The following is a 288,358-nucleotide window of genomic DNA, read 5'->3' on the forward strand; positions in this document are numbered from 1 at the left end:
GAACTACTAGCAGGTAGGCCCATCATTGTGGAATACAGAGGTCTGTCTGGGGAGTCTCTCTGAACCTGTTCCAGTTCAGGCAGACTGCCTGATTATTGAAACATAAATAAATAAATAAATAAATAAATAAATAAATAAATAAATAAATAAATAAATAAATAAAAACAAAACAAAACAGAAGCCCACTTGAGTTGTCAGGAAGGTAGTTTAGATTAGGACCATAGGATTGTTTGAGATTTGAACATTGCCTGTGTAAGCTTTTCTAACAGTCCCATGCTTTTGGTCAATTATAAGCTCCTCCCTCAGAAATGTTTCCCCCTGTAAACTATTGCCAAATCAGGCCTCTAACTTGTAGTTTATCTTTTTTTTTAAGCTGGCTTTGAAGATTTTAAAATATTTATCTATATTAAATGTCTTCTTGTAATTTTATTTTATTTTTAAATTTTATTTATTTATTTATTTTTGAGATAGAGTCTCACTCTGTTGCCCAGGCTGGAGCACAGTAGCACAATCTCTGCTCACTGCAACCTTTGCTTCCCGAGTTCAAGTGATTCTCCTGCCTCAGCCTCCGGAGTAGCTGGGATTACAAGCATGCGCCACCATGCCTGGCTAATTTTTATATTTTTTAGTAGAGACGAGGTTTCACCATATTGGCCAGGTTAGCCTTGAATTCCTGACCTCAAGTGATCCTCCCACCTCAGCCTCCCAAAGTACTGGGATTACAGGCATGAGCCACTGTGCCCAGCCACTTCTTGTAATTTTAAACCCCACGCTTTGCCCATCAATATCTCCTTGCCACTGACCTTATTAATATTCAGTCTTGGTTTTTAGATCAGATTCTTAAATGTAATTACTGCAAATTAGCATCTGGTGACTTGGAGGACTGCAGCATCATTCCAACAGAGTGGCGTCATTTTGCTACAGCTGAAGAGACAGGTTGATTTGTGAAGGGCAGAGTAAGGTAGAGGAGAGATATAATAACTTTGTGTAACTGTGTCGGTCAGTCAGAATAATGCCTGCATTTCATGTCCTCATACAGTGATGACAGCAACACACAAGGTAGTAACTCCCTCTTCTATTTTTTTTAAAGGAGGAATGCCTTTCGGGTATTAATGGAGAATATGCCATCATAAGTACAGTAAGATGTGTTAGTATGTACTAAGATATACCAGCCTTCCAGTGAGAAGACTTTGTAATAAATGACATGAGTAGCATTTTAATGATAACATTCAATGTTTCTACTTAAATAATATATGCAGACAATGTAACAAGTCAAACTGAAAAGGTTATGATGAAAAGCAAGAGCCACCCCTCCTTCCTCTTGACCCCTAATACCCAGGAACAACTTTAGACAGTTCTTTGTTGACTTTCTGCTAAGAAGTGAGAATTTTTCTTAGTTAACCAATCTTGCTGACTTCCTTTTACTATTTCCAGTGTTTCACAGTTATTTTTGGTTTTTCATTGAGAGTGTTTGTGATTTTTAGGTAATGTACATAAGCTTTATTTCTTCTTCTGTTCCCTTGCATGAGCATCTGAATTCTCCTCCCTTTCCTTACCCCCAGTTCCTGCTTGCTATCAGCCTAACTTTTACTACTACAGAATTAAGGTTGCAAACATCTCCATTCTTCCTGGTAGTCACAAGTGACTTTCCATTGATTTCTATCATTTGAATTTATAAGTTTAAAAAATCAGCAAGTATCATTACTATTATGTTATGCTAGAGTAACATTTTCATCTCTACACATGGTTTCAGGGCTTCCAGCCCACTCAAAGATCATGTTTTGTAGATCTTTCTTATTTAGGGCAAATGTGTACTCCAATCATGGCTTAAAAACTGCTATATATTTAATTTCATCTTTGAATCATGTTTTCTTTATATCACATTTTGCATTTCCTGAATTTTGTGATCACCTTTTCCTTTTCTTTTCTTTTCTTTTCTTTTCTTTTCTTTTCTTTTCTTTTCTTTTCTTTTCGGAAACAGAGTCTTGTTCTGTCGCTCAAGATGGACTGCAGTAGTATGATCTCAGCTCCCTACAGTCTCCGCCTCCCAGGCTCCAGCAATCCTCCCACCTCAGCCTTCTAAGTAGCTGGGACTACAAGTGCACACCACCACGCCCAACCAATTTTTTTGTGTTTTTTGTAGAGGTGAGGTTTTGCCATGTTGGCCCAGCTAGTCTTGAACTCCTGGGCTCAAGAAGTCCTCCCACCTTAGCCTCCCAAAGTGCTGAGATTACAGGCATGAGCTACCGCAACCAGGCTCCTTTTCTTTTTCTTGTTTAGAAAAGGATCATGGGCTTTCATCGTCTGCTCAGATGTTTCCATCTTCTTTGTTACACTATCTTTTGCATCACGCTCTCCCTTGCCTTCTGGAACCTTTCATTTTCTCCCATTTTAATTTTCTGCTTCCCTGCCCAGGACTCAGGGATCACCTGAGGACTTTCCCCTTTCTTGGTGGGCCCCCTGTTTTCCAGATTCTACTTGTTCTTTCTTGCTTCTCATTCTAGTTTTGCTAGAGGAAGTTCATAATATCTTCAAAGGATGGGAATGTAGGAGGTAAACTTTCTAGAAACCACTTGATGGATCCATAACTGAAGGTCAGTTGACCTAAGAACGTAGAAGGCATTGTCCTGTAAGGCATCTTGAATGCAGAGCCTGGCGCTGGACTGGTTCTGGTTTCTTGAAGCTGGCCTGTTTTTTCTTCTAGGGAAGCTTTTAGGATTTTATATATATGTATATATTCTTTGTGTTCTGAAGTTTTACAAAAATATTCCAAGGGAGGGTCTTTTAAAAATGATTATTAATGGCCGGGCGCCGTGGCTCATGCCTGTAATCCCAGCACTTTGGGAGGCCAAGGCAGGTGGATCACCTGAGGTCAGGAGTTCGTGACCAACCTGGCCAACATGGCGAAACTCCGTCTTTACTAAAAATACAAAAATTAGCCAGGCATGGTGACAGGTGCCTGTAATCCCAGCTACTTGGGAGGCTGAGGCGGGAGAATCACTTGAACCTGGGAGGCGGAAGTTGAATTGAGCCGAGATCACGCCACTGCACTCCAGCCTGGTGACAGAGTGAGACTCTGTCTCAAAAAAAAAAAAAAAAAAAGATTATTAATTTATGTTGAACACTTAGTGGGGGCCCTTACCAACTGAAGACTTGTATCCTTTGATCTCAGAGATTTTCTTTATTATTTCTTTCAAAATTCCTTTTCTTCCATTTTCATAGGCCTGTTTTATTATGACTTCTATTACACTGACCTCTGGATTTTCCTTGTCTCCCATATTCTCCATCTTTTTGTCTACTTTGTTTGATATTCTGAGAAGCCTCTTCAACTTTATTTCTGGGACTCTGAGTTAGATTTTGTGTTTACCCATCATTTTTTGTCTTTTTTTTTTTTTTTTTTTAACTCTTTGACTTCCCTTTTTCATAGCATCCTGCTCTTGTTTTAAGGATATATTTTCATAAATCCAAAAGTATACTTACTGTTTTTAAGCCCTATATGCTGGTTCAATACTTGTCTGTGTCCTCTGTGAAAGATACTTGGATCTTTCATGCTGCTAGCTTTCCTTATATGTTGGCAGGTTAGTTTGGTGATGAAGAGCTTGGTCACTGGCTCAGATTTGGGCTGAATCTTGGCTTTTTAATTTCCTAATTGTAAAGTACTTTAATAATAATGATATCCAACTGCTGGAGGTATTGAGCATTAAATGATTTAGTACATTTAGAATTGTGCCAGGGAAATAGCCAATGTGCCATAAATGCTATTGTCATTGTCATTGTCATCACAGGCAAAATAGCAGATGTGGCATAAATGCTATCGTCATTGTCATTGTCATCACAGGCAAAATAGCAGATGTGCCATAAATGCTATTGTCATTGTCGTCACTTCTGTTCATCAGTTTACACTGAGGAAGGAAAGATTGGGTAACCAGGTTGGGTTTCCTCTGTGCGGTGTAAGCAGGTATTCCTTGCCAGGCCTCTCCTGCAAGAGGAAAGTTGGCTGGGGGCTTTCAGACATAGGCAGCCAGTAGGGCACTGGGGCCCTCCTTCCTTGTTGTGGTAGACTTCGTTTCTGGAGGGAAGGAGGCCCCCCAATGCCAGAATAAGGATGACTTTCCTTGAGCGCACCAACTAAAAGTCTTAGCTCCCACTGGAGGACTTTATACTTTGTGCTGGGAAGGGAGTCGGATTTCTGTAACTTTCTGTTCAGATTTCTTGTGATTTACCTATTTTTAGTTGCATGCTAATTTTGAGTCAGAATCCTCTCTGGCATTCAGGTGGTTTCCATCTTGCCTGCAGCTCTGTTGTAGCATGTCCTGGACAGAGTTCTTCACTCGGTTTTATCCGTCAGTTTGTTTCCACACACTTTCTGTTACCGAGAAGTGCACTGAAATTCCTTCTGATTTTTCCCTGTCTTCCTGTTCTCTGCTGTTGTAACTTTATTTCTTTCTAATTTTTTTTTTTTTTTTTTTTTTTTTTTTTTGAGACGGAGTCTCGCTCTGTCGCCCAGGCTGGAGTGCAGTGACTGGATCTCAGCTCACTGCAAGCTCCGCCTCCCGGGTTTACGCCATTCTCCTGCCTCAGCCTCCTGAGTAGGTGGGACTATAGGCGCTCGCCACCTCGCCCAGCTAGTTTTTTGTATTTTTTAGTAGAGACCATGTTTCACTGTGTTAGCCAGGATGGTTTCGATCTCCTGACCTCATGATCCGCCCCTCTCGGCCTCCCAAAGTGCTGGGATTACAGGCTTGAGCCACCACACCTGGCCTCTTTCTAATTTTTATGCTACTTTTTCAGTGATGTTTGGATTGGTTGAGAAGTGAACAGATGGACCAAGGTCATCATTTTGAGCTAGAAGCCAAAGGAATCTTTTTTTTGTTTTGTTTTTTAATGTTTCCCCTTTATCTTCACTGTGAGAAAGGAATCTTTTTTAAAAGAACTACATTATTGTGCTATGATTGACATACACAAAGCTGTAGATATTTAATATATACAACTTGATGTGTTTGAAGTTTACACCTATGAAACCATCAAACTGTCATCACTGTCATTGAAATAAACTTATCTGTCACTCCAGAAATTTTCTCTTGCCCACCCTTTTTTTTCCTTTTGTGGTAAGAGCACTTTACATAAGATCTTCCCTGTTGGTAAATTTTTAAGTATGCAGTGCAGTATTGTTCATCATAGGCTCTATGCTGTACAGTAGACCTCCAGATACTCACTTCATATGACTGAAACTTGGTACCCTTTGATCAACACCTCCCCATTACCATCTCCCCTAACCCCTGGCAACCACCATTCTGCTCTCCGCTTCAATGTGTTTGCCTATTTAGATTCCATACGTAAGTGAGATCACATAGCACGTGTCTTTCTGTGCCTGGCTTATTTCATGTAGCATAAAGTTCTGCAGGACCATCCATGTTGCTGTAAATGGCAGGATTTCCATCTTTCTAAGGGCTGAGTAGTACAGTTAGCTTTTGCATTTACAGATTCAACCAACCTTGGATGAAAAATAACAGTATTTAACCGATGCGCAACTCATGGATACGGAGGACCAACTGTTCCCATCCTTAGGTTCTGTGGGACTTGAGCGTGTGAGGACTGTCGTCCTGGAACCAGTCCCCTGAGGATACTGAGGGATGGCTGTATTCCATTCTTTATATATGTATATCACATTTGTCTGAATGTCACAAAGGAATCTTTTAAATTACAATATTATAAACCTGTGCTTTTCATTGTGAGCTGCCAAGGCTGTTTCATGTGGTGGTGATCAGGGGACCCCATCCCATGACCCAGGGGTCACCACTGACTTCTCAGCCTATGTGAATGGAAGTTGCTGTGAATGAGGCCTGCACCATTGCAGGTGAACTCCACCATGGGTGAGACTGTCCTGTAATTTTAATAATGCTGACAGCCAGATTAGTTTCATTTGGTGTCCCATAGTGAAGGAACCGACTAGATCATTTGTGGGCCTTTGCTCATTATCTCTTATTGAATTGCCATAGTCTAAGTGGGAATTTACCATGGATAGTATTAGGGATTCCAAAACTCCATCTTATCAGTGTTCCACAGTTTATCAGACTCAGCTAGTACACATTAAATGACTCTTAATAGATAGTTTATTAATTTACAATGGGAAATATTAGGTCAAGTAGATGTTTGCTTTGTTATAACCACATTGTCTCTATATGGGCACAACTTAAAGAAAACCACATTGCCACAGGTTTCCTGGGGCACACGGAATCAGTGCAGGAAGAAAGGCTGCCGCTTTGTGTGGCCGATGGCATGAGTACTTTCTAATCCAACCACCCCCTGTGGCATCATCTTGCTACAGCTGAGGTGAACAGGGTGCTTGCATTTGCTTGTCAGTATGGTCTGTCCTCCTGATGGCCTTTGAGCAGAATGAATTTAAAATCATTTTCACATCAGACGCAGTGGCTCGCACCTGTAATTCCAGCACTTTGGGAGGCTGAGGCGGGTGGATCACTTGAGGTCAAAAGTTCGAGACCAGCCTGGCCAACATGGTGAAACCCTGTCTCTACTGAAAATACAAAAATTAGCTGGGCGTGGTGGTGGACACCTGTAATCCCTGCTATTTGGGAGGCTGAGGCAGGTGAGTTGCTTGAGTCCAAAAATTCAAGACCAGCCTGGGCAACATGGCAAAACTCCACCTCTATAAAAAAAATTTTTTAAAATTAGTCAGGTGTGGTGGGGCATGTCTTTAATCCCCAAAGGTGGGAGGATTACTTGAACCTGGGAGGTTGAGGCTGCAGTGAGCTATGATTATGATACTGCACTCCAGCCTGGGCAACAGAGCAAAGACCCTGTCTCCTCCTGCCCTGTCCCCTCCAAGAAAACCCCTTATAATTTGAAATAGGCCTAAAATATCTTGTGTACTTCTTTTCCAGCCTAAGCAAAAAATTGGCAATGTAATAATTTATTAATGACTCAGGGTTATCATTATGGAACTTGGGTATTATACAGTGCAGTGATTTTTGATTGATTTATGTCTTGTCTAGAATGATGTACAAAGTATTAAAAGGGATAAATTCTCATAAGGAAAAAACATAAATAAGACCGAAAAAAATATAAAATGGATCTATAAATAAGATTTAGAAATGCCTGCCGTAGTCAGCTGCTGCCTGGTCTCAGGCGTCTGTACTGGGTAGAGTTGCCCCCCAAGCTCTGTGAGTCTGTGAGGGTGATGGATGCTCCTGCACAAAAGTAACCTGCAGTGCTGTTTTCTCCCCCTCCTCCTCTTTCTCCTTCTTCAATTCCCTCTTCCTCTTGTTCCTTCTATTTCTAGTTTTATCAAGGATGGAGTTTTCTGCTCCTGGCCCTTTCTTGGAATCTTTTTATTTGTGGCGAGTTTCAGTGGAAGAGAAGAGAGTGACATGCTTTTACTTTGACAGTTTTTATTACAAATCCCATCAAAGGTCTTTTAAATCCTGCACCAAGTAGTACTTCCATGTTATCTTCATTAAATAACCACTGTTGTTATGTTTTTATACCCTGGTGTCTTACAGAGTGACCAGAGTCAAACAAAGAATTGCAGGGAAGAGGCATGAAGACACCAGGGCAGTGTGCCTAACCAAGTGTGCCTAACCAACACAGTTTCGTCTGTGGGATAGTTTCATTTATGGACGTGACTGCCTGTTGGGTATCAGGGTCTAGTCTAATGGAGAATACAAAAACGAATATAACCTCACTAACCAAAAGTTACTCCAAACGCTTAACCCATAAATACAGAAAATTTTCTCCACCATTTCTGAGTTAGCAGACCCTTGGAATGGAAATGATCTAAAGTCTCTTCTTCCTCAGACATTCGCAGAGTGATGGGCTGTTGCAGACATGGGATAGTGGAGAATTCCCACTCTATGCAATTATCTGCAGGTTCTTTAAGCTCGAATTCTACATTCTAGTTTAGTATTATTATAGCTTTGCTTATTTTGATGGTCAAGATGACTCTTATTATATCACCTCTCAATACCTGGTGTCATTGTTTTTATAATTTTTATGTATTTTATTTATTTATTTATTTAGAGACAAGATCTCACTCTGTTGCCCATGGTGGAGTTCAGTGGCATGATCCTGACTCATTGCAGCCTTGAACTTCTGGGCTCAAGTGATCCTCCTGCTTCTGCTTCCTGAGTAGCTAGGACTACAGGTGTGCACCACCATGACTAGCTGATTTTTATTTATTTATTTTTATAGAGATGTAGTCTTGCTCTGTTGCCCAGGCTGAGTTTGAATTCCTAGCCTCAAGTGATCCTCCCGCATTGGCCTCCCAAAGCTCTGGGATTACAGGTGTGAACCGCTGCACCCGGCCGTTTTTTGTTTGTTTGTTTATTTGTTCATTTAGGCTGTTGTTGCTGTTTTGATTTCTCCTTGACTCAGGAGTACTTTAGAAAAGACTTTTCTGCATCTGTTTCTCCCCCCCGCCCCCCAAGTTTCAAGGATTTTCCCTTCTCCCTTGGTTAATTGCTTCTTTTTATGTTTTTTTTTTTTCTTTTGAGATAGAGTTTCGCTCTTGTCCCCCAGGCTGGAGTGCAGTGGCACAATCTCAGCTCACTGCAACCTCCGCCTCCCGGGTTCAAGCGATTCTCCTGCCTCAGTCTCCCGAGTAGCTGGGACTACAGGCATGCACCACCACGCCCGGCTAATTTTTGTATTTTTGGTAGAGATGGGGTTTCACCATGTTGGCCAGGTGGATGGTCTCAATCTCTTGACCTTGTGATCCACCCCCCTTGGCCTCCCAAAGTGCTGGGATTACAGGCATGAGCCACCGTGCCCAACCATTTTTCTTTTCTTTTTTTTTTTTTTTTTTTTTTTTTTTTTTTGAGACGGAGTCTCGCTCTGTTCCCCAGGCTGGCGTGCAGTGGCCGGATCTCAGCTCACTGCAAGCTCCGCCTCCCAGGTTTACGCCATTCTCCTGCCTCAGCCTCCCGAGTAGCTGGGACTACAGGCGCCCACCACCTCGCCCGGCTAGTTTTTTGTATTTTTTAGTAGAGACGGGGTTTCACAGTGTTAGCCAGGATGGTCTCGATCTCCTGACCTCGTGATCCGCCCGTCTCGGCCTCCCAAAGTGCTGGGATTACAGGCTTGAGCCACCGCGCCCGGCCCATTTTTCTTTTCTTAACCTTTGCATTGTAGTTAAGGAATGTGCCATAGCTTTCATTTACTTTGGTTCTTAAGTTGATCCCTTTTTAAACTTTATAAAATCTTTTTACATGTCTGTACTTTTCCTCTGATTGTCTGTTCCTTCTGTGTGTCTGTAGCTGCCTAGTGCTGAGAGTTGAAAAAAGTTCTGTCAGAGGTCATATATAGCTGTATTCAAATCTCGTAGTTTAAGACAGGGAGAAAGAAAGGTTTAACTTAAAGTACAAAAAGAAAATACAATTAACTCATCTGAAAGTGTTGGAGGGGGTGTGATGAATTCTTCAGGAGACCTGACCTTGATGTCTTTTCCATGCCCTTGAACAGCTGAACTTTTAGTCTTTCCTTCTCCCACATGGTGAGAGATCTGAATCATCTAAGGTCACTCAGTAGTTTGGTGCATTCAAGCAGAGATTGAGGGCAATTCAGCCAGTGGAGAGGGCGTGTTAGAGTATCTGGTTGCTTGAGAAATTTAAGATGAGCAATTCAAACTATATGGTTGTTTAGCAGGTGGAACCGCATAGCCCCGTTGTGCTTCTGATAAGGAATGTTGTGTGTGCCCTCACTAGCCTTGCTATCCTAGAAGGTTTGAATAGTCCAGATTCCTTTGAGCCACTCTTGATCCTCTGGCTAACAATCAGTGTCATAGCATAGCATTCTTTTCAAATTAAAATATAATCAGTCTCCAGAAATAAAGACAATTTCCTAGAGGTAACTTGGCAAGTATTGAGTGAGCAAAAGGCGGGGAAGAAAGGTAACAGTACGTATGAGGACTATGGACCAATGCTCGTTATTCGAGGAGCTGCATGCACTGGGGTCTGTGAGCATTCCCAAGGTTGAGGGGGCCAATGACCAGTCCGGTGACATGTGTGCTGTTCTTTGGCCTGATTGCTGCTGCACCATGAATTCTGAGGTTTTCTAGTAAGGTTCTGGTTCTTCATCATTTAAAAACGTGAGTGTGGCATTAGGGGAAGGGCTGGGGTGACATCCATAGGGATTGTCAGGCCTCTGCACTTGCACTCCAGACTTCACTTTGCCACTCAAGACACAGCATTGCTGCTGCCACTCCTCCCTGGGTGCAGCCGTCATTGGTGGCTCTGTGAAGACTTATGGCTCTTCGCAGAGGGGCTTAGCTCTGGAGGCAGGCATCTGACCCGGGTTCACAGCCAGGCTCTGCTGCCTAAGAGGGTTGTGGTCTTGGGCGATTCACCTTCCTGGCAGGAACCTTAGTCTCCTGGTCTGTGTAATGGAGCTGATGATACCACCTTGCAAATTGTTGTCCGGATTAGAGATAGGGTATGTAAAGTGCCATCATCACTTTATTATAGTTTATTCTGTTGGGTGCCACGTGCCTCCTAATAATGAACAAGAGCGAGCCCCTGCTGATAAGGAGAATGACTGTATGAACACGTGCGTGCACACTTACCCACCTACAAACTCACCAAAATGGTCCCTGGTGTCTTCCTGGCATATAGGGGCCTTCTAAGAGCCAGGACTGCTATTCATATGCAGATGAGATCTCAGTCCTCCCTGGGAAAAACACCTTTGGTCTGACCTGATCAAGCATGCTTTATCACCTGGTGGGGCTGAACTTTTAGGGGAAGTGATAGGTGGGGCTGAACTTTTAGGGGAAGCTGAGAAGGACCAGAGGAGGCAGATCCAGGCCTCATCCATTCCCCTCACTTGATAGATCGGAAATCTAAAGGCAGGCAAATCACCTCAATGCCTGTGGGCATTTTTATTGGGCATTAGAGTCAGGACTAGCAATTCGTGGGCTCAGAGTCCTTAGCCTCACTTTCTTTAGTAATCTAAGTCGATGAAACCAGGTAAACCACTAAACTGTAGGGCCTTCCGACATCTGAATCAGTTTGAGACTTTTTCGAAGATAAAAGGGGATCTCCTCCCATGTAGTCAAATGAGTTATCAAAAAGTACAGATTGGATTGACTGATTGATTGATTGATTGTAGAGATGTGGCTTTACTATGTTGTCCAGGCTGGCCTCGAACTCCTTTGCTCAAGTGATCCTCCTGCCTCAACCTCCCAAAGTGCTAGGATTACAGGAATGCACCACCACACCCAGCCTAAAGCACAGATTTTCTAAAGTCTGTATCTTTCTCAAAAGTTGACAAGACATGTGCGTGCCAGCCATATGAAACCAATCGGCAAGACTTTAAAAGCAGTCATTCTTATTTTAAAATGAGTAGAAATAGCATTTATAATCAGATTGTTAGATTATAAACCCCATGAGGGCAAAACTCAGGTCTTCGTTGTTTATTATTGAATCTTCAGCTTGTGCATTGTGGGTACCTGGTAACCATTGGAGGAATAAATTCTTCCTTTCTCTATTTCTGGTTGCTGGGAGGCCTCAAAGAGAGAACCTCGCCAGCATGTATGCATGTAACCAGCAGGGCAGAAAAAAAGCTCAACTGAGGCATTTATTATGTAATACTCAATTCAAATATTCATTTTATTTACATAAATGTTGCTTTGTGCCAAAGAACTAGTGAATATGAAATCTTAATAAAATCTTGATATTTTCATAAATATTTTGTTCATGTTGTTTCACATTTTTCAATCTGAAGAATTCTAACATGTTGTAGAAAAGGGTGAAAAACATGCTTTTTACGATAAAAATGCATATAAATGGAATTATGGAAAGCATTTTTTAATACTCTATAGAAGATTATATATCATTCTGATTGCTTTCAAGTTTTGGGTGAAAAAAGCAGTTCCTGACTACCTTTAAAATTATATAGTTAAGACTCATTTTCCACATTGCTTTTCTTTGATGGGAACTAAAAAAGCCTGGTAAATTGTCAACAGGGAGTCGGATGTATTAGAAATAATAATGCAGGAGCATACTAGGGCGGAGGAAAGGAATTTGCACGTTTGATATGTTCAATAACCTAATGGCATCTTGGGTGGAATTTTAGAAAGACAGGGCTGTTTGAGGTCCAGTGGGTTTTGAAAGAGGAGACAATTCAGGCCAGGCGCAGTGGCTTATGCCTGTAATCCCAGCACTTTGGAAGGCCGAGGCGGAAGGATCATTTGAGGTCAGGAGTTCAAGATGAGCCTGGGGGCCAACATGGTGAAATCCCGTCGCTTCTAAAAAAATACAAAGAAATTAGCCAGGCATGGTGGTGCGTGCCTATAATCCCAACCACCCAGGAGGCCGAGGCGGGAGAACCGCGTGAACCCAGTTGCAGCGAGCCGAGATCGCATCACTGCCCTCCAGACTGGGCAACAGAGCAAGACTCCATCTCATAAAAAAAGCTGGGACAAGAAGGGCTCTAAGTGAGCACCTAGGCATAGATAGATGGTGGTTATAGATAAGCCTGCCCCAGAAAAATGGAATAAATTTCATATGCTCAGAACAACTCCACCTTGAACCCTTTCCTTTGTTTGAACATCTTAACCCCAGTGTCTGGGACCACCAGTTGGGGTCCTGAAGTTCCCCGTCCTGCATAGCCCATGGAATCCAATTCTGGTGGCCAGGCCTCCTCTGCCTTCCCTGAGTTCCTGCTGGATGGATGGGGATGGAGATCCTCTCCACCAGGCTCCTTAATGTGTATGATAAATACATCTAGATGTTGTCATAGTCTGAATTTTTTGCAATGACAAAACAGTTTTATTTCAGGATGAAAACGCAGCTCTAAAACGCAGCTCTACTTCTGTAGCTGTTTGAGACATTGTTGGCATGCAGCTTGTATGAGGCCTCTCCATTTCTGAGATGATTTAAACTAGGAGACACAGTATTGTATGTTCTGCCAAAGAAAGGTCATTAGCATGACAGGATAAATGTAAGACACCAAGGTTGAGAATGTGGATTGAAACATGGACTTGCAGGACAAAAAGCGTGTGAAGTGCTTACTTCTGAGTACACGATATTACAGGCTTGTGTCGCTTGCAGAAGAAATGGATCTGCTGTTTGTGCTGCTTTGTCTCTGGTTATTGCATTTTACTCCAAAAACTGGGTTATAGGGATATTGCAGTTGTTTATGGTGAAATGAATAGGATGGCATGTGGCTAGCTGGGTATTTTGAACTATTAATGTCATGGTACTCGATGTTTTTAGTGGCCAATAAAGACTTCCTGTTTATGATAAATCAGGGTGTGGGATTTGTTTCATTATGTTTGTACACTACATTGTATTTTAATTAAAATATAATGTTGAAGTTACTTCAAGGCCTTATTTAGACTGACTTTAAAAAGAAATGGAAGAGTCCGTGTGGTAAGGCTTGTGAGTCATACAGTCCCCGTCGTCTGTGTGGAGACCATGGGGACCAGATCTGGCACGCAGAACCCCAAATCCCATGTCCTTGACAGACGGGTGGGGGTGATATTTTAGAATGCAGCCAACCTCTTTAACAACTGCCCTTGAGTGTTCAAATATAGAAATTGGAGTTCTGCTACCATTTTGTTCAAATGAAAGGTACTGCTGAAAGAAATACTTCTGTCTGTGTTTCCGCTTACTGCACTGGCTTCCTGTTAGAAGTGATGTTCCTCAGGGAATCCTTTCATCTCCAAAAAGGATGGCAGACTTGTGCTTTTCCAAGGAGTCATAAGGAGTCATTTTCCTTTGTTATACTTTTAAAAAATCCAGGCAAGGAGGAGAGGTAATGGAAGGTCTTCGTGACAGTGAGGTAATCATCATGTTTAAATAAAAGAGTTCTTATAAGATCCCAGGTTTGTCATTGCCACCAAGCTTCCCTGAACCTTCTACCTCACCTGCGAGATAGATCACGAGTAGAATGTTGTACCAGATTTGTAAAAGAACAAACACAGTATTAGTGACACACGTATTTTTATAAGCTTTTTTTTTTTTTTTTTTTGCAAATTGTTAATGCCCTTGGATTTTAGAGATTTTATAGTAAAATATAAATTTTACTGTTTATTGTTTTTACTTTTATAATAAAATCTCATTTAGAATTCAGGAGAGCTGGAATTTTCCTTGGTACTTACATAATAAGAAAATGATGAGCATGAGCTGGATTTAAGAGGAATGCTGACTCTTTTTTTTTTTAATTGTGGTAAAATAGACATAACGAAGGTTAACATTTTGACTCTGTTTAAATGTACAATGCTGTGGCATTGAGGACATTCGCCTTGTGCAGCCATCACTACCATTCATCTCTAGAACTTCATCTTCTCAAACTGAGATTCTGCACCCATTGTATGTAATGTTCACGTTTAAAGTGCCATTTACATCTGAGATGCTCAGGCTGGTGCTCTGAACAGACTCCTTCCAAATTGCTTTTCCCTGTGAGCTAAAGGAGAGGGTGTTGATAACTAATGTGACTGGGCAGCTGCGCACCAGCTTTGTTAGTTTGGAGCCCCATTTTACACACGAGAGAATGGACACCCAGAGCAGGATTGGACCACTTGCCCCAGACTTGTTAGCTGCAGTGGTGGAATTCAGACAGTTGTGCCTAATGCAGAAGCTGTGCTAACTACCTCAATTCAGCGATGCTTCTGCCAGCTTCTTTAATTCGCAGGGTTCACTGTGCTTCTCCATGTTTAGTCCATATCCCAGATTCTGATAGGCTTATTGCAGGCAGCTCTCTTGGCAATTTCCATTCTGAGTTAAGTCAGTAATCTCTCTGAAAGCTTTAGTTTCCTTCTCTGTGAAATAAAGTGGACCATCTGTGTGATTCTCTAAGGGCCATTTCATTTCTATCCTGTATTTGGTATGTTTCCCCAATTGATGCTGTGAACTTTCTAAGCTTTTAAAAAGGACGGGGTAGGGGGATGGAAGGTTTCTGGTTGCAAAATGGAAAGTAGGAAATACAAGGAAAAAAGAAGGTAAGACAGGCACAAAGAGAGGATTAGGTCCAGGAGAACAGAACTGAAGATGACATCAAGGAGGGGCCAAAGGGCTGCTTCAGCTGCTTCATGGGGTCTGCCCAGTGGAGAGTGTCTGTTTAACACACTTCCATTTTGAATGTTTGTAAAACACATTTAAGGGAATAAACAGCATGAGTGGGCAGTGCTGAGCTGGAGCTGATGGAATAAGTGGGCCAGCATTCAGGTTTCAGTTCACATGTGGCCTTGTGGTGTCCTGGAGCTGTATTTAACTCTTCCTAGGCCTCACTGTTTATGGAAACAGGAAAGTGGCCTGGATGGGGGAAGGACTACAAGTACAGGAGAGAGGATTAAGGCTGGCCTGCTTATTTAATTCTTGCAGTTTCACTCACTGCTTATTTAATTCTTGCAGCAGTCCCAGAGGCAAGCCTTACTGCACTCTTCTGTGGCCGTGGAGAGGGCTGCTACAGGTGCAAAGCAGAGCTGGGTTCAGACCTTGTGCTGTCTGATTGCGAAGCGTACTCTTCTTTCTACATCCTCTACGAATCTCCACCTTCCCTCCCCTCTCCCCGACCTCCTCATCGTCATGACCACATACTCCAGGTTACTTACAGAATCCCTGTTTTAGCCCAGCATTAAGAGAGAGGACTCCAAGCTCTCTTGTCTGGGTGCAGGGCCTCAGACGATGGCATCAAGCAGGCTCACTTGCTCTCAGCTTTGCCTTCTTCCTTGTGTAATTCTCAAGGAGGCCCAGACTCAGCAGAAGAGGGTGCAGACATCCTAGGGAGGACGGGATTGACCAGGCTTGGGTCCTAGGCTTATCCCCTAAGCAGTCACTCTGGCCGGGAGGATTCAATACTCTCATTGCCCAGACCTGGACACGTGTTCATACCTAGAGTTCAAGGACTGGGAGGCAGCGGGATGCTCCAGAAAGACAGAGCAGGTCATATACGTTCTCTGTCCCTAGTAAGTCACTCTCCAAGAACTTCCTGGCAAACATCTCAGCAGTTTTAGTGCAGGAACTAAATGTAGCGTTGCTGTCTCAGATTCACAGTCATTTGCAAGTCAGTGTCAAGCAGGCAAACTCAATCAACCATCTGTGTCTCCTCCACTATAGCACTTGTATGAACTCATCCTACAAAGAAATAAAACAATTAGAAATGAGATACTTGAGTTTCTAGTTCTAAAAAATATTTTTCAGCCTTGGCAATCAAATTGATAATTAAATTCAATATTTAAAGTTTTTTTCCCCAACATAGAGAATTCATGAAATCTGTACCTTAACTTTTGGCTGAGTTTCTTGGAAGTGGAATAGTTATTTATTTATTTATTTATATGAGACAGGGTCTGGCTCTGTCACCCAGGCTGGAGTGCAGTGGTACGATCCTGGCTCATTGCAACTTCCACCTCCCAGACTCAAACCATCCCGCTACCTTACCCTCGAGTAGCTGGGGCTACAGAAGTGCACCACCATGCCAGACTAATTTTTGTATTTTTGGTAGAGATAGGGATTCACCATGTTGCTCAGGCTGGTCTTGAACTCCTGGGTTCAAGCGATCCTCCCGCCTCAGCCTCCCAGAGTGCTGGGATTACAGGTGTGAGCCACCACGCCTGGCCTAGATGTTTTATATAAGCCAGCTCATGCAATCAGCTCAAATACCCTGTGGAGGAGGTAGTATTCTAACCATTCAACAGATATTTGTGCAGTTGTAGAGAGAAGGCAGCATTTTCTGGCTTTTCCAACATGTTAAATAATTACAGAACACCAAAAGAATCTCCATTATTATTAGAACAGTTTCATGCGCAATTATACTCAGATAAGTTCAAGCAAATTGTTCTATTTTACTTGTAACAGATCCAAAGAGATTTAATTTTATATTTTTTTAGGACTATAACTTTTCCTCTGAAAGATGATTTTTAAAAAATAAAATGAAGTCATTATGTCAGGTCTTGTTTATTTTTGCTTTGGCACAGAGAGAGGGTATATGGTAGGAGAGAATAGTCTGGAATGCCATAAAGTATTATGTTCTTTTGAAGGTAGATTTCAACATGACACAAAGGGCCCTTCCCTGAACCACTGTTTGAAAAGAATTTCAAGCACGTAGGATAGAATGAAGCATCGTACATTAATGGTGGATGCTGCTTTACAAAAATTAGATAAAGCTTATCTTGATAGGTATTGAAATGAGTGAATAGGTTTAGGAAAGGCTACATTGATTAGCAGGTATTTCACCACGCCAAGCCCTTTTGTAAGTTAGGTTTTCCTAAAATGCCCTTGTTATTCTGTGCATTGTGTTACCATCATCTCGCATGGGACCTGGGCCTTCCAGAGCCTCTGCTGTTTGCTCTGCTCCTGTCTCCTTGCCTGGACAGATATCCCCCAGGCTGCTACTTCCAGCCACTTGTCTTCCTCTGCACCGTGGCAGGAGAAAGAATGAGGAGAGCTCAGGGACTAGTCTTTCTTAACATAGATATCCAAACGGTTTCAGGAAGAGTTTTCTTTGTAATTAACTCTGAGAGGTTGAGTTTTTATGCCATGCTTATTAGCATGTTCCAAAGTTCCCTGAAACTCAGTATATTCCCAAACTAATTTCCTACTGAAACAAACAAAAATCCAACTCTACCTATTATCTCCTTCCCAGCCTCCCAATTTGTGCCAGTTTTCTCGACATTTACCTATAGAATTGTCTTTGAATCTCTCCCTGCACCCCTCTACCTGCTACATACATGTGGGATGAAAGCAGCTCTCTTCTGCAAAGCACGTTTTCCCAACGATCGCCCTCCTTCCCATTGCCACACTCGCCGCCCACCTCCACTTTGTCGGATCTTGTGTACATTCCCAAGCCCTTCCACACTCTGGTTACTCCTTGTTTTTACCCCCTGCTGCTTCCTAATGTCAAACCCTCCCTCCAGCCAGGGTAGGCTCCAGTCCCATGTTCACAGAAGACTCTTGCCTCCCCTGCTGCTATTGGCTTTCTTTATGTTTTTAAATCTCCTTTCCTTTGACATTGGCTGCAAGCTCCACCTTCTACCTGAAGCTTTTTCTGACTTTCAGGTCCCCGTTTTGATCATTCTCTTTGCTGTACTTCAATGAACTTGACCACAATATTAATTTTGCCTACATTTATACTTGATTTTGGTGTTATTTCTTGGTTTGATTCTCATTCCCTTCATTATTTCCCCAAAAACCTGTAACCCAAGAGCACATGGTTTACCCTCCTTACATCCAGTGTTATTTGAAGGGACTGAGCCTACTTTTAATGCTGTATTTGGTATGTTTTCTTTTATAACCACTGTTGAGAGAATACCTGGACTGTGTCCAGGTTTTAGAAACTTCCAGGGGTTATAATGAGCTGTTTGTAAGTGTCCCTTTTAATCAAATTAGTTAAAAATTGGAAAAAGGAAAAAATATACAGCAGACATTGCTAACCTTTAAATTTTTGTTCAAATAGCACCAAAACAGCAGATACTTTAAAATGTATTTTCTTTGTTTTCACCGTTGGAATGAACAACCAATAGAAATCTGTTTGTGAAATTTTACATAGTATAATGCTAAACAATTTTCTAAATCTACAAATTTTTTTTTTGGCAGTTCCTCAAAAAAAGGTGTATTTTAAGGAAAAATAAGTATATTTTAGGTGATTGATGCTTTTTTCCTCCTCTTCCTCATAATTAATATATAAAGCATGTTTGTTAAGTTTTGGCTAAAAGGTTTGCCTGAGGGCAAAAGTATTCCCCATGGCCAACTGTGTTTTCTGGCAGGTCCTGTTTATGCACCTGCGTCCCTTACATAGTCAGTCTTTTTATTCTGAGGCTTTTCTCTAAAGTTTACTTTTTATTTTTTAATGTTTATCTAAAGTTTATAAAGTTATTAGGATTTCTCAATATCCTCAGACCTCATCCTTCAGTTAACATTCACATTACCTTGTGTATTTATCTTCGTCCTGTGTCTTAAGATATTTCCACTAGGAATTCTAGCTCTGAAATATTTAAAATGTTGACTTCAAAGTCAGTGGAACTGTGCCAAGCGTGCTTGTCTGAAGATAAATGGGAGAGCTCCTGACAGAGGACAAAGTCAAGGCCCATTAACTTAAACAGGATGCAGTGCGTCTCAGGGAGGCCAGGCTTGTTCATGGTTGTAGAAGGAAGAGCAAGCCTTACATTAAAACAAAAACAAACAGATTTTAACCTTATAAGTGATCGTTCCCATGAGACACCATCTCCTTGGTGCTGTCAGCCTCCATTGCAGGAACTTCCTGCCTCAGTGCTTCCTCTTGCTCCTGAGATGGCTGCCGAGTCCTCAGTTTCAGGGTGCTCATGGGGGCATGTCCCATTCCCATATGCTGAGCGGGAATGGAAACCTAAATTTGTGCTGATCAGCCTGTAGTCAGCATAGCCTGTGACTGCAAAAGGACGGTAGACATTGGGAGAGGCTGAGAGCAAAAACTTGCAAAGGGGATTACTGTACACATCACACTGCCCGTGACAAAGAGTAATGATTCAGGGTTGTGACTTCCCCCTGGTAAAAATTGGGAGACTTTAATTTCTTGTGCTCTGTTTTAAGAAAATCTTGTATCATGCTTAAAAACGTTAATGCTTACTTGGTTACTAAATATATTATTACGGTCTTTGTTTTTGCTACAAGAGATTCTGTTCCTGTCTAGATCACCAAGATGATGTTAAACTTTGAATGGATTATATATCCACTGGAATGATGACTGTGTCTGAAATTTAATTTTAATTTGTTCAAAAACGGCTTTTGGCTAGAATCACATTCTGTTCAAAGCAAATGGTGCCTCCAAACTCGCTGATCCCTGAGCCTAGAAATTGTTAACTTGCCCAAAGAGAGATACAGTTTTATCTACCCTTGTGGAGCTTACATCATTATTGGCAGTGTAGGGCATGCCATGGTACAGTTAATCACAACCACCTTCCTGTCATTAAGCATCTGAGTGGATGGCTCAGGAAAGAAAATTCTGTCTGTAGACTGGAGGAGTCAGGAAATGTGAAGGGACGAGGTAGGACCGGAATGGACCCGAAGGACCCCAGAGTTGTCCAGGTGATGACAAAGAGGGAGAACATTCTGGGCATGGGGTGTTTATGAGCCAGTGAGGGAAGAGCCTGAGCCACAGGATCAGAAGGGCTGCCTGGAGAGAAAAGAAAAGGTTGGAATAGTTGGACGGGACTAGATTTTGGACATGGACTTTTATCCTAAGCATAGTGATTGCCTAAAGAGTTTGATGAACAAAGTAGCATAACAAAAGTTTGTTTTTTGTTTTTTGTTTTTTGTTTTTGTCTTTTTCTGTTTTCAAGGAAGATATATCTGTTGGGAAGGATGGATTGGAGTGGGGAGTGACATGAGTGGGGCAGTTTATATAGATAGAATTTGAAGGAAAAACCGTCTGGGAGAGAAGAGAAGTCAGGTGTGGGCATTAATTATGCCTGGGGGATTCCCAGGTTCTGCCTGGGAAAAAGGGAGAAGCTGGGATGGAAGCTGGTAGGTTGTCAGAGTGTATGCTGTTAGCATGAGTCAGGGTACAGCGATGGATTGACAGCAGGTCAGTAATCAAGAACCGTGACACCTGCTTCCTTCTCAACTGTAAGCTGACACACAGAAACCAACAGGATGGGACAAAACAGGTGGGTAGTTTGAGCAGCCAAGGTCCCTCTGGGGCAGTCTGAGCACAATGGAGAGGGATGTACAGGCAGCAAAAGTAAGGTTTCCAGAAAGACTCTGGGTAACAGACTCTGGGTACCTGGATGGAGATGTTCATCACTGGGCAAACTGTGCACGTTCACACACCAAACAGAAGGCAGACCCTGATTAATTGTCCAAAAGATGCTGCCATTTGTAGCCCACCACAAAGCAACAGAAGTGGTGTCAGAAAAACGATGGGTCTGTAAAACATCTCAAATATAGGAATGGTGGGACTAGTGACTATAAGTGTGTGAGAGACGAAGGGGAGGGAAAGGTGAAAAATTCATCCTAGTTCCCAAGCCCATCAGATATAGGGTGTGGTGACTGATAGAAACAGAAGGATTGGGGAACGAATATGAAGAGTCAAGTTTGGGAGATGTTACATGTGAAGTGATGGGGTGCTCAGGAAGAAGCATCAAAAGAAAGGAAGGGTGGGGAGGCTAGGGTTCAGATGAAATACTGGGGGCAAATGAACAAACTTTAGAGACTCTGGCCACCCATTTATTCGTTTAACAAATATTTATCATATAACTACCATATGTCAGCCACTGTGGTAGGTGCTGGCATTGAACAAGTTCTATTAATACAAGGAAATCAATTTGAAGATAAAAGATGCCAGAAAGGGGTGAGGACTGAGCTTTGAGGGATGCCCACTTTTGTATGGGAGAAGAAAGAGTAGTGACTAAAGGAAACAGAAGCGTGCCTAGAAAGAGCAGGGGACATCTAGCTAATGTGGTGCTGAGGGTACCAGAGAAGAACATTTTCAGAATGACATGGCGTAGTCAATAGCAGATGTTTATTAAGAACCTTTCTCTGATGCAGAAAATACTTTGTTCTTCACCTCATCCCTTCAAAGGTAGAGAAGCCTCCCTTGGCCCCTGAACTCACAGGGGTTCTTTCATCCTGACTGCCAGGTTCATGCCTTAGCTACTGCCCTACATGTTGAATTTTCTGTTTTATATGTATTTTAAATCAGAATCCTTCCAGATTTTGCCCCTGATATGGTTTAAATATTTGTCCCCTCCAAATCTCATGTTGAAATGTGATCCCCAGTGTTGGAGGCGGGGTCTGTTGGGAGCTGTTTGGGTCATGGGGGTGGATCCCTCATGAATGGCTTGGTGCCCTCCCCATAGTAATGAGTTCTCTCTCTATTATATTAGTTCATATGAGAGCTGGTTGCTTAGAAAGAACCTGACATCTCTCTTACTCTCTCCCCCACCATGTGACACCCTACTTCCGCCTTCACCATCTATGAAAAAAGCTTCCTGAAGCCTCACCAGAAGTGGAGGAAGTACTGATCCCATGCTTGTACAACCTGCAGAACCATGAGCCAAATAAACTTCTGTTCTTTATAAATTACTCAGTCTCAAGTATTCCTTTATAGCAACACAAAGTGGGCCAATACAGCCCCCATTGCTCTGTGTCATTTGGGTATTTGAATTTACAGGTGGGCTGTTGTCTGAGTTCTCCTCCCTAACTCAAGTCTTTTCCCTGTTGGCCTGTTCGTCTTTCTTTTTAAACCTCCAGTGTCACACATCTATTCTGTAGATGCTTTGTGTGTTCTGAGCTTGGGGCTGCACTAGCTCCCCATCTGACTTCCTAATCCCTGCTGCCCAGTCAATGCCTGGGTTTGTTTTCATTTGTTTTGTTTTCTTGCCCTGTCCTTTCCACACATGCCGACTTCCTGATTCTATTGCTTAACTAAGCCCTTGATACTATGTCCAACGGCTTTAATCTTGCCACCTGCTCAGACCTGTAGTAGACTTGACCTCATTACTTAGTTTTTTGTGACTTCTCCCTGCTGGTCTTCCACTTTTCGTCAGGACACTGCCTGTTGCTGCCATGTTAGTATCCTTCTGAGCTATATCTTGAGTTCCTTAGAGTAAAGAAGCTGTACTCACTGCCTTGGTCATTTGGATGGGCCTGTGGTTTCATTCGTAGGAGAACACATCAACTGTCTGCCTTCCTGCCTTTTCCCTCTGGCAAATCCCCTTACCTAAGCCAGCTCCCAGGACTGGGAGTTGGCCAAAGTAGAATGGTCAAGAGGTCAAAGGATTCTGGGGTTTATAACACCAAGGGCTGAAGGTGATGGACTGTGCTCAGGTACAGAGACATACGGATCAGAATTCTGGCCTGTAAGAAATGTGAGGGGATACAGGTCATGATGGTTCTTCTACTGCCTCAGCATTCTCATCATTAATATCAAGACATTTTGTCCTAATTCCAGTCCTTCTACATAAGGCTGAGCTCTTCAGTCAGATTTCAGTGTCAGAACCTGCTATGGGACCCAAGGGCCAGCTGTACGGTCCTAGACTCATCTTGTCAAAATATGATGACACTCTACCTTGAGACTCTGTTGTAAAGTGAATATGTTTATTCTCACTGATGAGAATGACCTTTCCCTGGAGAAGAGTGTGTAGAAAATATCTACTTACACATTTAAGTCAGGACCACAGATTTCATGAAGTCTAGGGAGAATCTGACGAAAACACATGTTTAGTGGACGTGGAAACAGATTAGTAGTTGACCAAGAGCAGACATTGCCGTTGCCTACATAGCTTGTACCCTTCCTGGTCTTGATCCTCTTTCTTCATCTGCCGTGACATCCATGTCTGAATTACTGACCTTACATATAACCTTGCTTCTGCTTGTGCTCCCCTTTTAGGTGTATGTGTTGGCTCCCCAGTTAGACTCAGTTCCTGAAGACCACCAAACATATTCCATTCATCTTTCTGTCCTCTAAAGGTTCCATGTCTGGTCCAAGAGAGATGCCCAGCAGCTGTTGTTTTGATGCATTAAAAAAGATGAGCTGGGCGCGGTGGCTCACGCCTGTAATCCCAGCGCTTTGGGAGGCCAGGGTGGGCGAATCACAAGGTCAGGAGATCGAGACCATCCTGGCTAACATGGTGAAACCCCACCTCTAATAAAAATACAAAAAAAAAAAAAAATAGCCAGGCATGGTGGTGGGTGCCTGTAGTCCCAGCCACTCGGGAGGCTGAGGCAGGAGAATGGCGTGAACCCAGGAAGCAGACCTTGCAGTGAGCCAAGATCGTGCCACTGCACTCCAGGCTGGGTGACAGAGCAAGACACTGTCTCAGGAAAAAAAAAAAAAAAAAAAGATGAAGACTCCCAGTGGATACCTGAAACTGAGGATAGTCCTGAGCCCTGTACATTCAGCAAAACTAGCACAATTTTTTTTCTTCATAATTTCACAAGTAGAAGATTTGTTCTTAACTGTAGATCTTACCAACTTTGGCAACAGTTTCCTTTTTTCTTATTAAGTTGAGAACTTCCTATGCATTTAAAGGAAGCATGTTGCAACTTCTTTTTGGTATATATGAATTGCCAGCATCGCCTCTCTTGTGCTTTGGAGCCCTCCTTAAGTAAAATGAGGGTTACTTGAACACAAGTCTGCAATACTATGACAATTGATCTGATAACCCAGCCAGCTACTAAGTGACTAATGGGCAGGTAGTGTAGACTCTGTATGCTGGACAAAGGGAGGGTTCACATCCCAGCTGGGACGAAATGGGACAATGTGAGATTCCATCATGCTGCTCAGAATTAGGAATTGTTTATTTCTGGAATTTTCTATGTAATATTTTCAGACTGCAGTTGAACTGTAGGTAATAGAAACTGTGAAAAGCAAAACCATGAATCTGGTGGGAGGACTCTATATAGACATGTAAGAGGAGATTTTTTATGGGAGTTGCCTCACATGATTATGGAGGCCAAGTTCATAATCTCCCATCTGCAAGCTGGAGACCCAGGAAAGCCAGTGATGTAATTCAGGCCCAGTCCAAAGGCCTGAGGACCAGGAGGAGCTGATGATGCAGCATTCCCACTTGGAGGCCAAAGGCCTGAGAATCTTGCCAGGGGAGTGCGGGTAGGCAGGGGAAGGATACAAGTGTATGTCCTGAAGTCTGAAGGTCTTAGAACCAGAAGCTCTGGTGTCCAAGGGCAGGAGATCGATGTCCCAGCTCAAGAAGAGAAAGATAATTTTCCTATTGTCCACCTTTTTGTTCTATCTGGGCCCTCAGTGGATTAGATGATGCTTTCTTTACCCAGTCTACTGATTTAACATTAGTCTCTTCCAGAAGCACCCTCACAGACACACCCAGAAATAATATTTTACCAGATGTCTGGGCATCCCTTATCCCAATCTAGTTGATACATAAAATTAGCCATCAGGCCAGCAAAGAACTGCTAGTTGAAGTCCTGGGGTTAAATGAGATTGTAGGAGAGAAAATGTAAGAGTGTGATAGTAAGACTAGAGCTTGGGGAAGATGAGCCAGTAGTAGGCCAGGCCCATTTGTGGCAAGGGTAGGAGGAGGAACCAAAAGTGACTCAGTGTCTCAGAAGCTTAGGAATGGGTTTTAAGAAGGAAGGCATCATTAATGTGAACTGCCAAGAAGTTGAACTGGATGAGAGGTGAGAAAAAGCATTTGGGTTTGGTACTTCTGATAGTCATTTGCAAGACTTCTTAGGAGCAGAAGGCAGGTTTCAGAGGGCTTAGGGTTGAGTGGGTGGGAGGGTGGGGAAATGGAGGTAAGAGATGGGGCTGTGGCCTCAAGCACAGAGTGCTGATGAAGACAGGTCCTTTCTTAGATCCAGAAACTTGGATATATCTGTGGCATTGAGAGAATAAAGATTGAAATTTTACGGGGTCAGGGAGGAGATTCTTCAAGGTTTGAGAGGGGTAAGAATCCGGCGCTCAAGTGGAAGGTTAACCCTTGTTAAAAAGAACCAACATGTCTTCAACAATGCCAGGAAGCAGGGGCAAATGGGCAGGGGAAGGAGAATGGTCTGGCCTGGTGTAGTCTGTGGAGGAGTACCCCCAGGGCCTCTAGATCCACACTCACCCGCTACCAGCTGTGTATTTGTATTTGGGGAGCAGGAACGTTTACTTTTAAAAAAAGCCTTAGGGGTAGAAAGTGCTGTGTAGAGGCCCTGCTACTGTTCCTGCCATCCCTGTGTTTTTCCCACAAAGGTCATGCTTACTAACAGGAATCATTTTTAACCTTTTCCCCTTGTGATACTCCCCAAAATAGCAAATCATAATTTAAAATGCTAAAAATCCTGCATGAATACATCTTTTTGTTTTATTTTGTTGTGTTTTTTTGGAGACAAGATCTCACTGCCATCGCCCAGGCTGGAGTGCAGTGGTGCAACCTCAGCCCACTGCAGCCTCAACTTCATGAGCTCAGGTGATCCTCCCACCTCAGTCTCCCTAGTAGCAGGGATGCTACTAGGCGCACAGCACCATGCCCAACTACTTTTTTGTATTTTTGGCAGATATACAGTTTCACTTTGTTGCCCAGGCTGGCCTCAAACTCCTGGGCTCAAGCACTTCGCACTCCTCAGCATCCCAAAGTTACAGGCATGAGCCACAGTGCCCGGCCATTAATACATCTTCTGTGTCGCCTATATTGTTTCTGGCTGCTCCAAAAATACTGCCTTGTTCCAGACTGGTAGGGTTTAACTTCTGTTTTATTCTAAAATAAAGGCTTTAGACTTTGGAACTGTTAATGTTTTTGAGAAAATACTTTTCACTTGATCCTGTTATTTTTTTTCTAAAGCTGTGATGTTAAACTGACCTATGTTTCACACAAACTTAATTCATTGTCTCTTTTTCCCCCGTGTCTTTTATGTAATTTAACCTGAGAACTAAAGGGGCCTTAGGCTCTAGTCCAACTCTTTTTGCCCAATGTCAGTCAGTGTTTAAGTTTGAAGAATCCGCATACCCTCTGGATCAGAATTTATAAGTGTGGAGCCAGGGTGTTTACATGAAAAGTAAATAAATAATGATAATAATAATTTCCCAAGTAATTCAGATACTTCTCACTTTGGAACGATTGGCATAGAGGTCACTAGTCTAATGCTTTGATAGAAAAAAAAATTCCTACTGCTACAGTAAAAAGAGTTGTCCTCATCTGCCAAAACTCGGTGTTAGAACAGAGGTCTCTTACCGTTCTACTACAAATCCTGATACTTTCACAGAATTATCCACCTCCTTGGTTCCTCATGTGTTGTCAAACAGTATAGTAAAGACAGGAAAAAGCAATGACAAAAGTCCTTAACACAGTACTAACAAATCTGAGCGTTTGACCTAGCACGCTCCTCTTTTCTGAGCCCTTTGAAAAACACTGGCAGTCAGCAGCATGCCTACTGACTCCACACAGAAAGGACCAGCAATGCTGCTTCCCTTTTTTCCCAACAAGTCACTGCCTAATAACTAAAGGAAATTAGGAATGAAAATTTGAAAGAAGAAAAACCCAGTCTCACCACCTGAAGAAAACAATTATTACCATTTTCATGTATTGCTTTGAAGTCCCTTTTCCATGTATAGATTTCTTTTTAGAAATGTAACTGTGACCCTGTTTTTGTAAGCTGCTTTTTGTTAAAATTAACATGAGTGTTTCCTCATGTTAATTCTTTATGAGACATCATTTTTAATGATCTGATGTTGCCTTATGAGGTTTATTTTTAGCACAAAATCTACCATGAGTTGTCACAGTTTTGTGAGGGCTGTCTCCATATCTGAAGTATCTGGTGAACTTTCTTTTTTTTTTTTTTTGAGACGGAGTCTTGCTCTGTCACCCGGGCTGGAGTGCAGTGGCCGGATCTCAGCTCACTGCAAACTCCGCCTCCCGGGTTTACGCCATTCTCCTGCCTCAGCCTCCCGAGTAGCTGGGACTACGGACGCCCGCCACCTCGCCCCGCTAGTTTTTTGTATTTTTAGTAGAGACGGGGTTTCACCGTGTTAGCCAGGATGGTCTCGATCTCCTGACCTTGTGATCCGCCCCTCTCGGCCTCCCAAAGTGCTGGGATTACAGGCTTGAGCCACCGCGCCCGGCTATCTGGTGAACTTTTAAAGAATTTTTTTGTCATGAAATATAATTGCCATACATAAAAGTTTATAAAACACAGATGTCCAGCTTAATGACTTATAAAAGGAACACTTGTGGTGTGACATAGACTATCCCCAGCATTTACAACCCCCAGGAAGGACATGCTTCTCTCTAGTGATGACCATTTCCCTTTTTGCCTGTAATCACTATCCTGACTTTAGTGATTCACTTCCTTGCTTTTCTGTATAGGCTTACCACTCAATTAACATCCCTAAACAATAATGTTTAATTTTGGTAGGTTTAAGTTTTTGTAAATGGTGTCACATAGTGTGTGTTTTGCTGTATCTGCCTCTTTTCCCTAACAGCATTTTTTTTTAAGATGGTCACCCAGGCTGGAGTGCAGTATCACGAACACTTCTCACTGCAGCCTCGACCTCCTGGGCTCAAGTGATCCTGCCACCTCAGCCTCCCAAGTAGTTTGAACTACAGGTGATGCCACTTTGCCCAGCTAATTTTTTTTCATTTTGTGAAGATGGGATCTTGCTTTTTTGCTCAGGCTGGTCTCCAACTTCTGGTCTCAAGTGGTCTTCTCACCTTGGCCTTCCAAAGTGCTGGGATTACAGGTGTGAGCCATCGCACCCAGCCTTAACAGCATGACTTTAAGATTCACTGGTGGTGACGGGTGCACCAAAATCTCAGAAATCACCACTAAAGAATTTATCCACATAACCAAAAACCGGTTGTACCCCCAAAACTATTGAAATAAAAATATGAATCTTTTAGTGTCCATGTACTTATTCTGCCGCACAACCATACCACAGTTTCTTCATCCACTCTGCTGTTGATTCCTTAGGGCTGTCTCTAACTGTGTAGGCATGCACTCAAGTCTAGTATGTATTTCCGGTATATGTAAGCATTTATTTGTGTGTTGAATTTATCTTGGAGTAGAATTGCTAGGTCCCTGGGTATGTGCTAATAAAATCATGTCACTTCATATTGCCAAACTTTTTCTAAACTGATTCTATCAACATAAACCCCCATCAACAGTGAATGAGCATTCTTGCATGCATCCTTGCCAACACTTAATATTGTTAGGCTTTTGAATTTTTGTCAGTCTGATAAATGTGTAGAGTATCACATGATTATTTTAATTTGCATTTTCCTTTTTACTAATAAAGTTGAATAACTCTTCTCTTTTTTTCTCTTTCTCTGTCTTTCCCTCCCCTCTTTTTTTTTCTCATTTTGTAAAATTCTGTTTTTCTTGTTTAGGCAGTTGTCTTATTGATTTGTAGTAGTTATTTATATATGCTAGATTTAGACTCTGTAGCAAGTATCTTTTCCCACTTGGTGGCTTGCCCTTTTACTTCCTTATGGGTGTCTTCTGATGACCGGAAGTTCTTGATTTTAGTGTAATACTTTCTGTCTTGTTTTTTTCTTTATGACTAGTGCTTTTTGTGTTTTACCTGGTGACTTTTCAGTGAAACTTTGAGTTGGTTGTCACAAAGGATGTGAGTCTATTAGAATCAAAGGTGGGCTTTGTAGAGACTGGTACTGGGTGTGTCCTAGTGCTGAGACCCGAAGGCTAGGAACTGAGTGTCCTCAAGCACAATAGCTCTAGCTTCTCCAGAAGGCATTTAAAGAAGGCTGTGATCTCTGAGGATGGCTGGTCCAGGACATTGACAGGAGAAAGAGCTGCCTGCGTGATGGCCAGGGTGCTTCCCTCTGCCTCGTCTCCTGGGCTATGCCTCTTGGGTCTGTGCCTGTTCCTTCTTTTATTCAGTGCAACCTCTGAGCTTGTAAGTTCCCGTGGCTTGTTATATAGAAGACAGGATTTTGAAAACATATGTTGGACTTGTCATAAGAAGTAAAATTAACACTTCCTCATAACTGTGATAATGTTATCCTATATAATCGTCTCAGACCAGATCTTATCAAAGAAGGTAAGGGCTAGTCTGGCTGCCATTTTTACCTGGGAGTCTTTTACTTTATTTTTGATATTCAGTATTGATCATCTCTTAGTCTTCTGTGCATCATTTATTAACTGCCTTCAGTTTTCACTTCTCTCCTCCTCTTATATTTTCTTTGATTTATGATTTTTAAAAACAATTGATAGCAAAATGAATGGCCTGTCCACAAGAGTGGTCATTGTGGAAAGAACTCATCCCCAAATGTGAAAATTGGAGGCTCTCTCTCTCTGTGTGTGCCTGCAGACTCCCTGTAATGCAGGATCTCATGGTCCATACACTTTTTGGGGTCATAGACCACTTTGAAAATCTGGTGAAAATTGTGGAGGGAGGAGGAAACCCCTGATGTTATTTATGCTCTCCCCAAAGACTCCCTGGACTTTAGATGAAAAACTCCTGCTGAAACAGCTCTCCCAGTCCATGAAAGAAGGATCTTGGTGGCAGTTGCTGCTGGGGAGATCCCTGGGACAGCTCACCTTCAGCATTGAGACGTGAGAACAGTGTTCCTTTCTGACCCCTCTCCCCATTTAGTCCTCATGGAGGGTGCTCTGTGTTTGTAAATCCATGGTCGCTGATGTGGATTTGAGCACAGGATGCTGCTCTGTCAGTTGTTTCCTCAAACCTCCCCACCAAAAGTGCCCGTGCTGACCATTTTTTAATAACCTGTTACGCCAACGGGAAGGAAGCCCCAGGCAAGAATGCCAGGCAAAACCCGCATCTGGGAGCCTCTTCCATAGACACCGTCTTATTGGATGGTGTCAAGTTGCAGGACCACACAGACATTTCACTTTAGAAATGGAGGATGGATGCTGTTTTTGTTACAATCTTTTATTTCCTGTCTTCTGCATGATTCTTAATAGTCCCCTGCCAGATCTCCCAGCTTCCTTTTCATGCTGTCATCTCCTGCCTGCCATTGTCACCTCGCCCTTGGACACTCCAATGGCCCTCATCTCCAGGACAGCCCATAACCCTTTAGTTTCCAATTCACGCTATCCTAGCACATCCCCTGCCGGCCAACTCGTTGCTTTCCTGCTGCTGCATTGGGTACGTGTTGCACATCTCCCATAGAAAGTCCTTCTTACCTCCATGTGTTTAATTCCTGTCTTCATGGCATGGCCCAGGTGTGGTGCTGTGCATAAAGCACATTCCAATGCCCTAAATTCTTTCTTTAGGGCCTCCATTTTTCTATGGAGTTTCATGGAGCTTGGAGGGGAGGAAGTTGGGCTGAAATCCTGCCATTTCCATCAGCTGTGGATTAATAGTTCTTTTCACTGAAGGCTGTTATCAGAAAGCATTTCATATTGTCCTGTAAGCTACAATACGTATTTATTCCGAAAAGGAGAATTGTTGGCCCACTGGCTTCAACTTTTCCAGATAATGTTGAATTGTTTTCCCAAGTGCTTGTACTAATTTACAAAGTAACAGCGTTCCACTTTTCTATGTCCTTGCCATCTTTCAACATTTTCTGGCTTCTTCATTTTTGCCTATCGTTTGGGTATAAAATAATAACTCATGGATTTAATTTGCATCTTCATGTTCTAGTGAAATTATTTCGCATTTTTCTATGTGTGTATTAGGCATTCATCTTCATTTCTTTCACCTATTTGTCTTTTTCTTTTTCATTTCTAAGCACTCTTTAGATATTCTGGATATCCTTTGTAGGATAGTAAGAGAGCATGTATTTTCCCGGGTTCCTTCTATTTTATTCCGCCACCATATCTAGGGTGCCGCATCTTTCTGCATGGGCTGAGGTGGCTCACTGTGATCCACTTGCCATCTCCAGGAAAGCGGAAGGGATGGCAAAAGCACACCATTTGCTTTAAAGCATGACCTGGGAGTTGCTCATGTCACTTCTGCTGACATGCAGTTGGCTGGAACTTAGGTCTCTGTACACACCAGGCTGCAAGGGAGGCTGGGAAATGAAGCCTGTATTCCACACAGCCCTTTATTTAGCTAACAATTTGAAGAGAATGGATCGGAACCCACTGATGGATTGAAAGACTTGGAAGGGTTTAACCCTGAGAGAGACTAAAGAAAATATAATTATCTTCAAACTAATTGTCTCCGAGTAAATCTTTTTCTGATAAGTGTTAATATATTTTGTATCATGAAAACTTTGCTTCGAGTTTTTAATATTGCAATTTGCCAAAACTGCTTTTGTTTTTACTTCAGAAGTATGCTTATGATTAGCAAAGAAAATATAAAGGGAGAATAATAGGAAATCAGATGACCATCTCTGTAGCTACTGAAATGAAATTTATAAAGCATATATTTAATTAGCCAGAAAAATAATATCATGTTTATTGTTTTTTGCAAATGTTGTGGAAGACAGAATCATAGTCACTTAGTACCAAAACAGGCCTCTAACATTTGTTTTTGTCAAGCTCACATTCATCTTAAATTAAAGTGTACAAGTTAGATGATATGGTTTTAAGCTGGTGAATGTGGGAATTTCATGGGTTTAAGATACGGATTTCTCTGTCTCTTTATCTCTTTCTTCATACCTTAGTTAATGGCATACAACCTCTGATTTCTCGAGGTATGGCGTGAGTCCCGAGAACATTATCCTCTATGGTCAGAGCATTGGGACTGTCCCCACGGTAGACTTGGCCTCGAGGTATGAATGCGCAGCGGTAATTCTCCATTCCCCTCTGATGTCTGGTTTGCGTGTGGCTTTTCCGGATACCAGAAAAACATACTGCTTTGATGCTTTCCCCAGGTAAGTTCATGCTTGTCCAACAAGTGGTAAGTCAGCCAGTGGCCGTGTTCACATCTGATGCTCCCATTAGCTGTGTAAATATTTATTGAATGGAGCCATACGTCAGACCCTGTGCTTGGTGCCACAGGGCATGTGGAAGCAAATATGACACACACTGTCCAGAGATTTTATCCTCCCAGGCCTGACTCACTAGTGAAAATCTCCCAGATGATGTATAAGGACCTTGAGTATACTGACACCTAGGGTTAATTGATTCAGCTCTGATACACAGGATTTTTAGCAGCACCCATACATCCTAAAGGAACTTACAGTTCAGCACTCATTCATTCAGAGACATCTTATTGAATTATGAGCTGTATACAATATGTGTGATGGGGTAACTAGTGGTACAGATGCTCAAAAACTTCAAGCAAGCACAGTTTTGAAATTTATCTTACTTTTTCAGTTGGACAGTACAGGTAAGGAAAAAGGTACCATGCTCAGTTAATCTTTGTAAATAGAAGAATAAAGGCAAAGTGAGTTAGTTGACAAGCCAGGCTTTGATCTTCGGTAAATAGCCACAGGAATGGTATAAATGAACAAGCTCACCTGCCACCCCCATTCTGCTCTACCACTTTGACCAGAAGATCTCACCCCTGCAGAGTTGCCTGCATGAGGAAAGTGTTTTTAATACAAAATATTTTGCCCCTTAAGCTTTTCCCACAGTCCTTGCTAAAGCGGCCTAGGATAGTTACCCCAGGACTGGCCCAGCTCATGTTGCCATTTTATAGAAAAACCCCAGCAGAAAGAAAACACAGTTTTAGGGTTTTTGATTGACCTGTTAATTGCTTTCATCCTGCTATTACTGGAAAAATAAAATAAAAGATCATCGTTTGGTTACATAAACATCTATTGTACAGACTGGCTCCTTTCACAGAAAGGAACCTTCTGTTAACACCTTGGGTGAACTTCAGTTTTATGCAGTTTGTACCAGGATTCAATGAGATTCAGCTTCATGGGAAAGTTGCACTGCAAATTTCTAATGGCGTGGCTGGGAATGCTAAGTAGGGCTAATGTGCCTCTCAAATGTGGCCTTAGTTGTGCTGAATTGGTAATGAGAGGCCAGTTTGCTGAAAGACAGATACTTAGCATGTCTGTGGGAAGCAATGCCCGGAGTTACCCTGGCAACAAAACTAATAGGTGTTTTTTGTTTTATTTTTTCCCCCTGGCTCTTAAATTGGCATGTACCTTAAAATACAGCCATGCCAACAAATTGCAAATGATTAATAACAAATTAGCAATTAATCTTATCTGAGTTTATCTGGTATAGCAGGTATTGGGCTATGCATTTCATGTTCATGGTCCCCCTTCATCTTTATAAGAGTCTTAAGAAGTTTGTCAGCCGGGCAAGGTTGCTCATGCCTGTAATCCCAGCACTTTGGGAGGCCAAGGAGGGCGGATTGCCTGAATTCAGGAGTTCGAAACCAGCCTGGGTAGCATGGCAAAACCCTGTCTCTACTAAAAAAAAAAAAAAAAAAAAAATTAGACGAGCTTGGTGGTGTATGCCTGTAATCCCAGCTACTGGGGAGGCTGAGGCATGAGAATCGCTTGAACCCAGGAGGCGGAGGTTGCAGTGAGCCCAGATCACGCCACTTCACTCCAACCTAGGTGACAGAGCAAGACTCTGTCTCCAAAAAAAATAAATAAATAAAGATGTTTGTCCAATTACTATGCTCATTTTACAGATGAGGAAACGAGAGGTTAAGTAATTTATTGAATTAAGGTCAGTAATTGGAGGACAGGCACAGTGGCTTATACCTGTACTGCCAGCACTTTTTGAGGCCAAGGCCAGAGTATCACTTGAGGCCAGGAGTACAAGACCAACCTGGGAAACACCACAGGATCCTGTCACTACAGAACAAATTAAAAAGTTAGCCAGCCATAGTGGTGCACATCTATAGTCCCAGCTCCTCAGGAGGCTGGGGTGGGAAGATTCCTTGAGCCCAGGACTTTGAGGTGGCGTTGAGCTAGGATTACACTACTGCACTCCAGCTTGGGCAACAGAGCAAGAACCTGTCTCTTAAAAATTTTTTTTAAAAGGCTAGTGATTGGAGACAACAAACGAGACAAATCCTCATAGGTAATGCCGTAAATTATTAATATGATAGATTTCAAACCATTAATGGTTGCATTGACTTTCATCATGAATTGAATTTGAATTTGGTAAGCATTTTCTTAATATGTCCGTTGCTGCCAAGTGGCAGAATCATGTGTCCCTCTCCTTAAAGGAGGATACTTTCATATTTCCTTTTCATATTAAAACAAATTTAAAAAAAGGAAAAGGAATCCAGATTATTATTTCATTTATAGTTTTTTTTTTAACCTCCTTTACGCTTGGGATGAGATGATGGCATTCAACTTTAAATATACCCTCCAGGCAGTGGAGAGTCTCTTAAACTGTGCAGTGTGGAGCATAGTCCCAGGCCCATTGTAACTGTTGAGTAAATATCTTTTTAATTGAGTATAATTGAACTCTCTAAGGAAGTCACTTTAAAATTAAATATAGAGGGAAAACAGGTTTCCAAATAAAATTTCTAATGTGTATAATTGAATACTGCCACAGTGGCTCTGATCTTTGCAAATTACATGGCTGATGAGGTTTTGCAATCTTTCTGGGATGTCTTGAAGTGGTCTGCGGCTCCCTAAGTTTTTAATAAAGGCTAGATGACAGTTGTTTGTAGATCTTTGGAATATGTAATTGATGTTAGAGCTCTTTATTGTCTCCACGACCTCATTCCTGTTATTTAATAATCTCTCTGAGCTTCAGTCTCCTCCTTGATTAAAACAGAGGTGGTCATTCCTTTCTCACTCTGTTTCATTGAATATTAAATGAGATTTTGTGTGTTAAGTGCAAAGCACCTGGCTATGGTAAATGTTTAAAAAATGTTAGCTGTTACTTTTTAACAAAAAGATTCCCACAAATAGTACAAATTGGTATCCTTTTGTAACTTCGACTAGGATCAAATATGGAAAGAGAAGTAAACTATAAGAGACCCTTTGGCAGGACAGAATGGAGAGAGAGCCATTTCTCTTGGTTTCTTTGTGGATGAAATGACTGTTATCCCCATCAGAGAAGTCTCCTACACACCCAGCTCAACCAGTGCTTGAAGTTTTTTGGATTCCTCTTTGGGATGTGCTTTCACAGCCTGAAGCATATTATTTTAAAGCTCCTCAAATATTCATCCTTTGAGAGTAGATTTGATTTTTGTAGAGAAGTCATTTGGAATAAAATCTAGGCATTACATTAAGTTTTCAAGCTAAATAGTACAGTTTTTATTTTTTAAAATGAGGCGCTTGCTTTTATGAAATGGGGTGTGTATCTTTGAGTCAAATCTGATGGTAGCTCTCAAAACAGAATTCTGAAGACTTGAGTGGCAGCAGATTAAGTGTCCAGCTTTCCAAAGAGACATTCATTTGATATGTTAAGTTCTGGCCCTTTTTAAAATTCTCTTGAAAAATAATATATAAAATAATATATAAATATTTAAAAATCTAAAAATAATATAAAAATTAATATGTAAAAAATAGTAGTTACTGGTTTGCTAGTCTGATGCTCTGAAGAGTTCTGTCTTTAATAAAATACTTTAACAAATACAACAGCCAAATGCGGTGTGCTATTCTTGTTTGGATCCTGGAACAGAAAAAGGACATTAGTGGAAAAACTAGTGAAATCCAAATAAAGTCTGGAGTTTAGTTCATAGTAATGCACCAATGTGGGTGTTTTAGTTTTGACAGATGTATCACGGTAATGTACAATGTTAACCTTATAGGAAATGGGTTAGGAGTATGTAGGGGGACTGTATTATCTTTCTTTTTTTTTTTTTTTGAGACAGTCTCAGTCTGCTGCCCAGGCTGGAGTGCAGTGGCACCATCTCAGCTCACTGCAACCTCCCGCTCCCAGTTCAAGCAATCCTCCTACCTCAGTCCTCTGAGTAGCTGAGATTGCAGGCATGCGCCACCATGGCCCGGCTGATTTTTGTATACACTGTATTATCTTTACACCTTTCCTGCAAGTTCAAAATTACTCTAAAATGCAAAGTTGATTTAAGAAAAAAAAAATTAATTACCAGAAAAAAAAATAAAGCAAGAAAAAGCCAAACTGTTATAATACGTTAATGTAGGTTCATCGAATGTACTGCTGTGGTAGGGGATATTGATAATGGGGGAGGCTGTGCATGTGTGGGGACAAGGAGGTATCTGGGAAATCTCTGTACCTTCCTCTCAGTTTTGCCGTGAACCTAAAACTGCTTTAAAAGATAAAGTTCTTAATTTAAAAAAACAAAAAACAAAAAAAACCCACTGTGTTATTTCCCTGCCTGTGGAGATTTATTGACTTATCATCATTAAATGTGATGTGTATTATCTGTGAGCATAACTAATAGAGTTCTTTTTCTGCCTCCCCCCTTTCCGTTTTGCAGCATTGACAAGATATCTAAAGTCACCTCTCCTGTGTTGGTCATTCACGGTACAGAAGATGAAGTCATCGATTTCTCCCATGGCCTAGCCATGTACGAGCGCTGTCCCCGAGCCGTGGAGCCCCTCTGGGTTGAAGGGGCTGGGCATAATGACATAGAGCTTTATGCACAATACCTAGAAAGACTAAAACAGTTCATATCTCACGAACTTCCTAATTCCTGAAGACAGCAACTTGATCTTACCTCATTTACTGTGAACAGAAGAGTCCTCTGTTTTGCACATGCTTTAACTGGGTAGCTGTAAAGGCTTGATAACCATGAAGAAGTGCCCAACCTTTAGGGTGTTCTAATCAAAGAGCTGATGAAATCTCAGTCTTTTGTATCTAGAGGTTGTTCTGCTAATTCACACAACACTTTAAACTGAACAGTCGTGATTCCCAGCTTCATTACCTTACAGGAATGGGAATGAGAGCTGAATGTAAGGACAATTTTCTAGTGCTGTATAAAGTAGCCTCGCATCTGTTTCTCAACCTTACCCATCATTTCTGACATTCATGCAGAACTCGCCCCTGTCTCCACCAATGTTCTCAGTATTTGACATGCAGCTCTCTTTCTGCCACTGGATCCATGGATTCAATCCATTTGTGAAGCTGTGATAGTGTAACTGGAAAGCTAGTGTGGTGAAAATTCCTTTATTATTTTTTGTTAACATGCTGATCTTTCCCTGGACAAATGAACTGAAGGGTAATTCACTGGAACTATCATGTACAGCTTCATCAACTGTAACCATATAAATATAACTGGATTATTCTTAAACAAAAAGAAACTAGGGGTTTTTTTAAGTGTAAATTTATTACTAGCCAACAGAGTTTTAATATTTTGATGGTCCGGTTGGTTTAACAAAGAGCCTAGCCGACTTTCCTTCTGTAAAGTCCTCCTTGTAGGCTTTTTTAAAGTACTGTACATATTTGCAATCACATTGTGCATAGATTCTTAATGGTAGATATGATTTCTTTTGTCAGGCTACAACAATGAACTGCAAATTCCTTGTTTGTAATGTAAATGATTGAATACATTTTGTTAATATGTTTTTATTCCTATGTTTTGCTATTAAAAATTTTATAACATTTCCAAGACAAAAATTCCAAGTTTATGCTTTGAAGAATTTATGTAATTAAAATTTCACTAAACTAATCTTTTTAGTTTAGGAATTATTTGGGTTTTGACACTGGAGTTGCGCCAAATAAGCATCAGAAATAGAAGATGCTTAACATTGCTATACTACTTGTATTGGTTAGGGGTTTGGATTTGGGGGTTCTTTGGTTTTAATTTTTTTTCCAAATTTAAAAGCCTTAAATGTACTATAAGCCTCAGATCGTTGTACAACTGGACTGCGGTTGATTGCCAGTTTGTGTACTGTTGCTTGGATGCAGCACAGTGGTTGGTAATGGAATAAAGGATGCATGGATCAGAATGTGTGGGCTTGTGCAGTTTTTTTCTTCATCTCTCCATCAAAGAAAATAGTGAATAAGAAAACAACTTTTTGTCTTAATATAAGAAGAAACCCTTGGGGCTTTCAAACTGCACCACCTTTCTCAAGGTATATGGTTTTGTTCTATAAAAGGCCTTAGATTACTTTTGGAAGAAGCCAAGATATAAAGCATATAGCAGTAAAGTGCAGATGATATCTAACTAGAGGATGCAGTGGATTCTGGCTATGAAACAAAACTGATGAAGGTGACCTCATTGTGACCTGGCTCAGAGGAAGGACAGTGCCTCTTTTGTTGGGAAGCCTGGAATAGGTGTGTTCCATAGTTTTCAGCCGTTTGACCACCTGAGCAGAAAAGAGCAACTGAGGGATGCTAGTTTCCAACTCTTGGAACATACTCTCTTGAGGGTGCATTAGGAGGAAGTGGTGGTCAGGAAGGTGTGAGGACATTGGAGTGTGCACATGTGAATGTGTGCACACATGCATATGCAGGCTACTTCCTGATCTTGAATCAGGTGGGTGGGGCTGGCTCACTTGAGGGGCCATCAGCATATCTCCAGTGGTGATGCCTGTCCCAGAAGTCTGGGAGACCTAGGTGGGAAAAAAGCACAAGCAATGACCTGCCTTTGGGGCCAGAGAGCAGCGGGCCAGGGTTGCCAAAGACCTGATTTCTGGTGCTATTTGTCTGCTGCTTGCATCTTCTGTAATCATTACCCCCCTGTTTTCTTCTAAACTATTTAGTAAATTTCCTTTCGTCAGCCAAATATCAGGAAATGATAAATTGACAATAAGAGAAACTAAGGTGGCAAAGCCTTTTGCTTCATTGGTTTTGTCACTTGATGTGGATGGTTTGTATCCACTGGAAGCAGCTCTTGCTTTCCCAAAACTGAGGAGGGGTGTTTCTCCACTTTTTGCCAGGGTTTGGCATGGGAACAGCATTCCTCTGAGAATTGCATGTGTGGTAACAGTGAGAATCCCAGGGAGAAAACTTCTCTGTTGGCTTCTGAGAGATACCCCTCCTGAGCTGCAGGCTTTTTCTAGAGCTGTTCTCCATTCAGACCTGGGGCCGGATTCCAGGTGTTCGGTTTCCACTAAGTGGGGTAGCGTCTCCTCTCTCAGTGCCTTACTATTTCTTTCTCCCTAGTCAAGAAGGAAAAATCAAGCGGCTACCTGAAGTCCTTGCAAAGTATAGAGAAGGTATATGCATTATTTCTAATATATGAATTCATGTTTTACACTTGTGGAAATCTGTTTATAACTATTAAAGGCATAGAAGTAACATTCAGAGCAAGATATTGTGACCATATTATTATTCATTCTGTTGTTATTATTACGCTTTATGATCCCTAAAATTAAGCAGAGTAACACAGTTTTGGATCACTCATAATTGCAGGAAAATCTCAAATCCTAATTTAAATCATGGTTGCATCCTTTGAAAACAAGAATGGAATGATTGCTACTGTCTCAAAATAGAGTCTATGGTTTAAAAAACAAAAAAACCTGTTAGCATTCTTGTTCAAGACAATTTTGAATGTGAGAATCAAAGGTTTGAAAGGGCAAATGAATTGTCAAAATACTCTTTTTGGGAACATTTCTCTGACCCTTGATGTGTGGAGGAGGAATATAGAGTCTATAGACTTCGGGGGCCTTGATTACTTCAGGAAATGATCACAAGTGTATTAGCCTGCACAGAACAGGGCAGGGTCTGTCTTCTTGATTTGAGGGATCATCTTGGGTTCAAGTTGAAAATTGAATGCCCCCTCTCTCAGTGCTCCCCTTTCTATAGGTACCTGCTACTGCCCTTTCTTAGAACTAGGACTTGAAAGTGCAAACACATGAGGAGGGTCTGTCTGTTCTAGTCTTTTTCAGGTGAGCCTTTTCAGAGAGAGGATTAGGACCATATCTAACCTGTCTTCGTATCCAAGCTGGGTGATTTTGACCTCGTTTCCTAATTTCTCTGGGCCTCTGATGCATTTTTCCCCCTTGTTGACCACACTTAGGGCACATAGTCATTAAATGAAATCATGGCTATGCAAATACTGTCCATTTTTTGCTTTATTTTTGACACAGGGTTCACTCTGTTGCCCAGGCTGGAATGCAGTGATGTGATCATGGCTCACTGCAGCCTCGACCTCCCAATCCTCCCATCTCAGCCTCCCAAATTAGCTACCGTGCCTAGCTAATTTTTATGTTTTTTGTAGAGACAGGGTTTCGCCATGTTGCCCAGGCTGGTCTCAAACTCCTGGTCTCAAGCGATCCTCCTCCCTTGGCCTCACAAAGTGCTGGGATAACAGGTTGAGTCTCCACACCCGGCATTTTGTGCTTTATAAAACACTCTAAGTTGCACTACTGACAGCAGAGCTACTTGATCAAGATGAAGCTCTGAAAAGAAAATAGAACAGTAACATTTGAAGAACTAGGGGAAAGCAAGCACCAAATTATCTTCAAAAAAGTATAGTACGCCCAGGCAGTTATAAGAATAAATTCCTTCAGACTATTAAGAAACAATTCCGTAGTATATTAACAGTTCCAAAGGTGCGTGCATGCACATATCCATTCATACTCAGAGACTAAAGTGGAGCTCACATACAGAGGCAAAAGTGCTAAACAAAATACTGCAAAATCAGTCCTCTATCAAAAGAACAATATAGCATGATCAAATTAGAGTTATACAAACACATTAGGAGATTACGTTACTTTCTGTTTACCAGTAGTAGCTAGTTAGGAAGTTTCATGGCAAACAGACCTCACAATAGTAACACAGAAAACATACTCAGTGCAATAATGAACCTAGAAGATCTCGTGACTTCTGTTTTCTGCTTTGTGATAGTCCTGAGATGTAAACCACCCCTTCCATTGAAAACAACTAACACTACTGAATTAAATGGTAAAAATCTAAACAGATGCATAAACTGTCAAGAAAATAGACCTGCGTGCAGGCCAAATGCAAAGTAAAGATGAGAACTGACAGGGAGGAGGAGGAGCACTGAAACTAATTTTCTCTTTGAAGGAATTTGCTGGACTGGTTTATTCTGAACTCTGGTTTTCCAGTCTGGTGAATCTCAGAGCAGTGAACAAAACCTAGAGCACCCTCCAAGGCAGAAGATCTACTTGGAAACGATCCTGTTTTAGGACAAATTCTTAGGATCATTTCAACAGACACAGAGAAAACCTTTTATGGAATTCAATGTCCCATTTAAGTTAGAAAAAAAAAAAAAAAGAAAGCTCTTATTAAACAAGGAATAGGAGGAAACTTTTATGTAGAGAGATTATCTCCAAACATAATAAGCATTATACCAACAGGCAAAACATCAGAAGCATTATGCTACTTTAGATTGGAAATTAAAGATAACATCCACTACCCTCACTGTCTTCGAAGTTACACAAAAAATTCTAGCAAGTTCAGTAGGGTCAAAAAAGGTAAAAAGATGTAAGACATGGAAAAGAAGAGTCAGTGAATATGCTCTAAATCCAAACTGTTGTGATGGTTGCACAACTCACACTTGTCAAAAAATCATTAAAATGTACATATAAAATCTATCAATTTTATAAGTAAAGTATACCTTAATAAAAATTATAAAAAGAAATGAAGAAAACTATTATTTTTGGGTTATGATTGTCTATGTAGAAAACCTGACAGTATCTATAAATTATTAGATTTAATAAGAGTTTAAGTTGCTAGACACAAAATCAATATACAAAAATCTACCTTATTTCCATAAGTCAGGAAAAATATTTAATAAGTCTTAGAAAAGAAAAATGCCACTTACAATAGTATTAAAAAACATTAAATACCTAAGACTAACACCATGTACAAGACACGTTCAGGAGAAAAAGTTATTTTGGAAAGACATTAAAGAAAACCTAAATTAGAGATATACCATGTTTATGGAAAAGAAGTCTCACTATTTAAATATATCAGTGCTTCCAAAATAGATCTGTGGGGTTAATATGATTCCAATCAACATCCCAACAGGCTTATTTCTGGACCCTGATTCTAGAAATGTGTGATTCTGAAATTTGTATGGAAGAACAAAGGGCCAAAAATAGCCAGAATAATTGAAGATGAAAAAGATGGAGATAAATACCTTACCAGAATAAAGAATTCCATCTGAGAAATTTCAAGATCCAAAAGCCTCCATCCTTCCAATTCTGTAGTGTAGAAAGCCTTGCCTGACACCCGATTCTAGGTTAATGCCCCTCCCAAGTGCTGTCTCCATATCTTGTACTCCCCTGCACATCACAGTTATCATTAATATACTTAATAATTTTTATATTATCATTAATATAAATAGTTTATTTGTGGTTCATATAATTCCAGAAGTTATAGCCATGTATTAAGACAAGAAAAATTTATCTGGGCATGGTGGCACATGCCTGTAATCCCAGCTACTTGGGAGGATGTCTTGAACCCGGGAGGTTGCAGTGAGCCAAAATTGCACCACTGCACCCCAGCCTGGGTGACAGGGGCTGACCCTGTCTCAAAAAATAAATAAAGTAAAATAAAATAAAATAAAATGGTTTTAAAAAAGGAAAAAAGAATGAGATATGTATATTTCATGTAGTAACACCCAAGAGAAACAATTGAAAGATGATTTAGAATTAACAGATTAATAAAATAATTGGTGACAAAATGAATCTTGAAACCTCAAAGAAATAAATTTTTAGATTTGATTTATTTAAAATGTAAAACTTTCATATTAAAAATAGCATACTCTAATGACAAATTTGGGGTAAAACATTACAAAGCATATGATAGATAATGTAAAAATATACTTAGTTATCCAATGATTGAGACACTCCATGTGTGAAAGAGCACAGGACACAAAGAGACTGTTCATAAGAGATTGTTGTCTTTAATAATCATATAGATTTAATTAAATAATCAAATGTAGCAAATAACTACAGATTTAAATAGTAAAATTCCATTTTAAACAATGAACTTGGTATAAATATTTAAAATATAATACCCATTGGTGGTGAGGGTGTAGATAAATGGGTTCTCTAAAATTACACTGCTAACTTTATATATCACATAGGTACAAACTTTCTAAAGTACACCTTGACTCAAAATCCTAACAATGTTCAGTCACTTAATGTAACTAATTGTTTCTAGGAATTTAGCCTTAGGAAATAATCAAGATGAGCTAGAATTATATGGGATAATTATTGCTCTACTCTTAGTAACAGTGAAAGCTCGCAAACAATCTGTTTTCATCCATAGGGTTTTAATTATTGTGTTTAAACAACGAATTACTCTGCAACCATAAAAGATAATGCCATAGAATAGTATTCAGTGACATGAAAATATTTTCAAGAGGTAGGCATGGTGGCTCACACCTGTAATCCCAGCTGCTCAGGAGGCTGAGGCCAGAGGATCACTTGAGCCCCGAAGTTCAAAACTGCAGTGAGCTACGATCACACCAATGCACTCCAGCCTGAGTGACAGAGTGAGACTCTGCCTCCTAAAAGAAAAAAAAAAAAAAAAGAGAGAGAGATAGGCAATTGAATCTCATCAACAGAAATGTGCCTGTTAACATTTTGGTACATAGCCAGCTGTTTGTCCAAGTTTAGGGGTGTGGAGGAGATGCAGGAAGCAGTGGGGGGCAGTCATACACATGAACTATTTGGTATTCCCTTTTATCACATAACAATGTGTCTTGAAAAATCTTAAATTTTTTTTTTTTTTTTTAAGAGATAGGGTCTTGCTCTGTCACCCAGGCTGAAGCACAGCAGCACAATCATAGTTCACTGCAGCCGCAAACTCTTGGGCTCAGGCAATCCTCCTGCCCCAGCCTCACATGTAGCTGGGACCGCAGGTATGTGCCATCACACCCAGCTAATTTTTTTATTTTTCGTAATCTCACTAGCCTGTTGCCCAGGCTAGTCTCAAACTCCTGGCCTCAAGTGATCCTCCCACCTTGGCCTCCCAAAGTGCTGTGATTACAGGCATGAGCCACCACACCTGGCCCTCTAAGTGTCTCCTTAATACACCTTTACAAAGAGGAATGTCCCAACCCATTCTTCAGGATTCATGTGAAGTAGTTGTTATATAAAATGGTATCAGTAAGAGCTTTTGTTATCATAATTTGTTCTGGAACACCACTGGATGGCACTACCTAACTCCCCCAGAAAATGCTGCTTTTGCTAAAGAGAACAAGTATTGGGGTAAATCACTTCCCCCTGTGTGTGAGGGTTATGCAGCCAATAAATGAAGTGCAAATAAATACCGCATTTCACTCTGTCCAGCTCTAATGCTTCCACGTGAGGCTTTGCCCACTAGGATTGCAGCAGGAGACACAGGCATTTCCCACTGGAACTTGCCTAGAGCTTGCCCTGCTGGATGGGTTCCAGGCAGAGGGCCAGCCCTGGTGCAGGAGGCCCACCTGCTCCTGACCCTGTTCCTTTTCAGCCAGAGGCCTTGACCACTGCCTGGGCCTCAGAATCCTCATGTGTGAAGTAAGGGGTCCATTTCATCTGCAGTTCTTCTATGTGTGTATGGTAAGACATACATAACATACAATCTACCTTTTAAACCTTTTTTAGGTGTGCCAGTTCAGGGGCATTAAGTGCATTCACATTGTTGTGCAACCATCACCACTATCCATCTCTAGAACTTTCTCATCATCCCAGACTGAAACTGTGTACCCACTAAGCAGCACTAACTCCCCATTTCCCCATCACCCAAGCCCCTGGCATCCACCATTCTACTTTCTGTCTCTATAAATTTGACCACTCTAGGTATCTCATATATGTGGAATCATTAAGTGTACTTGTCCTTTTGTGTCTGGCCTATTCACTTAGCATAATGTCCTCAAGGTAGATTTTGTTCCTTTTTAAGGCTGAATAAGTTTCCATTGTATGTATATACCATTGTATTAGTCCATTTTCATGCTGCTGACAAATACATAACAGAGACTGGGCAATTTACAAAAGAAAGAGGTTTATTGGACTTAGAGTTCCACAGGGCTGGGGAGGCCTCACAATCATGGCGAGAGGCCAGAAGAGCAAGTCACATCATACATGGTTGGCAGCAGGTAAAGAGAGAGCTTGTGCAGAGTAACTCCTGTTTTTAAAATCATGGGATCTTGTGAGACCCATTCACTATCACAAGAAGAGCACGGGAAAGACCAGCTCCCGTGATTCAATCATCTCCCACTGGGTCCCTCCCACAACATGTGGGAATTATGGGAGCTACAAGATGAGATGTGGGTGGGGACACAGAGCCAAACCATATCAACCATATTTTCTTTATCCATTCATCTGTTGATGAACATTCGGGTTATTTACACCTTTTGGCTATTATGAATAGTGCTGCTATGAACATGGGTGTGCAAATATGTCTGAGACTCTGCTCTCAATTCTTTGGGGTATATGCCCAGAAATAGAATTGCTGGATCATATGGTAATTCTATGTTTAATTTTTGAGGAACCACCATATTTAATCTGTACTTCTTAAAAAAAAATTTTTTTTCACTTTTTAAGTTCTGGAGTACATGTGCAGAATGTGCAGGTTTGTTACATTGGTAAATGTGTGTCATGGTGGTTTGCTGCACCTATCAACCCATCACCTAGGGATTAAGCCCAGCATGCATTAGCTCTTTTTTCTAATGCTCCCCCTTCCCCGCCACCCTCCCCTGACAGGCCCCAGTGTGTGTTGTTCCCCTCTCTGTGTCCATGTGTTCTCATTGTTCAGCTACCACTTATAAGCAAGAATGTGCAGTGTCTGGTTTTCTGTTCCTGCATTAGTTTGCTGAGGATAACGGCTTCTAGCTTCATCCATGTCCCTGCAAAGGATATGATCTTATTCCTTTTTATGGCTGCATAGTAGTCCGTGGTGTACATGTATCAAGTTTTCTTTATCCGGTCTGTCATTGACAGGCTAATCTGCAATTCTTAACAGGAGTCTTGGGATCTATGACCCCCTTTGAAACTGCATGCCATACTTTGGATGCCTGTATATATGGGCATTTTTCTGGGGAGGAAATCCACAGTTCCAGTGGAAGGAATCAATGATTCTGAAAGATTAAGAACATAGAACTAGATGGTTTTTACAGGTTCTTTAAAAATCAATGATTTTGGCCTCTGAGAACTGTGAGAGAAGATTATGGAGAGGTTAAGGAGCTTGGATTTATCCCACAGTCAATCCTAGGGAGAGGCACGAGCTTGTTAGAACACTTTGAGTAAGGAGGGGGTCTCTGGTTGTACCAGAGTGGAGTGTAGAAGCCTTTACAAGCCCAGAAGAAGACAAGACAGTGAAGGAGTCCTGGATGCAGAGACAGCAGGTCTAGCTGGGAGTTTTTGTGCCATGGAAACTGTGTGACCTTGGGCAAATCCCTTAACAGCTTTGGGCCTGTGCCTTATCTCTGAAATGGTAGTAATTCCTTGACTACACAGTCAAGTAAGGATCAGGTGAAATTCTGTAGGTAGAAATAAATGCCTTGCAAGAAGTAATGGAGGCTTGGACCTTCTCATTAAATGGATGGGCGAGGTCTGGGTTTAGAACAAAACAGAAAACACTTCGAAAACTCTTGGGTAAGACAGTTTACCCTGTCTGTGCCCTCACTAGGTTGTTACTTAAAATCATTACTCTGCTGCTAAATGATTTACCATTTGGCTGGCCCCAGCTTGTTCACACCTGGCCCTGTCTGGTTCTGTCTGGGTGTGGGTGGAGATGGGCCCAGGGCCTCCAGACCTACACAGATACTGTCTTCTGTCTGAATCCCACCCTGCCAGACCTCCCGTCTTCAGGCTCCCACGTGCCCTGCAGATAGATCTGTGAGGCACAGGTGGCTTCTGAGCCCCTCCAGCACATTCCAGGATGGGACCTGGAGGGGGTCAGGGTCCCTAAAATAAAAAGCCAGTTTGGGAAAGAAGTGGACCCTCTCTGTGTTGGTATCAAAGCAAGGGCCAGGGGAGCCAGCTCAGAAGAGAGCAGAGAAAGATGTTTGATGAAGCCTGAGTTATATTTAAGAGGGGGGCTCAGAAGAACTTACAGGAAAGATGCCCTTTAAATAACTTTTTTTTTAATTTAAAATTTTAACATTTTATCTAAAGAAGTGGATAAAAGATATTTTTACAGTTTAAGGGGGAATAAAAAATCCATATTCCCACTATTGAACCTGAAATAGAATATTACCAGGACCTTAGAAACTCACTTTCTCTTGTTCTCCCGCAATCACATTCTCTTTCCTTCTGTATTCCAGAGTAACCTCTATCTTGAATTTCCTCTCACTCATTTTCTTTACTATATAGTAAAAATGTATGTGATATATTTATATCTATATATGTGGATATGCATATATCACATATGTATGTGTATGTATGTATGCTATATAATCTGCTCTTTAAGATTTTGTGCAAGTATAATCCTACTGCTGTACTTTTCATTTGTTTTCTTCTTCTTTTTTTTTTTTTGGAGACAGAGTCTCACTCAGTCTACCAAGCTAGAGTGCAGTGGCATGGTCTCCGCTCACTGCAACCTCTGCCTCCTGGGTTCAAGCAATCCTCTTGCCTCAGCGTCCCAAGTAGCTGGGACTACAAGCATGCGCCACCATGCCCAGCTAATTTTTGTATTTTTAGTGAGACAGGGTTTCACCATCTTGGCCAGGCTGCTCTTGAACTCCTGACCTCGTGATCCACCCACCTTGGCCTCCCAAAGTGCTGGGATTACAGGTGTGAGCCACCCCACCCAGTCTATGAAATCTTTTGTTGGTGGACATTTAGGTTGTTTTCCAGGCTTTTGCTATTAGTTTCGTACATCTTACAACATGAGGGACTTCTGGTTGAAGGTTCTTAATCTTCGCAACATACTGAAATTATCTGAGAGGCATTTACAAGTGCTGATGCCTGGGGTGCAACCCTTAGAGATGCCAATTTAATCAGTCTGGAGGGGGTTCCAATGGGCACTTAGAAATTGAAAGCCACTGCTCCAGAAAAGGCTTCTCAATCTCCAGTGTGTACACAGATCACCCGGGGATGCAGGTTTTCACTCGGTACGTTCATGGTAGAACCTGAGATTCTGCATTTGTGAGAACCTCCCAGGGGCTGCTGGTCCACGGCCCCATCTGAGTATTGCTGAGTCATTAGGGATCTGCCTGTTCAGCTTCACCAGGTAATGCCAAGTCATTTTCCAAAGGAAGGGCACCAATGTACCCTCCCACCAAGAGAGGATGGGAGGTCTAGTCATCCACATGTGGCATCCTCTAACTTTGTAAATTTTTGCCTAGTGGATGTGAAATGTTATGCTCCTGATTACATATGAGAATAAGCAACTTTTCAGAAACGTGGTCGTTTGTAAGTTCTATATTATGAAATGTCTGTATATGACTCTTGACTACTTATTTGATAGAGTTCTATATTTTTCTTTTTTGAAGAAATTATTTATATATTCTAGATACAAATCCTTTATATATGATCAATATATTCTCTCCATTTGTCTTTTGAAGAGAATTTTATTTACTGATTCTTCCTCTCAGTGATATTCCAGTTGACATATTAGTTTCTAATTAGGAAGCTTCTAATTAGTTTCTAATTTCTTGCCACTCCCATATGAGCCATTTCAGCACTATCAACTTCTCAGAATCATTTAAGAAAAGATATATGTAAAGAGCAGACTAAGGCTAGGCATGGTGCCTTATGCCTGTAATCCCAGCACTTTGGAAGTCCGAGGTGAGTGGATACCTGAGGTCAGGAGTTTAAGACCAGCCTGGCCAACATGGCGAGACCCCATCTCTACTGAAAAACTACAAAAATTAGCCAGGCATGGTGGTGGGCGCTTGTAGTCCCAGCTACTCTAGAGGCTGAGGTAGGAGAATCGCTTGAGCCTAGGAGGTGGAAGTTGCAGTGAGCTGAGATCACGCCACTGCACTCCAGCCTGGGCAACAGAATGAGACTCTGTCTCGAGAATAAATAAGTAAATAAATAAAACAATTTAAAAAGAGCACACTGAGGTCACTGGGCAATCGCCTAAGGCCAGGAGTTCAAGACCAGCCTGTACAACATAGTGAGACTCTATCTCTCAGGTGGAAAAAAAAAAAAAACAAAACCATTTGATGCATAATTAATGAACAATAAAAAAAAACACATTCTTTTTTTTTTTTTTTTTTGAGACAGAGTCTCCCTCTGTCACCCAGGCTGGAGTGCAGTGGCATGATCTCGGCTTACTGCAACCTCCACCTCCCAGGTTCAACCGATTCTCCTGGCTCAGCTCCCTGAGTAGCTGGGATTACAGGCACCTACCACCATGTCCAGGTAATTTTTGTATTCTTAGTAGAGACGGGGGTTTCACCATGTTTGCCAGGCTGGTCTCGAACTCCTGACCTCAGGTGATCCACCTGGCTTGGCCTCCCGAAATGTTGGGGTTACAGGCGTGAGTCACCGCGCCTGGCCCACATTCCCTTAAACAGACCTTATTTGCCAAGCTGACTGATGGATAGAATTTACCCACGCATTCATTAATTCAACAAATGTTTCTGGTTCTAAACATTCAATTTGGTTCTGCGGGATGCAGCAGTGAACAGACAAAGCTCCTGTCCTCTTGGAGCTTATACTCTAGTAGAGGAAACAGACAATAAACAAGTGAGCAAATAAAAAAATTAAATGGTAGTACACAGGGTATTACACACATTTTGTTTTTCTCAACAACAACAACAACAAAACGCTGAGAAAGTGATTAAGGGCGTCAAATCTTTAGGCTTTTGGGAGGATGAGGGTGTAGTGGTTCGACACGTATCTGTGACACTTGTTTACTTGAGCTTGAATTTTAGCTCCACCTGCTACTAGCTGTGACACAGGGACATTATTTAACCTCTCTGTGCTTCCTCACCTGTAAAGTAAGGATGATTTATTACTTACCTCATAATATTAATGTGAGGATTATATGAGCCTAGAACATACTGAGCTCTCAATAAATACTAGCTAGTAATCATCTGGAGAAACAGAATGTTTTATTCTTTACTGAAAGGATTTTCCACATGAGCACGTTAATAAAAAGCCTCTTGGAAATGTATGGGAAATGGCATCATTCATTCAATGTGTACTGAAGCTTGATTCATTCCAGGCCCTGAATCATGCATAAAAATGCCTTTTATGTATAACAGTACACCTTGGTTTTTAATTTTTTTAGTAAGAATTTTCTTTGTAAAAATTGTTATCTTTAGAAACACAGGAAGTGTTTTCATTTCTCTTCCACATATTTAGAACCAGTGCCCTTCCCTCAGAATGTCTCAATGCAAGCACAAGCAAGCACAACTTTTCTTCTGAAGACAGCGTATATTTCTCCAGCAAAATGGTTTATTTTAAAAGAACCAGAATGGCCTGACAGTATCCAGCACTTCAACTGATGTAAAAGGGAACAGTTTTAGGGTAATTTCACAAGTCAGTCTTTCTCTTTCTCACACACACAGAGACATACAGAAACACAAACACCACTCATCAATTGTTTCATAAACTTGCTTGCCTCCTGTATTTGCAAATTACATCAGCTTGTTGACGTGGCTTATACTTTGACTAGAAGAGTTCATGTGCCCAGTCAGGATCTGCAACAAATACAGCATCGCAAAACTAGGAGAGTCCTTGACAAATATCTGGTATGAAATTACCCAACATGGAGTAGGCCACAAATTTCTGGGGAGTAGGCAGGTGGTAGGGAAAAGGAGAGGAGAAGAGAGGAAGAATTACTGCAATATATCCTGGAATTTATACTTTCTAACCATTATCTGTAAAAGAAATAAATATATTTCACCTACACATTGATGGTTCTTTTCTAATGTTTATGATTAATAAGCCATTCTACAAATTCATTTTACAGCATTTTTGGACTCACTAGTATCCTATTTTGTAAATATTTTCTTAACCAATAATTAAGTACAAATCCTATCATGCTGGATTCTAGTAGTTCTCAGAGTGTGGTCCTTAGAACAGCAGCATCACCTGGAAACTCGTTAAAAATGCAAATTCTAAGGCTGGGTGCAGTGGCTCATGCTTGTAATCCCAGCACGTTTGTTACTGGAAAGGGTCCTGACCCAGAACCCAAGAGGCAGTTACTGGACCTTGCGCAATTAAGAATTCGGAGTGAATCCATAGAGTAAAGTGAAAGCAAGTTTATTAGAGAAGTAAGATAACAAAAGAATGACTACTCCATAGGAGGAGCAGCGACATGGGCTGCTCGGCTGAATATACTTATGGTTATTTCATCATTACATACTAAACAATGGGTGGATTATTCACGAGTTTTCTGGGAAAGGGTGGGCAATTCCTGCAACTGAGGGTTTCTCCCCCTTTTAGACTATATAGGATGACTTTCTGATGTTGCCATGGCATCTGTAAACTGTATTGATGCTGGTGGAAGGGGCTTTTAGCATGCTAATGCATTGTAATTAGCACATAATGAGGAGTGAGCAGTGAGGACGACCAGAGGTCACTTCCACCGCCATCTTGGTTTTGGAGGGTTTGGGCCAACTTCTTTACCACATCCTGTTTTATTAGCAGGGTCTTTGTGACCTTTATCTTGTGATACCAGTCCTGACGACCTCCTTTCTCATCCTGTGACTAAGAATGCTTAACCTCCTGGGAATGTAGCCCAGCAGGTCTCAGACTTATTTTACCCAGCCCCTGTTCAAGATGAAGTGGCTCTGGTTCAAATGCTCTGACACTCCTGAGGTGGGCGGATCTCTTGAGCCTAGGATTTTAAGGTCAGCCTGGGAAACATAGTCAGACCCTGTCTCTACAAAAAATAAAAAAATTAGTTGGGCATGGTGGTGCGTGCCTGTGGTCCCAGCTCCTGGGGAGGCTGAGGTAGGAGGATTGCTTGGCCCTGGGAGGTCAAGGCTGCAATGAGCTGTAATAAAAAGCCTTTCAAGTGATTTGATCTGATTCATGCTATATTTAAATAAATAAGGCATCCTACTGAGAATTAATTGCTCTAGAAAGAGTTTTTAGAAGTATTTCCTAGAAAGGAAAAGACTTACTGTTCTTTGTTCATAGTAATAAGTGAGAACTGCTTTTAAAGCTGCCCCAGCCCTTCAGTGACAACTTCCTTCTGTCAGTACACGTGCTTCCGAAGGCCAGCCAGTCAGCAACAGCCTCCCTCCAGGGACCATGCTTCTAAAGGTTTTTTAATCCCTAAAAATTCCCACCACTGAGTCGGCCAGCCTCCAAGTCCTGCACTCCACAAAACTCTGCAGAGATCAGCAGCATGCTGTGTTCACTTCTCCCATTGCCAAACTGCTATAGAGCGGCAGCCTCTTCCTTCCACAACTCCAGGCAAAAGTTGGATTCAGTCCAGAGGTCACCCCTCTGACACTTACAGGGGTATACATTGTAAACACATGAGGTGAGCCATGTGCGAGGTAACGCTGAGTAAATGTGTTGACTTGGAGAGGCTGTCACATTGCTGTGACACATACACACACCACATGGGCCAAACCAACCACATCAGCAGCCCTGTGGGCTACAGGCCATCAGTCTGCAACATCCAAATTAGTGCAATCCTTCATCTCATACATTTAATTCATTTTAGGCAGTCCAGGAAGTATTAGGATTCTCCGGAGAGACAGAAAATTAAATATGTATATAAAATACTTATATATATAGTCATGTGCCTCATAATGATGTTTTAATCAATGATGAGCCACAATAGTGGTCCCAAAAGATTATTATTATTATTATTATTTTCTTTTTGAGATGGAGTCTCACTCTGTCACCCAGGCTGGAGTGCTGTGGTGCAATCTTGGCTCACTGCAACCTCCTCCTTCTAGGTTCAAGTGATTCTACTGCCTCAGCCTCCAGAGTAGCTAAAATTACAGGCACACGCCACCAGGCCGAGCTAATTTTTTTGTATTTTTAGTAGAGATGGGGTTTTGCCATGTTGGCCAGGCTGGTCTTGAACTCCAGACCTCAAGTGATCTGCCCACCTCAGCCTCCCAAAGTGCTGGGATTACAGGCATGAGCCACCACACCCAGCCAGATTATAATATTATAATTTTACTGGACCTCTTCTATGTTTAGATACATTGCCTACAGTATTCAGTACAGTAATGTGCTGTACAGGTTTGTAGCTTAGGAGAAATAGACTATACCATATAGCCTAGGTATGTAGTAGGCTGGACCATCTAGGCTTGTGAAAGTACATGCTGTGATATCCACACAATGATGAAATCCCCTAACAATGCATTTCCCAGAACGTATTCCCCTCATGAAGTGATGCATGACTGGGTATAGATATATGAGAGGGGATTTATGAAGGGGATTGGCTCACACAATTATGGAGGCTGAGCGGTTCCACCACAGGCTGTTTGTAAGCTGGTGACCCTGGGGGGCCAGTAGGGTGCCCCAGTCCAAGTTCAAAAGCCTCAGAACTGGGGAAACTGATGGTGTAACTATCAGTTGGGGACCGAAGGCCTGAGAACCAAGGGGCCAGTGGTGCAAGTCCTGGAGTCCCAAGACTGGAGAGGCTGAAGTTCACATCTGCAAGGACAGGAGGAGGTGAATGTTCTAGGTCCTGGAGAGAGAGAGAGAAAGAGAGAGGGAAAAAAAAATGCTTTTGTCTCCTTTTCTGTTTTATCCATGCCCTCAGCTGTTTGGATGGTACCCACCCACACTGAAGGTGGATCTTCTCCACTCAGTCCACCAACTCAGATGCCAATCTCCTCTGGAAACAGCCTCACAGATATTCAGAAGGGATGCTTTACCAGCTCCCTAGGTTTTTTGTTTGTTTGTTTTAGAGATGGAGTCTTGCTCTGTTGCCCAGGCTGAAGTGCAGTGGCGCAATCTCGACTCACTGCCACCTCCTCCTCCCAGGTTCAAGCAATTCTTCTGCCTCAGCCTCCTGAGTAGCTAGGATTACAGGTGCCCACCACCACATCCAGCTAATTTTTGTATTTTTAGTAGAGACAGGGTTTCATCACATTGGCCAGGCTGGTCTTGAAATCCTGACCTTGTGATTCACCTGCCTCAGCCTCCCAAAGTGCTGGAATTACAGGCGTGAGCCACCGCACCCAGCCCTCCCTAGGTATTTTTTAATCCAGGCAAGTTGACATGTAAAAATAAGCATCACAAAGGGGAAGGGAATTGCCTGAGAGCAGAAACTGATCTAGTGACAGCTTAAATACAGCCCATTCCCATGCTGCTGCACTTTGTACGCTTTGAAAAGAAGGTAGGCCGGGCGCGGTGGCTTACACCTGTAATCCCAGCACTTTGGGAGGCCGAGGTGGGTGGATCATGAGGTCAGGAGATCGAGACCATCCTGGCTAACACAGTGAAACTCCATCTCTACTAAAAATACAAAAAATTAGCCAGGCGTGGTGGCAGGCGCCTGTAGTCCCAGCTACTCAGGAAGCTGAGGCAGGAGAGTGGCGTGAACCCGGGAGGCAGAGCTTGCAGTGAGCCGAGATTGCGCCACTGCACTCCAGCCTGGGCAACAGGGCGAGACTCTGTCTCAAAAAAAAAAAAAAAAAAAAAAAAAAAAAAAAAAAAAAAAAAAAAAAGAAAGAAAGAAAAAAGAAAAGAACGTAAAGGATTTCATGGCACTATAAAAAAAATTATGCTTATGTTGTTGTCATTGAAACCATGAGGCGTGCACATTCTAGCTAAGGTATTGGCAAGTCTACTCCTTGATTATCTGTGGATGAGCTAGAGTACCTAAACAGCATTTTACCTATCCAGATGGCCCCTGAACAACCTGAGTTTGAACTACATGGGTCCACTTATACATGGATTTGTTTCAATAAATATATTAGAACAGTTTTTGGAGGTTTGTGTCAATTTGAAAATACTTTCAGATGAACCTTGTAGACTAGAAATAATAAAAAATTAAGAAAAAGTTAGGCATGTCACAAATGCATAAAATATGTGTAGATACTAATCTATTTTATTATTTACGACTATAAAATATACACATATCTAGTATAGAAAGTTAAAATTTATCAAAACTTATGCACACACTTATAGACCGTACATGGCACTGTAAGTCCAAAGAAATGCAAATATAAAGATGTAATATTAAACCATAACTGCATAAAATTATCTGTAGTACATGCTGTGCTACTGTAATGATTTCATAGCCACCTCCTGTGGCTATTGTGGTGAGCTCAAGTGTTGTGAGTATCCGCTTAAAACGCCCTGTGACGCTAATCATCTCCGCATGAGCAATTGTTTCTCCAGTAAATTGCGGATCTCAATGGAAAGTGATCTCTTGTGGTTCTTGTGTATTTTTCATCCTCTTTACTGCAATACCGTAAACCTTGAATAACACCATGCCTCTGCTGAAGCTGGAAAGGCTCCCAAGAAGCAAAGAAAAGTCATGACATTACAAGAAAAAGTTGAATTGCTTGATATGTGTCATAGACTGCTGTCTGTAGCTGTAGTTTCCTGACATTTCAGACAGAGGATTCATCTTGAAAATAGACATGTAAACTTATGGTATTGATATAGTACAGTACTATAAATGTATTTTGTCATCCTTGTGGTTTTCTTAATAACATTTTCTTTTCTGTAACTTCTTTTATTGTAAGAATGAAGTACATAATACATATAGCATACAAAATACGTTTATGTTATTGGTGAGGATTCTGGTCAACAGTAGGTTATCGGTAGTTCAGTGTATGAGGAGTCAAAAGTTATACTTGGATTTTCTACTGTGCTGGGAGTTGGTGCCCCTAACTCCGCATTGTTCACGGCTCAACTGTATTTTATTTTTTAAGACAGGAGTTTCTCCTTGGGATTATCGTATGAATTGTAATGAAGAAATGTTTATTTATTTGTATGTCTACTGAGCATCTACTCAGGTTGTCATTGTGCTGGTCTGGGAACAGAAAGATAGGTAAGATGCATCCCTATTCTCCAGTGCTCACAGCTGGAGGTGGGGAGGCAATGGAAGACATGCAGGGTTGGGGAGATCAGAAAAGGTTTCCCAGAGACAGTGACATTTGAGTTGGGTCTTGAAGCATACCTTCCCATGTGCCATGCAAAAAGAAATAGGAACTCTGGAGAAGTGCCCAAATTTTCCTGAAATGCACACATGGAAGTGTTCAGAATGCTGAAACCAGTAACAGGGGAGTGATTATATAAATTATGTCCATATTAGGAAATGGCATGACACTGTAAAATAATGTGGAAAGAAATTTAAGACTGGGCGTGGCGGCTCAGCCTGTAATCCCAGCACATTGGGAGGTGGAGGCAGGTGGATAGCTTGAGCCCAGGACTTCGAGACCAGACTGGGCAACATGGGAAATCCTGTCTCTTCCAAGAATATAAAAATTAGCCAGTCTCATAGTCTGGTTTCAAAATATATAAATAAATAAATAGATTACAATTTTTTAAAAAAGGAAAAAATTATTAAAAATGCTAAAAAATGAATAAATGTTTTAAAAAAATTTTTAAAGAGATTTAAAATGTAGGGAAATGTGTCTGATATATTATTAAGTGAAAAAACAGGCTGATTATTATATACAATTTGGCATTTAAAAATTATTTACATTTTTCCTTTTTTTTTTTTAAGAGACAGGGTCTCTCTATGTTGGTCAGGCTGGAGTGCAGTGGCTATTTACAGCCCTGATCACAGTACACCACAACCTTGAATGATTTTTCTGCCTCAGCTTCCTGCGTAGCTGGGGCTATAGGCTCAGGCCACCACACCCAGTTTTGAATTTTTGACTAGGTAATAATTCACTTAGTTCAAAAAGAAAAAAATCACAAAAAAGCACATAAGGAAAAGTTGACCTCCCACCCCTCTTCCATCTTCCCATCCCTCAAAAAATATCAATTGCCAAACAGGAAACCATATTGTTAGTTTCTTGTGTGTCATTCTAGATAATTTCCTATGCATCCATAAATAACTGCAAATACAGAGTATTTTTCCTCCCCTTCCTTTTTTCACAAGTGGCAGTGTGCAGACATATCCTATATACATTGCTCCACACTTTAATTTTTTATTTTATGACATAAAATTTACCCTATTCCTGGCCAGGCACAGTGGCTCATGCCTGTAATCCTAGCACTTTGGGAGGCTGGGTTGGACAGATCACTTGAGGTCAAGAGTTCGAGAACAGCCTGGCCAACATGATGAAATCCCATTTCTACTAAAAATACAAAAATTAGCTGGGTGAGGTGGCACACAACTACAGTTCCAGCTACTCTGGAGGCTGAGGCAGGAGAATCACTTCAACCCAGGAGGTGGAGGTTGCTGTGAGCTGAGTTTGTGCTACCACACTCCAGCCTGGGTGACAGAGTGAGACTCTGTCTCAAAAAAAAAAAAAAAAAAAAAAATTTGTTTTAATCGTTTTTTAAACAGCTGCATAGTACTCCATCATACAGATGCAACATTATTTAATTAGCCCTACTACTAGGCACTTAGGCTAGTTTGTTGTTGTTGTTGTTTTACTATTAAAAATAGGGCTACAATGTATAACCTGGCGCTATTCTTTTCACACATTATAGCTGTAAGATAAATTCCTGGAATTGCTGAGTCAAACATTATGTATGTTTTCATAAATCTTGTCAAACTGCCCTCACAGGTTGTACCAATGTAAGCTTTCATCAGTGATGTATGCAAAGGTTTATTCTCCACCCCTACTGGCCTCCCCCGCAGCAGAGGTAGTATCAAACTTTTGGATTTTTGCCAGCCTGACAGGTAGTTCAGCATAGTATTAATTTGTATTTCTTCATTTATGTGCAAAGTCGAGCATCTTTTCACATGTTTGTAAACCACTTGGGTCTCCTTTTCCACTGCATGTATGTTATTTTTATAAGAAATGCTCATTCGTGTATTCATTCGTTGACAGTGGACTACACGTGGACTTTATGTTAGACACTATAGGAGCTACTATAGGGTAGATGGAGCTTGAGAGACATAACCCTTGCCCTCTCAGAACATGCAATCTGATGGAAGAGAATAATTTTGAGCTAGCTCTTGAACATTTATGGAACACTTACATACGTTATCTGTTTGTGCAACTACATATGTAACTTATACCTGGAAAAATGCTTGACTATATACTGAAATTAACAGAAATAATTTTTGAGTAGAAGTAATTTTTTTTCTTTCCTTTGTGTTTTTCTGTATTTCTCAAGCTTTTGTAATGTACATACATTATGTTTGATGTTAGGTAATTTCTTTTCTCTTTGTTCATTGTTTAAGTTTTTCAAGGTTGGTTGGTTGGTTGATTTTTTTACAGGGTACATGTATGATTTTTTGCAATTAGAAAAAAGGAAATAAATAATAAGACATCATACATATACCGTTTACCTATGTTTTAGATACAAATAAAACACAGGAAAGAAGAGTTCTTTCTCTAGAGTGATGGTGAGTTTAAAGAGGAAGATGTAGAAATCCACTTTCAGAGCTGGGATTTGCTGTCATAAATTCCAGCACAGGCCTTCACTCACCAGAAAAACTGAGGACCTGTCTCTCCTCAGCTCGGCAGCCTCTTCTGTGTCCAAGACAGGAATCCAACAGCTCTGAGGGCTGGAAATCTGGCCTGGGGACCCAGGCCTGGGAATTTCCCTTTTCTTATGCCAGCTTCAGGCCCAGTGTCTAAGGGCGACCCCTATTGGTGGAACTTAAATATGCTCATTATTCGTGAGTTGCTTCTCCAAGATGCCCAATTCAGTTTTAAATTTTTGTGGGTCTGCTGGAAACCTTGAGGTTTCCACAGCCCACTCACACACTACCCTAACTACACCACAGCCCACTCACACACTACCCTAACTACATCCTGCTTCCCTTTTCTCCTTGTTCCCCACCCATCTACTCCAGGTTTTCCTGGACAACTGGGTCTGGAGACTTGGCCTATGGAGCCACAGGCGTGGCCAACCTTTTAAACTGTAATAAGGCAGGCTACTGTAGGGGCAGGTGCTGGCTTTGCTGATCAGTAGGTGGAGTGTGAAGGTCTTTGTTTTAGGGAACAGAAGTGGCATCCTGTCAGCAGACCGAGGATGCCAGACTTGGGCAGCTTGAGGCCACAGTGAGCAGGCAGGCCATTCTACTGCACGAGGATGTAGCTGAGGGGGCTGTGTCCCACCTGAGGAAGGTGGGCTGGAGGCAGATGCAAAGAACGGAGGAAGGGCAGGCTTTCTGGGTGGGAGGTCACACCACTGATGGGCATTTCCCTTCTCTCTGGAGACTCTCTGCTGGGAGATTTCGGCAAGAACCAGAAAACCAGCACAACCTTTCCTGACCAGCTCTTTCCTGTCTCTGCATTTATAAGAGCAAGATCTTGGATTGGGGAAGTGTGGGTAGTAAATCCTCCAGTGTCATGTTGCTATATTTATCTATAAAGAATTACCCGGCACGCCCCGTTCATCACTGAATGCTGAATGGCAGTGCTGAATAGAGAACTGGCTGGAGAATCTGGTTTTAGACATGCAGAGCCTGTTTGTAATTCATCAGCATTGCTCTTTTCTCCTGGGCATCGGTCTGTGATAAAGAAAACTGGATACAAGAGGAATGTGCTGGGCATTTCAGTGCTTTGAGAAAACATGACAAAGCACTTCTCAGGGCCCATCCCTAGACAGGACCCTGCCTTTACCACTTCATCTCCCAGATGCCTGTGGAGCCAGCCCCTCACCAGAGAGCTGTCTGGCTCCACTCAGGCCTCAAATCTACTGCGTGTTGATGGAAAATCCTGCATGTCGTGCCAAATAAGGCTGATTCAGGGCCGACCTTTCTCCATTTGGGCCAAATGCCCAGCACCCCCAAACCCCTAACACACAACTGTTTGTGGGTCTGCTTTCCGGGGGCTCCTTAAGGAAGAAAAAAATAAACAGGAATCATGGTGAGGACTGGGGAGGGGCCCTGAGGGCAGGGAGGGGGCTCCATTTAATTCGGCTGGAAAGAAAAGGCTGGGGAGGAGGGCTTGCCCTTGGATCCAGTTCATTACTTCCCAATAAATCAAAGAAGGGCTGAGAATCCTGACTGCCATCCCCAGTAAGGATCAAGTTCAGCTTTCTGGAAGAAGCCTAGAGGTGGATAACAGCACTTCCCGGTTTAACCAGTGACAAACGCTTCTGCTTTAGCCCAGGGGATATGATTACAGACTTTCACAGCTTTTGCCGACCACAGCCTGGCCTTAAAGTCCAGACCTAGATTCCCGAAGCTAGTGTGTACCGCACAGAATGGAGACCCTGCGTGAGGAGGTAGTTCTCAGAAAACACTGGCAGGAAGGAAGAAAGAAATGTATATTCTAGGAGGCCTCTGCTAACCAGGAAAGGGGGCTGAGTCACACTCTAAAAAGTGGAAGGGGCAGAGAGCAGGTATCAACGCCCTCATTTTACAGATTTCCTCACTTTCCTGCAAAAAAACCGCCCTGAGACTCAGACAGGGGAAATAGCTGGCCCTGGTCACACAGTAGGTTAGCGGCAGAGTTGAGAGGAGTCTCCATATGCCCTCGGGATGTGTTGTGATGAACTTTTCCTACTGATACTGTTTCCTCTGGCAGGTGAATGTCTAGACCAGTCGCACCTTCTTGCTTTGACCCTTCAGAACTTTGGCCTGTCCAGTTAAAGAGGCACAGAGCCCTCCTACCCACAGGTAATGTTTCTAACTTACCGAGCACCTATTATGTGCTTAGAACTTGGACTTTACTGATCCCACTTAAGTCTCACCATTCTAGTGAGGAAGCATCACATAACCCATTTTCCTGATGAGGAAACTGAGGCTAGGAGGGGTCTGAATCCAATTTCAAACCAAGATGGCTTTCATTGAACGTCCACGCATTTTCCTCTCAGATGAACTGCTAGGCCAATACCAAAATCTCTCAGGCCACTCTTTTGCTGCTGAGTTAAAAGAGATCCTGGGACTTAGCCTGGGACCCCGACTCGCGGAGATTCTGTGGCAGGCGAAGACCTTTTCTCCTGTCGCCCACTGCCTCCTCGCCTCGGAGGACGCCCCGGGGCGCGAGCGGGGCACGAGAGACCCTGGCTCCTTGGAGGCCGGGGGACGTGCTCTCCGCTGTCAGCCGCGGCCGCTCCACCGAGTCCTGGCCTCCAGCGCCCTCACCTGGCTGCTGCGGGCGGGACTCCGCGCACCCGGGCTCAGCGGGCTCGGGTCTGCGTCTCCCAGAGCAGCCGCCAGAGCCCGCCCCTGTCCGACCCGGGCGCAGGGCCCCCGCCCCACTTGGGCAAGGCGGGGACGCGTGGAGGGAAGCTTCACTGGGGGGCGAGGGAGGGAGCTACGGTGCCGCGCGGGCGTCAGGGGCTCCGCGGGGGAGGAGTCAGTAAAAGTGGCTATAAAAGCGGCAGCTCCGTCTGACGGCCGGGTAGCTAGCGCGCAAGCAGAGCCCAGCGCGGTGCAATCGGACCGAGCCTGGCGAGCGCAAGCGGCGCGAGGAGCCAGCGGGGTTGAGCGCGGCCAGGGTCTGAACCCCGATTTCCCATACGAGCTACCACTCCGCTTGCCCACGCCCCGGGTGCTCGCGGCGCCTGGCGATCAGCGACCAGACGCCCGGGGCCGCTGCGCTCCTGGCCTGCGAGGCTTGACACTGTCTCGGCCACCGACCCAGAGGTAAGAGGGCCTGGCTAGGGCCGTCAGGGATGAGCTGACGGCCCATGCCACGGTAAGGAGGTAAAAAGCGGGGGCTCGCGCCTCCACCCGGCATAGGGTAAACGTTACCCGCCTCAGTTTCTGTTTGTCTGTCCACCCTGTGCTGTGCAGTCTACCTCTGTCTGTCTGTTTGTCCATGCATCTGTTGATGGGCACACGCCTCTGGCACTGACCTCTGTGGGATTTCTCTGAGATCTTGTGATGCTTTACAAGCTGCAGGTGCCGGGGGGCGCTGGAGTCCCCAGAGGGCGTCCAGAGGGGGCAGACTCCTTCTTTCCGTAGATTTTTCCCCTTCTGAATGGCACCTGGGGCTTGAGCCCGGGAGAGTGTCTCACCGAGGAGGGAGTACCACAAGGGTCAGGTCTCGGTGTCCTGCCGACTGGGAGCCAGCTCAGGCTGAGCGCTAGCGGGCGTGCGCCTAGCAACAGGTCTGCGCCCTGCTGCTCCTGCCTCAGCACGCTCTTCCTCCCGGTTTTCCTCGCCTCCCAGTGCCCCTGGGACAGCGCTAGGCACCCAGCGACGCGCTGGCGCGGGGCCGAGCTGAGGCAATTGCAATGTTAGATGAACCCGGGGTCCTTGCTGATGTTTAGACTGAGATTCCATACGTGGCATCACTGGAAGAAGGTTTGGTGGTCCCTGGCAAAGGACGTCGGCTGCAAGAAAGGTCGCGTTAGGTTGGGAGGAAAGGCAGAGTCGTGGCTGAGCGCTGGCCAGGTCTCCTGCTCGCCGTTCTGGCAACGAGGGCCAGTGACATTCTAGAATGGATCCCGCGGGATGCGTGTGCTCATGAGAGAGGAGCGCGATGCGCCCTGGGTCCTCAGCCGCAGACACTCTCCGCGACAGCCGCTGTTCCTCAAGTGTCGGACGCTACGGCCGTCCCAAGGAGCTCCGCCAGCTGCCGGGTTTGAGGTCCTGAGTCCTTCTCCAAGCAGCCAACGCTACCCACAGGTAAGAACTCCCTTTAAAAACTAACCTTTTGATGTGTGAACCAGTGCCTGGCTGCAGCCCCATCCCGGGGACAGTGAGCCGGGGAGCGCGTCTCTCCATCCCTGCGGTCTGGAAAGTGATCCAGGGCGCGCCCGAGGGCGGTGAGCCGGCGGCTCTGCGTGCCCAGGCGCGACGCCACCATGGACAGCTCCCAGCCACTTCCTCCACTTGGGGTCTGTGGCCCTGGGTCTCCGGGGAAGTCGTGCGCTTTCTTCCCAGACCCAAGGCGTTGTGGCTCTGGGACAGAGGAAAGGGATTGATAGTCCGAGGGGGCCCTCGGTATTACCACTCAGGAGGCAGCCCAGTCCTCAGGAGTCTGTGGTTTCTGACCACGTCCTAGCTGAGTCGGCAGGTGGCTTTCTACAGGACCTCCCAGAGGCACTCTGTGGTTCTCTGGCTTTTCTATGACACCACGGAGACACCTCAGAGCTGGTAGGAAAGTGCGACCCCTGAGAATCCGACCCAGGCAGTGAGATAATGCCAGATACAATTATGCCAGACATAATTAGGGATCCAGCTCAAACTGTTTTCTGTGTAGGGCATAGGTTCATGTGTTCCATCAAATTAAATTATTTATTTAGTAAATATGGTATTAGGAGGATATATTAGTTTCATGATTAATGACAGAATGAAGAAGAAATCAAATAGAACAAGTTTATAGAGAATGCAACCGGATGTATTTGCAAAAGCAACTATGCTTTTCTGATCCTAACAGTTTTGTTCAAAGCCCATGACATTCTTAAAGCAATTTCCAAAGGCTCCTCTTTAGCCCAGTAGATGACTTTTCAAGTTGGTTACTTGAAACAAGGTGGAAAAACCTGTAGGGTTTAATCTGTGCACCAAATTAAAGATCTCCCTCCTCTGGTAAGAAATGACACTGGATGGGGCTCTTTTTGTCATTTCCACCCATACAGAAGTGTGTATCTTCCTTTATTTTAAAATTACAAGAAACCCAGGTCTGCTTTTTTGGTGACTGACAAGGGCCCATGGAAAGTAAAAACAATTAAACATCTCTTATAAAAAAATTTTGAGACAGCATCTGTGACTTTGGGAAAGTTGCTCAAATGTTTTGTGCCTGTTTGCTGATCTGTAAACTGGGAATAATGCAATCCCATCTTGTAGGGTTGCTACGAGAATTACAGTAATTGGTACAACATAAAGCATTTAATCCAGTGCTGAGCACAGAGAAATCTTTTAAAATGGTAGCAATTACAGATATATTTTAAAGACAGTTGTGCATTTCTTTTGAATTATGTTCACCAACCCTTTGCCCTCTCTCTTAACCTAGTAACTGTTTGATAGGGACTCCATCTTCACTTTATTTTGCATCCAAGAACTTGTTGATGGAATTGATGAAAATTCTGGAGTTGATCACAATGCAAAAAAATTCTTATTTAAAGACAAATGGAAGAATTTTTATGTGATAAAAATCAGTCAACTGTTTTCCCCTACCTATACTACTTGGAGGAAAGATAAAAGTAAGTCATTTTCAAAATATTATCACAGCTCTCTGGTTCAGATGATCAGTTCTTCCTGATTGTTCTCTCACGAGATTGCAAAGTCTTTTAAGAGGCTTTGTTGTCTTTCTGGGAGTGAAGTACTCTTGGGTATTGATGGGGAGTGGCCTCCAAGGCCTGGTTTCTAGATCACTCCAGAATGAAGGCTTTATGGAGTGGAACTTTGTCCAGGGGTTCACTGAGTGGTCATTGCCAAGCAGGAAGCACCTTACTTCATGCTTGAGCCTTGCTTAGGTGTGAGATTCTGATCAAGACACTTGCTCTGCCCAGAGCAGTGGGCACTTATTTGATCCTGGCTGGACTGGAGGGTCCCCTCCAGCTCCGCATTTCAGGGTTCTGTCTGGTAGACATCACTAATACATGACACACCACAGAAGTTTGGAGAATGCAATTATATAGTACCCAATCTTCCAGTTAGAGTTTTTTTTTTTTTTTTTTTCACAAAAGTGTGTGCGTGTGTGCATGTGAGTGTTTTTATGCCTGTCAGTTTTACATTCTGGTGCTCTTAGATTTTTATTCTTCTCCTCCTTCTACTCTTAATAGCTCAGAAGGAAACTTAGCTTCTTCCATCTAAAAGGATTGGAGTCAAAGAATACATGCTACAGATGCTCAGAATCTTTCTATGAGATTACTGATGACATGAATAGAGCAGGAGGACATGGGGCCTTGGATGACCTTGAATTCCTGACTGTCTTCTGTGGACTCCTATGCAGATTCCAGTTTCCAGCATACATTTGGCTTTCTGGTAAGTAAATTATAGAACTTCAGGACACTCTTGGAGTGAAGGGCCAATGAGGGGAGGAACTGTCATGAGAAGTGGTAGAAACGAGCTCTTCATCAGTTCTGTGGCATTCTGCCTGTTGCAGCAGGACCTGAATCCTCAGGACAGATAGATCCAATGGCAAGAGTGGCATTCAGTGGGGAAGGCCAGCAGGATGAAAGGGGTGAATTCAATTATTCTCATCAGCCTCCTTTGAAGTCTGCTGCTTAAGTGACCTCTTTTTAGCACCTTCTGTGGTATTGGCAGAATATCACCATTTGATGGATTAAATGCAATTTGCATTTGCAGTTATAGCTCAAAAGAGAAATGCAAACATGTAGGTTGGGTTCCTAAATGGGGACAAAGTTAAGTTTGTGAGCTGCATCCACAAGATTGCATATCTTTTCAAAGCATGCATAGACTTTTCAAAGTCTGGACTACACATCTCTTTCTACATGATAGCACATACCCAGATGTTTGATCTTATCAGGGTAAAGCATCAGCTATCTCTTACCGCTTGGTTTTTGGCCATTATCTGGAGGCAGTTTCAATTTCCTTTGGACAGTGAGTAGGAAAGGATCACGTTGTTACTCTCTTGTATCTGGTTGGGTTGGCAGGAGGCTGGAAGTGGCAGTGGGTGCCAGGGGAGACTTCTCAGTGGTGGATTCCTTTCTACCGTTTTGTAAGCTATTCAACTGGGCCTGACCCCCCTTTCCCTAAAGTCTGGCAGGTGGAAACTTTGCTAATTTGAGTAGGATGGTGACTATCATGGTGACTTTTATTAAAGCTGCACCTCTTTGCTTTAGCCACTCTCTTCAGGGGCCATCTTATCATCTCTGGTAGACCCCCTAGTCCTTCTTTTTCTTCTGTGTGCCCTGGCACCAGGCTTTGTTCAAGCTTGGTTCTTCAGAAGGGAGGCTGCTTGCAGAGAAATGTCATCAAATATACATTTGCTGTCTGCTTAGTTCCCTTGGTGTCAGGAAACACACATGCCCACCCAGAGGGAGAGGAGCTGCTACTCCTCTCTGCCCCTGTTATATTTTAGGGCCTGTCCCTAGGCTCAGCTTGACTCCAGGAATCTGAATCCACCCTTCCCTCCCCACCCCTGCAGGTGAGTGAGCCCTGGGGAGCACAAGCAGGCAGGCTTTCCTTGCACAGGCACCTGCTCAGAGCAAGGAGCTGGAGAGCCTAGCTCTTTGCACTAGGATGTCTTTGAGTCTTCTGGAAGGGCAGTCGTATCAGGGGTTTAGATGCAACTTCAGTTTAAAGTGCTTTGCCCAGACTTTGAAAACCTTTGAAGACCAGGTCTTTGAAAGCCCTGTGAATTTCTTTCTCTCCTGTCAGTAGGAGGGCCACACCATTAGACATTTTCTGTTACGGAGAAAGCACATCTAGATAGCTGTTCTGGCATGGAAGATGTCCATGCCAGATTGCTGTCTCACCTGTTTTGAGACATCACACAGAGTGGAGAGGGCCACCGGCTTCCCGCCTGCTGCACTCTTTGGCCCTCTCTGAGGTGAGGAGTTCATGCTGTTCTCCAGAGTCTTTGTGGCTGTAAGGTATGCACCCAGCCCTTGGGACAAGGAAAGTACAAGTGGCCTGGAGGACAGGCACCCTTTTCTGTAGCTCTGCCAGTCAGGAAAGATGGGAACCGTTGGAGTGTTCCTTGGGGACTGCTTTATGGGTGCCAGTCACTGTGACTGTACTCCTTGCCTGGACTATCAACCAGGACCTGGGCTGGTTCCTCGACTTCTCCAGTCCTTTCTTTAGGGGTTAGGTTAGACCAGTGCTTCTTAGACTTAAAATATGCCAGCAAATCATAGGGGCACGTGTTAAAGTGAGAGCTATGATTTGGCAGATCTGAGATAGGGCCTGAGAGTCCACATTTCCAACATGCTCCCAGGTGATGCTGCTGGTTCACAGAGCTGCCTTCAAGCCATGGGGGCCTATGTCATTATGACATTGATGACTTTCTGTGATTCTGATTCCAATTCTTTTTGGTGTAATTTACGTCAGTTCCTGTTGTCTGAGTTGAGGAAGCCCAGCTGGTCTGTGCCCTCCTAATGACCTTATAATGACCCTTAAAATTCTTGGAGATAATTATTGTTGCCCCTAAGCCATCTTATCAGCAGACTAAATATCTTGGCCCCCTTTAAGTTTCCACTTTTCCCTGTCATAATAAATTTTCCAAAGCTCTCTGGATTGAACTACTTTTAAGTGCAAAATCATTGTGCAAATGGCAATTTATCTTTGCCTGGCAGAGGCATTTGAATGTAATTTTGGTGGTATTAAGAGATCACTCGGGGAATTTCATCAAACTCTGGCTCCAGACACTGAGAATGCATGTTTACATTTAAACAACTATTTTAGACTCCAAAGATCACAGTTTCTTCTTTTTTGAACCTGAAAATGAAATTTAAGACCCAATTACCTTCCTCAACTCCCTCCCTGTGGCACTCCTGGGAGGGTGAATTGGTCATCACCAGTACATTCTGGGTAGCCCAAGATACTGGTGTGCAGTTGTGTTCTGTCACCCACCACCACAGTCGGAAGCAGAAAATAAGTTGGGTACAAGTTTTTGATCATCTTCTATGAGGCAGGCCCTGAATGAGTCACTGAGAAGGCAATTGAATACATGGTTCCTGTTCTCAAAGAACTAGCAGCCTGGTGAGGGGACAGATACCCCAGTCAGAAGTTGTCATACAGGGTGATGGGGGCTAGGACAGATTAGTCAGGAGGAGTGGAAGGCAGAAGACCCGCTGGAGAAATGAAGAAGACCATTAATTCAGCCAGAGGAGATCTGAGGAAGCTTCACTGAGGGCATAAGAGGAGAGTCAGAAGCTCAGAAAGGCCTAAACCCCTTTCTTCCTGCAACCTCTCAGGTGCATGAAGTTTCTTACCTGCCTCAGGTGCATAAGCTCCCTTACCTGTCCAGGTACATAAGCTCCCTTACTTGCATCATGTGCATAAGCTCCCTTACCTGTCCAGACTCTGGGCTACACCGGGCATAAGAGAGAGTACTTCAGAGCAGCTGTTAGGCCTCTTTCCTTTAGTCTTCTACAGTAGTAATTTAAAAATTACTTGAACCACAAAATGTTTTTTTTCCAATAAAATCTTAGTAAATCCAATTTAAAAACTAGATAAGAAGTGGCTGTGGTTGGGAGTGGGAGCTGATTTTTGTCTTGAGAGATCTCAAAAAGTTCCACCGAGCTTTGTGGGCTCCAAGGAGCACAGTCTGAAAAATTTCGGTCCTGGGTCATTTCATTTTGCTTTTGGCAGTCACATCAATAGTGTTAGCTTAGTTTTATTGTGATTTGTGTTGCTGTGTCTTTTTTCTTTTTTTTTGTGACAAAGTCTCACTTTTGTCACCTGGGCTGGAGAGTAGTGGCATGAACACAGTTCACTGCAGCCCAGCCTCCTAGGCTCAGGTGATTCTCAAGCCCGCCAAGTAGTTGGGACCAATTTTAGCTAATTTTTTTGGACTAATTTTAGCATTTTTGTAGAGATGAGGTTTCATTGTGTTGCTTAGGCTAGTCTCAAACTCCTGAGCTCAAGCGATCTGCCCACCACTGCCTCCTAAAGGGCTGGGATTACAGGCATGCGCCATTGTACCTGGCCTGCTATGTCTTTTTAACATTCTGGATGTCTTGCTGTGTGTGTGTGTGTGTGTGTGTCCATCAAACAATTTTCAGTGAAAATTGAAAACTGGAATTAAAATTAAAAACAGAAATCTGGAATTATCACACGTGTGAGAATCCAACAAAAATGGCTACATGGAGGACCAGTGGGAAGGGCTGTATAGGATAGGTGCTGGTCCAGGAAACTCCAGCTTGTAGCTGAGCATGGGAAGGACAAACAAAGCTGTGAGCTTTTTGCAAAAATAGGCTTCTTATTTACAACCTGGTCTGTTAATCTTGTTAAACCTCCCAATATTTTTTATATAAAAACTGGTAAGGAAAAAATATCTTATTTTCAGGGTTTAAAATTTGTCAAGTTCTATCCAGGATCTTGCATCCTTTTTCACTGATGTCAAAAAGCCAAATTTGATTGATTACAAGATGTTTTAAAGGTGAGGTTTGAAAAGAGGAGGCAAGTCAGATGGATAGGAATGGAAGAGCTCTGCTGCAGAGGCGCAGTGGGGAGTGGGGCTCCAATTTTTAGCTGTGGCTTCTGTCTGCCTCCTACAAAGCTCTCCTCAAGGGAGAAAATGATACCCTGAATGGGATAACACCTGAAGAGAGGCTGCCCCTCGCTGATGGGTGGTCCCAGGCCTTAGAAAGGGATCTGAAGAACCCTTTCTGGGCCTGGAGCCAGCTCTAAAAACATGATCATATGAATTATTGAAGATGGTGAGAGTAAGGCTTCTTCAGTCTAGAGAGTTTAGACAACACCTTCACCACTGGAAGAACACTTCTAGGTATGTGAGGAACTCTAGCAGAGGGAAGGGGCCCCCTGGCAGAGGGGTTTTCCTCTAGGATGGGCATTTGCCGTTGCCTGGCACTCCTTCTGCCGGCCATACCAAAACACTTGCCCTGGACAGTGTCAAGGAACGCTGAGTGTTGGTGGGTGATCAGCAGCATCTCTTTTAAAGGGAAGCCAGCCTCCTGTCCGGAGGCCTTTGCATCAGCCCACATCACCATAGCAACTGGAACATACTAAAACAAAGACTGACTCCCAGACCTTGGGATTCAGCCTCCCTCTCTCTCCTACTTCCTAGATTTTTCCTCAAAGCTGGACTTAGGTTGGCTCCTTGGTTGTGCTTGATCTCTTAGCACTGGTAGCCACAGATCTTGGTTTCTAAAATCCCATGGAACTGTCTTAGGGGGCTGGCCAGTGGTGAACCTGAGCCATCCACTTGTACACAGTGGCTGCAGCCTGGGCTCTCACCATGTGTGGGCTCTCCTTCTCTCCAGCTTCCTGAGGAGGCAGTGGTAACTACAGGTGGGAGACAAAAACACTGATGCTCAGAGTTACAGAGGTGGTACAGGCTGATGCCCTTGGATATCTGTCTGGCTCCTAGTCCAAATCATTACTTGTTCACCTTCTCTGGAGGACTCTTGTCATGCTGTGATGGACTTATTCCCAGCTTGGTCTCCTCAAGCCTCCTAAAGGCTCCCCTCAGGAGTCCTACTGAATCCTGGGTCTCTAGTGCCTCCCAAGCCCCTGTCGGTGTGTAAAGTCATGCTCCTTCTTGTAAAGAACAGTAGGATTGAGCCCCAAAAGGAGTGCATAAGGGAGCTAGTTTGGGTGAACCATTAAAAAAAATTGTTTTAAGTCCGGGTGCAGTGGCTCACACCTGAAATCTCAGCACTTTGGGAGGCTGAGGCAGCCAGATCACTTGAGGTCAAGAGTTTGAGACCAGCCTGGCCAACATGGTGAAATCCTGTTTTTACTAAAAATACAAAAATTAGCCAGGCATGGTGGCATGTGCCCGTAATCCCAGCTACTCTGGAAGCTGAGGCAGGAGAATTGCTTGACCCCGAGAGGTGGAAGTTGCAGTGAGCCGAGGTTGCGCCACTGCACTCCAGCCTGGCCAGCAAGAGTGAAACTCCGTCTAAAAAAAAAAAAAAAAAAAAAAAAAATTCTTTTAGAAGAAACTGGTGGTTTATGACAAGTCTATTTCAAAGCTGATTGTGTTACAGGCGCTGAGTAATTCACTCTTATGCTAGTTTTCCAAAGGTTTGGGTTCAGGAAAACCTCAAACATAGTGGCTAAGTACTTTTCCTTTCCTTTCCTTTTAAAACCTTGTTTATTTTCCGAGGCGTTTAATCCATATGTTTTAGATCCATTTCCATGTTACTCAGCAAAAGGTTGTTTTGCACCAACATTGCTGAGCCATGAGTGAGTCTGCTCGTCTCTCTTCCACTCCAACTGGTGCTTGCAGCTGGGCCCCATGCTCACAGCCAGACGACTCTAAAGCCTTATATTAGACACAAGGAAACGTAAGCACTAGAGGCAAAAGAAAAATCAATAATATTGACCTTATCTTTATTTAGAATTTTGATATTTCATTCATCATGACATTTTTGGTGCTAATTTTGTTTTTTAAAGTGTTGTATTGCACGATTCTTTATATTGATGATTGAGTTTTCTGGTGGCCTCTTCAATTTTGAGCCCAAGGCAAGTGCCTCACTTATCTCACTCTCATCCTGTCCCTAGTAAACACCCACCTCCAGGGCCCATTCTGGTTGGAAGGTTAACATCCCAGTCGGTGTGGGTTCTGCTGTGGTCTCCCAGGCAGAGATCAGTACCAGAGACAAGGCAGACATGCCCTTTGGTGATGCTAAAGGGTCCTCTGAGCCCTGTTGATTTGAATTTGGGGTGTGGGACTCCCAGAGAAAGTGGAGAAGAGAGGAACGTGTGTCCTTTTCAGACTTGGCATCTGAAGTTGCTCTCTTCCCTTCTCCCTTGTTTCCCTTCCTTTTCGGAGAGGGCAGGAATTGTGGTGCTCCATAGTAGAGTGTTTTGCAAATTCTGCTGGGTTGATGTGTCACTAGTCTGTGACTGCTTAAGAAGACACTGAGTTCATCAGATTTCTCAATTCAGTTCCTGTAGTGAGAGAGAAAGCAGTTGGAGGATTTTGGCTTTGGGACTTCCATATGCAGGGATTTCTTCTTGCTTAAATGATTTTTTAAAAATAAAAAGGCATGGCCATCTCAGTGGTGTCTGTTTGGTTGGTAGCTTTGAAGAGGCTCGGAGATTCCTCTGACCACATAATTGTGGGTTATGTGCATGCTTGAACTTTCCAGGTGACTGAGAAACAGCTGAAATCTGTTCTACATTTTAAAATCATGGTGTAATGTTACAAATGGTAACACATTAATATATCCTGGAATTTTCTGAGAATGACCATGTAGTGAAGTTCATTTTTACTTTAAACATCTCCATATAAAATTTCTTTAAATAAAAAGCTATTTTTGACATACAAAAAAGATGATACTTCTGTTGAATCTTGCGTAATAAGCATGAACTCGAGCTTCTGCTCTGTTGAGGTTGTTTGAGGACATCACGCCTCTGAGCTCAGGAGGAACAAGGGGTAGAAAGGCCGAGTCACTATTTGAATAGAGCCCTGCTCATGATGGGCCCTTGGTGGCCATTGTGGGATACGTGGTGCAGAAGTCTGTGGTTTCCCTCAGTGGAGATGGCTTCTCATCTCAGCCATGTCCCAGTACAATAAAGAGTCCTTTCTTCATTCAGAGACAGGACCTCTACTTGGCTCAAAGGCAGAGACTTTTCATGTTCTGTTTTACTCCCAAGGGCTGGCACATAGTAGGTACTCAAATATTTTTAAAAAATTCAAATGAATGAGACCTGCATCTGAGCACCAGTCCACCAAGCATGTACATTTCTCAGTACATTTGATATTGACCCTTATGTATTCTTCTCTGGTATTTGAATGAAACTAAAGCCTGCTAGTCAACTTCTCAGAGGTCTGTACTCCTGTGGCTTTATGGTTATTTCCATCAACATCGTTCATACTCAGTGTTTACTGGGCACCTAAAACATTTAGACTCATGCAGAGAGCATTACATGCATCATCTTATTTAAGCTTCCGGACAACTGTGAACAAGACGTTGTCCTGTTTTGCAGATGGAGACTCAGTGAAGCTGCATCACTCATGCAGCTCCAGGTGGAGGCCACTCGGCTCAAGATGGTGGAGTGGGAACTTGGACCTATGTCACCGTGAGTCCAAAAGCTCTTCATAGTAACTAATGTTACTCGAATCTTGAATTTTGAAAAAGCATGTTGAGGGGAATATTAGAATTCACAGTAGATCGGATTCATAAAACAGTATTCATAGAGTTGAATTCATTGAGAATAATTGCAACCCGAATGCACTCATTGTTGACCCGCCAATTCTTTCTAGATACTTGGGATTCAGAGATGACTCCATTGCATCTCCCTGCAATGGAGAACTTCACAGTTTAGTTGGGGAGACAGACAGACATTCAACTACCTACAATCCATGCTGTAACAGAGGCATAAACAAAGCAATATGGAAGCACTACAAAGTGATGGTAAACGACTTTGCTGGGGAAAGAGACAAGGTAGCATGGAGGAAGTGATATTTAATTGGGCCTTAAAGAAAAGTACAATTTCTCCCAGGCCAGAGAATGGAGGGTTAAGAAGGAAGGAATATCCTGAACTGAATGCGGAGGATCAAAAAAAAAAAAAAAAAAAGATATTTAGAGAAGAACTAGAAGTTTCCTGTGGCTGGAAATGAGATCATAAAGGTGAGGCAGGGCTGTAGCTCCTTGAAAGCTGAGTCAGGGAGTTCGACTTTTCACCTGACTGAAGTGTGTGATCAGTTGGTGGGCATTAGGCCCTTGTACCTGGTGGCAGGTATCTAAGGTTGGGCTTGTCTTCCTCCCTCCCAAGGGTGGTGTTCTTAGTAAGAAATACATTCCAGAATCCCACTTCTCACTCTAGATTAGTAGATAATGTCACTGCTAGGGCTCAGTAAATACCCTTCAGCAAGAAGGATAACTGCACTGCCCAAAGTGAATTGTTTCTACCAGGGTAACAGGGCCCAGAAGGCAATAGAGAGAAGATTAAGTCAGGGACATTTCAGGGGTCTTGTAGGCTCGAGTCACTGCCAACGTGAGGTTTCTTCTTGCTGCAAGTAGAGGCTCCAAGCCCTTGAAGAAAATGTTCCGAGGCTCCTAATCCCAGGTCCTTGTCTCACAATATCCCTTTGGACTGATGCGCCCCTGTTTCCTGTATCCAGTCTCAGGGCTAGGGTGAGGAGGGTTTATCCTGTGGCCTCTGTGCTGGTTTTTCGTGAGTTGTGCAGATATTGTGATTTTTTCATAATTCTTCATGAATTCTTGGGCAAATTTCTAACTGCCTTGTTGACTGACCTGTAGCAGAGGTGGCCGAGGGAAAGTGGGATAAAGGGACAGCATTTCAAGTGAGACTCACCTTTGGGGAGGAGGGAGTAGTCACCACGAAGGGTGCAGATTCAGCTCAAATTTCGTCAAAGCTTAACTGGATGAGATGGATACTCTGAATGCGGTCTGGTCTGCGGATGCCCCCTGGGTGGTCTTCCGTAGTCCTCATCTCTTCTCTGCGCTGTAGTTGTCATCAGACGTGGGTGATTTAAGCAAACCAAAAATATTTTTTAGTGCCATCCCTGTGTGTGGTCTTAAAGCAAATCTGAGTATGCCCACCAAGTAGCCAGAGGAGAGAAAAGTCACAAAGACTGGGTTCTGCCATTCAACAGAAACACATTAAATTCAGATCACCAATATCTCCAAGATGGTTCTAATCAGACAAAAAGAGAGAAATGCGAAGTATTCCAGGAAGAGCCCCCTTAGGTTTTCTTGACTGCAAAATAAACTGTTCTCCATATTCCTTCTCCATCAGTTTGCATGCTCTCTACTTTATATTTTCCTTGGGTTATAGAATATTAGAGCTGGTATAATGAACTGGAAGGGGCATAAGCTTTGGAGCCCAACAGTCCCAATTATAAATCTACCTCCTGTGCACTGATTAGCTGGGTGACTTTGGACAGGTTACTTCACTTTTCTGTGCCTCAGTTGCTTATCCATTCCCTAAAATAGGATGATTATATATTATTCTGAGTACTATGTGAACTAATACATGGCAACTTCTTAGAGTTATGATCTTGTACATACTAGGTACACAAAATAGCATGTCTCTTCCACTTGTCAATGTAGCTGATTGAATTAGCAGACACCGTATGTAGAGATGGTCATGCTGTGACTTTGGGGGAATTTACAAACTTTAAACCTTTGACAAGCTATGGGCAGTAGCTGGTCCTAGAACAAGCATCTGAATGGCCAAGGCATATGCTCTAGTGGTCCCTTGCAGAGGAAGAGATTGTGTCTCTTGGTGTGGTGTCTGTCAAGCTCAACCCTCCATGAGATCAGGAACTAGTCCATCTCAGTCACCATCGTATCTCCAGAACTGAGACATTCAGGCATGAACGTTATCCGTAGAGGAGAGCTACTTACTAGCATTTCCTGAGATCTACTACTTACACTAACTTTATAAGTGCTTTACATATATTGGTAGGACACAGAATAGAGAAAGATAGTCCAAATCTTCTGACTTCTGGTGAAAATACAGTTTAAGAAGTGTAAAAAGCAGATTTGCTAGTATCTCTGTACCCTGGCTCAGAATATCAAATTAAAAGGGTAAACGTTGGAGCTGCAGGTTTTGACATCTGTGTGGGTGGCAGCAGGTTGGTGCAACAGTGAAATTTGAAGGGCACAAACTTCTTGCCTAGCTTGGCTGTGTAACCTGTCCAATTATTTGCTTTCATTCAGGATGTCTTTCCCACTTCTGCTCTCTGAAAAAGGAAGATGTTGAGAGGCATATAATTAATTTGGGTGTGTAAGACCAATGCCTCAAAGTTCCTTATTCACTTGTCGTTATGCATAACTACACACATTATCAACATGAGGTTGAGTCTTCTGTGGTGGGTGTTTGTCTCTTACCCAAAGTAAAGGGAAGTGATTACAATTGAATGGTGGAACTCTGGTTATCACAGCCGGGTTTCCCACAGGTAGGACTACCCACAATATCAGAACAATTTATCACTAATTATGGTTTTGGAAATGAAGCTTAGATGAGCCCTTCCTAAAATGTATTTCTCAGTGGCATCACTTCCTTGAGCTGTTACTAGATATTCTAAGGTTAAACAAGTTTGAGACAAACTGGGTTAAACAAAGTTGACCTGTTTTCATTTTCCAATATCTTTTCAATGCCTTTGTAAACCAGCATGCACCATGACTCTCAGGGAGAGGTGAATAGTGTGTAGTATCTCTCAGATGTGTTGGTCTAGGGAATTCCCTTTCTATTTTCACAGAGGGCTTTCTGAGACTTGGGTGCTGTGGGACCTATGTTAGGGAAACACCGAGCTAAATATTCAGTAGTGGGATAGGATGAAAAACAAACACAACATGCAATTGGGCATCCCCGCCAGAAATTCTTAATAGGTGCTCATTACAGTTTTATTAACACTAGGGTCCTCTTTGAACTTAAGTAGAATGCTTTTGTCAAGTTGTTTTTGTTATTTATGATTTTATTTTTAAGTCAAAGTGTGCCGAGTGTGTTCCTGGTTTTGGGGATTTGAAAAGTGGGACGACTTGAGGTCAAAGACCATCCAGCAGTTTATCTTTGCCTTTCTGTTGTCTCTGATTTTTATCTGGTTTAACCACAGATAACCTAGTAGTCCTGCTTGGCCTCTAGAGAGGGTGGTAGCTTGTTCCAAATGGTCACCAATCAGAAATTTCTCCCTCACACAAAACAACAGTGAGCTTACAGAATTGTAGTATTCATATTCATATGACTATTTTCTTTTAACCGGAAGTTTTTCCTTTGCTTTTCTGACTCATTCACTCATTTATTCCCTCATTTAGCAGTTTACTGAAGTCAGCTTATAATATTGCAGAGGCTGGTAAGCTCTGGGGATGCAGCAGTGACCAAAATGAGCTGAGACCTGCCTGCATGGAGATTACAGTCTAGAGCAGTGCTGTCCTGGAGACTTACAATGGGTACCACATTTGGAATTCTGAGTTTTCTAGTAACCCCACTAAAACAAAGTTTAAAAAGAAACAGGTAAAATTAATTTTAATAGTATACTTTATTTTCACCTCATACATCCAAAATATTGTCACTTCAACAGGTCGTCACTATAAAAAATAATGAGATTGTTTATGTTTTTTATACCAAATCTTAAAAATTGGTATATATTATCTGCTTACAGCACATCTCAATTCGCACCCACCGTATTTCCGGTGCTTAATAGCCACAGATGGCTAGTGGAACAGTGTAGGTCTAGGGAGAGAGACAAATATAAAAAAAAGGTAAGAAAAAATCACGGGCATATGTGATTCCAAACTGTGGTCAGTGATATGAAGCAAAATTGAAAGTTTCGAGGAAAAAAAATAGGGGATCTGCTGCAAGTGGCTGGTGGAAATAGAAGTGGGAGCAGGGAGAGAAAGCCTCTTTTGGCAAGCAACATGTAGGCAGAGCCTAGGAGGATGGTGAGTAGAAGCTAGAAAGACCAAGAGTGGGGGCAAGGATGTCCTAGGTAACAAGGATGTGGAGAGGCCTCAAGATAGAGAGTGAGAGAAGCCCAGATTGGCTGGGGCAGGGAAAGTGAGGTGAGGAGCAAGGCAGGACTGAAGGGGAGGCAGGGGTGAGGAGGCAGCAGGGGGATCATACAGCAGCTTTTAAACCACGCTCAGGATTGTGAACGTCATCCTGAAAGCAATGGAAAACATGAAGTGGTTTCAAGCAGGGGAGTTACATTGTCTGATTTTTCTGTTCTTGTTTTTTTTTTTAAAGGGATCCCTCTGGCTGCTCTCTGTCTGGGTAGGTGAGGTTGATAGGCAATAGTTGGCAAAAATAAATGCAGGAAGATGGCAGGGGATGCCATGGTGCTGGGCTGGGGACCTGGTGATGGTGGGTTGGAGTGGAGGCAGCAGGAAAGGAGAAGTGTGGGTGGATCCAACTGGTGTTTAAGAGATGCAATGGACAGACGGAATAGTGGACTGGACATAGGATGAGGGAGAGGGAGGTGTCCAGGAGAACTCCCAGGATGTGGGATGAGCATCTTGGTGGATGTTAGGAAGACTAGAGTGGGTTTGGGCTGGAGATTATACTCCAGGGCACCCTGGGCATGGCCAAGCAAGAAACCTTGCATCTTTTCAACAGGAGTTATTCATTGCTCTTGAAAAGCCAGGTTAGGTGCAGTGGCTCACACCTATAATCCCAGTGCTTGGGGAGGCCAAGTTGAGAGGATTTCCTGAGCCCAGGAGTTCAAACTCAGCCTGGACAACACAGCAAGACCCCCATCTATAAGAAAAATAAATTGCCAGGTGCCGTGGCTCACATGTATAGTCCTAGCTACTTGGGAGGCTAAGGCAGGAGGATCACTTGAGCCCAGGAGTTTGAGGCTGCAGTGAGCCATGATTGTACCACTACACTCCAGCCTGGGTGACAGAAGAAAACAAAATTTTAAATGATATGGAGTTTTTTGTTATTATCTCTGAGGAAATGATACAAAATTACCTCTGATTGATTTTGCAATGTATTATTGCAGTAACACACAGCTTGTACCAGAAAATATTTTCACGAAGAGGTGGCTTTTCTCACAACTTTAAACTTTAAAAATAGCATTTAATCAGAGCTTACTAGGATTTTAATTTCTTTGTTTGTTTATTTATTTAGTTGTTTTGAGATGGGGGCCCTCACTTTGTTGCCTAGGCTGGTTTCAAATTCCTGAGCGCAAGCGATCCTCCTGTGTCTGCCTCCTGAGCAGTTAGGACTACATGTACATGCCACCGTGCCCAGCCTTAGCAAGTATTTTAAAGAGGGCTTTGAATTAGCTTCTTTTTGTGGATTACACTCAGAACTGTAGAGTGCTTGGTAAATGGATAGGGCTGCAGTGAAATCCACTGTCACTAATGTGTGTGTTCTCAGTGGGTCCATTTTTCATCCTGGAGAGCTCTGATGGAGAACTTGAAACCCAAGATGTAGTCAAAAAGAGACTGCCAGGAAATGAATGTGCAGACTCAGGGTATTCTGGATGAAATGCTCTTATTACAAAGACTCTTGGTGCATGTTCCATGTCCCACTTATGTGTTTGATAAGCCACCAATACATTTATCAGTCTGACCTGTTTACCGAAAAAGATACCAAGACTTGAGAGCTCTGAGTCACTGCCAGGTAGATCAATAAAACCATGAGATATTGCAGGTGTTTAGACCATTTGTTCAGCAAATGTTTATTAATCAACCACTCTATACCAGACATGGAGAATGCAAAACCCAGTAACTTATGCTCCTTCCTTTCAATCTGGGAGCATGGGGTGGGTGAGTGGAGTCATGCGAACACATGAGATTAATACATTTTATGTCCATATAAGGCAAAGAGTGGGCAGAAAAGTGGTACCTCATTATTCTTGGGGGAATTAATCTTTGACTTGAACCTTACAAAGCATAGTAAGAATTCATCTGCTGATTAGAGAGGGCACTTTAGGCAAAGGGCAATCAGATAACCCAGTACATCAAAGGAGCCATGAATGGCTCAGTGTGGCCAGGGTGTAAGGATGAAGCCGGATGTGGAGAGAGATGGGGCTCTGACATGAAAGAATTCCAGAGAAGTCTTATTAGGTAAAGCTTGGAAAGGTTCCTGTAACACTTCATGGCACCAGTTTGATGGACCTGGCCAGAATTGCCTACGGGAATTGTGCACAGCAACCTGTGATTGTCAGAAATTGAGAAGTGGAGGTGATTGCAGATCATTATAGATGATTATAATGTACATCTACAATGATATAGGGTACAATGTGTATTTGAATATAATCTGGGATAATGATATCTTTGGTGTAGATACAACCTTCATCGCTATTCGATGCCACAGGGAGCACCTAGAGTGTCCCGGTGCTTTGCCAGGCATGAGCAGTGCTGGTGTGTGGAGGGTAGAGAGAGTGCAGGGAGGACAGGGGCATGCAGGGTCCAGCTGCTCCTGGGGTGCTCATGGTCTAAGCGGGTAGAGAGATGTGTACGCATGAAAAGCAACAGTCACACTGTTCACTGTTCTTTTCTGGGCACAAGGGAGGATAATGCATTCCACACTTTCAATGTTAGTTGTGGTCAAGTGTCTTGTCTTAGTAAAATAGGAACTGAAGCCGTATGTGTCATTTCTAGAAGAAACGTACAAAAACTACCACACGATTCTTTACCTCCTCTTTCCTCTGCTGCAGTGACTGGCAATGGTGTGGATGGAGGGGCCAGCCTGGGTGCTTAGGTGCACATAACAGCACAGGGTCCTCCACACACCCACGGTGGACCTGGGGACTAGGTGAGAAAGAAGTCTTGCAGCTTTAGGTTCTTTATTACTATAGCAGAGCATAACCTGTCCTCACTAGTAAGCAATGCCAGGCAGTCTCCACTGTGTTTTAGGCCACTGTGTAGAAAGGAAATGCTCCTTCATTAATTAATTCATTCCACAAACATTTGGGTCTGTGCTCTAAGCGCTGTGTGAAACCAGCCTGGTTCTAAGACTTTTGGAGGAAGGAGCAATAACTAGGAGTTGGAGTGGTCAAGGGAGGCATTTTATTACATTTTTAAAAAGAACGTACATAGTGCATGTGTATATACATATTATGTATTTTTCCATTATGTAAGCCACATAACCATGTATTTCCTTATAACTTGGGAAATGTAGAAATGAAAGAGAAAAACTCATAATCCTACTACTGAAGATAGACACTATAAGAATTTTGATGAATTTTTTTTAGTGTTATTATTGTATATTTTTTACATAATGTTGATAGAACTTTCCCTTATATGTAACACATCTTAAAGTTGATTCATAAGCATTTTCAGCTTTCAAAGTCATCTTTTTAATTGCTATAAAATAACATCAAATTTATTTCTACATTTTTACTATTGAACATTTAAAATGACCATTTTATATACGTTTTTCCCCAAGTTTTGCTGATTTCCATAGAATGATATTTAGAAGTGTAAGTAAACAAGAAAATGGCCTCCAAAGATTTATTCAAATTAACACTCTCACTAATTGTGTACAACAGTGTTATTTACACTAATATTTTATATTACTATAACTTAAAAAATAATTTTAATAGGTGAAAAATCATAGCTAATAGGTTTGTATTTCTTTGATAACTGTAGAGGTTGAAAGCCATCCTATGTTTTTGTTTACTAGTTATTTTTAGTTTTTGGAATTATGTATTCATATCATATGCCTATTTATGGGGTATTCATATTTTTCTTATCAGTATGTCTGATCTCATTACATATTTGAAGTTTTCTCTCCTGTTCTTCCCTTTCAGTTATTTTGTAAAATATATAAAATATTTTCATGCAGTTCAATGTGTTGATCATTTACATATTGATTTCTTTTTTAAAGGTCCTGTGGATTGATTTTTAAGTTCTTTGACCTGTCTCAAATTTATTTCAGTTCATAGTGCAAGGAGAAACTCTAACACAATTTTCCCTTCAATTTACTAACTTGTTATCCCGGGACAGCTTCATGGAACAATCTTTCCTTTATCTGTTGATTTGTCCTGCCAGTAAAAGCTTATTTGATCCAGTTACCGGTGTGGAAGATGACAAGAATAAGATAAAGCTAGCACAGTGGAAATTCAGCCAGACATTTGATTCGACCATCTGGGCAAACTTCAGAGATTCAATCTTAGCAGACCAAGCCTGGGTGTGTTCCAGGTTTTGCAGAGAAGTGGCCAGCTTAGGGATGTTCTGAACTAAGGATTTAGCCAAGTGAGGATTAGCCTGGAGTGGCACACTGGGCTGCCAGCCACCTTGAGGGCACTAGATCCAGGCAGTCCCTGCGCAGCACTGGTTGGGAGAGGAACTAGATGGCTCTTCCCTAAGGCCTCATCTGTGTTTCTCTCAACGAGTTGAGGCCTGAAAGGGGCCACATTGGAACTCCCACTTGTGGCCCAGGCTAGGGAAGGCCTGGTCTGGAGAGAAGTCACAATTTTAAGTGTCATATATAGCTTCTTCTGCAAAATGGGAGCTTATGAAAGGTTTACTCACAAATAGTGTATGGAACAGAACTACCCTGTACAATCCTGTTACTGAGCATCTGCCCGAAGGAAAAGAAAACACTATATTAGTATCAAAGAGATACTTGCACTTATATTTTTATCACAATATTATTGACAATAGCAAAGATATGGAATCTGTCTAAGTGTCCATGAAAGGATGAATGGATAAAGAAAATGTATATATATGCAATGGAATACTATTCAGCCACAAAAAATAATGAAATCCCATCTTTTGCAGCAACATGGTAGTATAACCAGAGGTCATCATCTTAAGTGAAATAAGCCCTGAATTGATCACAAATTTTGTAAAATAATTTATTATTTTTTAGAGAGACAACATCTCTCTCTGCCACCCAGGCTGGAGTGCAGTAGCATGATCATAGCTCACCGCAGCCTGGAACTCCTGGGCTCAAGCAATCCTCCTGCCTCAGCCTCCTGAGTAGCTGGGACTACAGGCACATACCACCATGCCAGCTAATTTTTTATTTATTTTTATTTTCATTTTTTTGTGGAGACAGGATCTCATCATCTTGCCCAGGCTAGTCTTGAACTCCTGGACTCAAGTGATCCTCCCACCTCAACCTCCAAAAGTGCTGGGTTACAGGCGTGAGTCACTGCACCTGGCTGGAAATTTGTTAAGAGTCTATGTTGAAGGGGTAGCTGAAATCACCTCACCATCCTCTGGGTTTCCAGAGCACCTCCATTCTTATAGCCCATGTGAGTTGTATGGTGGGGCGTGGTTCCATGTCCTTTCTTTCCCTCTGCCTGGGACTACCGAGAGAGCAGGGCTCATGTCATTTATTTGTAGAGTCTCAGGGCCTATTGCAGGATCTGACAGAGTCAATGACTGCTACCTTTGCAGAATGATTGAATAAAATCATTAATGGCTAAATGTGGCTGGTTTTTCCACGTCTTCCCACAGCTGGGATACTTAATACTGGTTGAGACAACTCCTTTTAAACTGTTGGTATTTCTCTTCAATAAAATCTTGGGAAAACCTTGACTTTCATGTCATTTTACTTTGGGACTTTTCCCAAAATCTAGGCTTTAGTTTTCATCAAACACATGTTATGATAATGCTCTTAAGGGGTCTCTACAAACCATCATCATGCTCTTGAGGGAGTCTTTTGAAAACTTTACTTGAGATCAGAGTTAGAGAAGAAACTCACATTCTTGTAGATTTGCAGAGTAATTGACATTCTCACCATCTCTGTTCATATTTGAAATATTTCAGTACTCAATGTGGGGACAAAAACATTGAGTTTACACCTTCTAATAACTTTCCAAAAACCTGTTATAAAGTAAACTGTTGATTCGGAGGTTTGGGGATCTCTGGGGATACAGCTCAGCCTTGGAGCCCAGGGCCTACCATAGCTGGGCTACACCTTCCTCTCCAGCTTCTTGTCCGGCTGCTTCTCCCTTTCATTTTAGACTCTAGCAACATCCCAGAATTGTATGGTCCTGTTGATGCAATGCTGCTTTTTGCCATCTTGCTGTTGTAAATGCTGCTTTCTCTGCTCAATCATCTAGCAAACTACTGTTCATTCTTCCTGACCCTGCTGAGGCATCCCCTTCTTTGTGAAGAGTTCCCTCACTCTTTCTCCAATGTATCAGTAAGCTACTGCTGTGTAACAAACCACCCCCAAGGCAGTGGCTTGAAACAACTGTGTATTATTGTCCTGGGGGTCAAGCAGCTGGTTCTGCTGATCTGGACAGGCTTGGCTAATCTCAACTCCCTTTTCTGTCTATCAGCAGGACAACAGGAGGCTGGCTGGTCTAGGATGGCCTCATTTATGTGTCTGGCATTGGCTAGCTCTCAATTCAGTGGATGAGGGTGACTGGACCATGTGTCTCTCATCACCCAGTAGACTAGCCTGAGTTTGTTCTCAAGATGACTGATGCTGTTCTGTGAGAGAGAAGGAAAGCATGCATGGCTTCTGAAGGCCTGGATCTCAAAACCCAATGGCACACCAGCACTTCTGCTGCTTTCTTTTGGCTGAAGCCAGGTCAGTTCACATTCAAGGGGAGGAGATTTAGACTCTACCTTTTAATGGGAGAAGCTGCATAGTTACATTGCAAAAGACAAGGATCTGAGGGGAGGAGGGAAGGAGGAGCGGAATGATTGATTGATTTTTGTGATCAATCCACTACACCCAGCTTTGGTAGAGGTACTTACTCCGTAGTACAATTGGCCTTCCATACTATGGGTTCCATACCTATAGATTCAACCAACTGCAAACTGAAAATATTTGAAAAATGTTTGCATCTGCACTGAACATGTACAGACTATTTTTCTTGTCCTTACAGGATAATAATACAGGATAACAACTATTGACAAAGCATTTACATTGTATTAGGTATTATAAGTAATCCAGAGATGATTTAAAGTATACAGGAGGATGTATGTAGATTATATGCAAATACTGCACTCTTTTCTATTAGGGACTTGAGCATCTGGAGAGTGTGGTATCTGAGGGAGTTCCTGGAACTAATCTGCAGTTACCAAGGGACAACTGTACTATTGTACTTGGAAGTACTCATGTGGGGTCATATTGTATTGTTTCTTTGAGTCCTAATTCGGCCAACATGGCCTGGTACTTGCATTAATCACAGCCTTCTATCCTCTGAGTGCAGTAACAAGGCACAGGGCACTGAGTGCAGTAACAAGGCACCTGAGAGTGGAGGTAACCAGGAGGCAGGCACCCTAAGGTGGGAAAGGGACGTATGTACAGAATCATGGCTGCATGGCCTGAAGGCTGGCTTAAGCCGTCAATGGCTGCCGGGCAGGGTCCAAAGCCCAAAGGAAGGCCTGTTACCTCTTTCACCCTTCCTGATGGCTCTGCCTCTGCCTTCAGCTGGGCGTGGGCAGGCCCCACCCACTGAGGCTCCAGCCCTTACCCACAGTGTCAGCAATGCAGCCTCCAGAGGATCTGCTCAGGCCCTGCCCACACACCCGGATGTTGACAGGGGCATGGCTCCAGCGCCAGCTCTAATGGATGGTCTCATCGCTTTTAAAATAATGACCATGGGGTGTGGGCTGGCGAGAGCAGTGACATCACTTTCCTGCAATTCTGGGTCAGTTCCTGCTGCTTTTCTCTGTATCTTTGAATGACTGAAATAAATCTACTGGTTGGGTACATTTCCTGGAAGATTTCTGACATGTTCACATGTCTATCTTGGAATGTGGTCAGGAGAGCAATGGCTTTGGACTTAGAGGTCCTGGGTTCAAGATTCTGCTACTAGCTTGCTGTATGACTTGGACTAGCAACTTAACTTCTCCAGGTCTGTGTTTTCTCATTTGTACAATGATGGGAGGAACACCCTTGGTTTTGTAAAGGAATGGTGAGGACAAACTGGGATCTTTTATCAGAGCCACTGTCTTAGTCAGTTTGGGCTGCTATAACAAAGTTCCATAGATTAGGTGCCTTGTTAACAGCAGAAATATATTTCTCACAGTTCTGGAGGCTAGAAGTCCAAGCTCAGGATGCCAGCATGGTGGGGCTCTGGAGGGCTCCTAAACACCATTATTCTTCATTCATGCTTCTCAGAGCCCTAAGGAAGAGAGTGATTCCTCAGTTCAATTGTGAACTGCTCTTGCCACTCTGTACTTCCTCATGTAAAGAAACCAGACTTTACATCATGGGTGACCAGTCCCGCAGAGTTGTACAGAACCTCCCTTGGGGCCACAGATGGCTGGATTCTGTCCCCCCATATACAAGGAGGTTATTGGGATAGGATTTCTCCCTGAAACGAGTGTGTATATTCAGAAAGCTAAAGACGACTTTCCGTGGTCGTCAGATCACTAGGTAGGAATGCTATTCTCCTGATGGATGTGTGGAAAGTATTCTATACAATTTTGACCCAAAGCTCCAGGCTGGTCAGGTTAGGAAATGCCAAACCCAAAACATTTAACTTTAGAATTTATGTTTTTAAAAAACCAAAATGAAAAATAATCTTAGAAGCAGCAAAATACTATAATGGAAATTTCCCTGGATGGGGAGACAAGGTGGTGAAGATGACAATGATGATGCTGATGGCCAGACACTGTGATGAGTATTTGTATTCATTATCTCCTTTAGACTTCCCAACAGCTCCATGCAGTTGGTTCTAGACTATCCAGATTATCTAGCTGAGAATAAAAAGGTCTGAGAGAGGTTAAGCAACTGTCCCACAGACACACAGCTAATCTGTGGTGTGGAAGAGATCTGCTGTCTGAGTTCAAGTTTGTCTTGGGCTCCAGAGCCACAGGTCTCTGCTTTGCCTCTGACTCATTTTCTGTTATGGGTAAATGGCTGTCTTTGGACTGCAATGATCCCATCTGGAATATAAATCAGTTGGACACTGTATTAGTCTGTTCTCATGCTGCTAATAAAGACATACCCAAGACTGGATAATTTCTAAAGACAAGAGATTTAACGGACTCACAGTTCCACAGCTGGGGAGACCTCACAATCATGGTGGAAGAAAGGAGAAGCAAAGGCACATCTTGCATGCCAGCAGGCAAGAGAGCATGTGCAGGGGAACTCCCCTTAATAAAACCATCAGATCTTGTGATACTTATTCACTATCAAGAGAACAGCACCGGAAAGACCAGCCCCCATGATTCAATTACCTCCCACCAGGTCCCTCTCACAATGCATGGGAATTATGGGAGCTACAATTAAAGATGAGGTTTGGGTGGGGACACAGGCAAACCATATCAGACCCCAAGATGTCTTTTCAGCTCTAAAGTACTCTGATCCCTGTGTCTTGCATCTTGCAGAAGAAAATGATGCCTTTTTTGTAAATAATATGACTGCATAGTTAGAGAATGTGGGAGAGAGTGTCTCCTTTATTTTGAAGACATAACTGTGGTTTGGTGGAAAGAGTTCTGGACTAAGAGACAGGAGGCCTAGGTTTTACTTTTAGCTTTAATACCATGTGGCCATGTGACCAGAGGAAGGCTGACTCTTCCGAACTTCAGTTTCTCTACCTGAGAAACGAGAAGCTTGGACAGGACTGGCTCTAGGCTCCTGTCAGCTCTGACATTTGGGCAAGGATGCCAGGCACCTCACCTACTGCTCCAGATGTCCCAGGAGAGGTTTCCATGCAGGATTTCAACTTGCTGAAAGCACATGTGTCTTTCCTAATGAATGACTGGGATTCCTTCACAGGTGAAAATCTCAAAAACTCTGGGAAAGTCTCTAATGTCAGAACAAACTCATCTTCCTTGTGTGATAAAACCAAGATCTTTCCTCTGGTTGAAAATATGCAGAGACAGAGGTCTTGTCATAGTACTTGAACTAGGGGACAAGCAAAAGGGCCACATAAGAAAGAATTTTGGTTGTTGCTTAATAAAAGCAACCATAAAGTTTTGGAAGGGCTTTAATTCATTGTTGATGTAGGAGGTAGCCAGGCCTGAACTTCTAGAAGATCCAAAGCTGGGAGCAAGTCACATGGCTACATGGAGAGCTACCATGGCCGCCTTGGAACTGCATGTTTTCCCCTTTGCGCATTTAGCTAGCACTAGAGAGCCCCAATTCCCGTATCAACACCTATCCTCCCACCAGGTCTCACAACCACATGAAAGCAGGAGAGGCGGATTTATGCCTTAACAGCCCCAAGAACAAGCTTTGTGCACTGATAAAATCAGTGGCTGGCTTAGAGATCACATCAGCCCTGGAGAAACTGCTTCATGATTTGACAAGGCTTCTAAAGGTTGTTTGCATTCTGTGAGTCAGGTCCGAAGCAAAAGCAATACACAGAAGAAGATGATTATGGGTGTTTTGAAAACTTGCCTCTTCCTGCCCGCCTGGGACAATATTTACAAAGCAGACATGCAAACAAGCAGACTTTCTTTTCGGGTTTAAATTCCCTACTGAGCCAGGCGGTTCCCGTGCTGGGGTGCTTGCCCAGCACTAAGTTAGGTGTTTAAAAAACGCATTTGCCAGCCAGCTGCCTGCCTTCCCTTTGGTGGTTACCGTGTGGTTAGGAAGCTCAGGAGTAGTGTTGCTCTTGCCTGAGTAAGATACAGACCCCTTTTAAGGGAAAACATTCCCAAGGATGTACACTGTTGACTTAAATTACCTTGATTATTATGTTATTTAAATATATACAAACATAAAACTAGGTATAAGTTCCTCAGCTTATAGTTCTTACACATCTATAAATCTAAAACAAATTTACAAATGATGTGCAAACAAAACTCTAACATGAATCAAATTTAAATTGTTAACATAAACTTGATATGCCAGATCTAGCAATCTGGCTTCATAGGAAAAAGTTTTATCTCTCCATTTTGTGTTTCACTTGTTTTGGTCTCGGCTTATTTAATTTTGTGTATAAAGGACCATTGTTTGAGTCATCCTGTGTCACTTTTTCCCAGTTTTTAACACTGAATTCATATTAGGCCACTAAATTATTATTTTATTAAGCTGGTTGCTATAAAAGGAAATCTCCCAATACCTAACACTAAAAGAAATTTCAGATGCTGGTTAATGGAATATTCTACACCGTGTATTTACATACGGGTACTGAATAATTGAACACTGGTGAGGGCAAAGGCAAGGTATGTAAAATGCATCTGTGAGCAACCAGAATATCCTATAACACATTTTATTGGGGAGGCTGGCATGCCCATATCAACATATGTCATGTGATGACTCGGTTCTTCTACCACTTAATTCTAATTACTGTGGAAACTTTTGAGGTGCCTAGGCATTGTGTGACCTTAACTTGGTCCAAGGTATTCACTAACACAGACGGCACTGAAATTCTGTGCAGCACTTCATTACAAGGGCTTAGCCAGTTGATCTAGAAGAAAGGCTTGTATGACAGAGCCCTTGAGACTGTGTCCACAAGGGTCTTTGGACCCCAATTCTGAAAAATATTCTGGAGAGAAGTTCATGGTGAGCGCTCATAGAAGAAAAAGGTCTCCTTGCAATGTGGGACAGCCCAAGAGAACAATTTTCTTCCAGGAACCAGGAAAGAGGAGATGGGGATGAATTTGTCCATTTGATCATTTACTCACTAAATATGCATGGAATCCCACCTTTTTTACATGCCTCGCAGAGGGGATGGGGAAAGGGTTGTGGTAAAATTAATATAATTGCTCCCCTGGACAGCTGCTTGGGAGAGTTTGAAAAGCTCTTTGCAGCTGCTTTCTGAACTAGATTATAAGCTCCAGAAGAAAATTAATCTCTAACATTTGGAGTTACATGACACTTTATGCATAGTGTTTTACTGTTTAATCATCTGTTCACTTTCCAGTTTTCTTTTCAAGTGACCGTCTATTTCTGGGAATTAAGTCCTAAGACGGATAAAAGTTTGTCACTTTTGAGAATAGTCTTGAGGATGTGCAGAAGCCTTTAAGGTCCCTAGTTCCTCCAGAGTGTGTGTTAGATGAGATAATCATCTGCACATCTAAGTTCCGCTATGTTTAGGATAGAAGAGCCTCAGTTTACAACACAAAGCAACACAAGAAATAGTGCGTAGAAGTCAATTGGTGATCAATGTCAAATCAGTGTCAGAAACAAAAAGTATTACGAGTTTGGGTGAGAGACTACAATTGTGGGATGGGCTTTCTCGAAAGAGGTTTAAAGAAAAGGTGGGACTAGATGTAGGATAGGTGAGAAATAAATTATAGAGAGCAGGGAAGGGGGCATTTCAGGTTGAAGGAAGAATAGAGACAAAGTATCTAGAGAGGATTTTTTTTTTTTTTGAGACAGGGTCTCACTCTGTCACCCAGGCTACAGTGCAGTGGCACAATCATAGCTCACTGCAGCCTCAAACTCCTGGGCTCAAGTGATCCTCCTACTTCAGTCTCCTGAGTAGCTGGGACTACGGGTGCATGCCACTACACCCTGCTAATTAATTTGTATAGAAACAGGGTTTCACTATGTTGCCCAGGCTGGTCTCAAACCACTGGCCTCAAATGATCCTCCTGCCTTGGCTTCCCAAAGTGTTGGAATTATAGACATGAGCCACTACACCTGGCCTGAGGAGAGGATATTTGTAAGGACTGGAGGGAGGATAAGTCTGGAAAGATAGATTGGATCCAAATTTTGGAGGCCTTAGAGGCCAGAACAAGAGAGTGCATGGTACTGTAGTCAGTGGGAGCCACTGGATCAACTGTTGAGGGACAGTAAGACATCATAGCTAAAGGCTGTCTTAAAAACATTGAGTCATCAAAAGGTTATCAGCCAGCACAGTGGCCTTCATTTAAAACATTTTCTTTCCATTTCAATGTTTCTGTCAGTGCTCTGCCATTGCACTGACATTTATGAAGTCCTGTTTGTAGTAGGAACGGTTGATAGGTTGCTGAGATTGTGTCCTGATGTTTGTAGGCACCTGTGTCCTCTGGAGAGAGCATGTGTCCGGGAGCACCTGTGTGCTCCTGAATAGGGAGCACTTGTCTGCAGGCTCCTGCTGGCAGTGTCCACTTGATCTTCCCTCTCTCTGTCTCCTCTCTCTACCCATTGCAGCCCCTTGCCAAGCTTCATTCTAAATATAATACTTAACCCAGGATTTGTGGGCAGTTTACAAAACTCCTTGACACTTGTGTCACTCATAGTAACGCTTTGAAGTCAGGAGACTAGGCTAGGTATTTTTCTCTTTATAGATGAAGCTAAGGCTCAAAAGGGAGAACTAAGTCATCCAAGATCACCATGGCCTATTAGTATCCAGCATATTAGGAATGGTGAGTTATGCATAGATGCTGACCGACAAGGCGGCAGACCTGATGCTGGGGATGGCCCACATGCAGACTTCTACCGCTGAGACCCTCACAGCGGTAAATGGAAGGTATTACATACAGCCCAGCTGCCTCCCTTTGCCCCCACTTAGGTGGCTGCATCCTTGAGCTGGGAATCTGCCTCCCATTGCCTCCACTTAGGCAGCGGCGTCCTTGAGCTGGGAATATAAACTGGCATCAACCAGCCTCCATCCTAACTTCAGGTCGGCAGGCAGGATTCTAGCAGCACCCATAGAGCTGACCCATGAGATTCAGAGCATCTACCTATAACACACCTGTAAAAAATAACAAGCCAGGATACAGTGGTATCATCACAGATGAATAAATTATATAAAAAACAAAAGACAAAACTTAGGCCCACGAAAATGTTATGGAACAGAAAAGAAGGAAATAACCATAGCATGGAAAGGTAGAGAAAAAAAAACACAAAAAATTGTTACAGGAAATAGAAGTAGTTTGGATAGCATCTGCTTTGAACTCTCTGCAATAAAAAAAAAAAAAAAATTCTATGAAATAAGAGATAACAGGTTCAAGCAAAATAACATATGGGGAAGCTAAAAAAAATACCCATAAAAAAGCCAACAATGGGCTAGGAAGGTTTAAAGCAGAAACAGAAAAAATTAGAAAGTAGAACTGACTCTGCTAAAAATTGTCAGTGATTTAATTGATCAATACCATATGCTGCTGTCCCAGAATTTCAGAGAAATAGAAAGAAATTCCAGTAACTGGGAACAATATGATAAATATGAATGCTCCAGGATGAAGAAACAAGAGTAAGTTATTGATTTTTCTTATATTACCTACTTGTAGTCAGATGTGGGGATTTGCACAGTTTCATATAATGCTTGTGAAAATATCAATTGTATTGAAAGATTTAAAAATGGTTACTATATTAAAGCCAGCAATTTCACTTCTGACACCTGATATTACAGACTTTATCAGGGAAGAGCACAGGAATGCCTCTACAATAATTTTTATTATAGTGATGTTTATAATAGTGAATAATTAGAAACCTCCCAAATGCCCAGCTGTAGGGGAAAGGTTGAGTCAATTATTGTGTTTCCATATAATGTAATCATATGTAGCTATTTAAAATCTTGCAAAATAATGTTTATTTATATGGGAAAATGTTCATATTGTGAAGTCAGCATTTGAATCTATCTGAGACAGAGTGCTGCTATTAAATATTTCTTCAATCAACTAGAAGAAAATATAACAATTCCGTTTCTATCAAGTGTGAATTTCCATTTGTGGAATTGTTCTGGATGAAACTGATAGGTTAATTTCATGGTACTGCTTAACAAATTGCCATACATTTAGCAACTTAAAACAACACCAGGTTGTTAGTTCACAGTCCTGTGGATAGGAAGCATGGTGCAGAGTGACAGAGTTCTCTACCCATGGCGTCACCAGGCTGAAATCAAAGTGTTGGCCAGGCCCAGTTCTTGTCTAGAGGTTATGGGGAAAAATCCACTTCTGGGCCTTTTCTTGTGGTTTGCTGAATTCATTTCCTTAAGCTGGTAGGACTGAAGTTCATTTCCATGTTTGTTGTTAGCTGGGGGCTGCTGTAAGCACACAGAGACCACCTGTACTTCTTGCCATGTGTTCCCCTCTGTCTTCAAGTCAACAATTGTACAGCATGCTTTGAGTATCTAGGTTCTCTTTCTGCAACCAGCCAGAGAATACTTTCTTCTTTTAAAGGGCCCATGTGGTTAAGTCAGATTCACCTGAATAATATCTGTATCTTAAAGTCAACTAATTTGGGACTTTAATTACATCTTCAAAATCTCTCTACTGCAGTACCTGCATTAGTGTTTGATTGGGTAACTGGGAGCAAGGTATGTGTGTAAACTGGGAGCAAGGTATGTGTGTATACCACATTCTGGGAATCTTGGTGGGGGGATCTTAGAATTCTGCCTGCCACACAATTGATAAATTGATTTTTTTTTCTTTTTTCTTTTTTTTGAGACGGAGTCTCGCTCTGTCGCCCAGGCTGGAGTGCAGTGGCTGGATCTCAGCTCACTGCAAGCTCCGCCTCCCGGGTTCACGTCATTCTCCTGCCTCAGCCTCCTGAGTAGCTGGGACTACAGGTGCCCACCACCTTGCCTGGCTAGTTTTTTTTTTTTTTTTTTTTGTATTTTTTAGTAGAGACGGGGTTTCACCGGGTTAGCCAGGATGGTCTCGATCTCCTGACCTCGTGATCCGCCCGTCTCGGCCTCCCAAAGTGCTGGGATTACAGGCTTGAGCCACTGCTATGGATGTGCAGTATTGTGACATTATTGAGACCAGGCTTCATAAGATTTTATAAAGTCTTATGAAGCAGAAAAAGTCTTACAAATATAGCCTACAACTATGTTTCCCTTTTGATTTGGGTAAGATTGGCTTTGAACTCCCCTGAAGGACAACTTTCCATTTCCTTTTTTTGAGTCACCTGTGTTCTTAAACTTGTATTTAAAATGGCTCACTGACTTGGCTCCTTGAGAACTTGTCTGCTCCTTGTCTATTCATCTATCCACCCACTAGTCTCTCTATCTACCAAATCACCCACAGTATATCCATCTATGTCATCCATTCAACCATCTACCCATTCATCCATCCATTCATCCATCCACCCATCCATCCATCCATCCATCCATCCATCCAACCAGCCACCCTCACATTCAGCTATCCATCTACTCTTCCAACCATCTGGCTGTCCATCCAGCAACAAAATTACAATTTCCCCATCCATTTGCCTACTCAACCTTCTGTTCATTCATTTGCCTATCTATTTACCAACCTACCCATCACCCAGACATCATGCTTCTCATTGATTTAATAAACTGCTTTGAACTCTAACTACATGCTGGGTCTTGTAGTAGACACTAGGATACTAGGATAAAGTCTCTTCCCCCAACCTACTTATTGCCTAGTGGGGAAATGAGACAAAAAAACTAAATAGATAGAATTCACATGAAAATTCCTATAATAGAAGAATGTCAGGTGGTTTAGGAGCCCAAACTGGGGTAGGAAGATTTTCTGGAAGTTGTGAAAAAAGATACATAAACTGGCCCTTGGAGGATACGCAGTTGTCCATTTCTGAATGAAATCCTGCAAGTTTTTACTGCATCCATCATGGAGCCTGGAGATTGCAAGTGTTCTTAATCTCTATGAAGGTGACATTTTCCCAGTGTGACTGATGTACTGTAGAAATTACAGAGCACAGTCCTGGAGGGCTGGATTGATGGCATTGATTTTGCTCTCTTCTGGACATGGTCAAGTGATAATGACAGGGAAGATTGAGACATGCCAGAGGCAACCTTTCCACACAGACAGTGATGAGTGTCTCGTTTTAAATCACACTTCCTGTGAGCCTGGTTTATTTTATTTATTTATTTATTTATTCTGAGACAGAGTCTCACTTTCTCTTACCCAGGCTAGAGTGCAGTGGCACGATCTCAACTCACTGCAACTTCTGCCTCCCGGAGTCAAACGATCCTCCTATCTCAGCCTCCTGAGCAGCTGGGGCCACAGGTGCTTGCCACTATGCCCGCCTAATGTTTCTATTTCTTTGAAGAGATGGGGTTTCACCATGTTGCCCAGGCTGGTCTTGAACTCCTAAGCTCAAGAAATCTGCCTGCCTCAGCCTCCCAAAGTGTTGGGATTATAGGCATGAGCCACCACACCTAGTCCATGAGCCTGATTTAAACCTGGTCCTCAAACACCTGGCTTTCTCTGGTATAATTTGACCAGTTGCTTTGAGTGCCAGAGAATTTACGTCATTGTGCCTGGGAGCTCACACTCAGCATGGTTTTTGCTTTGACTCCACGTCCTGGTTTGTTGTTTTTAGGGAAGTGCTTTCTCTCTGTGTTGCCCAGGCTGGAGTGCAGTGGCTATTCATAGGCACCAACATAGCACACTACAGGGCTGAACTCCTGGGCTCGAGCAAACCTCCTGTCTCAGCCTCTCCAGTAGCTGGGATTACAGGCGCATGACACCGGGCTGGCTTGATGTCCTGTTTTAACCCAAGTTGTTTGTAGCCAGCTTTGGCAAACCTCTCATGAGCATATTCTGCAATGTTATAATTACCTGGGTGGTGGCCTGCATCTAGGGATCACTTAAATGCTTTCATCTTCAAGTCCATCTCAGGATAATTTCAATGAGAAGCTTCTAGGTCATTTCCATAGACTCCTCTTCCCCTCTTGTTTGTATTACAAACTTGTGTAAAAGAAGAGGATTCTGGAGACAGAGACTTGGATTCAAATCCTAGCTCTGCCATTAGTCAGTTGCACAGCCTTGTATACCCTTGCTAAGCCTCAGATCTCTCACCTGTATAATGGGCCCAATAGTACCTGCTTGTGGGCCTGCTGTGAGGATTTCTGGAGCTAGTGCATGTGAAATGCAAAGCACCTTTGTAAAGCATAGTAACACACTCAGGAAATGGGAGCTGCTTTTGTGGTTGCTGTTACTGCAGTGATTCCTAGGGACATGTGATATTTTAAATTACATTGGAAGAATTCTCATATTTTTTTCACAGGCAGAATTGGCTCATGGATCAGACTAACCAGATTTATGGTTAAACATGTTTATAAAAAACATGAAGTCATGTTTTTTTAAATGCAGCAGGAAAGCAAATCATTAGGTCTAATTTGTTAGGCTGAGAAAACACTGGAATGAAAGTGCTGTTAACAAACACTTAGCATAGGCTGGGCAATAATCACATGTGTTTTAGCTTGAAAGCTTCATGTGCCCTATTGGAAGGGGTTGGGTCAGAGGCCTGTGATGGCTTCACTGAAAATGCAGAGTTGGAAATAGCCATCCCTACACTATCATCATGCTGAAATCAAGGGGGATAGACTTCAAAAGAAATGTTGTGTTTTACATCATTGCCATGTTTTCCCTTTACAATGCATGATTAATTTTAATTTTACTAATGCATTTGTTTTTGTCAATAGAGGCAGAAGATGAGGAATGAAAATAAGAGCTAATAGTAGTTATCCCACTTGACCTTGAGCAAGATATCCAATGCTTCTGTGACCAGAAGCTGGTCACTTCTGGGTTAATAAAATGGAAGCAATAATAGCATCTCCTTCAAAAGGTTGTAGTGAGGGTTAAATGAGTTCATGCAGATGTGCTTAAAACAGTGGTTGGCACGTAGTCAGTGTTCAGCAGGTGTTAGCTGCCATCCTCCTCCTCATCATCATTTGTAATAGGAGCAGCAGTATTGTCTTTTTTTTTTTGACAGAGTCTCACTCTGTCACCCAGGCTGGAATGCAGTGGCATGATCTCGGCTCACTGCAACCCCTGTCTCCTGGGTTCAAGCGATTCTCCTGCCTCAGCCTCCCAAGTAGCTGGGATTGCAGGCACATGCTGTCACACCCAGCTGATTTTTGTATTTTTAGTAGAGACAAGGTTTCACTATGTTGGCCAGGCTGGTCTTGAACTCCCAACCTCAGGTGATCCACCCGCGTTGGCCTCCCAAAGTGTTGGAATTACAGGTGTGAGCCACCACACTCGGCTGCAGCAGCAGTACTGTCGTAAGAGTAGGAACCTGAAGCACTCTAAAGGTGAAATCATTTCCTCAAGGTCCGATGGCAAGTGGAACAGTCCAAATTTGAACTTGGGCAGGTGATTTCAGAGCCAGCAGTTTGAATTATGTTTTTCAAAATGATTTTGATGTTGTACAAGTAAGAATTAAAATTTATGTCAGTTACCAATATCTTTCTAAAAGACAGCTTTGATCATTTTTCTCTCACTTAAAATCCACTAGCCCCTGGGCTTCTCAAGGGTGGAAGAGATGTTCCATTCACTGAAGTATCTCTAGTACCTGGCTCCACACCTGTTAGCAGCAAAGGTTTATTGATCAAAGCTGAGACACCCTCTCCCATCCATAAAAGGATAAAGTCCAAACTCTTTGGCTTAACACCAGAGCAACCACGGCTTGGCCACCATCTCCAGCTCAGCCTCGTCCCCAGCAGTTCTCTCTCTGCTCCAGCTAGGGCAGCACATTGGTCATTGATTCCTTTGGCTTGAAAGATCCTCTTCAAGGTTCATGTGTCCCTGACAATCTCCTACTCTGCCTTCATGATCCAGCTTGATGTCACCCCCTCTTAGAATTCTTCTCCTGCATCTTCCCTATTGCCCAAACCTCAGGGCAGAACGTGTGGGTGCCTTGGAAGATTGCTCACTGAGGGTCTTCAGTTGTACCTCAAAGGATACATAGGCTTTGGGCCTGTGAAGAAGGGAAAGGTACCTTAGCCAGAGTGACAGCATGGGCAACACACAGACCTGGAGAATGAATGGCTCTCAGTGAGATTTCACTAATTCCTCCAAATCATTATTTTCTCCCGTGTGAGTTGTATTATTTCCTCCTCCCCAAGCAGACTTAAATTCTAGGGTTGTGCTTTCTTTTTCTCTTGTTTTTTAAGAGATGGGAGTCTCACTTTGTTGGCCAGGCTGGTCTCAAACTCCTGGCCTTAGTGATCCTCCCATCTTGGCCTCCCACAGTGCTGGGATTACAGACATGAGCCCCTGGGCCGGCCCAATGGTTGCAATTTCAATACAGGTGGAGAGTGTCCCTACTGCTTTTCCTGATCCCTGAGAAGGTCTTTCCAAGGAGATCACAGCAGCAATTCACTTCTTTGGAAAAACCGGTCCGAGTAAGGAAAACATGCCATATATACCTTATGGGTAAGACAGTAGAGAAACCACTGACCAGGATGCTTGGAGAACTGTATTCTTATCCAAACTCTGTCACTCACTAACTTTCAGACTAAAGGAAAATGCCTCAGCCTCTCTGCAATTAGGTTTCTTCATCTGAAAAATGGGTATCATGTAGCCTGCCTGGCCCAATTCCCAGTGCTGTGGTGAAGACCAGATGAGCAACACTCTGTCTCTATCTAGCTATGAGACATTGGGAAAGGCATTTAATTACTGTACCTTGAATTCTTTGGTCATGAAAATGAGGCCAAGAATACTTTCCAGATCGTTTGGCTATGAGGATTAGATGAAGTAACATATGGAAAATGCACAGTACAGTGCCTGGTATATAGTAGATATTCAATGGATATTCTTTTTTTTTTCCTTCCTTCCTTCCTCTATCCCTTCCTACTTCCCTTCTTTCTTTCCTCCCTCCTTCCCTCCTTTCCTCCTTCCTTCCCTCTGTCATTCCTTCTCCTTTGTTTCTTAGTTATAAAAATGAGGAGTTAGAATAAATATCCTCTCATTAAAGAGTCTAAGTCTGTGCCTTTTTAAAAAAATAAAGATCATGATGAGATAGTATTTGGAAACCCAAAGAAATATGATATTTTCCAAGTAGGAGGGAAAAGATCCAGCTTTTTTCTGCCCTGGGAGCTCCAGAAGTTTAAGGCAAAATGATAAACATGTCAGAATGACTTCTTTATTTCTATTTATAATCTTTGCCATACAGCTCGGTGGATGGTGAGGTGCTTTTTCCAGTGTAGAAACTTTCCTTGGCCGAGGAAAGGCAAGAATAAATACTTTTCCTGGGATGAATCCATTACCGGTGCCCTCTTTCCAATATTCCTCCAGATTGAAATTTATGCTTAAAAATCCAAGTGAGTTAAGAGACTGTGACTTTCTAAAGCAAACTCTTTTGCAATGCTATTTTGCTATGAAAAGTCAGCGCTATTTTTTTTTTTTTTTTTTTTTTTTAAGTTGTGATGGCTGAATGTGGATTTCAGGGAAAAGTGAGTATATGGTAACCCTGAAGAATTATATCAGATCAAGACCACAGGAGAAACTTTCCCATCTCTGCAGGGCCCATTAAGCCCTAAATGCTTCCCTTCTCTGCATCACCACTCAGTGGTAGTTGAGGCAGGCTAGGCTAGCTCCCACTCACAGTTTTCTAGGGAGTGGAACGCTCCGAAATCAAAGAAATGGGTCCTTGAGGGAGGCAGGAAAGTTGTCTGTCTGGACGTTTCCTCTGACCCCTGTCTACTTCCTACTCCAGGGCCTCCTGCAGGCAGGAGTCTGTACTATCACTAGGATCTTATCACCTCTCTTCTCCTTGCTTAATTTCTGCACCACCTGGGCCAGTCCTCCCACAAATAAGCCACACTTCCTGTCTCCTCTGGGAAGCCTTCCCTGATTACTCCAGATATCAGAATTTTCTTTCCTGGAATCTTTAAAAGATTGAATCGTCTCTGCTGAATGATCTCCTTCAACACTCTAACCTGACCCCATCAGCTGGATTGAAATTCTTCTCGTATATGTTTGCATGAGGAAGGGGGGGGATGGGTCTCAGGATGGGCACTGGGAGAGGAGACAGGTCACACGAGGGTGAGAGGACATCATGTCCTTGTACCTGCACAGCTCCAAGCCCAGCAATGAGCACAAACCAGGTGAGCAATGAATACTCGTCATTAGGAGCCTGCAGTGCACCCTTACTCTAGGAGAGTAACTGCAAACAAAGCAGGAGACGGGGTTCTCTCTCCTCAGGCTTCAGCACAAAGATCTTATTTATATGCCTGAACAGAGTAAAGATAAGTCTATTATTATATTTTTATATTTTTAATATATACTTTGCCTACTTCCAGAAAAGAATGGAGTTGGCTGACAGTAAAGAGTTTATAACAAGCCTATTTATATAGAAATAGAAATGGAAAGCCATGGTGAAGGAGGAAGGAGCTAAAATGATGATACGTTAACTGATATAATCATTATGATTATACTCAGCGTGGAGCTGGGGATGTGGAAGGCTGCCCTGGAACATGTAGTGTCCGTCATTTGAAGGAGAAGTGGGGAGAAAGTGGCTCAAATAATTGGATATTGCTTGTAGGAGAATAGGATTTGCATAAATAATGTGAGAGTAGGCTGGGCATGGTGGCTCATGCCTGCAGTCCCACCACTACACTACTGAGAGGACGAGGTGGGCAGATAGCTTGAGCTCAGGAGTTCAAGACCAGTCTGAGCAACATGGCAAAACCCCGTCTCTACAAAAACAACAACAACAAAAAATAAGCCAGTCATGGTGGTGTGTGCCTGTAGTCCCAGCTACTCAAGAAGCTGAGGTGGGAAGATCACTTGAGTCCGGGAGGCAGAGGTTGCAGTAAGTGGTGATTTCATCACTGCACTCCAGCCTGAGCGACAGAGTGGCATCCTGTCTCAAAATAATAATAATAATAATAATAATAATAATAATAATAATAATAATAATAATAATAAGTAAGTAGAAGCAGAGAGGATTATGGGAGCATTTAGGGGTATGTAGCTCACTGTGAAGATCCTGACAACTGCTGCAAAGATGAGCAAGAACCTTAATTTAGGAGGCTGTGGTGGCAAATTGTGGCTTCATTCTTGGATGACTGTGTTTGGTGCTTCTGGATCAATTTTCAGATAATATTTAATTTTTCAGTGAGATCTATGACTTGCTTACATGCACCACTTCTTGTAAAAATTATATGATCAGAGCGTATATATTTCCATTTTGGCGATAGGCTGTTGGCCAGTTAATGTAAAAGGTTTCAGTGTTTCTTAATTATTTAACCTCTCTGGGCATTCATCATCTTATTTATATGATGTGGATAATAGCATTTTTCCTATTTCACGTGGTTGTTGAGAGGATCCGATGGAATGACTAGTTGAAAGTGTTTGTAAAAGTCAGGATAAGTAAAGCAATGCTGCAGGAACAAATGACCCCCAAATTTCAGCAGCTTACTACAAAAAATATGTATTTCTCACTCATGTTCATGTCCAATGTGGGTCAGCAAAGAGATACTGTCTTTCACAGTCATGCAAGGCCCCTTGCTGGAGAAGCTGCACCTCCATATGTGCTTCCACCATCACGAGGGCAGAGGAGAGGGAGCATGGTGCATCATATACTGGCTCTTAAGACTTCACATGTGTGACATATGTCACTTCTACTCATGTATCATCAGCCAAACCAAGTCACATGGCCATAGTCTCACTTGAAAAGGGGCAAGAGAAATGCAAACTTACCATGGGCCCAAAGGAGAAGAGAATCAGAGTATTTGTGGATAGTTTTAATTTTGGCACAAACTTGAAAGTACTTAGAATTTGCTCCAAAAATATATGAGTATTTTCATTCTCCAAGCAGCTGTATTTGTATCACAACGAAGTCCTGAACTCTAAGCTGCAGGCAGCATTACTGATGTCAGAATAGCTCATCCGTTTCAACAGGTCAACTCCACGATGTAGCAGTGTTCCAAACTGAAGCCAGTGCGCCACTTACTAGCTACTGCAGAGAGACTGGAGAAGTCTCACCTCTTGCCAACTCCCACTGATTGTTGGTGGCTTCCGGGAGATTTGTGTAAAGGATTGTATCTGGGGCTTGAAAAGAAAGAGTTGCAATTGATTAATAATGTCTAACATGGGAACAAGAAGTGGGAAGCGGAAGCCGTTGCCAGGCTTTTGTCATCCTTAATCAATTGCATCACTCAGAAGGCGTCACAGTAGCTGATGAAAGGATTTGCCTACAGAGATCCATCCTGGGGAGTGGCTTCCAAACTCTTCTCCTCCCAGTGTGCATTCCAGGGCCAGTCCACAGTTTACAAAGGACCAGACTATGTCTGCATTGTCTCAGGTTCAGCCCAGCCTGGGCATCTTCAGTCTTCTTTGGCTGTACCAGGTAACACATCTTTCTAGAGACCCTGAGAGAATGCCATTTTCTGAGTTTCCACAGGCTAGCCAGAAAGGCTGTTAAATAACTCACCCAGCCAGTTCTTTCCAAAAATACCCAGTCCTATTTTTAAAATGGAGGATTATATAATTCTTCAACTGGCCTCACTCATTTCCCTTTTTGCTTAGATGCCATGGCTGTCAGAGTGTGGTTAGGATCTCAGGCAGCCATGTAGAGGCACAGGATTTGAAATCTGCAGCCTCATGAGACAGGAAGTTGATTCCACTCATGGCAGGGTTGGGTCCTGTCTAGTGGATGGTCACTCTTAGGGATGGTTCCAGATGTCTTGCTGGGTTCAGCTTGCTTATGTTTGCTTTAATCATGATGCCAGTAGTGTGGTTCAGGAGTTGCTTTTCATCTGGGATCTTTGTCATATCCGTTAATGTCTTGATCATGACAAGATGTGACCTGGAATGGGAACACTGGTACAATTCCTCAAATTTATGTTCACCAAGACCAGTGACAGCACGCCCTGTATATTCCCCCTTTACCCTCTACAGCATTCATAAACAGAAATTGGGGACTTAAATCATTTTAAATGATGGGCTAGATTGCTTTCAGCCTATTTTGTTTAAAGGAAGAAAGAAAGGATCTTCTCTTAGAGAAAGAGGAAGGGAATGGGGGAACATTTATTAAGCACTTACTTTAGGCCCACACCAGGTATTTCTTATACATTATGACATTGATCCTCATGAATATCCTTGAGCTATAGGTCTCAATAACCCTATTTTGTGGATAGAGGAAACTGAGGCTCAGTTAAGTTGGTTGACTTGGTCACTTGGTCACAATAGGACAGAATCAGGATTCAAAGGCAAGTCTGTCTGAAACCCTTCGACTTCTGCAGCCAGCCAGAGAATTGAATTGTAGACATCTCAAAGTGGCCAGCATGACAAAGGTGGGACAGTGAAGCTCAGCCAGGCTTTCTCTTGCCCATGTTAATCTTTGATCCTCGGCTAAGGTCACAGCTCCTGCTCTGGACTGTTCCAGAATTCTGTGGGGCTGTGCAAAAACATGCCACCTCTTCTGTCTCCCTCTCTCTCTGAGTTGGATGTTTCTTTTCCCTGACTGATTTTCCTCTATTTAATCTGGAATTCTCTGGGGCAGTGGTATTCCATGGTAGTGCTGCTACCCAGACTAGTCAGAGAAAAGTGGGCAGCCTGTTCCTTATAAATACCATGAGTCACATGTCTTCCCAACTGCCAAAAATATTCAAGCAGAGCCCAGTATTCCTTTGGCCTGCATAAATTTTCTGAGGACTGGTAGCACAGTGTATCCTTTATATTCATAGATGCGTGTGCTTTCCTGGGGTCTTCTTAGCTTAGGAATCTGATTTTTGATGGGTCAAGGTTTTTTCCTTGATTCATCCAACCTGAACCACAGTCAGGATCATCAGTTACAAGGAGTAGCAGTGGATCCCAGCATAGGATGTGGATTCAGGAAGGCTGGCTTAGCTGCTGACTAGCCAAGTGACCCTGAATCCCCTCAACTTTCTGATCCTCAGTTTCTGAGTCTATAAAAGGGGGTAATAATAGTTATTAAGGACACAGGCTATAGAAGCTGATAGATCTGGATTGAATTCCCAAGGACAATGAGAATTAGGTAACTGTAGTTAAGTCCCTCAAGCTTTTCAAACCTCAGTTTTCTCACCTATTATAGAAAGGAAATTATAATAATACTTAACCCATTGGGATGCTGTACACAGCAAATGAACATAAACATGGGAACACTTAGGGTAATTTCTGGTATTTATTAAATGTTAAATATGTTTTGAATATTACTATTTTATGTTATTATTAACTAATTTACAAGGTTGCAGTGAGGATCAAATAAACTAAAAATGTGAAAGTGTCTGATACAGAGTTTGGAACCCAAAAGATGCTTCAAAATATTTGCACTTCATCATAAAGATGTGAAACCTTTGAGAAGGCAGTAGTTGGAAAGGAACTGTTCAAACAACAGGCTCTGTGCTGGTTGCTCAGAATTTAGAGATGAGCTTCACTCATTCCACTAGCCCCTTGGAGCACATAATCTCACAGAGAAATAGCTACTGGCAGGATGGCAGTGTGAGGATGCAGACGACTCAGAGGAATGAGGGAGCACAGAGCATGGGAGACTCATTCTTTCCTGGCTTATTGCATTCAGGAACCCTAATTTCTGTTTTATTCCCAGTGGTTTGATCTACCAGTGCTGTCAGTGGCCAGAACGAGAAGCAGAGGTCAAGTTATAAAAGGTCATGTTAGGAAGTTATGACCCATAAATATATATATATAAGAGCCATGGAAAGCGTTTAGGCAGGAGAAAGGATGAGTACAGGTGCATTCTGGGAAGATAGTTCTGGCAACTAAGTGGACTGGGTAGAACTAGGTAGATGAAAGCAGGGAGATTGGCAGGGAGGCTTTTTCCATCAACCAGGTAAAAATAATAGGGTCCAAAAATAGAAAGGCATATTCAAGAAGCCTATGAGAGATAAGTAGACAGGTTCATCAAAGAAGACAGGCTGAAGGGTTGCCACTCAATCAGAGTGTGAGAGGGGACAGTGTGAGGGAGAGGGAATGAGGTCTTTGGTGGAGAAAAGACCTTTGTGTATCCCTTACATCTCTTTCCCTCCATTGGAACTTCCTCTAATGGGCTACTTAGATGTGCCCATGGGCCATGGAACAGGTTGGGGCTGAGAGGAGATGGAGGACTGCCTGAAGGCGCAGCTCTGTGTGTCAAATCGCTGAAAGGTGCTCTCAGGACAGTCTCCCCTTGGGATTAGAAAGGTATGCATGTCAGGAGCTCTTGGAAGCACTTGAACTTTCTAGAGGCTGCCATGTTGGAAGGCTGTTGTTTGCCATTGGGCACCTGAAGAGTGACACAGCTAGTTTCCTTTTCCTCCTGGTTGCTGCACCTTGAAACTATGGTACAAGGATTGGATCAGTTCATCCTCAAGTGGAGAATAACTGGAAGTGTGTCAGTGTGTACCAGTCTTACCTGGGATCTAATAGCCCCTGAAGCCATTGTACATCCAATTGGGTTTGACAGAAGCTCCCAGTCAGGACTGAAACTTTTATGCTTCTTGTGCACAGCTTCCTGGCTCCCCCAGATGTGTTTCCCATCAGTCCCAGTGCCAAGCCCAGAGCCTGGTTTTCTGCAGGCCCTCAGAGCATGGCTGCTGGCTGAATGCATGAGCCTCCTTGTTGTCTGCCCCTGGGGCCACCACCTCAGAGACCTTGCAGGAAGTGAGAGTGATTGATGTTTGTAATGACCTCACGATGTTTTGATGGTCTTCTCATATGTGCAGTCACAGCTCTGTCCCTTTCCAACCCAAATCCAGCCTGTGCCAGGCATCAGGTCTCTGAAACGAGGGCCCGGTTCCCCTTGGTGTGGATTCATGAGCCTCCTTTTAAGCTGTCACTGTCCAGTTCTTGTGCAGGCTCTGTTTTCACAAGATCCAGTCTTTCTCCTCGATTTTCCACATGAAGGACAGAAAAGATTGTGAATAAGCTCAGAGCAGAAAGCTCTGATCTGACATTAGCAGTGTCAATACCACATTGAAAACAGTGGTTTGCCCAGTGATGGTGAACACTATAAGGTGGCTCGGTTTTTGTAGGACCCAGCACAGCTGCTTGGCTAACGATTTGGTTTTATTTCCTCCTCTCATGTTGTTTGTGGCATCAAATGAGGATATTTCCACTTTGAGAGTATCCCCCCCCCCAGCATGGTGCCATTTGGTTTATATGCCTTGATTGACTTCCATCTGCTGCCACATAGGACACCTCCTCACTCTTGAGCTTTTCAAACAGATGGTCAGAAATGAGAGCCAAGTTTGAGAAGCAGTCAAACTAAGTGAGAACATGGGGCTGCGAGTCCAGGGGCCAGAATCCAGGCTTGGATGAGCTACTGACTGATTGTGTGGTCCTGAAAAATTGCTTAACGTTTCTGGGCATCTGCTAATTTGCACATTAAAAAAAATAACAACCATAACAACAACAACAAAAACAACAACAACCCACAATCCTTTCTTACTCTAAGATTTAAATGGGAGAGAACAGGGTTTCAGGAAGGGAACTGGGGAAACGGTTTGTTTGAATTTCTTGTTGAAATGAGAGTATGCCTCTGTTTACACCCCTGGGGAGTCTCAGCCTGTGTGGTTTTTACAGATATTTGTATGTGTTAATTCCCCTTGAGCTAAGTACAAGTCATTCCATTGATGGCAACTAGCTTCAGACACAGTTGGAGTCCCCAGAGGGTTGGCCAGGCGCAATGTGTGTACCCGTATGAGGCCTTTGGAGATGATGCCATCAGTGAGAGGAATCTGCCCTGGTATTCCAGGGCCAGAATTAGTTGGGGCATGGATGGAGACTTGGGATCCTGTTGGCAACCACAGGGGTTTCCTGATATGGCTCTGCAGGGAATTCTCAGTCTTAGCTTAGCTTTCCAACAGGTCCGCTTTCTCCTCTAGACCCTGGGGACCCAGTCTCTTTCCCCTTCCATAATCCTCACACCACCCACGCCATCACTTGGGGTCTCCTGTCCTGAGACTAGATATGAGGAGGCGCCATTTTCCCAACTCAACCCTGATGGTGGGTTCTAGCTACACCAGATATGGGTAAATCTTAACAGGTTTACTAATTTTTAAGATAGGGAGAGGCGATAAGAATGTTCTGTGAGTTGTATATTTGGACTGAGGTCAAAATGAAGGCACTTCCAGAGGTGAAATGATGAATACAAGAAAAAAGGACTATGGCTCTTTCTTTCACATTTACCATGTGCAACAGGCCAGGTGTGTGAACTCTCTCATCCACCTGTAAACTATCCCTGTCTCACAGATGGGAAAACTGAGCACCACTGGTAAGTGATAAAGCTGAGATTTAACCCCCACTGTGCAGACTCTAAGACCCCAGCACAGCATCAAGAAAGGGCCTGGTCAATGCCTTCCTGAACTTGGTATGTCTGAAGCACTGAACTCTCCCTGCTGTTGGGGCTGTAAGTCTTTTCTTTAGCCTGGGACAGCAATTAGGCTTTGTCTTGCTTATCAACTCCAGCGAGAAGGACCATGAAGGCACACTGAGGGGCCCTGGGGACAGGTGTTGTGTTTGATGAGTGACATCTGCCTGGAGTTTGAGAAGGGGAAGTGAGGGATGTTTGCTTCATGTTTCGTGGCTGTGCTATAAGATGCGAGGCAGTCCAGCCCACAGCTGCAGCTCCCCCACCCTCTCCTGCTGGTGCTTACCCACAGTGCCACCTGCTCTTGGCCTCTGGAGACACATGGTCTTTTCTTGTTTGGGCCTCAGATTCTCATCTTTGGGCTTCTGGGTGAAACTGTCACCAGGGCAGTCCCCTCTGTCAGTCTCAACTGGCATCCCTGAGGAGTTCTGCTTGTTGCTCCTGTCCTCGCCTCTTAAGACCCAAGAGGACAATCTCCAGCATCCTCTGCTCCAGACCTGCAGCCTCTTGCCCCATGAGCACTTGGAGTCATCCATGTCCCCAGCCACTACACCTCAATTCAACACATCTGGATATTCTGGCCTCTTTGTTTGGAGGGGGGGGGCAGGAGGTCTGCACCTTATTCTGACATCAGCAGCCTGGTCCAACAGGGTGGCAGTTTCTTTAATATTGTCTTGATTCACTAATTACATTTTATAAGTAGTTTGAAAGATGGTTACTAAATAGGAAAGACTCATTATCTCTTGTCTTTGATTCTTCCCACCTCTTTGAGCTAGGTAGGGTGGGTGCTTACGTTTCTGGTTCCCACATAGTAAGCAGACTATTGGGAACAGACTCAATAGGCCCACCTTTCTCTAGCTCAGAACATGACCTCACAGGGCCTATGGCAGAAGCAGTGTTTTCCTATGTTTGGACTCAGCTTTTATCATCAGATTGGGACATATGAAGTTCAGGAATATTCTTTAGCTGTGAACTGTGAGATTGAGTAAAATAGATCCTTTGACCCCCATTTGGGTCTGCATGTATTCCCCACCAGCTAAAAAGGGAAGAAGGGAGTGTCATCAGCACCCCAGGCTGCTCACATCTTATCTATGGGCTGTCATAACAAACCTGTGATGTACATTTGAGGGGTCTTGGTATCACCATTTATAGATGAAGATAATAACTAAGAATTAACTGTGTACTGGGTGGGCATTGTATCACTATGAAGTAAGTGTGTGTGTGTGTGTGTGTGTGTAAAACTTCATTTAATAACTCTCACAACAAACCTATGGTAGCATTACCTTCTATTTATAAATGAGGAAATTGAGGCTCAGAAAGGTTAAATGATGTGTCAAAAACACATTCAGTAGGGAATAGCTGAACCAGGATAAAAATGTACAATTCCTAACTACAAGGCCCAAGCCCTTTCCCCCACCCTCGGTGAAGCAGGCATTATTTTCTCCTCTTATTCTTGTAAATGTTAATAAGAATTTCCAGGACAGGGCTGGGCTAGAAAGGCCTCTGTCTGACCTGCTATTTAAACCACTCCAAATGCTGAGCATTGGCCAAGCCACAGCATGCATGGCCATGGTTCAAACAAGTAAGCAAAGCCATTGCGCCTTCTCATTAGCATCTGGGAGGAGAACAAAAGTGAGAGAGGCGAAGTGTCCATCAGCTATTTCACTTTGAAGCCAAGGTCCTGGATTTGCATCTGGCCAAATCTCTCAGATGTCATTCAGGGCACAGAAGGGGTGGCAAGTGCAGGATGACCCCTCAGGCTTGATGAGTTGATGGGTGCAGCACACCAACATGGCACAAGTATACATATGTAACAAACCTGCACATTATGCACATGTACCCTAGAACTTAAAGTATAATAAAAAATAAAAAATAAATAAAAAAAAAGAAAAAAAAAAAAGAATGCTCCCCGTTCCCCAACTAAGATCTGCAGATAGCCCTCCTGTGCCGTCCTCTGACCATCACAGACTGCCCGAGGGCACATTTGTCTGTTATTGCCCAGACAACAGAAACATCTGAGATAAAGAAAAGATTGTGGGCACCTGGCCTTCTCTGTTTGTATGACATACAGACTCACCTTTTAGACTCTCACACCCACAATTGTACAAGTTGTTACTTAGGAACTTCACTGTCTGCACGTCTTTCCTTCTTCAGTGCAACTCCGTCCAATCATTTTCATTCATTTAGTGTTAACCAAGCACCTTCTGCATGCTTAGGCTGCTTTACGCACGGTAGGGAATTAAAAATATATGTGATCCTACTCTCAAAGATCTTATATTTTAGATACTATTGCATTTTCTCCAGATGCTACAAATACTGCATTATTTACATAATTCATTTGCTGTCAAGTTACCAGTCTGGGCATTTTTGTTGTCTCTTTGGGTTTATTCTGCATACAGCTCTTTTCTGTCATTTCCCCTGCCACCTTCCTGGTGCATAGTAACCGTTAGTGGCCTTGGCTTCTATGAGGCTTCTACATCTTGCCTTAGGATAAGCAAAGGGCTAGTTTAGAATAACCTGGTCAGTACCATGAATATCACTTAAAACTTTATGGTGCTGTCTTTTGTGGTCATAGTAAGGGTTTTCCTGGATTTTCAGTGTACAAACTGAGTTACAGGTTTATGCAGCAACTCATAATCAGAGTGAGTCTGGCAGAGAACTAAGACCTGAACTTAAGCTGTAGTCTCTTCATGTGAAGAAGAGTGCTTTGGTTTTCCCTAAGACTTCTTAAGAATGCAGGCCGGGTGTGGTAGCTCACGCCTATAATCCCAGCACTTTGGGAGGCCGAAGCAGGCAGATCACCTGAGGTCAGGGGTTCAAGACCAACCTGGCCAACATGGTGAAACCCTGTCTCTACTACAGAAAATTAGCCGGGTGTGGTGGTGGATGCCTATAATCCCAGTTACTCAGGAGGCTCAGCCAGGAGTATCACTTGAATCCAGGAGGTGGAGTTTGCAGTGAGCCGAGATTTTGCCACTGCACTCCAGCCTGGGTGAAAGAGTAAGGCTCTGTCTCAAAAGAAAAAAAAAAAAAGAATGCTGAATGCCACGCAGCAGTCCCAGAATCCAGAGGTCAAAAGTCTGGTCCAAACATCACATTGTCCAAAATAATAAGGCTATACACAATTTGAATCATTTGATCATAGAGCTTGATTTGAAAGACATATTTTGAACCCTGGAAGGGTTGTTCACTCCTTAGAATAAACCTATTGCTAATCATTAGTGAAGTGAATATTCTTATATAATGGATTTTTTTCTGGTAATGTAAATATATACTTCCTAGCCTATTTATGAATTTCACACATGGAGTTTTCTAAAAGCAAGGCATAGTGGAATTGAATCTTCTAAGAAAAATAGCAGGCACTTTGAGATGGTAGGAACTGGTTTTCTTCCTCTTGTTTTTCTCAGTCTGTGTTGCAGGTGCTGTAATTAAAAATCAGGCTTTCGAGCAGGTCTCCACTGGAGTGGTCTTGAGTAGACTTACAAATGGCTGCAACGCTTCCAATGGCAGTTGATCTGTGTGAGCCAGGAATGGGGTAGAAATCTGGGGACTGGAATTTCAGTCTGAGTTCTGGATTGCTCATCTGCAACTGGGAACAATGGCCTCTTCCTCTTTTCCCTGCACAGAAAGCAGTTTGTGAAATTAAAGTGGAGAACAGCTGCTAGGAACTCATGCTGGGGACCTACAGTAGAGGCCACATTTTGTGATCCCAGAGGGATTCTCAAGCCCACCCCACAGCTGCTCCAGGCCTTCTCTGTTCTCCTGATCCCTGCCCTGATGGAGGCCTGACCCATCTGGCCAGAGTACCTTCAACTCCTACCTTCAAATACCTGTCATCGCCCATATCTCTGGCCTTCCTCAGGACTTAGAGGTTGAGGGCCTTGTCTTTCCTGCTTGGGCCCTTCCCTCCCTCTCCTTCCGTCTCCTGGGTTCCTGATATCTGAGCACCCTCATATGATTCCTGATCCTCATTCAGCTGCTGCTGTTGCTCAGCCGATGCCTTTGGGAATGAGATACCTGCATCTGCCACCCTTAGCTCCCTGTCACACAGTTCCTCATTAGCTCCTGCTGTCTCACTTCTACCTTCGTGGTTCCACAGAGCCTCCCCTTTTAAAAGCTACTCACATTTTTCATCTTTCTGGACTGCCCTGCCATGTTGGGCACACCTTAGATCAGTTCTCAGATGGTGTTCCTGGTCTTCACCCTGCTTCAACCAGTGCAACTGCTCTTATCAATTAACTACTGGGATGTTATGAGGAGTTTCTTAGAACAGGGATTTGCTGCACAGGCTCTGGGCCTATGGTAGATTCACCTAGAAGGCCTGCTCTGAGGCTGTGCACAGCAGAGGCAGGAATTTCTGCAGGTTGACCAAATACCTCTAAGAAGTATTGGGATTTTATGGGGAGTATGGGAAGGCTGGTAAACCAACGCTTCTTTTATGCAATTTCCCCAAATCTTACTGTGCAAATCTCTTCTCACAAATCTCCAGGCAGTTATCTTCTATTAAGAGCCTCTTGGGATTGATGCTTCTTGACCTAGTACCATAGAAGGGAGGTGTGTGTGTGTGTGTGCATGTGTGCGTGTGTGCATGTGCACATCCTTCCAATAAGCAACCAGGCCACTGCTCCAGAGGTTCTGGCCACTCCTAAACCAGTTTTTGTGTTGTAAGGGGATCTGGGACCATTCTACACAAATGACTCCTTGTCTCACAATTTCTCATGGGCCAAGTTTCCTGGTCCAGGCTGAGGGCTGGTCACTTTTACATCCGCCCGTAAACTTCCTTTGTTCAACCCTCCTGTTAGTCATTGGCTCAGCATTTTGTAATTTACTTTTTTTCACGTTTGTCTGTTAGCAACAAGACACAATTCAACTTCCTGTAGTCATTACTATAATTAGCATAAAGCAGCAGCCCTTGACAGTGAGCATGGTTCCTGTAGTAGCCTGTATCCACAGTTCTTTGTCTCTTACAGTGTCAGACTGAGTCCAGGATGGAGTAAGAGCGAGGACTGGCATGCCCTGGAGGTGCCCTTCTGGTTCTAGGACTGTGATTTCTCTGAGCTGTCTGTTCTGCCCACGACTAAGGAAGGCCCCAGGACCCTGGAGCTCAATGGGACCAACCTTCCTATACCCTCCCTCCTGCCTCAAAGGTAGTTTGAACAGGAAAGGGGCCCCTTGGAGTTGCCGGGGGATGAATGTCTTTGTGTTTTTTTTTTTTAAGGTGACTCTCTGCATTTTATTTCTTTCATCTTGTAAGCTCTTTGGAAGTCTTTGTGTTAACAGGAAATAAAATTATCTTTATTTTTAAGCTATGCTTTTAGCTTATCTAATCGTGACCCCATAGGCTGAGTAATGTTACTAGATAGCAACGTGTGGAGGAACACAGATGACCTGGTTCAAGCTGTGTTTCTGCTACCTGCTTGTTGTATGACTAGGCACATCTGTTAACTTCTCTGAGGCTCAGTTTCCATATCTGTAAAATGGGTGCAATAATATCTGCTTGTATCTATTAAGTCATTCAACATGTACTGAACGTTTTATGTGTATTTTGCCTATACTAATCATGTGCTGGGTCCAGCACTGACCCCATGGAGTTCACATGTAGGCGGAAGTAAATCAAGAGGTAGTTACCGTGCTGGGAGATTATGTACTGTTAGTTTTAGAACCTTGGTCTAGCCTTCCAGGCTGGAAATTTGGGAGGTGTGGGAAACGAGTGACCTCGGGAGGCTGATAGGACTCTGTGTGTTTGAGAAAGAACTGGTTTTGGGTCTAGGGAGGAGATAGAGGGCACTTTCTGTGAAGGTGTTGAGGTTTAGGCAAGGCTGTGAATTATAGAACAGGAGCTCTGGAAGGTTTCATGGGAGAGGCTCAGAGAAAGCATGGGGTGGCTGGGGGCTTGGAGGAGGATACAGCAAGCCTGTGAGGATGTCTTTCTGGTAGTGTCTAAGGTCACCTGCCCAGCAGCGTTCAATGGGCTCAGTGGGCCACGGCACTTCCCAAGTGACTGATTCCAGTTTCGCGGTGGGCACAGGAGTGCAGATTAGGGCTAAGTTGGGGGACAGGATACGCAGCATGTTGGCTTGGGATCTCTGGGAGGTGGCAATTGTGACCTGGGCTAATCATGCTACTTTCAGAGTCAAGCAGCAGCCAATGGGTAGGGAAAAACCAGCCTCTCTGAATTGGGTCCCACGTGGAGATAATGAATACAGGGCAGTGGTGAGCATTCCAGATGACTCCAAAGCCCTGGCTGGAGTATCCAGGTTCTAACTGTATCTCCTTACAAAGACCTGCAGCTCTGTATGTCCCGAGGGGTTCATGCTGGGCAATGCGGTGGTGAAGGTCAGGTGTCCTCAAGCTGACCACAAGTCACAGCTTGTCTTTCTTGTCAGAGGGACTCTAGGTGCAGCTGCTGGCCACTGGGCTCATTCAAGGGCGTTAGTGCCAAATTCCGTCTCCCTGGCCTTCCTCATGCTGATCTATGTACAAATGGAGCTCCAGGGGAAAGGTGGATTTACAAAAGGAGTGACAGTGAGGAAGAGACAGAGATAGAAAGAACCTGTTGCAAACATTTCCCATCTATTGTCATTCAAGTGGATACTGTTTTAAGTATCACCTGTTCTGGTCATAAAAGACAAGAATGTGTTTGTAGAAGCTTCTAGGATGCCTGGCATACATCATGCAGAAAGCACCCTTCCAAGTTGGCAGCCTGCTTCTGTTTTGCAAAATCTGGTTTGAAAATTTTGCACTTTCCATATTTAGCAACATTTCAGTGGGTGTGAATTTATATTGTTACAGTCATGGCTAAAAGTAATTCACTCTTTGATCTATGTTGCCTATATGTTACTATATTAGACAGAACTTCAGGTTTCTGGAGCTTTGGTTTAAAATAAATTCTGTGAGTGTGTGTGTGTGTGTGCGTGTGTGTAAGAGAAACAGACACTAAGGCATTGCTAGTTCCAACTGGTGGGACTTGCTTGTGATCTGTTTGGTTCAAAAGTTGGTCAAAACTGTAGATTTGCAAATTGGCAGGATTCACTCCCAGCTCTCATTTTGACATTTCAAATGAGTGCATGTTGTGCATTTGAATTAGATCGGAAAGAGTATTGGGGGTCTCACTGAGGCGCTCACACATGTCAGGATTTGCCACTTTGGAAGCTGGAGGCAGTTTATATGTCCATTAACCTAGGGTCTCAAAGTGGCAGCTCATGAGTCAGATCTGGCCTGCAGTTGTTTTGTTCAGCCTATGTAGTCTTTTAAAAATCTGGAAAATTCACGTTAAAATCCAGATATTCCAGGTATCTCTTAAGGCTTAACTTTCTCAAAACTCAGTGATTTTAAAGAACAGTGATATTTATCTGTTTCTGAAATCTGTGATGTGGGCAGAGCCAACTTGTCTCTGTTCTGCATCAGCTGAGAGGCTGGGGCTGGAAGCATCTGAGGCTTGCTCACGCACACGCTTGGCAGCTGATGCTGGCTCTCAACCGAAACCTCCCCAGGGGCTACAGTGGCCTTTCCATGTGGCTTTCTCACAGCATGGTAGCTGCGTTCCAATGGTGAAAGTCAGAGAGAGAGAGAGAGACCCCCCCCAGTGGAAGGCACATCATTTTTCTAAATGACTCTTGGAAGTTACACTTCTGCTCCATTCTGGTGATTAGAAGTCAGTCATTAAAGTTGGTTCATATGCACAGAGAGGGGAATTAGACCCCACTTTTTTATGGGAGGACTATCAAATAATGCAGACGTGTTTTAAAACCAACATGCCGACCTCTCAGTTCTCTTGGGAAATTCGGGGACCCAGCAAGATGTGGCCTGAGCAGTGGCTGCCCCTGTAGACAGAGCATGGGCCCTCCAAATTGCTGGGTCCCCTTCACTCACCGAGATCATTGCACTCAACCCCTGTAGTCATTTGAGCTTGGGTCTGCCACTCTAGGCTTTCTATATCTGAGGGTTCAGACTCACTTTTCAGCTCCTTCAATTTACAAGGAATTCTCATTTTTGAAAAGTAAGAACTCAGAATTTACTCAGAAGTAAATTTTTTCCCCCAAAGGAATCAGGTTATATCCAAACAGGTGATTTTTCGAGAACCAAGCAACTCATTATCCATCCTTCCTTTGGGTATCAGAGATGCAGTTTGGAGGGCTGTGTCAGGGGCATGGGCAGAGGCAACCGGGATGACTCCTAGGTTAGTGGTAGATGGCAGAGCCTTTCTACACCTCCAAGGCTGGAAGGACTGACTGAATCCACTCAGTATATGTATACAAGAAAAAAAACAAATATCTATGCAGTGCTTTGTGTTCAGTAATTGAGATTATTCACAAGAGGGCATTAAAATTGTATTTAAAAAATCTCCAGCCTGGGCGACAAGAGGGAGACTCTGTCTCAAAAAAAAAAAAAAAGAAAAATATCTTGTTAGGCAGACATAACATACATCCAAGTGCACAGATCATAATGCATAGCTCAAAAAACTCCCACAAAATGAACATTACCAGCTCCCCAGAACCCCTCTTGTGGCCCCTGTCTATCATGATCCCCTTCTTCCTCCTCAAAAGTCAACATCATACTGACCTCTAATACCATACTTCAGTTTTGCCTGTTTCCTCGAGAAACTGTATATAAATGGAATACTACAGTATGACTCTACTGTGCCTGGCCTATTTTATTTATGGAAGTCTATCGTGTTCTTCTTGCTTATATCTTAGTTTGTTCATATTCATTGTCCATAGTATTCCCTTGTAGGGGTATACCACCACTTATTTATCCAGCTTACTCTTAATGGGCATTTAGATGGTTTGCACTTTTTGGCTAGCATGAATACCATTGTCAAAGTGTGTATATTGGTTTACATTCTCACCAGTACTGCATGAGAATTCTAGTTGTTCTGCATCTTTGCCAACACTTGGCTGTTAGTCTTTTGAATTTTAGCCATTCAGAGTGTGTTGTAGTAGCTCATTGTGGTTTTCATTTATATTTTATTTATATTTTCCTGTTAATTAATGGGGCTCTTTATGGGCCATTAGGATTTCCTCTTTTGTGAAATTCCTATTCAAGTCTTTTGCTTATTTTTCTGTTTTTTGTTTGTTTGTTTGTTTGTTTTTCTTTCTTTTTTTTTTCTGATTAAGAACAGAGTTTCCAAGCTTCTGCACTATTTTTTTTTTTTTTTTTCTTTTGAGACAGGGTCTTGCTCTGTCACCCAGACTGGAGTGCAATGGCATGATCTCTGTTCACTGCAATCTCAGCATCCCGGGTTCAAGTGATTCTCGTGCCTCAGCCTCCTTAGTAGCTGGGATTACAGGCTTGCATCACCACACCCACCTTATTTTTTGTATTTTTAGTAGAGACGGAGCTTTGCCATGTTGGCCAGGCTGGTCTTGAACTCGTGTCCTCAAGTGATCCGCCTGCCTCAGCCTCCCAAAGTGCTGGGATTACATACGTGAGTCACCGTGCTCAGCCTTCGTCAGCACTATTGATATTTGGGGTGGACGATTTTTTATTTTGCAGGGCTATTCTGTGCATTGTAGGGTGTGTAGTGGCACCCTTGGCCTTCATCCACTAGGTGCCAATAGCACCCCCACCTCCCAATTGTCTCCAAAAATGTCTCCAGACATGGCAACATGTCCCAAGGGGGAGGGAAAAAGGGTAAAATCACCCCCAGTTGAGAGCCACTGATTTCTCTACATATTCTGGGTAGGAACCCTACCTCAGTTAAACATTTTGCAAATATCTCCTCCCACTCTGCAGCATTCAGGCTCTTAAAGGTGTTTTTGATGAACAGAAGTTCTTAATGTAGTCCAGTTACCAATGTTTTTTTAAACGGTTAGTCCTTTTTTATTTCTGTTTCACACATCTTTGCCTGTCCTACCTTTTCTTCTGGAAACTTTATTTTTGTCTTTTACACTTAGAGCTACCATCTACATTGGGATTGACTTTTTGCATGGCCAAAATTAGAGTCAGACTTCGTTTTCAAAATATGGCTATTGAATTGACTGGGCAACTTATGTCAAAAACATTGTTCTTTCCTTATTGCCCCGGGGAGCCACAGTTGTCATAAATCAAATGTCTGTAATCTGTAGGGCTTTTATTTTGTTTCACTGATCCATTTATCTATCCTTGTAACAATATTACACTGTCTTAAAGACTTAGCTTTAGAATATGTCTTGATATCCAGGAGATTAAGGCCTCCCACTTTGTTCTTCAAGATTGTCTTTACTGTTCTTGGCCCTTAGCAGTTTCATACAACTTCTAGAATCACCTTGTCAGTTTCCATTAAGGGAAACATAATGGGGTTTTGTTTGGGATTCTCCCTATCAACTTGGAAAAAAAACAAACATTTACAATATTCAGTCTTCCAATTCATGAAGATAGGATCTCTCCATTATGTAGACCTTTGAAAATTTGTCTCTTGCTAAAAAAAAAAAAAAAAAAAAAAATGCTTTTTAAAAAAAGAGCATGTGACAGCTTCTTATATTACTCAAGTGTTGTCATTTTTCAAAATAGGGATTGTTTGCATTTTTAGAAGATTATTTTTCTTGGACTAAAAACTATTCTGAGTCCTCATTGCAGAGAGAGAGAGCGAGAGAGAGAGAAAGAGAGAGGAAGAGAGCATGCAGCCAAATTTCTTAGCTTGGCATTCAGTGGGATTAGCAAGCTAGTTCCAGCCTGCCTCCTGCCCTCCTTCCTATCTTATATATCTTTTCTTTGGGCCCTGTGAAGCTACTCCAAGTTCCCCCAATTCACCATGCTTTTGCTCCTACTGTCCTCTCCGCCTGGAATGTCAGGAAGGGCTTCGTGGAGAATGTAGTACTATCGCTGAGTTGCAAAGTAGGAATTTCTAGGCAGAAACAAGGGAATACCCATTCGCCACTAATGCCTAACCAGGCCCAAGACAGGGTAGGAGTTCAATCAGTATTTGCCCACCTGGGATATTTGTCAGGTCCCAGACCTGGGTAATAGGCAAGGGCCCTGCATGGCCACCCTTCACCCTCTAGGGGCAGCCAATCTCTGCCTTTCTGGCTCACAGAAGGAACCAGTTTGTCTCAAACATGTGGAATCTACCGGCCCATCTTTCTGTAGTCTGCATCTACAGGGTGCCCATAAAGTCTGGAAACAGATATTATTTTGTTCATTACAGATTGGAGATGTCCTTGAGGATATTGTGTATGTTCACCTGTGTGTCCATAGTTCGTGGGCACTTGGGATTTCTTAAGGGTTCCCTCTTTCTTAGGGACCTTGTAGGCTGGTGCTATGATCATCCACAGTCTCCCTTCTCCCACGGTCTGTTTCTCTCTGCCTCGCTGTTGCCATAGATAGTCTGGACAGATTAGAGCCTTGCCCCAACTTGAACCATGGATTTTTCTTTTCGAAATAAAACATAATAAAATTTTGGTGAAAATGGAAATATCTACATGTTTATTTTTAAGTGTTTTTTTTTAATGTTAAGTTTTTTGGTTGGTTGGGAAACATCAAAATAGGTCATGTGTAACTTGGTTTGCTCATAAAACAGAGTGGCTCATACTTGGTATATTTAGAGAGGAGACGGAAGTGATTTTTTTTTTTTTTTTTTGCATTCAGTTTTTCTCTATTTTTCTTTTTAAACCAAAAAGTGCTTGGAAAATTTCTCCACCCTCTCCACTGCTAGTGCATTTCCCTGGCCTTAAAATTCTGGTACAGGCTTCTGTTGCCCAAATGGAAGAGTTAAGTGTGCTGAGCTTGGCTTGACCTTCAGTGCCACTTCTCTAAGAGCGAAAAGACATCTTTTTCAGGACTGGTGGTATTAATGGGATGAGGAGGACAGTGGTCCAAAGGGCAGAAAAACACCTTCCTCTGTGATAAATTAAGGCAGTGATTTCAAACAAATTGTTTCGCCAATGTCTAGCATGCCCCTTGTCTCTGGTTTTTGTCCACTTTGTACCAAATGCGTTCATGAACATGGCAGACATTTTGCTGAAGGTCTCACAGGGAAGGGCGGCTTGGAGACACACACTCCATAAAAAACAGCTTGAAAACCTTCCTCAAATGTGTTTGTTTTCCACAGTTCCTTCCTCCATAGTGTCCAATCCTGTGAGTTCTTTTGTTTTTCCTTTTCCTCCTGGGTTTCCTGCCAGTCTTACCGTCTACCTCCATCACATCCAAAGGCTTCCCTGCTTATTATGCAGAGAAATTTGGTCTGGTGTCAGCTTCCATGCCCAGATTTTAACTTTTTATCCAACAGGGCATTCAGCAAATGAAGACCCTGCAGTTATCAGGACCAGAGCAGTAGGAAGTTATGATATTTTGCAGCAAGGCAGAATAATGTGATAGGATTGTAAGGGCTAAGCAGTGGAGTCCTAGAAGATGTTCTGAGCCCTTGGCTGCCTTGAGTTCTATTTCAGAAAGGTTATTTCTAATTTCTCCCCAGCCCCTAGCTCCAACTACCAGAGCCGGCCCCAGAACCACTCTCCTCTTCACTGGGAACAGACCCACACCCAACATCCCTATTATATCTGCAATCATCTGCTGACTGTGGTCTAAGGTACGTGTCTGGCCCTCAGCACAGTCCCTGAGGCCAAGGAGAAGATGAGGTTGCTAAAACTCCAGAGCACTAGCAGGCCCTCCTCAGTAATCTGTGGTTGCTCAGAATGATTTGCTTCATAAGCACTCCGAGATGTACAGATGGGGGAGAGTGATGTCATACCAGATTCCATGCTTGGCAGACAAACAGATGGATATGCAAATGGAATGAACAAGAGAGATGGGAGGGGTATAAATGATGGGTGGTGGAGTCTAGAATCAGGTAAGCAGAGGGTTTCCCAGGCTACTCTGGAAGAGGAGTTCAAAATGACAAGACCCAAAGAACACCATTCTTTACGGCAACCTGGTACAGAATACAGTCACCAGCTCATGTCTGTCCTCACAACACCCTTGAGAGGTCACTGGAGCTTAGGAAACCAGGGGTTTCCCAGAAACATACAGTCAAAACTCAGATTCTAATGCTAGAGTTCCAGCCACTTCACCAGACTGCCTCCAAGAAGTTGCCACTGGTTGGCTGGAACTCTTGTTCCAAATACTATCTGATGATATTTTCCTTCTTCCCCATATGCCTTCCATCAAGAGGAAGTACACAGATATTCCAGAGCATCTGACCAAGCATCCTTGCATTTATTTGGGGGCATTATTAGTGCTCATTTCTTTTCATTCAAGATGCCAGCTGTTGGGGACAAAGTTGCCCAGCTGAGCTCACGGTATAGACATGGGCAGTTGCTAAAGTAATCCCTCCCCACCTGGAGTTTCACCTTGCATCCCAAATACCACCCCTGCACAGACTGGGGTCTCTCATTGCTTTCCTCTGTGCCCTCCACTGGCCACACCAACTTCCTTATTTACCCATCTTAGGTGAGAACACCCTTTCTCCCATGGACTTCTACCAATGCATTTCCCACTCTGCCCCTCTGGCTGTCCCAGGTGTGCTGTATGCTACAGCCCCTCCAGGTTTCTACGCTGCTGCTGTTCCCTGCCCCAGACTCTCTGCTTGTCCAGACCCTGACCTGCGATGTGGAAGTGTGACAGAGGAGAGGGAATTCCAGGCAGAGTAGGAGCGGAGATAACCCACTCGCCGGGAGCGGAGGGTGAGGACGAGTCATTCATAGGGACTCCACGCCCAGTTGGCTGGAGCAGCAGGTCTTGCAGGTCAGCCCAGCCTGTTAGGACCCTCCTTCCTGGCAGGGACCTTGCTGGCCCATGGGCGATGCCCTTCTCCTTGGCGAGGCCTCCAGAACTGTGGTGAGGCAGCCCTTTTTCAAATGTTTGTTTGGGTTTTCTGGAAGCTCTTTGAAGTTGGAATGAAAAATCTGCCTGGTGGTTCTGAAATGGCCTCTCTGGCTCAGCAGGCCTGGGTCCTGTGGCATTCCCTTGGTTCAAGGCTAAGCACAATGCCACCTCCCATCACTGCCCAAATACGCATGGTTGGATTGAAATTCCCAGGCATGTCATCAGGCCCCTTTAAGAAGTCCTCTTTCCTCTATGTTGTTCTATGTGCTTCATCCACCTTACTAGTCAGGAGGTTCTTGAGGATAAACACGCCTGTGTGATTTGTCTTTGTATTCCCAAGACCTATCCCAATGCCCTATACTCAGTGGCAACCAATACTGACACAGCTCTTTAAAATTCATTGAGTACTTCCATGTTCTCTCTTCAGATGTATAAGGAAGGCATTCCCATTTTGCAGAGGTTCAGACAGGTTGGGCAACTTGCTTTCAGTGACTCAGCTAGGATGGGGCAGACTGAGTATCTGACCCTACGTGGCTCCAAAATCTGTGTTCCCAGCCTTCTGCCCTGCTTTTTCTGGATAGCCAAAGAGCTCCATGCATGTTTGGTGCTGAGGTATTAGGGGGTTTAAGTCACAGGGTGTCCAGCACTCAGGAGCTGAGGCCACCCTCAGGCGTCTTGGTTTGCAGCTGAGCCCTCTGAGGATACAGGAAATGGAGGCAGCAGGACTCAGGCTGGGGTTGAGGTGTTTGGGGTAGCAGGAGAGGACAAGAAGCTGCTGATGTGGTGGCAGCCACACTCAGTGAAGTGAGAGGGGCCCCGGCCCAGAGGCCTGAAAGCCACTTCTCCTCAGCCAACAGGAATCGTATTCCAAAGCACAGGAAGCCTCTGTTCAGAGGAGGCCCAGTCAGGAGCAAAGGTTGTGGAGTCAAGGCTGTGAGTGTGTGCGTGTGTGTGTGTGTTTAATTTGTGGCTTCAACAGAGGCCAGACTTAAGAACGAATAAAAGAGGCAAACAAGGGCAGCTTGTCCCAAGTAGGGGAGGGATAAGTGTGGAGCCAGAGGACACCAGCTTCTGAGGGAGTCAAGTGCAAAGTCCTGGGCTCCCTGCAAACTGGGCCCTGCAGAAGGGCCAGCACCCTCAGCAGCAGCGGAACCGCCCAGACCTCCTGGCCTCCCTCACAGCAGAAGGGTGGGCCTTCAGCAATGGGGCCCTGTGTAGTGGGAAAAGGCAACACTGCGCTTGCCTTCGTGGCTAACTGGGGCTGTACTGCAAATGCTTCAGGAGAGTCCCCACAGGCTGAGAGGGGCATTAGAAAGTTCCATCCCCTTCATCTGCCCACCTCCCTTGGGCTGTGGGCTGCGAGCTGCATGGGGCATGGGCACAGGGCTGGATGTGAGGGGCAATTCACCGTCCCAGGCGGTCGTTCCTTCTAGCTTTTTATTTGTCCAATATTCCTTCAGTCTTGATTATGTCCCAGGCAAAGTTCTAGACACATCACACACATTTTCTTCCCTTGCTCTCACAACAACCATACCAGGTAGGCACTATCCACCCCATTTTACAGCTGAGGACACAGAACTGTAATAATGAAGAAGTGGCAAGTCCAAGGCCCCCCAACTGGGAAAGGTGGGGTGGGACTTGAAGCTGTGGGGTCTTTTTGAATCTCCTCTTCTAAGGGGTCTCCCAGGCCAGCAGGGAAGAGAAAGTCATAAGCACCCAATTCTGGTAGAAGGCAGAAAGAGGAAAGGGGGGTGTCTAAGTCAAAAGGGGCTTCCTAGGGGCTCAGAGGGTGGTCCCAGAAAACCCCAGGGGATCAGCGTTCTCCAGGAGTCTTGAAGGGCAAGTGTGATAGAGGAGAGGAAATTCCAGGCAGAGTAGGAACAGAGATCACCCATCCACTCGCGTTCCACTCACGGGGCATGGAGGGGGACGGTCATTCATAGGGACTCCACTCCCAGTTGGCTCAAGCAGCGGGTCTTGCAGGTCAGCCCAGCATGTCAGGATCCTCCTTCCTGGCAGGGACCCTTGCTGGCCCACAGGTGATGCCTTTCTCCTTGGCGCTGCCTCCAGAACTGTAGCGAGGCAGCCGTTTTCAAATGTTTGTTTGGGTTTTCTGGAAGCTCCTTGAAGTTGGAATGAAAAATCTGCCTGGTGGTTCTGAAATGGCCTCTTCGGCTCAGCGGGCCTGGCTCTTACAGCATTCCCTGAAGAAGTAAACAGGCCTGTGCACAGGGAGCTGCAGGGGCCACACTGCTGGATTGCTGGGTGTCCCTGGCTGAGGTGTGGGAGGCCAGCCCTGGGCCCTGCAGTGCCCAAGTGTTTGCCCAGGTGCCCTGGACACACTAGCCTAGGGTGCAGGGACCTAGGGCGCAGGCACTGCCGCCTGAGAGGGAGTCCTAGGGGGTCCAGAACAGAAAGTCAGTGGTGTTTTATGTTACATTAGGAGCACAAGCAGGCTTCCTGGAGTGGACTGAGCCTTGTGGTCGAGAAACAGGCAGGCTTGGAGGCTGTCAGGCTTCCCGCCGTGCAGCCGCCATGCCTCAATTTCATTAGCTGACAAAGCAGTTCTCTGTCCTCACTGGCCACAAGGGGAGGAGGACACAGCTTTTGGAAACTTCCAGGGTGCTATCCCGGAACCTGGGGCCATAGCCAGGGACAGCTTGAGTGTTCCCTCCCCTCTCATCTCGTCCTCTGAGAGGCAGGCTGTGCCCCAGTTGAAGGGGGCAGCCCTGGCTTTGCCAGCTGATGGCTGCCATGTGGGAATTTGGACCTGGGCTGCCAGATCTTCAGATTTTCCAGCAAAGCTGGAAATCCAGATGTTCGTATGAAACTTTACCGATTTAAACAATGTATAAAAACACTATGCAGGACGATCTATACACATTTGCAGCCCAGACTCGGTTCAGAGGCAGCTAGTCAGTGACCTCTACTCTCCACCTTCAGACACCCAGGCACCTAAGCAAAGCAGCCCCGCAGCAGTGATGGGGTGGGGGTGTAGCAAACGCTCGAGGAGGGACCCCCGAGTCCACAGGCAAGAAAGGCATGGATCATCCTTCCCCTACTCCTCCAAAAGGGTAGGCACTGCTCCACTTCTTGGTTCCCGTCCACTCTGTTAGTACAGACATGGGGGAAGGGGACGCGGGGTATGACTTCTAGAATTTGGACCTTGTTTCTCTCTCAGGCACTTTCACTTGCCCTTGGCGTGATCTCCTGCTGGTTCAGTCCACCTGGTATGTTTATCAGGAGGCTCTTTCTTTTTTCTTCCTTCTCTTCTCTGTCCATGGCTTTCCTTCTTACAGGTCCTTGGTAGCTGCCAGAGCCCTCCCTCCAGGCGGTGTTGGCCAATGACAAGGCTGGGAGGCCAAGGCCGACCAATCAGAGCAGTTGGCCATATTGCTGGGAATTAACAGCAACATGGTATATGGGGAAAGCATGAGCTTTGGGATCAAACAGACCTAGATTCAATTCCTTCCCTAATTGGCCAAAAGACCTTGAAACAGTTGCACAAATTTCCCACAATTCTGTTCCTCATCTATAAAATGGGGATACTAATTCCTGGCGGGGATTACATACAAAGATGCATGGAAAATGTCTAGCACAGTGCCTGGGATATATTAAGAGCTCATCCATAATTGTCATGATCTGAGACAGTGACAAGTATGGATGAGCTCTCAATATATTCTTGAGTTGCATGTCTATCAGAAGATGTGATGTCAAGTTCTCAACAGTCAACTTAGAAACACACTCTTAGAATAGAAACACGTTGGGTACCATTTGTACATATCTTATAGATGTATTTCCATTTTGTCTTTTACCTATTCTCTTTTAAACAAAATCATGGTTGATTAAAAGGTAATAAATTACGCACAAAGTAGCTTCTCACTTCTCACTGCTTTTCATTTTTCTTCACCTCCTACTTGGCCTTTCTCCCCCACCAGGACCTTTACTCTGGTCTCCTGTGTTTGCTAATTCATTAGCCAACAAATGTTTACTAAGCACAAAGACTCGTTCTTAGTTCTCAAGGGGCTGACAGCTAGGGAGGGAGGAAGACAGAAGATTGCAGCAAGGTTGAGGATAAAGAGAAATCCAGGGTTGGGGTGGTGGCTCACACCTATAATCCCAGAACTTTGAGAGGCCGAGGTGGGTGGATCACCTAAGGTCAGGAGTTCGAGACCAGCCCGGCCAATATGGTGAAACCCCATCTCTACTAAAAATACAAAAATTAGCTGGGCATGGTGGCAGACACCTGTAATTCCAGCTACTGGGGAGGCTGAGGCAGGAGAATCACTTGAACCTGGGAGGCAGAGGTTGCAGTGAGTCGTGATTGTGCCATTGTACTCCAGCCTAGGCAACAAGAGCAAGACTCCATCTCAAAAAAAATAAAAAAAATAAAAAAAAAAAAAGAGAGAGAGAGAGAAATCCAGGGTGTGGAGGGGCCTGGAATGCAGAAGACATCTGGAGATCTTACAGCGAGGCTTGAGAGAGAATAAGGGTCATGGCAGCAGGAATGAGGAAAAGACAGATGTATGAGACCTGTAGAGGGAACTTCCAGGATGTCCCAGGGGTCAGGGGGTGGGAAGAGCCAAGAGGAACTCCCCATTTCTGTTTAGATGATTGAGTGGATGACATTGTCACCAACTGAAAGCAGGAGCAGCAGAGAACATCTTGCTAGTGAGAGGTGATGAGCTGGACCATACAAGGTGACCTTTAAAATGCTGACGGCACATCCAGGTAGAACCACCCTGTAAATGATAACAGTGAACCCACTACATGCCAGACACATGCAGAATGTCTTAGGTGTTGTATCTTATTTAATCTCCATGATGGCCTTATGAGAGAAGGCATCATCATGATCCCCACTTTTCAGGTGACTATTTTAAGGGTCAGAAATATTAGATAACTCACCAGTCCAATGGTCACTGGTCCAAGTGAGTAGAGCTAATCTGACTCCAGAGCTCATCTTCTTGCCCATTTCATGTATTTATTCAATTAATATTTATCAAAGACCTACTATGAGGCTGGCACCATTTAAATGCTCTGAATGTATCAGTCAAGAAGACCTGCCTTCACACAGCTCCTATTCTACTGTCCACATTGCCTCTGGTTAGAGACAGCTGAGGATATGGGATGCCAGTGCTGGCTGGAGGAGCAAGGGGGCTGCTACACCCACCCCTACTCTGAAATCTCACTTTCAGGGTGAGGAACAGGTGCTTCCTTCACCCACCCACGTCAGTCTATATCCCCATACTAACCATTTTGCTTTGGGCTAGGCCAGGTGGCAGAAGGAAGGACAGACACTTGAGAAGGACAGTCATAACCCTTCTAACCCTTTTGCGGCATCAGTCTCAAAGGATTTCTATATGGAACCGGACATATCCCTCCATCTCTATCAGCTCATGGTAGAGACCATGTGTTGAGGAGATCATGAAGGGGCTCTTCTTCTGGGCGCTCTGTCACCCAGCCCCTAGCAGCCCACCCAGGTGTCAAGAGAGAGGCCTGCCCCTCACTCCAGAGAATAGCTAGGATCTTGGTGGCATGGCACTTTGGAAAGTATGAGACCCCTTCTTGGTTTACAGAAGAAGAACCTGAGGCAGGGAACAGCCAGTCATTGCCCAAGGCTTCCTGGTGAATTAGTGACAGAGCCAGATGATAATGCAGCCCGTGTTTGTGTTGCTTCATCTCAGCCCCAGATCCTTCACTCTCCATGGGGGCTGTTCTTGGGAAGCCAGCTTTGCACTCCCACTTCCCTGGAAGGCAGAGCACTAAGGCTGCCACCCAGCAACCACTCAGGCGGGTCCACACAGTCCCAGGCCAGCTTCTCTGGCACTCATACCCAGTGTCCGGAGCAGCTGGTCAGTGGGCGTGGAGGTCCTGCTTGTGTGCCCCCACCCCTGTCGTGCCTCCCCCTGCCTGGGATGAGCTGCAGCTGCCTCGGGGCCTCTCTGCCTGTGCCCCCCAACCAGCCTGTGCCCTGCTTTAATGTCTCCTGGGGAAAATAGCTGGCAATGCTCAAGTGACGAGCAAAGGCCATTAAAAAAAAAAAAAGCCTAATGCCAGGATGAGGGGGCAGGAGGGGGTGGAAACAGCTGCAGTCTCCTCTTCCAAATTTAGCCGGTGACTGCTTTGCCCTGCTCCTCCTTCTCTGGGGTTTTTGGGTGGCCATTGCCTCCACCGTAGGACTGTGTTCCTCAAAACCACCCTCCAGATGACTCACAGAGCTGTGGCAGCTCAGAGAGGAATGTCTATTCATTTCAGCTGGGGCTCTTTTAAGCCAGTTGGACCTGACCAGCAGCTCCACCGTGTCAGAATTGGGCTGCCTCCCACTTCCTGTGTCCCCATCCGATTTCAGGGCCTACCATCCCCAAAGTGACAGAAGATAGCATGGAATGAGGCAGCCATGTCCAGATATCAGAGGTGCTGAAAACATCCTGAGGCTGCTGTGGAAACACAGCAAAGATTGGGGCATGGAGCAGGAGCAGGAGAGAAGCCAGGTGGCCCAGCCTTGTGTTGGGAGAGCAGGGCATGGCCCCAGCCCCAGGGTGCCCATGGGCAGAACTCAGCCCCAGAACCCAGCACACACCATATCCACTTCTCATTTATTCTCTAAGTGTTTTCTAACTTTCTAGACCTTCAAATCAGCTCATCCACATGTTCCTAAGTATGAATGATTTGTAAAATGATGTTATGGATATATAGGGATAATATATATATCCATAAATATTATCCATATGCATATATGGATAAAGTTAAATTTTTCTGCATAACCAGTGATTTGACAATTATTTATTGGGCGATGAAGCTAATATCTGAGGAGGAATACCTTTCAAAAATATATTGAGGCTGGGTGTGATGGCACTTCGGGAGCCAAGGCAGGAGGATCGCTTGAGCCCGAGAGTTTGAGATCATCCTGGGCAATGTAGCTAGACCCTGTCTTTACAAAAAATTTAAAATTTAGCCAGGCGTGGTGGTGGATGCCTGTGGTTCTAGCTATTCGGGAGGCTGAGGTGGGAAGATCTCTTGAGCCTGGGAGGTCGAGGCTGCAGTGAGCAGTGATCACACCACTGCACTCCAGCCTGGTCAACAAAGTGAGACCCTGTTTCAAAAAAAGTAACCAGAAATATATTGAGCAAATATTGTGCTACACACACAACAGTGTGGATGATACAGGGAGTATATGAACATGGCACTAAAAAACCTGTCAGTGGACCCTACTTGAGACAATATGGGACATGCTGATCATCACCTTCCTCTTCGTTCTGGTTTTCTGGTCTTCTTCTCTGGTCTCCTTCTCCTTGGTCTTCATCCGGGGAATACAGACGGTTCCATGAACTGATTTTGATATAGTGGGATCTGGGACAGCAGGCATTCCAGCCTTTAACCTTCCCACAGTGACTTTGACTGTGACCTGGGATGAGGTGGGCAGGCCATAACTGAGGTGGAAAATCCTGTCAGTGAGCTAGATCGAGTCACTAGGCGGGGCTGGATGGGACCAGAGAAAATAGCTTAGACCCTGGAGTGTTGTGAAAAGACACACAAGGCAACTAGTGAAGCCAGCAGACATTCCAGCACCTGCCCTCCTCCCTCCATCCTCTAGATCTGGGCGACTCCTCCTGACACACCCACCTCATCAAATTCAGCCTGACCCTGTTCTGGGCAAGCATGCCCTCTGCCACATACACTCCCACCCCGAAACCTCACTTCCAGGCTGAGGGACGGGTGCTTCCTTTACCCACCCACCTCAGTGTAAATCTCCATACAGATGACTTTGCTTTGGACTGGGCCAGGTGGCAGAGGGAAGGGGAGACACTTGGGAAGGACAGTCATGGAATATTTTCCATCCAACCCTTTGGCAGCGTCAGGCCCAGAGGGTTTCTATTATGGAGCTGGATGCTTCCCCCATCCCCATAAACTTATGCACATAGGCCCATGTGGGACATGCATTGACTCGTTCACTTATAGTCACTCAACCAACCAGAGCGCTCTTCCCCCTCTCTCTCTGGGTCAGTCATGCTTGTCCTGCAGGTCTCCAGATACCCCAAGGCAGGCTTTTCCTCCCCCAGGAAAACCTTTCCTGTGCTTCACCTGCTGGGTGGATCACCTGTCAGTAGTGCTTAGCCTGCAGTCATCATCGTTGTAATCACAGGCCTCTGGAGCAGCTATTCATGTGCTTGGCCGTCTGGGTCAAGGGAACTGATGTTCAAACAGGATGTGTGCAAGCTCGTCTTCTCACTGAGGTGGTACTGATACTGCTCAGGAAACTAGTGAGGAGTGAACTTGGTGACTAACAGCAGCTTAGAGACAGTGTCATCTCTTTTCTCAAACCCGTGTGGAAGGGAGAAAGGCCTCCCTGCCAGTGGTCCCAAAGCCACTCAGTGGGGCAGGATTTGAGTGATAAGTTCAAGATCTGAAAGATCAAAGGCGGCTGAAATGAAAAGGACGCTTTCTAAGCATAAGTGTGAAGTTCTAATTCCTGGTTCAGCAACTCAGCTGTTGATACTACAGCCTAATAATCACTCACTCTGGTGACAAGACTTGGGGGCTTTAGTCAGTGGTTTCCATTTCCTGGCTGTGCACTGGAAACCCTGAGCACACTTGATCTTTTTTAAAAGATCAAGTCCTGGGTCCCATACCAGAACGTTCAGAATGAAGATCTCCAGGAAAGGACTTAGGAAATTGTGTATTTTACAAGTTCTCCAGGGGATAGCTTTTGATTATTTTGGGGGTGGGGTGGGCAGGACAGGGTCTCACTCTGCCATGCAGGCTGGAGTGCAGTGGCACAATCTTGGTTTACTGCAGCCTTGACCTCCCCAGCTCAAGCCATCCTCCTACCTTAGCCTCCCAAGTAGCTAGGATTACAGGCATGCGCCATCATGCCAGGATAATTTTTGTAGTTTTAGTAGAGACGAGGCTTCGCCATGTTGGCCAGGCTGGTTTTGAACTCCTGGCCTCAAGTGATCAGCTCACCTTGGCCTCCCAAAGTGTTGAAACTGCAGGCGTGAGCTGCTGCACCCAGCCCTTGTGTAGCTTTTGGAAACTAGTGAGGAGTGAACTTAGGGCTTTTTGGGAAGCATCAGTAAATTATATCAATAAAGCAAAAGAACCAACAGAAAGCTTCTGGGTTGGGGTGCAGTCTGGGCTCACCACAGCTCCAGCAGTGACTCAGGACCATGTTGTGAAGAAACTGAAGATCAAGTCCCTTCGCTGCTGTACCATCTGGGAGTAGGACCCCCAGAATCCAATATTTCAGGTATTTCATCCACTCTAGCAAGATGCCTTTGACAAAGAGCTGCAATTTGTGCCTGTGTGATGATCCTAGTCACCAAGGGCAGTGGCCAGCAAGGCTACTGCGAAAATAGATCCTCACTCCATGGGCTCAGAAGGCTGATGCTGGGACCATCTTTTTTCATTCTGGCAAAACCGTGGGTTTCTTCAGAATGTCAAAATGCAGAAGGGCGCTGTGGGTGGCAGGATGCTTGCTGGCCAGGTAGCAGATGCAAATCAGTGTCCCTGCCCACCCGGGAGGAGCCAGGAGCAGAAAGTGAAACAGTGAGCCATGGAGATGCTCAGCTCTTCCTGAGATTCCTTCCATGATTTCCAGAGATGGTGAAGTCACGATGCACAGCTCTCCAGCATGTGCATCTCCTCCTCAAATGCCTTCTGCAGGGACAAAGAGGCTTTATCCTCAAGAGTGGGACACAGTTCTGTACCCAAATGTGACAGATTGAATGGAGATGATGATCTTCAGAACTTTAAGAAGGAGATGACCCAGATAAAACAGAAATTGGGTAATTTATCAGAAAGCCTGGAAAAACATCTGAGAGGGACCCCCGCAGGAGACAGGTCTGGAAGGGCTGAGGTAGCGTATTCTTATTCTGGCCTCCGCAAGCCACATGGACTCCTCCTATTTGGCCTCGTCACCAGGCCTCTGCCAGCCTTTTTCCTGTAGAGAAGCCACTCACGCTCCACAGTTCTGGGAAATGGACTGATGAGAGATTTAGTTCCTGGACAGCCACCCCTCAGCTGTTCCTGCTCCATGCTCTGACACCCTGGGTTGGCCTCAGACAATCCATTCAACATCTTGTAATACATTTATAGACCTGTAGCTCAGGAACAGCTGTGGGGAAGGGCAGAGCTTCAGCAGGCCAAGCCCCAAGCCTGTGGGGCCTTTTCTTCTTGCCTTGGACTCATGCAGTGGCTGGCATTTCCAGGGAGAGGGCTGAAGTTCAGTTCACATCATCCCATTTATGGAGGATCTCTCTTGGGGTTATTCTTCCAAGGAGCATCAACAAGAAAGGAAGGAAGCCATCTCTTGATGTCCTGGAGCACTGCCTGCCAATAGATGAGAAGGGGTTCCCAGGTGGAAAGAAGGGGTGCAGGAAGCTGTACCCAAGATACCAGTTTCCCCAGCTTCTGAAAGTAGGGCCAGCCCTGCAATATGGGGTGCAGCTGCCTAATAGGGACTAAGTAGACCACACAGGGTCACTCCAGATGAATCTTTTCTGCTCTCCCAGAACTCAGGCCTCAACCTCCTCACGGTCAGTGTGTTCTCTGATGAGCGCGTGTGTACACACACACACATACACACATCCCCTGGCTGCAGGGATCTCTTTAGACTTTTTTTTTTTTTTTTGGAGAGAGAGACAGAGCCTTGCTCTGTTGCCCAGGCCGGAGTACAGTGGTGCTATCTTGGCTCACTACAACCTCTGCTTCCCAGGTTAAAGTGACCCTCCCACCTCAGTCACCCAATTAGCTGGGATTACAGGCATGCATCACCACACCTGGCTATTTTTTGTAGAGATAGGGTTTCACTATGTTGGCCAGGCTGGTCTCGAACTCCTGACCTCAAGTGCTGCTTTGGCCTCCCAAAGTGCTGGGATTATAGGTGAATGAGCCACTGCACCTGGCCAATCTCTTTAAAATATATCTAGAGTCCATGTCTCTCTCTTGATCTCTGGACCCACCTATGCAACTGCCCACTGCACCTCTACATCGGCCATCTGAAAGCACTTCTAATTCAGCAGGAACTCCCAGCCAGCTGGGAAATCTGCTCACCATTGCCTTGGCAAGGAGCCTACTCTCTACTCCAGCTACAAACCCCTGAGTCACCCTGGCCTCCTCCCTCTTGCTCACCCACTTCACGCCGTGGGATCGGTTACCGACTCTGCCAGTGACCTGAGAGCTCTCGGGCCAGTTCACTCCTTAGGCCCAGTTCTAGTTACTCGTGTGCTGGACAAATGAGGTGGATGAGGCTACTCTTAATCTAAATGTCCTGTGTGGTTGAGCAGAATGAGCACCAGAGAGAGAGAGAGAGAGAGAGAGAGAGAGAGAGAGAGTAAGCAAGTAGGTTAACTAGGAAGTGCCCTGTCAAATTGCTGTTATCAGGCAGGTTCTCAAAAATGAGGCCAGATTGAAATATACAAAAGGAAGTGAAATACCTGAATGGATGGGAAGGGATTCCAGGCAGGGGAGCTGAGCAAGTGAAGGCAGAGAGGCAGAGATGCTCAAGGGTGACCCAAGAGACAATGCATGGCCCACTGTGCCTGACACACGCTGGAGATGAGCTGGTCCAAGGTGTGATGAGTTAGGTAAGGGCCACTCTCTGCTAAGCCGTCAAGAGTTTGTAAGCAGTGGTGGTGGGGAGAGGGCAGCACTGAAAGCTTTAGAACAAGACTGGAGCATAGTGAATATGTGTTTGGGAAGGTTCCATTGGCAAAGTAGTGTTCAGGGAGAGGAGGCTGTTACGGCTGTCCAGGCAAGGGACGGGCAGAGCAGGGAAATGTCAGGGTTGGGGGTGGGAGAGGTGGGAGGTGCATGTAGGAGGGGTCGGAGAGGTGTCTTTGGTGGGAGCTGGCCAGGGGAGTGATTCTTAGTCAGGGGTTTTGGGCATGTGTACAAGGACAGAGTGGTGGCAGCTTCTTTATTGTCATCTTTTTTTTTTTTGAGATAGAGTCTCACTCTGTCGCCCAGACTGGAGTGCAGTAGCACAATCTCAGTTCAATGCAACCTTCACCTTCCAGGTTCGAGTGATTCTCATGCCTCAGCCTCCCAAGTAGCCGGGGTTACAAACATGTGCCACCACGCCTAGCTAATTTTTTAATATTTTTAATAGAGACAGGATTTCACCATGTTGGCCAGGCTGGTCTCAAACTCATGGCTTCAAGTGATCCACCTGCCTCAGCCACCCAAAGTGCTGGGATTACAGGTGTGAGGCATCACGCCCAGCCATCATCTTCGTGTTATTTTCCCAAGGAGACGTGTCCTGTAGGGTGGGTGAGGAGAAGCCATGTTGTCAGGGACTTTGCTGCTCCCTAAAGTTGCTGGTGTGGAGGGAAGGGGGTTCCCTTTCACTGCGGTGATCCCCATGGACTCAGCTACAGTCTGGCTCAGTTTTCTCCCAGGTCTGTCTGCTCATCCCCTTACTCGTCAGGGCTCTGGGATTGTCAGTGACAGAAACCCAGCTCCAAGGCAACAGAGAAGGTGAAGGTGCAGATAATCCGAGATAGGATTGAGAAATTAAATTCTGGAAACACCTTTGGGGGAGGCAGGCTCAGGGACGGCTGAAAACAGGGCTGCAGGGCTCCAGTGCCGACAAGGAATGGGGCAGCTGATGGGGCTGCTGCCTTGTACCGAGTAACTTTCACCACAGCAGTGAGACAGATTTCAGACTCTTTCTAGCTCCAAACCCAGGATCCAGGGAAGCAACTTATTGGTCTGGCTTGAGTCAGGCATTCGCCTGTGGACCAGTTGGCAGGGGCCAGGGCCAGGGCCAGGGTGGTGCTAGCCCTCATGGGAATCCCTGGAGTGACTCTGTGGGAGGGGGAGAGGCAGGGCATAGAGGAGGGGAGGCGGGCAGAAAACCCTGGGGTCGCCGCAGCTCCACAGCAGGGCCAGGGAGCAAACAAAGGGTGAACATGAGACAGGGATGCGGCCAGTGATTGGCTAACAAATCTAATCCCTCTCTAGGTGAGGTTCTTTTTAGAGTTAACATGAGTCATTTGTTCATTAATCTGTTGAGCATTGATTCTGTGATTCATCCAACAAGCCTTTACTGAATTCCTAGTCTGGGCCAGGCCCTCAATCAGAGATAGAAAAGGGAAGAAAATAAGGTTCCCTGCCCTCCAGTCGTTCGTGTTCTAGCATGGGAAATCCACGTAATAAAATTCTATAATAATAAGAGACCTATGCTGAATAGAGGTGGAAAATAAGGAAGAGTGATTCATTCTTCTTTGAAATTTATTAAAGGCTTGATGGGTAGTAGGGTTCCTCCAGGCATTGGTGCTGGAGAAGAACCTTCCAGCAGAAACAGCAATGTGATAAAAGGCACAGACCATGAGCTCATGTCACACATTGGGTGGGCAGGGGGTCTTCTGGTGGTACTAGCGTGGCCAGAGTGTAAGTTAGAAGGTGGTGTGGGTCATGAAGCGAGACAACAGGTGAGATTGAATAGACATCTAGGGGCCACTTCTTGAGGGACCTCATACAGCAACACGGGTTTTGGAAGGGTGTAAAATACAAGATTTTCCTATGAGAAAGACTATCCTGGCAGCAGTGTAGGCGATGGACTGGAAGGAGGAGGAAACTGGAGATGGGCTGACCATCAGGAGGCCACCGTGAATGTCAGGATAGAGAGGTCCTCCTGCACTGAATAGATGATGAGGAAGTAGAAGGCTATGGGTAGAACTTCAAGGGGGACAAAGTAAGTTCAAGAACAAGGGTGAGAGGAGGCAAAGTTTGCAGGGCAGGAAGAAGTGCTTGATTGAGAGTTCACTGCTGTCTTCTGTTGGAACTGTTCGTTCCTTGGTACAGCAGAGTGGTGAGAAAATGCAATGGCTTGAAATTCTGTTAACTGGGACCCTGGAACAGAAGTACCATTTGCCGATTATGTGAATTTGGACAAATCACTTAACCTCTGTGATGTGGTGGGAGTTAAACCATGTAGTAGTAAATAGCCTGATATCTGGCACACAGAAGGCCCTTGAAGTGTGACATTTACACCAGAATCAGAACCTTTTTGGACTCCATGGCTACTTCCAGTGTGTGTGTGTGTGTGTGTGTGTGTGTGTTTTCATTGGAGAGGTACGATTAGTAACTAGTAGAAGCAAAAATATTATTCTAGGTTGGTGCAAAAGTAATTGCGTTTTTGCTGTTACTTTTAATAGTTGCATATAGAAGACAGCATTTGCTTTTATGGCATTGGAAACATTCTGACTCAGCTTACTGACATTTCCTCTGCCATTGTCTTCTTGCATACTGAAGTGTGGTTTAAAATATATACACACACATATATATATATATAATTTCTCCCCATTCAAAGAAGGGTTTACGCCTCTGCTTTCATGTCCCAACATACTTTGAGGGATAGTCTCACCCCCTCCCTTTTCCCCTTTTATGCCAGGACCTTGGAGAACAGCCAAGTAAGGTGGTGATTATCTCATTTTCAGTCCTGAAGGAGGAGGAAGATAAAGTGTGCGCAGTGTTAAGTATCTGGAAGGCGTTTATTTGATTTTCAGCTTGTCTCTGTTCCAACATGGATTGAATGGTAAACACATGAGAGTAGCTCCCAATAGATGCCTGAATAGCTGAGGGGCAAAATGTCCCAGTGGCCCACACCCACATGTACCATCATCATGAGCCCTTCAAGCCTGCACAGCTCACTCCTGTCCAGCCCTGGGATACCGGGTGAGTCAGGAGAATGACTTCCTCTGTTCTTACCAAGTCCTGGCCACTAGACATGGTACTGTTAGCACAGGAAAGACATGGAAAATAGGGTAGAAATCTATGCAGAAAAAAGTGTTTGTTGTGGCTGAAAGTTCCAATGCCCATTTAAGACTCTAGGAGGAAAAAATCAGATCATTCATGTATGGGCTGTAGAACTAAGACTTTTGGTTGCAAGTAAGAGAAACCAAGTCTAGCTACATTTAGTCAAATGGAAAGGGGGAAAAAAGCATGGGGTTTGGATTTACAATAAGGACATAGGGAATGTCTCCAAGCATCAAAGGCAGGAATAAAGCCAGGCCACAAGAAGGGACTGAAACCAGGAGAAAAATAATCAGCCCAACTTTGGTCCCTTGTGCCCCGGTCCAGTCTGTTTGACCTGGGAGTGAGAAATCTCGCTGAACAAGCGTGACTCTAGGAGGCCCATCCTGTGAAAGGGTGGATCACAGAGATGGCTCTGGAACAGAGTGGAGACCTTGGCTCAAGGCAGAGATTTGGGAAGCCTTACAATATGGTGGTCTTTGAAACCCTAAGAAGGGAATTGACCCAATTCAAATGGCATGGATCTCATAGTAAGAGGTAGGACTACTTGAGAGAGAGAAGATCAAAACAGAGAGATTAGATTCTAAGGGCTCTAGAACATAAGCTCTAAGGGCAAGCATTGTTTTCTCATCTCTCTGGTCTCCCAACCCCACCTCCCAGACTTAAGGACAATGGTGTATACATAAGAAGGACTGAATAAACATATAGGTTGAATTGCATAGAATAGACATTATTGTAGATCAAGACAGTTGAATATGGATGATTTTGTATTGTTCAACCTAATATGTGATGCACGAGCACTGGGTTGAATTGAGACCTTGCTTTGAATCTTTGTCATGGAAACTTGGGGCAAGTCATGGGCTTGAGGGTTTTTAAGGTTATTCCTTGGACCCAGGTGCTAGAAGCACAACTTCCAAATTTAATACCCAGAAGCAAACTGACAGAGGCAGGAACAAGCTGGAGTCAGAGAGATCTGTGTTCAGATTCCAACCAGGCACTGTCCCCTGGGCCTCTGCAGGCCCTCAGTGAGCCAGCAAGGCCTGCCCTGAGATGACAGTGCCACCTCCTCTCTCTGCCAGGACCACTTTCTCTCATTTTATGCAGAAAAGCAAGGAATAACTTTTTCCAACTGAAGCCTCTGGAAGATCTTAGGCAACACGGCCGACTACAGCTGAAACTAGGCCAGCATCCTGGGCCACAGCTCAGCTCTGCAAATGCAGCCAGAGCCTGAGGCGGGGGCTCTTCTCTCTGCCTGGCAACTTCTCTTGGCTATAAACCAAGCGTGGGCTGCAGCCCCTGGGAGACCAGGCTGAAGGCCTAGGAGATACTTCAGGCAATTTGCAGTTGCTCCCTTGAATTCCATTTTTAATAGCATCTGTAGGGCAGGGAGCACAAGGCTGACATGTGAGCCTGGTGTCCTGACTTCTCAGGGCAAGACTCTTTCAAAAGTATACCTTGAGCATACACATTTGTTTTCAACAAATCAGTCTCTGCTGTGCCCTTTTGGAGAACACAGCTAACAATGGAAAACAACTTTTATATAAGAGAGCTAACTGCAAACCGGGTGCTTTCCTAAGCATTTCATATATATTATCTCTTTGAATCCTCTCGAAACCTCAATTAGGCAGAAGATACTTAACAGCCTTATAAGCTAGACAGGAATCTTAGCCTAAAAATGCAAAGGGAAGTCATGAGGAGGGAAAGGAGAAAACCAGGAAGAGGAAAAATAAATCCATGAGATAATGTTGTAAAATATAGTGAAGCCATTCCTACTTAAAAAAAAAACCCCTACAGAAATTTCCTAGACCTGCAGAGCCACTAAGTGGAACATGCAGGGGTCAAACTATGTCTATGGTGGCTCACGCCTGTAATCCCAGCCCTTTGGGAGGCCAAGGCAGGAGGATCACTTCCATTCAGGAGTTCAAGACCAGCCGGGGCAACATGACATAGTGAGAATAAACAAATTAAAAAATTAGCTCGGCATGGTGGTGTGTGCCTGTAGTCCCAGCCACTCGGGAGGCTGAGATGGAAGGATTGCTTGAGTACAGGGGTTTGAGGCTGCAGTGAGATGTGATCATGTCACTGCACTAAAGCTCTTTGAGACAGAGTGAGACGCCATCTCAAAAAAAAAATAATAAAAATAAAAGTCAAAGCTCCTCCTCAATAACATATAGTAACATTTATGGAACATGTGCTTACCTCACTCTTCCTCACAACTGTTGTTTGAGGAAGGTCCTATTGTCACTAGCATCTTTCAGATGAGGAAGCTGCAGAACAGGGAGGTACCAGAACTTGCCCAGGTTCACACAGCAAGTGAGTGGTGGAACTGGGAACTGGGCCGAGGACACCTGCCTCCAAAGTGTCTTGTTGGGTTGGAGAAGGATGGCGGCAAACACAGCTCATTCTCGCTGCATTTTGGTAGGAAAGTTGTGCCTTCTTTTTTATTTTTATTTTTCTTTTTTTCTTTTTTTTTCTTTTGAGATGGAGTCTCACTCTGTTGCTCAGGCTGAAGTGCAGTGGCATGATCTTGGCTTACTGCAACCTCTGCCTCCTGAGTTCAAGCTCCTGCCTCCTGGGTTTGGCTCCTGTCTTGGCCTCCCAAGTAGCTGGGACTATAGGCATGCACCACCACACTCGGCTAATTTTTGTGTTTTTAGTAGAGTTGGGGTTTCGCCTTGTTGGCCAGGCTGGTCTCGAACTCCTGTCCTCAAGTGATCTGCCTGCCTCGGCCTCCCAAAGTGCTGGGATTACAGGTGTGAGTCACCACACCCGGCCCGTGCCTTCTTTTTGCTCCCAAATCCCATTTTGTTGGAGTTCCCTGAAGCAGTAATAGTAAGGCAATTGTGTGGTAGAGTATATGAATGCAATTGGATATTCCTTTGCCATTCTAGGAAATGAACTACTGATACACACAGCAATGTAGGTGAATCCCAAAAGCATGCTGAGTGAAAGAAGCCTTGTACAAAGGTCTGCATACTGGATCATTCCATTTACTTGAAGTCCTAGCAGAGGCAAAGTGAATCTATGGAATGTTTCTGGTATTTCTCACCTAGAAGAGTGGTTGCCTCTTGTTGGAATTGACTGGGAAGGGGATGAGGGAATTTTCTGGGGTGATGATAATGTTCCGGACCTTCCTGGGGATCTGGGTTTCAGAGACATATGCATTTGTCAAAACTCAACAAATGTGCGCTTTAGGTTTGTGTGTTTTATTTACATGTAAAATTTCCCTCAAAAGATGAAAAAAAAAAAAGAATATGGAACTCTAGTTAATAGTATGCAGGCTGAAGTGTTTAAGGGGAAATATTGCCGTGGCGTCTTTAATTTACTGTGAAATGCATCCAAAGACTAAGATTGATTTCTGGATAGACAGATAGATATGCAATAAAGAGGCAAAATGTTACTGGTAGCATCTAGGTTGTGGCTGTATTAGTGTTCACTGTGAGATTATTTCAACTTGGCTGTGAGTTTGAAAATTTTCATAGCAAAATGTTGGGTTGGAGGGGAAAGCAATTCTGTGGAACCCTGGGGTCCCCTAGTGGTGAGTTAGGGGTCCCGGAGCTCAGAATTGCGAGCTGAGATTATGCAGTCAGGAACTGTTATCCTTACATATCTCTGTCACAGCTCCCTGGCCCGAGTAAGCATTAAAATATGCATTTCCCTGGGCCTCACTTTAGAGAGAGAATACTGAGGCCCAGGGAAGACCTGCCAAGGTCTCTCAGGACTAGAACCCAGGACTCCCTGTTTCTGGCCACTCCTCCCAGCTAGCTTTATCAGAACAGGGCCTTTTCTTCCATAGAACAGGGCCTTTTGTTCTATAGCCCAGGGCTGTAAATTTCACCTGCATGCAGAGATCCAGGTAACTGATCCCATCACAATAAGCCGGTGGCACCCGGGGCAGTAAAACAGGCCTATGCGTTAGAACCCCACCTGCCAGTGGCTTCCTGTAGGTATATTTGAAGTAGTAGGAAACCAGAGTGGTTTCTACAAATAAATAACCCAAGAAAAGACAAGCCTGTCAGATCAAAGGAGGACTCTGGCCCAAACTTGAACTAAAATCAAGTGTGCTCTTTCGACTCTACTCTGGCTGGGCAGAGGGAGGAGTGGAGAAAGTCTATCTGCTGTGCAAACATTCCCTGTCTCTGCCCTTCCTGGGTTTGTGTGAGCCTGAGAACAGGAGCCCGGGAGGAAGGCTGCACTCTCTGAACTGTTGCCAGGCCCTGCCTCATGACATTCCAGCCTGGCTTCCAGGCACAGCAGGTGCCAACAAATTGGCCTCTGTGTGTCCGAGCCTAAGGGGCTTGTTCGTGAGCTGCACGCCTGTCTCGGGGCTCTCACATAAGCCCGCTAGGGCTCCCAGCTCTTTGAGGAACTTTTCACGGCATCCTCTGTGTTTGGTGGCCTTAGTGGTTAATATTAATTCTTCCTGGGGGAAGGGAAGGAGAATGGAAAGAGATGCACAGAAGCCAGCAGCTCTGACTCCTTTCATGGTGGGGAAGGATGAGGGCAGAAGGTGTTGTAGAGCAGAGGAAGGACCTTTAGAAGTTGAAGTTTGCAAACTTCACTGGGCACATTAGTCACTGAGGATTGCCAGTCAGTGGCCTGGGGCAAGACCTCTGGTTTCTAACAGGCTCTTGGGTGATGCTGATGTTGCTGGTCCCTGGACCACACTCTGAGTAGCATCACCAGTGACCAAATCCCTCCCCTCATGAAGTTTGTTGACAATAAGCAAACTCATTAGTGAATATATGGTTATAAACTGTGTGAAGAAAATAGCCAGGATGCTATAAAGGATATTGAGGGAGGGACCTTCAGATGGGAAGAAGATGGCAGGAAAAGCATCTGCAAGAACAGGACTTTAGACTGGGACCTGAGGGTGAGTGGAGTAGGGAAAGCATTCCAGGCAGAAGGAGCAGCATGTGAAAAGTCCCTGGGGCACAATCAAGCTTGCCATCATCAAGGAAGTGACAGAGAGGCCCATGTTGCATGGGTGGAGATGAGTGTGAGATGAGGCTGGAGAGGGATCAGGCCACACAGGGCTGGATAAAGGGCTCTGACTTCATTCTAGGTGTGATGGGAAGCGCTTGGAGGGTTTTAAGCAAAAATGTGCCATGATTCATGCTGGTGCGTCTGTGGAAGATGGATTGGAATAAGGTGGGGAGTATGCTGGTGGGTGGTTCTTCATGATTGTGGTGCACAGTCCTTCATGAAATAGTCGTCAACCTTAGTGGTAGTGGAGGTTTTCATTCTTTCTGATGTCGGTCACATTTCCTAGGGAACTGCATGTTTTGGGGACACAAAACAATTGAGGAGAAGAAATCTTCTTTTACAATAAAGTAATGTAAGGCCTCATTAATTAAATAACACTTTATGAGAACAAAAAGACTTGTAGAGAACTAACCTTCCGCTGGGCTCGGTGGCTCATGCCTGTAATCCCAGCACTTTGGGAGGCCGAGGCGGGCAGATCACCTGAGGTCGGGAGTTAAAGACCAGCCTGACCAACATGGAGAAACCCCGTCTCTACTAAAATATATATATACACACACATATACATATACATATACATATAAAATTAGCTGGACATGGTGGTGCATGCCTGTAATCCCAGCTACTTGGGAGGCTGAGGCAGGAGAATCGCTTGAACCCAGGAGGCAGAAGTTACAGTAAGCGGAGATTGTGCCATTGCACTCCAGCTGAACAACGGAAGCAAAACTGTCTCAAAAAAAAAAAAAAAAAAAAAAAGAACTAACCTTCATCTTTTCTTCTCCTGTTGGTTCCTTATTAGTTAGGATTGTTTCCATAGTGAATGTCAAAAACACAACTCAAATTGGCTTAAATGAAAAAGGAACTTTGTTGGCTCATGCAATTGAAAAGTCCAGGGATAGTAGTAGCTTTAGGCATATTTGGGTCTGGGTGCTCAAGTTTAGCTTTCTCCATCTCTAGGCTCCACATTCCTCTGTGCAAGCTTCATTCTCAGGGATCCTCTCTCAATATAGAGGCAAGTGTGGCCCCAGCAACTCCAGGTTTGCCAACCACAGTGGAATGAGATCCAGCTTTCCCAGTAGTTCCAGCCAATGTCCCTTTTTTTTGGCTTGGGTCATATGAACATCCCTGCACCAATCACAGCAGCCAGGGGAATGGATCTATCCATTGGCCAGGCCAGGTCACAGGTCTACCTTAGAAGCAAGGTGGGCGGGTCAGCCCCAGTTGAGCCACATGGTCTGAGAGTAAAGGGAGAGATGGCTGCAAAGGAAGATCAAGGGGCTGAATTCGGGAGCAGGGAATGAAACCCGCAAACATCCTCCGTGGGCTCCTCATTCATTTTGAATGTAGCACCTTCTCCCATCAATCATTAAGGCTGGTTCCAATTCATCACATTTTGTTCTAAACCTGTGTCTGGATCTTGTCCCTCCTGAAGTCATCTAGCTCTGGGACCAGGAGGCATCTTGCTGGCAATGATGCCCTACCTGTTCCATCTCTCTTGCTGCTCCCAGCAGAATATGCCTTTGCCCAGGTCAGAAGGCCTTTGCCCCACAAGGCCCTTGTTTCCAGTTTGAAGGACACCCCTAGTTCACAGTCCACACGCTGAAAGGCAATGGTGGGCCTACCCTGGGTCTAAACACAGATTTCAATCCATGGCATTTGTGCTGACTCCAAGTAGACTGTATCAGAATTGAATGGATTGTAGAGCACCTAGTTATTGTGCACCAAGAACTGGAGAATTGCTTGGTTTGAAAATCCCCTGCACATGTAGTGGTTGGAAGTATTGGAGTAGTGGAGGGAAAAAGCAGTTTTTCCTTTAGTTGGTGGAGAGAAGAAAACACGTTTTCCCCTTTCCACTCTACCTCTAGAAGGGCTTTACCTGCATCAGAATCTTTCAGGGTGTCTGACAGGGGTGCAAATGCAGATTACTGAGTCCTGCCCCAGATCCACAGAGTCAGAACCCTAAGGGTAGGGTGGATCTGCCTGCTTGTCAAGCTCTGCAGAGTAATCTCCCTGTTTCTCACTCATACACATGCACACATACACATACACATACAGGCACACGCACACACATTTTCTAGACCTTTCCAGCTCAGGTTGTTGGCTCCACCTGCTTTCAAGGCCTCTGGGTGAGTCTCTCCGGTGCTTCGTTCCCCCGTTCCTTTGTTTAATTTGGAAAGTGGATGCTTTAGAATTACACTTCTATCATACAAAAATAGTTTGAACACACAAAACAGAGCCACACATACAGCCACTCCAATGGCAGCTAACATTTTCCAGGATCTTCTGATTTTGAGAACTTCTTTCACGTCCAAGTATGTATGGTGTGGCCCACTTAGCTAGAGTCCAGCCTTCCTGGACCCTGTCACATTACCTGTCTTCTCTCTGGGCATTAGAATCTTAAAGAGACAGTTGTAAGTCGGGCCCACACTGTCTGAGATGATGTCATTGCAGTGCCTGGAGGCATCACTCCAAAAGGATTAGTTGTTGGTGTGAAAGCCTTGGATGGGATGAGAATGGTACAATGCTTGCTGCAGAGTTTATTTAAGCAAACACCACATCCAGCACTGGGGATTTTCAATGCCCATCTCACCTAACAGGTAATCAGTGAAGCGCTGAGCTGAGTGGGCATCTGCTGCAGAGAAAGATTGTTTCTACAGCATGCCCTGCCTCAAACACTACACATGTCCCTCCTATCCCTTCCCACCCCTACCTTGCCTCCACCCCAGTTTCAGCCACCTGAAACTGTTCATGTCTTATCACCCTCAACTTACCCTACCCCTTAGCTGTGCTGACCCCTCTGCCCTCTGACCTCACCATGCAGCTCCAGCCCCTGCCTGCTGCACTCCCTCACACCCTTCTCTTGCTGTGTTCCATCTGCCTATGTGTTCTCTTTCTTCTGGTGCCTGCTCCAATGTCACCTTACCAGAGAGAGCTTTCCTTTCCTCTGCTTGATTTCTCTCCGTAGCTGTTTGTATGATCAGACACATATATGGGATGCATTTCCTTGCTTATTGGTTTCTATTCTTCCTCCTGCAACCCCTCTCTCCAACAACCTTACTGTGAGCTCTAACCTGACCCAGGGCAGGGTCTTTTCCTGAGTTGTTTCCTGCTGTGTCTCAATGCCTAGAACCATCATGCAGTAGGCACTAACAATAAACATGAATTGATTGATTAAATTCCAGCAGAAACCTCCAGGCTGCACTACTATTCCCCTCCCATTCCTCCTCCCTGTCCCTGGCAGTGGTATCTTTTAAAAGTACACATCGACTCATTCCTCTGGCTCCTCCTGTCCACCAGTGCCCCCACACCCACACTTTCAGGATCAAGTCCAGACTCCTCAACTTTGCACTGAAGGTACTTCATGAATGAACCCTGCACTACGCTCATCTTTGTTGATCCTTGGCACCTGCTGTATTCTCCAGGCATCCTCAATCTCCTTAAGCACTGATTTTATCCTCTTTGAAACAAAGCTCTTCCTGGGACTACGAGCCTCCCTTCCCCCATTGGGCCAGGAACCCCCCCCAGCGGGGAGAATGGGGACAAAAGGGCCACTAAATAACCCCGATGAGGAGTGATGTGGGTCTTGACCTTGGTAGGAGGTGATGGGGAGAGGGCAGGTGACATCTGGTAGAAATTTTTCTTGAACCTCAGAACAAGTAGGCACACATAGAATAACTTCAGGCCAGAAGAAATGCCAAGTCAACTGCTGATGCTAGTATTTTCAGTTAACAAATACAACTGATGAAGTGTTTATTGCTACAATCACTTACCAAGCCAGTACAGTGCACACAACCAGCTGGGAAGATGCATAGCCCAGTGAGTAGACTTGGGTAGCTCCAAGTTCTGACTCAGGGTCTCAAGAGAGGCTCACCTTACCTGTGAGGTCTTTGAACTCTGTGATCTAGCTGCTCTTGGCATCACCTGACCTTTTAGCTGCTGGCTTTGAGGAGCCAGCCCACACCACATTTGCCCAGGGAACTGAGAATAAAAAGGCTCATGGTGGGGCAGCCTCCTGGGCTCCCCTGACCCTGGCAGACTTTCCCTGCCTGGACAAGAGCCAGCTGGCAGAGCCTTCTATGGATGATGCCCGGGGAAGCCAGAGTTGGGACTCGGGTCAACTTGTCTTTGACGTCAGGTGGCAGCTCCTCTCCTAAAATACCTACTTGCATCCACTGATTTATAAGGAAGCTGAGGAGCCTGGGTTGAGCTGGTGGAATTTAAACTGTCTTTCCAGATGAGGCTCACTTGTTTACAGACCATCTGATGGACTGGGAAGGCCAGACAGATGCTCAAATTCAGGAAAGGACAATGAGGCTTTGGAAAGAGGAATCCCATCATGGAAGAAGCCATCCTGTGCCATGCAGACTCAAAGTTGGGGCCAGAGGGACAGTCGGGAGAGGTTTAAGGTGGAGAGTGACCCAACTACCCAAGTAGCATTCATCACCAGGTCCTAGGTGTGTTGAATGAACCTCTCTGTTAGCCTCCATAATACCGTGGGAGCTGGGTCACCTGGCTATGGAACATGTAACTGAGCATGGACTCTCCCTCTCCATGCAGATAAGATGGGCCACTTTCACTGTGAGGTAAGAGGCAGCTTCCAGGGCAGGCTGGGCTGGGAGAGAATCCATCATGTCCCATGCACAAAGATAGCAGCCGGTGGATGAGGAGCAGGGGTGGAGATGGAGCTTAGCTAAACCCCCAGCAAGAGGCTGTGGCTGTGAAATCCCAGGATATTTGCAGCATGAGCTGGGACAGGATTTGTGTAGGCACCCGTAGGGAGTCCCAGAAATACCTGGAGGAATCATGCAAGAGGCCTGCCCTATAGGAATAAGTGAATCTCAGCCGGGCTCAGTGGCTCAAGCCTGTAATCCCAGCACTTTGGGAGGCCGAGACGGGCGGATCACAAGGTCAGGAGATCGAGACCATCCTGGCTAACCCGGTGAAACCCCGTCTCTACTAAAAAAATACAAAAAAAAAAAAAAACTAGCCGGGCAAGGTGGCGGGCGCCTATAGTCCCAGCTATTCAGGAGGCTGAGGCAGGAGAATGGCATGAACCCGAAAGGCGGAGCTTGCAGTGAGCTGAGATCTGGCCACTGCACTCCAGTTTGGGCGACAGAGCGAGACTCCGTCCCGGAAAAAAAAAAAAAAAAAGGAATAAGTGAATCTCAGAGGTGATGGGTGACTATAGCCCGGGGCTGAGGGCAGGGAAAACTGGGACACTTGGCTTACCTTTTATAGTGGGCAGCACCCTCTCCAGAGAGTCCTGGGCTTGGCGAGAGAGGCCAGGACCCTTCCTCGCTGCAGCCTCCAGTCACTCCAAACTGTAGGAGGGGGAAGGCTGGCCTCGGACTTGGTGGGCCTGGGAGCACCTGTATCAGTAACAAGACTTCCCCTCTTGCTTTATGATGCTGGAAGACAAAACCAACTTTAACAGGGAAGATATTCTTTTTTTTTACTCAACTGAGGGTAATGCTTACATGACAAAAAAGAGTAATATATATTTTTTAAAATCTGCTTAATGTCTCCAAGTTCTACTTCAAAATACACCCACCTGTTTTGATAGAGGGTGTTGGACAAACAGCTGAAAGTTGCAGAGCTGGCAAATAGCCAAATTCATTTGGCAAACACATTCACTTAGTCCAATGCTGACTGGGCAGCCTCGGTGTGTCAAGCTACTGAACTAAGGTCTGTTGGGAAGGAAAAATGTGTTCACGGAGTACCTGCCCTCAAGGAGCCCGCAGCCCAGTGTGGAAAATGTACAGGAACTCCAAAGACAGAATGAGATAAGTTTAAAGAAGGGTTTGATGAATATGATGTGGATGCAGAGGGAGAAGGAATTGACAGGAAATTTAGGGCCAGGAAGAATCCTCTAGGGGAGAAATTATTTTATTTTGTAATTGAAACAAATTATACATTTCAAAAGCTTGAGCATGGCAGCTGGGAGGATGGTCGGGAAGAGAAAAAACACTGAAGTCAAGGAAGCAAACATCAGAATGGGGCAAGGCCTTTGGAGACCAGGAGGAAATTCATGGGACTAAGAATAGATCTGCTCCCTGGGTGCTGCATTTCCATCACCCTTTCTCCTCTTTCACAGCCCCTCGCCCAGCAGGTGCTGTGTTTTCATTCATGGATCTCCCAGAAGGGTGGGAATGTAATACCAGGATGGGTAAACTAGGCCATATTTTATCTTTTAATGCCTCTCCTCTCCCGTCCCCTCCTTTGCCCTCTCCTCCCCTCCCCTCTTCTCTCCTCTCTTCTCACTTCCCCTCCCCTCTTTTGGGAGCTGTGCTTTGCTTGAATGTGAGAGACAAGCAAAGCCCCCTGGAATAAAACAATGAGCCAGGATGCAGCGCAGAAATGACCTCTTCTCATACCCTGGCCCTCTGAGGTAGCAGGAACCTCCCTTTATCTGCTCCTGAATTCTCTGCTGTTTCATGACCTCAGGACTCTGGCTTGGTGCATCTGCCACACTTCACATAATCCAGGCAGAACTTTTGCCCAGAGCCCAGTGAGGGACTCTCATTAGGTCATATTTGGGTTTTTTCCCCCAGGTCATAAACATATTGCCCGACAGGGGTGAGTTTCCTGCATAAAGCCCTCTGTGACAAGCTTTCGAGAAAGCACCTCTTGTTTAGATGTAACACTCATCTGAAGACTCAGTTTTACCAATTTATTAGTGAAAAAGGCTACCCTAAAAGCCCACATAGTAAGCCAGGCTGATGGTCAGCTGTGTCCATCACTGCCCGGGAGGCAGACCTGGGTAACGGCGACACACTGACCTTTATGGAGTCTTCGTCAGGGCTAACCCATGTACCACACACATTGCATGCATCATCTAATCCCATCTAACAGACCTCTAAGACAGCTACTATTATTCCCCCATTTTACAGCTGAGCAGACAGAGGCTTAGATTGTTGAGTAATTGGCCAACTACACATACAGCCCTTAAGTGGCAGGTCTGAGACTTAAATTTGGATCTATCTTGTGACAAAGCCTGATACATTTTCAAATATTTAGGAGGCTGACACTTAACTGATGGCTGACAAGTGTCTTTTTGGGATTTAATTAATACTCTGTGACTAACGGTTCTCAAACTTAAGCGCATATCAGAATCACCCAGAGGATTTGTTACGACAGCTTTCCGGGATCCACCCTCAGATTTTTCTGAGTCACTCGGTCAGTAGGTCTGGAGTGGCACTGAGAATCTGTTTCTAACAGGTAGTGTGATGCTGGTGTTCAGGGAATACCACCATGAGAACTGTCGCTCTGAACTGAATTGTAGCTCTAGTGTGGACGTAACTACACCACTCTGAGTAGTGAGGCTCAGAGCTGTTCCACAGAAGTCTCTACAGTGACAAATGTGTCCTCAGCCTGTGATGTCCAATATAGTAGCCCCTAACCATATACAAGCTATGGAGCACTTGAAATGTACCTAGTGCAACTGAGGAACTACATTTTTTATTTCTATTTTTTATTTTTTTGAGACAGAGTCTTGCTCTGTCACCCAGGCTGGAGTGCAGTGGTGCAATCTTGACTCACTGCAAACTCCACCTGCCGGGTTCAAGCGATTCTCTTGCCTCAGCCTCCTGAGTAGCTGGGTCTACAGGCTTGCGCCACCACGCTCAGCTGTTTGAATTTTTGGTAGAGACGGGGTTTCACCATGCTGGCCAGGATGGTCTCTATCACTTGACCTCATGACCCACCAGCCTCGGCCTCCCAAAGGGCTGGGATTAGAGGCGTGAGCCACCACCCCCGGCCAAGGAACTACATTTTAAATTTTATCTAATTATAATTAAATTTACATTTATATAGTCACATGTGATTCATGGCTACTGTACTGGACAGCATGCAGCTGTGTCCAACCCTTTGAACGTGAGGACTTTTTTGCTTATGTGTGATGGTGGATATCATGAAAATTATGCACAGCCTTTTTTTTTTTTAAGTTCATCAGCTACTGTTAGTGTATTTTATGTGTGGCCCAAGACAATTCTTCTTCCAATATGGCCCAGGAAAACCAAAAGTTTGGACACCCTGCCAGATTTATCATTGTGGCTAAATTATTTACTCTTACGTTTAATCTCAAGTGAGTAACTACAGATTGACTTTTCTTTAGGATATATCTGGTTTGCTGGGAGGGTCACGTGCATTATTTAGATTTCAGTGCCTGTTGCACAGGGGGATGGGACTGGGGGATCCTTAAGGGTGGGGATCTTACTTTCCTTTGCCCCCAGCACCAGCACAGTGGCCGCCCATGGGGTAGCGATGTGAGCGGAATGAATAGGAGGATGTGAAATAGTTTCAGAGCTACCTTTCCCATCCCTCCCCCACAGCTGATTGGTGGGGTGAGGAGGGATTTGGACTTGATGGCACAGCAGGATCAAATGGGATTCACTCTGCCATGCTTGGGGATAGGGTGAGTCCGTGAAGGTGAATTTCTGTTATCACAGGGAACTACAGCATCTCTCCTCTCTGGCTTTGTAGGTGGTTCCCTATTGGAAATTTCCCATATCAATGTTTTTTGGGGAAAAGACAATTCAAGACTCTTGGCTGGGCAGGTTGGCTTACGTCTGTAATCCCAGCAGTTTGGGAATCCGAGGCGGGTGGATCCCTTGAGGTCAGGAGTTCAAGATCAGCCTGACCAACATGGTGAAACCCAGTCTCTACTAAAAATACAAAAAAAAATTAGCCAGGCCTGGTGGTGGGCACCTGTAATCCCAGCTACTGGGGAGCCTGAGGCAGAGAATTGCTTGAACCCGGGAGGCAGAGGTTGCAGTGAGCTGAGATGGCACCACTGCACTCCAGCCTGGGTGACAGAGCGAGACTCCATCTGAAAAATAAATAAATAAAATAAGCCAGGTGTGGTGGCACATGCCTGTAATCCCAGCTACATAGGAGGCTGAGGCAGGAGAATGGCATGAACCTGGGAGGCAGAGGTTGCAGTGAGCTGAGATCGTACCATTGCACTCCAGCCTGGGCAACAAGAGCAAAACTCTGTCTAAAAAAAAAGACTCTATGCGTACATAAATAAAAGGTACCCAAGGCATGTGTTTACTATCCAAATATTGCTTTGAAGTGTTGTCTCAATAGAAACAGTAGGAATAAATGGGCCTAGTTTTCCCTTCTCTCGCCCTTCCTCCCAAGCAAGCAGAGTGACCGAGATGACATGTGTCCCATAACTTGAGCTCAGACAGTAATTCCCCTATCAGATACTGGATCAGGTTTCCATTTAGCTGCTCCTAATCAACAGGAGCAATTCTCTTCTACTCTGTGGGCCTCAGTTTGCAAATCTGTAAAATGGGGAGGGTGGGGGTGAACTAGATCCTTGCTGCTTAAAGCATGGTCCACCAACCAGCAGCAACAGCCTCCCCTGGGAGCTTGTTAGAAACGCAGAATCAGACCCTACCCCAGACCTGCCCTATCAGAATCTGCATGTTAACAAGTCCCCTCCCTAACATTGATAGGCATAAGAAAGTGCGTGCTGGAATAGGTGTCTTATTTCAGCTCCTACCTTCTGTGGGCCTGAAGCTAAACTGCAAGTTGTTTTATTTTTAGGAATTAGAAGCACAGTTTCTGGAAGAGAGACCAGGCTTTGGAGGGCCTCTGGGGTTTTTGGTCTTTGCAGCGATGGGAGAGGTCTGGGCACGTGTGTTTTCAAAAGGTAAAAGTAACTCATGCCAGAGAAACATGTTTCTTGCAGCATCCTGGGATGCCCCAATCTGCAGAAGCAAAGGGTTTTCTAAGTGCTTCTCTCCAAGGATGCAGACTGGGGTGCCCTGTCCCTGGGGCCCCTGCACAGCAGCCCCACACATCCTATCTCAGGAGACTGTGCTGATGGCAACCCCTCTGAGAAAGGGCTAGCAGGAAGGAGCTCAGGGCTGCTGGGAGTTCCCCAGGCTTGGAACTCTTCCTGTGTTTATCTGTGATGCAGAGGGGTGCTTGGATTGTTCTGTCTCCCACCTCTTTCTTCTCTCTAGGGATACCGTGTCAGGACCAGGTGACCAGAGAGATGCATTTCTTTGTCAGGAGAGAGCTGGGCCTGGGGAGGAACAAGTGGCAGACGGAGACAGTGGGGCGGGAGGCGGTGTTTGGTTGCCCCTTACCTGACCCAGGAGAGGAAGACAAGGCTCTTATTGGGCAATGTCAGAGAAGGGTTTCTGCATCACAATTTGTCAGGGAAGATTTCTGTCCTGTGGGAACAAGATCTCTGAGCTCTGCTTTCCTGTTTCCATGATTTCTGGTGTCCACAAAGATAGACTTTTGGGTCCTTAGTCAGAAAAGAATCTTAGTGGACCCTGTGCAGGTGATCCAGTCCTCCAGGAGTCATGGCATGAATTTAAGAATCTATGAACATGTGACTAGGTCACAAAGGAAGGGGGAAATGTAAAAGCTTCCCTGACCACAAGAGAGCTGGAGGGAGATTCTTGCCCACCTTCCCCCAAGCTCACCCAGGCTTTATTTCAAGATCATTATTTTGTCTACCAGGGCAGAGAAATGGCTCAAATCAAGCATTTACTCTTCCCAGTAAACCTGGGTGAGAGATAAGCAGGGAGTGGTGTTATTGTTCCCATTTTATAGAATGTGGGTTCTGGAGCCAGACCACCTGGGTTCAAATTCTGACTAAGCCACCTACTAGTTCTGTGACCCTCGGCAGAACCTCAGCCCCGACTCCAGACCTACAGAATCAGAATCTGCATTTCTCAGCAATACTTACAGAATCAGAATCTGCATTTCTTCGAAAGACCTACAGAATCAGAATCTGCATTTCTTAGCAAGTTTCCTGGGGAAACATAGGTGCACACTGAAGTTTGAGAAGTGCTGACTGTATAACCTCTCACATTCCTACCAGCGCCTATGTTCTGAGATCCTGAGATTATGCTGCAAATGATTGAATCCTTAGAAGCACAACTTCTGGAGAAGAAAGGCAGGCTTTGAAATTTGTCATCTACTTCCTGTGTGACCTTGGGCAAGTTATATACTTTGTGCCTCAGTTTCCCCATCCATAAACTAGAGATAATAATGATACCCAGCTCAGAGGTAGTAAATTAGTAAATTAGTCAATATATGAAAAGTGCATAAAGCAGTGCCTTGCACCTAACAGGGCCCTGGTAGTGTTTGCTTCAATTATTACTGTTATTATGACAGATGAGAAACCTGTGAGCTTCAGAAAAGCTAGGTAATTTACTCAAGGATGCTGTATTAGTTTGCTAGGGCTGCCATAACAAAGTAGCATGGACTGGGTGAATTCAGCAGCAGAAATGTATTTGCTCACAGTTCTGGAGGCTAGAAGTCTGAGATCGAGGTGTCAGGAGGGTTGGTTTCTTCTGAAACCACCTCTCTTCTTGGCACGTAGGTGGCTATCTTCTCCCTGTTTCTTTACATGGTCTCTCCTCTGTGTCTGCGTCCTAGTCTCCTCTTCCTATGAGGACACCGGTCATATTGGATTAGGGCCCCACCCATATGACCTCATTTTACCTTAGTTACATCTTTAAAGGTCCTGTCTCCAAATACAGTCACATTCTGAGGTAAATGTGGGATAGCATTTCCACATACGAATTTGGGGAGTGCACAGTTCAGCCCGTAAGAGATATTTAACCATTAAGTGACATATAAGCATAAACAAAACTGTGCCCAAGAGAATTCACAAGGGTGTGGTTGATTCCAAAGCCTGCCACCTCTCAACAGGAGAAAAAGTGACCTATATTCTCATATGTCATTTTAAGGGAAGTGTTCAGAGTCATTAGGCTCAAGTAAAATATTTCCCTTGAACTTTGCTAAGTGAAGCAGTGACTGTCTAGATTGTGCTATCCTGTCAATGGTACCATCTCTTTATCTTCCTTTGCCTAAGAAGATAGCAGCTTGCCATTTGGGAGTGTAGTTCCTTGTGTACTTGCCTCTCTCTCCTCTTGCCAGTAAGATACTCGAGAGGCAGGATTCACATTCGATTCCTCTCTGTACCTCCCAAAACTCCTACTCCCGAGACCAGTGATATATATGAGTTGACATTTTTCAAGTTAGCAAATCTCAGTTGACCCTCACAACAATAACTCCTGGTTATCAGTAGTGTTATTCCCATGTTCACAATGATAAGGCACAGAGAGATTGAATGGGCTGCCGGAGGTCACACAGCTGATGAGAGCCAGGGTTGGAATTCAAACCCAGATTTTCAGGTCCCATCTCCCATCTCTTCTCTCATGCCACAGACTGTCCTTGATGCCAAGAGCCCTCATGGCTTGAGCACTGACCACGGGGCACAGTGCCTCTTTTGATTCTCACGTTGACCCTGGAATTTACAGTGCATCATCTCAGCGTTACAGACTTTTAAATGGGGTACAAGTGGCCAGATGGCACCCTCCATGTGAGCTGGGATTGAAGACTCTGGAGCCCCTGCTCCTGGCTACTAGCACTGTCCTGCTAGTCACTGAGCTGAACCTTGCCTAGGTTGGCCTAAAGTAAGAATCACCTCATGCAGTGTGGGTAGGGATAGGGATGGCTGTCCCTCTGCTGTCTTATCTCAGGAACTTCCAGGTCACCCTGCAGGTCTCATCTCACCTCCTGCCTCACAGCTTAAACTGGCCCTTCCTCTTACCTCCTGCTCCCTCTTCTTCCAATAATCCCTAGAAAAGATCCTAGCTTCCGTGGCCTCTCTGGACAGCAGGAATCCTCATCCCCATAAGGTTGAGGATGCCATGGGAGTGCCATTGCTCTGCAGCCTCTCTGGAGGCTCCTGTAACACTTGGTTCCTCTTCCCCTGTCTCCCCTTGCTCTGCAGGTGACAAGCCCTGGACTCCGGTGCAGCTGGGGCTAGGGCTACCTGAAGGGAGAGCAGAGACTCAGGTGCCCGGTGAGCAATGGCAGTGAGGAGAAGCAGAGAGCGACGCCAGCAAGCAACGCCTCCTGCCCCTGCTTTTGCTCTTGTATCTCTTGACCCAGTGAGGCCCAGCAACCACAGGGACTGAGTAGCAGTTGGATCTGGGGGCAGACGAGCTTCTGGAAAATTTTAGCTTGTTATTGTGAAGACTTGTGGAGTATCCCAAAGTGCTGGCTTTCGGAAACGGTTGCCTGCATTTTCTTCTGCACAGGCTCTGCTGAAGGAGTTTGCTGCACCCTTGAAGGGACAGGCCAGCTCAGGTCCTCATGGCTCGATCTCTGAGCAGCCCTCTAACCCAGTGAGGACAGCGGTCAACCAGTCTCCAGCTAACAGCTTCCTGCAGAGACTTCCAGCATTGTTAGCTAATGTGCGCTCTTCTGAGGCCTTCAACAGCTGGGAACTGTTTCAAGACTATCTTGCCAGCTAAGAAGCGGAATCCCAGTTCTTGTTGCCAGAAAGCTTTTAATGGCCAATGGAGAATCCTGTCCTCCCTTGGTGAAAGAATTCCCAAGAGAAATTTGGGAATCTTTTAGGATTCACTTCAACAGAATGTTTCTCTGGACATGTGTCTTCAGGCACTGGAAGCCACTCAGGGGCAAGAAAGCATGGATGACCCCTTGCTCAGCAATGTGGGATTAACCTCTTTGGGCAGGGCAATCTCTCTGCCCCAGTGGCTTAGACAGCTGGCTCTGAGACATAGCAGAAGGTCTCACAAATGTTAGGAAAAGGGGGTTGAGCATTATTCCTCCATGTGAAATTATTTTTGCATTTATCCAGAAAGTGACTCTTTTTTGGTCTTTGAAATCACCTGTGATATAATTAGAAGACATCAGAGTTTCAATATCCATGTCACCAACCTCCCCACTTGGTACCTGGGAAGTCTGAGGTCCACAGAAAGAAATGTCTTAATGAGGGTCACCCAACAAGTTAGGGCAGGAGGGATACCCCCACCCAGCCTACCTCCTATACCCTGCCGCCTCCAACCTTGCTGTCTGTCATCTTCCTTTACCAAGGAGGGGTTCTTCTGAAGCCATGATGATTTGGGGCCCTTTGGCAGCAGACAGCAAACTATTAATACCTTTGGTTTTTCTAAACAGGTGGAGACCTGAAACCAGGGTTCTGGCTTTTCTCTGAGGACCATAAAATGCTGCTATTCCTGGGGTCCCCTTCTTTCTATTGCAAGGAGCATAAAATGGAGCACTCCTCTTCTGGGGGCCATGGGAAAGGAGCCATTCCCAGATGCTGTGATGCGTGACTTCAGCAATCTGGCCGAAGCGACTAGAATGGGCCCTGTTGTTCTCCACAGAGCAGGCTTGGGTCAGGCAGGGTGGCTGTTAAGAGGACACGGCCAGCATTGATTCTGGGAGTATCGTTTCCTCCCTCCCCCAGCCTCCCAAGCACACCTGTGTGGGAGGTACCAGGCGGAGGGCCCAGCGTTCTCCTTTCAGACCCCTTGGCTGTCCCAACTCACTGAACTCGCACAAAGAGCTTCACTTTGAACCGAAAGGTCAGGAGTGATCAGATTTTTCACTGAGCTTGTTCAAAGGGAGGAGCCTGGGCTGGGTGAGATAGATTTTGGCCCTTTTCTCAGTGTGGGAGAGTATCTGTTTGTTCCTGGACACAACTACAGTCATATTCCTAGGAGGAATTGGGAAGATGGCATAGAAGCTGCAGCTGGCCACCCCCAGAGCTCATCTATGTTCTCTGTGTGTGCTACAGAGGACTTGAACAAAGACATCTCTCCAAGTGATATTATAGCCTGAAAAGGAAATCTCACATAGTTTCCTTTATTAAGTTCCTGTCTTGAAGTTTACCTAGACAGATTCCCATAGTAAACTTCTATATGAGTAAAAGGGAAAAAAATAACAGTGGCTTAAATAAAATCAAAGTTTAATAAACTAGAAGTTTAATTCAGGCCAGAGATGGTGGCTTACACCTGTAATCCCAACACTTTTGGATCACTTGAGATCAGGAGTTTGAGACCAACCTGGCCAACATAGTGAAATGCTGTCTCTACTAAAAATACAGAAATTAGCCAGGTGTGGTGGTGCACGCTTGCAATCCCAGCTACTGGTGAGGCCGAGGCAAGAGAATTGCTTGAATCCAGGAAGTGGGGGTTGCAGTGAGCCAAGATCCTGCCACTACACTCTAGCCTGGGTGACAGAGCAAAACTCTGTCTTAATAAAATAAAATAAAATAAAATAGCTTAATTCTCTCTCAATAAAATGAGTCCATCATCTAGGGCTATTTTCATTCTACACAGGGTCGGGACCTAAGTTTTCTCTCTGTTTGCATTGGCATCCTCAGTGCATGCATGGCTGCTACTATATGGCCCAAGATAGCTGCTGAAAACCCAGCCATCATATCTTCCTTCCAGCTAGCAGGAAGGAGAAGGGAGAGAAGAAAGCCTCTCTGTCCTTCCTTCAAGGGAGTTTCCTGGAATTCAGACACTATGCTTCTGCTATATTGGCCAGAGCTGAATTCCAAGGCCACAACTAACACAAGGGAGACTAAGGAATGTAATCTTTATTCTAGGTAGCCATGTGCTCAGATAAAAACCAAGGATTCTGTTACTGAGGAAGGAGAAGAAAATGAATATTGGGGACAATTAGCTACCTTTGCCACATCTTCCTCCTAGATAGATAAGAAGAGGGTTTATAGCATGCAGGCATCTATATTTATGTTTTCAATATTAATATCCAAGGCTGGATTAGAAGCATAGACTGATAATGTAAAGGTTAGAAATCATCCAGTCCACACCCTCATTTTAAAGTCTAGAAAACTGAGATCCAGAGAGATTAAACAGATCATCTGAGATCACACAGCAAATTGGTGGAATCTAATACCCAGCTCATGTTTAGTTGGAGTATTTTTGTTCTGCTCTGTTTCTTAACTTAAGAAAAAAGCTTCATTCTGGAGGGGAGGGAGTTTTGAGTGCCAAGGATGAAATTCCATCTATCATTCGGTCTCTGAGCTGCAGGACACAGGCAGGACAACGGTAGGGTTTTCATGCCCCAGTCTGCCCAGCCTTGAGTTGTGGCAGCTGGGGAAGCCACTGGTGAGGACGCTGCACTGGAGTGTGGGCTGGCTGGAGTGTGCACATTCTGGCACTGCCTGTCTCCGTGTCAGCCCTGTGTACTGATTCCAACCTGCCGAAGCTGCATGTCTGACTCTGTGTGCTTCTCTTTCAGGGAGCACGCTGCCAGGATGGGAGCTGCTGGGAGGCAGGACTTCTCCTTCAAGGCTATGCTGACAATCAGCTGGCTTACTCTGACCTGCTTCCCTGGGGCCACATCCACAGGTGAGCACTGCAAACAGATGGACCTCTGTATCTCAGCATGGAAGGCACGGCCCCTCACTGGAGCAAGGCTGCTGTTGGGGGAGCCAGGAGAAGGAGCCATAGGAGTGGGTCAGGGTGCCTGGGCTTTGGCGCCACCTTACTAAACTCCTTGGTCCCCAGCGCGTTTCATCCTGGGCTTCAGTTTCATCATCCACAAAATGAAGGGATTGGACTAGAATCAGGGGTTGCAAACTCAGTGCCTACAGGAGCCAGGTACCTGATACAAATGAGTGAAGCTGACCAGGTAGGGAAACACTTTTCTCAGTTGTAGCCAATTGCTACTGTGGGAAGGTGGATCCCCTTTTGCAGGATCTGAATTTTTCAGAGAAACCAGAAATCTAGAGCTTTATGTAAAATCTCCCTAGTTTTTAAATGTTACCAATGAATTCAAAATGTAAAAACCACTCTAAGAGGCTGAAAAATAAATAAAACCCCACATATCTGAGAGACATCTTTCCAACTCTGTCTGGACCACCTGGTCTCAATGCTCCCTTCCTGCTTTGGTATCTTAGGATCTGGGTACATTAAAGTACTTTTCAGCTGTGATGCTCTAAGCCAGGTTTAGATCTATTTTCCTATCTCAACATTGTCTACGTTTTCTTCAAGTGATTTTCAGTTAACATCTAGAAGTGTAAGGTAAGTTTCCCTGGGCTACAGGAGACACCGATCAGATCATCCAAACTTGGGACAGAAGACAGTGAGAGACAGGGACAATTTTTAAATTTCAGATGGGGGTTTAGTGCTGCAATATTATAATCACCATTGATTACTCTTTTATTAATGCTATTTTTATGTCCATTGAGTTGGATGCTTTTCTGTAAGAATAAAGAACCTTACATCAAATTTATATTTTGTTTTTCTCTACCCATTGATAGAAGAAAATAATTAATAACTAGTGAAATTCCTTCACTGTGATTTCTTGAAGAATCTTTCTGATCCTTAGGGGACATAGCAAGTAGCTTTTTTGTTTGTTTGTTTGTTTTTTGTTTTTCTTTGAGACAGGGTCTCACTCTGTTGCCTAAGCTGGAATGCAGTGATATGATTACGGTTCACTGCAACCTCTACCTCCTGGGCTCAAAAGATGCTCTCATCTCAGCCTCCCTAGTAGCTGGGATCACAGATGCACACCACTATGCCTGACTATTTTTAGAAGTTTTTAGTAGAGACAGTGTCCCACTATGTTGTCCAGGCTAGTCTCGAACTCCTAGGCTCAAGGGATCCTCCAGCCTCGGTTTCCCAATGTACTGAGATTACAGGTGTGAGCCACCGTGCCCAGCCAGTAGTCCTTATTTTAACTTTCCAGGCAATAACTGGCTATATTACCTGAATTCATTCATTTATCCTTCTTTCATTTATTGAATTAACAAACACAGAGTGAGCATTGACTCTGTGCCAGGAACTGGGTTTGGGTTTATCTTTTAGGGTGACTTACCCTAAAGGTGATCCACCTTGGAGAGGTGCCCTCAGGTACTTCCTTTGATTATTTCTTCCCGCATCCTGGCACCTCTCTTGCTGTTTGCATATCAGCCATGTGGAAAGGGGCTGAGCCTCTGGTTCCCTCTGGCCTGTGCTTTTCTCTGATGTCAGAGGGATGTAGAAGCCAACCCTTGCTATTCATGCTCCAAGTAGGTCGGGCTTGCATTCCCTCTCAATCCCGCTTCTAGTGGCCTCTCCTGGGAAAGTGAGGGTGGTTGCCATGGTGATAGTTCAGCGAAAGCCCTGACCCTCTTTAGACACTTTCTGATTCATACAAATGAAAAGCCACTAACATTGGCCTTCACTGAGAGGAAAATGTCCAGCTCCAAAAAAGGAGTGTCCATTCAAGGCCAATCTTGCACCTGCTGTGCTTTAGCGGTGGTGTCAGAGCTTCTGGAGAGCTGGGATGTGTGGTCACACAGGTCAGACTGACCAATTTCAAATCCAGATGCAAAGTCTATGCAAACTCCTGCACTTGGAGAGTGAAAAGGACAGTCAGGATTGTCCTGGCAGATGTGGACTACAAGGCTGCAAGGCTTTGTCCAGTGGAGTTGCAATGGCTCCTTCCAGCATACTCATGGCTCCTTGCCTGGACCACTGGGATCCTCAGCTGGCCACATATGTTCACCACATGGCTGGGAATTCACCACCTGGGAGCCTGACACTCTTGTCCAGGACTTGATGGAAGGCAGCCCAGGGCCTCTGACTGGCCTCTACTGGAAGCCAGCCAAGCACCTGACCCTGTCTGGAGATAAAACCAGCAGTGGGTTTTGCAGCCCAGCCCTCAAGACCATCCTTGGCTGCTCAGTGTCACCGCAGAGAGCCCATCCCACCACTGGCAACTCTGCTCTTATATTAAAATGGAAAGTCCACTGATGAGCAAACCCATGTCTTCCCATATTTTTTCCTTTTGTTGCCACTGCTTGAGCCCCTTGATATTTACAATAGCTGGAAGAGCTACTTTGGCGAAACTCTAAAAAATATGAAATTCTTTTCTTAATGAAAGAGATCCAAAGCCTGTGCTAGGGCTAACAGCAAGGCAGAGGGAGCCTAGAGGAGGGTTGTTATGGGGCTGGAAGTGGGGATGAGGATGAGATCTAGCCAGTGGACACTGAGTGCCTACACTCCGCTTTGGAGAGAATAGAAGGGCCAGTAGCTGCCTTTGGATGGGCAAAAGGGACAACTCAGTGCGGGTGTGGGGTCTGTATCTGGTGCTGCTGAGTGCAGATGAAGGGGGAACTTCCTTCGAGTTTTCCTTGACATATATAAGTATGGGACAGACACTCTTACTCTGGAGATAGCTGAATAAAAATCAAGGAGCATTTAGAACTGACATGCCAGTAATTGCATTGTATTACTCTGTTTTCATGTTGCTGATAAAGACATACCCGAGGCTGGGTAATTTATAAAGAGAAAGAGGTTTAATGGACTCACAGTTCCACATGAGTGGGGAAGCCTCACAATCATGGTAGAAGGCGAAAGGTACATCTTACATGGCAGCAGACAAGAGGAAATGAGAATGAAGCAAAAGGTGATTCCCCCGATAAAACCATCAGATTTCCTGAGATGTATTCACTACCATGAGAACAGTATGGAGAAAACCGCCTCCATGATTCAATTATATCCCACTGGGTCCCTCTCAAAACACATGGGAATTGTGAGAACTACAATTCAGGTTGAGATTTGGGTGGGGACACAGCCACCATATCATGCACTGAAGCCAGAGTTCCTCCCAGGGTTTGTGGCACCCTCTTTGCTTGAGAGACACAGCTTCTCCTAGACTCCCTTCTTCAGGGCCTGACCTGTGAGCTTGCTTCCATTCCTTCCAGTACCTGCCCCAGAGTTTCTCATCTGAAACCTTGCCCTGCCATGAGCTTACCTGCACGTCAGCTTCCCGCCTCCTCACCACCACCCCGGGTTATTTTGAAAGCTACTGTTTCATACTTCACACCCTTCTTGTCACAGAAAAAAAAGGGCACCGGGGCTTGTTCTCGGAGCCAGTTCATTCTCATCTTGTTTTGTCCATTGTCTCTTCCCACCTGTTTGCCTCTGAATTTTCCATGCTATTGATGGAGATTGTTCCAGTCTCTGTGACAGCACCAGTCCTCCTCACTCAAGCCTTGTTAGCCATGTGAACATAGAGACTTCTTCCTGTGCTTCTACAGAGGTCAGGGAGAAGTGCCTCTGCAATACCCACCCCAGGTCTTTTTAGACTCAACTAAACATATCAGACTCATTAGGTGACCATATGTCACACTGGTCATCAGACTCCTTTGGAAAATATAGAATGGGAAACACAGATGCCATCAGAGCAGCATCAGGCTCCTCTCTTCCATGGGAGTGGTCCTGGCAGCCTTCCAGACAGCCATCCAGAAGCTGTTGTCTTTGGTTCTCCAGGTGACAGCTCAGGTGAAAGGAAATAAGAGTGTAATTGGACAAGTGTGGAAACCACTGTGTCTTAGAAGCCTCATGCCCCACTGGAGCCAGTAGCAACTCCATAGATGTAACTTTCAGGGTTCTTGCAAAATGTCCCATTATAAGAGTCACTGCACTCAGGGAAGCCTACAGTATGACATCTCCACCACATATAAATATAAACTATAGTTTCTCCCAGTTTAGATGACATTCGCCAATCAGGGGTCACTTTGTTATAAACAATGTTGCTAGGTAACAATTTATATAATATTGTCTTTCTCAGGTTTCCAGGGGAACAGAGCTAGAAAATTAACCAAAGGTCTAATTCTCATGCAGAAAGGGAAAGAGCTTTATTCAAATGTTGCTTTCCAGAAGACAGAATATCTTGGAATCTGAGTAGTCTGGGTAAATCATCGCATAACTTCAGAGCTTGGAATGTCCTGAGAAGCCATCTATCTACCCTTTATTTTGTAAATGGGGAAACTGAACCCAGAAAAGGGAAGTGACTTATTCACAGATATGCGATGAATTCATGCAAAATATATGACTGGTCCCCAAGGTTCCAGCCTCCTATGTCAGGAGGTTTCTCAGCTCTCTAAGGTCTTTCTTTTAGCTCTAACAGAGAAGAGGCAGGGGCCTTAAAGATGCATGGGAGTCCCCCTTTTGGCCTGTAGCATTCTTGCTTGGTGAGGTTGGTGGATGGGAGCAGTGACATCTCTCTGTCCTTGGCAGTGGCTGCTGGGTGCCCTGACCAGAGCCCTGAGTTGCAACCCTGGAACCCTGGCCATGACCAAGACTACCATGTGCATATCGGCCAGGGCAAGACACTGCTGCTCACCTCTTCTGCCACAGTCTATTCCATCCACATCTCAGAGGGAGGTAAGCCTATCTCTCTCTGCTGCTCCCTCTTCCCTCCACTGCCCCACAACTTGGCAGATAGGATGCAGGTTGCCATGAGCTCAGATGGACAGAATAAACATCACATGCTTTGGGTTCATGTTGGCATTTGGTTGTTTGAGATAACCATCAGTTCTGAGCTGTTAGGAATGGCTTGTCGGAGGTCCAATCTTAGTGAAAGGAGCATTTATAGAGGAAACGCCTTATTGGTGTTTTGAGTAATTCTGCTTATCTTACCTTTAGAGGCCTGGTCATTGAATGCAGTACATGCAGTGATGGCATTTGAGCAGACAGACATTATATTTACACATTGTAAAGCAGAGAGCATAGAAAAGGAATTACAGCCAGCCCTCTGTATCTGTGGGTTCTGCTCATGAATTCAACCAATCCCAGATTGAAAATATTCCAGAAAATTTGCACCTGTACCGAACATGTACAGACTTTTTTCTTGTCATTATTTCCTAAAAATACAGTTTAATAATGATTTATACAGTATTTACACTGAATGAGGTATTATAAGCAATCTAGAGATGATTTCAAGTATATGGGAGGATATGCATAGGTTAGATGCAAATATGCAAATACTATGCCATTTGAACCAGGGACTGGAGCATTCATGGAGTTTGGTATCTGTGGGAGGTGCTGGAACCAATTCCCTTCAGATACTGAGGGATGACTGTACTTGTAAGTACACCAAGCAGAGAAATGTTTGGAAGATGTGCCTTTTTGCCTGTCCCGGTGAGATGGGGGGTGCTTAGGGAGTCTGCCCTTGGCTCTGATATAACCTTACCCTTAACATTGTGTTATTAAAACCTCCCCCAATGCTACCTCTTCAGGCAAGCTAGTCATTAAAGACCACAATGAGCCCATTGTTTTGAGAACCCGGCACATCCTGATTGACAACGGAGGAGAGCTGCATGCTGGGAGTGCCCTCTGCCCTTTCCAGGGCAATTTCACCATCATTTTGTATGGAAGGTGCGTAGACCACTCCTACAGATCAAATGCCTCCCGTGGATCTGACAAGAGGGAGGCTTTCCAAGACAGAGAGAGAGGCAAGAGGGCAAGACTTGCCTGTAAGATAGGAATCATTCTGTCCTGTCAGATGGGGATCATGAACAAGACAGACATGGTGATTTGGGAGAGCTGAAGTCCATGAGGCATGTTATTTATAGTGGTCTGGATGCTATACTTGTTTTAGAGACGGGTCTGCCAGCCTTTCAGCTACCTTCCAATCATATCATGTTCAGGGAGGCTCTGCAAGTGTTTATATAATAGGCTACGATGGACAAGATACAGGAAAATTCCAAGTGGTACTTGTCCCTTGGCTGTGTTCCCTCTTTAAACAATTGAGAGTGCTAAGAAGTGAGAGCCAGGAATGCACAAGGGTATGCAGTTAATGTCCAGGTGATTCCGCATGTGATATGGACCACAATACAAAACACTTAGAACTGAATGGAAGACGTGCCAACCTGTGAACTAATAATTGGCACTTCTGCTTGGCCCTGAGGGCTTTATTTTGGTCTGGCTTAGGAAGATTGGGTTGCTAATGTTTTTTTGTTATTGTTGTTGTTGCTTTGAGATGGAGTCTTGCTCTGTGGCCCAGGCTGGAGGGCAGTGGCATGATCTCAACTCACCACAACCTCTGCTTCCTGGTTCAAGCAATTCTGGTGCCTCAGCCTCCCAAATAGCTGGAACTACAGGCATGTTCCACCACACCTGGCTGATTCTTATATTTTTAGAAAAGATGGAGTTTCACCATGTTGGCCAGGCTGGTCTTGAACTCCTGACCTCAAGTGATCTGCCTGCCTCGGCCTCTCAACGTGCTGGGATTACAGGCATGACCCACCATGCCCTGCCACTAGTGTTATTTTTACTGACCTTAGGCGATAAAAGTGTAACTGGCTCTATGGTGGCTATGGTGGGGAGTCAGGGAGCTGAGCTGTGACTCCTAGGTTCCCTCTGGGTTCAGTATCCAGTAAAAGAGATGTGTCAGCCAACTTTGGGAAGCTGTTTTCTCTTGCAGGGCTGATGAAGGTATTCAGCCAGATCCTTACTATGGTCTGAAGTACATTGGGGTCGGTAGAGGAGGCACTCTTGAGTTGCATGGACAGAAAAAGCTCTCCTGGACATTTCTGAACAAGACCCTTCACCCAGGTGGCATGGCAGAAGGAGGCTATTTTTTTGAAAGGAGCTGGGGCCACCGTGGAGTTATTGTTCACATCATCGACCCCAAATCAGGCACAGTCATCCATTCTGACCGGTAAGGTTTGCCTTCACTTAAACGTATACTCATTCATTGAAAGTACGCTTATTTAGTGTGCTTCCTGGCCAGGTGCTGCTCTAGGTGCTGGGAGAACAGCATGAATGAAACAGACGGAAATCCCTGCCTTCAAGGAGTTCTGTCCTTCCCCAGGCGTTGGCCCAATGATGCTGTATTGAAGAGGAGCAAGCATACACACATACGTATACATAATGTAGTTTCAGATTGTGATAATTGGTAGTAAGTGGGAAAAGAGACAGAGATGCTAGAGTGTAACTAGGGAAGACCACTTTGGATAGGGTGGTCAGGGAAAGGCAGTGTAAGGACACAACATGTGAGCTGAGAAATGAAGGGTGAGGCTATGTCAGGGAAAGAGTGTTCAAGAGAGAGAACAAGTGCAGAAGACCAGAGGTGTGAAAGGGCATGACATTCTCAAATGAAGGAAAGGCCATTAGAGTGGCGGGAGCACTGCGAGTGGCGCAAGAGCAGCACGCAGTCACTTGGGAGTTACAGATGGGGATGGGACAGGACCTCGGAGGCCATGGTAAGGAGGTGGGTTTTCTTCTAAGTGGGATGCAAAGTCACTGAAAGGTATTAAGAAGAGCGTGAGCTGATTTAAAAGAACTTTCTGGCTGCTATGTAGAGAATGGTTTTAATTGTGGAGGCAAAAGCAAACACGGTGCAGGGGGTTAGGAAGCTTCTGCTGTTGTCTAGGCAAGACATGGCAGTGGTGAGACCCAAAAGGAATGACGGTTAGTGGATGTGCCTGTGAGATGTTTGGAAGGCAGCATGGGCAGGTGTAAGCTGGCAGATTCTGCCAAGGCTGGACCTGCCCTGCAATCCCAGGGGCTCTCATCCTGGCCCTTCAGAGGGAAGGACAGAGGTGTGGTAGACAAGCAGAGACAGAGCTATCCTGGGGCTGCTGGGGGAGGGAGACAGGCATTCCTCAAGAACAGGGCCCAAGCTGTGGGTGTCACCATGACGGCAGCAGGAGCCAGCTGTGGTCAGGGACAGGGTGGGCAGGAGCTCAAGTGCCTGCTGGTACTCACAGACACCCAACATTGCTGGTAAACATTAGTACCTTTAATGGTCACTGGACTTTCTCCCCACAAAACACTGTTCATCACTTTACCCGTCAAATATGCTTCAATCTTCATCAAAATTCTGTGAGGCAGGTTCTGTTATTATCCACCTTATACACATGAAAGCACTGAGGCTCATGGGCTAAATTTACTCAGTCACAAGGATGGAAAGTGTTGGAGATGGGATTCAAACCCAGGTGTGCCTGTATTGCCTCCATGGACTGCCTAGTGACAGCCATTTGCCTTGCCCTGAGACTGAGCAAGGTTGAGCCCACAGGAAACAGCTGACGCCTTGATTGACAGAAAGTATGTCAGGGAGCCCCTGCCTTCATACTAGAGAGGATGGCCTCTTCAATTGTGTGCTGATCTTTTTGGTGCTGTTTCTTAAGTACAACACTGTTACTTGCAGAGATCCAACTTAAAGTTTATTTACTGATCTGTTAGTGAGAAGTGATCTGGACAGATGCTGTGGAGATGGCAAGGACAGAATGTCTGTTTGTTCCGAATATCTTTTGCCTAAAGTATGTGTTGGTGATCTCAATAATCTGATAGATGAATGTGTATGAGTAAAGATATTAATAAGCACACACGCGCGCGCACACACACACACAAGTAAATGCAAGCATAAGTCATCTGAGAAGGTCACTCAGAGAAGCAGGAACTTAGGTCAGCTCTTGAAAGGTAGTAGGTGTTTGATCAGGTAGAGAAAAGGTGGGAAGGAATGATGAAGACAGGAGTGGGTGGGTTAGGTGGTCACTAAGAAGCACTAGGCTTGTAGCAGGAGCTTCCTGGGGAAGGTCAGCGGAGGGTGAGAGCTTAGGTGGGACTGGACCAGATTGTGCCACAGTTAGAAACAAGTGTGAGGACCCAGGAGCAGCTATCCAGCTACCACTGGTACCAACATTGTTTTTCTTTTCCAAAAACCTCCTTAGATTACTTTTCCAGATTCATTTTAGAACTATTTTTCCTTAAGTTCCAAGACATATTCTTTAGGAATTTCCACTGTAATTGCATAAAATCTTTATCCTTACATGGGGAAGAGTTTGAATCATTACAAAATTGTGTCTTTGCTTTGTAAATTATTCTCACCAGGAGTATAGATTTTTGTGTGTGATTTGTATTTCATGGATATTTTATGTGCATGAGGGTAGGTTATCAGTCAATTTGGAGATTATTAGTTCTTGCTCTTATAAGAGATCTGCTGTCTAACATTGTACAATACTGTACGGTACACTTAAAATTTTAAGAGGGTGGATCTCAACGTAAGTGCTCTTACCACAATAAAGTAAAATAATTTTTACTTTATTAAATTATTAAATTAATTTACTTTATTAAAAATTTATTAAATTAATAAAGTAAAAATAATTTTTAAAAAGTAAACAGGAGAAAATAACAATGCAACAACATTTACAATACTCAAATGTTATATGACTGCTACTGTGTGAATCAGATTACATTTTAATGATTCTAAGATACATTATCATAAGAATCATTAACAGGTCAATAAATAAACTTTAAGTTGGATCTCTGCAAGTAACTCTCTGCAAGCTGCTCTAGGGGTGGGAGAAGGGATTTGGGATAGTCTCCATGTCATTTCCAAGAATTCTAGGACTGGTGTTTTAGTCTGGATCAGAGATATAAATTCCTAATGCCCTAGCTATCTGAACTATCTCCTAAAGTCAGGCTCTTGCAAGAGGCATGATCCTTTGCCTCCAGGATGAAAAGGGAACATCAAAAGGCCTAGACCTCAAGTATGTGACCCACTCAACATCCTGGAGCTTGAAGTCTTCACTGCTGCAATCATTTCTTTGGCATTTTACTTAGCGAATGAACATTACGGTCAAGTCATAACCCTTCTTCTTGGCTATCCCTGTATGGTATGCAAAATAATGAAACATGCTTGCTCTTTTAAGAAAAGGCTTCCTTCTTTAAGAATTGTAGCCCTGGGATCATCGGATAGCATGTTAGTTGTTGCAGCACAGACATGTGCTTAGAGTTCTCTGTTTTGGCGTCTGTCAAGACTATTCAGATCTCTTCTCTCTGCCCTTTTTAGGTTTGACACCTATAGATCCAAGAAAGAGAGTGAACGTCTGGTCCAGTATTTGAACGCGGTGCCCGATGGCAGGATCCTTTCTGTTGCAGTGAATGATGAAGGTTCTCGAAATCTGGATGACATGGCCAGGAAGGCAATGACCAAATTGGGAAGCAAACACTTCCTGCACCTTGGATTTAGGTACTGCCCTTCACTTCGGCTTCCACTGGGCTCTGGAACATTGAAGCCATCCTATCCCACTGAGAATTTACCTTTCCCATCTCCCCTCCCCATAGCCGTACCATCCTAAATGACCTGGTAGATACAGGCATTTGCATTTGACATCTGCATTTGGCATATTTGGGAATTGTTCTTAAAGAAAGCTTGTTTTTCCTTACAAGCATAGTTCACTCAAAAAACACAAAAGCTCTGTGTTTATATGAACTCATTCATTCACCCAGCCACTTACAAAATACTAAGTGAGTATCTACTGTGTGTAAGAGCCATGCCTCCAATGCACAACTAATATTCATTTTCCCTTTCTTTGGCAAAGGGATCATGTCATGGCTTGGGGATTGGCAGATAGTTTTTCAAAGATTATGTGAAATGCTTCTGCTGAGGCAAATGCCCAAGGAGAAGCAGCCCTTTGACATGTTCTAGTGTGTGTTTTGTTTGCCTTGGAGTGCAGCATCATGCCTGACATTGGCATACACACACATTGGCACCAAGAGGATGCTACTTGCCCCATAGTAAACACATCTTTTAAAAAAAAATTAATTTAATTTAAAGTTCTGGGATGCATGTGCAGGATGTGCAGGTTTGTTACATAGGTAAACGTGTGCCGTGATGGTTTTCTGCACCTATCAACCCATCACTGGGGTATTAAGCCCAGCATCCATTAGCTATTTGTCCTGATCCTCTCCCTCCCTCTGCCCCCGCCCCTGCCAGGCCCCAGTGTGTGTTGTTCCCCTCCCTGTGTCCATGGTAAGTATGCCTTTTCATCATGTTGAATCAAATCTCAGCTCAGTGGAAAGTTGAGGTTATCTGTCCCACGGCTGTTTAGAGATTATGATGCTCCCCACTTCAGCTTCCCGCATCTGGGAGTAAGATCAGAGGGAAGCCAGAGATTTTTCTGGGCTTGGAGCAAAGCAATTTGGCTGGCTGGGCAGAAATTCCCTGGGCAAGGGAGGAGTGCTCCAGGTTCCAGAGTGCATTCTCCAACAGCCCAGAGACTACTTCTTCTGGATGGGAAACTCAAGCAGGAAACTTAAGCAGCCAAAGATGACAGTGATACCTTGGCATTGCAAGTCTCCTTTGTTATCAAACACTAAGTGCACTTCCATTCTGTTGTTTTATAAACCAAAAGGCCAGTTTATTAATTTAGAGTGAGAGTTAGAAACACCAGGAAGCTGACTACTTAGGGCCTCAGCAGAAGACGAAAGTGGCTAAGGGCCCAAGATCTGGCATCCAGTGGCCTGAGTTTGAGTCTGGGTTGCACCTCCTAGGAGGTGTGACTGCAGGCAAGTGACTCATTCTCTTTGCCTGGTCCTGAGTCTGTAAAATAGGATATACCAGCAGCTATCTCAAAGGACTATGGGACAATTAAATGTGATAATATGAGCAAAATATTTTTCATTATGTCTGGCACAGAATAAACACTCCATAAATGTTAACAACTATTTTCTCCTTATAAACAAGAGCCACTGGAAAGATGGGCACTCGCCATCTTTTGCTAGGGCGGTTCACATGGGCAGAGGAGATATGTAGGCAGGAATTACATGTCCACACCTCATTTGTATAGAGACATTCTTTGAGTGATAAACTTAAAGCATCGAAAATCAGTAGGAGAACTGAAACTTGGACCCTTCATTTGTTCACACATTCAGGAAATGATTATTGAACACATACTGGTGGGAGGTACTCAGTTAGACCAGGTGTCCTGAGCTCTCGGGGGAAGGTATGAATGGAAATTGGTGACGGGGCATGAGAGAGCAACAGAGCGGGCAAGTGGAGTTTAGTGCAGATGAACACATGAGGATGAGACCAAGAAAGTTCCCGTAGAGAGATCAGCAGCTTCGGAGGCCCAGGGGCAAAAGTATGCCTCTCCCAAAGAACGTGGGGATGGTCAGGCAGTGGTAGTATATGAGAGAGGGGCAAGGGATGAGAGGTGAGGCTGGAGGAGGGCGGGAGCAGAGGACCTTCGATTCTGTGCCAAGGAGCTTGGATTTTATCCAAAGGGCAATGGGGAACTACTGAAGGATTTAAGCAGGAAAGTGGACAGTCAAATCCCCAACCTCAGTTAAACACCATTCAATAGTGACTCATTTTCCAAGACAAGAGATCAAAACAAGAACAATGAGAGCTATTCAGCACCAAAATCGATTGATGGCTTATAGTAAGAGAGGGCTACTGTAGGAAAGGAAAACCTCTTTCCTTCTACTCTTCTAAGTTCTTGGCTGGAGCACCTGCAACAAATCACTGATTAACAGGAGAAAAGCACACAAATGTAGTAAGTTTTACACAACACGGGAGCCTTCATAAGGAAACAAGGACCCAAAGAAACAGTTAAACCTGAGTGTCTGTACACGAGGTTTGATGAAGTGGAGAGCTGTGGGAAAATGTGGTAGGACAAGGGGCTTGAGTTACGCACAATAAACAGGGGAAACTTAGCAAGGTCTCTGTTCCTTCAGTTTCCTCTTGGCTTCCTTCTGTGTTTGGGGATAAGGATGATCTTTTTCTCAGAATAAGGAAGGCCCTCCCACATAAAGGTCTAAGACCTGCTTCAGGGGAAAGTCAGAAACTCCTTCCTGCCATTTCACAAATTCCTTGAGCTTGAAATATTCAATATGCCAAGTTGCCATTTTGGGGGGTAGCATGTCCTGAACCCCATTACTGCGTTAGGCATTATGCAAAATGCCTAAAACAAAATGGGGTAAGAAAACCTTCCTGCCCTAAAGCAGCACATGCTTTCATGGAGGAAAGATGGATGTACAATTTTTGAAAACCTTAAACCATTTTTTTCTTCCCTCCCCATTAAGAAGAAGAGAGATTTCTCTCCTTTCCACGGCCCAAGGCAGATGGCTAGGGTAGTCAGTCACATTAGCCTCTGGTATTTTCCTCAAGCTCAACTCTAGGGGAGCTGAGCATGAGAGAAATAACCTTTCTCTCTTGGAACATGTTTTCCTGAAGGTATCCAAGCACTTGCTTCAGGACATAATTGAGCTTGGCGGGAGGTATGGTAGGTCTGTTGGCTTGTTTGTTTATTTGTGATTCATACTCCCATCTTCTGCCAGAATGGAGCTGAAGAGACTCACAGGGAGCAAACATCAGGTAGGCCAGCGAGCGAGGAAGCCCTGAGGAGTGCTTGCAAAGAAAGGTGCTGCTTCTGGAGAAGAGAAGCCCAGCAAGTGAATGAATTTCCCCCAAACAGCAGGGAGGGACCCTCTTCCACCTGATGCTGCTTCAACTCTGCTCCATCCCCCCACACCCTGTGCAGGTTCAGACTCGTGCAGAACTTTACTTTTTGTTATTTGTTTCTTTTTTTCAGACACCCTTGGAGTTTTCTAACTGTGAAAGGAAATCCGTCTTCTTCAGTGGAAGACCATATTGAATATCATGGTAATACATAGCTGGCTGGAGGCCTGATTCCCTCCAGTGTCTCTCTGACCAAGAGGTGCAGGGCATTTCTGAACAGCTCACTTTTCTCTGAGCATGATTGTCCAGCTCCCAATGCCTAGATGAGTGAGTAGCCGCTTAACTGGCCACCTTACATGGAAGTGGCAAAGGCCAATGCTGGCCAAAGACCCATCACTTGCGATAATATTTACCTTTTCATGGAAATCTTCATTGACTTAATCTAAAACCTAGAATTGGCATAGAAAAGATAAGAACGGAGATAGAGCCAGCAGGGTTGGTACTTTAAGAGCTAAAACGAGGCCGGTGTGGTGGTTCACGCTTGTAATCCCAGCATTTGGGAAAGCCGAGGCGGGTGGATCACTTGAGATCAGGAGTTCGAGACCACCCTAGCCAATATGGTAAAACCCTATCTCTACTAAAAATACGAAAAAAAAAAAAAAAAATTAGCCAGGCATAGTGGCGGGAGCCTGCAGTCCCAGCTACTTGGGAGGAGGTCGCACCACTGCACTCCAGCCTGGGTGACAGAGAGAGACCCCACCTCAAAAAAATAAAAAATAAAAAGGAAAAATTAAAAAGAGCTAAAACAACACTTTAGATGGGTTTTCAGGACACAGTGGTAGCCTCCTTTGTCTAGCAAAGGCTGCGGGAAGCGCTGCAGTTCTAACGCCAAGGAAGAATTCAGACCGTGAGACATGCTAGAGTTCTACAATCTGAATTTGTTGGGAGGCTGAAACTAAACTGTCAAAACCTTCAGTTTTGCTTCCAAAAGAATGGATGATAATCTGCTTCCCAAGTGAATGAATGTCCTGATTTTCTTTTATCTACTTAAAAAACAATTTTTAAAGAACTGAGTCAATGTCCATATGTGTAGGGGGATTTCCTTGCCTTGGAATCATAGCTTTTTAAATTTGGGGGTCTGTCCAGCTCCTAAAGGGTCTGGTTTCTCTGACAGGACATCGAGGCTCTGCTGCTGCCCGGGTATTCAAATTGTTCCAGACCGAGCATGGAGAATATTTCAATGTTTCTTTGTCCAGCGAGTGGGTTCAAGGTGAGGAGTTTCAGACAATTTGTTGACCCCTAAGAGTGGGATAGAAGACCAGAAATCACTGTCTTTTGCAGAACTAGGATTTATCTCTTGTACCAGTAGGACCTCTTTAATTTTTGCAGAATCAACTAAAAATGTGCAACAAACATTGTCTTTAATTAGTCAAGCCACTTTAGCCCATAGCCCAGAAGGATGTTGTCCTCTGGCTAAGATTTCAGTTTCACCTCAGTTAGGGTCTGTGGCATTCAGCTTAGTTCACAGAATATCTTTGATGTGGCAGGCAATGGCACTGAACAGGAAATGCAGATAGGAATAGAACCTGCCCTTCAAATAGCCCATACTCAAGGACTACAGAAAGCAGCAATCCTAGTTGCAGTCCTTGGATAATGGGTTTACAGACGGATTTTCTTTCTTTTCTCTTGGTTTATTTGCTTTTGCAATAACAGAGAATATAAACTGCTTTTATAAAAGTAAGAAACTCATTAAGAGAAACTCATTTTTTAATTAAAACGTGGGAGTGTAGGCAGATTGATTAGAGCCATCCATGCCCCAGCCTGGTGCAACCACAGACAGATAATATTCAGTTCCCATGGTGCTGAGGACGCTTGGAGACACACTGAGTGTGACTTGACCTCACAGGCAACCTCCTGTCTGACTGTGCTGTTTGCTTTCTGCCTAGATGTGGAGTGGACGGAGTGGTTTGATCATGATAAAGTATCTCAGACTAAAGGTGGGGATAAAATTTCAGACCTCTGGAAAGCTCACCCAGGAAAAATCTGCAATCGTCCCATTGATATACAGGTACCAAACTCACAGCAAAAACAGAACGTAGAAATGTGTTGTTTTGAAGAGGACTCTATAGATCACAGACATTCTTGCCACTTGGGTGCTGTGATTCTCATGACCCTCCTGTGAGGTAGGTCAGTTAAAGAGTACTGTTCCCACTTTAGAGACTGAAGCAGAGGCTTACTATCTGCCCAAAAACCAGGGCTCAGATTCTCTCCTGGGTTCAGCTTCTGAGTTCCTTCTCTTTAACTTGCTTCTTCAGCCATGGCTGAGTGTGCCCCCACCACAGGGATGGGTTTGGCCTCCCCAGCCTCACTTCCCAGTCAATTTCCTTAGGGACCTTGAGTGCACAGGATGCAGCTAGGATTTGGGGTGCAGGCCAGGCCAGCCCAGATGTAGAACACACGCACGGCCTTATTCTCGACTGAGGTAAATCAAAGCCAGCATTCATAGAATGGACAGTGTTTGCTCAAAATCTTCATTGGAGTTAATTCCATCTGAAAGGGACCTTGATATTCTCAGTTGGCCCCATCCATCAAGAAAGTGTTGAGTAAATACACAGCCCTCACCATTCACCAGCTGAGCCATTGGGATACTGGGCTTTGGGAACAACAGGAAAGACAGGAGAAATAGGCAAGGTAAATGAGATTTATTTCCTTATGCCCAGTCTCATTCCAAGACAAGATTTGAGGCTGCTTAAATGCTTGATAGAGAATTAGAAGTCATTTGTACTGGGTTCAGTGGATCATGCCTGTAATCCCAGCACTTTGGGAGGCTGTGGGCAGATCACTTGAGGTCAGGAGTTAGAGACCAGCCTGGTCAGTATGGTGAAACCCCTCTCGACTAAAAATACGAAAAAAAAATTAGCTTGGTGTGGTGGCGGGTGCCTGTAGTCCCAGCTACTCAGGGGTCTGAGGCAGGAGAATTGCTTAAAGCTAGGAGGTGGAGGTTGCAGTGAGCTAAGATCACACCACTGCACTCCAGCCTGGGTGACAGAGCAAGACTCTGACTCCAAAAAAAAAAAAAAAAGGCATCTGAGAAAGCCCATTTCTGCCCATTTTATCCTCCTTCAGCCAATAAAAATAGCTACCACATTTGTACACTTTTTCCTAGAATATCAAAGCTCACGTCCCAGGTCAGCTCAAGTCCCAGGCCATCTGTCTGTGCTTTCACCCCACCACACCAACCTGGTCAGAACTTCTGCCCTCTGTCTTGCATTGTAGGAAGGACCCCTTATCCAAGGGAGGAGCCTTTGTTCTTCACTTAGCAAAGGCTGAGGAAAACTTTCTCATAATTTGGCTAAGGCTCTTCCCTTCACATGGCTTCAATGTTATTGAGAAGGATTTACCCAGATTAAGTTTCAAGTTGCAGATTCTCCTTGGGTCCAACAGAATCAAAAAGCACTGATCCCCCACAGCACATTCTTTCCAGATTTAATTTTAATTTTCTCTCGTAACCTTGAATGTTCCAGCTTTAATTCTGAAATAGCCATAATCTTATCCCTCCAGTTCACTTGACCACAGGAAGTCTAGCTCTTTACCAACCTCCCCTCTCCAAATACTTCTGGAAATGCTCAAGGAATGCTTACATGGTTTACAAATCTTTCCTGGTGTTTGCTCTGCCAGTTGTCTGGCTCCAGACATTGTTGATTGGAAGACCACCTCTCGGTGCCAGGAAAACAGCATTCCTTAGACATTCTCCACTCTTGCATTTACTTTGCTCCCAGCACAGACACAGGCCCTTCCTTGAACGTCCCAAAACACAATTAAACCCAGGCTAAGAGCTCCGAAAGCCAAGACCCTTCATAGGGACCCAACCCTACACTCTATAGCTATTAGTCTGTTGCCATATTGCAAGGCCTAGTTTTCTTCCAACAAAAAGAGTTCCCTTGACAATACATTCCCCAAGTTCGAGTTCTCCATTATTTGAGGTTCAGAGAATAGAAGATCCAACAGCAGTGTGGTCCCCTTACTCAGAAGCTTAGGGAAGTCTTCCCACAATAAAAGCATTCAGAACTCCCAATTCCATAATAAGACCTTTGGCTTTTTCTTGGCAAAACCAAGGTCTATTGAGATGGTCATCTAAAAGGTAAGAGTCATGTGCCTCCAAGGGTGAATTCAAACCTCCATCTCTACCGACGAGAAGATGTTGCCAGGCTGGAGAGATGGGTCTTACTCCTAATTCTTGCTACCGATCTTTAATCAATGGTCATCCCCAGACTTAGCTAGAACATCTCTTCATACTCGTCAAAGGTAAAAATGGTGATGCAGAATATGCTCCTGGATGTTTCCAAGGCCAGAAAAACAAAGCCAGTCTTGTTTATGGTCACAAGAGGTGAGAGAAGCAGGATTTCCTCCTTTTTAGCAGGTGACAAACGCATCAGCCAAAAGCTAAATGACCTAGTTAATTAACCCAGGGAGAGACTAAGATGAAACAGAACTTCCCACATGCTCATTTTTGCCACTATTGCAAAAATGCAGTTTTTCTCTGGTCACCTGGTGCCTCTCACCTCCCCAGGCCCTGAGCTCTTATGTGCTCCTCTTCCTGCTTGTATCTGCCCCCAGTGCCCAACTCCGTGTCACACACAGTGGGTCCCGGGATACCTGCCATGCACTGACATAGCCAGATCCTCTGGGCCAGGGAGTGTCAAGGACATTTGCAACCTAGGCAAGATTGGAGGAGGCAGGTTGGGAAGAAAGGGGAAGCAGCAAGACTGCACAGTTGACCTTAAGAAAAGCTTTTCCAAGATCTGATATTTTGTGATTCTGAAAAAAATAATAATAACCAAAACACACTGTTTCTATGTCTTGCCCTTCGTTCAGTTCTCCTTGGCTGAAAATTCTCTTGCCTCCCACCTTCTCTCTTAAAACCCAGCCACCCTTCGAGGCCAGTGGGATCTACTGGACTCAGATTTCTCTGGGACATCAGGTAGTCTGTGTGTTCCCCACAGCAGCTGGTGCAGTGGCTAGAGGTCGGCCTGATGGTAACGAAAACATATTTTGAAGTCAGAGAGATCTAAGCCTGCCAGAGAGATCACAGCTCTACCACTTGTGAGGTTTGGCATATCAGCAAGTGAGGTGCCCACAGTGCAAAATTTAAGGCAGCCCACTCCTTCCAGTGCCAACTCAATACTTGCATGACCCCAAGAGTGGGTGCTGCCTTAAATTTTGTGCCCTGGGTACCTCACTCACAGTCATGTTACTTAGTGTCTCAGTTTCCTCACAGTAAAAATAGGGCTAATAATTGTTTCCTCATGGGCATGATTTGTGGATTCAGTGCAGCGAAGTGTGCAAACCAAAAAGTTGCCTACACATTTTTTATTATTTAAAATTAATTTATTGGCCGGACACAGTGGCCCACGCCTGTAATCCAAGCACTTCGGGAGGCCAAGGTGCGTGGATCAATTGAGGTTAGGAGTTTGAGACCAGCCTGGCCAACCTGATGAAACCCTATCTCTACTAAAAATGCAAAAATTAGCTGGGTGTGGTGGTGGATGCCTGTAATGCCAGCCACTCGGGAGGCTGAGGTGGGAGAATCGCTTGAACCCGAGAGGTGGAGGTTGCAGTGAGTTGAGATGGCGCCATTGTACTCCAGCCTGAGCAACAGAGTGAGGCTCCGTCTCAAAATAAATAAATAAATAAATAAATAAATAAATAAATAAATAAATGAATAAATTAAATGAAATGAAATGAAATAAAATAAAACAATTATTATTAGTTATAATATTGATAATTATTTTGTTACTAATTATTATTACCAGGAATAATAATAAACTCAAGTCTACTTAAAGATCTGTTTCTCTGAATGACGATGGATTCCCTTTTACTCTTCTTATCCAAAACTGAGATCATTCTTCAGGTTAGAAAAAGGAAAAAAAGAAAAAGCAGCAGAATTGAGTAAATGTTCTCCTGGAATTATTGTTGGATGTTGCACCTGGAAAAAATCTCCAGCTCCCTTCGATGATGTTTTCAGGCTCAGTTCTCAATCTTACGGGGTCTCCCATTGAAGAACATGCTAGCCTCAGGGGAAAACGTCAGGAGGCCGGAGGAGCTGTGCTTACCTTAACTGACCTTGAGCTTACATCTGAACCCCATCAGCGTTGACCTCCGTCTAAAAGCAAGTCTGCAACCCCTGTCTCTCTGGCTGCTGCGGAGACCACCTGAGTTAGTGGGTGTGAATGTGTTTTTGCAGAAAATGACTGAGTTTTAATTGTGGCTGAACTCACATCCACATGGCTCTTCTTCCAAGCCAAAGATAATGGATCTGCTGGGTTTAAAACAATGTTTCCTAAAAAGTCTCCTCTTTTTTTTTTTTTTTTTTTGATCAGCTATACTTCCCCAGTCTGGTCCCTTTGGTCTCTGTGCCAAAGATGACAGCAGCTACAGCCCTTGCTCTAAATTGCATGTCTTTGAATGATAGTCACGGTCAGGATGCAGACACACCCTGGCTCTGGGATGGGCCCCAGCTGTCAGGGATCGTGCCCTCCTGGGAGCCTGCTCCCTAAATTCTCCACCTGGCCTTGTGGCGGCTCACCAGCCAGCCCTCATCCGCTGAGACCTCACTCTGTGCCAGGCCCTGGGCTGAATGCTGGGGACAAGGGGGCAGAAACCAGCTCCTTGCCCTCCCAGAGCCCATGATGGGGGAGGAGGCAGACATTTGAACAAAAGACATTAGGTGGCTTCCGCCTTAGGGCAAGAGTGGATGGGGCTTAGAAGTGTTGCATTGTAGTTACATAAGTCTGGGTTCAAGTTTTAGCTCTGCCACCTACTGACTTTGTGATCCAGGGTAAGTGACTAAACTTCTCTGAGGATGAGTTTCCTTATCTGTAAAAGTAACAGCAGCCTCATAGTTTTGCTATGAAGGTGAAATGAGATAATATAGGTAAACATCTAGCTTTATAACTACACAAGTGGTGCTCAAACTTTCTTGCCCATTAGAATCACCTGGGCAACTTTTAAAAGTCCAGATTCCATGCTGCACCTCAGACACAATCAAATCTGAGACTCCAAGGATGGGGACTGGGCATGAGTATTTTTTAAAGACTCCTCCCCAGGGGATGTGGAACCATGTTTGGCCTGTTGGCCACTGTTCATGGTGCTGGTAGTGGTGGTGCAAACTGTAAAAAGTGGCCAGCCCAGAGCCTAGAAGAGTGGTTACTTATTGTAGATGCTCCATAAAATGTTCACCCAGCCATAAGCAGTAGATCACTGGTTTCAATATTGAGTACTGTAGGACCTCAAGCCAGGCATTTATCTATTCCAAGACTTTAGGCTGTCTTTCTCATAACAAAAGTGATGGGGGCAATCATTGGGATAATCATCTCAGGCAGTTGTAAATAGTGTTGCAGCAGGGACAATTTTAGACCTCTGAGTATATGTTTAGAACATTAATCATCACCTTCCTTCTTTATAAAAAAAAAAAAAAGACTTTGCTCTGTAATTTCTGTGTCATTCCCAGGCCACTACAATGGATGGAGTTAACCTCAGCACCGAGGTTGTCTACAAAAAAGGCCAGGATTATAGGTTTGCTTGCTATGACCGGGGCAGAGCCTGCCGGAGCTACCGTGTACGGTTCCTCTGTGGGAAGCCTGGTAAGCAGCCCCTTGTCGGGGACACAGATGCAACTATGGGTTGGTTCCTTGAACTGGCAGCTATGCAGGCAACCTCCAGACATCTCAGTGAGATAGTACTCCCAAAGGAGAGCACTTTTGTGACATAGGAGCAGTGGGAGGATCCTTGGAGTTGGCAGGAGACAGCAGAACCCCACCCCGCCCATAAGCCTTTCAGGAAAGGGAAGGGCCTGGTCCAAGACAATAAAGGTACAGATGGACAGAGCCGTCCTCCCCTGCAGAGATGTGCAGCTCTTTGCCTCTTTGGGTGCTATTATTTTAAACCCAGTTCCTAAGGTGCTTGTTAGAAGAGATTGGAAATGGTCGGGTTGTTCTCAGAGGCACTTGGCCATCTCCAGAAGGCAGTCATTGGGAATGAAAGTTTAGGGGGAGAGGTTTATGGCAACTGAAAATAATAGTTGAGAGGAGCTATATTTGTTTTACATCTTGAGCAAAGTTGGTGGGGTGAGGCAGCCACATTTAACTCCAGCTAAGAAGTTAGTGGAAAATTCCCCTGCCCAGAGCTAATGAATGGCTCTTTTCTGGTAGGGTTTTTGTTGACTTCAAAAACCTTTACCAAGAGTGGGATGGAGCAAGCTAGTGATTTGGGTTTTGGATAGGCAAACCTGGCATTTAGTTATTTAGGGAGGGGAAGGGAAAAAAGAGATAGCCAAAAGTTTGCCAAGGGCAAAGGGCTCTATCTCAGTCTTTCCTGTTTTGGGTTACAGTGAGGCCCAAACTCACAGTCACCATTGACACCAATGTGAACAGCACCATTCTGAACCTGGAGGATAATGTACAGTCATGGAAGCCTGGAGATACCTTGGTCATTGCCAGTACTGACTACTCCATGTACCAGGCAGAAGAGTTCCAGGTTCTTCCCTGCAGATCCTGCGCTCCCAACCAGGTCAAAGTGGCAGGTAGGACTTTTACTAACCCCTTCGTAGACTGGATCAATCTGAAAATTGTTAGGCTTAAAGTAAAGTGAAGTTACAACAAATCTGTATCAGTCAGCTATGGCTGTAATAATGCTGCATAACAAAAAAAATCTTAAAACCTCATGACAAGTCTTTATTTCTTACTCATGCATCTGCAGGTTGTCTAGGGTTCAGCTTCTCTAGACTGAGCCTGACTCCAGGCTGAGAGTTGGGTTCAAGTCACTTCCATATGACTCCCATTCTTTCCAAAACATGTTCTTCTCATGGGGGAGGTTGCAAACTCCTAGTGGTGAGCAGAAACACAGAACTCTTAAGGCCTAGGCTCAAAAATGGCACATTCTCACACTCACATTCCACTGGCTAAAGTAAATCACATGGTAAAGCACAACACAAAGAGGCTAGGGAAGCATATATCTCTCATCAAGTCTGAGGGGGAAGAAGTGAATATTTGTTAGACAATTATTCAATCTACTACAAAATTTTTAATCTCTTCTATCTGTGGGTTTGGGGTTTTTCTTTTTCTTCTCCTAAATCTTGACTTAGATATCCTGTAACTTATGTTATGTGAGGTTACTGGAATCACAGATTGTTAAAGGTAAAAAGAGACTTCAAATATAATCCAGGTCAATTATTCTTAGTAGGGGGAGTTTTGTATCAATTAGAGTTCTTTGATTGTAAGCAACAGAATCCAACTTGACTATCTTAAGCAAAACAGGAATTTATTGAGAGGCTATTCAACTTGGAGAACTAAAGGAAAAGCTGAATAACTAACCTCCAAAAGGACAGGGAACAGGGTAGCTTCTGGGATCTGGGTAGCAGGAACTAATGGACTGCATCCTTAAGGCATCATCTTTAAGAACCATGCTTAGGCCCTGGGACACAGTGCTCAAAAGTCACCTTCCAGGGAGAGAGCATCTGCTTGGGCTGGTGGCTTGTGTGCTCACCCTTTGGCTAGGAAAGACAAAACCCATCATTGAAAGTTCTTCTAAGACTGCATCAAAGGGATAAATGGCCGTTCCCAAAGGAAAATTGGTATGTATTACCAGAAGAAAGGGAAATCAACATGTAAGGGGCGTTAAAAATATCAAATGCTACAGGACCATAGCACCTGGAGGAGTATGATAATATGGGGCTGGGAGAAAGACCATGGATTGAGAAAGCATATCCAATATACTCACCATATCTACTATTTTAACAAACCATATCTAACAAACCCACAGAACATAAAATTCAACATAATCTTTTTGGCTGCCTGAGATGTGCTTGTGGAAGAATCTGTGGTGACAAAGTTTAAAAAATCCGAGAACATTGATGGAATTCAGTCCTCTTATCTCACTCATAGGGGAAGTGGACCCTAGAGGTCATGTGGGGGAGACAGTCCACAAACAATGTGGCTGTGATGTCAGCATGCCCACCTTACACTTCAGAACCTGAAAAAGAAGGCTTACGTGTTTTGGAGGCAGGTGGTAATTTGGTGAGTGTAGCTAAAGAGAGGGAAAGAAACAGCAGCTTGTGGGTAGAGGCCGAGATGACTAGACATTTGTTCCTTGACAAAGTAGCAGAGTCTGCTTTTTAAAATGACAGTGTTTGAACCCCTACATTATTTGCAAAAGGTTTTGGGGTATCTTACCATAAACACAAGTCCAAGTAAATCTGGCAACGAAGGTAAAAAAGATGGAAGGAGAATAAATTCAGCAAAACCAGAGGGGGAGGTGACTAAGATTAGCGGAAGAGCAGAAGATACTAAAATAGACAATAAACTTTATCTCTGAGCTCCTTGGCAGCCAGAGCAAAGAAAGAAACTTCACAAATTACTTAACTATCATCCACTGAAATGAAGGCAACAAGAAGCCCAGAAGACCAAGAGGGACAACTTTCTCGTAGTTCCGAACCACTGAGGAAATTGCCAGCAGCAATGCTAGGAGCAGTTTTATGCAAAGATGCTGTCTGTGCGGCTATTTGCAGTTTGACTTCTAATAGTAGATTGGGACATGTTGTTGGTCACATTCTCTAAAGACGTTTTGAAGAAGACATTTTTGGCTTGGGTTTTGTTTGGCAGAGGCAGAATAGAATAAAGGATGTGGGCTTTGGAACCAGACATCCAGGATTTGGGTTCCAGGAATGCCAGTTATTTGCTGTATGACCTTAGACAATTAAGTAATCTTCCTTTATGTCAGCTTCCTCATCTGTAAAATGGAGATAATGATCATGACTACTTCATGGGATTATTGTGAGGATTAAAGGAGTTTGTATATGTGAGGCACTTATAATATTGCCTAGCACACAGTAAGTGCTTAATGAGTGTTAGCTCTTATTACCATTAGGTGTAATAATTTAGCAACTATGCTTAAAGATGGGAAAGGAGGAAGGGGCGTGGCTAACAGCAATTTATACCAATTCTGCTCCTTTTGTTGTAGTGAGAGGGAAACAAACTATTTCTATCATTATTATTATTGTTATTACTTTATAGAGACAGAGCCTCACTATGTTGCCCAGGCTGTTCTCAAAATCCTGGGCTCAAGTGATCCTCCCCTTTCAGCCCTCCCAAAGTGCCGGGATTACAAGCATGAGTCATCACACCTGGCTATCATCATTATTGATGAACACCCGAGGTCTGTCATAGGCCTGCAGCTATTTCTGTGCATGTCTCCAGTGCTTCAAGGTGTGAGTGTGCATGTCGCACACTTCCCCCACCCTTAGCCTGGGCAGGTGGCTTTGTCCCGCCCTTCCTCCACGAGGAGGTAGGCAGGAGCATTTCATCATGTATTCAACAAGCCATTAGAAAGCACATACAGGTCGGGGGTGGTGGCTCACGCCTGTAATCCCAGGACTTTGGGATGCTGAGGCAAATGGATCTCAAGGTCAAGAGTTCGAGAACAGCCTGGCCAACATGGTAAAACCCCGTCTCTACTAAAAATACAAAAATTAGCCAAGCATTGTGGCTTGTGCCTATAATCCCAGCTACTCAGGAGGCTGAGGCAGGAGAATCGCTTGAACCTGGGAGGCAGAGGTTGTAGTGAGCCAGGATCATGCCACTGCACAGAGTGAGACTCTGTCTCAAAAAAAAAAAAAAGAAAGAAAGAAAGAAAGGGGAAGGAAGGAAGGAAGGAAGGAAGGAAGGAAGGAAGGAAGGAAGGAAGGAAGGAAAGAAGGAAGGAAGGAAGGAAGGAAACACATACAATGTGCCAAGCTTGCATACGGCATGGTGAGCAAGATAGACGTGTTCCCTGTCCTCAGGGAACCTGCAGTCCAGCAGTGAAGATGGATATCCACCAAAGTATTATTCCAATCAAAATAGAATTCCAAAATAGAAAGATGACAACTGCTATCAAAGTGGGATATGGGAGGTGCTGGGAGTATAGAAAAGGGAGATTTGGCAAAGACAAACAGGCATGGGAGTCTTCCCAGAGGAATGAGTGACTGAGCTGAGACAGAATAGAAGCCACCTAGGGAGAAGTACTGCCAGAGGGGAACATAAAGTTGAGGGGTGCATGGTGTGTTCCAGCTACCAAAAGGCCAGAGTAGCTGAAGTGGAGAATGGGAGAGCTGCATGGGGCTCGAGAGAAAGGGCAGGGCCATGGTACAATTTGGGGCTTTATTCTGAGTGCACAGGGAAGTCACTGAAGGGCAGAAGCTTACTGGATATCCCTTGGCAAGGAAAGACTGTCTAGATCTATGTTTATAGGAGGGTGTCAAGAGAAGCAATTTCCTAATGATTGTTAAACCCTTGGGTCTTCACTGAATGACTATGTGTCACCCAGGGACAATTGTGAAGAAGCCTCTGGGAGGTCAGATGTCCTCCCGGACTCTTGGCAGGAGTGGCATTCAGACCATCTGAGCTGATGTCACTGTTCACTGTAAGATGATCCATGGGCCTGGGGTAGCATTTGGGCTATTTAGGAGGGTGAAAGCCTGACTGTGAGCCTTTGCCTGCATGGAGGTGGGAGCGTGTTCTAGAGAGAGCTGCTCGGGGTTTCTTCAGACCAGTCCTCATCTGCACCCCAGGGTGGGTCACCCTGAGGCCTGCATGGGTGGTCTCACTTTGAGCAGGTCCTAACAAGGCAACTGTGGTGCCAAGGGTGGCCCTGAGAATGGAGAACCTGTGTGCGTCAAAGCATTTCTGCCTCAGCCTATGGTGGGGTTGGGGTGTCCATGGAGGAGAGCTGCTCTTCTTGATCACATTTGACCACCAGGGTCAGCTGCTTCTGGAGGTCCCTGAAGGCTGGACAGAATGCAGGGGGGCAGCTCCAGGCCCCAAGTACCAAGCAGGAGAGGATAAGTGGAGAAGATGCTGCGCCCACCTCAATGCCCTCTATTTTCCTTGGGGTTAGCACTGCCTGTGCTTGTTTCCCCATTAGCCCCACCCCAGCCTACCTCCCCTCCCTTAAAGACATTCAACTTGGAGCAGCCACCTCCTTTGCTCTGCCCAGGAGCTGTGGGGCCCCCAGGAAAACAGCAGCTCCTGGTGAACAGCACCAGAAAAGCCCCAAGTAGGGGTGCATGTGTGTGTGTGTGTGTGTGTGTGTGTGTTGTGTCTGTCTGTTCTGGAGAGGCTCACATTCCTCCTATTCATCCCCAAGCCCATTCTCTGGCTCTCCATCTCCCCGTTGACAGGATCAAGGACTCCACCCGCTTCTCCCTTTTCTGTGAGCACCCTCACCCACCCAGCTGTCTCTTAGGCTTCTCTCCCCCAGGCTGGCTGCAGACAGGGACACAATCTATCTGGGTCCTCCTTCCTCATTGCTCCCAGATTTCATTCTACAGGACTGTTTGCATTTCCCTTAAGGACTTTCTGATGGGAAACAGATGGGGGTAACATAGTAATGAAAATGCATGAATCACCTAAAAAAAAATTTCAAAATTTTGTCAACCACAGTATGATTGCCAACACCTCACAGTGTGGCAGTTAGAACTCCCCTCCCTTGATTTTCTGCCCTGTTGTCTTTACCACCTCCCCACTTTGCCCGTGAACACCCCCCACATCTTTAAAGAATGCCGCTATTAGCTAGAATTAACATGAATTTTGTTTTCTGTGATATTCCAAGTGCTTCACATAAACCATCTTGTTCACTCTTCACAACAACCTAATACAGTAGGGGCTACTGTTTTCTTCGTGACTCAAATGAGGAAACTGAGCCATATGGTGGCCACCAGCCACATGTGGCTACTTAAATCTAAATTGGATTAAATTAAGTTAAAAATTCTATTCCTGGCCGGGCCAATGGCTCACGCTTGTAATCCCAACACTTTGGGAGGCCGAGGCGGGTGGATCACCTCAGGTCAGGAGGTCGAGACCAGCCTGGCCAACATGGTGAAACCCCGTCTCTACTAAAAATACAAAAATTAACCGGGCGCGGTGGCTGGCACCTGTAATCCCAGCTACTCAGAAGGCTGAAGCAGAAGAATTGCTTGAACCTGGGAGGCGGAGGTTGCAGTGAGCTGAGATCGTGCCATTGCACTCCAGCCTGGGGGACAAGAGCGAGATTTTGTCTCAAAAAAAAAAATAAAGAAAAGAAAAGAAAAAAAAATTCTATTCCTCGATCACAGCAGCCAGGTTTCATGTGTCCAGTAGCCACCAGTAACTAGTGGCTGCCATACTGGACAACCCAGAATAAAGCATTTCCTTCATCACATGAAGTTCTAGTGGGCGGCATTGATGTAGGGTCAAGCAAGTCAACAGCTGAGCCAGGATTCCAACTCAGAGCTATCTGGCTCCAAGACTACACGTGCCGCTTCATCCTCCCTCCATGAAAGCCCTTGTTCCCAAGGTCTCCACATGAAGATGACTGTGGGGAACCTGGGTTTATGTTTGCTTTTTGGGGCCTTCCAACTTGAGTCCCTCTGGACTCGTCCTCATACCGGATCTGAGAAGGTTAGGCCCCATCTCCCCAGACTCACTGAGTCCTGCTAGGTCTGAGCTACATGTGCACACTCTGGCTCCTTCCATTGGAAGGTCCTTGATGTTTTTTCTTCTCTTGACCCCAGCACCTGTAGAGAGGGGTACAGGTACCCTGCAGAGAGGGGTCTGCGGGTTGTGGAACCAGGACACCTGCAGAGTAAAGACTAGGGTAGGTCGGCATCTGCAGTCCTGTGTAGGGCAACTGTGCAGAGCCCCTCTGCTTCACAGGCCTCCTCCCCCCTCACCCAGGTGCTCACGGCTCTTCTGGATTATTTGAGACAAGGCTAGTTTGGCCACATCTGCTTTTCCCTGGTTGGGCTTCACGTATCAGTACTTTGAGGAGGAAGGGAGGAGTGGTGGCCGGTGGGAGAATTCTGAGGCAGGACGGGGTGCGGGGGAGTCAGGCACACAGTGTCCCTTGTCTCTCGGATAGCAGCCTGGGAGTGGCCAGTGAAGACAGCAGCAGGACAGATAAGGTGGCTGCTGCAGCTAACAGCCATGGCCAGGTCTTGTAAAAGATTCTGATAGGAAGCTCCGCAGCTGGGAAGACGGCTGTTGGACTGAAATATTCTTGCAGCTCTCAATCTGAGTTATATTTCCTTGGCTGACAGGAGTCTGATAAACACAGTGCCTCCACCTACCTGACAGTCACTCCTACACCCTGCCAACCTTCCCCCATGGAACAAAGAAAGATGCCAAATTTGCTATCTACCAACTCCCGTTATTATAGGTGTGAAGCCTGTGGTGGGAGCCCTGGAGATGGTGCTAGTGACAGCTGCAGGTGTCATTTCTGTTACACTAGCCTCCTACCATATGCCAGGGGCTTAATTTCTAAGCACATCCCATGGATTAACTCATTTAACAATCACAGCCACCTTTTGAGGTATGTGCTATTATTATCTCCATTTTATAGATGAAGAGCCTGAGGTTCCAAGAGCTTAAATACACTCAGGGACTCACAGCTGTGAGCTGAGTTGGAATCTGACCCTCACAGCCTGGCTCCAGAATTACAATCCTCCCCATCACACTATCTTACCTCTGCAGCCACGTTCAAGACCAGATCCCTGAGGAAGTTCCTCTGGCCACCTATGAGAGCAGAAACCTCTAGTCAGAGTCCTTCCTGGATACCATATTTTAAAGTGGATGCTGGCAAGTTGAGAGAAGCACCCAGAGCACCAGGATGCACGTACTGTGAGGGAATGTTGGAAGACGAAGGATGAGTGTCCTGGAGGTGGAGAGGCTCAGCCTGGCTTCCTGGCTCTGCTGAACACTGCAGGAACTCCCATAAGGAAAGACTAACACTGAGTGTGGTCAAGGAACACATCACTGAGAAGGAGAAACTGGAGCTAAGTGGGACAAAGTGGAGAAAGCTTTCTGCAGGTAGAGGGAGATACACTGATGAAAGCAAAGGCATGTTCAAGGAAGGATGATGGTCTGCTCCGGCCGGAACAGAAGAGGGTGTGTGGGAGTGATAAGAGATGAACCCACAGGAGTTGGAGTTTCACTGTGTCAGCCCCTTAGACTGGTAAACAGGGAACTGAGTTTTGCATGGAGACCTCTTTGCCATCCCCTGCCTGGCAAGACTGATCCTGCTGCTCTCTGTGCCTGTTCCCTCAACATGCTCAACCCATTGGGGAGCGTGGGAAGTCTCCTTCCTTTCCTTGGCAAAGTTTGCTCTGTGCTCTCAGGATCCACTCAGAAGCCAGTGCAAAGCTCTTTTTCAGAAAGATTCTGCACCCCCACACCTGGGAAGGCCCCGTAACTGAAGGCCACAGAGCTGATGGATGGGAGATGAGTCAGGGATGGAAGGAGAGGTTTTTCTGAGGGTGGCCAGAGGGAGCCCTGCTTCTGGATCTCAAAACTGTAAAGACACATGGCCCTGTAGCCCAAATGAGAAGCCACGTTCAATGGGCTGCCCTGGAGGAGGGAGCTCCAGCATTCTGCAGAGTTAACTCATTTCATATCATTTCCCCTGGTCGGTGTCAGAACCCTGGATGAAACCAAAGGCCTGACAACTTCCATGTATGGTGTCCACTCCTGACCCCTTTGGCAGGGCACAGAACTTTTTGGCATCTGCATATCAGGGAGTACGAGTCCATGGCAGTAAATCAAATCTTTCTAAGATTATTATTTTTTAATGTCTGATACTTGTTTAAAGAAGACTCCTGTGCTGGGTGTGGTGGCATCTGCCTGTAGTCCCAGCATTTTGGGATCCCCAGACAGGAGGACTTTTTGAGCCCAGGAATTTGAAACTACAGTGAGCTGTGATCACACCACTGCACTCCAGCCTAGGTGACAGGGCAAGACCCAACCCAGTATCTAAAAAAAAAGGAGGACTCTGTGATAGATGGAATAATAACCCCTAAATATATTCATGTCCTGATCTTCAGTACCCATGAATGTTAGCTTATGTGACAAAAGGGACTTCGCAGATGTGATAAATTAAGGCTCTGGAGATGGGAGATTATCTTGGATTATCTGGGTGGGCCAAATGTGATCACAAGGATCCTTAAAAGAGGGACATGAGAAGGTCAGAGTCAGAAGAGAGTGACGTGATGACAGGGGCAGAGACTGGAGTGATGCACATTAAAGAGGGCGGAAAGGGTCATGAGCCAAGGAACGCAGGCAGCCACTGAAATCTGAAAAGGGCAAGGAGCAGATTCTCCTCTAGAGCCTTCATGAGGAACCAGTCCTGTTCACACCTTGATTTATCCCCATTAGACTCATTTCATACTTGCGACTCCCAAGGCTATAAGAGAATAAATTTATGTTGTTTTAAGCCACTAAGTTTATGGTAATTTGTTACTGCAGGATAGGAAACTAATATCAACTCCATGGGAGATAGTTTCTCAAATTTGCCGTTCATCAATTTCACATCTTGAATAAGATACTTCAAAAAAAAGAAAAAAGAAAAACCCACAATCTCACTGAATCTGCAGAATCCCAAAACGGTAAACATCCCTAGAAACACTGCAGGCACACAGGATATGTGCAGGGTGAAGGGGCAGGCAAGGGTCAGCTCTTCCTGTGGAGGAGACAGCAGGACAATGTCACCGTAGAAGGTGTTGCTCAGGGCTAATTATAACCATGGTCTTCATCTGTGAACACTGGCAGTGTCTGGGGGCTGAGGCCGGTGCTCCATTGCTCCAGTCAAGATCACAGTGAAAGCCAAGCTGTGTAGGTGGTGTGGTTCACAGTGGGAATCCACATGGGAGGTTATTGCTGTCTGTAATTGCATCCTCAAATGGAAGAGAAAGTATCCATAAGCCAGGTCAGCAACCTCAGTGACGAGCCCAACAAATTTAGAGCTCGCCTAAGATCTCTTTATTCCATAAAAGATTGTGGGATTGTTGTGGAAGCAGAATTTGGGGCTATAAATCAAAGGAAGTTCTAAAGTTTGAACTCCTGTCACCCTGCACCATTCTTGAGATGCATTTTCTGCACAGAGTGGAGAGGAAGAGACTGCATTTGGCAAGAGATTGAGTGGAGTGATGGGAGGGAGAGAATGGAGAGAAAACGGAGGGGTTAGGTGCAGACCCCAAGTTCAGGGGCTCTGATTACAGCGGGAAAGAGACTGGCAATTGCTAGGAGAGGTAGCAGAACTGGAAAAGGTCTTTTGTTTGTTAGTTTTTTAAGGATGGGAAGGTCTAGAGAAGTTTGAAGATAGAATATAAGGAGCCCAAATGAAGGAAGAAATGAAATTACTAGTGCAGGGAGTCCAGGGCCTTAAGGATGTGGAAAGGGGTGGGACTGGGGGGTCAGTGCACAAGTGGGGAGAGCATCCTCTCCACCAACACCAGAGGGAGGGCAGGGGATGGTGAGGAGCTCCGTATAGAGTCAGATGGAGGCCCTTCTTCCCTGCTCCACGTGGTACCATGGAGGCATCCAGAGCCAGGCCACAGTGGTGGATGCAGAAGCTCCAATCTGGCTCTTTCTGGAGCCCCAGGCTGTAGATACATACATACTCTGCATGAGGCTGAGGTAAGCAGAATAGGGATTTGCCTGCGCTAACAGATTATGAATTTGCACTGTTCTAAAGTAGGGGCTTTAAAGACAGAGGGGATCTGTTTTATCTCCCTAACATTGGCAATCTACGGTATCATCCAGAGACCAGGTTTCTTCTCTCCCATTGCTCTGCCATCTTTGGGGCATGATTCTTACCTGCATGGGCGAGGCTAGCCCAACAGCCCCCAGGAAAGAGCAAGAGGAGGGCAGTCTGGAGGTGGCACTTACCACTTCTCACATCTTATGGCCACACCTAACTGCAAGGAGGCTGAGAAATGTCATTCCCTTGGGTGGCCCTGTGTCCAGCTAAAATGCGGGAGTCTATGACTGAAAAGCAGAAGAGGAGACAAATATTAGGGGACAATTAGCCATTTCTGCTAAGGGCTTCAGACCTAAGCCTGTGTAGCTGTGAGATCTGGCTCTGCATGCAGGTACGTGACTTCACCTCCCTGACCTTCATCCCTCTGTAACATGAGACCACTGTGCACACCGGTCATGGTGATGAGTAAGCAACAGCCATGGAAGCACCTGGCATGGGCCTGGAACTCAGTGGGCATGCAGTACCTGCTGTTGTTTACCTTCCTCCCTTTCTGCCCTAGGGAAACCAATGTACCTGCACATCGGGGAGGAGATAGATGGCGTGGACATGCGGGCAGAGGTTGGGCTTCTGAGCCGGAACATAATAGTGATGGGGGAGATGGAGGACAAATGCTACCCCTACAGAAACCACATCTGCAATTTCTTTGACTTCGATACCTTTGGGGGCCACATCAAGGTATGTATCAGTCCGGCAGAATCTTTCAACCCAACCAGGAGAGTTCCCATGATGTCAGCCTCTAGGCGGGGCTTCTTGGTAGGGATGAGGGTCGGGGAACAGGAGGTGGGATCAAGGGGAGGGCGCCTTCTGGAAGTTTGAGAAGTCTTATGTATTATCCATTGGTGTGCAGCTCCCCCTACAAATATTTGGGAATAAGAGAGATGACGGAGCTAACTCGACAACAAACAGCTCTCTGCCACGTGGTACACATCACACTGTTTCAACATTGCCTCCATTCCTTGTCTTCATTATTTCATGACTACTTCATTCTGATCACTTCCTAAAATAACTAGCATTGAACTTGCAAAAGGTCACATTTACGATAGATCCATTACCATATAGATAAAACAGTAAGCAGATGAGAGGAACTAGAAGTTGTAGCATTGGCTGGGCGTGGTGGCTCATACCTATAATCCCAGCACTTTGGGGAGCCGAGGTGGGTGGATCACCTGAGGTCAGGAGTTCAAGACCAGCCTGGCCAGCATGGTGAAACCCCATCTCTACTAAAAATACAAAAATTATCTGGGCTGGTGGCGGGCGCCTGTAATCCCAGCTACTCGGAGGCTGAGACAGGAGAATTGCTTGAACCCAGGAGGCAGAGGTTCAGTTAGCCAAGATTGCGCCACTGCACTCCAGCCTGGTGACAGAGTGAGACTCTGTCTCAAAACAAAAACAACAACAATAACAAAAAGAAGATGTTGTAGCATATCATTTACCTGTGAATTTCCTGGTTAGAGTCAAGACAAAGAAGAGACATAGTGAGCTGCAGGGTTCTTACCGCACAATATAGAAAAACGATACTGGTTTATTGGTGCTTACGTTTTCCTAGTATTAAGCTCAAAGAGGAATTTATTTTATATCACAATGCAAAGTGCCTTTCCAGGCATATTGTATTGCTTAAGATACCCAAAATTTCTTCATGTGGTAATTGGTTTCAATGCCGATAGCATAATATTACCTCAGAGTTTTGTGAAGACAGTTTTCTTAAAGCTAATATCATGCACTTTAAGGATAAGACTTTTTGGTAGTGGAACTGAAGAGACAAATGGAGTGAAACTTACAGCATTCACAATGGGGGCCCTACTGGCGGCATTTTATGTGAGATAGTTCTTTGTCACATAGGCCTGTATTATAGGATTTCTATCATCCCTGGCCCCTACTAATTCAATGCTAGCAGTGCTCCCCAGTCATTATCACCATGAAAAACACTTCATATATCCAGTCATCTCCTGGGTATAGGGTGGGGCAGAGTCGACAATACTGTCCTCAGTTGAGAAACTCATTAGTGAAACTAAAGCAGAAATAACAGGTCTATGTTACACAAGCTTCTATAGCCCCCTTTCCAATCCTGAGAGCAGTCCCTGAGTGATCAGGGGACTCTTTCCCACTGAGCTCAAACTAGCCTTCAGAGTCATTCTCAACACAACTCTCCAGGGCAGCCACTGCTGGAGTTGACACTCCAGTTGACACCTATTTTTGGAAGAAATGGTTAGCATGCCAAGATTATCCTTCTCTAGTAGAGGTTAGCTGAGCCTGACCTTTGACAGGAATCATTTTCAGACTGTGCTTTCACGGTGAGCACCTGGAGGGCAGGAATTCCGTGTGATCAAGTGATTTTCTTGAGCCTGAAAGGAATGACTCTAGGCATATCATGAAGCGAGTGTGTGGTGTCCCCTCCACTCACACACATGCCACCAGAACATGGGCTAATGAAGATTCCAGAGTCAGTGTTCCCTTTCCCTCTGCTAGGAGAAGGTCTTAGGTGGGAGACAATGGCAAAAGCTCTTGCTGCTCCATAGTTCACTGTAACCTGGATTCCCCATGCTCATAGGGCATGCTTTTTGCTAGCCCACTCCTCCAGATTATCTCAGAGTTATCCTTTGCTCCTAACACTTGATGGTTTGGGAGACAGGAAAGGAGGGTCAAAGTGAGCCCCAACTATAGAATAGCCCTTCAGAACATCTCATTTCCAAGCACTCAATTTCCTCACAATGTCCTCTGTAATTAGCAGCTCCTTGTCTGTCTTCCACAGTATAAGAAGGGCCAGGCATTCTAACCCATTTGCAGAGAAAATCTTTGATTTACTGAGTATTGGGTGGGGACTGACAAAGAACAATGCCTCTGCATCTTTGGAATATGGGCACTAGCCAGGGAAATCCCAAAGCATCTCATGGGCTCCTCTGACTCTTGGTTCTCCTCTCCTAGTTTGCTCTGGGATTTAAGGCAGCACACCTGGAGGGCATGGAGCTGAAGCATATGGGACAGCAGCTGATGGGTCAGTACCCGATTCACTTCCACCTGGCCGGTGATGTAGATGAAAGGGGAGGCTATAACCCACCCACATACATCAGGGACCTCTCCATCCATCATACATTCTCTCGCTGCGTCACAGTCCATGGCTCCAATGGCTTGTTGGTAAGCACCTCCTTCCCTCAGGGAACTCTGGGGATGGGCCATGGATGGTTAGCACTGGAGGGGTGTTTGGATGTAGACACTTAATCCAGGGCCTTTGGGGGTTGAACCATCCTTAGCTCAGGTTTTGGAATGATATCAACTGAGAGCAGATCACCAACCAAACAGGAAGGAGAAAATAGAGCTTTGTCCTTACCAAAGGTACCAAGCAGAGATGGGAGAGTGATTACTTTGCGGTGGTTTCTAAGAGTCCAGTTTTTCCTGTGCTTCACTGGGATAACATGAAATCTGGAGATCATTCCGCCACCACATAGCATGACAGCTCTGCTAACTGCAGACAGGGGGGTCATGCCAAGACTTGGCTGTGGTATCTACCCAATACCCAACAGATTTGAGATGGTGACAACAATGGGCTTTTTTTCTTCTGTTGAACCAAGTGTTCCTTCAGAGCAAGTGCTGCTGGGAGAAATACTCTCATTAGCAAATTGGCATGTGTATCAGAGGCTTGTCTTGATTTCCACAGATGATTTTTTTATACTAAACTGACCTTTCTCTAAGTGAACTACATTTCTATCCTTTATAAACTTTAACACTGGACATCACAAAATGGAACCCTGCTAGCTGAATCTAGCAACCAGATGTGTTTTGTTTGGCTTATACTGTGTTTAGAGAAACATTTGAACATTTTTACACTAAATTGATAATTTTACACTAAATTGGACTTTCTTTAAATGAACTACACTTTATATCCTCTATAAACTTTAAAACTGGATGTCACAAAATGACACCCTTCAAGCTGAATCCAGCTATACGATGCGTTTTGTTTGGCTTAAATAGTGCCAAGAAACATTTGAATTAGTTTCCATCATTTAAAAATTAAGAGATTCTACATAAAAATATGGATTCCTGTCTTCTTTTGAAAAGTAGGATGAGTTGGCAATACCCGTCCTGCCTCCCTGCAAGGCAACAATGGCTTGGAGCAGAGTCGAGGCTGCCTCCACTAAGACAGGTGTGCATTCTCCAGTGTGCAGCAGGCCTACCATGGCTGTTACAATTACTGTAAATCCCCCAGGCCAGTGCCACTCCTTTCATTGCCTGCTGGCCCCTGTGGGCATTTGTGTTTGTAACCCCTGCTTTAAACCAGGCAGAGCAAGCCTCACCAACAGGCATATGGTTATGGGAAAATAAGGAGGCTATCCGTGTGACACTGGTGTGGTTCTATTCAATGTACTCTTCTATTATAAAGAGTGTCTGTTGTTTCTGTGTTTTAAATGCTCTGATTTAAAACCTCCCACTGAGTAAAGAGAAGAGATCCTCGGCTTTGGAGCCCCGTCTAGGAGGGCCTGGGTTCAAGGGCTTGATCCACAGATCAGGAGCTGTAGGACCTTGGGCAAGTAGCTTAACTTCTCTGAACCTCAGCTTCCTGCTCAGTCAAGTAAAAACACAACACCAAACACATAGGGCTATTGTGAGGATGAATGAGATGCAGGTAGGTTTAATGTGGAGGTACTGTCCACACATGAAGGCTGATTCTCCCCAGCAGGTGGTAGAGGACTGTGCTGGAACCATTGCTGGAAGCTGTATGAATTTTTTCTGGCTCAAGGAAAAAGGAAAGGAGAATGTTTTCTGGCTAAAGCTGAAAGACATCAAGATTTACAATAAATTCAGAATGTCAGGGATGAGCATGGGCTCTGGAGCCAGACTTCCTGGGTTGCAGCTGGAGTTCTGCCACTTACAAGCCATGTGATCTTGGGCCAGTCATTTTACCACTCTATGCTTCTGTAAAATAGAGAGGATGGCACTGCTTACCCTACATGGTTGCTTCTAGGATTAAGCAAGCAGAGAACATGGAAAGCATGGAGCCCAGTGTGTGGCCCACATTTTGCCTTGTGTGCAGGCCTCAGGTCTGTCCTGCTCCCTCGTGTGATTTGCAGAACCAGTGCAATGGATGCAATCACACCTTTTTCACACAGGGTGGTGATGGCGGTCAGGATACATGGTGAAGAGACCAATGTAGAATTGGTTAGGAAAGATAACAGGCCTCACTGAGTCTTTGGAACTTTGCTTGTTCTGAGCATTTCCATTGAAGTTCTATTTGTAAATTTAGCTTAAATTCACCTACATTCAACTTTATTAAAAAGAAAGATATTAAGATTATCAGAAGCCTGTGATTACAGATCTGGAGCAGTTTGAATGGAAGCTCTTGTGAATCTCAGGGAAAATACACCACACACACACACACACACACACACACACCCTGGAGTGTGGATGTGTGGCTGTGCTTTCTCACGCACTTGCTGTGTGACTGCTGGCAAGCTACTTAACCAGGCAGGTCTTCAGTTTCCTCACACGTGCTGTGGAGAATGTGATGGCTTCCTCTCAGGGTGGTTCAGTTAGAAAATACCTGTGAAATGTTTTTGGCTGTCTTTGGAATAGCAAACCTTTCTCAGAGCGCTGAGCCCAGGTCTCAGCTGCAGCAATGGACTCAAAAAGGGGGAAGTGGCACAAGAATTACTGGTGGCAGGGGCAGAGGCCTTGGGCACTCTAGGATACCCAGCAGGGTTGAGAGTGAGCATCCCAGCAGGGCTGCAGCCTGGGAGAGGCTGGGAGAGGCTGGGAGAACTGGGAGAGGCTGGGAAAGATGGCATAGGCGTAGAGCCAGGAGTGTGAGTTCATGAAGATAGGCTGCGGGAGTGAGAAATGTGTGGGGCAAGAGGGAAGGCAGCAGATCGGGGGTAACCCACGGGGCTGTATCTGGAGCAGCCACGTGGGTCACTTATACCCACAGTGGAGGTGGACTCTTGGAGCCAGAGCCTTGGACAACCTGTCAGAACCAGAAGACCCTTGCTGCCCTATATGCCAAAGTCTCCCTCCAGCCTGGCTCTTAGGGATGCCAGCTGCCAAACTGGCAGGGCCATTGTCCAGACATTAGGTGGCCGAGGTACCAGTTACAGCCTGGTCCTCGTGGCCACGTAGGACCAGCCTCACTCAGCTCAGGACTGAGCTTGATGGCCAAGCTGGTGGGTTAGGAGTTGAAGTCTGCAGCCCTTGAGGCCTTCCCAAGGTAAAACCAAATTGTCCTGGCTTAGAAGCTAGATGAAGTGCAGGCCTCTAACTCTCTAAGCCAGACAGACAGCAGGGTAATGGAGCATATTCCAGTGTCCTTCCCTAAGATCTCCAAGAGCCATCCCCCACATGGGAATTGGGTTTTATGGATTGGCACCTCACCCTGTAAATGCTCCACCACTGGGGCAGAGATTTCCACATTCGGAGATGCTGCCTTGGGAACTGGATGATCTCCATAGGTATTTTACATTTGCTTCCCTCCCTCATTTTGGCTTGAAGGATTTACTCACGCCTGACTATGTTTGGAAAGACGTTTTTAGCTGATGGGACAAAAGGAGGCCAAATACAGACAAAGATGAGATCGTGATTTGGAATGCAGAGGCCACTCAGTAGCATCAGAGAAGCCTTTTTCCTAACACCATCCCTGATCTGAAGGACGAAGATTCCAGACAAGCAGATACTGGCTTGGGAGAAAGAAGGGTTTCTAGGTGTGCAGAGCTGAGAGTGCCTTAAAGCCTGGCCCTGGGCTGATCCTACAGTGTCCTGGAAGCCCCTTGCTCATGAGCTCCTCTCTCCCTGCTGCCTGTAGACAGGCTCTGATATCCTTTATCCTCAGAGAACAGCTTCCTTCATCCCTAATTTCCCCTTGGGCAGCCACCTTTGCTCTTTCCCTTTCTTCACCACCAACTCTTGGGAAGGGTGGCCTGAAATTCCACCAACTCCTGCTTCTTACTCCTGTCCTGACACAAATGTGGGCTTCTCAACTTTTGCTCTCTCTGAGCCTTGGTGATGGTTCTCAAGATGTCATTCAAAATGTCACCACCAAGCTCAGCAAACCCACTGCTGTCTCTCCTTCTTCATTCAACTCCTAACTCTTTCTTGATATAGCAGTTATTATGGGCTTCAGTAGAACATTGAGGTAAAAGAGCATAGAGTCACAGAGACCTGTGCTTTCATCTGCCAGTGTGGCCTTGTGGGACTGATGGAAATTTTCTGGGACTCAGTTCCTTCCTGTGTGAAGTGAGGATGATGATAGAACTAACTTCAATGGGTCGTTAGGAAGATTAAACCAGACAATGTATATGACATAGTCAGCAATGATATTAAATAGTATTACTTATTAAATAGTATCACTGTGTGCCTCTGTATCTAACTGTGTTCTGTGTAAACATCTTTGGTTTTGTAAGATAGTTGCAAGTATCCAAACAAACAAAAAGAGACTGGCCTCTGTAGTTAAAAGACCTTGGCAAACACTGCATACATGTCTTCTTTCCCTGTTTTGGAAATTCATGATGAGTGCTAGCAGAGCAAAGGCTTGCAATAAAAACACACGCTTAGCTTTGGTTATCCTAGCGATGCCTAAACTCATTCGCATCTCACAAAGCTGGTGTTCTATAACACAGTTTGGAAAATGCTTCTCACTGTATTGATATTGTCAATGGTGTCTTTCTTGAAACGCAATGGTTAGCACCAAAGCTGCAGGATGCAGGCAGATGTGGGGTGCAGTCTGCCTTCAAAGGAAGGCTCTATGGCACAGTATCTGTAGGCTGGATAGCGGGGGGGGGGGGATGCAAAATGGGCCCCCACTTCATCTTAACATGTGTTTCTCAACTCTGAGGCAGGACATAGGGGGAATCACCTTCCTGTTTTTCCTGGAGGAAATGAATCCATTCCAGTACTTTCGTGGAAGCACAAAATGACTTCAATATGGGTTCTGCTTGTTTCCTCCTCCCTTTCCTCTTTAAGGCAGAGAATGGAAGAAGAAACCATGCCCTTTCCTTTCCTTCTTTTCCTCCTTGTGCATTGCTCAAAATGTTCTATCATTGACATAAATGCTCCCAATAGCCACAAGATGCTTGAAACCAGGATGTCGCCAACAGGCTGCTACATGTGGCCTTGCAGGTTGTGCCCTGCACTGCTCCAGGGGTGCCATCTATATGGACTGCAGCCAGTCCCCAAGTGCCCCAGCCCCAGGGACACATCCTCCCTCTGGCATCCTATGAAAGATGGCTGAGCCCTCTGTGTATCTGGCAGGAAATCCAGTGCCCCCTCTCCCCAACTCACAGCTCTGGAATTTGTAGGAGAGGCTTTGGTTTTTCCTGGTTACCTCCCTCTTTCAGTTTCTTGAATTCACATTCTCACTCACTTCTTGATTCATGTAGCTGCTCTCAACTTGGAACTGCTCAACAGGTTCACCTTTCCTGCTACCTAGACAGAACTGATTTATCAAGACAGGAGAATTGCAATAAAGAGTTTAATTCAAGCAGAGCTGGCTGTATGGGAGACCGGAGATTTATTATTACTCAAATTAGTCTCCCCCAAAATGGGGGGAACAGGGTTTTAGGGATAATTTGATGTTTAGGGGGTGGGAAAGGGGGCGTGCTGATTAGTCAGGTTGGATATGGAATCACAGGGAGTCCAAGCTGTCCTCTTGTGCTGAGTCAGCTCCCGGTGGGGGCCGCAAGGTCAGATGAGCCAGTTTATCGATCTGGGAGGCACTAGCTGATCCATTTAGTGCAGAATCTGAAAAATATCTCAAGCACTAACCTTAGGGTTTACAATAGCGATGTTGTCCCCAGGAGCAGTTGGGGAGGCTTAGAATCTTGTGGCCTCTAGCTGCATGACTCCTAAACCATAATTTCTAATCTCATGGCTAATTCGTTAGTCCTACAAAAGCAGTTTAGTCCGCCCGTAAGACTGGGGTTTGTTTTGGGAAGGGGCTGTTATCGTTTTTGTTTCAAAGTTAAACTATAAACTAAGTTCCTCCCAAACTCAGTTTGGCCTACGCCCAGGAATGACCAAGGACAACTTGGAGGTTAGAAGCAAGATGGAGTTGGTTAGGTCAGATCTCTTCCACTGTCATAATTTTCTAACTCTTGTAATTGCTGCAAAGGCAGTTTCAATCTCTCCTTTCCATATGAACCCAAATATGAAACCCAGACTCTTGTCCTTGATTTCCCCAAAAGTTTCATTGGCCCAGGGCTTTTACTGGTGGATTGGGGTAAGAGATGCAGAGGGAGAGGGAGTACACTAGAGATCAGCACCGAAACCAACAGTAAGAGATGGAGTAACGGGTCCCTCTATAGACCAAACGCTTCCCCCTAGGCTACTGCCTCCCCACCCCCAATCAGGTTGTTGAGTTCTTGTCCCCTCCTCTTCATTCTCCCATCCTCCTCCCCACCTCTTCTGGGCTGCCTTAGAAACTCATTCTTTTCCTTGTTAGGCAGAGTAATTTGATTGTCCAGGTTTTTCCTTCCACCCGGTTTTAATTTGCATATTCAAAAACTCATTAAGACACTCACAAACAAATGACCCACACTCTACTCTATGGCAATCTTCTTTTCAGCAGTTCAAAAAGAAATTAAAAAAAAAAAAAAGGCAGAAGATTGGAAATTCCAGTCTTCTTTATAACATAGTTGTATTTGTTGTTGAGTTTCTCAATCACATAAATCATATCACACCCACCCTAGTAGGCAGAAACAAGTAAAGTTCACTCCTATCTGTATTTGTTTTGAACAGCAGTTTCTTTTACTTGCTGTATACAGGTTGATGGTGGAAATTATTACATACAGATATGTCCTGATTTGCACAGAATGGTCCATTTTAGACCTGTTGTCCCAGCTTAACTACTAATCACACCTCCTTCACTTCAAACGTGTCCTGGTTTAGACCATAAACCAAATAAAATGGTCACACCCTCCCCCGCCACTGAAGCAGTCCCTGCTGGCCCTTTCCAGCTCTGTGTCAGGCAGAGCCCAGGAATTTTCTCCTTCACAATCCTCTGCCTGGACCACACCTAACAACAATTGAAGACTTAAAACAGTGTTCAGGAATTGCTTTCACAACTGCCAACCAACAGCAGGGAGGAAGATATCCAGAAGAACAAAGGGAACATACAATTTGTGCAAAAGAATGGGGGGAGAACTTACATATTACTTCTGGTTGGCATACATAGGGACTGAATGGCCACTTGTGAATCTATATGCATGTTTGTTTATGCAGCTACTGTTGATGTATCTGCTATCTATCTATCTCTATCTATCTATGTACCTATGTATCTATCAATCCATCCATCCATCTATCTACGTCTATCATCCCAAGCTACGTCACAGTTTAAATATTTAACTCTGGGTAATGTTCTAAGGAAGAACAATCCCAGAATGTTAGAGCTGGAAGAAACTTTAGATGTCATCCTATCACACAGGGACACTTACGCAAGTCACACATAGCAAGTTCGTGGCTGAGTAAAGACCTGAACTTTTGTCTTCTACCCCCACCCCAGGGCTGTCCTCTGCCTTATCATGCTTCCCTCTTGATTCTGTGTGCTGTCCTCACCCCACTCCTAATGAGAAGAAAGAAATGCAGCCCAAAGTGAGAGCGTCTTTTTCTTTCTGGCATTGTTGAGTATTGATTAACACACAGGTTATGGACTCAGACAGATGGGGAATCAAGTCCCAATTCAGTCCTTGCAAGAGAAGTGATGTGGGGCAACTTTCTAAGTCTGTGTCACTTATGGAATCATAGTTGTGATGAGGTTTAAATAAGATAACATGTAAAAACATTTAGTATCCAATAAAAAGTGACCATTTTTCTTCCTTTCAATGAGGGTTTTTCTCTCAGGAGTTAGTTTCTTTCTCTGGCATTTTTTAGAATAAGAATGTACCTAACTCATTATTTACTCCTATTCAGAGAAAGACTACCCAAAGTATGATCCACACAGCAGGGTAAATGGGTTCCTAAGATTTAGAAAGAGCTATAGGCAAGAGGCAGGAGGCAGGAGGCAGGAGGCAAGAGGCTTGAGTTTGATCACAGCTGCAGAATGAGGTTGCTGAGCATCCTGGGACACTCCACGTCCCTTCTCTGGGCCTTGGGATCCTCCTCTGTAAAGTTGAAGGCATTACACTTGACCTCAGATGTTCTTGCCTTCCCATGCTTGTCTGTCCAGGCTATTTATAACAAACTTTTCGAGCTTAATAGGAGAAAGGAAAGCAGTCCCATTGGCTGACCTTGATATTGATTGACTTATTAACCAGGTGAGTAGGATTCAAGATCACACCCTTGCCTATTACTAAAGATGAAGGGAAGGATGTTTATTCAGAAGAACAGAGAGCCTGCCTGGAACAGAGCTACATGTATGTTGGGTTCTCCCTTATGGAGTGAGTGGACACAGAAAACCATGCTTCCAGCCTTGACCTTCTACATATGGCTTATGTGACCTTTGGCAAATCACTTACCTTCTCTGAGTCTCGTTTTCCTCATCTCTAAAAAAAATAAAAATTGAATAGAGGATGGTGTGAGATTTCAGCAAGATTAAAAGGTATAAGAGGCCAGTCCAGTGCTGGGATATGGAGTGTGGTTTGAGGATGCTTTTAAAGGATGGCTGCCTGGGAGTTGGGGAGTAGGTGGCTATTATATGAAAGACCCTGGGCCGGGTGCAGTGGCTCACGCCTGTAATCCTAGCACTTTGGGAGGCCAAGGCAGAAGGATTGCTTGAGCCCAGGAGTTTGAGACCACTCTGGGCAACATGGTGAAAGCCCATCTCCACCAAAAATACAAAAATTAGTCATTCGTGGTGGTGCACGCTTGTAGTCCCAGCTCCCCGGGGGACTGAGGTGGGAGAATGGTTTGAGCCCAGGGGGCAGAGGCTGTAGTGAGCCGAGATCACACCACTGCACTCCAGCCTGGGCAACAGAGCCAGACCTTGTCTAAAAAAAAAAAAAAAAAAAAAAAAGCCTGGAAGGAACTGTGGTGTCTACATCAGGGCCCATCAGGGCCTCTCAATCAGGGATGATTCTGTCACCCTTCCTCCCTTCTACCCAATGGAATATTTGACAATGAATGTCTGGAGACATTTTTGGTTGTCACAACTGAAGAGGTTTTCCTGGCATCTAGTAGGTAGAGGCCAGGGAGGCTGCTAAACATCCTGCAATGCATAGGACAGCCTCTCGAAATGTTCACAGTGCCAGGGGTGGGAGGTGGAGGGTTGTTGCTGGTTGGTATGTGGATTTTCCGGTGCTTGGCATGGTGGCAGGTACTGAATATGTATGTGTTGAATTGATGTCATCAGGAAGCAGGAACTCCCTTAGTGGATGACATCATTGGGCAGTCTGTACCCAGGGGTGGGGATGAAGGGTGTGAGATAAGGGAGGCATTTCTTGCCATTGCCCCACTGTGTAACAGGCTACCTTGCAAGGAAGTGAGTGTCTTGTTTTTCTAAGACCACCAGAGCGAGCACAAAAGAACCAGCAAGTAGGCACAGGTCAGGCGCAAAACTGCTAGTTTATTTTAGTAACCTAAGGTGTGGAGAAGAAGTCTGCCGGCCTCCGGCAAAGAAGGCCGGCAGAGTGCCCCTCCCCCAAGCTCTCGGACGGAGTTCCCACATCCCGACAGGACTGGGAAGCTGGGAAGTCCGCGTGGCTCAATGGAGGAGAGCGGCTTTTCTAGGAGTGGGAGGGCAATAGGTGGGGCATGGGCGTGTCAGGGGTGTTCCGCAGGTGCGACCAGGTAAATCTTGGTCTCTTCAGATTGACGTCACCTGGCACATGCCCAGTTCGTCTGCACCTTCCTGGGTCGCCGGCTGCATTTTCGCGCGCGCGGGAAGAGTTGGGGGTGGGGGAGATGAAGAACCCGGAAGTGCACCATCTTGCCTCCGTTCGTCCAAACAGTCCAACCTTTTATTGATAATAGTGATAAAGGGGCGCCGTGGTCTGTCTGGCTACTTCCTGCTGTTAAGGGGCGTTGTTAAAGTCAAGGCCCATGGTTGGTATTTGAACGCACGGATGAAAAATAATATAAGGCACAGTATTAGTATAGGAATGAGGAATGGAAGCATTTGTTGGAATATGGGCAAAACCCAGAAGGATAGTCCTGGCAAGGTTGGGGAGTATGAGATAGTTAAGAAAATTTAGTAAGTTTGAGGCGAGTGGGGGAAAGCCAAACTGATTTCCACTGATTGCTTTCGGTAGGGGCCCTTTTTAGCTGGGAATGAGGAACGACTGCGCAAAGTAATTGTTGGCCAGGCAGCAATTAAGGGGTGGAGTTTTTCATGGAGTGGATGGCTTTCCACTTACTCCTACTACAGAGATATTGGATGGAAGGCTAGGTCCAGAGAAGGACGGCAAAACTGAATAGGTAGCCTCGCTGTTGATTAAAAAATTAATTGTCTTACCCGCTACCAGGAGAGTTACTCGTGGCTTGGTGAGGGTGATGGGGGTCCCCGAGTCTCGGCACCTTCAGTTGTCATCGTCCAGATGTAGGAGCTGGAAGGAGCTCCCAGGATCCTGGGAAAGGGGGTCACGTAGAGGCGCGGCACCTGTTCTCAGGGTGGGGCAATCAGACTTCCAGTTTCCTCCCTGCTGGCAAGCAGGGCAGGGGGGTTGCTGGTGGATGAGGGTTAGGACATTCACTGGCCCAATGTCCTGATGCCTTGCACTTATAGCAAGGCTGCGTTGGGACTCGGGGACCTTGCGGACACCTGTTGGCATAGTGTCCTGCCTTGCCGCACTTATAGCAGGCAGGCTCCTTTTGTAGCTTTGGAGTCTGCGGGGTGTGTGCTCTCTGGTCTGGGGTTACGACTGGGCTGTAAAGCCGCTGCTAGGAGCTGTAACTTCTGTTCAAGGCAAGCCTGCCGTCTCCTCTCTGGAGCTATAGACCTTAAAGGCTAATTTAACCAGGTCTTGTATTGGTGTCTGAGGACCATCCTCTACCTTTTGAAGTTTTTTACGAATGTCAGGAGCTGATTGAGAAATGAAATAAGACGCCAAAATGGTGGCCCCTGTGGGGGAGGCTGGATCTAACTGGGTATACTGGGTTAGAACCTCAGTCAGTTTAGGGTAGAGGTTAGGATAACCTGGAGGTCATGCCAAGTTAAGTCATAGGCCTGACAAAGGTATCTAAATTCCTTTATGTATATGGTAGGATTAGCTGAGAAATCACCTAAACGCTTCTCAATTTTGGAAAGATCGGCCAATGAAAAAGGGACATGTACTCTGACTACCCCCTCCGCCCCAGCCACCTCTCACAAAGGTGCTAACACTGTAGGAGGGTGTGGTCAGAGATAGGGGACTCAAGACAGCCAGTTGGGGGCCCCGAAGGAGGCACGGGACCGAGTGGATTACTAGTAGATAAGGAGGAGGAAGGAGGAGTCTGGGCAGGAAGGGAGGGGGTGGAGAGAAGGAGGAGAGAAGAAGTATAGGGACGAGAGCTTAAGGCCCAAAAGCCTTGTATGTAAATTTCGGACCACTTGCCTAGCCGCTGGCAGAAATTGCTGAGGTAGATCACGCCACAGTGGAAAGGAAAATTAACCGCTTCCTCCTAAGGTCTTGTTCAAGCTGTAAGGTTTTTAAATTGGCTAGGAGGCACCCTAAGGGGGTGCTCTTTGGAAATTTGGACTGGGGGTTTCCCATTTGTTTCCTCTTTACCGACACACAATGGACACAATGGAAATGGAAGTGGATCTCTGCCTGGCTTCAAAGCGTCCTTTGGAACCAGCAGAGACAGACTGGAGGCTCTTGAAGCCAAAGTGGAGAGTACCTTCAGGTGGACGTCTCCGTCCTGCAAGGGTTTCCCAAGCCACTTGGTGGCTCAAAATGGACCCTGGACCTGCACAGGGTTTCTGGCCGAGGGAGGTAAAGAGGAGACAAGGGCACTTACCCCAGAGAGGCCGTGAGAGTGAGCGAAGCGGGTCTCAGGTCCTGGTCCGTCCACGGCGTGGAACGAGGAGGAGGAGGCTCCCCGGACCCTGGGGGCCCTGAGGAGGGGTCTCCTCCCGGGTTCGAAAAATTAAAGAAAAATTAAAGAAAAAATTAATAATGCATGTTCTCCCTCATAGGTCAGAACTAAAAGAGTTGCTCTCATAGGAGTAAACAGAATAGTGGTTACTAGAGGCTGGGAAGGTCTTGTTTTTCTAAGACCACCAGAGCGAGCACAAAAGAACCAGCAAGTAGGCACAGGTCAGGCGCAAAACTGCTAGTTTATTTTAGTAACCTAAGGTGTGGAGAAGAAGTCTGCCGGCCTCCGGCAAAGAAGGCCGGCAGAGTGCCCCTCCCCTAAGCTCTCAGACGGAGTTCCCACATCCCGACAGGACTGGGAAGCTGGGAAGTCCGCGTGGCTCAATGGCGGAGAGCGGCTTTTCTAGGAGTGGGAGGGCAATAGGTGGGGCATGGGCGTGTCAGGGGCGTTCCGCAGGTGCGACCAGGTAAATCTTGGTCTCTTCAGATTGACGTCACCTGGCGCATGCCCAGTTCGTCTGCACCTTCCTGGGTCGCCGGCTGCATTTTCGCGCGCGCGGGAAGAGTTGGGAGGGGGGGGATGAAGAACCCGGAAGTGCACCATCTTGCCTCCGTTCGTCCAAAAAGTGAGCATCTCTCTGGAGTGTCTGAGCAGAAGTAGGGTACCTGTTTGCAAATTATGCTTGGGAACAGAGTCTGGGGATTGGACAGGGAGGCGGGGCCCAGGCTAGAGGCCCTCTGAAGACCTGAGTTCTGAGATTGATGAGTTTAGAGATTTAGACCCAGAAGGGGCTTCAGAGATCATGGAATTCAAGTCCTTCATTTTTGCGGTGGAAAAAAAGTGACTGAAGAGAAGATAGGAGTCTTGTCTGAGATCCCCACGCTGCTTGAATGTGCTGCTGAAGCTACATCCCTGGTATCTCAATATCCATGCAAATATTCTTTCTGCTTTCCCCACTAACTGTGTATTCCAAAAAGGAAACCAAAGAGCTGGAGTTTGCAGCCCTTTCTAGTTCTGAACCCAGGTGTTGCACATGTGGCTTGATATGCGTCTTGGGCTAACAAGCTGGCTTGGATTTCTGGATGAGGGTACAATAAGGAGAATCTATACTGGTCTTAATAAAAAGCACACCTGCCCCAGCTCAGGTGCTGCTCCTAGATGAAGTTCCCTTGTCCACCCTTCCTCAGTGGGATCTCCTCTGTGGTAAGTCCTTGTACGCAGGGCACTCAGCTGTGTGTTCCATCGGAGTGGGTGTGCATGGCCCAGCCCATGGCCTCCTCTTGGATTCACCTTCTCACATATGATATCTTGCCCCCTTTCCTACCCTATAGAGCCTCACCACCCCCAACTCCCCCAGCTGGAAAGGACTTTTAAAAGTCACCATCCCTGGCACAGCGCAGTGGCTCTTGCCTATAATCCTGGCACTTTGGGAACCCAAGGCAGGTGGACCATGAATCAGATTGAGACCAGCTTGGCCAACATGGTGAAACCGGGTCTCTACTAAAAACACACAAAAAATTAGCTGGGTGTGGTGGCGCACGCCTATATTCCCAGCTACTCAGGAGGCTGAGGCAGGAGAATCGCTTGAACTCTAGAGGCGGAGCTTGCAGTGAGCCAAGATTGCACCACTGCACTCCAGTCTGGGCAACAGAGCGAGACTGCATCTCAAAAAAAAAAAAAGTCACCATCCCACCCCATGTCCCACTTTCCCCAGGCCTCTCACTTGTGTCCTACTCATCTCCAAACCCCCAGTGCTCCTCCCAGGGCCCAGTGTATGGCTGAGACTATTTAGTGTTTGTTGAATGAATGAGCACATTAGACTATTTAGTGTTTACTGAATGAATGAATGGGCACATGAATAACTGGATGCTTGGTGAAACATCCCTGTCTTGACCCCTCCAGACCAAGGACGTTGTGGGCTATAACTCTTTGGGCCACTGCTTCTTCACGGAAGATGGGCCAGAGGAACGCAACACTTTTGACCACTGTCTTGGCCTCCTTGTCAAGTCCGGAACCCTCCTCCCCTCGGACCGTGACAGCAAGATGTGCAAGATGATCACAGAGGACTCCTATCCAGGGTACATCCCCAAGCCCAGGCAAGACTGCAAGTAAGTGCCTGGACCCCTCTCTGTGTGCTGGGGGGAAGCGGTGTGCATGTGTGAGCATGTGTTCACTCAGCTCAGCCCAGCACCAGACTTCTGCACTTCGGGGCTCTGAGCAGCTTGGGCCTCACAGCCCTTAACCACCTACTGCTCCAGCTTCCTGCAGAGCAGGTGGGAGGGTGTCTTCTCTCTTCTCCCTTCTCAGTTTGCCTCATGTGCATTTTTCTTGCCCAAAGAGGACCCCTGTTCTCATCTGTGGGGCTTCTCTTTATCCACACAGTGCTCTTTGATGAGAGGAAGTGGCTGTCACCTCAGCTGCCACGGAGGCCCCAACCACATGGACCCTTTTCTAGATATTAGAGAGAGAGACAGAGAGACGGGGTGATATCTCTCTGCAGCCAGCCTTCCAAGTGCAGTGCCCCTCCCTTAGAAAGGACTACTTTCCTGGGTTCTTCTGACCTACAAGTATTTTAGAGCCAATCTCAGACATCACTTGCACACTGCTTCTGTTTTCAAGACCCATGCTCTTTTTAATTTCTGAACATTTTAAGTGCTTAAACGAGCACCACACTTTAATTAGAAAACTGGATTTCAGAACAACAAGTCAATTATTTCTCAGATCTCTGATAAGAGACTCTCAGGCCTCCCAGCACTTTGGGAGGCTGAGGTGGGCGGATCACGAAGTCAGGAGATTGAGACCATCCTGGCTGACACAGTGAAACCCCATCTCCACTAAAAATACAAAAAAAAAAAAAAAAAAATTAGCTGGGCGTGGTGGCGGGTGCCTGTGGTCCCAGCTACTCGGGAGGCTGAAGCAGAATTGCGTGAACCCGGGAGATGGAGGTTGCAGTGAGCTGAGATTGCGCCACTGCACTCCAGCCTGGGTGACAGAGTGAGACTCTGTCTCAAAAATAAAAATTAAAAAAAGAGACTCTCAGGCCAATATCAGAGTTCCCGACCTGCACCTGCCATGTGGCAGGATGACCCCTGGTGGCCTTTATCTGACCTCAGGTATCTCTGCCCTCCCTGCAGTGCTGTGTCCACCTTCTGGATGGCCAATCCCAACAACAACCTCATAAACTGTGCTGCTGCAGGATCTGAGGTAAGCAGAAGTATCCCTTCTTTGGCAGAAAGTGAGGGTAGGGACTGGAGTCCGGGAGACAGCCCCTGAGGCTTACCTTGAAGTATCTGTGCTCTGAGCCCCAAGCCCACATATCCATGCAGACAGGCTTAGCTGCAGTGAAGAGGAAAACAACAGACTGGGGATGGTGGGGCAGGGGGTGTCCTTTGGACTTGGTTTTAAAGGACAGCCCTGTCACTTCATAATACACTGGTGACCATAGTTAGTGAACACTGAATGCTTTATGTATAATAAATCATATTAGAATGCCATGATTTTAGCTTAGAATGGTACCTGACGTATCAGTGTTATAAGTTCACATAATTTGATTTTTGTAAGAACCCAGTGACGCAGGTACTATTATTATCCCCATCTGATGGGGGAGGAAGCTAAGGCTAGGAGAGCTGACATGCCCAGGGGCACACACACAGCTGGGAGGTGGCGGCCACAGCATTCCATCCACACAGTCCTGCTCTCACCCACCCATTCATGCTTCTGGCCTTCCTTGGGACCCTGACCTTGACCTCGAACTTAGCTTCCTTATCTGTAGAATGAAGGGGAAAGCAGACAATGAAATCCCCCTGTGTGTCAGGAAGAGGAGTTTAAGCCCGCAGTGATTGAAATGCAACAGTTCCGAGCCATGTCTGATAGAGTAGGAACCCATGACGGGCTTCAACTCTCATGGTAGGCTCTACTTGTCACTGTTTTCCCTCCAGACTGGACCACACGGAGGTGTGTTGGGGGTGGGCATCGAGGGCTGGTGTGGGTGACGGCACTAGATACTAGACCCACCTCCAGTGTGGGCTGCGTGGCCACCTTGCCCAGGAACTCTGAGGCTGAACGCTGTGGCTTTTCCCTTGTGTCCTTCCCCAACAGGAAACTGGATTTTGGTTTATTTTTCACCACGTACCAACGGGCCCCTCCGTGGGAATGTACTCCCCAGGTTATTCAGAGCACATTCCACTGGGAAAATTCTATAACAACCGAGCACATTCCAACTACCGGGTAAGTCTTTCCAGACTGCGCCTCTCTGGCCAGCCTCTTGGTCCCCTTCCTAGGCCTGCAGATGATTAGAGCTGGGACAACCAGTTGGCAACAGCTGGGAACAACTGCATGCTTAACGCTGGTCTCAAAGAAAATGGAGCAGCCTTGTGAGGCCTCCCAGGCCATTGGCCACATTCTTCACACAAATTTCCTGTGGTGGTTCCTGCACGGGCATGGACTTAGCATATGGGCAGAGCCAAAAGGAACAAGTTGTACCTTCACTCATGCTGACGAGGGGAGAGCTTCTCTTGGTGGCCCCTGAGCTGAGCACCTGAATTTGGTTTGCTGTTCATTTGGCGGGTCTGGGTGTAGTCTCAACCATGAAAAGTTAGGCCTGATCCATAAGCTGAAGGAAATCAAGACGTGGCTCTGAAGGAAGGTGGAGGCAGCATTGGCATCCTCTTTGCTGTTCGCTCTTGTCTTGTTTCTTGGGAAATGAATGGGTTGCTGCATCTGTACAGAGCTAAGTGGGAAGGTGGGACACAAAGTCCTCAGTCATCTTCATTTGCTCATCAATATGTCCTAAGCACCTGCTTTTGTGTCCAGCACCAAGCTAGGCACTGGGGGACAGAGGGCATACCAAGATGACTGGGATCTCAAGTCTGTCAAGGACCTCCCAGTGAGGACAGCAGTCAAGACCAGAGTTGTGGGGCATAGGAATGGAGCTTGGAGCATGGCTGAGACCAGAGACGCTGTTTGTGGGGGCAGAGGTGGTCTCAAGGATGCCAGGGCAGTGCACAGGCAGACTCCCAAATGCCTAGGCTGGTGTTCTGGTCCAATCCCTAATGATACCAATGAAGAAAAATTGATGTTCCTCAAAGGAAACAGATACATTCAGAGTCAAAAAGTAAAAAGATTTGTAAAAGCCCAACCAGAGAGAAGACCAAAATGAAAAGATACAGTCTCAGAATAGATCTGTGCTTACACCTAGGAGATGGGGTGGGGCAAGGGGCAAGCAATTGCAGGGTGGGGCAAGGGGTGGGCAGTTGCAGAGTGGAGCGGCAGAAAGAGAAGAAGAGTCCCCAGGCAGCGTCATATCCCAGGAACTAGGAAAGAGGGTAGTGTCATCGGGCAGTGAGCAGAGGTGTGGAGGACAACAGTCTCACCTTGACGGAGGAGAATTAGTGCAGGGTATCAGAGAGGGCATTTGAGAGGCTGACATGGCCCTCAGAGAGCTGTCTCCATACAAAGGCAGGTGCAGGGGGCATGCTGCTGTTGGTGGCAGGGGGAACAGTGGAGAGAATGTGTTGGCTGCTTGTCAAGAAACCCCCCACTCCCACCCCTTGGGAAGGCTTCATGAGCAGAGAGGTGGGCCACATAGAACCTAGCAGGTGTGGAGAGGCTGGAAAGGGGAGGAGTGCATGCAGATGAATGGTTTCTAACAAGCAGGCATGCAAGGGCTTATGGGTGGGGCGGGGGTGGGTCTTGAGGAAGGTGGCAAGTCTCATTCTCTGAGGCAGGGACGGAAGGAGTGAAGAGGAGCCTCCAGCTGGATGATTCAATTGTCTAAGCTAAGGAGGAGGTCCCGCCCTTGGTGTTCATGCCCAGTAAGCCTTGACTCCACATCTACAGTGAGAGGGACCTGTTCCAGGAGGCTTCACCTGGGGTCTCTTATTGGGTCCTCATAACCATCCTGTGACATAGGTGTTACTAGCGCATTTTGCAGATGATATCACTGAGGCTAAGGAGGTGAAGGGACTTGCCCAGTCAGTTAGTGGGAGTAGAGCTGCGAGTCAACCCCACATCATCTGACTCACATCACTGCTGCTGAATTATAAGCCAGAGGGAGAATGACATGGCCACAGTGCCCTCCAGTTATCTAAAGAAGAGAAATCTGAGTTTGAGCATTCACAAGAGGCCAAGAGAATCCAGAAAGGAATGAAGACCGAATGGTGGCCTCCCTGGGCAGCATCACTCAGCTGCCTTGATTTCTCCCTACCCCATGGCTGACAAAGTGGACATATTTGGAGTCAAACAAGAAAGCCAGATTCTCTCTTCAAGACAGACAGGAGCTAAAATGAGACTGTGGGAAGGTCACTGTCCCCTGTCCAAGGTAAAGATGGGACTTAGGTTCAGCATTTGCTTTAAATCACAGCAGATAAATTTCCTACGAGTGTACACCTGTTGTTCTTGACTTGGGGCCTGGGCTGTCCAAAGCAGTATGGGTTCTGCACATGGACTTTGCCGTTTGGCCTTGGACAAGATACATAATCTCTCTAGACCTCACTTTCCACATATGCTCCTTAAAGAGGTCAAATATTCCAGATTTGGTCTGAGCAATGCAGAATAAGGCAGCATCTTCACCTACCTTACTGTAGATCCTCTACTTCTGTTGATGCAGCCTGAGAACAGAGCCAGTTTTCCCGGAGCATTCAGAAGTACGCAGTGAGGCTGAGTGTGAGAAGATGCCTTTAGCCCACAGTAGAAGTTAATGTGTCCCTGAATATCTCTTCCCTGCAGGCTGGCATGATCATAGACAACGGAGTCAAAACCACTGAGGCCTCTGCCAAGGACAAGCGGCCCTTCCTCTCGATCATCTCTGCCAGGTAATCAGCCATTGGGAAGACATAGTCCATGGTGACGTTGCACTCCAGTTCCTGCCTCCCTCTCCTTCAATCACTCATTCATTCCCTGAGCATCTGTTGAGCCCTTGCTTTGTGCTGGGCATTGAGCTATTTGCTGGGGGTACAATGGTGAAAACCTGAGCAGAGTAAAGTCTGAATTAGGATTCCAGCTCCAGTAGCCAAAGGAAGATAGAAATTCCCAGAGGTTTCTAGATCTCTCAGCAAAGTGAATAGCTGGTAAGTCAGCAGAAATGAGCAGGGCCACAGTAGGTTGGGCCAGGATGAAAAGATGAAGAGAATAGAATGGAAGAATTTTACCATCAATTTAATGGGAAAGAACATGCAGGTCATGCCTATAAATAAACCTACTGTTCAGCTGAAAGCCACGGGCAACTTTTAAAAGGTGCTTTAAAAACCTCAAGGTAATTAGAAAAACCAGTCTCCTTTAAAGAGAAAAGTTGCTTGGTCTCCATCAAAAGTGGGTAATATGGTAACATGATAGTGCACTCCGTTTTGTAGCTAAGAAGTGCTCAGAAAAGGCACTAGTTCAAGGTGACCTGCCAGTTAGTGGGAGAGCTGGGTATCTCCAGACTCTTCTCCTGGGCCACGAGGACTGTGTCGCATGCCCTTGTGGGAATGGCTGTCTGAACTTTCCTCTGTGCTTTGACCCACTTGGGGGCAGGTTCTTCAGTATGTGAGGAGCCTGCATGAGCTGATGGAGGACTGACCTCTTGCTTCTGTGATGAACTCAGAAAGTTCATTCCAGAGCCTAGGAAATGCAAATGGGTTTCTGTTTAGTCAGTACCTTCCTGGGCACTGTGAGTAGAGAGAGGCTTACAGAGCCCAGAAGCAGAGGCATGCCCCCAAAACCACCACCTGTGCCCTCCCCATGGTGTGCTGCAGGTACAGCCCTCACCAGGATGCTGACCCGCTGAAGCCTCGGGAGCCAGCCATCATCAGGCACTTCATTGCCTACAAGAACCAGGACCACGGGGCCTGGCTGCGCGGTGGGGATGTGTGGCTGGACAGCTGCCGGTGAGTCAGAGTGGCGTGTGGCTTTGGCACAAAGGGGGCATGGCGCATCTTCCCCCAGCACCCCACAGAGAGGAGAGCAAAGCAGAGAGGGGAAGCCAGACATACTGACGTTTGGCCTTCTGGTCCCCCAGCCAGGCAGGGGCATAGAATGGTAGCAGGCAGTGGCCAAAAAGCAGCAGCAACAAAGAAAAAATCAGAAAAAGCAAAAGCTAAAAGCAGCATATTGGCTTCAGCCCACAGCGCCAGGTGCTGCGGGTTATGATTTGCTTCCAAATAGTCATTGGTCTTGGCTCTCTCAAGGTCACACAGCCCATCAGCTAAGGGAGGGAAGAAGAAAGAAGCCAGAATATTCTGGGCACTTACTGTGTGGAAGCCTTGGTTGCATTTCTTTCTTACCATGTTTCTCAACCATATAAATTACAATCTCCATTTTAGAGATGATAAACTGAGTTTCAGTTTAGTGAATTTCCCAAGGTCATGCAGTTAGCTAGTGTTTGAACTGGAACTTGGAGCTACAGTTCACTGGACTCCAAGACCCAAATGAAAAAGGCAGGGAACGCTGAGCTCTCATATGAAGTCCCTATATAAGTGACTGGCACATGCCAAGGACCAGAAGGCACAGTCAGCAGAGCTGGGATTTGTTTCCAGGGAGTATTGTGAAATGTCTCCTTGTCTGCCTTTTGTGTTAAAAATGGGAAATCAGAAACCCTATTAGGAAATAAACATATTTCTCTATTTTATTGTGACCAAGTAAAGGAGAAATAAAGGTGAAAGGGAACAAGAGAAATTGAAAAGTATGTGAGGAGAAAAACAGAGACAGCATTGACAGAGAGAAGAGAGATAGGGAGGGAGAGAAAGGCTGCTCAGATATGCAGAGATCTGGGGAGAAACTGACTTAACAATGGAACCCCAGGAAGATGCATGAGAGACAGAGAAGGGGAGGTGCAAAGGCTTTCGGGTCTCCCAGCCAGGCAGGGGCATAGAATGGCAGCAGGCAGTGGCCAAAAATAAACAATAAAAATCTTTTTTAAAAAAGTCAAAAAAACAAAACCTAAAAACAGAGGCAGAGAGACTGAGGGGGCGTTCCTTTTTTTTTTTTTTTTTTTCTTTGAGATGGAAAGAAAGCCAGTCACCCAGGCTGGAGTGCAATGGTGCAATCTCAGTTCACTGCAACCTCTGCTTCCTGGGTTCAAGCAATTCTCCTGCTTCAGTCTCCTGAGTTACTGGGATTACAGGCATGCGACACCACGCCCAGCTAATTTTTGTATTTTTAGTAGAGATGGGGTTTCACCACATTGGTCAGGCTGGTCTCAAACTCCTGACCTTGTGATTCGCCCACCTCGGCCTCCCAAAGTGCTGGGATTACAGGCGTGAGTCACTTTGCCAGGCCGAGGGGCCTTCATTTTGCACAGGAGAAAAGAAGTCATTGGTTTTAAGAAGAAGGGAGGGGAAAGAAGAGAGCTGATTCTGGGTTTCTGAAGGGCATTTAGGGGAAGGGGACAGGGTTGTTCTGATTGGCTCTAGAAGGCAAAAGTGATAGGCATGGAGCAGGTTTCAGCTCTGGAGAAGGAAAAGCGTTCCTACCATATGAGACACCAGTCTATGCGATAAGCTGCCAGGCTCCTTATCCCTAGAGCAGACCCTAGAGCATCCTTGGGAGGGGCACTATGCAGAAGGTGGGTGGAAGCCTTGGGTTGAAGAGAAACTAGATGGTGTCAATGCCAAAATTCTTCGCAATATCCAAAGTTCGGTAAATCTCTTGGTTCTGGTTGTGGGCATTTCAGAGTTTAGGTCCCTAAAGAGACGGTGAATGCCGGATTTAGGGCAGTAAGAAAAATTGCGAAGACCCCTCCTGCCAAAGTGTGTGTGTCTTTTAATCCCCCACCAGACTCATTCCAAGGTAGCCTAGGATCTGGCTGGCACTAAGGCTGTGGTCCTACGTGTGGACAAGGGTGGTGCAATAGGAACTAACAGAAGATAGGGATCCCTTCAAGGATTGGAAGAATGAGGGGACCAGGAGCCAAGCACTGGGGGACAGAAGCAATGATGAAAAGCCATGGAGGGGTCTGGGAGACAAGACTCAGGAAGTTTTGGAAAATAAATGGAGTAGACAGTGCCCTAATGATGGGACTGGAATGATTCATTTGAACTAAATGTGTTTCAGAAAAAGAAAAAGGTCCCTGTGTCTGAAAGAGGGTGAGCAGAGTATGAAAAAGTACATTGGGAATTAGAGAGCATGTGGGCCACCGGGACCAGCCTGGTGCAGCTGATGTGGATTCACCAGGCCCTTGAGCTTGGATCTATGAAGGATATAAAGCCATGGAAATTTTAGGGAGCAGAAAGGTTGGTGAGAATGGCACTTTGAGATGGGCCTGGTAGGGTGGACAGGACAGGTGGAAGGAGCAGAGGCATGGAGACCAGTTAAATCTACCCCTGGGACACAGGAAGTGAAGGCAGCCACCGTATTTGGCCCTAGAGTCTGTGGTAGCACGGACCCAAGGCTCAGCTCTGGATTCTGTGTAGTCCCTTGGCCCTCGCAATCAGACATCCCCCCAGGAGCACGCTCATCTGACCCCTAAAAAGGGCAGAGGTGAAAAGGAGCTAATGAGATGGTTCCAGCACAATTGCAAAATGACTTCCTGCCCTTCTCAGGGCCAGCATCTGCCTGACTTCCCAGAAACTTGAAAAGTAGCTATTGTTGCCTCTCTGTATGGCTGAAACAGCAGTGAAGATGGTCAAAGAAAAAAAATAGAAGTGCATTCACATACTCCACCTTTCCCTGGTGCTGGTCCTGAGAGCGGAAGGCCCTTCAAGTTCTCCTGATCCAACCTCAAACTAAGCCCTGGAATCACAGAGGATAGGGCTGGAGAGGGAGGCTCATGGACCCCAGTCTGCATGCTGTCAATGCCGTTGAACATGGAGAGCCACAGAGGTCACCGTTTTCTCTCTAAAATCAGAGTTGGAGTGGGAGGGGACCCAGAACATCCCCTTCCTTTGTAGAACAGGAGAGCCACAACTCCCAGAGCACGCGTCTGCTTACATAGAGACTCCTTCCTCTGCACGGTATTCAGTTTGACTCCAAGGGCAGGGAAGTGTCCTTCTCTCCACGACTCCACTGAATGTGAAGCTAGGACATGCTCTGACTATCTATCTGCTCTTGTCCACAGGTTTGCTGACAATGGCATCGGCCTAACCCTGGCCAGGTAAGGGCAACTGTCATTGTATTTGGACCTCTGTGGGATCTTGTCTCTGGACATCTCACCTTAAACATCTTCTCTCTACAGTGGTGGAACTTTCCCGTATGATGACGGCTCCAAGCAAGAGATAAAGAACAGCTTGTTTGTTGGCGAGAGCGGCAACGTGGGGACAGAAATGATGGACAATAGGATCTGGGGCCCTGGTGGCTTGGACCATAGCGGAAGGACCCTCCCTATAGGCCAGTAGGTTTGCAACCATGTAGCTCCTTGTTCTGAGTGGCTTAACCTAAGTGGCTGTGTTGGAAGGGAAAAACTTAATGGGTAGTTTCTACCTGTTGACTCTGAATTCTTCTGTCCTCTACCAGCCAGAGGAATCATTGAGCTGACTGAGACTAACAATTAAGGGATGAAATCTGGAATGGGGAGAGAGAAGTCAAAAAATAGTGTGGAATACGAGTCAACAGGGTAATGTGGTCATCAAAATGCGTAAGGTGTTCCTGGGCTACGTTAATGGGAATTTAGTGTCTGGGATCAGGGATCATGAGTCCTTTTCTCTGACAGCACACTCACTTGGAGTGTTGCATCGACTCCTGAGGATGGGAGAGCGATAGAGTCTGGCCAAAGCACACTTAAAGGAGAATAACCAGGAGGGTGACAAAAGCTGAAGCCATGTCACATGCAGGTTGGGGTCTTCAAACAGGAGACAGGATCATCACTTTGGGGACAACATGGGGGATATTGTTGCATGTTCTCAGAGCTGCTGTGCACATAGGGGATGAGACTCATTCTACAATGGTCCTTAGGGTTAGTCTAGTGCAAGAAGGATGGATCTTTTTACATCAGATATGCTCAACAACAGAATAGCAGGACTGTCCTGAGGAGTCCTGGGCTCTGCAGCTGGGGGAGTTCAAATGAAGGTCAGACAATAAGCAGGTGGGTGGAGAGTGAGTGAGTGACTTGGAAGGCTGATGAGCAAATAGGGATAATGAACTCAGTCAATTCCTTGGAAAGCCACAGGCTGGGTCGGTGGTGAGGAAATCTCCCTTCTTCTGCTGGTGTTTCTGCTCAGGTGTGAATTTAAGCCAGAGAGCAAGGTTCAGAGCCTGTGAGCAGCATGGTGGTCCCTGTGCTCCTGATGATAAGATCAGCCCTTCTTGCCTTTCTGAGCTTTTTACTCTTTCTCTAGGAAGATATAATTTTTACTACTAGAGCCAGGACACAAAATACACATTGACCTAAAACTTCCAACCCAAGTGGACATGGAAAAGACTTTGCAAAGGCAAAATCATGATCTCCTTCAGCACGAGGTGGGAGAAGCCCTTCCTTCTATCTAACCTGAGTGACGGAGCAGTCCCTTTCAGCATTTGTATGAGTGAGCCTGAATCGGCATGTTCAGGGTTTCTTTGCCAAGAATTAGCAGCCTCCCAGGGCCAGAATGCTCTGATGACTTCCAAAGGTGATCCTGTTTATGGAAACCTATCAGACTGAGGCATGTTCCTCAAATTGCATCTGCAAGTAGGAACCTAAGACCTTGCAGTCCTCATCATGGTTGATCCATCTTGTATAGAGCTGGGTCAGGCTGAAGTGTAAAACCTAAGTATAGAGCTAGTAAAAATGGGCTGTCTCTAAAATATGTGAAATGAAAAAATGCATGGAGCCACCCCATGAGAATCAGGATTCTAGGTCATGATGTTAATCAATTATAAACATAAAAATATAGAAATGCAAGGAGTCTTTGGTGCCTGCTGAAGGCATGTTACCATGACTGCTGTGGCTAGGGTCTTCCTCAAGGAACCATATTGGAAAGGAAGGGAGCCCAGGGTTGAAGATCAGGGACAACTGGAGTATGGTCTCTCCCTGCGGGCAGATATTTTTTCTGCTTCTTTTTCCATCTTTCTATCTTTTCTTCTTTATATTTGCTGTGGAAGAGAATGGGCTTGACCCAGATATAGAGACACCAGCATAAGCATACATGTTGGGTTTGGAGAAAGAGCAAGCCTAGACTGGGGCCAGGCCCAAGAAGGGCCACCAGGAAGCCCAGCCAACCTCGCAGACCCTTGTTTCCTGTGCTCTGCTCAGGAGTCTGAGGCAACGGGAGAAGTATGTCTGAGCAACCTAATCCATGCTAGACCAAGGCAAAATCTTCAAGTCACCAGTTCTTGTCCAGTCTCTCCTACCTCCACGTCCAAGCCTGTTGCCGCTTCCTACCTCCTTCTGGATCTCAGGGCCTTCTTGGGGTTCTCTGTCAGTCCATAGTCATGCTTTTCAGTGGGACCTCCCTTTCTTCTAGGGGTGCTGAAAATGTTGCCTTACAATTACTTTTATCACATGTTTATCACCTTCCATTCTGTGTTCTTTTCCCCTCTGTTTCCCAAACCCAGCACACTGCCAATGTGAAAGGCTTACTCACAGAGGAGAAACTCATGTGGGTCTTAATCTGATTAAATTGTTATAGCAACTAAAACTAAGGCGATAATAACTAACTGCTCTACCTTCCCAAGAAACATATTATTGGCACACTCCAGCGGTATTTACAGTATTTACCCAATGACTCTTTATATAATGGAAACATTGGGGGAAATGTTGAAATACAGGACCATTCTCCAAACTCCAAATCAGCAACTAGATGGATATTCATTCACTCATCCATCCATTCATCCATCCATCCATTCATCCGGCAGTCATTCATTGACAATTAGTGTGTCTATACATGCTTTAAATTAATTAATGAATTAATAATTAATTAATGAATCAGTAATGATCTGGGGCAGGGGGAGTTGCTAGAGGTGGGGATCAGGAATGGTTTTACCCAGGAAGTCTCTGCTACCATCCACCTCAGAAGGGGCAAACAACATGGCGTTTAGACTGACATCTTACTTCCTTAACTCCATAGGAATGGACAGCATTTAGACTGACATCTTCCTTAACTCCATAGGAATTTTCCGATTAGAGGAATTCAGTTCTATGATGGCCCCATCAACATCCAAAACTGCACTTTCCGAAAGTTTGTGGCCCTGGAGGGCCGGCACACCAGCGCCCTGGCCTTCCGCCTGAATAATGCCTGGCAGAGCTGCCCCCATAACAACGTGACCGGCATTGCCTTTGAGGACGTTCCGGTGAGTGAGGCACCACGGCAGACTCCCGGCAAACCCAGACTTTGGATGGTGATTCACAAGTCCCCTGGGGCCCAGAGTTTGAGCTATTGCCACCACCGCAGGGGCTGAAAAGCCTCCTCCAACTAGGCTGGGCCATGTCCCAGTTTGCTCTTCATCCAAACTGGAAAAGTACAAGCGTAGGTTGCCCCACAGGTCAGGTCTGGGTAAATGCCCGCTTGCTCTCTCCCTGCTCAAAACTCAGGCCAGCCTCCAGAGGACCCCGACGCGTGGATCAAGGTTCCTAGGCTGTTCCTCCAAGGGTCTTGACTTTGACAAACTGAGTCTTATGACCAGGCCACCTGAGTTGGCACAAAGAATCTAACAAGCCCCACAGTTTCCAAGGGAAGTCTTAACTGATGATGTTCTGTTTAATCTCTCCCCGAAAGCAGACTATAAACAGAGCCTTCCTTGCCCTAGACAGTGAAGGCAGAAGAGGAGCTGAGGATTAGGAGATCAGGAGCAAGGGCTGCCCCGTGAGACCAGCCGGGGCCAGGCCTCCTGTGCATTTCCTTCAGGTTATGGATTCCCAGACTTTTCCCTCCTTCTCCTCCCTGCTCCTGCCTTTTGCCTGTTTGCCCAGTTTCTGGCAGGCTGAGGGAAATGATGTGAAACTGAAATGACTTAACGTCTTTACTCAGGCGACTGAGGGCCTGAAAAAGGTCAGTCATGGAAATCTGAGAGGACCCATGCTGCAAAACTGTCTTCCTGGAACATGCCACACACACATTTTCTCTTGCACATGGATGCCCCCGTGTATGTGTGTGTGTATGTGTAAACGTGTGTGTGCCCTTTCTCATACATCACCACCACCTCCCTCTCACACACATTCACACTCACAGTCCTCAGTCCCCTTCCTCCATCTCTGCAGTTGGTGAAGCCTGTGTGTCAGAGCAGTCTCCAAGCTCACCCACAGCAGCCAACCCTCCAGTGAGCAGAGGCCAAAAGTGTGTGCTAGGTCTGGGAGTTGAGGCACGGTGAACCTTTGACTGTGACTCCAGTTGCATCGGAGGGGTCAGCCTTGTGGTTTCTCTCAGTGCCTGAGAGCATCTTTGTTTTGGCTGGCTTGTAATGTCAGTGGAAATCGGAAACCTCGCCCTGGCCTGATGACGGCTGCAGTTTCCCTTCACCTTCTAGCCCTGCCTAACTTTCCTGGGCTCTGTTTAGATTACTTCCAGAGTGTTCTTCGGAGAGCCTGGGCCCTGGTTCAACCAGCTGGACATGGATGGGGATAAGACATCTGTGTTCCATGACGTCGATGGTTCCGTGTCCGAGTACCCTGGCTCCTACCTCACGAAGGATGACAACTGGCTGGTCCGGCACCCAGACTGCATCAATGTTCCCGACTGGAGAGGGGCCATTTGCAGTGGGCGCTATGCACAGGTGGGGACACCTTTCTGGGGGCCGGTCACTCACTTATTCACTCATGCAACAGGCATTCAGTGAGTGTCTACTATATGCCTAGCTCTGTTTCAGGGCACAAAGAGATACAGAATTTTTTTTTCTTTTTCTTTCTTTCTTTTAATTTTTTTCCCCTCACCCAGTAGGATTTTTACAAAGTTAAAATCAAAACACTTGGTAAACAAAATGCTTAGAAAAAAAGAACCCCCTGGGTCAAATGCTTTGATTCAAGTCAGGTTCCAACACTTACCATTGGACCTTGGGCAAATTACTTGGACTCTTGGAGCCTCAGTTTCCTCACCTGTCAAATAGTTGAACTTTCCTAGCGAGATTTTGGGGGTGGCTTCAGAAAATACATGTAAAATGTTTCACCAGCCCTATCCAATAGAAATATAATGCAAGCCATACATGTAATCTTAAATTTTCTGGTAGCCATGTTAAAAAGTAAAAAGAAACATAATTTAATTTTAATAATACTTTAATTATATTCAAAATACTATCATTCAACATGAATCAGTGTAGAAAATCATTAAACAGTTCTTGTTCTTTTTCTAAGTCTTCAAAATCTACTGTTGCCCACTCAATTTTCAACCAAGGGAAGTGTAGTCCTACTGAAACAATAACGTTGTGTTTAATGTGAATTTTTAATTTTATTTTTAATTTATTTTTGCATTTTATTGCTATATCATAGTATATTCTCTTGGAGCATGCATGATATTTTGATATATGTATATAATATGTAAGGATCAAATCAGGGTAATGGGATAGGAAAAAATATTTACATTGCTTTTGTTTTGAAATTTAAATGAATTAAAGTTTAAAATTCAGATCCTGAGTCACAGTGGCCACATGTCCAGTGCTCAGTGGCCACATGAGGGACAGGGCAGGTCTAGATGGTGCTTAGAATGGGGCAGAACTGAAAATATTAATTAGCTATTATTATATTATTGTTACTTCTAGTATTTTGATGAATGACTAATGAATAAATGACTAAGGGGAGAGAGGCCTGAGAAAATGAATTGGCAGGTTCACAGTGAGCCAGATCATCTCAGAGAGTGAAGGAAACATGTGTGAATGAAGGCGCTGTCTTCACAACTATCCTACAAGGCAGGCGTTATTATCACCACTGTGGGTGTCAGGAATTGGGGTGTTAGAAAAGAGCTAAATAGTGGTTTGGGTGTGGAGGGGTGATAGGAGAGGGAGATAGTGTTGGGCTCAAGGAAAAGGGCCATAAGGGCAAAGGGAGCACAGGGTGCAGCTGGTGGGGGTCAGGTGCCAGAGGAGGTGGCAGGGCTAGCATTTAGCAGGAAGAAGGACCAGAGGAAGACTGGGGCAGAGGGCAGGAAGCTGAAGGTGTTTCTCTCTGCAGTAGAAGGTGATGTCATGTGCTGAGAATTTGGGGACTGGGCTTGAGGAAAGTAACCTCCAGAGAGTGATAAAGATTTGGAAGAGCTGTTGTAGAGAGTGGAAAATGTTGACAAGAAGCTTGTGGAAGGAACACCTGGCAGTGTTGAAAACCTAGCGGAGACTGGAGGCGGTGCATTTGCAGAGGCATCTCTCTCCCAGGCTGTGGGATTTTCTCAGCTCTGCTCAAGAGCCCTGGGAGAGGCGGAGCTGTGCAATGAGCCAGGGGGAGGCTTCTGCTGCAGTTGTGGGCAGAGGAAGGGCCAAGATGCTAATGGGAGTGAGTGGTTGATGTGATGGTCTGAGAAAGATAAGGAGGGAAGTGGAGTCAGAAGGGAGCTGATGGAGGACAGTCATGCCCTGAGTAATTGAAGGATGACCAAACCCTCAAGCCTGGCATCCACGCTGTCAGCATTACACAGCCTCAGCTCAAGGTCTAGGTGTCCCATACGGAGCCTTGATTTTCCTTCCCACACTTTCTTTCTGATACGTTGCTTATCTTCTGTGAAGAAAAGCTCATTGTTAGAGCTTGCCAGATTATCATAACTGGCAACTGGTTAACTGTTATCCATAGTATTTTCCCTTCACTTTACGTCTTACAAAATGCTTTAATGTATCCTTTACCTTCTGATACTCAGGGTAACTCCCTAAGATGGGCAGGGTTGGTTTCTCTTTCCATCTTATATGCGATAAAACTAGAGGGGAGGATAACCACTTCCTTCCAAAAGCACAACATCATTGCACATTGGTGTGATCACACATTGGTGTGATCTCTTGGCCACAGTTACGGGGATATTGTTTTATGAATTTGGGATGTGTCATAAAACAGGACACAGTGGTTTTTTTTGTTTTTTGTTTTGTTTTGTTTTTTGAGACAGAGTTTCACTTTTGTTGCCCAGGCTGGAGTGCAATGGCATGATCCTGGCTCACCACAACCTCTGCCTCCCAGGTTCAAGAGACTCTCCTGCCTCAGCCTCCCTAGTAGCTGGGATTACAGGCATGTGCCACCAGGCCCGGCTAATTTTGTATTTTTAGTAGAGACAGGGTTTCTCCATGTCTGTCAGGGAGGTCTCGAATTCCCAACCTCAGGTGATCCGCCCATCTCGGCCTCCCAAAGTGCTGGGATTACAGGCATGAGCCACTGCGCCTGGCCGACACAGTGTTTTAAACCAATGCTGGGCTAAAGCATCCAGGCTCTCAGGTCCCTGGATCTCAATGGCTGACAGTCTTGCTTTCAGTTTTTCCTCTGAAATGAGGCACCATTTATTCATGCAGTGTGTTGTGGCACCACAAGGACTGGCCTCAGGGGCCAGACACTGAGAGGGAGTAGGAGGGAGAAATAGGCCAACACACCCAGGCACTCTCTCAAATGCAGGCAGAGTAACTGCCAGTTATAGGCGAGTTGCATTTTATGGTAGAATTATAAAAGTTATCTCTCTCTCTCACTCCCTTCCTCCTCCGTCCACATCTCTGTCCTTTGTCCAAAACTTGCCATTTGACTATTATGCAGGCTCTTCTCAAATTTCGACTGGAAGTTCAACAGAGCACTTTTATGAAGATGCACAGAAAGCATTAGCTGGATTACACAGTAAGGCCTGGGCTGTGTCCACTAGCAGAAAGAGATGTCCCCTTATTTGGCCTTTCTTTCATTCAAGCCTTCTAAAAAGGGTTCTGTAAAGAGAAAGTGCCTTTGAAAGTGCAGTCTGTAGTCAGATGTTAACCAGACGCTCTTGGAATAACCCTTTGTAATAGCCTCATTGTGTGTTTCCTTTTTGGGTTTTAAAAGATGTACATTCAAGCCTACAAGACCAGTAACCTGCGAATGAAGATCATCAAGAATGACTTCCCTAGCCACCCTCTCTACCTGGAGGGGGCGCTCACCAGGAGCACCCATTACCAGCAGTACCAGCCAGTTGTCACCCTGCAGAAGGGCTACACCATCCACTGGGACCAGACGGCCCCCGCCGAACTCGCCATCTGGCTCATCAACTTCAACAAGTGAGTGGGTGCCCAGCCAGGAGCAGTGAGATCTGTGGGCAGCTGCTCCGACTGAGCTCAAAGCTGATAACAATGACTTGTTGCAAAGTCCTGGCCTTGCCTCTTATGGAACCACAAGCTAGCCCATGTGATTGATCCCTGCAGGAGTACCTAGAGGGGTTGACATCACCCAGGAGTTAAGCATTAAAGGACACAGGCCAAGCCCCCGCTCCGGCATGGGTGACCTTGGGTAGGGCATGTAACCTCTTGAGCCTGAGCTCCTTGATCTTTGAGTTGAGGATAGTATTACCTTGCAGGAGTGCAATGAGGATCTAGGGAGATGAGGTATGGTGGGCACCCAGGAACTGGCATTAGCGAATGCTCGATAGATGGCAAAAACATCTGGGTATTGTTGTTACCATCCTACAGAGAGGGAAATGAGGTTCTGCGAGATAAAGTGATGAGGGTGAGGGCATCTAGATAGGGCTTCCTATATTTAGATTCAAGTATTTTCTATGCACATTATTTACTTGTCACAGTATTTCTGTGAGACGGACATTGATCAGATGTGGGAAATGAGACCGAAGAGATGAAATGGACCCTATAATCAAGTTGGACCCAGAAGGGGCTGAGCCTAGGTCCTTTGGATCGTGTGCTCTTTAACTACAAAAAGAATGTCTTTTCCCCAAAGTTCCATACGGAGCACCCCCAGGGTTGGCCCTGGAGACACACCAGTGAAGCATTCAAACTCTCTGCTCACAGGCGGCCATTGTCTCTCCCTCGCTCCTTGAGCACTGCAACTCAGTCACCATGGCAGCAAATGTTCTTTCAAAATTTCCCATACAGAAGTGGAGGTGTCATTTGGTGGAGATTTTTTGGTCTGTTTCTCCAAGGCATGCTCCAAAGGCCCTGTGGCCTGGACACCCTTGCTTGTAACCTGACTCTACTTCCAATCCTAGGGGCGACTGGATCCGAGTGGGTCTCTGCTACCCTAGAGGCACCACCTTCTCCATCCTCTCAGATGTTCACAATCGCCTGCTGAAGCAAACGTCCAAGACAGGCATCTTCGTGAGGACCTTGCAGATGGACAAAGTGGAGCAGAGCTATCCTGGCAGGAGCCACTACTATTGGGATGAAGACTCAGGGTGAGCAGGTGCCCACCTGGCTGCAGGAAAGTGGCTCGACCTCATCTTGTCCCCTTGGCCTTTCCAATAAGTCTAAGAACAGCCATGTAGTTAATGCCAATTAATGTAAGACACCTTTCTAGGCATTTTGATTCTAAGGCTGGCTGTCCCATACATTAATGACATTTTTAAAGCTGTTAAGCTTTAAAATTAAAATAAACACTCTATTAAATATACATGTGAATTGTAGGGAATTTACATATTTCCAAAAAAAAAGTGAAGGCAGTAAATCTTAGAATCCAGAAAACATGGTACATTATCTCAAATCCTCATAACAACACACTTGGAGCAGACGATTAAAAGATGGGCAGCCAGGTGTGGTGACTCACGCCTCCCAACACTTTGGGAGGCCGAGGTGTGCGGATCACAAGGTCAGGAGTTTGAGACCAGCCTGGCCAACATGGTGAAACCCCATCTTTACTAAAAACACAAAAATCAGCTGGGCATGGTGGTGCGTGCCTGTAATCCCAGCTACTCAGGAGGCTGAGGCAGGAGAATTGCTTGAACCTGGGAGGCAGAGGTTGCAGTGAGCCAAGATTGCATCATTGCACTCCAGCCTGGGTGACAGAGTGAGACTCTACCCCCCCCCCAAAAAAAAAAAAAGAGAGAGAGAGTGAGAGAGATGGGCAAAGAAGGCACAGGGAAAATAGAAGAGACTTCCTGAGATCATAGCATAAATTTGACCCAGCTGGATTTGAACCTAGATCTGTCTGTCTTCAAAGCCCCTCACCCTTTTACTAACCTGCACTAGGTTCTATTCAGTAGAGAGATAATGAAAACAGAGTATCTGTTCTTGGGAGTTCTTTGATCCCCTCTCTTAAAAAGAAATTTAGTCTAATATCTTAAGAATGCCAAGCCAGCTCCACAGCGATGTCGATAGCAAACTGTGAGGAGTAAGGGTGAAAGATCATTTGATGGCCAGTTTTCTATTCTTATATGGAAGCCAATGATAAGGAAACTGATAACAGGTGATCTGTCTTATTTATGGCTCCATCAATTTGATTAAGGGAAATTAAAATTTAGAATCAAAAGTATAAGTACAATGTTGGGATGGGAGGGCAATAGAAAACACCTTTCTCCCCACACAAGTGCTAAGCCAGTTGGGGGCAGACAAGCTGGCAGGTGAAGAGGAAGTGATCCATTTTATTGATGATAAAGCTGTTGGAGAATAGAGCTTCCCAATATCGTCCCCAATTTTACTTTCTCCGCCGCAGGTAGCACTGAGCAATTACAGGCTCCCCACACAGGGCCCAGCCCCAAAACCTCAGAGCATATGTAAAACAGACCAGAGTGCCCCTGCTCTACGGGGCTAAGCCAAATACCCAAAACCAACCAATAATGAGACACTCTCTTCCCATGGGAAGAAGTGGATGAGGGGAGGGACCAGGGGCCGGAAGTATTTAGGAAAATCCTTCCATATGAAAACCAGAGGAGGAGGAATGAGATATGCCCCGCATACCACTAGGAAATATTATGATTAAAGTAACAGATGTTGATAAGGTAAAGTCCCTGGGATACCATCCATGCAGATTTTCTTCTTTTTGGCTCATGAGCTGAAATGTTCAAAAGATGTGAAATTTTCAAATGGAAACTTCCACTAAGTAAGTTGAACCTCTTTGATCAAAGTCTTAAAAATCTAAGGCTTGTCCGCTTGTCACCTTAAGCACATTTCTTTGGTTGGTAGCTTAGTTTAGCCCTATGCCTGTTGATCATTACGTTGTGTTTCAATTCGGCGATGCCTTAGGGACCAGGAGTTGGGTTATAGGGGGTCTGTTTCCTATGGAGAACAGCTGCAAACTGTTGGGCTTTTAAAAATCTTTCTGCCTTATACATTTGTTATTTTTTCTATTCAGAGCACCTGCCTTTAGCAGCTACCTTCTAATAATCTACTATGGGCTAGGATACTTAACAACTAGCTTGCTATAATTAGGGGTAAAATTAAAATAAGTCAGCTGAAAGGGAGGGGGTTTCAAAGTGTGAAATACATAAGCTGTCATTTTTTCCAGGTTAAAAAAACTGTTAAGTGATTGTATAGCTGGATAGCTAAGTTTGCTTAACACCACCTCAGTGAATTATTATAATGATTCTTACTAAATTATAAACAAGTATATTATTTAAGGTGCACGGCCATCAATAGCACTGCTCTGCAACATTACCTGGTCATAGCCAGGATTTGAGCACTGGGCTGGCAGGTGCCCAGGCCCATGCTGCTTTTGTGCCTCCCAGGGCCTTGCAGTTCAGCCAGCTTGCACACATCCAAGTTGTAGGTCAGGATTAGGGAAGGCAGCTGCTACCTACCACGGGCTGGAAGGTCTTTTAGGTCACTCCTGATTTAGATAATCTGATATATAATGACAACAGAGAAACCTGAATACTGTTAAGTTTTGTGCAGAAGCCTCAGGACCAATCCCATTTCTGTGCCTTGGTCCCAGGAGTGGTTTGGACCATGTTGGGAGCCTGCAGGGAGACGTGACCATGGGCAGCACTGAACTGCCTTCCTTCTAAGCTGCTCAAAGTGGGTGCTCACCTGCCTCCCCAACTTCCCCACTATGCGGGCATGGAACACAGATATGGCTGCTCTGCTGTCAGCCCTGAGCATGAGGCCTCTGTAACAGTCAGTTTCTACTTTGTTCTGAGATCACTTGATGTGGATGGCTTGAAACATAAAACCACTCAAGGAAGCTCAGATTAAGTGGAGGTGCTACAGAGAGAAGACCAAGGGGTCTTCAAGAACTAAAAACCCAGTTGGGCCTCATGGGCTCAGGTGCTGAAAACAACAAAGCCAGCAGGGAGGAGATAGCCTGCCTACCCCTTGTGTCTCTCCATCTCCCCATGTTCACACACATACGCACACATGCTTGACCTCTTGTTTCAGCTACTTGCTATAAACTGCCTCCCTCTGGCAATTCCTTAGCAGGCACGGGGCACAACAAGGTTGTCAGCCCCGACTCCATGTGGTCTTTTAGTTCAAGCACCAACCAGTGGTGGACAAGACCTGCTGGGTCCCATGAGAGTAAGAATCTTGGTTACTGGGTAGCCAATCCATGGCCCCTCTGTGAGTCCAATGTGTGCCCCTGATCTGAGCAGCTCTGTGGTAGGGGTTTGGGGGTGATGGCATTGTGGTGCAAACCTAGCTCCCTAGTCTGAATGGGCTCAGTGAAGGCTTGGTCCCTAGAGCAAGATGGGTGGTAGATACCCCATATCCTAGCTTCCCATGTTTCAGATGCAGGACTCAGCCTGCAAGTGCTTTGTTGCACTAAAAGAACAATAATGAATCCCAAGTGAGTACTGTGTTTTCCTTATAATCTGACTCCCTGTAACACTGGGTCAGCTTCCTTTACAATAATAATAATTATTTTAAATAAATTATAAAATAATTTTTGGAATAAATTATGGTTTGGAGAAAAGTTGAGTTAGGAAGACAGAGCATTTCCTCACCAGTCACCATGCTGGGATGGAAAATGCTGGCTCTGTCACTTCCCAGCTGTGTGGTCCTGGGTGAGTCACTTCACTTCTCTGAGCCACCATTTTCCCATCCAGGAATTCAGGATGATAACAGTACCTACTGGACAGGATTGTTTGAGGATTAAATGAGATATGTTGATTTACTATGCGTGCACGGCATGGCACATAAAACGTGCTCAGAATAGAATTGCCATTTTCATTAGCTTTTTTTTTCAATGCATTTGTTCCTTATTTCTCCAACTACATACAACTCTGTGATAGACATAGTTCCATTCTATAAGGCTGCTGGGTCAACCTGCTATGACCAGCTCAGAGCAAATATCTCGGTGGGTGAGAGGAGAAGGGGGAGGTTTGAGTGCCCAAGCAAATGCCCAGCAATGCTCCTTGTGTGCAGGCTGTTGTTCCTGAAGCTGAAAGCTCAGAACGAGAGAGAGAAGTTTGCTTTCTGCTCCATGAAAGGCTGTGAGAGGATAAAAATTAAAGCTCTGATCCCAAAGAACGCAGGCGTCAGTGACTGCACAGCCACAGCCTACCCCAAGTTCACCGAGAGGGCTGTCGTGGACGTGCCGATGCCCAAGAAGCTCCTTGGTTCTCAGCTGGTGAGTGGCTGACAGCAAGCCTGGATCCCTTTGCCGTCCAGTCGGGCCCAGACCCAATTAGGTCCCTCACTCAGCTCCACAAACCATTTCCTGTGACTGGAGATACAGGAAGAGTTGGGTTCTATTGGGTTCTATGTGTTTTCCAGAAAACAAAGGACCATTTCTTGGAGGTGAAGATGGAGAGTTGCAAGCAGCACTTCTTCCACCTTTGGAACGACTTCGCTTACATTGAAGTAAGCACCTCCGGCCCCTGGAGGATTAGGGTTTGCTCATTGAGAGGGGATAGTGTGTCCTGGAGCTGCTGTCACAAATTCCTACAAACTGGGTGGTTTGCATCAAACAAGAGAAAGTTATTCTCACAGTTCAGGAGGCCAGAAGTTCAAGAGCAAGGTGTTGGCAGCAGTGGTTTCCTTTGGGGACTAGGGGCGGGGAACCTGTTCCATGCCTCTTCTCGCTTCTGGTGGCTGGCGGCACTCCTGCACACTCCTTGGCTTGCAGACACATTAATCTCTGTCTTTATGTGGATTTTTCTCCTGAGTGTCTGCGTCTCACCTCTCCTCCTGCCTTTTTTTTTTTTTGCAAAGGCACCTATCTTTGAATTTAGGGCCCACCCTAAAAATCCAGATGGTTTCATAAAAAAATCTTTAACTTAATTCTGTCTGCAAAGATTGTATTTCCAGTTAAGTCCACTTTCACAGGTTCCGGGTGGACGTATCTTTTGCAGGGCCACTATTTGACCCACTACTGAGGGCTATAAGGAGTTAAGTGGATAATGGAGTTTATGCTTTGAACAGCTGCATAGGCAACTTCTGCCTTCAGGGTCTGCTTGGGAACCACCAGGGCAGGAGAACCTTGGGGCTTTGGCACCCCGCCTCACACCTGGATTGCTCTGACTCTGCAGGTGGATGGGAAGAAGTACCCTAGCTCGGAGGATGGCATCCAGGTGGTGGTGATTGACGGCAGCCAAGGGCGCATGGTGAGCCACATGAGCTTCAGGAACTCCATTCTGCAGGGCATACCATGGCAGCTTTTCAACTATGTGGCGACCATCCCTGACAAGTGAGTCTGTGCCTCTGCTTCTGGAATTGGCTGCTGGCACAGCAGACCCCTGGGCAAGGGCCCCCTCCCTCTCACAAAGGCCCTCATCACAGATCAGTCTGGAAAAGCTCAGGCAGTCTCTCTATAGCCTGCCCACAAATCATGGGTGTTGGATGAGAGCGTCCTTGTCTGTGGACTCTGGTGTTGGAGCCGGGCTGCTGTGAATGTAGGTCAGGCGGAGGCAGGCGGGACAGCCCCGCTACACATGGGAAGGTTGCCCTGGCCCTCTTCACTACACTCCCGGCATGATCTCATCCCCTCCCACACCTTCAATACTATCCAAGTGCTGGTGGCTACTATCTCCAGCCTGGATCTCCTTCCTAAGCACCCGACATTCCAATCCAACTGCTACTTGGACAACGTCACCTGGACGTCTTGTATGGAACTGAATTCTCAGCCTTTTAAAATGTTTAACCTCCCAAACCAGCCACTATCCTACTTCTTCAGTTTTGATGAAATCATCACAGTCCATCCTGATAGCTAGGCCAGAATCTGGGCATTCTGTTTGACTCCTCTTTCTTTCCTCCACACACTATCATCACACACTATCAACTCCACCTGCATTACTGCTCGCCTGCTGGTTCCCTCCACAGCATCCTCTCTTCTGCTGCTCTGCCCAGGCCTTTGCTGGTCATCACCAGCACTGTTGGCATAGTTTCCTAATGGGCCTCCCTCTTCCAGTTGCCCCAACTCCAACCCATCTTGCATATTGGCTGCTGGTTTAAACTTCTTAAATGCAGGGAAAACCTGTGTCCCCTCTCCTTAGCAATCTTTGGTAATTCCCCAATACCTTACAAGTCTCCCCACATTGCCTCCTTGGTGAGGTCTTTTCCCATCCAACCCAAAAGTTCTATCTCAGCTGGGCACAGTGGCTCACACCTGTAATCCCAGCACTTTGGGAGGCCAAGGTGGGCGGATCATGAAGTCAGGAGTTTGAGATCAGCTTGGCCAGTATGGTGAAACCCCATCTCTACTAAAAATACAAAAAACTTAGCTGGATGTGGTGGTGCGCACCTGTAGTTCCAGCTACTCGGAAGGCTGAGGCAGGAGAATCACTTGAACCCGGGAGGTGGAGGTTGCAGTGAGCCAAGATTGTGCCACTGCACTCCAGCCTGGGTGACAGAGCAAGACTCCATCTCAAAAAAAAAAGTTCTACCTCTGCTAAAGCACTACTTACAATAGGTCTGGTGGACACATCTGTTGCCCCATGAAGAGTGTGGCCTTCTCAATGTTGGGGCCATGTCTAACTTCCCTTTGCATTTCTAGCACAGAACATGGCTAGTTAAGTGAGTGTACGGTTCACTCAGGAGCCACAACCTGGTGGAAAGTCTAAGCACTTCATGTGGTACCTGCTACATAGTAGGTGCTTAGTAAACATTAATAGTTATTGAATGAAAGCAAATGTACTTCCCAGATGCTGACTCCATGAGGGGCACGATGTGAACTGGGTACCTGGTGAGATTTTAGATAATGGGATTTTGCTTAACCACATTTACTCCCTCTCTCATTCCCCCATCAGATGCTTCTTCGGCATTCTATTTTTCATATGCAGATTCAGACAGAAGGACAAGGTTGACCAAATTCGGAAAAATAGTTATTATCTAGAGATCATGCCGTTTTGGGCAGAGGATTTTCTTTTGAAATGGAAGAGGATGCAGAGCTTGGAACAAGAAACTAGACTGCAGTGCTACTCTGTTTGGAACCATGTGCAAGGCTCCTTCCAGCCCGAGCAGCAGCAACTCTCTGGGGAAGCCCTTACTGGAATGGGCCACTCCCTGGGCTGGTGCTGCGTACCCAGGCAGGCACTGGTACCACTAGACCCCTCTCTAACCTCCTGGAAAGCAGCAGGGAATGAGGCAAGGCAGATCCTGTCCTACTGTGGCTACGGGCCTTGCCTAGCCTGGCCCACCCTTCCTACCCCATCCAGCAGGCCACTACTGGCCCCAGGGTCCTGGGGAGAGAAGAGGGCAGCTGCTCACACCGTAAACATCTAGCATGGCTTCTGAGGGCTGCCTGTGCCCTGCCACTCTGTGGGAGACTCTGTGTTGGCTGGTGCATGGGCTTAGAGGCCATGAGGATGGCATACCAGGCAAAGAAGTGTGCCCAACACAGTTAGGCAGGCTTCTGGGTGTCAGTGGGAGGCGGTGGGGACAAAAGAAGCCCGTCTCCCTGTCCTGCTCATGTGAGCTAACCTAGGTCCCCATCAGGAGGGCAGGACCTACATTTGAGTCCCATAAGTAGGAAGGCTGAGCTCCAACAAGGGACCATTAGCTTTTGTTCTGAAATGAAACAATGCAGAAATATCCTCCAGAGAACAGATCCTGAATCTAGAGTGGAGGATGTGTTAGCGATGAGCCCTCTCTCCTTAAGGGGCCTCACCCTACCAACTCTTTGGGCCTCCCTCTCCCGCCTTCCTCAAGGGCCTGAGGCAGCCCCAGCTCCCTTCCCATCTATCCTTATTTCACACAAGCCCTTTGCATCCTAAGATCTTTCCTGCTGCTCCCAGTGGGACACAAATAGGAGTAACAACGGGTTCCAGAATCCTATACAGTTTTTCCATGTCTGGACTGTGGTCTGTGGTTACAGAGTTCCTTTGAGATACGAACTGGATGCCCCATTGAGCTTCTGCCCCATTTCTATTCCCAAGGGAGGTGCTCACTTCCTCCTGTCTGGCCCAGCATGCTGAGTCTGCCACTGTGAAGGCTATTTTCCCAGCACTTTGGACTGAATACACCCTGAGGCAGGGGACAGACACTCCTTATTCCCAAGGAGAAACTTTTGCAAGTTGGTTCCTTCAGGCTGGGCACACACATTGTTCCAAACCTCTGCCTCTTTCAAGCACATTTCCCTTTGGCAGGTCTTCTGAGATACTTGGTAACTATTTGCTTCAATCTCCCCATTTACAAAATAGAGGCAATAGCCCTGTCTTGCCTGACCAGAGAGAGAGGTGACAAGAACATAAGAGGTCAATCTGAGCTCTTGATACAACCCGAGCATCATGGTAATGACATGGTGTTCTCCCCAGAAAGACTTCAAACCTGGCCATGCTCTTCCTGCAGCTCAGAGGAAGCTGGCTCTGGACTATACTAAGCCTGTGCCCATCAAAAGAAGACAGCAAAAGAAAGATGTGCTCCAAGAGAAATCTTCTAGCATGGGGCTTCTAGAGCTTTAATGTATATACGATCTCCTGCAGATCTTGTAAAAATGCAGATTCTGATTCAGAGAGTCTGCAGTGGAGGAATTCTGTGGTTCTAATGAAATCCCAAGGGATGCCAAATGGAGCTGGTCTCTAGAACCTTCAGGATCTACAGGAGCTCCTGGATGGTTTTATGATTTGACAGATGCTCCCCTCCTTCTTCCCTCACCTCCTTTCTTTCTCATCCCTTCCTCCTTCCTTCCTCTGTCACCACATTTCTATGTGGTCTTACCTAACCAGGGCTGAGAACGTTCAAGGGAAGAGATGCATATTGAAGTCCTACTGTGTGCCGAGCCCTGGCATGGTGTGCTCTGTTTACAGCCTCTCCTCTGTTTGGACAGAGACATATAAATGTGGTGAGCTGAGTCCAAGCTTGGAGAAGGCCGTGGGCATCAACTGTGGCCAGATGCGTGGGAGGGAGCTCAGGATGTTCGTCACCACATGGAAAGAGCCCGTCAGCTCAGAACACAGGAGAGGCTGCCCTTTCCTGAATCCCTGGCCAGGCCTCTGGGCACTGCTAACTCCAGTCCCACCACACACAACCCAACATCCCTCCCGATGCCCACTTGCCCCAGTTTGCCCTCTCTCTGGTCTAACTGGTTTCTTCTCTCACAGTTCCATAGTGCTCATGGCATCAAAGGGAAGATATGTCTCCAGAGGCCCATGGACCAGAGTGCTGGAAAAGCTTGGGGCAGACAGGGGTCTCAAGTTGAAAGGTAAGGGTTTGAACTGGGGTTTAAATTGACTCCAAAACCAGAGAAGGCAAATGCCTGGCATGGAGGTTGCTGCCGTCTTTTGCTGAGTTGAGAACATGCTTTGTACTAAACTTGGGTACAACCTCAGAATCCCCCACACAACTAGTGGTCTACTGGAATGGATGGGCAAGATGCCACCTGTTTACCACCCCTGCACTGCAGCAAATTTATTATAACTTGCTACCAGCCACGAAAGAAAATTGCTAGAGTTGTTCACTCATTTGTTTGGAAAGTGGCCCTTTATTCAACAAAAGTATCATAAGAAAAGTAGCTTAGCTGGGCGCGGTGGCTCAAGCCTGTAATCCCAGCACTTTGGGAGGCCGAGATGGGCGGATCACGAGGTCAGGAGATCGAGACCATCCTGGCTAACACAGTGAAACCCCGTCTCTACTAAAAAATACAAAAAAACTAGCCGGGCGACGAGGCGGGCACCTGTAGTCCCAGCTACTTGGGAGGCTGAGGCAGGAGAATGGCGTAAACCCGTGAGGCGGAGCTTGCAGTGAGCTGAGATCCGGCCACTGCACTCCAGCCTCGGTGGCAGAGCAAGACTCCGTCTCAAAAAAAAAAAAAAAAAAAAAAAAAGAAAAGTAGCTTAGCCTCACCCTCCTACCCCATTCCTGCTATTCAGACTGGCCAGGGGTCCTGCATCTTCTTCAACATTCCAGCTGATGCCTAGCATTTGTATAGTCCTTTGTAGCTTGCAAAACTCTTATTTGTTCCTCTGAGATAGGTAGATGAAAAGAAAACTAGAAGCCCAGAGAACCTACATGGCTTGTCCAAGGCCAGGCAGCTCTTTGGTGGTGAAGCCTAGCACAGGTTTGCAGGCTGTGCTGGAAGAAGCCATCCAGGAGGGACATATCAGCATGACACCCATTATATCACAAAAACTAGGTGCAGGGAGAATCCTCAGAGAGGTTGTGTGGGCAGTAGAGCAGCTCCATAGGCAATAATGATAATGATCATTGTGATTCTGTTTAATGTTCAGCCTTGCACTTTGCAGAACATGTTATAATTATCTCACTTACTCATTAATAACCTGTACACCAGGTACTATTATTTCCATTTAAGATGAGGACACCAAGAATTTAACAGCTAAGCCACTTGTTTAAGGTTAGGACTTGGATCCTAATCTTCCTAACTCAAAGCTGGGCTTCTTAGTTATACACCATCCTCACTATGGAAAACATCATATCAGAAGCCCATCATATGGGGTGATAAGAAAAATCAGAAGCAATGCAAACCCTTCAAACCAGCCAAAGGAGAACATAAGGAAAAGAGAAGTATCCTTTCCAGCCCAGTCCTGGAATCATTTTGGAGCCTCTGTCTTTTAAATTAAGATCCCGGTTGCCAAAAGTTGATGTATGTAATGTGACCTAAGTTGAATGGCACTTTCCCGGTGGTGATAAATGCATGTTGCCTGCCAGGATGGGCTGAGTATAGATGTGGATTCCCATGGCCCTTGGATGCTCAAACTCTGAACTGCAAGATGGGGAGTGCTGTGTGGGGTTCAGGGGGTTAGAGTTCTAATCTGGGCTGCACCATTTACTCCACACTCTTGGTCAAATTCCTTCCCCTCTCAGAATTCCTTCTAAAGCCACAGAGTGATAGGGCGGGGGAGGAGATCTTGTAGATCAATGCCATCGTCTGATGGATGGAAACACTGGGCTTCAGAGAGGGGCAGGGACTTGCTGGTGGTCCTAGGGGCAGTTCGAAGGTAGGCAGGTTCCTAGGAGGTCTCCTCCCTTACAATTTGCCCCGTTTCCTGCTGTGCATGGCTCCCCTGTCAAAAGCAAAGCCATCACCCTGGCTAGGTGGCAGTGAGGCTCAGGTGAGACCCTGCCTGCCCCATACAAATGCACGTCAGGCACCATCAGTAGCTGAGCACAGAGCTCTTCCCAAGGGGCCACAGTGCAGTGTGGCTGGGGGTGCCTGGTGGGGGTGGGGGACTGGCAATGGGGAGCCCTGGAATGGGGTGGGGCAGCCGTCCTCTCATAGGGCTTTTGTTCAGGAGACTCATCATTGCTTTTCAGAGCAAATGGCATTTGTTGGCTTCAAAGGCAGCTTCCGGCCCATCTGGGTGACTCTGGACACTGAGGATCACAAAGCCAAAATCTTCCAAGTTGTGCCTATCCCTGTGGTGAAGAAGAAGAAGTTGTGAAGACAGCTGCCGCCTGGTGCCACCTCGTGGTAGACTATGATGGACGATGACTCTTGGTAGCAGACCAGTGGGGGATGGCTGGGTTCCCCCCGTCCCTACCAGCAGCTGCCTGGGAAGGCCGTGTTTCAGCCCTGATGGGCCAAGGGAAAGATATCAGAGACCCTGGTGCTGCCGCCTGCCCCTACTCAAGTGTCTACCTGGAGCCCCTGGGGCGGTGCTGGCCAATGCTGGAAACATTCACTTTCCTGCAGCCTCTTGGGTGCTTCTCTCCTATCTGTGCCTCTTCAGTGGGGATTTGGGGACCATATCAGGAGACGCAGGAGCTCTGACCCAGTTAGGAGGTAGCCTGGAGGGCTGGTCATTCACAGATCCCCATGGTGTTCAGCAGACAAGTGAGGGTGGTAAATGTAGGAAAAACAGCCTTGGCCTTAAGGAAATCTTTACTCCGGTAAGCAAGAGCCAGCCTGACAGGATTAGGAGCTGGGGTGAAACTGGCTACCCTTGGGGAAGAGGCAAGCCCTGCCTCTGGCTGTGTCCACCTTTCAGGAGACTTCGGGCAGCAGGTTGGGACTTGGACTAGATGACTCTCAAAGGCCCTTTTTGTTCTGAGATTCCAGAAGTCTGCTGCATTTCACATGGTACCTGGAACCCAACAGTGGAGGAAAACATTCCTTTCCACTGATATCCATGATGCTCGGTGCTCAGGGCACACGGGATGGAGAGGTGAGAACTAATGCCTAGCTCGAGGGGCCTGCAGTACAATGGGACAGGCAGTCAGGTCCATGTGCACTGCAATGCCAGGCGGAGAAATCACAGTGAGGTAAAATGGAGACCAGTGCCATTTCAGAGGGGGAGGGTTAGGAAGGCTTCTTGCTTGCAGGAATGAAGGCTGGGGGCATTTTGCTGGGGGGACATGAGGCAGCCTCTGGAATGGCTCAGGGATTCAGCCCTCCCTGCCGCTGCCTGCTGAAGCTGGTGACTGCAGGTTTGCCCTCTGCCCATGCCTCTCTGGCCCACTCATGATGGAGAAGTGTGGTCAGAAGGGAGCAATGGGCTTTGCTGCTTATGAGCACAGAGGAATTTGGTGTCCAGGTAGCCCTGCCTCTGACTCCGAGAGGGTGGAGTGAAGCCCATAGAAGTGAGTTCCTGCCTTGGGGCCTCATTTGCTCTTCATCCAGGGAACTGAGCACGGGGGCCTCCAGGAGACTCTAGATGTGCTCACACTCCCTTGGTCTGGGATTTCAGAGCTGGAAATATAGAACATATCTAGTCCAAAGCCTTCGTTTTAACAGATGGGGAAAATGAGCCCCCAAGATGGGAAAGAACCACATAGCCAGGGGAGGGCCCGGGGAGCCCCACCCTAGCCCTTGCTGCCACACCACATTGCCTCAACAACTGGCCCCTGAGTGCCCAGGCACTCCTGAAGTAGCTTCTGGAAATGGGGACAAGTCCCCTTGAAGGAAAGGAAATGACTAGAGTAGAATGAGAGCTAGCCACTCTCTTCCCTCCTGCTCCCAGCGCACACAAACCCGCCCTCCCCTTGGTGTTGGCGGTCCCTGTGGCCTTCACTTTGTTCACAACCTGTCAGCCCAGCCTGGGTGCACAGTAGATGCCAACTCCCCATTGGTGCTACCTAGCTCTCCTGTCTCTGCAGCTCTACAGGTGAGGCCCAGCAGAGGGAGTAGGGCCTGCCATGTTTCTGGTGAGCGATTTTGACTGATCTTGGGTGTCTGAACAGCTATTGGGTCCACCCCAGTCCCTTTCAGCTGCTGCTTAATGCCCTGCTCTCTCCCTGGCCTACCTTAGAGAGAGCCCAAAGAGCTCCTGTAAGAGGGAGAACTCTATCTGTGGTTTATAATCTCACATGAGGCACCGAGGTCTTCCTGGGTCTTGTGATGAACTATGTTTATCCCCTTTCCTGCCCCAACCACAAACTTTCCTTCAAAGAGGGCCTGCCTGGCTCCCTCCACCCAACTGCACCCATGAGACTCGGTCCAAGAGTCCATTCCCCAGGTGGGAGTCAACTGCCAGGGAAGTCTTTCCCACTAAACATCTTTCAGCTGCTGGGAGGTGACCACAGGGCTCTGCTTTTAAAGATATGGCTGCTTCAAAGGCCAGACTCACAGGAAGGACCTCTTCCAGGGAGATTAGCAGTGATGGAAAGGAGAGTTAAAATGACCTCATGTCCTTCTTGTCCACGGTTTTGTTGAGTTTTCACTCTTTTAATGCAAGAGTCTCACACTGTGAACCACTTAGGATGTGATCACTTTCAGGTGGCCAGGAATGTTGACTGTCTTTGGCTCAGTTCATTTAAAAAAGATATCTATTTGAAAGTTCTCAGAGTTCTACATATGTTTCACCATACAGGATCTGTACCTAAAACTTTCTTTCCTAAACCATTCACCAAGAGCCAATATCTAGGCATTTTCTTGGTAGCACAAATTTTCTTATTGCTTAGAAAATTGTCCTCCTTGTTATTTCTGTTTGTAAGACTTAAGTGAGTTTGGTCTTTAAGGAAAGCTACGCTCCTCTGAAATGCTTGTCTTTTTTCTGTTGCCGAAATAGCTGGTCCTTTTTCGGGAGTTAGATGTATAGAGTGTTTGTATGTAAACATTTCTTGTAGGCATCACCATGAACAAAGATATATTTTCTATTTATTTATTATATGTGCACTTCAAGAAGTCACTGTCAGAGAAATAAAGAACTGTCTTAAATGTCATGATTGGAGATGTCCTTTGCATTGCTTGGAAGGGGTGTACCTAGAGCCGTGGACATTGGCTCTGGTCTGGAAAATTTTGCTGTATTATAGTAAACATACAAAGGATGTCATCATCTTGTCTGTTTCATTTTCTATTAAAACGGGCTTCATTTTATCTAGGGATAATAACTTATCTAAGGATAACCTAAGATAACCAGTTATCTAAGGATAATAAGGCTGATGAAATCACCCCATGTGTCTGCCTTACTTCCATGGCCTTATTCCCAAGAGCTAGTCATATGTCAACATCCTACTTTGCCCTGCCCATGGCGGGGGAGGGGGGGTCCATAAAAGCAGGTGGAGATGGTTCAAAGAAAGAAAAGATGTCATTCATATGGCCAGCCATGTCCAGAACATGATGCATCCTCCACATTTCTAAGCCATCAGGAGGCTGTCACTTCAACTCTCCTCCCTGATGGGGAAGCCAAGCAGAAGCAGGACTCTGTTTTCCTCCCAGGCCCTGTTTGGCCAGAGGCCAAATACATGTTTGACAAGAGCATGGGGGCTGAGGTGGCAAAAACAGGTCCAAATCAAACTGGCAGACAAGAGAGGTAGGCACAGGTAGAGGGCATCTCAAGCAGTGCTGGAAGGGGCTCAGGGGTCTGGAGGGGAGACAGTGAGGGTCAGAGGTTAGAGCAGATGAACTGGGAGTGGTCCGGAACTGTCTGTCCACAATGGCAGCCACTAGCTTCATGGGGCTACATACATTTAAAATAATTTAAATTAAATGTGGGGGCGGAGCAAGATGGCCGAATAGGAACAGCTCCAGTCTCCAACTCCCAGTGCGAGCGACACAGAAGACCGGTGATTTCTGCATTTTCAACTGAGGTACTGGGGTCATCTCACTAGGGAGTGCCGGACAATTGGTGTTGGTCAGCTGCTGCAGCCCAACCAGCGAGAGCTGAAGCAGGGAGAGGCATCGCCTCACCTGGGAAGTGCAAGGGGGAAGGGAGTCCCTTTTCCTAGCCAGGGGAACTGAGACACACAACACCTGGAAAATCGGGTGACTCCCACCCCAATACTGCACTTTGAGCAAACGGGCACACCAGGAGATTGTATCCCACACCTGGCCGGGAGGGTCCCACCACCACGGAGCCTCCCTCATTGCTAGCACAGCAGTCTGCGATCTAACCGCCAGGCAGCAGCAGGGCTGGGGGAGGGGCGCCTGCCATTGCTGAGGCTTAAGTAGGTAAACAAAGCCACTGGGAAGCTCGAACTGGGTGGAGCTCACAGCAGCTCAAGGAAACCTGCCTGTCTCTGTAGACTCCACTTCTGGGGACAGGGCACAGCTAAACAACAACAACAAAAAAAGCAGCAGGAACCTCTGCAGACGCAAACGACTCTGACAGCTTTGAAGAGAGCAGTGGATCTCCCAACACGGAGGTTGAGATCTGAGAAGGGACAGACTGCCTGCTCAAGCGGGTCCCTGACTCCTGAGTAGCCTAACTGGGAGACATCCCCAACTAGGGGCAGTCTGACACCCCACACCTCACAGGGTGGAGTACACCCCGGAGAGGAAGCTTCCAAAGTAAGAATCAAACAGGTACACTCGCTGTTCAGCAATATTCTATCTTCTGCAACCTCTGCTGCTGATACCCAGGCAAACAGGGTCTGGAGTGGACCTCAAGCAATCTCCAACAGACGTACAGCTGAGGGTCCTGACTGTTAGAAGGAAAACTATCAAACAGGAAGGACACCTATACCAAAACCCCATCAGTACGTCACCATCATCAAAGACCAGAGGCAGATAAAACCACAAAGATGGGGAAAAAGCAGGGCAGAAAAGCTGGAAATTCAAAAAGTAAGAGCGCATCTCCCCCTGCAAAGGAGCGCAGCCCATCGCCAGCAATGGATCGAAGCTGGTCAGAGAATGACTTTGATGAGATGAGAGAAGAAGGCTTCAGTCCATCAAACTTCTCAGAGCTAAAGGAGGAATTACGTACCCAGTGCAAAGAAACTAAACATCTTGAAAAAAGAGTGGAAGAATTGACAGCTAGAATAATTAATGCAGAGAAGGTCATATACGAAATGACAGAGATAAAAACCATGAAACAAGAAATACGTGACAAATGCACAAGCTTCAGTAACCGACTCGATCAACTGGAAGAAAGAGTATCAGCGATTGAGGATCAAATGAATGAAACGAAGCGAGAAGAGAAACCAAAAGAAAAAAGAAGAAAAAGAAATGAACAAAGCCTGCAAGAAGTATGGGATTATGCAAAAACACCAAATCTACGTCTGATTGGGGTGCCTGAAAGTGAGAGGGAAAATGGAACTAAGTTGGAAAACACTCTTCAGGATATCATCCAGGAGAACTTCCCCAACCTAGTAGGGCAGGCCAACATTCAAATTCAGGAAATACAGAGAACGCCACAAAGATACTCCTCGAGAAGAGCAACTCCAAGACACATAGTTTGCCAGATTCACCAAAGTTGAAATGAAGGAAAAAATCTTAAGGGCAGCCAGAGAGAAAGGTCGGGTTACCCACAAAGGGAAGCCCATCAGAATAACAGCAGATTTCTCGGCAGAAACTCTACAAGCCAGAAGAGAGTGGGGGCCAATATTCAACATTCTTAAAGAAAAGAATTTTCAACCCAGAATTTCATATCCAGCCAAACTAAGTTTCATAAGTGAAGGAGAAATAAAATCCTTTACAGATAAGCAAATGCTTAGAGATTTTGTCACCACCAGGCCTGCCTTACAAGAGACCCTGAAGGAAGCCCTAAACATGGAAAGGAACAACTGGTACCAGCCATTGCAAAAACATGCCAAAATGTAAAGACCATCGAGGCTAGGAAGAAACTGCATCAACTAATGAGCAAAATAACCAGTTAATATCATAATGGCAGGATCAAGTTCACACATAACAATATTAACCTTAAATCTAAATGGACTAAATGCTCCAATTAAAAGACACAGACTGGCAAACTGGATAAAGAGTCAAGACCCATCAGTCTGCTGTATTCAGGAGACCCATCTCACATGCAGAGACACACATAGGCTCATAATAAAGGGATGGAGGACGATCTACCCAGCAAATGGAGAACAAAAAAAAGCAGGGGTTGCAATACTAGTCTCTGATAAAACAGACTTTAAACCATCAAAGATCAAAAGAGACAAAGAAGGCCATTACATAATGGTAAAGGGATCAATTCAACAGCAAGAGCTAACTATCCTAAATATATATGCACCCAATAGAGGAGCACCCAGATTCATAAAGCAAGTCCTTAGAGACTTACAAAGAGACTTAGACTCCCATACAATAATAATGGGAGACTTCAACACTCCACTGTCAACATTAGACAGATTAACAAGACAGAAAGTTAACAGGGGCATCCAGGAATTGAACTCATCTCTGCACCAAGCGGACCTAATAGACATCTATAGAACTCTCCACCCCAAATCAACAGAATATACATTCTTCTCAGCACCACATCACACTTATTCCAAAACTGACCACATAATTGGAAGTAAAGCACTCCTCAGCAAATGTACAAGAACAGAAATTATAACAAACTGTCTCTCAGACCACAGTGCAATCAAACTAGAACTCAGGACTAAGAAACTCAATCAAAACCGCTCAACTACATGGAAACTGAACAACCTGCTCCTGAATGACTACTGGGTACATAACGAAATGAAGGCAGAAATAAATATGTTCTTTGAAACCAATGAGAACAAAGATACAACATACCAGAATCTCTGGGACACATTTAAAGCAGTGTGTAGAGGGAAATTTATAGCACTAAATGCCCACAAGAGAAAGCAGGAAAGATCTAAAATTGACACTCTAACATCACAATTAAAAGAACTAGAGAGGCAAGAGCAAACACATTCAAAAGCTAGCAGAAGGCAAGAAATAACTAAGATAGAGCAGAACTGAAGGAGATAGAGACATAAAAAACCCTCCAAAAAATCAGTGAATCCAGGAGTTGGTTTTTTGAAAAGATCAACAACATTGACAGACCGCTAGCAAGACTAATAAAGAAGAAAAGAGAGAGGAATCAAATAGACGCAATAAAAAATGATAAAGGGGATATCACCACTGACCCCACAGAAATACAAACTACCATCAGAGAATACTATAAACACCTCTACGCAAATCAACTAGAAAATCTAGAAGAAATGGATAATTTCCTGGACACTTACACTCTTCCAAGACTAAACCAGGAAGAAGTTGAATCCCTAAATAGACCAATAGCAGGCTCTGAAATTGAGGCAATAATTAATAGCTTACCAACCAAAAAAAGTCCAGGACCAGACGGATTCACAGCTGAATTCTACCAGAGGTACAAGGAGGAGCTGGTACCATTCCTTCTGAAACTATTCCAATCAATAGAAAAAGAGGGAATCCTCCCTAACTCATTTTATGAGGTTAACATCATCCTGATACCAAAGCCTGGCAGAGACACAACAAAAAAAGAGAATTTTAGACCAATCTCCCTGATGAACATCGATGCAAAAATCCTCAATAAAATACTGACAAACTGGATTCAGCAGCACATCAAAAAGCTTATCCACCATGATCAAGTGGGCTTCATCCCTGGGATGCAAGGCTGGTTCAACATTTGCAAATCAATAAACGTAATCCAGCATATAAACAGAACCAAAGACAAGAACCACATGGTTATCTCAATAGATGCAGAAAAGGCTTTTGACAACATTCAACAGCCCTTCATGCCAAAAACGCTCAATAAATTCGGTATTGATGGAACGTACCTCAAAATAATAAGAGCTATTTATGACAAACCCACAGCCAATATCATACTGAATGGGCAAAAACTGGAAAAATTCCCTTTGAAAACTGGCACAAGACAGGGATGCCCTCTCTCACTGCTCCTATTCAACATAGTGTTGGAAGTTCTGGCTAGGGCAATCAGGCAAGAGAAAGAAATAAAGGGTATTCAGTTAGGAAAAGAAGAAGTCAAATTGTCCCTGTTTGCAGATGACATGATTGTATATTTAGAAAACCCCATCGTCTCAGCCCAAAATCTCCTTAAACTGATAAGCAACTTCAGCAAAGTCTCAGGATACAAAATTAATGTGCAAAAATCACAAGCATTCTTATACACCAGTAACAGACAGAGAGCCAAATCATGAATGAACTTCCATTCACAATTGCTTCAAAGAGAATAAAATACCTAGGAATCCAACTTACAAGGGATGTAAAGGACCTCTTCAAGGAGAACTACAAACCACTGCTCAGTGAAATCAAAGAGGACACAAACAAATGGAAGAACATACCATGCTCATGGATAGGAAGAATCAATATCGTGAAAATGGCCATACTGCCCAAGGTACATCAAGCTACCAATGAGTTTCTTCACAGAATTGGAAAAAACTGCTTTAAAGTTCATATGGAACCAAAAAAGAGCCCGCATTGCCAAGACAATCCTAAGTCAAAAGAACAAAGCTGGAGGCATCACGCTACCTGACTTCAAACTATACTGCAAGGCTACAGTAACCAAAACAGCATGGTACTGGTACCAAAACAGAGATATAGACCAATGGAACAGAACAGAGTCCTCAGAAATAATACCACACAACTACCGCCATCTGATCTTTGACAAACCTGAGAGAAATAAGAAATGGGGAAAGGATTCTCTATTTAATAAATGGTGCTGGGAAAATTGGCTAGCCATAAGTAGAAAGCTGAAACTGGATCCTTTCCTTACTCCTTATACGAAAATTAATTCAAGATGGATTAGAGACTTAAATGTTAGACCTAATACCATAAAAACCCTAGTAGAAAACCTAGGTAGTACCATTCAGGACATAGGCATGGGCAAGGACTTCATGTCTAAAACACCAAAAGCAACGGCAGCAAAAGCCAAAATTGACAAATGGGATCTAATTAAACTAAAGAGCTTCTGCACAGCAAAAGAAACTACCATCAGAGTGAACAGGCAACCTACAGAATGGGAGAAAATTTTTGCAATCTACCCATCTGACAAAGGGCTGATATCCAGAACCTACAAAGAACTCAAGCAAATTTAGAAGAAAAAAACAAACAACTCCATCAAAAAGTGGGCAAAGGATATGAACAGACATTTCTCAAAAGAAGACATTCATACAGCCAACAGACACATGAAAAAATGCTCATCATCACTCGCCATCAGAGAAATGCAAATCAAAACCACAATGAGATACCATCTCACACCAGTTAGAATGGCAATCATTCAAAAGTCAGGAAACAACAGGTGCTGGAGAGGATGTGGAGAAATAGGAACACTTTTTACACTGTTGGTGGGATTGTAAACTAGTTCAACCATTATGGAAAAGAGTATGGCAATTTCTCAAGGATCTAGAACTAGATGTACCATATGACCCAGCCATCCCACTACTAGGTATATACCCAAAGGATTATAAACCATGCTGCTATAAAGACACATGCACACGTATGTTTATTGCGGCACTATTCACAATAGCAAAGACTTGGAATCAACCCAAATGTCCATCAGTGACAGACTGGATTAAGAAAATGTGGCACATATGCACCATGGAATACTATGCAGCCATAAAAAAGGATGAGTTTGCATCCTTTGCAGGGACACGATACAGCTGGAAACCATCATTCTTAGCAAACTATCACAAGAACAGAAAACCAAACACCGCATGTTCTCACTCATAGGTGGGAACTGAACAATGAGATCACTTGGACTCGGGAAGGGGAACATCACACACCGGGGCCTATCATGGGGAGGGAGGAGGGGGGAGGGATTGCATTGGGAGTTATACCTGATATAAATGACGAATTGATGGGTGCTGACGAGTTGATGGGTGCAGCACACCAACATGGCACAAGTATACCTATGTAACAAACCTGCACGTTATGCACAGGTACCCTAGAAGTTAAAGCATAATAAAAATAAAAAAATAATAATAATAAATTAAATGCAATTAAAAATCCAGTTCCTCAATCACACAGGCCACATTTCAAGTGCTCAATGGCTATGTGTGTCTAGTGGCTGCCATATAGGATAGAGCCGATATAAAACATTTCCGTCATCACAGAGAGTTCTTCTCTTGATGATTTCCAAAGAGCTTCTGGGTGTTATACATTGAGGTTAAAAACAAAACAACTATGTCTCGTGTGTGTGTGTGTGTGTGTGTGTGTGTGTGTGTGTGCATCTGTGTATGGTCAATCCACTTAAAGGGGCTGGTACCAGACTGGTGGTTTTAAGCTGCTAATACACAAATTTATCTGGCAGAGTAGCTTTGGGCATAAAGTCAGCTGTGCAGTAGACAGTACATGGCCTCTACCTTCAGGAAACTTTGCCAGGAGAAAGAGATTACATTTGCACACTCAGTCAGCAAATATTTTTGCACCCCTGCTCTGTGCCAGGTACCATGCACACAGAGGAACACAGAATGACCCCATGGAGAACATGAAATTATCTGCCCAATGAGTGGTGTGGCAGGGTTCTGAAGACAGGGAGTAGTTATTACCTGGAGTGGTCAGGGAAGGTCATTGAGTGGAAGTAGGACAGGTGTTGGCCTGTGAGAGAAGGATAAGAGAAGGGCCTTTTGTAAGAGGCACAATCTGACAGAGGGTCAGCTATCAGGGTGTGGGCTTCAGGACACCTGGGCATAAATCAAGGATCAGTCATGAGAGGCAAAGTGGAAGGTGGGTTGGACCAAACACAGGGCCAGCTTTAGGGCCTACTGACTGTGATGATAGGGGGTGGCGGGTTACTAATGACTTCTCAGCCAGAAGTGTCACTGTGTGAAAGAGAGCACAGCCCACTGGTTCAGTAGGTGCAACAGAAGAGGCATCCAGGGAGGACTAGGAAAGTAGATGCCAATGAGGAAAGATCAAGTAACAGGACACTGCACCCAGCTAGACATTCAGCAAAAGAAGCCACAGAGAGGTCAGAGTCGAGGGACAGGCAGGCACTTCAGGGTCCTTCAACATTTGTCCCTGCAATAGTCACCAAATCCCACAGGTAGTCACTGTGCAATGCATTAGGTGACCAGTGGCCACCTCCCGTTCCCGTCCACAGGGAGACAGACAGGATGCTCTGCTCTGCCTCACCAGCCTGGGAGGGGACAGGTCAGAAAAGCGTGGCAGATGAAGTTTTGCAGAATGCATAGGAATGAACCAAGTGAAGAAGGGCAAAGAACATTCCTGGTGAGGCAATGGTGCTGAAAAGGCCTGGAGGCGATGTGTTAGGAATTGCTGGAGAAAAGGGGGTGGGGCTCCTCCCCACAGACTGGAGGGGAGAAGACGTGGACGTTCACTCATGGAGGCTGGGGTGGCTTTAGAAGTCAGTGCAGTGACAGCTAAGAACATCTGCCTAAAGAAAACGCAATGGCACAAAGCCAGAAGCAGGCGTTGGGGGAATTTTGTCCCCATACCCACAGGCACACAGGGTATGCTCAGTTGAGCACACAGGCAGTCTCTGAGGTGGCATATGCCTAAATCTCCAGTCTGGTCACCCATTCCTTCCTCATCCCCAGTCCCCAGATGAGCCCTAATCCTCATCCCCTCCCACTGGTTCAAGGATCTTAGAGTCCTCATAACATGGTGGATGACCTGACTCACCCTGCCCTCTCTCCTCTTGGCTCACGCCTACTCATGTTCCAGGGTGTAGCTCCACACAAAGCCTTCTCCGACCCATGCCTGGCAGCTTTCTCCTTCCTCCCCTGGGTGCAGGGCCCAGTGCCTCGATATTGCGCCCCCTGTACCATTCACCCCTTCCCCCAGACTGTAGCCTCCTACAGAGCATAGGCCACAGGTTTTCCCATATCTGGCAGAGTTCTGCTGGGTAATGTATGCTTGCTGTGTTGAACAAAGGCATAAAAGCTGACCTTGGCGCAACCCTCCCGCCTCCAGTACTGAAGTCAAAATCCCAATGCCCTTTGACCCCATCCTAGCTGTTTTAGCCAGGGGGCTAGGTAGGCGGCAGGCGTTTTCTCAACCCGAGAAAGGAGTAGGATGTGGGTGGTGGGAAGGGCTTAATCCTGGGAGGATCAAGTCCACAGGCACCTGGTAGTGCCCTCATTTCCTCAGGGCTGGGGTGGGGTGAGAAGGGGAGCAGATGGAGGGAATGGTGAGGGCTGGGGGAGGGGATAGAGGAAGGGAGGAGCTCATTGTCCCAGGACCTGCCCTCCCTCACAGAAAACAATCAGGAGCATCAAACAGAATCAACAATATGCATGACTCAGCTTTGAAAGCTATAAAGCAGCTTGTCTAACCCACAGCCGGTGGGCTACATGCAGCCCAGGATGGCTTTGCATGTAGCCCAACACTAATTCGTAAACTTTCTTAAAATATGAGATTTTTTTGCATTTTTTTAAAGCTCATCAGCTATCATTAGTGCTAGTGTATTTTATGTATGGCCCAAGACAATTCTCCTTCTTCCAATGTGGCCCAGGGAAGCCAAAAGATCAGACGCCTATGCTCTAAAGCCTGCTACTCAGTGTGGTCCATGGGTCAATGGCATCAGCATCATCAACAGCAGCCGGGGGAGGTGGTTCACACCTGTAGCCCCAGCACTTTGGGAGGCTGAGGCAGGTGGATCGCTTGAGCCCAGGAGTTCAAAACCAGCCTGGGCAACAGAGTGAGACCTTGTCTCCACTAGAAAAAAAACAAAAATTCAGCACCACCCTGGAGTATAACCAGGAATCAGAATCTGCATTTTAGGAAGGGACCCAGGGTAGTTGTTTGCACAGTAAAGTTTGAGAAGTGTGGTTTTTTGTTTGTTTATTTTTTTGTGAGACAGAGTCTTGCTCTTTAGCCTAGGCTGGAGTGGAGGGGTGCCATCTCAGCTCCCTGCAACCTCCGCCCCCCAGGTTCAAGCGATTCTCCTGCCCCAGCCTCCTGAGTAGCTGGGATTACAGGTGCCTGCCACCACGCCCGGCTAATTTTTAGTGGAGACGGGGTTTCGCCATGTTGGCCATGGCTAGTCTTTTTTTTTTTTTTTTTTTTTGAGACGGAGTCTTGCTCTGTCGCCCAGGCTGGAGTGCAGTGGCCGGATCTCAGTTCACTGCAAGCTCCGCCTCTCGGGTTTACACCATTCTCCTGCCTCAGCCTCCCGAGTAGCTGGGACTACAGGCGCCCGCCACCTCGACCGGCTAGTTTTTTGTATTTTTTAGTAGAGACGGGGTTTCACCCTGTTAGCCAGGATGGTCTCAATCTCCTGACCTCGTGATCCGCCCGTCTCGGCCTCCCAAAGTGCTGGGATTACAGGCTTGAGCCACCGCGCCCGGCCATGGCTAGTCTTAAACTCCTGACCTCAGGTGATCCACCCGCCTAGGCCACCCAACGTGCTAGGATTACAGGCGTGAGCCACTGCGCCTGGCTGAGAAGTGTGGTTTTAGGAGTCTCTAAGAGACCAGGCACAGTGGCTCATGCCTGTAATCCCAGCACTTTGGGAGGCCACAGCAAGAGGATTACTTAAGCCCAGGAGTTCGAGACCAGCTTGGCAACGTGGCGAAACCTCATCTCTACAAAAAATACAAAAGTTAGCTAGGCGTGGTGGTCCTGTGTGGTCCAGGCGTGCCTGTGGTCCCAGCTACTACAGGATCACTTGACCCTGGAAGATGGAGACTGCAGTGAGCCGAGATTGCGCCACTACACGCCAGCCTGGGTGACGGAGTGAGATCCTGTCTAAAAAATAGTAATAAAATAAAATAAAAAAGACCCTAAGAGCCCAGGCAGCAGGTTTAGAATGGATTTTATATAAGGCTGCCCAGCTCTGATGACATGAAGTGTGGTTAACAGAGACCTCTGGGCTAAAAATCTGAAGGCATCCAACTGCTCCCCTCGACTGCAAGATTCCTTCATTCTTCCCCTGGTCCCCACACACTAATTATTGAAGACAAGGAACATGTCTACAGAAAAGTTAGGCTTAGGTGTTACTCATGGTGAGAGCAAAAGAAAACAGTTCTCTGACACACAAAGGCTTAGAAAGAGTAGCACTTGGCTGCTTTTCCAGAAAATGTTACTATAAGGTATTTTCTAAATCAGATAGAGAAACAAAATCAAGAATTTAAAATTGGGGTAAGGGGAACAGGAAAAAAAAAGCCAGCAACCAACCCTAAAACCACAAAGATATTGCAATAAGTTTTATAAATATAAACACAGAATTCGGTGCAAAACCAAAAGCAATTTTGAGATAGACAATTGTTAATATTTACAAAGGAAAATTGGGTTTTACAAACCCGGGATATACAGTAATAACAAGCACAACGGATACAAGGAGGGAGCGTGCAGAGGGGGTGGCTGTGTTAAGCTCTTCATCTTCTCTCTATCTTTGTTTTTTTTTGCTTATTTGTTTGAGACAGAGGGTTTTGTTTCATTACCCAGGCTGGAGTGCAGTGGCATGATCCTAGCTCACTGTGACCTCAACCTCCCAGGCTCAAGTGATCCTCCTACCTCACCTCCTGAGTAGCTAGGACTACAGGCTCAAGCTACCAGGCCCAACTGTGTATTTATTTATTTATGTTTTGTAGAGATGGGGTCTCATTGGGTAGCCCAGGCTGGTCTCAAATTCCTGAGCCCAAGCAATTCTCCTACCTCAGCCTCCCAAAGTGCTGGGATTATAGATATGAACCACCATGTTCGGTTTCTTCATCTTCTCTTGTGGGAGGAAATTATTTCATGTTGTTTTAGACATTAACAGATTTATAATTATAGGTTTAAGAAGGAAAAAAACTAATGATGATAATGAATAGCATTTAAAAATGTGACATCTCCCCACCACTGCAGAAGAAAAAAACCAAAATACAGTTTCCATAAGGAGAGGTCAGAAAGATGACATGAAAATGACAACACAGCTGGGCGCGGTGGCTCAAGCCTGTAATCCCAGCACTTTGGGGGGCCGAGACGGGCGGATCACGAGGTCAGGAGATCGAGACCACCCTGGCTAACACGGTGAAACCCCATCTCTACTAAAAAATACAAAAAAAAAAAAAAACTAGCCAGGCGAGGTGGCGGGCGCCTGTAGTCCCAGCTACTCGGGAGGCTGAGGCAGGAGAATGGCGTGAACCCGGGAGGCGGAGCTTGCAGTGAGCTGAGATCCGGCCACTGCAGTCCAGCCTGGGCCATAGAGCAAGACTCCGTCTCAAAAAAGAAAAAAAAAAGAAAAAAGAAAATGACAACACAGCACCTGAGTAAAGAGGAGTACAGCCACTACAGCAGTAACAGTACGTAACCAACCTAGGTTTCCCAGCTAAAAATGAAAGACCTTCAGGTTCTATTAAGAAAACAAAATTAAATTATTTGTTGCCTACAGGCTTACCACTATAAACATTGGCTGCTCGAGTATCGTCAGTGTTTAGAGACTACCTGTCCTCTCTTCATATTTAACTGAACTTGCTTAGCTTCCCATGATTGGAAAAAACTTGGCAATCCCCATCCAATGCAACACACACATACACACACACAAAATTGGCTCATGCAATTACAGAGACCAACAAGTCCTAAGACCGGCAGTACACAAGCTTGAGACCCAGGAGAGCTGATGGTGTAACTCCAGTCTGAAGACTGGCAGGCTTGAGACCCAGAAGGAGCCAATGTTTCAGCTCAGCCCAAAAAGCAGTGTCTCAGCTCAAAGGCTGTCAGGCAGAAGGAACTCTCTCTTACTCAGCCTTTTCGTTCTATTCAGGCCTTCCACTGGTTGGATAAAGCACCACTCCCCCACATTAGGGAGGGCCATCTGCTTTACTCAGTCTACCAATTCCAATGTCAATCTCATTCAGAAACGTTCTCATTGAAACTCCCAGTATCATATTTGACTAAATCTCTGGGTAGCCCCTGGCCCAGTCCAGTGGATACATAAAATTCACCATCCCAGACTGCCTCTTTTCTTCTTGATTTCCTCAAATTACACAAACACAAGGAAGTTATTTATAGCGCAAATTTGCTGAAGATTTAGGAATACGGCATAGCAACAGCTTCAAACAGAATATTAGTCATCATTTCCCAGAAGTTCCGCTACCCTCCCATTCGCCTCCACACACCTTAAGTAAATTCCTGAGTCAGGCCACTACTAGAACATCAGAATTCTCCTTGCCTTATCAGGTATAGAATTGTTGCTCTCTCATCAATAAAAAGATTGGTCCCAGACATTTCTTTTATTTCAATTAATTAATTTAGAGATGAGGTCTCACTCTGTCACCCAGGCTGAAGAGCAGTGGTGCGATCTGGGCTCACTGCAACCTTCACCTCCCAGGTTCAAGCAATTCTCCCACCTCAGCCTCCTGAGTAGCTGAGACCACAGGTATGTGCCACCACACTCAGCTAATTTCTTCTATTTTTTGGTAGAGATGGGGTTTTGCCACGTTGCCCAGGCTGGTCTCAAACTCCCGAGCTCAGGTGATCTGCCTGCCTTGGCCTCCCGAAGTGCTGGGATTACAGGCATGAGCCACTGTGCCTGGCCTTAGGCATTTCTTTTCATATCCAAACAGTCATCAAGGTGCTCTGCTGAGCAAAGAACTGTCTCTCAGGGGTCACTACCCTGTAGCAGTATAAACAATCTGCAGAGGCCTCGCAATTGCAGTCTGTCTTCAATGTGATCAGGTTGGGAGCAGGATGGTCTTTTCAAGGTCCTTGATGTGTCAGTTTATGTAATGGGAATTGCTGAGGCAATAGATGACAGTTACCGCCATGTTCTGTGGAAAAGCTCCTAGAGCAGCTGTGAAGGACTTGGTAAGAAGTGGTGACCCACCTCCAGGCTAAGGAAGAGAAGGCTGGAGAGTCACTGAAGGGGAGATGCCCTGAAGGAAATTTACAAACAAGTCCATGTGCTATTGGGTTTCCCTTCTCTCAAAGGGTGCATCCTGTAAGCCCAGTGAGAGGTTCCAAGAGAACCCCTCTTGGGGAGATTGCAGAGATTTACAAAAGGAAGAGACTGATATTTTACTTCTCAGCTGGACACTTTCTGAGTGCCTAAAACTCACAGGTCATCCAGCTGCTGTTGGAGCTGGGGGAGACAGTTTTCTGGAGAGCCTGCCTTGCATGCCTGTCATGTGGGAGGGTAGAGGTTGAAGGTGCCTCTTGCCCAGAGATGACCAAAGGTAGATGTAGGCTGGAGCTGCTGCAGTGCCTGGAAGGATGAAGGGCAGCCTCTGGGTCAGGGTACTCACTCCTTTTGGCTGGGCAAGGATGTGTGAGGCTTCCCATGAGTCAAATGTACACTATGGAAATTAGTGCAGCCCTACTGTGAGCTAGTTTGAAAGGGCCCTGTTGGAAGTGGCTGCCTGCTTAGGTGAAGGGGTTCCTGATAGAAAGAGGATATAGGGGCTGGGCATGGTGGCTCAAGCCTGTAATCCCAGCACTTTGGGAGGCCGAGACGGGCGGATCCCGAGGTCAGGAGATCGAGACCATCCTGGCGAACACGGTGAAACCCCGTCTCTACTAAAAAAAAAATACAAAAAACTAGCTGGCTGAGGTGGCGGGCACCTGTAGTCCCAGCTACTCGGGAGGCTGAGGCAGGAGAATGGCCTAAACCCGGGAGGTGGAGCTTGCAGTGAGCTGAGATCCGGCCACTGCACTCCAGCCTGGGCGACAAAGCAAGACTCTGTCTCAAAAAAAAAAAAAAAAGAGAAAAAAAAGAAAGAGGATATAGGGTAACTCCAAGGGGTTTCACCAGTATTCAGCTGGAAAATGTCTTGCTCAGATCAAAGTTGGTAAGGGAGATCTTGGAATATTCTCCAAACATGCCAAACAGCCAATAAATGACACCTGCCATAACAAAGGACACTTACAAACCCTCTTTCTACCATAACACAAATTATTAAAGATTTTCTTTTTCTTTTTTTTTTTTTTTTTGAGACAGAGTCTCGCTCTGTCACCCAGGCTGGAGTGCAGTGGCACGATCTCGGCTCACTGCAAGCTCCGCCTCCTGGGCTCACGCCATTCTCCTGCCTCAGCCTCTTGAGTAGCTGGGACTACAGGTGCCCGCCATCACGCCCAGCTAATTTTTTGTTTTTTTAGTAGAGACGGGGTTTCACTGTGTTAGCCAGGATGGTCTCGATCTCCTGACCTCGTGATCCACCCGCCTCGGCCTCCCAAAGTGCTGGGATTACAGGCGTGAGCCACCGTGCCTGGCCTATTAAAGACTTTTAACCCCTCTTCTTCCAATCCCCCCACTTATGTGCCCCTGCAGAAGTCAGCAGGAATAGGAAGAGATGGGAGAAGTGGAGAGAAAAAGCAAAGTGGAAGACAGAAGAATAGCTAATGTCCCCATTCTCTCCTGGAGGTGCTCAAAAAGAAGTGGGTAAGAGCAGTGGTGTGCAGGTAAACTCGATTGAAAGCAGGGGTAGGGGGGTGGTGGGTGGGAGAAGCCCTGTTTGTAGTATTTGTTGATGCCCATAGTGTAAATTCTCCCATCACAGCTGATTTTCAGCTGCAATGGTTTCACAACCAGCTTGTAAAATTCCTATTTAACAATTGGTTTTCACCAGCTGGTCCCAGCCAGCTCATCACTGGCAGAAGACTGAGTCAACAAAGAAGGTTTAAGATAGCACTGAGTCCAGGCATGGTGGCTCACACCTGTAATCCCAGCACTTTGGGAGGCCAAGGTGGGCAGATCGCTTGAGCCCAGGAGTTCAAGGCCATCCAGGGCAACGTGGAAAAACCCCATCTCTACAAAAAACACAAAAATTAGTTGGGTGTGGTGGCACCCGCCTGTAGTTCCAGCTACTCAGGAGGCTGAGGTGGGAAGATCACCTGAGCTCAGGGAAGTCAAGTCTGAAGTGAACTGCGATTGTACCACTGTACTTCAGCCTGGGTGACAGAGAACATCCTGTGTCAAAAAGAAAAAAAAAAAAAAAAACAGCATGGAGAAAAAAATAAAACTCCTTCCCAGTTTGTACCTTTCAAGATCAGCACATTCAACCAACCAATTACACAAAGTGGGAAGAAAGAGTGCAAGGACTTACACTCCCTTGGAAAGAAAGAATTAAGCTGTTAAAATGAAATTCTACTTATTTGCATCTTTTAAATAATTATTTCTCCTTCATATTCTAGAGGGAAAACACTCGATATATGGTTGAATAATGACACAATGTTGGGGATCAGGAATGCTTTCTTAAACAAAACATCAAAGGAAAAATCATCAAAATTGGTTGATATGCCTACATAAAATTATTGAAACTCTAAACAATATTGACAGTAAATAAACTGAGGAAATGAGTTTAAAATACATATCCCAGAAAAGAAATTATTATCTTTGGATGTCTAGTCATCTTCTGTTTGCCTCCAGATCAATTCTACATCCTTCCCTGCCCTGTATAGGCCCCAAGAGGCCAAGACGTGTCCAGCAGCTGTTGCCTGGCCCTCTGGCTCCCTGTTGGGTTTGGCCAATTGGCAGCATCGTCAACAGATGGAAGGGAGGAAGGAAAGTGCTGGCTTAGGGAATTCATGCCACTGTCTCCCTTTTTACCGTGTCTCTGTGAGTTGACTGTCTCTCTCTAAGAAAGATGAGAGCATTGGTCAGGAGTCCTTTCCTGGTCCCAGTAATTGCCCTCTCTCTCAGCATCCAGGCTTAGGGGTGGTAACTGGCCCTCACTTTTGCAAGCCCAGGGCTACTGCACTACTCTTTGTTGGGGTCCCTAAACTGTATGCACACAATTTGCAAACAATCCTGCCATTAAATGCTCCTTAACATGCCATCTGCTTCCTGCTGAGATTCTGTTTTTACATATGAGAGGCTCTTACAAAGCAGTAAGAAACCAAAAAATAAAAAATAAAAAAAAAAAAAGGAAGAAAGAAAAGAAAAACAACAAAAGGGGGCCAATTTACATAAGAAAAAATATAAATGGCAAAATGGCAAAAGATACATTTAAAAACTAAACCTTGTTGGTAATTATAAAATGCAAATTGAAACAACAGTGAGATGATATTATCCACCTAGTAAATTAGAAAATAGTAAAAAGAACCATAAAAGACAGAAGAAATGAATGCTCTTAGACAATGAGGATAGAAGAATAATTTGGTACAAATTTTCTATAAAGCAATTTAGTACTATGTAAAAATGACTGCAAAATATATTCAGGCTTTGGCTCCAAAATTCTGTCAAAGAATTTATCCTAAAGAAAGAGCTACAGAAATGCACAAGAATTTGTGACAAAGATATTCACTGCAGCATGTTATATGATGATGAAAACTGTAAAACAACCTAAGTAGTCAACAATCAGATATTGGCTAAATATACCATCACAAAGAAGATGAAAGAAAAAACATTACAGACAAGCAAATGTTGAGAGATTTTGCCACCACCAGGCCTGCCTTACAAGAACTTCTGAAGGAAGCACTAAACTTGGAAAGGAACAACCAGTACCAGCCACTGCAAAAACATGCCAAATTGTAAAGACCATCCATGCTAGGAAGAAACTGCATCCATCAATGGGCAAAATAATCAGCTAGCATCATAATGACAGGATCGAATTCACACATAACAATATTAATCTTAAATGTAAATGGGCTAAATGCCCCAATTAAAAGATACAGACCGGCAATTGGATAAAGAGTCAAGACTCATCAGCGTGCTGTATTCAGGAGACCCATGTCATGTGCAAAGATGCATATAGACTCAAAATAAAGGGATGGAGGAAGATCTACCAAGCAAACGGAAAGCAAAAAAGAGCAGGGGTTGCAATCCTGGTCTCTGATAAAATAAACTTTAAACCAACAAAGATCAAAAGAGACAAAGGCCATTACGTAATGGTAAAGGGATCAATTCAACAAGAAGAGCTAAGTATCCTAAATATATATGCACCCAATACAGGAGCACCCAGATTCATAAAACAAGTTCTTAGAGACCTACAAAAAGACTTAGACTCCCACACAATAATAATGGGAGACTTAAACACCTCACTGTCAATATTAGACAGATCGAGACAGAAAATTAACAGGATATCCAGTACTTGAACTCAGCTCTGGACCAAGCGAACCTAATAGACATCTACAGAACTTCCCACCCCAAATCAACAGAATATACATTTTCCTCAGCACCGCATCGCACTTATTCATTCTAAAACTGACCACATAATTCAAAGTAGAACACCCCTCAGCAAATGTAAAAGAACAGAAACCACAAGAAACTGTCTCTCAGACCACAGTGCAATCAAATTAGAACTCAGGATTAAGAAACTCACTCAGAACTGTGTAACTACAAGGAAACTGAACAACCTGCTCCTGAATGACTACTGGGTAGAAGGCAGAAATAAAGATGTTCTTTGAAACCAATGAGAACAAAGACATAACATACCAGAATCTCTGGGACACATTTAAAGCAGTGTGCTCTCATAAGAGAAAGCAGGAAAGATCTTAAATTGACACCTAACATCACAATTAAAAGAACTAGAGAAGCAAGAGCAAACAAATTCAAAAGCTAGCAGAAGGCAAGAAATAACTAAGATCAGAGCAGAACTGAAGGAGATACAGACACAAAAAATCCTTCAAAAAATCAATGAATCCAGGAGCTGGGTTTTTGAAAAGATCAACAAAATAGACCGCTAGCAAGACTAATAAAGAAGAAAAGAGAGGAGAATCAAATAGACGCAATAACAAATGATAAAGTGGATATCACCACCAATCCCACAGAAATACAAACTACCATCAGAGAATACTATAGACACCTCTATGAAAATAAACTAGAAAATCTAGAAGAAATGGATAAATTCCTGTACTCATACACCCTCCCAAGACTAAACCAGGAAGAAGTTGAATCTCTGAATCTCTGAATATTCAAACAGGTTCTGAAATTGAGGCAATAATTAATAGCTTACCAACCAAAACAAGTCCAGGACCAGACAGATTCACAGGTGAATTCTACCAGAGGTACAAAGAGGAGCTGGTACCATTCCTTCTGAAACTATTCCAATCAATACAAAAAGAGGGAATCCTCCCTAACTCATTTTATGAGGCCAGCATCATCCTGATACCAAAGGGCTGGCAGAGACACAACAATAAAAGAGAATTTTAGGCCAATATCCCTGATGAAGATTGATGCGAAAATCCTTAATAAAATACTGCCAAAACGAATCCAGCAGCATATCAGAAAGCTTATCCACCACGAACAAGTTGGCTTCATCCCTGGGAGGCAAGGCTGGTTCAACATACGCAAATCAATAAATGTAATCCATCACATAAACAGAACCAACGACAAAAACCACATGATTATCTCAATAGATGCGGAAAAGGCCTTTGACAAAATTCACCAGCCTTTCATGCTAAAAACTCTCAATAAACTATATTGATGGAACGTATCTCAAAATTATAAGAGCTATTTATGACAAACCCACAGCCAATATCATACTGAATGGACAAAAACTGGAAGCATTCCCTCTGAAAACTGACACAAGACAAGGATGCCCTCTCTCGCCACTCTTATTCAACATAGCATTGGAAGTTCTGGCCAGGGCAGCAGGCAAAAGAAAGAAATAAAGGCTATTCAATTAGGAAAAGAGGAAGTCAAATTGTCCCTGTTTGCAGATGACATGATTGTATACTTAGAAAACCCCATCGTCTCAGCCCAGAATCTCCTTAAGCTGATAAGCAACTTCAGCAAAGTCTCAGGATACAAAATTAATGTGCAAAAATCACAAGCATTCCCATACACCAAGAACAGACAAACGGAGAGCCAAATCATGAGTGAACTCCCATTCACACTTACTACAAAGAGAATAAAATACCTAGGAATCCAACTTACAAGGGATGTGAAGGACCTCTTCAAGGAGAACTACAAACCACTGCTCAACAAAATAAAAGAGGACACAAACAAATGGAAGAACATACCATGCTCATGGATAGGAAGAATCAACATCATGAAAATGGCCATACTGCCCAAAGTAATTTATAGATTCAATGCTATCCCCATCAAACTACCACTGACTTTCTTCATGGAACTGGAAAAAACTACTTTAAATTTCATATGGAACCAAAAAAGAGCCCGCATGGCTACGACAATCCTAAACAAAAAGAACAAAGCTGGAGGCATCATGCTACCTGACTTCAAACTATACTACAAGCTGCAGTAACCAAAACAGCATGGCACTGTTACCAAAACAGATACATAGACCAATGAAACAGAACAGAGACCTCAGAAATAATACCACACATCTACAACCATCTGATCTTTGACACACCTGACAAAAATAAGCAATGGGGAAAGGATTCCCTATTTAGTAAATGGTGCTGGGAAAACTGGCTAGCCATATGTAGAAAGCTGAAACTGGATCCCTTCCTTACACTTTATGCAAAAATTAACTCAAGATGGATTAAAGACTTAAATGTAAGACCTAAACCCATAAAAACCCTACAAGAAAACCTAGGCAATACCAATCAGGACATAGGCATGGGCAAAGACTTCATGACTAAAACACCAAAAGCAATGGCAACAAAAGCCAAAATTGACAAATGGGATCTAATTAAACTAAAAAGCTTCTGCACAGCAAAAGAAACTACCATCAGAGTGAACAGGCAACCTACAGAATGGGAGAAAGTTTTTGCAATCTATCCATCTGACAAAGGGCTAATATCTAGAATCTACAAAGAAACAAATTTATAAGAAAAAAATGACCCCATCAAAAAGTAGGCAAAGGATATGAACAAACACTTCTCAAAAGAAGACATTTATGCAGCCAACAGACATATAAAAAAATGCTCATCATCACTGGTCATCAGAGAAATGCAAATCAAAACCACAATGAGATACCATCTCATGCCAGTTAGAATGGCAATTAAGAAGTCAGGAAACAACAGACACTGGAGAAGATGTGGAGAAACAGGAATGCTTTTACACTGTTGGTGGGAGTGTAAATTAGTTCAATCATTGTAGACGGTGTGGCAATTCCTCAAGGATCTAGAACTAGAAAAACCATTTGACCCAGCAATCCCATTACTGGGTATATACCCAAAGGATTATAAATCATGTTACCATAAAGACACATGCACATGTATGTTTACTGTGGCACTATTTACAATAGCAAAGACTTGCAACCAACCCAAGTGTCCATGAATAAGAGGCTGGATAAAGAAAATGTGGCACATATACACCATGGAATACTATGCAGCCATAAAAAAGGATGAGTTCATGTCCTTTGCAGGGACATGGATGAAGCTGGAAACCATCACTCTCAGCAAAATATCACAAGGACAGAAAACCAAACATTGCATGTTCTCACTCATAAGTGGGAGCTGAACAATGAGAACACATGGACACAGGGAGGGGAACATCACACACCGGGGCCTGTTGTGGGGTGGCGGGCTGGGGGAGGGATAGCATTAGGAGAAATACCTAATGTAAATGACGAGTTGATGGGTGCAGCAAACCAACATGGCACATGTATACTTATGTAACAAATCTGCACGTTGTGCACATGTACCCTAGAACTTAAAGTATAATAAAAAAAAAAAGAAAAGAAAAAACAAATTGGCTAAATAGAGGTATATCCTCCTCCCCAAAATAAAGATTAAAAATGATTAAAATGTTGATAATTAGATAGAGCTGGGTTACAAGAAATGGTGACCCACTCTATTTTTTTGTGGGTACATTTAAGATATTTCCATGATAAAGTTTTTGAAAATTAGTAATAACCATTTTAGAAAATACTTAGCATTACCAATCAAGAACTTTAAAAGAATCATCATTTTTTGGACCTATTAATTACATACATATCTGGGAATTTAGCCTAAGGAAATAGAGCATGGGTATAAAGATGCTCATTGTGGCATTATTTATAATGACTTGATAGGTTCAAATAACCTAAATGTTCATCTACACAGAAATGACCAAATAAATTACAGTCTCATTTGATGAACTATTAAACTTCATCAAAATAATATTTACAAAGGGTTTGTAATAACAAACTACACATTTGCAGAGTCAGTGGCAGAGGCCCTTTGGTTTCTGAAAGTCATACAGTATTACAGACAGAAAGACCTGTGAGCATAATGGGCCCGGTGCTCCCCATATTAGAGGTGTATTCACACACACACACCAACCAAGCTCCCACCCCCTCCTGCTGTGCCACTGTCCCAGCTTCCAGACTGCCTCTGTGTCCACTCATGCCTGCTCAAATCTCAGCTAGTGGCCACCTGCTCCAGGAAGCTTTTCTCCAGCCTCCCTTGGAAAATCTCTGTTGCAGGCTACCAGCACCTTGCACAGTTGCCACTGTACACTGTGGGTGGGTGTATTTGATTCAGGCCCTCTTCTTCCACACCCTGCTGCCTCTCTGCTCCAGAGCCTTTGCACCTTTTCCCTTCCTCCTGATTCTGCATCTCAAAGGCCCAAAGAACTGGCTTGAAGTGGCAAACTCCTCCTCATTGGGCAGTTCCCCTGGTTAAATTCCTCTGGGAAATGCTGGCCCACTCCAACTGAGGCCCATTGAGGCGATGCACTCAGGGCATACATTGATTTTAAAACTAGAAGTCAGAGCCCTTGGCCAGGTGCAGTGGCTCACTCCTGTAATCCTAGCACTTTGGGAGGCTGAAGTGGGCGAATCACCTGAGGTCAGGAGTTTGAGACCAGCCTGACCAACATGAAGAAACCCCCATTTCTACTAAAAATACAAAATGAGCTGGGCATGGTGGTGCATGCCTGTAATCCCAGGTACTCGGGAGGCTGAGGCTGGAGAATCACTTGAACCCAGGAGGCGGAGGTTGCGGTGAGCGGACATCGCACCATTGTAGCCCAGCCTGGGCAACAAGAGTGAAATTCCATCCCGCCCCCTCCGCCAAAAAAAAAAAAAAAAAAAAAAAAAAAAAGAAAGAAAAAAAAGAAGTAGGAGCCCTCAGGGAGTTTTAATTTAGAGCAAGGATCTCAGAGAATTTGTAAGGAAGGTTCTATCCTAAGGGAGTCAGGGACCTCCTTTGCATTAGAATAACGATCCCTATTGTCTTGTTTCTTCCAGACCCTGGCACGTAAATCCCAGGCCTGGCAGGACTTGGCACCCTGTTTATAGAAGAGGTGAGGCCCAGGTAAAGCAAGTATGGCATTCAATGTCATCCAACTTGGGGCTGAGGTAGGAGGCATGATCAAAGGGGCCCCAGTGTTTCTAGGCCTATGGCTGAAGCTCTCTCCCACAGGAAGAATGCGGGCTGGCCTGAAGAACAGATGCAAGGCAGACCAGATGTCCCTGGGCATTCCTTACATTCCACCGGCTGCAACCCTCCTTGGCTGAGAGCTGCCAAGTCCTGGCTTCCAATTCATCAGCTTGGAAACTTCACCTCAGAAACTTCGGCAGACTTCTCTGGAGAAAACAAAAATTGCCCTAGGTCTGCCAGGGAATAGTGCTCGAAGGATTTAAAATTGCAAGTTGGCCTGCTCAGATCCAGAATTTGACAAGTCCAGGTTTAAGCTGATTCAACAAGATCTATGGAGAGTTGACCAAGTGGCCCCAACTGCAGGCTCAGGTTTTCCCAGATGCTGGATCAAGTGGAATGGGGTCCAGCATCTCAAGTTTCTGGCTTGTGACACTTGGGTGGGACCTCCTGAAATCTGCCTACCAAAAATTTCCTTGTACCAGCAAGCAGCATGGCCAAACTGTAGTCTCCTGCAGACCCCCGGGGACTCTGGCAGCTCTGCCCCTTTCAGGGCAAGCCATCTCACCTGAGAGCAGGTCCTCAGCCATGCATGTATCTGGGAGGAGAGCACCAAGGTGGTGGGAACAGCAGATGTTTCTGCCTGGAAGGAAGCTGACCTGCTCTGCTCTGGCATACCCTGCACTGGGCAGGTGACCATTCTCCTTCTGGCACAATCCTCTGTGGCCCATGTAGAATTCCATCCCAGTCCCTCCCTTGGAGTGTTAAGCCACAGTGAAAACAGCAGTGCCTCCAAAAGAAAACAGCCCAGGTGGGATCTTGTCCTGCCTCTTCCTAGCTGTGACTCTGGGAAAGGGGCTTAACCCCTAGAAGCTTCCAACTTCATCTGAAGCACAAAACACACACACACATGATAATAGTTAGCATGTACTGAAAGCTGTGTTGGCCAGGCACAGTGGCTCACGCCTGTACTCCTTTGGAGGGCCAAGGTGGGAGGATCGCTTGAGCTCAGGAGTTGAAGACCAGCCAAGGCAACATAGTGAGACCCCACCTCTTTACTTTAAAAATAAAATAAATAAAAAAGAAAGCTGTTAAGTGCTTCACAGGGACTTGCTCATTTAATCCTTATAACACTTCTCTGAAATGGGAGCTTTTATTAGCACCTACAGGCCCAGATGAGTGAAGTCCTTAAATAACTTGTCCAAGATGATACAGCTAATAAAATGCAGAACTGGGAAGTCCAACTCCAGAACTATGCTTCAAAGGGCCTCATATTAAATGTTAACTAATACCAACCCTGTGGGGTTTTGAAGGGTAAGTGAGGTCAGGCACAGTGGCTCACACCTGTAATCTCAACACTTCGGGAGGCCCAGGTGGGAGGACTGCTTGAACCCGGGAGTTCAAGACCAGCCAGGGCAACATAGGGAGACCCAGTCTCTACAAAAAATATTAAAAAATTAGCTGGGTGTGAGGGTGCACACCTGTGGTCCCAGCTACCCAGAAGATTGAGGTGGGAGGATCACTTGAGTCCAGAGGTCGAGGCTGCAGTGAGCTGAGATTGTGCCAGCGTACTCCAGTGTGAGCAACAGAGTGAGACCCTAACTGAAAACAAAATGAGAGTAAATGAAATAAAGTATGTAAAGACCTGCACACAGTGGGTAGCATGTCACAGTTAGGTAAGGAGGTCCAGAGCCTGCATACAGTAGGCACATTCGATGCTAAAAGACATTGCGTATCTTTTAATATTCAACCTGTCAATACCAAGAGGGCAGGGACCTTTCCTGCCTTGCTATCTTTATCTCCACTGCCTGCACACTTCCCGAAACTTATTCGTGTTCAGCACTTACATGGGAAATGCTTGTACCAACACTTGGCACATGGGTCTGAGAAGAGCTCCAGAGAATGGGAGCAGCCCCGCTCCCAGGCAGCTTACGGTGGCTGGTGTCGATTTTGAAGTTTGCCTGCCTGAATTTAAATCCTGGGTTTGAGGCCGGGCACAGTGGCTCACGCCTGTAATCCCAGCGCTTTGGGAGGCAGAGGCGGGCGGATCAGTTGAGGTCAGGAGCTCGAGATCAGCCTGGCCAACATGGTGAAAACCCGTCTCCACTAAAAACACAAAAATTAGCCAGGTGTGGTGGCGGGTGCCTGTAATCCCAGCTACTCAGGAGGCTGAGGCAGGAGAATCGCTTGAACCCGGGAGGCAGAAGTTGCAGTGAGCCGAGATGGTGCCATTGCACTCCAGTCTGGGTGACAAAGCAAGGCTCTGTCTTAAAAAAAAAAAAAAAAAAAATCCTGGCTTTGTCACTGCCTTGCAGCATGACCGTGGAGAAAATAATGAATGTCTATGTGCCTCAGTTTCCTTGTGTGCAAAATGGGGATGACAGATGACAGTATCTACCGCATAGGGCTGCTTGCTAGGAGGATGAAGTAAATTAATACTAGAACAGTACACATGGATGAGGTAATCCCTTGGATTTCCAAGAGAAATTCAGAGAGAGAGGTGCATGCAGATTTTCACAGATATTTCACAAGCACAGACTGAGCAGTCTGTTAATTAAAATAATAGCTGAAGAATTCTCGCGGAAGGATCAGCGGCAAATGAGAGCCAGACATGGTGGGGAAGGCCATGAGGCACAGCTGGTCTCTGCTGCCCCCTAGCGGGTACATCCTTTAATTTTTAAATTGACTTTCCTTCAGGAGATGATAACCACTACAGATAGCTTTGGAGAAAGGTTCTAGCCAAATCACTTTTCCAAGCTGTGCTTTGGTTGTATGGTGGAGAGAATGAACAATTCTACTTTGCTTGATAGGGGTCTTATGAAGTAGTAAAGGCACTCGCTGGCCTAGTGATCACTGGCAAGTCCCCTCCTCTCTGGGCTCACTCACCTGTAAACTATCTACTCCTCCATTGCAGGGCAGGTGTGAGGCTCACATGCAGTGCGTAATGGGAAGTGTTGTACTTTTTGACATCAAAAACATGATCTTCATCGTAATTATCATTGTCTTCCTCTCTGCTCCCTGGCCCCAGAGGAACTTCTCCGTAGCTAACTTAGCCACTCCTATTCTTCGGAACTTTCCCTCTCAGACTTAGTCAAAGAAAATCAGAGTCTGACGGTAGTTATAGCAGTAAGAACAGATTTAAATCAGGAAGTATTGCAATAAGGGGAAAGAGACCTCAGTACAGAAGTGGGCTCAATCCTGAATACAGCATGCACAAACAGGTTTTTACGCCAGCCAAGGAGCAGGATGGGGGGCAGTAGATGGAAAATGACTAAAAGGAAACGTCAGGAGTAGGATGGACTCCGGTTAAACAGACCTAAGAGGATTATGCTGCAGGCAGGCCTGGGTGATCAGATATCACCTGGGGGTGGGGTAGAGGATGGAGAATTTGATCAGATATTAAAAGTGATTAGATATCAGGGGTAAGAATTTCTCAATAAATTGATTAACAGGATTCTTGCTAAAACGGGCAACTCAAGCCCCATAAGAACGGACACTGAAAGTCAAGGCTTCTTCAAGGAGCCTCACTGGAGCCTGGTGAAGAAGAGAATATTTGTCAACTTCTATCCCAAAGGATTCCTACTGCAAGTCTATGTGAAGAGCTTGATCTTTGCCTGCTGAAAATGCTTTTCAGCTCCAAGCCCTGGCCTCACCCTATCTGGTCAACAAGGTACCTCACAGCCTAGGATAGGAAAACGTTGGCCATCAGATTGCACAGTCAAGGGTTAATTTCTATTTTCAGTAAAGAGCATTCACATGCAAAGCCCTAGAACTGACAAAGACCCCTCCTTAGAAACTTTAGTTGGGCTCCTCTGAGCCATCTTCTCAGCTAGGCCTTGACCTTGCACAGCTGAGCCCAGCATTAGTAACAATCCTAAGCCAGTTAATAAGAATCCCCTTGCCCTTGCTATCTAATCAAGTTCCTGTTAGTAATTCTCCACCCACGGACCCCCTCACTCTGCTCTTCTGCTATACATCCCCAATTGTCTTCACTGTATTCAGAGTTGAGTTCAACTTCTTTCCCTTATACCAATAGGAGAAATAAAGCCTGAAAACATTTTTTTTTTTTTTTTTTTTTTGCAGCCAGGGTCTCACTCTGTCCCTCAGGCTAGAGTGCAGTGACATAATCACAGCTCACTGCAGCCTCTATCTCTCAGGTTCAAGAGATCCTCCCACCTCAGCCTCCTGAGTAGCTGGGATGAAACAATAATCAGGGACACAGGAAAAAGTAGGACCTGAGACAAGCAGGACAATGCCTGTAGTCCCAGCTACTTGGGAGGGAGGCTGAGGTGGGAGGATTGATTAAGCTCGGGAGGTAGAGGCTGCAGTGAGACAAGATTGCACCATTGCACTCCAGCCTGGGCAACAGAGTGAGATTCTGTCTCAAAAAAAAAAAAAAAAAGAAATCGACACCGAAGGACTAATCTTAAGGAAGCAAAACTGCTCATTTCAACATTATTGATAATTGTGGATAACTTAAAATAACTCAAATATAGGGCACAGATACAGGCCCGGTCGGTGCTGGGGACTTTACACATGTGCTTCGTCTCACTCCCTCACATAGATGGATAAGCAGAGATCAGGAAAAGTTAGAGTGAGAGGATCAGACCGCCTGCAGAAACCTCTTCAAAGTAGCCCTAGGGAAAAGTTTATCATAGGAATCCAGAGCTCTCAGAATTCAAGGACAATCTGAATATCAAAACTTAGGAGGTCAAATACCCAGGGCAAGTGTAGAAACTTCACTAGCACACATTCTTGCAATTCACTGTGGCTGCTGCACTATTAATGCCTCAGCTATCAAATCATCCAGTCTCTGCTGAGAGGATCTGATTTGCCAACCTGGTCAATGGTGACCTGGGTCAGACGCCCACCTCTGGTCCAAAAGACCATGACCATCCAGGGAGGGTGGGAGAGCAGGGCAGGGCTATGCATACAAACAGGGCAGCCAGAGCCGTGGGTAGCAGCAGATGCTCCTAGGAGATAAAGATAGTGAGGCAGAGATTGGTCTCAGGCATGTGTGAGTAACAGAGCCATGCCTGGTCCAGCCCTACTGTCTTCACTACATCAATCTGTTAATTAGAATTATGGCACAGCAAAAGGATGGGAGTATTACACAGCCACTAAAACGCAAAACGCAGAGACCAGGCAGCAATATAAAAACTTCATTACAGGCTGGGCACAGTGGCTTACGCCTGTAATCCCAGCACTTTGGGAGGCCGAGGCAGATGGATCACGAGCTCAGGAGTTCAAGACCAGCCTGGCCAACATGGTGGAACCCTGTCTCTACTAAAAATATAAAAAATTAGCCAGCCGAGACGGGTGGATCACGAGGTCAGGAGATGGAGACCATCCTGGCTAACACGGTGAAACCCTGTCTCTACTAAAAAAATACAAAAAACTAGCCGGGCGAGGTGGTGGGTGCCTGTAGTCCCAGCTACTCGGGAGGCTGAGGCCGGAGAATGGCGTGAACCCGGGAGGCGGAGCTTGCAGTGAGCTGAGATCCGGCCACTACACTCCAGCCTGGGCGACAGAGCGAGACTCTGTCTCAAAAAAAAAAAAAAAAAAAAAAATTAGCCAGATGAGGTGGCAGATACCTGTAATTCCAGCTACTTGGGAGGCTGAGGCAGGAGAATCACTTGAATCCAGGAGGTGGAAGTTGCAGTGAGCCAAGACTGCACCACTGCACTCCAGTCTGGGCAACAGAGCAAAACTCCGTCTCAAAAAAAAAAAACCAAAAAACAAAAAACTTCGTTACTATACAATGTTGAGTGGGAAAATTGTAAATTCTGTTTCTGCTATGATGACAAATACGTGAATATAACACTCAGAGGTAATGGTCTCAAAGGGAGCTTGGCCAAATGAAAACAGCTTGGATAGCTGGGATGGTGTGATGGTAGATGAATTTCTTCCTTTTATAGAGAACTTTTAACATTGCTGTGCTATTATTTTAATAAAAATAAAGATTTCAAGGTGGGTGAGTCACTTGAGCCCAGGAGTTTGAGAGCAGGCTGGGGAACATGATGAAACCTTGTCTCTAAGAGAAAACACCACCACCACCACAAAAAAAAACCCCACAAAAATTAGCCAGGCATGGTGGCATGCACCTGTAGTCCCAGCTTCTTGGGAGGCTGAGGTGGGAGGATGGCTTGAGCCTGGGAGGTTGAGGTTGCAGTGAGCCATGACTGCGCCACTGCACTCCAGCCTCAGCAACAGAGACCCTGTCTCAAAAAAAAAAAAATAAATAAAATAAATATTTCAGTTCTTACTATGAATGCTATGAATACTATGAATGCAAAACCCTCACATAGATGGGATTCACGGAATATGAACTTTTAAGCATGAGGACATAAATACCAACCACAGACTGCAGGAGAAGGTGGTGAATCTGCCCCTGGCTCTGCCAGCCCCGCCGCACCCTAGTCACCCCTTGACAGATCCTGTATTTAGAATGCTCATCTTTTATTCATCATGGTTTTTTTTTTTTAATAAAACATTTTTTGTTTTTTTTAAAATACTGCATTAAAATATTATTTAATTACCAAGTTTTGTGCCGCCCTTCAAATTGCGTGAATGGGGCAAGTGCCTCCTGCCCTTGCCCAAAGCTACATATTGCCATGACCTTTCCTTCTCCTCCCCTACTGGGGAGGAGAACCCTAGTCTAGGACACTCATGAAAGCCACAGCACAGCAGAGGCTACCTGTCAGGCAGAGCCACACACAGCCTTGTCTGAGCCCCTCTCCTTTCCGGTTCAGGTATAGGAAAGCTGAGAGAAGGCAGTACTCCACCCTGGAGCTGCAGCTCCTGGGGAAGCAGACAATGCTCAGATATGGAGGGAAAGGAGCCGGCGAGAATTTACCTATAACACTTGTGCAGGCCAAGATCTGGGAAAAGCTGTGTCTGCCTAAGCATGAATAAGAGAGAAAAAAACATTTTGAAATTAGTATCTATCCAAACATTTTGAAATTAGAAAACAGCAGCAATAAAAGAATGTAGCACACAAATACAGATAATTATTCAATCCTGGGGGAAAATATAACCCAAGGTGAAGATTCCCCATTTGGATTTTTGAGTGATAGAAGTTAATAAAAACAGCTCAAACATGAGATAAAAATGGAATATTAAAAAATATAAAATGCATATCAGAGCTAAAAAAAAAAAAAAAAAGATACCCAAGATACCAACACAAAACTAAAGCTAACAGAAGATAAGTTTTTCCAAAATAATGGGGGAGGGGGGAGCTGAATCTGCAATCAATTAGAAATTACACACCATGCTGTAGAAGGATTAAGAAAAAAGATTCAGGAAAAAAAAATTCAACACTAAGACTTTTCCTAGAAAAATTACTAAATGTTAAGTATGAATTATAAAAGCAAAAAGGAGCTGAATGCTATTTATTAATTTAAAACAATTATTTCAAAATTTAAAATTTTCAATTAAAAAAAAGAATGAAGTAGAATTCCTAAGGAGTCTGATACAAAGCAGTCTTAAAGGAAATTAAAAAAAAAAAAGTACAAAATCCCCCAAAACAAAGAAACATAAAAACAAATTTAAAAAAAGAGAAAAAGCAGTCACTTCTAAGGGAAAGACAGGGGTGGCCTCACACCTCTCCAGTGGAGCCATGTGTAAGAAGGGCTGAAACGTAGAGCTGGGTGTGGTGACTCACAACTTAATACCAGTGAATCAGAGGCTGAGGCAGGAAGGCAGGAGGATTGCTTGAGGACCAGCCCAGGCAACATGGTGAGACACCTCCATTTCTACAAAACACACACACACACACACACACACACACACACACACACACACACAAAACCTAGTCAGGCATGGTGGTGCATGCTTGTCCTACCTACTCGGGAGGCTGAGGCAAGAGGATAGCTTGAGCCCAGGAGTTTGAGGCTACAGTGAGCTATGAACACACCACTGCACTCTAGCCTGGGTGAGACAGCAAGAGATCCTATCTCTTAAAAAACAAAAAACTCCCAGGGGAAAAAGCAAGGCTCAGAAATGTCCTACCCTGCATGCTCTTGTCCAAGCACAAAGGTGGACATCATGGGTACAGAAGGTGGATACTATGTATCTTGTCAGTGTACAAACACTATTAAACAATAATCAGGGTCACAGAAAGAAGCTTGTGAGTTCCTTTCCCTCGTTCACTGGTTAATGCACACTAAGTTGGTTTAATAAAAAAGAAAGAGGTTTAACAGTATAAAGGAAACCACCAGAAGTACAAAAGCCACAGTGTCACCATCAAAACCAGAAAGCCTGAGGATGAAGGAAGGAAAGATGTATATATCTCATACAAGTTTCATAGTTGATAGTCAAAAGATATCATCCACATTTACTAGATCACTAGATATTAAAACAAGAGAAAAAGGAAGACAAATTCGTTAAAAACAGGACATTTCTCCCAGCTATTTGGGAGGCTGCGGTGGGAGGATCGATTGAGCCAGGAGGTCGAGACTTCAGTGAGCTGTGATCCTACCGCACTCCAGCGTGGGCAACAGTGAGACCTGTCTCAAAAACAAACAAAAAATGACATTTCTCTCAAAAAACTTTTTGTTTTGTTTTTTTGAGACAGAGTCTCACCTCATCACCCAGGCTGGAGTTCAGTGGTGCGATCTTGGCTCACTGCAAACGTCCGCCTCCCAGGTTCAAGTGATTCTCCTGCCTGAGCCACCGGAGTAGCAGGGATTATAGGCGTGCACCACCACACCCACCTAATTTTTAGTAGAGACAGGGTTTCATCATGTTGGCCAGGCTGGTCTCAAACTCCTGACCTCAACTGATCCACCCACCTTGGTCTCCCAAAGTACTGGGATTACAGGCATAAGCCACCGTGCCCAGCCCAACATTTCTTTTGCTCATGAATCTGCAGACTGTTTTCTCAGGTCAGCTTATGCTAACTCCCCTCAGTGTCAACTGGGATGGCTTGAAGGCTGGGGCTGGAAATGTTTAAATCTTCTCCACAGGTCTGTGCCTGGGCTGGAAGACTCATGCAGCTGGGGTTGGAGCAGGTGGGCCTCCTGGGCATCCCTCTCTCCACGTGAAACTCTGTATGCGGCCTCTCCAGTATGGTGGCTTCAGGGTAGCCAATTAAGATAATGGTTTTACAATCTATTAAACTGGTGAATGTGATGCCCAGAGCTAGCAAGGATAGATCTGTTGTTGGCAAGGGTAAGCTGACTACACCACTTGGGAGGGCAATTTGGCAATACACACCAAAATGTTAAATTCTGTTTGTTCTAATAATCTAATAATTCTACTGCTAGGAATTTACCTTTCACATATAAACAAAAGTGTACCAAAATATTTTGTATGAAAATGTCCACTGCAGCACTTAATGTATCAGCAAAAAATCTGAACACTCAAGTGTCCATCAGCAGGGACTATCGGGGTTCAAACCTCACCACCACCCTGCTGATGTAGGACACCTTCAGCTATGGCCTGCACTACTGAAGCACCTCCCAGTTCACAGCTCACACCGGCTGGGGTCCTCTTCTAATCACTTCTCCTGTGCAACCAGTGTAACCTGGACTGCCTTTCACACCCATCCCATCACAATTAAGATCCACCAGGGCATCCCAAATTCCTATCAAACTCCATATGCTACTCCAGCCTGGGCCTGCACTGGGCCCCAGCCTCCCCATCGGCCTTCCTGCAGCCTCTCCCTCTGCCACTTCCAGCCACAGGGTCTGCCTCTTCCAGAGGGTCTTAGCTCAGACTGTTCCCTCTGCCTGCCTTACTCTATTTCTCCTCTCTTCCTCTTGCCCTCAGAGAAGGCCTCTGGCTGTCCCAACCTGGTCAGGGAAGATTCTACCTCCCACTACCCTGCCCCTTTCATACTTCTAACAGCTGCCATTTTACTTTGTACGTTACTGACATTTGTCTTCCCCCACCAAATCATTGAGTTTTACAACAGCAGAGGCTGTATCTACACTGTCCTAGCACCTTGTAGTACCTACTACATAACAGACACACAGGAACTACTGGCTGAAGTGGGGGCACACTGCATAGGAAACAATGAGACAGATCTGCACATTCTGACAGGGGAAGGCTCCTAAGTGGAAACACCAGGTACAGGGCAGAATAAAAGCTCTGTTACCTTTTGCTTAATTAAAGCAATTATCTCATCAAAACAGCTGCTTTACACTGGGCCATTTTGGCTATGCAGGGCAGTAACCCATTCAAATTGCCCTAAGTAAAACAGAAAAAGCCCATGGACAGGGTTTGTTTCAGCCACAGCATGATTCAGGGACTCATTTATGCCACCAGGGTGTGGCACTCTCTCCCCACTGTCTGTGTTGGCCCCACTGTCAAACAGCTCTCCTCTCCAAGGGCGGGGCCTACAACAGCTCTGCTCCAGGTTCAAAATGCAGAAGAAACAAGAAAAGCCTCTTTCGGGGCCTAGTACCCTAGTACCATAGATCACACAAGCTTCATCCTGGAGTGGGCATGGCCTGGAGGGTGTGGGGACTGCAGGGCAAATGTCCCATCCAAAGAAGAGAACTGAGAATGCCGAGGGTATGGTTCTTTAGAGGGAAATGTGAGCAGCTACCAAATTAAGGGGAAACAGAAGCTGTGAGACCAAAACAAACATACATCACCATAAGTACATTTACATAAGTAAATGTACTTTTTTTGGTGGGTGGGCAGGGAGGGGGATGTGGGGGGACAAATTGTTAACAGCAGCTTCTACCGGGACAAGCTACCGGCAGCAAGAGAGGGCTACACCTTTCACTTTGTACCATTCTTTAACACTGACATTTTCTAACCATGTAATGTGCTATTTTTAATTTCTTCAAATCACAATTGAGGGTTTTTTCCAAAGAATTTTAGTTCTTAAGTTCTTATATACAAATGACATTTGTATATAAATGTTCTAATTCTTATTCAGAGTAAGCTCTAACATATGAACGGCAAAATCAGACATTAACTCCATACAAAAGCACAGATTTAGGCACTTTATCAAAGAAAAATGTTTAGAAATAAATGAGGTTATTGAGTCTTCTGTCAAACTCTGCAAAGGACTCTGATTCCCTACTTACATCCTTTAAAACTGTCACATTAAATGGAGCATATAACCCCTCGACACCAGCAGTACCTTTCCTAAATAAGGAAACAAAACAGAACCCCTAACTTTACAGACCACATAAAACCTGACGGACATCAAGAGTTCTCTTTTACTGAGGAGTGAGATTCAAGTCAAAGAAATTCAATACCACTTAGGATTTCAAGTGACATATTTTCTGTTCTATTTCCTGCATAGATTTTGTATTTACACCCCCTGGCTTCCTGGCTATATATTTAGATATCTGAGTTCACAAAGCACATTTTACCTTTAACATAATGAAAATGATGTACATGGCATGAAGAGTTTGACTCAATTAAGTCAAGAGTTTTAAAGACTTCTCTGATCAGAATTTGCTATCCTTTTAGTTGACAGAAAATAAAAAACATGGACACAGAAGGCAACCCAATCACAGCAGGTGCTTGGAGGGGAGTGGCATCTCTGTAGAGTTGACTCACCACATGTAAATGGGAAAAAGCAACACAGTCACATTTCCATGTTAGGTAATTTTACAGTAAACATGTATTTGTCAGTGTCCAGTATTAATTAGAAAACATCTGTCTTCTTACTTGAAGCCTATTATGCAGTAATTCTTTGACCACAAACTGGTCATGTGGCAGACCCTTTCTAGAAGAAACTAGAATGTCAACTGGCGTGCAGTTTCCTGAGACTACTCCCACCCCACGAGCTGGGCAAAGAGCTCTCCATGTCCACCTGTCCCTCCACAGTGTGCCACTGCTGCCCCATCACAGGTCTTCTCTTTTATTCCCAGCTCGATTGTCTTCCTTGGAAGCCTGAGATTTCACATCTCCTTCCTTCTTCTTTTTGCCCTTGTCTTGCTTTGTTTTATTTTTCTCTTTGCTTCCTCCTCCTTTGCCAGGGTACACCTGGCCCTCCAGAGTTACATCAGCACACCTGTCCTGACCGACCAAAAAGTCCTTGATCTCCCAGGCGTAGCTCCCATCGCGAAGCATGAAGATAGCACGGTCTGATCCCACTATGAACCTTGGGCAGAGAGATGCAATCAGACAGCCAGCACGTACTAGTAAGGTGCTAATGGGTCAGAGCAATTCTCTGGCACCCTGTTTACTTCAAATTCCACATGAATATGGAATAAAAAATTGGATTTTCCAAGGCCTAGCAGCTACTGATATCTCATGTATGAAAATATTAGCTTGCAGAACTATTAAATACCCAGCTCAGGACAAAACAGAAACAGACATTGGATGTTCCTTTGTAGTATAAATGGATGCCCATGTTAAAAGCAAACATTTGGAAAACCTCTCTAGGACACTGCAGAGGTGGCCCAGGGGCTGCTGCTGGGGAGGTAAAGAGGCAGCTTCGATCTGATCTGTATCTGCTTTATATTCTAGAGTGTCCAGTTACAATTTTATGGGACAAAAGACTTGTGCTGATAAAGGTGGAAAACCAAGGGCTTAGAGTGGGTCATGGTAAGAGGCTATGAAGGACTCAAGAGGACACTTGGTTATTGGACAGAAATCCTAGCCCCGGAGCTCAGCAGCAAGCAGCCCAGCTCGCCCACACTCAAAAGGTCCCAAGGAACAAAGCAGAAAGAATGAGGCCTGGGTGGAGTCCTAGTGTGGCCAGCAGGCATGATTCTTCTGTTCCTTAGGGACTACACCACGTGTTCCCCCTTCAGTTTATAACGCTCCCACCGCTCCACAGAGACCAGTGGGCCTTCTGGAGCACACATCACCAAGACATTTATTTGCTCTGTATAGGTTTCTATTTAAGCTAATTGAAAATATTTTGCTGGCCGGATGCTCTCTAAGTACTCCTTCCATTTCTTGTCATTACTTTCATATTTCCTAAACTAGAATATTTGCAGACCCCAAATTTCAGAACTGTTCTTGAGGAAAAAGCAGCAGATTTCTGAAAATTGTACCTCAGAAGCATACTTAGGTGTGAAAACTGAGCCTCTTCACATTAAATTAGTTATCTGTTAACAGCAGGGTCCAAGCTTTATGTGTGAACACAGCTACACACAAAAGCACTCTCCACTGAGCAGAAACTTCTAGCAGAAGAGGCTAAACTAAGCGATACACCCTTCTGTTCAGATGAGATAAAAGCTAAAGATTCAAAGATAAATAAAACTTTAGGATCAACTGAGTCATTAAAAAAAACACACACACACCAGGCACAGTGGTCAATGCCAGTAATCCTAGCACTTTGGGAGGTTGAGGTGCAAGGATCGCTTGAGACCAGGAGTTCAAGACCAGCCTGGGCAACATAGTGAGACCTCGCCTCTACAAAAAATAAAAACAAAAACTTAACAGCTTTTACCAACAAATGCTTCCACCCCCGACCCCCCACAAGATGGAGTCTTGCTCTGCTGCCAGGCTGGAGTGCAGTGGCATGATCTCGGCTCACTGCAACCTCTGCCTCCCAGGTTCAAGCGATTTACCCGAGGTCAGAAGTTCAAGACCAGCCTGGCCAATATGGTGAAACCCTGTTTCTACTAAAAATACAAAATTAGCCAGGTGTGGTGGCGGGCGCCTGTAGTCCCAGCTACTCGGGAGGCTGAGGCAGGAGAATCGCTTGAACCAGGGAGGTGGAGGTTGCAGTGAGGTGAGATCACACCATTGCACTCCAGCCTAGGCAACAAGAGCGAAACTCTGTCTCAAAAAATCATCATCATTATAATAATTAATAATAATAAAGAAAAGACCCAGCACAGCCTATGATTTTCTCAGCTAGTTGTTGGTGCTTTACCTCTGGACGTCATAGTTGGCATTGAAAAGGCTGCCCTGCCAGAGGCTCGTAATTTCCTCTGTCTCCTTCTCAGTGGGGCTTCCTGATACAGTGACAAACATCATGAGAGTCTTCCCTTTTTTCGTCATTTTCAATATGCTTTCAGGCTTGCTTGGGTCTATCTTTGAGAAGTCGACCGGTGCTGAGGGTCTCTTGTGTTCTGGAAGATCTCCTTCTTCAATTTCATCATCTTTCTATCAGGTTGGGGGAAAAGCATCAAACCTATCATCAGAATCTTTTTAACTGGCACAGGCAAAAACATCTGCATGATGTCAGGTGCATGTATATGACTTAAATTACAACATAAAAAGGAAAAGTAGGGATTTTCTTCCTCTTCTTAACTTTCAATACAGTCTAAGTTTCAGGCAGCAAATATTACCCAAACCCAGGTTACCAATCACAGAGTGCCCCCATGTGATGGGTTTCTAGAGCTTTTAAACTCTCATACAATCTACCCAACATGGTAGGCTGTAAAAATGGCCACATTCTGGTATGGTCATACAATGAAATACTTCACAGCAACAAAGAACAAATACTGTTACATGTAACAAATCCCAAAAACGTTAAGTGACAGAAGCCAGGTACAAAATAAGATTTACTATGCAATTCCATTTATTTAAAATTCAAGAATGAGCAAAACTAATTTAGGGTGACAGAAATTAGAACAGTGTTGCCTACAGAAGGGGGACAAGGTAGGATTAACTGAGAATGACACAAGATAACTTCTCTGGGGTGACGGAAATGTTCTATATTTTGACAGGCGTGTGGATTATACAGAAATATCCATTTATCAAAATTTATTGCAAGCCAGGCACTGTAGCTCAGCTTGTAATCCCAGCACTTTGGGAGGCTGAGGTAAAAGGATCACTTGAGGCCAAGAGTTCGACATCAGCCTAGGCAACACAGTGACACTCTGTCTCTAAAAAACAAATTAAAAAGTAGCCAGGCATGGCAATGCACACCTGTAGTCCCAGCTACTCAGTAGGCTGAGGTGGGAGAATTGCTTAAGTCCAGGAGTTAGAGATCAACCTGGGCACCATAGTGTGATCCCATCTCTTAAAAAAAATTAAAAAATTAGTCAGGTGTGGTGGCAGGTGCCTGTAGTCCTAGCTACTCAGGAGGCTGCAACATGAGGATCACTTGAGCCCAGGAGATCGAGGCTGTAGTGAGCTATAATCATGCCACTGCATTCCAGCCTGGGAGACAGAATGAGACCATGTCTTAAAAGAAAAGATTGCACTGTATACTTAAAATCTGCAGTCCATGTATACCCATTTCACTTAAATAATAGGTATTGTACAAAAATATCCAATTCCAGTTAGTAGGTTTGCTTTCTGTAGTGGCATGGGTTAGCCATTCTGAAACTATCTTATGTGACCTCTAGGATTGAGAAAAGGAGTAAACATATTGAGGATAATGAGGGCCAGGTTCTTAACTTCTGGAAATGAAGTTACAAATATGAAAGGGGGAAGAATGAGCCCTGTGGTATTAGGCTGGAATTGAAGGTATCAGGAGAAACTCAAGGTTTTTCATAGATTAACAGATGAGTAAACAGATAGTTGGATAAAAATATGTAAAAGAGCCTGGATTCATTGGAGAACAGGCTTATAGCAAGTGAGACAGAAGATGAGCCTAGAATAATCCTGCATCACAAAGTAGTAAAGTGCTCGAAGAATCGTGGAACATGTCAAAATGACACGGAAGCCAACTTTAGGCAGCTCTCAGGGGCCAAATTTGAAATAATCTCAACATCAAAATAAATAATAGTATGACTTACAACCCCTCAAACAAATGTTGAACCCATAGGGATAAAAACAAATGAATAAACTGCTAATACAAAATGGTAACTTTGTTTTTTTTTGAGACGGAGTCTTGCTCTGTCACTAGGCTGGAGTGCGGTGGCAAGATCTCGGCTCACTGCAACCTCCGCCTCCTGGGTTTGAGTGATTCTCCTGGGTCAGCCTCCTGAGTAGCTGGGATTACAGGTGCACGCCACCACATCCAGCTAATTTTTGTATTTTTAGTAAAGATGGGGTTTCACCATGTTGCCCAGGATGGTCTCGATCTCCTGACCTCGTGATCTGCCCACCTCCGCCTCCCAAAGTGCTGGGATTACAGGCATTAGCCACCACGCCTAATAAATAGAATATAGAATGACAGATAAAAAATCTTTAAAAGAACCAGGTTCTGGAACCAAGGAACCAGGTTCCTTGGAGAAAAGGCTAATGCCAGCAACTGAAAGAAATGAAGTACTGGCTAGGTATGGTGGCTCACACCTGTAACCTCAGCACTTTAGGAGGCTGAGGCTGGAAGATCACCTGAGCACAGGAGTTAAAGACCAGCCTGGGCAACATATCAAGACCCCATCTCTACCAAAAATAAAAAGAAAAAAGAAAAAAAGAAATGAAGTACTGACTGATACATGCTACAACACAGATAAACCTTGAAAATATTATGCTAAGTGAAAGAAGGCAGATATGAAAGACTACACATTCTATGATTCCATTTACAGGAAATGTCCAAAATGGATAAATCTGTCAAGACAAAAGATAGATGAGTGATTGCCTGGGGCTGGCTAGGGAGTTGGGAGAAAACAGGGGAGGAGTGGTTGAAGGTTTCTTTTGGGGATGATAAAAATGTTCTAAAATTGGCCGGGCACGGTGGCTCAAACCTGTAATCCCAGCACTTTGGGAGGCTGAGACGGGCAGATCACGAGGTCAGGAGATCGAGACCATCCTGGCTAACATGGTGAAACCCCGTCTCTACTAAAAAATACAAAAAACTAGCCGGGCAAGGTGGTGGGCGCCTGTAGTCCCAGCTACTCGGGAGGCTGAGGCAGGAGAATGGCGTGAACCTGGGAGGCGGAGCTTGCAGTGAGCTGAGGTCCGGCCACTCCAGCCCGGGCGACAGAGCAAGACTCCGTCTCAAAAATAAAAAAAAAAGTTCTAAAATTGATTTTGGTGATGGCTGTAAAACTCTCCGAAGATACTAAAACTAAAATGCACATTTTACATGGGTAAATTGCCTATGGCATGTGAATTGAATCTCAATAAAGCTGTTACCTAAAAAAAAAGAAAAAGCCACTAAGTCATTCTTACTTGGTGCTTTTGACCAATCTCTGAAGGGCCAAGATTTAAGATACCATTAATAATGTACTATATTAAAAATAATTTTAGTAAAAAATAAAAATGAAAGAATTCTACACAGTGCTTGAAGGTGATCCATACTGACATCAAACCTGGGATCTGGTTTCAGTTCTACACAACTAGCTTTGTGACCCTGCCTAAGAATCCTTACTCCTCGAGGCCTGTTTCCTCATCTACAAAATGAAAAGCAGAACGAAGTGATCTCCAAGGCCCCAGTAACGTGACCACATGTAACGCACCAACCTTCTTTTCAACTCTGCCACCTTCTCAACTGACGTGTTTCTTTCTTATTTTACTTTGGAAGAGTCACTGGTGGCGACTTGCAGACAGGAGCATGGGCTGTGCTGTCAGATGGATGCGCTCCATCACTATGCAGCCTTGTGCAAGTTACTTAGCCCATCTGAAAATAACTTTCCTTACCTATAATGGAAAGGAGAGGGCAATAACAGCGTCTCCCTCCTAAGGTTTGTTTGGGGATGTAATGACTTAAAGGCAAACAGTATTCAGTGCTGCATCTGTTGGCTATGACACTGCTGACTCCTTAGGCCTCTGTGATCTGGCCTCCAATCACAATCACCGCATGGAAATTACACTCTCAAAGTCGCAAAGGACCTCCTAGTTGCCAAATTCACAGGTTGTTTCTGTCTTTATCTTAATTCTCCATAACATCTGTTATAGTCTCCTCAAAACACTGCAAGACTTTTAGTTGGTTCAATATCCTAGAATATTTGCATTTTTCAGACTGATTTCACTAATAATCATGAAATTAACTCAGTAGGTCCCAAGCACCTTTTTTTTTTTTTTTGAGATGGGGTCTCACTCTATTGCCCAGTTTGGAGTGCAGTGGTGCTGGTGCAATCCTGGCTCACTGCAACTTCTGCCTGCCAGGCTCAAGTGATCCTCCTATCCCAGCCTCCTGAGTAGCTCGGACCACAAGTGCATGCCACCACCCCTGGGTAATTTTTTTTTTGTAATTTTGGTAAAGATGGGCTTCACCATGTTGCCCAGGCTGGTCTTGAACTCCTGAGCTCAAACGATTCACCCACCTCAGTCTCCAAAGTGCTGGGATTACAGGCGTGAGCCACTAAGCCCAGCCCAGCATTTCTTTGTTAATGTAAATATAATTAAACAGTCGTTAAGTCTAGTGTATATAGTATGGGTAAAAATTGTTTCGAGAGACTTAAAAAAAAGCGGCTTTAATTTCCATTTTATATGTCTGTGTTTCAGTTACATAAAAAAAAAAAAAAATTGCAAAATAGTACCCTAATGAGCCTGGAGGACATTAGGTTAAGTGTAACAAGCCAGACACAGAAAGACAAATACTGAGCATTCTCATTCTTATGTGGGACCTAAAATAGTTGTGTTCACGTAAGTGGAGATTAGAATTGTGGTTACTAGAGGATGGGAAGGGGAGGGGAGATAGGGAAGGAGGATGGTGAATGGATACAAAATTATACTAGATAGGAAGAATAAATAGTGCTCTATAGTATTGTAGGATGACTATAGTTAACAATAATTTACTGCATATTTTCAAACAGCTAGGAGAGAATTTTAAATGTTCCCAACACAAAGAAATGATTAATGTTTGAGGTGACAGATATGCTAATTATCCCGAACTGATCATTACATTGTATACATGTGTAGAAATACAACTCCGTACCCCATAAATATGTATAATTATTGTACGTTACGGTGGGGCCAGGGACAAGTCTGGCAGTCCCCTGACTCCAGTTCTAGCCCTGCCTCCAGGCCTGTCTTGCATTTTCAACTGGCTTTGTAGCTCCTTCATTACTGTTTGCCAAAGTCAAAAGCTACAAAGCTGAACTCCCCTTTCTGCAAATCCTCTTCTTCCTCCTATGGTTTTTGATATTAATAATAAGTGACACCCACTGAGTAGCTACTAAGTTCCAGGCACTCTACATATATTATCTCCAACCTTCAGAACAATCCTACTAGGCTTCCATTTAATATATGAGGAAGATGATGTTCAGAAAGGACAAATGATTTACTTAATTTACTCACCTGCTAGAAGTACAAACCACATTTCTGGCTCCAAATCCCTCCAACTGCCCCTTCCCATTATACCTGGCTATCATAACATAAAATGAAATAACCACCTTTGGTTTTTCTATACCAACTGGGACTCAGAATTAGTTCTAACACAATAGAAGGAATTCTCACCTTCTCTCCACACATCTGAGGCACAGCCTCTCATTGAATCACTGTTTCTCACACTGCTGGGGAAGGAGTGAGGGTATGGATTTAGAGATGGTCACAAGAGAAGAACTGCTTCCTATAAAAAAAGCACCCACAGAGATGGATACACTCTCCCACATAAAAACACTGTTACTGGGGAAGGGTCCTCATGTCTGTAGAGTGTCTACAAACATTAGCTCATTTAATCCTCATGGCATCCTGCAAAGCAGGGCATTCTCTGGCTTTACAGATACCTAAAACTAGGATCAAGTAGCTAGTGAGGGGTAAAGTTGAGTTCAAAATCTGTCTTTTTTTTTTTTTTTTTTTTCTTTGAGACAGAGTCTCACTCTGTTGCCCAGACTGGAGTGCAATGGCATGATCTCGGCTCACTGCAACCTCTGCCTCCCTTGTTCAAGCAATTCTCGTGCCTCAGCCTCCCAAGCAGCTGGGATTACAGGTGCCCGCCACCATGCCTGACTAATTTTTGTATTTTGAATAGAGATGGGGTTTCAACATGTTGGCCAGGCTGGTCTTGAACTCCTGACCTCAGGTGATGCACCTGCCTTTGCCTCCCAAAGTGTTGGGATTACAGGTGTGAACCACTGCGCCTGGCCAATCTGTCTTTTTACTACATTATGTGGCCCTGCTGTTCACAAAATCAATCACTTGCCCAGGCATGGTGGCTCACGCCCATAATCCCAATGCTTTGGGAAGTCAAGGTGGGAGGACTGCAAAGGCCAAGAGTTCAAAACCAGCCTGGCCAACATAAGGAGACCCTACCTCTATAAAAAATAATTAAAAAAACAAAATCAACCATCAAGCCATGTTAAAAGTATAAAAATCTCACATCTCTCCTTTCTACTCTGCTCCTGCAGTTTCTAGCTTAATCCACGTCTTCCTCACCATCCTTCATTTGCACTTCTGTTCACCAGTATGTATGGCAGTACAGGTAAAACAGTTCAAAGAACAGGCTCTAAAGTCGTGACAGATTTTGAAACTCAACTAGCTTGTTGTGCGATGTGGAGCAAGTTAAATAGCCTCTTTGTGCCTCAATGTCATCATCTAGAAAATAGGGATAAGTAGCTCCCTCATGGATGGGTAAAAGGATTAAATAAGATAATGTGTTTTTCTTGGCCTGCAAAGTCTCTCCCTGCTCATCCATCCTGTTATCTACTGTTCCCAGTGCAATCTTTGTTCATCTCTGCAGCACCTCTTCGTCTAGCTCAGGGTCTGAGTAGGTCAAGGGGAGGATTTCTCATGAGGTGATGTTCTCAATCTGGCAGATCAAAAGGCTTTATTTGCTGTAGTTCAAAAAGAGAAGGATATTGCAAGGGAGATGGTGAATGGGGACGTTCTCTCTACACTCAAATCTACCCCAATCTTTCCATCAGCTGCTGATAACCACATGAAAACACAGGACTGCATTCTTCTAGTCAGATGAATCAGGTGGTATTTTAAACTTGTGTCTGAAAGTCTTTCCCTCCTCCCCCAACACACACAGAGATAATCACAAAATAACAAACACCAGTGTTGGAAGGAATCTTAGGAACCATCCAGTAAACCTCCTCATGTTGCAAATAAGGAAACTGAGGCCTAGAAACTAGACATGCCCAAGGTTCCACAGCTATGCAAGTCAGCCAGGACAGTACAATCACCTCAGGAAGGGGGAAAGGCAGCAATGTGATTTTGGCCATTAATCTTTACCTTAAAAGCTTATTACACACTCCCTGTAACTGCACACCCCGGTGCATCCAAGTGACAAACGAGAAAACGCACTCTCCTTTGAACAAAAAGCGTGAGTTCCACGATACAGAGCCACTAGCCATTGCTACTTCTCCCCTCAGTAAAATAAATCCACCCACAAAAAACACAAAATTCCCAGCAGGGACATATACCAAAACAGGAAGTCTAACATTCTACTGATTTAGAAGACAGCTGAGATAACCATTAAGGAAGACCATCTTCACTGCAACCCACTCTCCCACCCATCACCCCAAAACAAAAGGAAAATGAAGGAAATGCTCTTTAGTAGAGTGGGAAAGGTCTCTCTCCCCGTTTACAGGGCTCACTGACCACAAGGATCAACGCAAAGACAACCAAGGCACTGAAAAGTGAAGGGAGAGAAAGGCTGAACACTGAGGGGCTGACCCGTAATGGGAGTGGCTTGAGAAGTGGCAGGGGGAACAGGGCACTGGAATGAGAGAGGGCTGGAGCGAGGGTCAGCAGGGCGCGCGAGTGAGAAGAGGAATGGAGGGTCAGCAGTGGCTTCAGTGGGTAAGGGTTCAAGGCATGAGTAGAGGAGGTTAGGGGGTCAGAAAGGTCCCAAGACAGAATGGGTAAGGGGTCAGTGGCGACAGGGTCCCGGACAGAGAAGAGCCAGGAGGGTGTGAGCGCGCCGCGGACCTCCCACTGCTCCAGAAGACGCGCCATGTCTGCATCATTGTAATCGCGAATATCCTTCTTCTTCTTCCGGGGAGGTGGGGTAGACTCGTCGGGCGTCCCGGGCGAGCCTTCGGCCGCGCAGGACCCAGGCGGTAGTAGCAGCAGCAGCAGCAGGTCAGAGGCACAAAGCAGGACCACAGCCTTGCGCGCCCAGCTGGAAGCCGCCATTTTGGCCTCGCCGCGCAACGCCGCAGACACGCGGCTCCGACAGGCGCGGGACCCCGCCTTGCACACGCCTTCCTCTCCGCCTTCCTGACGCCCCGCCTCCCGGCGCTCGCTAGCCTACCGGGCCCCGCCCTGTCCCATTTCCTCGTCCCCTGCCTCTGGAAGTCCCACCCCACCGCCATTTTGGCCCCGCCCGCCCCACTGGCTCCTCCCCTTGGTCCGGCTGAGGCACTCTGCGCCGGCTGGGTGGGTTCCCGAGTGCTCATTTTTCGTTTTCCGTCAGAGGCCGGCCTTTTTCTCTGGAACGCACAGGCCAGGTCCAGAAGTTCCTTCAGGGCCTCCAGGAACCACTAACCAACGTCCCTGTTGACCTCAGTTTCTCGCCTGTGAAATAAATTGGAAATGGAAGTTCTGGAGGCTGCCTCAGCTCTAAAAAGCCCATTTCTGGATGTCAGACGTTTATCCTCAGTCTCTTGCAATTTCCTTTGAGAATGGCCAGTTAAAAAGGAGTGGCAGACAGGTAGGGCAACTTTTTTCAGAAAGTCAGAAATAGGTCGAGCCCACTGCTTTCCTCATCAATAAAGAGGATTCAGTTCAACCAGCTTTCAATATTTGTCATCTCCTAACTTGAAGGAAAAAAATTTTTTTTTTCAAAAAGATTACTATTCATCCCCAAAAAAGCTTGCCTTTCTTTGATTTCAACCTAATACTGTAGGCTCTGACTAATCCTTGTCAAGGCTGAATCACGCTACTTTTTGTTTCTTAAAAAGATTTTGGCCAGAGATGCTTTTGAGATTCTTCCTGTTCCTATTTTAAACAGCTCATCAGCTGATGTCTTTAAAATGTTTAATTACATAAGAAGACCTTAAAAAAAAAAAAAAAAGGCCGCACGGTGGCTCACGCCTTTATAATCCCAGGACTTTGGGAGGCTGAGGTAGGACAATAATTTGAGCTCAGGAGTTTGAGACCAGACTGGTCAGTAAAGCAAGACCCCCATCTCTAAAACAAACAAACAAACAAACAAACAAACCCTTTCATTCTTTATACTGCTGCACAGTTTTATTTGGTATTGTTATATTAATAGTTTATTTTCTTAATGATGGGCTTTTTTTTACCAATTATTCTGCTATTACAACAAAAAAGAGCTGTAGTAAACCTTTTTCAAGCCTTGTTTGGATAGGATTAGTAGGCTACATATAAAAGAAAACTGACTTTTAAACGTGGCTTAAACAAGATAAAAAGTTTGTGATTGATTTTTATTTCACAGAAGCAGTGGAAACTCGAATCTAGGACTGGTATGGTGGCTCCTCAACCATCTGGTACTCGGCCTATTCCTCATCCTTCTATCATATTGGCCTGTGCCTTCCACCATCAAGGTCACAAATTCCAGGATGGCTACTGGAGCTCCAGTCATCAAGATGACATTCAACCAGAGGAAGGGAGAAGGAAGGCAGGCCAAACCAAGCACACCTTTCAAGTGGAGTCAACTTCTTTTAAGCAGCCTACTTGAACATGGCATACATTTCTGTTTACATCTCATTGGCTGGAAACTAGCTCTCCAAGGGAGGCTGAGAAATTGTCTTCTAGTTGTATACATTGTCATCTCAAATAAAATTAGGATTGTAATAAAGGGAAAAGAATAAAGTGGAGGTTGAGTAGGCAACTACACCTGCTTTCCTTCACTCTTAGGACCAATGCAATTTAAATTTTCTCACACTGTAGGGGTGGCTGATATTCTACATATTCATGCATGCATCTATATGTAAATGTGCTAAGCTATGACCTTTCCTATTGACATTGAGCAGAAACAACTCATAAGATTTTTTCTTTTGTGAAATCATAGGGGAAATGTCATGAGCTTTCTCCCCAGAGCACATTGCTCCACCCAGTGGCTTGGAGCCCTATCCTGGTGCAGTCATACTGAAAAACATGCACAGCTGTGGCCGATCATGTGCTCTGTTGGGAGGGGTCACCCTGATAATTCATATTGCCAGTTTCAAAGTTAAGGGGCAAAGGTGCTGGGGTTCTTGGCCCACATATCTAGTTACAGAGATCATTGGAAGTTTTACAGAAATTGTTGGGAATGTGTAGAAAGTTTCAGGGCTGCTGACTTTCCTCTAAGGAGGAAATCAATTCAGTATATAATCCACTGATGTGAAAACATCTGGATCAATTGCATTTTCAACATTTGGATATTTGAAACTTACCTTAGTGTTTGGAACTTGATTCCATTCAACTCAGGGGGAATTTTATTTACCAAAGACCTACTGTTAACCAAGAATCAAGTGAGGCTCTGATGCAAAAATGAATATAACGAGATCCTTACTCTTGCAATTTGGGACTGGCAGAGCAGATAAACAATACACAGTAAATTTTGTGCAGATTACAGGAGATCCAGGCCCAAAGGGATGATGTGATGAAGATGATAATATCTCCATTTTAAATAAGAGGAAATCCTGGTTTTAGAAGTATATAATTTGTCTGAGGCTGCACAGCTAATGCAGTGGCAAGGCAAGAATCTAAGCCGAGGTGTACTGGACAAGGTCCAGTCTTTCTTGGAGTCCTTCTTCCACCACAGCACCATCTAGGTTAATCAGTGAGGCACTCAGGATAGTTAAATTGGGAGCCAAATGGAAAATGGATTGAAAAGTCTGGAGCCAGGAGCACTCAGATGGGACAAGAGTCTCTGCCAGGTCCCAGGTGGTGCAGTGTAGGCTGGAGAGGACAGATGTGAAAGGTTGTGTCCTCATGGCCTAAGTAAAGCCACAAGTCTCTTCAGTGCTCTGAGGTTAATACTAACCCCACCTCTAAGTGATTCAGTGACTGTGGATGGTAAAGCTGAATCTCAGATATAATTAGTGTCTTAACCTGAGCTCATCCTAGCATGCATCATTCCACAACAGAGGAGGGTGAAGCAAGACTTTCTAGTACTATTTGGAAGCAGGCAGGGGTAATATTGAAAATGTTGAAAAACTGGAGTAAAAATTACCAAGTAATCAGAACGGAGGCAGATGAGCTGATGGGTACAGTCACCACTGTGCCAAACATTAACCCTCTAATGACTGACTCATGGGAAGGCATAGGAGGAGGGGCCTGGGGATGGGCTGAGAGAGGTAATGAATATTTACCATTTTGCACTTTTGCTGCTTTTTAATCCAATGTAAGAACAGACATACTGCATACTTCCTGGGCTTTACGAGCCCCTAAATTTACTCACTTAAAAATTTAATTACATAGAAAGACACGAATCATTCATTGTAGTTGTTAAATATTGGTAGCAACTAACTGGTTGCCTTTTGTTGGAATTTCAAATTTTCAGTAGACAATGTGACTGGATCAGTCTGAAGCAGGTGTCCATTCCTGGTCACCACCATTATTTGTGAGCAGAAAAGCACACTCACAGAGTTAAACATAATAGTATTTGTGTTTTCCTAGCTGGGCATGGTGGCTCATGCCAGTAATCCCAGCATTTTGGGAGGCTGAGGCAGGCAGATTACCTGAGGTCAGGAGTTTGAGACCAGCCTGGCCAAGATGTTGAAACCCCATTTCTACTAAAAATACAAAAATTAGCTGGGTGTGGTGGAACCTGTAATCCCAGCTACTCGGGAGGCTGAGGCAGGAGAATTGCTTGAACCCGGGAGGCAGAGGTTGCAGTGAGCCAAGGTTGTGCCACTGCATTCCAGCCTGGGCGACAGAGCAACACTGTCTCAAAAAAAAAAAAAAAAAAAAACCAAAAAAACCTTATAAATCAGTAAGAAAAAGATGAACAACCAAATGAAATGGGCTAGGACACGAATGGGTAATTCCCAAAAGAATAAATATAAATGGCCAGTTCACATATGGCAGAAACAAAACATAACACAGAATCTCTCTAATATAAAAAAAATGCGGCCAGGCGCGGTGGCTCAAGCCTGTAATCCCAGCACTTTGGGAGGCCGAGACGGGCGGATCACGAGGTCAGGAGATCGAGACCATCCTGGCGAACCCGGTGAAACCCCGTCTCTACTAAAAAATACAAAAAACTAGCCGGGCGAGGTGGTGGGCGCCTGTAGTCCCAGCTACTCGGGAGGCTGAGGCGGGAGAATGGCCTAAACCCGGGAGGCGGAGCTTGCGGTGAGCTGAGATCCGGCCACTGCACTCCAGCCTGGGCAACAGAGCGAGACTCTGTCTCAAAAAAAAAAAAAAAAAAAGCAAATTCAAACATGTTATAATTTTTTAATTATCAGTTGATCCTGGATAAAAATATAGACAGTATACACTGTTGGCAAGGCTGAGGAAAGAAGCCTTCTCATTCACTTCTGGGGGGATGGAGTTTTCTGCTTGAAAATTAGGTGAAATGTATCAACTCCCCCTCCCCCTAAAAAAGTGCATAATCTGATTAGCAATTCCACTTCCAAGAACTTGACTCGGAGGAAACAGACAATGAAAATAATAGTAATGCTAATAATATTGGGCACTTACTATGCCACAGGCACTCTGCTGAGTGCTTTCTGTGTATTTCTTCACTTACCCAACGTAACAAGCCTATTAACACTCTCCATGAGTGGGGAAAACAAGAACAACTCTAAGTGTTGCAAAAATTGTAGACTATAAAATCTACATTTACAGTTGCAAGCTGTATTCCACACATATGATGGGTAATAAGTAATCATTAAATATATCATATATATTTGTTGCTACTAAAGATGTTCATTTTATACTATTAAATGATTTTAAATGCTATTAAAATTATACAAGTATATATCTATATATAGGAAAAGAGCTGCAAATATGTATACGATGGCTGTCTCTAAGCAGTGAGATTCCAAAATATTTTAACCTTTTCTCTGTATTTTCTATTTTTCTTCACATCTAACATACATCAGTTGTGGTGTGTTGTTTTGTTTGTTTGTTTGTTTTATTGAGATAGGGTCTTGCTCTGTTACCCAGGCTGGAGTGCAGTGGCATGATATTGGTTCTCTGCAACCTCCACCTACCAGGCTCAAAGAATCCTCCCACCTCAGCCTCCCATACCACACCTGGCTAATTTTTGCACTTTTTTTTTCTTTTTTGAGACAGAGTTTTGCTGTGTAGCCCAGGCTAGAGTGCAGTGGCGCAATCTCAGCTCACTGCAACCTCCGCTTCCCAGGCCCCAGTTCAAGCAATTCTCCTGCCTCAGCCTCCTGAGTAGCTGGGATTACAGGCACATGCCACCATGTCCAGCTAATTTTTGTATTTTTAGTAGAGATGGGGTTTCACCATGTTGGCCAGGCTGTCTTGAACTCCTAACCTCGTGATCCACCTGACTTGGCCTCCCAAAGTGCATTTTTTCTTTTTTTTAAAGAGATTTTCACCACGTTGCCCAGGCTGGTCTAGAACTTTTGGGTGCAAGTGATCCACCCACCTCGCCCTCCCAGAGTGCTGGAATTATAGGCATGAACTGCCGTGCCTAGCCCACTTGTGCTTTAAAAGGAGAGACACACACAAACACTGCGGCTTACAAAATGTGAATTGGTACTCTTCTTTCCACCAAGATGTAAGGAGGAAAAATCTAATTTCAATAGAAATTATCAGAATAATACATGTAATTCAAATTATCTACAATACTGCAATGGCCTTGAAAATTTGGGAATGAGATCTGAATCTCCAAAGAAGGCAGGACTTTTCTCTGTGTCATCTGAAAAAATTACATGTACTTTGCAGCACAGATATATGCAGTTATGTTTAGAAAATTCAGTCTGTTTCCAAAGAACCACCTCCCTGGACTGTCCCAAACAAGCTGCAAGAAAAATGAGGTGAACATACTTGCCAAGCAAACAGGCCTCAGGCCTCCCCTTCAATCTTAGGGTTGTGAGCTTTTAGGTCATGACCAGATCTAGACTGTACCCCTGCTGTTGTTTCATCAATGTCCATGACTTTCTGTCCATTACTGAATGAAAGTTGTGAGCAGTCAGAGTTTGGTTCAATAAAAGGGTGCCTTTCTTGTGCAGAGATTTAACAAATGAAATAATTCATTACCTATTGTCATAAACACTCAATACATTAAGTGTTGGGGAGAGATGCACAGATCAAGTCCCTGCCCTTACAGAGATGATAGGGTTGTGGAGAGAGATACACCAACAAAGTACTTGACACCACTCTGAAGAGGAGCAGGCATCACAGTAGCTACAAGGGGGGAAGAAATACCTGGGTCTGTCTGAAGGATCAGGGAGCCTCCTTGTGAGGCACCAATAAATCTAATCACTCTGTAGTTACTGAATACCAGGCACCATGAGAGATATCAAAACTTGGTCAGGCATGATTAGTGTTAGGAGTCCAGGGTGCCTGAAACTTAGCACTTGTTTTTTCTCTTCTCCAGGATGCTGGAAAATGGAAAATACATCCAAAGATGACTGGCCACTAGATGAATGTGGCACAGAATTTATTAATCTGTGGAAGCAAACTTTGCCTCCATGGAGGGTGCTCTGGTAAACTACTGCAGAAAATTCCAGATCTCCTAGACTTCAGGACCTGCAGGCTCAGGTATGCCTGCCAAGGTATAACTCACAGGGTCCCTTACACACCCGGCTGCAAGTGAACAAAGAGAAAGCATGGAGGGAGGGAGGGTGGAAACTGGGGCTGGGGAGGAAATGGGAGTGATGTGTGAGGTTCTGCCCCAGTGTTCTTACTGGATGGGAACAAAATATACCAGAGAGCAAGAGGACATGCCGGGTAAGGAGAGTGAGCTATTAAGACAGTGATCTTGTTCCTTGGTGAACCAGGGGCTGTTGTCATGCATCACCTATGACAATGAGGGAAT

General features: G+C 45.1%; 3 protein-coding genes across 3 annotated transcripts in view; 2 read left to right on the top strand and 1 right to left on the bottom strand.

Annotated features, from left to right (window-relative positions):
• The window catches only part of ABHD17C (abhydrolase domain containing 17C), a 59,760-nt gene extending 21,647 nt beyond the window's left edge, over positions 1-38,113 (top strand). The window contains exons 2-3 of the mRNA XM_023193399.1: positions 32,006-32,185; positions 36,643-38,113. Coding sequence (XP_023049167.1) covers positions 32,006-32,185; positions 36,643-36,862 — 400 coding nt within the window. The 3' untranslated portion in view covers positions 36,863-38,113. The remainder of the gene's footprint in view (positions 1-32,005; positions 32,186-36,642) is intronic.
• A 23,248-nt stretch (positions 38,114-61,361) lies between these two features.
• CEMIP (cell migration inducing hyaluronidase 1) lies at positions 61,362-236,872 on the top strand. The gene is made up of 29 exons (XM_023193397.1): positions 61,362-61,628; positions 155,340-155,449; positions 160,112-160,258; positions 161,113-161,251; positions 162,300-162,536; positions 165,672-165,851; positions 169,198-169,268; positions 170,239-170,334; positions 171,011-171,132; positions 176,575-176,707; positions 177,454-177,645; positions 188,167-188,342; positions 190,590-190,799; positions 204,495-204,700; positions 205,727-205,796; positions 206,691-206,819; positions 209,319-209,404; positions 210,326-210,457; positions 213,625-213,660; positions 213,742-213,897; positions 216,590-216,770; positions 217,974-218,189; positions 221,398-221,609; positions 222,548-222,733; positions 226,632-226,836; positions 226,983-227,069; positions 227,738-227,895; positions 231,746-231,846; positions 233,916-236,872. Exons 2-29 carry the CDS (start codon positions 155,356-155,358, stop codon positions 234,041-234,043), a joined length of 4,086 nt encoding a protein of 1,361 aa, XP_023049165.1. The 5' UTR covers positions 61,362-61,628; positions 155,340-155,355; the 3' UTR covers positions 234,044-236,872.
• A 33,687-nt stretch (positions 236,873-270,559) lies between these two features.
• MESD (mesoderm development LRP chaperone) lies at positions 270,560-281,661 on the bottom strand. The gene is made up of 3 exons (XM_023193398.3): positions 281,377-281,661; positions 273,593-273,825; positions 270,560-271,864 (listed from the first exon to the last, which is right to left on the bottom strand). The coding sequence occupies exons 1-3, from the start codon at positions 281,581-281,583 to the stop codon at positions 271,606-271,608; spliced, it is 699 nt and encodes a 232-aa protein (XP_023049166.1). The 5' UTR covers positions 281,584-281,661; the 3' UTR covers positions 270,560-271,605.
• Positions 281,662-288,358: the final 6,697 nt, after the last annotated feature.

This window comes from Piliocolobus tephrosceles, chromosome 6 (genome assembly GCF_002776525.5).
Source record: "Piliocolobus tephrosceles isolate RC106 chromosome 6, ASM277652v3, whole genome shotgun sequence".
Lineage (NCBI taxonomy): Eukaryota > Metazoa > Chordata > Mammalia > Primates > Cercopithecidae > Piliocolobus > Piliocolobus tephrosceles.

Coding starts and splice junctions, on each gene's coding strand:
- CEMIP (XM_023193397.1), top strand. CDS start 155,356: ATGGGAGCTGCTGGGAGGCAGGACTTCTCCTTCAAGGCTATGCTGACA. Junction 169,269..170,238: donor AGACCATATTGAATATCATG/GTAATACATAGC, acceptor TTTCTCTGACAG/GACATCGAGGCTCTGCTGCT. Junction 205,797..206,690: donor GTGCTGCTGCAGGATCTGAG/GTAAGCAGAAGT, acceptor CTTCCCCAACAG/GAAACTGGATTTTGGTTTAT.
- MESD (XM_023193398.3), bottom strand. CDS start 281,583: ATGGCGGCTTCCAGCTGGGCGCGCAAGGCTGTGGTCCTGCTTTGTGCC. Junction 273,826..281,376: donor GTCTTCTGGAGCAGTGGGAG/GTCCGCGGCGCG, acceptor CCAACCTGATAG/AAAGATGATGAAATTGAAGA. Junction 271,865..273,592: donor GCCAACTATGACGTCCAGAG/GTAAAGCACCAA, acceptor TCTCTGCCCAAG/GTTCATAGTGGGATCAGACC.